The 288,358-nt window shown below is 38.9% G+C and overlaps 8 protein-coding genes and 1 pseudogene across 22 annotated transcripts; 5 read left to right on the plus strand and 4 right to left on the minus strand.

The window, feature by feature from the left end:
- The first annotated feature begins 24,830 nt into the window (after positions 1–24,830).
- On the plus strand, positions 24,831–25,769 carry LOC104658785 (olfactory receptor 10K2). Its single transcript, XM_010358882.1, has one exon. It carries the CDS (start codon positions 24,831–24,833, stop codon positions 25,767–25,769), a length of 939 nt encoding a protein of 312 aa, XP_010357184.1.
- Positions 25,770–49,856: 24,087 nt separating this feature from the next.
- Positions 49,857–50,803, plus strand: LOC104677268 (olfactory receptor 10T2). The gene is given in 2 exon segments (XM_010382249.2): positions 49,857–50,289; positions 50,292–50,803. Coding segments are annotated over 2 exon segments (945 nt in total).
- A 47,617-nt stretch (positions 50,804–98,420) lies between these two features.
- On the minus strand, positions 98,421–195,728 carry CD1E (CD1e molecule). Of its 4 annotated transcripts, XM_030935233.1 has the most exons (8): positions 195,570–195,728; positions 122,763–124,325; positions 101,921–102,560; positions 101,302–101,598; positions 100,409–100,678; positions 99,872–100,150; positions 99,385–99,478; positions 98,421–99,248 (listed from the first exon to the last, which is right to left on the minus strand). In XM_030935233.1, exons 3-8 carry the CDS (start codon positions 101,976–101,978, stop codon positions 99,083–99,085), a joined length of 1,164 nt encoding a protein of 387 aa, XP_030791093.1. In that variant the 5' UTR covers positions 101,979–102,560; positions 122,763–124,325; positions 195,570–195,728; the 3' UTR covers positions 98,421–99,082. The 4 variants fall into 4 exon arrangements, with proteins under 4 accessions (XP_030791093.1, XP_010385463.1, XP_010385502.1 ...); XM_010387161.2 differs by lacking the exons at positions 101,302–101,598; positions 122,763–124,325; positions 195,570–195,728 and having other exon boundaries at positions 101,921–102,271; XM_010387200.2 differs by lacking the exons at positions 100,409–100,678; positions 101,302–101,598; positions 122,763–124,325; positions 195,570–195,728 and having other exon boundaries at positions 98,421–99,212; positions 101,921–102,123.
- On the plus strand, positions 113,875–117,856 carry CD1B (CD1b molecule). 2 transcript variants are annotated; one of them, XM_030935240.1, is made up of 6 exons: positions 113,875–114,536; positions 114,832–115,098; positions 115,660–115,938; positions 116,142–116,420; positions 116,780–116,880; positions 117,553–117,856. In XM_030935240.1, exons 1-5 carry the CDS (start codon positions 114,476–114,478, stop codon positions 116,875–116,877), a joined length of 984 nt encoding a protein of 327 aa, XP_030791100.1. In that variant the 5' UTR covers positions 113,875–114,475; the 3' UTR covers positions 116,878–116,880; positions 117,553–117,856. The 2 variants fall into 2 exon arrangements, with proteins under 2 accessions (XP_030791100.1, XP_010385534.1); XM_010387232.2 differs by having other exon boundaries at positions 114,370–114,536; positions 116,780–116,873; positions 117,553–117,843.
- Positions 140,892–145,049, plus strand: LOC104676444 (T-cell surface glycoprotein CD1a-like). 2 transcript variants are annotated; one of them, XM_030935241.1, is made up of 6 exons: positions 140,892–141,481; positions 141,831–142,097; positions 142,766–143,044; positions 143,567–143,845; positions 144,202–144,292; positions 144,462–145,049. In XM_030935241.1, exons 1-6 carry the CDS (start codon positions 141,424–141,426, stop codon positions 144,469–144,471), a joined length of 984 nt encoding a protein of 327 aa, XP_030791101.1. In that variant the 5' UTR covers positions 140,892–141,423; the 3' UTR covers positions 144,472–145,049. The 2 variants fall into 2 exon arrangements, with proteins under 2 accessions (XP_030791101.1, XP_030791102.1); XM_030935242.1 differs by having other exon boundaries at positions 140,977–141,481; positions 144,265–144,292.
- CD1C (CD1c molecule) lies at positions 167,904–172,910 on the minus strand. Of its 6 annotated transcripts, none has more exons than XM_030935238.1 (6): positions 172,552–172,910; positions 171,285–171,516; positions 170,321–170,602; positions 169,809–170,087; positions 169,381–169,471; positions 167,904–169,228 (listed from the first exon to the last, which is right to left on the minus strand). In XM_030935238.1, exons 1-6 carry the CDS (start codon positions 172,558–172,560, stop codon positions 169,207–169,209), a joined length of 915 nt encoding a protein of 304 aa, XP_030791098.1. In that variant the 5' UTR covers positions 172,561–172,910; the 3' UTR covers positions 167,904–169,206. The 6 variants fall into 6 exon arrangements, with proteins under 6 accessions (XP_030791098.1, XP_010379548.2, XP_030791095.1 ...); XM_010381246.2 differs by having other exon boundaries at positions 171,285–171,548; XM_030935235.1 differs by having other exon boundaries at positions 171,285–171,551.
- A 3,419-nt stretch (positions 195,729–199,147) lies between the features above and the next one.
- On the minus strand, positions 199,148–203,613 carry LOC104676421 (T-cell surface glycoprotein CD1a). 3 transcript variants are annotated; one of them, XM_030935244.1, is made up of 6 exons: positions 203,327–203,613; positions 202,715–202,981; positions 201,762–202,040; positions 200,947–201,225; positions 200,496–200,523; positions 199,750–200,326 (listed from the first exon to the last, which is right to left on the minus strand). In XM_030935244.1, exons 1-6 carry the CDS (start codon positions 203,382–203,384, stop codon positions 200,317–200,319), a joined length of 921 nt encoding a protein of 306 aa, XP_030791104.1. In that variant the 5' UTR covers positions 203,385–203,613; the 3' UTR covers positions 199,750–200,316. The 3 variants fall into 3 exon arrangements, with proteins under 3 accessions (XP_030791105.1, XP_030791104.1, XP_030791103.1); XM_030935243.1 differs by having other exon boundaries at positions 200,496–200,586; XM_030935245.1 differs by lacking the exons at positions 199,750–200,326; positions 200,496–200,523 and adding an exon at positions 199,148–199,388.
- Positions 203,614–260,022: 56,409 nt separating this feature from the next.
- Positions 260,023–268,739, minus strand: CD1D (CD1d molecule). 3 transcript variants are annotated; one of them, XM_010381249.2, is made up of 7 exons: positions 268,424–268,739; positions 265,264–265,635; positions 264,704–264,970; positions 264,116–264,394; positions 263,315–263,593; positions 262,423–262,528; positions 260,023–262,329 (listed from the first exon to the last, which is right to left on the minus strand). In XM_010381249.2, exons 2-7 carry the CDS (start codon positions 265,322–265,324, stop codon positions 262,308–262,310), a joined length of 1,014 nt encoding a protein of 337 aa, XP_010379551.1. In that variant the 5' UTR covers positions 265,325–265,635; positions 268,424–268,739; the 3' UTR covers positions 260,023–262,307. The 3 variants fall into 3 exon arrangements, 2 of the variants coding, with proteins under 2 accessions (XP_010379551.1, XP_030791106.1); XR_004058659.1 differs by having other exon boundaries at positions 261,570–262,329; positions 263,992–264,394; XM_030935246.1 differs by having other exon boundaries at positions 261,570–262,329; positions 262,423–262,531.
- Positions 268,730–270,725, plus strand: LOC104676446 (annotated as a pseudogene).
- Positions 270,726–288,358: the final 17,633 nt, after the last annotated feature.

The following is a 288,358-nucleotide window of genomic DNA, read 5'->3' on the forward strand; positions in this document are numbered from 1 at the left end:
TAGGTGCATCATATACATTTGAATGAGTTTACTGTGGCTTTTGCTAAAGGTGTGCTTCAGTAAAACAATGGAATTATATGATATTAATATCAAAAGTTTTCATTTCTCAGCCTTTCACTTGAGCAACATGCAGTTTAGTAACTTTCGCTTGGGAAATAGATTATGCAGATTTAGAAGGAGGTTTCTTCATATACTTGTAAGTATGAAACAATAACTTAAACTCTATACATTGAAAATGATCAAAATAGGGTTGCTGTAAGAACTAAATGGGGGGGATTCCTTATTTAGCACACGGTTTGAAACATGTATTTGATATATTTTCATAATTATTATTTGTATGCTATATGTAACGTTCAGAGATAAAGAAAGACATTAGAATGCAGAATATAAGGAGAAGGAACAATAAAAAAACAAGCTAGGATTGAAAGAAGGGTGAAAAAGAAAACACATACATAAAAGAGTGATAGAAGCCTTGGTTGAATTGACTAAATGCCAACCTGATTTTTTTTTACTACCTGGGAAAAAAATGCTACTTGTAGCATTTTTTACATGCTACACCCAACAGTTTGGCAATGAGTGTCCAAAGGATAAAACTGAGTTGCTAATGTATTCATAGTTTATCAGAATATGATGATTAAAACCTCCTTTGGACATTTCTTTGATGAAGATACCTAAATGAGAACATGATCATTTATTTTAGATTTTTTTTGATTCAAAGATTTGAGCTTTGTTTGTTGAGATAAAGTTGACACCACGCATTGGTGAGAGTAGTTTGAGGTTTCTGTGATTGTTTCTACTATAGGAAAGATTAAGCTGAAGAGAGTGAGAGGCAACTTTCAGCTTCATTCCCTGTGACCTCAGAATTCCCAGAACACCACTTTTCCTCAACTCCACCTATTCAACACACACCCAAATACACTTCTGTCAAATGTACTTCCCTCTGATTTGCATATGATGTGTATACCTCTTTTGTTTGCTACAGATGTGAGAGTGTTCATTAATTTGTCTTAAACCCTGAATCCTTAGATGACTTGTCATTTTTTTCAGAGAATAACACAACTGTTACTGAATTCGCATTTGAAGATGACCATGATGGTGATGGTGATATTAGTGAAGAGCTACACCTGGCATACACTAGGCTTTCAAAATCATTTTTAAATTAATAAATGAAAATAAATGTTGGGTAATCCAAGTTTCTCTAATTTATCTGTAGATAAAAATTATCACAAAGCTGAATGGACTTTTCTCTGCATCTTTAATGGTTCTTTTAATGTTGGTTTAATTAAATAGTGATTGAAGACTTATTCTGAAGCAGGTAGGGTGTCCTGCAGGAGTAGGAAATACTCCAGAGACTCAAACAGGAAAGGTTGCTTGAGCCCTGAAGTTCAAGGCCAGCCTGGGCAACACAGTACGATCCATCTCTAAAAAAGAAAAACAGAAAATACTTATTCTACGTTCTAATATAGTCTATGTTCTTCTTCATTTATTTATCTAACAATTACCTATTTGGCATGTATCACTCACTAGGCACAGTGAGAATAAATAAGATAGAGAGAGGAAAAATATTGCAGACAAATAAAGAGACAATTAACAGTGCTGTGTAATAAATAATTAACTGGGATACAGAGCCTGAATATAGTATCAGGACATAACTGAATTTTGGAGAATCAAGAAAGACTTCTCAGAATAAGTGACACTTAAATTTAAGCTAGAGAAACAAGTAAAAACTAATAAGTTAAAGAGTGTTTCAGGCACTTTGCATTGTGTACACCGATGCAAAGAAAGAGCTCATGGCCTAGATGAGTAAATCTAAGTGTCTCATGTGCCTGAAAATAGACCTCTGGAGTGACAGAAGTTTATAAAGTTAAGGCAGAAAATGTAAACCTATTGGGAAGGGCTTTCGTAGTTTAAGTTAAAGAGGTCAGATTGGGCCAGGTGCCATGGCTCACGCCTGAAATCTCAGCATGTTGGGAGGCCGAGGTGGGTGGATCACTTGAGCCCAGGAGTTTGAGACCAGGCTGGGCAACATGGTGAAACCCCGTCTGTAGGAAGAATGGGGTGGCACATGCATGTAATCCCAGATACTGTGGGGCAATGAGGAGGGAGGATCATGTGGTTCCAGGAGGTCGAGGCAGCAGTGAGCCGAGAAGGCACCACTGCATTCCAGCCCGGGTGACAGAGTGAGATACTGTCTCAAAAACAAAATAAAACAAAAAAACAGGTCAGTTTGAATTCACTGATGTGGAAAAAAACAGATTTTATCCAACTGTGGCCTGGCTTAACATATTTCACATGTTAAAGTTACCATATACATAACACAAAAGGAAAAATACATTGATAGACTTTTTGATGATTGCTAGATAAATGAATAGATCGATGGATAATAGGCCATACCATAGATAGGTACAGATTATAAATTCCATATATAAATATACAGAATCTTATTGTATCAATAGATGCAGAAAACAATCTCTAATTTAAACATGCAAATATAATTGAGAAAACATAAAACTGAAAATGGTAGAAACTGTCTTAATTTGAGAGTATCTTTGACAATCTATAATGAATAAACTTAATGATGAAATAGAGGAAATTTTTCCATTAATATCAGCAACGAGACAATAGTACCCATTATCTCTGCTTCTATTCAATATTTTATTAGAGTTATTTCTTAATATAAGGAAAACACACAAAAGAGTAGTAGTTTGTTTGTAACATGGAAATTACCTAATAATATTCTGTTTTCTTTTTCTTTTTCTTTTCTTTTTTTTTTTTTTTTTTGTTTTTGTTTTTGTTTTTGTTTTGTTTGGAGACAGAGTTTCACTCTTCATGCCCAGACTGGAATGCAATGGAGCAATCTCAGTTCACAGCAACTTCCTCCTCCTAGGTTCAATTAGTTCTCCTGCCTCAGCCTCCCAGGTAGCTGGGATTACAGGTGCCTGACACCACACCAAGCTAAGTTTTGTATTTTTAGTAGAGACCAGGTTTCACCATGTTGGCCTGGATGGTCTCGAACTCCTGACCTCAGGTGATCCACTCGCCTCGGCATCCCAAAGTGCTGAGATTACAGGCGTGAGCCACCGCACCCTGCTGCTGATTGTTTTCTTTGCTGTTCAGAAACCACTTAGTTTGATGTAGTCTCACTTTCTTATTTTGGCTTTCATTGTCTTTACTTTCGGTGTCGTATCCAAAATATCACTGCCATAGCCAATGTCATGGAACTTTTCCCCTGTGTTTTCCTCTAGAAGTTTTAAGTTTACCCCTTTAATTAAGTCTGACATTTAAGCCTTTGATTAATTTTGAGTTTATTTTTTGTGTATGGCATAAAAGTCCGTTTTCATTATTTTGCATGTGGAGATCCCATATTCCTAGCACTATTTGTTGAAGAGACTGTCCTTTCCCCATTGTCCTTTCCCCATCGTGTATTCTTCACACCCTTGACAAAGATCAATTAATCACAGATGCCTGGATTTACTTCTGGGCTTTCTATTGTGTTTCAGTGATAAATGTGTCTGCTTTTATGACACTACCACACAGTTTTGACTACTATAGCTTTATAATATAAATGGAAATCAGAAAGAGTGATTCTTCCAGCTTTGTTCTTTTTGCTCAAGATTTCTTTAGCTATTTAGAATCTTTTTCTGGTTCCATACAAATTTTAGAATTCTTTTCCTATTTCTGTGAAAAATGACGTTGGAACTTTGATACAAGTTTCATTGAATCTGTGGATCACTTTGGGTAATATGGACATTTTGGCAATATGAATTCTTCCAGTCCATGAGCATAGTATCCTATGCATAGGATCTTTCCATTTGTTTTTTCTTCCTCAATTGTTTCCATCAATGTTTTATAGATTTCAGTTTATAGATTTTTAATCTCCTTAAATTTATTTTTAAATATTGTATTCTTCTTATGGCATTTTTAAATTTTTTCTCACATGGTTTACTGTTATATACCCAAAGGATTATAAATCATGCTGCTATAAAGACACATGCACATGTATGTTTATTGCGGCACTATTCACAATAGCAAAGACTTGGAATCAACCCAAATGTCCATCAGTGACAGACTGGATTAAGAAAATGTGGCACATATACACCATGGAATACTATGCAGCCATAAAAAAGGATGAGTTTGTGTCCTTTGTAGGGACATGGATGCAGCTGGAAACCATCATTCTTAGCAAACTATCACAAGAACAGAAAACCAAACACCGCATGTTCTCACTCATAGGTGGGAACTGAACAATGAGATCACCTGGACTCGGGAAGGGGAACATCACACACCGGGGCCTATCATGGGGAGGGGGGAAGGGGGGAGGGATTGCATTGGGAGTTATACCTGATATAAATGACGAATTGATGGGTGCTGACGAGTTGGTGGGTGCAGCACACCAACATGGCACAAGTATATATATGTAACAAACCTGCACGTTATGCACATGTACCCTAGAACTTAAAGTATAATTAAAAATTTTTTTTAAATAAATAAATAAATTTTTTCTCACATGGTTTGCTGTTAATATATAGAAATGCAACTGATTTTTTAAATTTCTTTTTTGCTTAATTTTAGATAAAAGTAGTACTTGTGTAGGTTTGTTACATGAGTATACTGTGTGATGCTGAGCTTTGGAGTACAGATCCCATCACCCAACTAGTGAGCATAGTAACCAATAGGAAGTTTTTAAACTCATGACCCCCTTTTTCACTTCCTCCTCTAATAGTTTACAATGAATATTGTTCCCATGTTTGGATATGTAGTTATCAGTGAATATTGTTCCATGCTATGTCCATGTGTGTTCAATATTTTAGCTCCCACTTATAAGTGAGAACATGCAGTATTTGGTTTTCTGTTCCTAAATTAATTTGCTTGGGATTATGACCTCTAGCTGCATCTGTGTTGTTGCAAAGGACATCTGTCATGCAAAAGTTATTATTTCCTTCTATTTGTGGCTGCATAACACTCTATGGTGTATATGTACCACATTTTTTTAATCCAATTCAACAACAATAGACATCTATGTTTAGTCCATGTCTTTGCTATTGTGAATAGCATGGCAATGAACATACAAGTTCATGTGTCTTTTTGGTAGAATTATTTATATATGTCCATTTTGTACCTTGCAACTTTACTGAGTTCATTTTTTGATATTAATAGTTTTCTGGTGAAGTTTTTATTTTCTAGATATAATACTATGTAATTTTCAAACAGCAATAATTTTACTGCTTTATTTCTGATTTGGATGACTTTTATTTCTTTTCCTTCCCTAATTGCTCTGGCTAAGACTTTCAGCACTACGTTAAGTAGAACTGATGAGAGTGGACATCCTTGTCTGTTCCAGATCTTAGAAGAAAAGCTTTTTTATTATGGAGTGTAATATTAGCTGTGAGCTTGCCATATATGACCTATATCGTGCTAAGGTACATTTCTTCTATCCTTAATTTGTTAAGGACACAGAAAAAGAAGTGCTCAACAAGAAGAAAAGGTAACCTACAGAAGAAGAAAAAATATTTGTAATCCAAGCATCTGATAAAGGGTTAATATCCAAAATACATAAGGAAGTCATATACCCCAATAGAAATACAAGTAAATAACCTCACTTTAAAATGGCTAAAGGATCTAAGTAGACATATTTTTCCAAAGAAGACAAACATATAGCCAAAAGGTATATGAAAAGGTGTTCAACATGACTAACCAGGGAAATGCAGATGACCCCAATGATATGTTACCTCATGCCTGTTAGAATGGCTATTGTCGAAAAATCGAAAGATAACAAGTGTTGGAAAGAATGCAAAAAAGGGAACCCATGTACATTGTTAGTGGGAAAGTAAATTGGTATAGCCGTTAAAGAAAACAGTACAGAATGTCCTCAAAAAATTAAAAATAAAACCACCATATGAACTAGCAGTCCCACTTCTGAGTATATATCCAATGAAAATAAAATCACTATCTCAAAGAGAGATCTGAATTCCCATGTTCATTGCAACGTTCTTTACAATAGTTAAGACATGAAACAATGAAATGTCCTTCAACAGACAAAGGGCTAAAGTAAATGTGGTATACACTTTTATACAATGGAATACCATTCAGACTTTAAAAAGAAGGAAATGCTGCAATTTACAACAAGATAGATGAACCCCAGAGGACATTTTGCTAAGTACAATAAATCAGACACAGAAAAACAAATACTGCATGATCTAACTTATATGTGGAATCTAAAATATCCAAACTTACAAGAACAGAGAGTAGAAGGGTGGTTGCTAGAGGCAAGGAGGTGGGAGAAATGAGAACATTTTGGTCAAAATGTAAAAACTTTCAGTTATAAGATAAATAAGTTTTAGATACTTTAATGTACAGAATGTTGACTATGGTCAATAATGTATTTTATACTTGAAAGTTGTTGAGAGAGTAAGTATTCTCACCACACACAAATGAAAAAAAAGGTAACATTTTTGTGAGGTGACAAGTATATTCATTAGTTTGATTGTATCAATTATTGAACAATATATTTGTATACCAAAACTTCACATTGGATATGAAATATACATATATATAATTTCTGTCAATTATTCCTTAATAAATACATAAACAGTACAGAGACACAAAAACAAAATTACATGAGGCATGAGAATAAGCAGATAAATATAATAATTAAAAATGAAATGTATTTACATGATTGTCTTATACAAAATTGGTAATACAAAAATAAATTCTATTTCTGTGTGTCAGCAGAAAGAATTACTATGCCTAGGAATATGAAATATGAAAATGCAAGAAGTCAAAGAGTACAAAAGTAATTTTTTGTTAAAAAAGTCAAAGAGGACAAAAGTCTAAGTGAAATAACACATGTTCTTACTTATAAGTGAGAGCTAAACAATAGGTAAACATGTTCATCAAAAGACATCTTCAATAGAGTGAAAATGAAATTTTCAAAGTCACATAAAATATTTGAAGTACATATAATCAATAAAGTATTTGATATTCTTATTATATAAAATATTTTGATCAATAATAAAAATGAATATCCCTATACTGCACAAAATATTGAACAAGACTTTCAAGAAAGGAAATTCAAGTGGCTGGTAAACATGAAAATGTGTTCAATGTCATTAATATCATGAAAAGGCAAGTCTAATTACATATACTCATCAGAATTTCTCAAATAAAAATGAATTACAATAGCAAATGTTACTGATGAAAAGCAACTGGAATTTCCATACAATGCTGGCATGAGTGTAAATGTATACAGCCACTTTGAAAAACTATTTGTCAGAGTAAAGTGCACTAGAACATGTATATATTTTTATTTACCTTTTGCTGTGTAACAAACCACTCCCAAACAGCGAGTGAAAGTTCTTGCTTGTGTTTTTGTGGCTGCTCTGTTTCACTTAGGAAAAGAGAGGCTGTTTAATAGGTGCAGAGTTTCTGATTTGCAAGATGAACAAGTTCTGGAGATCTATTTTACAGTAATACGAATATACTTGACACTACTGAACTTTACACTTAAAACGATTGAGATGGTAAATTTTACATTATTTAGTTTTTGACCACATTTTTTTTTTTTTATTATACTTTAAGTTCTAAGGTACATGTGCATAACGTGCAGGTTTGTTACATATGTATACTTGTGCCATGTTGGTGTGCTGCACCCACCAACTCGTCAGCACCCATCAATTCGTCATTTATATCAGGTATAACTCCCCAATGCAATCCCTCCCCCCTCCCCCCACCCCATAATAAGCCCCAGTGTGTGATGTTCCCCTTCCTGAGTCCAGGTGATGTCATTGTTCTGTTCCCACCTATGAGTGAGAACATGTGGTGTTTGGTTTTCTGTTCTTGTGACAGTTTGCTAAGAATGATGGTTTCCAGCTGCATCCATGTCCCTACAAAGGATGCAAACTCATCCTTTTTTATGGCTGCATAGTATTCCATGGTGTATATGTGCCACATTTTCTTAATCCAGTCTGTCACAGATGGACATTTGGGTTGATTCCAAGTCTTTGCTATTGTGAATAGTGCCGCAATAAACATATGTGTGCATGTGTCTTTATAGCAGCATGATTTATAATCCTTTGGGTATATACCCAGTAGTGGGATGGCTGGGTCATACGGTACATCTAGTTCTAGATCCTTGAGGAATTGCCATATTCTTTTCCATAATGGTTGAACTAGTTTACAATCCCATGAACAGTGTAATAGTGTTCCTATTTCTCCACATCCTCTCCAGCACCTGTTGTTTCCTGACTTTTTAATGATTGCCATTCTAACTGGTGTGAGATGGTATCTCATTGTGGTTTTGATTTGCATTTCTCTGATGGCCAGTGATGATGAGCATTTTTTCATGTGTCTGTTGGCTGTATGAATGTCTCTGCATGTGAGATGGGTCTCCCGAATACAGCAGACTGATGGGTCTTGACTCTTTATCCAGTTTGCCAGTCTGTGTCTTTTAATTGGAGCATTTAGTCCATTAACATTTAAGGTTAATATTGTTATGTGTGAACTTGATCCTGCCATTAGATATTAACTGGTTATTTTGCTCGTTAGTTGATGCAGTTTCTTCCTAGCCTTGATGGTCTTTACATTTTGGCATGTTTTTGCAATGGCTGGTACCGGTTGTCCCTTTCCATGTTTAGGGCTTCCTTCAGGGTCTCTTATAAGGCAGGCCTGGTGGTGACAAAATCTCTAAGCATTTGCTTATCTGTAAAGGATTTTATTTCTCCTTCACTTATGAAACTTAGTTTGGCTGGATATGAAATTCTGTGTTTAAAATTCTTTTCTTTAAGAATGTTGAATATTGGCCCCCACTCTCTTCTGGCTTGTAGAGTTTCTGCCGAGAGATCTGCTGTTAGTCTGATGGGCTTCCCTTTGTGGGTAACCCGACCTTTCTCTCTGGCTGCCCTTATGATGTTTTCCTTCATTTCAACTTTGGTGAATCTGGCAATTATGTGTCTTGGAGTTGCTCTTCTGGAGGAGTATCTTTGTGGCGTTCTCTGTATTTCCTGAATTTGAATGTTGGCCTGCCCTACTAGGTTGGGGAAGTTCTCCTGGATGATATCCTGAAGAGTGTTTTCCAACTTGGTTCCATTTTCCCCCTCACTTTCAGGCACCCCAATCAGACGTAGATTTGGTCTTCTTACATAATACCATACTTCTTGCAGGCTTTGTTCATTTCTTTTTCTTCTTTTTTCTTTTGGTTTCTCTTCTCACTTCGTTTCATTCATTTGATCCTCAATCGCTGATACTCTTTCTTCCAGTTGATCGAGTCGGTTACTGAAGCTTGTGCATTTGTCACGTATTTCTCGTGTCATGGTTTTCATCTCTGTCATTTTGTTTATGACCTTCTCTGCATTAATTATTCTAGCTGTCAATTCTTCCACTCTTTTTTCAAGATTTTTAGTTTCTTTGTGCTGGGTTCATAATTCCTCCTTTAGCTCTGATAAGTTTGATGGACTGAAGCCTTCTTCTCTCATCTCGTCAAAGTCATTCTCTGACCAGCTTCGATCCATTGCTGGCGATGAGCTGCGCTCTTTTGCAGGGGGAGATGCACTCTTATTTTTTGAATTTCCAGCTTTTCTGCCCTGCTTTTTTGCCATCTTTGTGGTTTTATCTGCCTCTGGTCTTTGATGATGGTGACGTAGTGATGGGGTTTTGGTATAGGTGTCCTTCCTGTTTGATAGTTTTCCTTCTAACAGTCAGGACCCTCAGCTGTAGTTCTGTTGGAGATTGCTTAAGGTCCACTCCAGACCCTGTTTGTCTGGGTATCAGCAGCAGAGGTTGCAGAAGATAGAATATTGCTGAACAGCGAGTGTACCTGTCTGATTCTTACTTTGGAAGCTTCCTCTCAGGGGTGTACTCCACCCTGTGAGGTGTGGGGTGTCAGACTGCCCCGAGTAGGGGATTTCTCCCAGTTAGGCTACTCAGGGGTGAGGGACCCACTTGAGCAGGCAGTCTGTCCCTTCTCAGATCTCAATCTCCGTGTTGGGAGATCCACTGCTCTCTTCAAAGCTGTCAGACAGAGTCATTTGGGTCTGCACTGACCTCTGCTCCTTCCCCTGTTGTTTTTTAGCTGTGCCCTGTCCCCAGAGGTGGAGTCTACAGAGACAGGCAGGTTTCCTTGAGCTGCTGTGAGCTCCACCCAGTTCGAGCTTCCCAGCGGCTTTGTTTACCGATTTAAGCCTCAGCAATGGCGGGCACCCCTCCCCCAGCCTTGCTGCTGCCTTGCGGTTAGATCACAGACTGCTGTGCTAGCAATGAGGGAGGCTCTGTGGCCGTCGGGCCCTCCCAGCCAGGTGTGGGATACAATCTCCTGGTGTGCCCATTTGCTCAAAGCACAGTATTGGGGTGGGAGTCACCCGATTTTCCAGGTGTTGTGTGTCTCAGTTCCCCTGGTTAGGAAAAGGGATTCCCTTCCCCTTTGCACTTCCCAGGTGAGGCGATGCCTCGCCCTGCTTCAGGTCTCGCTGGTCGGGCTGCAGCAGCTGACCAGCACCAATTGTCCGGCACTCCCTAGTGAGATGACCCCAGTACCTCAGTTGAAAATGCAGAAATCACCCGTCTTCTGTGTCACTCACGCTGGGAGTTGGAGACTGGAGCTCTTCCTATTTGGCCATCTTGCTCCGCCCCCTTTAACCACATTTTTAGTTTTTTTTTTTTTTTTTTTTATTTGCTTTTGTGTCTGCAAGTCAACTTAGGGATCTAAGCTGGGCTTAGAATAGTGGTTCTCCTTCAAATTGCATGTCTCTGGGATTTGACCCCTTTTGGTAGATTGGGGTTAGATTTGCATCAGATATATTCATCCTAGAGCTCAGGTTAAAAGAACAGAAGCTACTTGGGAAAAATGCTCTTTTCATGGTGATGGCACAAAACCTGAAATGCTTCTTTTGGCTAAGGTTTAGAACTGGCTATTACTTCTGCCCACATTTCATTGATTAATATAAATCCCAATACAAAGCCCAAAGTTTAAGGGTAGGAAGTTATACTCTGCCTTTCATAAAAGAAACTGCAAAGTCATATAGCAAAATATATAGAAAGGAATAAAGAATTGTGGCTAAAAATTTAATCTACAGCAATATGCTGTGACTTAGTGATTTCACTGTTAGTGGATACTAAATAAATTGAATCATATGTTACTTAAAGCATACAAGTATGTTCCTAGCACTGCTTTCCACTATAGCCCAAACCTGGAAATAACCTAAATATCCATCAATGGTAGGACAAATAAATAGAAGTACACTGAAATTTTACTATTATATTTAATAACATGGGTAAGTCTCACAAACATTATCTAAGTGAAAGAAAACTGAACAAAAATCTTACATACTCTGTAATTCCACTGATAAATTTCAAAAACTGGAAAAACCAATATATCATCATAGAAGTTCAGAATAATGGTTTCTCAGGCAAGAAAGTGGGTAATGTTCTACTTCTAAATTTCATTGTGGATTGGTGTATGTCACTTTGTGAATCCAGGTATAGACTTTGACTTGTGTACTTTTGCGTATGTTACACTATAATAAAAGGTTCTTAAAATTTAGGAAAAATTCGCATTGAAAGGCTAAGTTGAAAATACAAGGAAAAGGAATAATGGACAATTTCTATCATATGGGCACAAATTGTTAGTTTAATATACAGAATACTACTGTTTTCTAATTGCTTCATACTCCATAAATACATTAAAACTCCATGAGGATGAGAACGGTATCTCATTTATCTTTATATCCCCAGAAGTATCAGAATAGTCTAAGTCATAGAGTAGTTATTCAGTAAATACATATTTAATAAAAATTTTAACATTCCGTTTATAGCAAAATTGTCTAATAAATAAATGAATAAATACATTTTTACAATGATTTTGATTGTTTTTATAATTGGTTATCATGTGTCAGTTACTTCCTATTTTGAAAAATGAACTTGTACCAATATCCATTTTTATGCTGGCTTTAGGCATTTCTCTCCGTTATTTTTCACAACCTGCCCTCAACCTAAAAACACCCTGGGGGCCTGGCTATGAGCCATCTTGTCCGCAGTCCAGAGACAAAATTGAACTTCAGAGATCTGCACTTAGAATGAATTACTTACTTCCTCCTCTCCTCTCCTTTTCCACTATTCCCATTTCAGGTTGAGACTTGTTATCCTGACTGTGCAGGAGGACGAATATAGAGGATGTGGAAGGAGAAAACCCGAGCAAAAGAGGCTTTCATCCTTTCAGTTCTTCTGGGAGAGATGCCTGTAGAGCAAGGAAGTGAGATAGGTCTCTGAAATTCAGACCACAAGAAGGAAGAACAAGCAAAGAAGTAAAGGAACGCCAGGCATAATTTAAAAGAAGGAACTATTCAGAAGAGAAGAGAAAAGTAAGGTAGGTGGTATGGAAATGTCAGGTGATTTTGAAATGCTCTTTGGAGTAAAATAACAGAAGTTGAAGTTATTCAGTTCAAAGGCTGCAGAACCACACTCTTGTTCTATGGAAGGGAGAGGAAACATAGGTAAATGGGCTGGGATGTTTAGAAATAAGTCACAATAAGTCCTCATGTCTTGCCATTTGTCATCTTGAATTCCCGAGGCCCTGAAGAGGTTGGAGAGTGGGAATTGTACTGGGGAAGGTCTGGACAATCTTCTTTCAGAGTAATGATTCACATAAACCAGAGATCTGGGTGGGCTGAGGCAAGACAAATAAAACTATGCTTTTCATTTAGGCTGTAAATCTGATGTTTAAGGTGTGGTACAGCCATATTGTTTCATAGTACTTCTTCCATTCTACTCAGATATCCAATAATTACTTAGGGTTTCATTAATATGGCCAACACTTCCCTATTAGAAATCACATTCTTCGCATGTTTTATATCTGTGAACAACATGACTTATACATATTTATGTTGTCTATTGAATTAGCTAGTGTGAAATTTGCTGTTTAATTTTCGGTCTAAAAATTAATAAATAAATTGAGCCTCATGGAATATGTTTCTATGTCATGATTCCTCCTAAATTCACCTTATTAGTACACCATTACTTTATCTTTGCCCTAATTTGTTAATGCTTAATATATTTATCCTTGCCTTAATAGTGCCTATTTTAAATCATCTCAAATCCTTTCTGAAATGAGATATGTTCTTATTATTTAGGAATCTTTGGGTTGTAAATAACAGATAATCCAATTCAAACTGGCACTAGCAAGCAATAAATCTATTGGCCCCCATAAGCTAAGAAATCCAGTAGTATAATGTTTTCAGGTACAGCTTGATTCAAAGTTCAAACTGTTATCTGGATGCATTTCATAGCTCTGCTTCTTGTGACTTGGTTCTATTTTCAGCCTAAACACAGTAGTCTTGACACTTTCAGCTCATAAAATCTAGTCAAGAGGAAGACAGAATTTGTTTCACAGATGTTAAAACAAGCATCATGAGATGGAATATTTTTGTTCCTGATTGTCCAGAGTTGGAGCATATGCCCATTCTGAACCTGATATTTTAGCAGAGAAATTCCAATGTCCTGACCACCTAAGTTAGTGCATGGCACCTATTGCTCTCTGAAACTTTAGGATGAAGCAATTAGATGATACTGGGAACAAAACAAACCAAAATAAAGTTGGGTCACTATTATGATAAGTAGTAGGAGTGAACCTTGAGAATAAATAACAAAAACCAAATGTCCAGCATTTTGGTATATTAAATGCCACTCTTCTTGCTTCTTATTTCTATGGGCATCATTTCTTGCTCTCAGTAACCTTTTTGTTTTTGGTATCATTATTGGTGAGCTCTCACTATGCACCGAAGTATTGTTAGAGGTCCTCAACACCCACTGACATAGGGATGGAAAGTGATGTTGAAATTATATTAATTAGGTGCCTGGCAAGATGGCTGAATAGGAACAGCTCCAGTCTACAGCTCCCAGTGAAATCAGCACAGAAGGTGGTTTCTGCATTTCCAAGTGAGGTACCCAGCTCATCTCACTGGGACTGGTTAGATAGTGGGTGCAGCCCACAGAGGGTGAGCTGAAGCAGGGTGGGGCATAGCTTTACCTGGGAAGGGCAAGGGTTTGGGGAGCTCCCTCTCCTAGGCAAGGGAAGCCCTGAGGGACCATGCCATGAGGGATGGTGCATTCCCACCCAGATACTATGCTTTTTCCACAGTCTTTGCAACCCACAGACCAGGAGATTCCCTCAGGTGTCTACACCATCGGGGCCCTAGGTTTCAAGCACAAAACTGGGTGGCTATTTGGGCAGACACCAAACTAGCTGCAGGAGTTTTTTTGTTTTTGTTTTTGTTTTTATTCTTTTTCATACCCCAGTGGGGCTGGGAACACCAGTGAGACAGACCTGTTCACTCCCATGGAAAGAGAGCTGAAGCCAGTGAGCCAAGTGGTCTAGCTCAAGTGATCCCACCCCCATGGAGTCCAGCAAGCTAAGATCCACTGGCTTGAAATTCTCACTGACAGCACAGCAGTCTGAAGTAGACCTGGGACACTCGAGCTTGGTGGGGGGAGGGGTGTCCACCTTTACTGAGGTTTGAGTAGGTGGTTTTCCCCTCACAGTGTAAACAAAGTCACTGGGAAGTTTGAACTGGGTGGAACTCACCACAGCTCAGCAAAGTCACTGTAGCCAGACTGCCTCTCTGGATTCCTCCTCTCTGGGCAGGGCATCTCTGAAAGAAAGTCAGCAGCCCCAGTCAAGGGTTATAGATAAAACTCCCATCTTCTGAGCAGAGCACCTGGGGGAAGGGGCAGCTGTGGGTGCAGTGTCAGCAGACTTAAACCTTCCTACCTGCCAGCTCTGAAGAGAGCAGCAGCTCTCCCAGCAGAGCTCTTGAGCTCTGCTAAGGGACAGACTACCTCCTAAAGTGAGTCCCTGACCCCCGTAGCTCCTGACTAACAGACACCTCACAGCAGGGGTCAACAGATACCTCATACAGGACAGCTCTGGCTGGTATCTGGTGTCACTCTGGGATGAAGTATCCAGAGGAAGGAACAGGCAGCCATCTTGGCTGTTCTGCAGACTCCGCTGGTGATATCCAGGCAAACAGGGTCTGGAGTGAACCTTCAGCAAACTCCAGCAGACCTGCAACAGAGGGACCTGACTGTTAGAAGGAAAACTAACAAACAGAAAGGAGTAGCATCAACATCAACAGAAAGGACATCCACACAGAAACCCCATCCAAAGGACACCAACATCAAAGACCAAAGGTAGATAAACCCACGAAGATGTAGAAAAACCAGTGCAAAAAGGCTGAAAATTCCAGAAACCAGAACTCCTCTTCTCCTCCAAAGGTTCACAACTCCCCACCAGCAAGGGAAAAAAACTAGACAGAGAATGAGTTTGACAAACTGACAGAAGTAGGTTTTAGAAGGTGGGTAACAACAAACTCCTCTAAGCTAAAGGAGCATGTTTTAACCCAATGCAAGGAAGCTAAGAATCTTGAAAGAAGGTTAGAGGAATTGCTAACTTGAATAACCAGTTTTGAGAAGAACATAAATGACCTGATGGAGCTGAAAAACACAGCAGGAGAACTTTCTGAAGCATACACAAGTATCAATAGATGAATTCATCAAGTGGAATACCAGAGATTGAAGATCAACTTAACGAAATAAAGCGTGAAGATAAGATTAGAGAAAAAAGAATGAAAAGGAATGAACAAAGCCTCCAAAAAATCTGGGACGATGCGAAAAGACCAAATCTATGTTTGACTGGTGCACCTGAAGGTGACAGGGCGAAGGGAACCAAGTTGGAAAACATTCTTCAGGATATAATCCAGGAGAACTTTCCCAACCTAGCAAGACAAGCCAACATTCAAATTTAGGAAATACAGAGAACACCACGAAGATACTCCTTGAGAAGAGCAACCCCAAGACACATAATTGTCAGATTCACTAAGGTTGAAAGGAAGGAAAAAATGTAAAGGGCAGCCAGAGAGAAAGGTCAGGTTACCCACAAAGAGAGGCCCATCAGACAAACAGCAGATCTCTTAGCAGAAACCTTACAAGCCAGAAGAGATTGGGGGCCAATATTCAACATTCTTAAAGAAAAGAATTTTGAACCCAGAATTTCATATCCAACCAAACTAAGCTTCATAAGCAAAGGAGAAATAAAATCCTTCACAGATAAGCAAATGCTGACAGATATTGTCACCACCAGGCCTGCCTTACAAGAGCACCTGAAGGAAGCAATATGTATGCAAAGGGAAAACTGGTACCAGCCACTGCAAAAACATACCAAATTGTAAAGTCCATCAACACTATGAAGAAACTGCATCAACTAATGAACAGAAAAAACCAGCTAGCATCATAATGACAGAATCAAATTCATATAAAACAATATTAACCATAAATGTAAATGGGCTAAGCACCCCCAATTAAGACACAGACTGGCAAATTGGATAAAGAGTCAGGAACCATTGGTGTGTTGTATTCAGGAGACCCATCTCATGTGTGAAGACACACATAGGCTCAAAACACAAGGATGGAGGAATATTAACCAAGCAAATGGAAAGCAAAAAAAAAGCAGGGATTGCAATCGTAGTCTCTGATGAAACAGACTTTAAACCAACAAAGAACAAAAACGACAAAGAAGGGCATTACATAATGGTAAAGGGATCAATGCAACAAGAAGAGCTAACTATCCTAAATATATATGCACCCAATACAGAAGCACCCAGATTCATAAAGCAAGTTCTTACAGACCTACAAAAAGACTTAGTCTCCCACACAATAATACTGGGAGATTTTAACACCCCACCATCAATATTAGACAGATCAACGAGACAGAAAATAAACAAGGATATTCAGGAATTGAACTCAGCTCTAGACCAAGCAGAACTGGTAGACATCTTCAGAACTCTCCGCCCCAAATCAACAGACTATACATTCTTCTCAGCACCATGTTGCCCTTATTCTAAAATTGGACACATAATTGGAAATAAAATATTCCTCAAAAAATGCAAGAGAACAGATTTCATAACAAACAGTTTCTCATACCACAGGACAATCAAAATAGAACTCAGGATTAAGAAATTCACTCAAAACTACAAGGAAACTGAACAGGCTGTTCCTGAATGACTACTACTGGATCAATAACAATATTAAGGCAGAAATAAATACATTCTTTGTAACCAATGAGAACAAAGACACAATGTACCAGAATCTCTGGGATACAGCTAAAGCAGTGTTTAGAAGAAAATTTATGGCACTAAATGTCTACAGGAGAAAGTGGGAAAGAGCTAAAATCAACACCCTAACATCACAATTAAAAGAACTAAAGAAGCAAGAGCAAACAAATTCAAAAGCTAGCCGAAGGCAAGAAATAACTAAGATCAGAGCAGAACTGAAGGAGACAGAAACATGAAAAACCCTTCAAAAAATCAATGAATCCAGGAGCTGGATTTTTGAAAAGATCAACAAAATAGATAGACCACTAGCCAGACTAATAAAGAATAAAAGAAAGGAGAATCAAATCGGCACAATAAAAATGATGAAGGGGGTATCACTACTAATCCCACAGAAATTCAAACTACCATCAGAGAATACTATAAACACCTCTATGAAATAAAATAGAAAATCTGGAAAAAATGGATAAACTCCTGGAAACATACACCCTCCCAAGACTAAACCAGGAAGAAGTTGAATCCTTGAGTAGGCCAATAACAAGTTCTGAAATTGAGGCCGTCATTAATAGCCCACTAACCAAAAAAAGCCCAGGACTAGACAGACTCACAACAAAATTCTACAAGAGGTACAAAGAGGAACTCGTACCATTCCTTCTGACACTATTCCAAACAATAGAAAAAAGAAGGACCCTCATTTTACGAGGCCAGCATCATTCTGATACCAAAACCTGGCAGAGACACAACAAAAAAAGAAAATTTCAGGCCAATAAACTTGATGAACATTGATGCCAAAATCCTCAATAAAATATTGGCAAACCAAATCCAGCAACACATCGAAAAGCTTATCCACCACAATCAAGTTGGCTTCGTTGCTGGTATGCAAGGCTGGTTCAATATACACGAATCAATAAACGTAATTCATCACATAAACAGAACCAATGACAAAAACCATATGATTGTCTCAATAGATGCAGAAAAGGCCTTTGACAAAATTCAACACCCTTTCATGCTAAAAACTCTCAATAAACTAGGTAGTGATGGAAAGTATCTCAAAATAATAAGAGCTATTTATGACAAACTCACAGCCAATATCATACTGAATGGGCAAAACTAGAAGCATTCCCTTTGAAAACTGGCACAAGAAAAGAATGCCCTCTCTCACCACTCCTATTCAACATAGTATTGGAAGTTCTGGCCAGGGCAATCAGGCAAGAGAAAGAAATACAGAGTATTCAAATAGGAAGAGAGGGAGTCAAATTGTCTCTGTTTACAGGTGACATGATTGTATATTTAGAAAACCCAATTGTCTCAGCCCGAAACCTCTTCAAACTAATGAGAAACTTCAGCAAAGTTTCAGGATACAAAATCAGTGTGCAAACATCACAAGCATTCCTATACAACAATAATAGAGAGTCAAATCATGAGTGAGTTTCCATTCACAATTGCTACAAAGAGAATAAAATACCTAGGAATACAACTTACAAGGGATGTGAAGGACCTCTTCAAGGAGAACTACAAACCACTGCTCAAGGAAATAAGAGAGGAACCAAACAAATGGAAAAACATTCCATGTTCATGAATAGGAAGAATCAAATATTGTGAATACGGCCATACTGCCCAAAGTGATTTATAGATTTAATGCTATCCCCATCAAACTACCATTGACTTTCTTCACAGAATTGGAAAAGACTACTTGATCTTTCATATGGAACCAAAAAAGAGACCATATAGCCAAGACAATCCTAAGCAAAAAGAACAAAGCTAGAGGAATCACGCTATCTGACTTCAAACTATGCTACAAGGTGACAGTAACCAAAGGAGCATGGTACTGGTACCAAAACAGATACATAGACCAATGGAACAGAACAGAGGCCTCAGAAATAATGCCACACATCTGATCTTTAACAGAACTGACAAGAGCAAGCAATGAGGAAATGATTCCCTATTTAATAAATGGCATTGGGAAAACTGGCTAGCCACATGCAGAAAACTGAAACTGGACCCCTTCCTTACACCTTATACAAAAATTAACTCAAGGTGGATTAAAGACTTAAACCATAAGACCTAAAACCATTAAAACCCTAGAAGAAAACCTAGGCAATACCATTCAGGACATATGCATATGCAAAGACTTCATGACTAAAACACCAAATGCAATGGAAACAAGAGCCGAAATTGACAAATGGGATTTAATTAAACTAAAGAGCTTCTGCACAGCCAATGAAACGATCATCAGAGTGAACAGGCAACCTACAGAATGGGAGAAAATGTTTGCAATCTATCCATCTGACAAAGGGCTAATATCCAGAATCTATAAAGAACTTGAACAGATTTACAGGAACAAACAATTCCATCAAAAAGTGGCCAAAGGTTATAAACAGACACTTCTCAAACAAAGACATTTATGCGGCCAACAAACGTATGAAAAAAAGCCCATCATCACTGGTCATTAGAGAAATGCAAATCAAAACCACAATGAGATACCATCTCACGCCAGTTAGAATGGCGATCACTAAAAAGTCAGGAAACAACAAATGCTGGAGAGGATGTGGAGAAATAGGAACACTTTTACATTGCTGGGGGGAGTGTAAATTAGTTCAACCACTGTGGAAGATGGCGTGGCAATTCCTCAAGGATCTAGAACCAGAAATACCATTTGTCCCAGCAATCCCATTGCTGGGTATTTGTCCAAATGATTACGAATCATTCTACTATAAAGACACATGCACATGTATGTCAAATGATTACAAATCATTCTACTATAAAGACACATGCACATGTATGTTTATTGCAGCACTACTCACAATACCAAAGACTTAGAATCAACCCAAATGCTGATCAATGATAGACTGGATAAAGAAAATGTGGCACATATACACCATGGAATACTATGCAGCCAAAAATAAGATGAGTTTATGTCCTTTGTAGGGACATGGATGAAACTGGAAACCACCATTCTCAGTAAACTAACACAGGAACAGAAAACAAACGCCACATGTTCTCACTCATCAGTAGGAGTTGAACAATGAGAACACATGGACACAGGGAAGGGAACATCACACACTGGGGCCTATCAGAGGTTGGGGGCTAGGGGAGGGATAGCATTAGGAGAAATACCTAACGTAGATGACGGGTTGATGGGTGCAGCAAACCACCATGGCACATGTATACCTATGTATCAAACCTGCATGTTCTGCACATGCATCCTGGAACTCAAAGTATAATAAAAAAAATTATATTAATTGCCAGTTGAACCATGAGGTAAAGTGGAAACCAGAAATATTGGAGACTAGAATATGAATGATGGTATTTTTATTTAGCTGAGGTATTTATGTAGTTGGGGTATTGTTGAATACGACCATTTATTCACTCAACATTCAGCACATGTATTTAAGTAGTTGGGGTATTGTTGAATACAACCATTTATTCACTCAACATTCAGCACATGTTTATTTAGTGCCTCATACATACAACAGCACACTATATTCACTTATGGATGATGGAGTAGAGAGGTAGAAAAAAATCAACTCAGGGGTTAAGATGATGAAATGAATCTTCCTCCAGCTTATTCTGAGCACAATCTTCACTCTAAAAAGCCATTGTCCAATTTACCTTCTCAGCCTAACAAAGAACTGTCTTTCAATTATGAGTACAAAAACAGATTTTCAGTTAAACCAACATGTTTTACAATGCACCTATTATTATAAAATATCTGCATAAAAATTCTCTTTTGTCTCTTCAATAACGTAACAAAATGAGAAATAAGCTTAAAATTAGTCACATTTTCTAAAATTGCTGCATCTGAGGATGGCTTAGAGCCTTCTGCTCCCTAAGCCCTAATGTCTGGGCCCAATTTTGAGCAATTTGGCATTTAGTGACTTGCCTCTATTTTCCAAATCAACTCAATAGCTAATTAAACCCAGTGCAATGTCTCCATGACAATGGCTTTGGTGCCAAGAGACCCACAGAAGAACCACCTGCTGCCAACAAATATAATGAAAATTCCTACTGCGTTATGGTCACTATTAGCTTTGGTTTGTGATCTTTAGTCAATTGACATAAAATGGCAGGAGACTGGTTACATTTGACTTTGGTCTGTGTCTAACACCCTAGACCATCATCACATCTCTACCTCTGGTAAAGATCAGTAGCTTGTGACCCATTTTGACTTTTATCCATTCTACAGGCCAACTTGAACTCTCTCTCTTGTAGCCTCTATGTCCCTAGCTTCTTAGGGACAGGCAGAGGAAAATGGAAGCACTCTATGAATAGCAGACATCCATCTTGCTTAGACTAAGCATCTACAGAACTGAGAAACTGGGCCATGGACAGGAAATGAAAGTAAACATCTATCCTCCAGCAGGACTTATGTTTTCACATCTCAGGTAAGAGAAGAAGGGTGATGAGCCCATGCAGGTGCACTACCAGTACCAGAAAGAGAGACCCACAATTAACAGGACATCAAATAATGTTAATCAGGATTAAGTTTTAAAGTGCATTTCTGCAAAATTGTGCATATAAATTTTATATGTGTTTAAATTAACTGATTCATTTTTCTTTCTAAATTTATATATGCATTCTCTTGGTTCTGATTTAATTCGACAGGGCAATCAACAATATTTTAATTACAAAATTTTAAATAGTGACATTTTTGTAGAAAAGGCTGTGTCAGATAGGATCTACACAAAGATATAATACCTCATATATGGCTGAGAACTTAATAAATACTCTGAAATAGTTACAATTGACAGATATAAAGGCTAAGAAACCCTGCCCTCTGGGAACCCAAAAACAAGAAACAGGCAGAAACACTAGCACAAGGACATAGACTCAGGAAAAGAACACCATCAGTAACTGCTGCCAAAAAAGAGAAAGTAAGTTCAGAATAATCAGTTTCAATAACTTGCTGTGAGTTAAATGCTTATTACCTCACTAATGAAAATATTTCTGATACCAATACCTGTAGAATAACAACAAAGTAATAAAACAGAAGTACTTACTAAGCACTCCTTATTTATGGAACAAATCTCTTTCATATATATTACTGAATTAATTCTCATGATAGCCTGGGAGGCAGGAATTATTCTTACCATACAAATGAGAAAATAGGCCTTAGAGAATTTATTAAGGTTTTACCACTAGAACTTGCCAGACTCAGGATTAAAGCCTACATCTGTCTAAATTTAAAGCCTATTTTATTCCTACATTACTCAACTCTACATGTGCTTGTGAGAGTAAAATTTCAGATTCTATATGTAGAAATTTATTAGTAGTACTAAAAACTAGAGAATATAGAATTTGAAAGTTAATAGTATATTAGTAATAAATACGCCAACTACCTAGGCAATAAAAAAGAACCCTTGTGCTAGATATAGGGCGAATAACCAGAGGAATAAGACAGAGGAGGAGGAGGGTATTTGGCCCTTTCATGCGGTTGAGGGAGGGCGTGATATAAAGTAGAATATGCAAGCAGAAAATATCCTTGCACTCTTCCAGAAGCAAGGAGAAGCAAATGTACTTACTTGTCCTATTTATATATTTAGATTAAAAGTTATAGAAACCAAAGAGTGCCCGTGTTATTATATTTCTCCAAGTACACTTTAGTTCAGCCTTTCCATAACATATGTAAAGAAACCCAGAAATAAGTAAAAAATATATATTACTTTTCAAGGATGTATACAAGATTTGTCCTCTGAGTGCTCCTATAATTTCAAATGCGTATCTATCATCTCAATCACCACATTTTTAATAATACCTTCTTCGGGATGTGTCTCACCCTTGAAACATGAACTAGAGGCTGGGGACTGGGTCTTATTTAAATGTGTATCTTCATCGCAGACCTAGTAGCTGACACACTGTTATAATCACACTGCTTAATACATGTGTGTCATCTGATATTCTTGATTCAGTGGTTCTTAGGTAACATAAAAATGTATTGTTATTAATTTTGTTATTAATATTAGTTAAGGTAATTTTAATAATATTTTTAAAATGGGATAATTGTAAGGTTATCTTTATGATTTTTCTCTCACTTATTTGAAATCTAATATGCTCTAAAGAGCAGCAAATGTACTAGGAATTGAGGATCTTCTAAGTACACAGAATTCTGATGATCAGATGCTCTCTTCAGTGCCAGTTTTCTATTGTAAACAGAGATTTCTCTTTCAGGTTTAAATGGGCCAGACTTAGTTTTATGTGGTGCAGACATTCTTGGTATTCTTGATACTGAGCAATCCTTGTGCCTAGAATGAAATAACACTGAGAATTCTCTTACTCTGTGAATTCTAAGAAGTCTGTGCTGCCCATGAATAACATAGAAAATGTGGCAAGTTAACTCTCTTATTTATATAACAATTATGTATTGAGAAGGTGTTAAGTACTTAATATGGTTCTAGATGCCAAGGAGAACTCAGGCAAAGATACATACGATTCACATCTTTTCCTCAAAGGTACAAAATCTGGTGGATAAAATAGATATAAGAACAATTCATTACAGTATTTCAAAATTAACTAAGCACCACATAATTTTGACAATCAATGTCTTATGTGAGTTCTGAGGAAGAAACAACTCCTTTCACCAGGAGGTAGCAAGGAGGCTTTCAAAAAGGTAGATTTTAAAGGAGGCTTCAGAAGAACCATAAAATATCTGTAAATAAAAGTGAAAAACTGATATGAGCAAGGAATAGAGGCAAGGAAGTACAGAACATATTTGAGCAATAGTGATATATCCCATAAAGGTCTGAAAATGAGCACAGAAACATAGTTTATTTCCCCAAAGGAAAGACTTTTGGAAACAGTGAAGAGTTTGAACTCCATACTATAGCCATAAGTAAAATTTTTGAAGAGTGAAGCAATATAATACAATTTATATTTTTAAAGATTAGGCTGTCATCAGGGGAAAGATGTCTTGCAGACATGTAAGAGTGGCCTTGGGAAAGGAGCCATAATGTGACTTCAAAAGGAGTTAAGGGAAGTGATGAAAATGGACAGAATCCTGAAGAAAGACTGTGGTCCTCTCTGCCGGAGGAAAGACTCTGATATAGGTATTGGAGAAGGTATAGACATATTCCATCTTGAAATTGATGAATAGAATGAAGAGAATTTTTTTTTTCCATTTTGGCACCAGGATAAAGCTACAGAAGCAAGAGCCAGCATAATAAAAGTATAACTGACAATTCCTACCAGGAGGTAAGGAAAACAGTGTTGAAGAGAATTTGCATCTAAGTTAGGGAGAGATTAAAACTAAGAGCAGGGGTTTATGTGTAAGGAGAATGACAATTAAGAACCACTGAGTTATAGACAACTATGGTATATTCAGATGGTTTACTTTGCAAATGCAGGATTTTTTTTTTTTTTTTTTTTGAGAGAGAGAATATGGATACAAGAAAGCCAACAAGACAAATATTGCAAGAAAATCTAAGAGTGAGAGACTGAGAATCTCAGTAACAGCCTCATCATGGGAATGGAAGTGAAGGGTTGTTTGAATCTGAAAAATATCAAGAACTTTTCAGCTATGGTGTTAGAATTACTATAGAGACTCAAAGTTTGATGAATGCTTGCCTGATTTTAGCAACATCATGTCTTGGAAGAACAAGAGGGAGGAGAAAAGATGAGTTTAGAACTCAAAATCTGAGAACAAATGCTGATGATCAATTTTCTGTGAATCTACTAATTTTCAGGGATTTCTTTTGGTGCTGACTCCTCTTCTTTCCCAAATTGTCTCCTGATGATGTATGCTCCATGGAGCGGGTCAATGAGACTGTGGTGAGAGAGTTCATCTTCCTCAGCTTCTCATCCCTGGCCAGGCTGCAGCAGCTGCTTTTTGTTATCTTTCTGCTCCTCTACCTGTTCACTCTGGGCATCAATGCAATCATCATTTCCACCATCGTGCTGGACAGAACCCTTCATATCCCCATGTACTTCTTCCTTGCCATCCTCTCCTGCTCTGAGATTTGCTACACCTTCGTCATTGTACCCAAGATGCTGGCTGACCTGCTGGCCCAGAGGAAGACCATTTCTTTCCTGGGCTGTGCCATCCAAATGTTTTCTTTCCTCTTCCTTGGCTGCTCTCACTCCTTCCTGCTGGCAGTCATGAGTTATGATCGTTATGTGGCCATCTGTAACCCACTGCGCTACTCAGTGCTCATGGGACATGGGATGTGTATGGGACTAGTGGCTGCTGCCTGTGCCTGTGGCTTCACTGTTGCACAGATCATCACATCCTTGGTATTTCACCTGCCCTTTTATTCCTCCAATCAACTACATCACTTCTTCTGTGACATCTCTCCTGTCCTCAAGCTGGAATCTCACCATAACCACTTTAGTCAGATTGTCATCTTCATGCTGTGTACGTTGGTCCTGGCTATCCCCTTATTATTGATCTTGGTGTCCTATGTTCACATCATCTCTGCCATACTTCAGTTTCCTTCCACATTGGGTAGGTACAAAGCTTATTCCACCTGTGTATCTCACCTCATTATTGTCACTGTCCACTATGGCTGTGCCTCCTTTATCTACTTAAGGCCTCAGTCCAACTACTCCTCAAGCCAGGATGCTCTAATATCAGTATCCTACACTATTATAACTCCATTGTTCAACCCAATGATTTATAGCTTGAGAAATAAAGAGTTCAAATCAGCTCTTTGTAGAATTGTGAGAAGAACAATTTCCCTGTCATAAAATTAATCTTGATTCCGGCCAGGTGCGGTTTCTCACGCCTATAATCCCAGCATTTTAGGAGGCTGAGGCAGGCAGATCACCTGAGGTCAGGAGTTCAAGACCAGCCTGGCCAGCATAATGAAATCCTGTCTCTACTAAAAATACACAAATTAACCAGATGCTGTGGTGGGCTCTTGTAATCTCAGCTACTCAGGAGGCTGAGGTAGGAGAATCGTTTGAACCTGGGAGGCAGAATGTTGCAGTGAGATTGTGTCACTGCACTCCAGCCTGGGCAACAGAGTGAGACTCTGTCACCAAAAAAAAAAAAAAATTTATATATATATATGTGTGTGTGTGTGTGTGTGTGTGTATAGACATATGTCTCTTGACTCTTCTCTTTCCAAACCATAAAGCACTAGTTATATAGAGTACATAGGGAAAAATTCCCAGAACACAAATGATCAAGCAATTGATCATTACGTTCAGGAACAAAGATCATTTCCCTTCCTCTCCAAATATAAAATTTAGAAAAACACAACTGCTTGCCACACTTACATGAATTACTGCCTATTGAAGTTTTCTTTTTTCAGTTGAGTGAAAAATAACAGATGGCTATTATAGGAAAGTGTATGTATGTTCAAAATTTTAGGCTCTAGTAAATACTGTCACCCAATCTCAGCCAAGCTGAAAACTAACCCTGCAAAATGTGGCACAACCATAACTCTCTGTCCTAGGGACTCAGGAAGCTTCTATCTCTAGGATTTTTCTAGATGTTTTCTGAACCTCATTTTTCCAAAATAGATCACAATTGTTAAATGAGATACTTGTTAAGTGCCATTACAATGTTTGATGTGTAAGATATATCCAAATAATGTTCAAGTTAGAAAATTATGAAAAGTTATCCAGTTCCATGCTTCTAGTGTATTAATGAAATGTGATTATTTCTAATTTTGTATGCAGTGGCACACATCTAAATTTGATCAGCATGCCCTGAAGATATTCACAGGGGAATGGATTAATGACAAGATGTAAAATCACCCAGAATGACCAGGCAAAGCAAGCTAAAGCTTAAGTCAATTTCACTAAATATTCACCAAGTGGAAAGCTTTGCACATGGAACAATCAGTCTGTTCTCCATGCAACTCAAAAGTTTGCATGTACATTTGAGACCAGAACTTGAATTTGATGTTTTAATTCTTTGTCCTTTCTGCAGGAGTGATAGCAAAAAGGAAGTTTCACCATAGTGATGCTTTCTCACATTATAGTTCTTTTCAAGATCCACTTGTCAATAAAAGTCTCCTGATTGATTTATTTTATTTCTAAGTTTTTCCTCTTCTTCCACCCGTCTCTTCATCAATGACATATACCTTTTAGGGGTTGAAGAAGGAGGGAAGGAAGTGGACTGTTTTGTTCATAGTCCCTGTTTATTGTAGGACGTCTGCCAAGAATGTACGTCAATTGCATTTCTTCCATTTCTTTGAAGCTTGAAACTTGCTGCTGATAGGGGTTGAAAATCACAGATTGATGCAAGATCAATTTCAGTGGCCACCTAGTTGTCTTTTCCTTGGCCATACTGCCCACCCCAGGCCTCCGGCCTATCAAGTTGATTTGTGAAAAGTAAATGAGCTAAGTTTAATGTGTTAATTATTTATATCTGCATTGTGTGCTACAGTTTTAAAATGTTACTTCATGTAAACTTTAGAGCACCAAGGGGAAGTATATATTGTAATCTTTTGTAGGTGAGAAAAATGACACTCAGACAGATAAAATGACTTGCCTACTGATGAGTAAAATAATTAATACTGAGTCCACATGATCTATTTTCTTTATTAATGCTTTTATAATGCTCTCACATGGCCTCTTGAAAAGAATGTGATTTTTTTTAATTAATAGGGTAGAATGCATAAATATTCACCTTTAACAATAGAAGATTAAGCCATGTGTCCTCTGTGGGAAGATATACTCTTGATATTAAATAAATAGTCTTTTAAACCTTGTTCCTTCCCAAGAGCTGTGATACTATTATTTGGGGATCTGATGTCACAACACTGACAAGTGGACAGGATCACTTTGTGTTAAAAGGTCATGAATGTAAGAAAATGACTCTCCTGGCATTTTATCCTTCCTCTTATTTTTTCCATGTGAATGAAGAATTAAGTTGACGGTGGGCCTGCACTCCCATGTGTTAAAACTGAACATCTTGCTCTCTCTGTTCCTCTTTTCACACATGTGCATACACGCATATCTCTATTGTCCAGTCATAGAGTGGTAAGATTTTAGATTTATAGTTGGCTTTAGCAAGAAAGTAAAGTCCCTTAGGCCTTCTAACTAGGCCATGTATGCCTGTTTAGCTTACAGAGAAATCTGCACCTGAGTTTTAAGCATAAACTCAACCAATAATAATAAAGTGGTATTTTGAATTCCCATTCATCATTATCTATTAGGTATATATGTTTTTGAATCCATCATAGGAAAGAGAAAAAGTTATACCAAGTTAGGATTATGAAATTTCTGTTACCTTGGCCACAAAAAAATTATAATGGCACTAAAACTAGATTTACAGCCTATGAGGCTGGCTTTGTAAATCAGGACCAATGTTCTAAGACATCCTTTAACATTGAACATATTAATGACAATTGAAGTCATAAGCTCTCACCAAGTGCCAGGACAAGTACACATTTATACTAACAAAAGCCAACCCATGTAGCAGTTGTTTTCCATTCACCATATAAACCAATATCCAACCCCTCGGATAAATTTTTATTTTCAAAAAAGCACTTAGCGAAGAATCACATTCCACTCCAACTATTGCCTTTAGACATCTCTTCCAAAATCTCTTCCCTAGACTGCCAGCCTCCTACTCCTTCAATTGACCCTACTTTCTCTTTCTCAGACCAAAAGCTTTTTTTAAAATAGATTCAACAGGTACATGTGCAGGTTTGTTATATAGATATATTGTGTGATGTTGAGATTTGGGCTTTTAGTGTACTCATCACCCAAATAGTGAACATTGTACCCAATAAATAATCTTTCAGCACTAACCTCCCTTTCACCCTCCCTCATTTGGAGTCCTCAGTGTCTGTCATTTCCATCTTTATGTCCATGTGTACGCACTGTTTAACTCCCACTTGTGAGGACATGTGTCAATCCTGAATCTCTACCAGAGTACCACTCCCGTTACTCACTCCATCTTATGCTGAGCATTCTGTTTCTCCCACATATCATGGAAGTCTAAAGTGCTTACCCACACTCAATATTCACTGTTACATTCTGGTATGTCCGAGGCTCTAACTCTCAAGGGTAAGCCAATAATACAAAAGTAATGGCAATTATTTCAAACAGAACTGATTTTAATACAGGGAATTGCTTACGTGAGTGTGAAAATTTGAAAAAGCAAAGAAGGGATGCTAGGGGAACACATATATGTAATTAAGGAAAATGACTACTCTGCTTAGACCTGCAATGGATGGAGAAAATGTGGTGTTAATAGAAACCAGGAGTTCGAGAAGAAAACCTGGAGGTCCAATGCTAGAACCTTCCAGGAGTGGGAATGGCCTGACTGTTTATTAAGTGATCTATTGGGTATACCCAGTGGATGTGGGAGCATGCAGTAGTATTACTATTACCCAGAGGATTGGCATGGATGTGGCTGGTACCTCTGAGGGAACACAGCAAGATTGGCACTAAGAGTGTTAAAGGAAACTGGAGGCTGGATCCACAGCTGTCTACTGTTGCTGGGAAATTCCAACAGGAGCTGGAAGCAGAAGGAAAGCACCTTCTCTTACATCTTTTTTTCAGTGCTTAACAAGTATCAAAAGTCAGAAAGCAAGAGAGTTAAAGGAAATGCAATTTGCAAAATATAGAATAATGGGGTATTACTGAGGGGCAACAGGTAAATAACTGTCATAGAGGCATTTACACCAAGGAAGATGAGTAGGTTTGTGTTTAGCAGTAAAGAGTCTTCCACATCAAGGATATATCTTCCACACAAGTTAGTGAGAGATTATTTAAAAATATAGTTTGTTTTCCTATGCATTGATATATAACAGTCTTAATGGTCACAAAGACCAAGAGTTAATTAGGTTGATTGGGTAGATATACTCAAAGAAAAAATCCAACTCATAATTCTTCTAAATCAGTTTATTTCCTACTGATTTTAGTGAGATATTAATAGTTTCACACATTTTTAGAAAGTCAGCCATTGTACAATAAAACATTTAGTTTTACGTAGGCTAGTCGAGTCCTGGACACTTTTCTAGGACAGTAGGGATCTTTCATTTGAAAAGGCAATTCCTCACAAAAGTGCCCATGCAGATTTAAAAATGTGTAGAGCTATCCTATTCTTATAATCCCTCATAATTAAATTGTGTCTGTGGTTGGGAGTGGTGGCTCACACATGCAATCCCAGCTACTGGAGAAGCTGAGGCAGGAGGATAACTTGAGGCCAGGAGTTTGAGACCAACCTGGAAAACAAAATGACTCCCCACTCATCTCTAAAGTAAATAAATACATGAATTAGCTCGGCATGGTGGCACATCTGTAGTCCCAGCTACTCGGGAGGCTGAGGTAGGAGAATTGCTTGAGTTCAGGAGTTTGAGGCTGCAGTGAGCTACGATTGTCCCACTGCACTCCAGCCTGAAAAAATAAAAATAAAATAAAATGTGTCTGTAGCAAAAGTGTACCTATTTTTAACAGAATGTTGAATCCAACAACCAGAAAATATAGTATGACTACATGTAATGGGAGGAGAGTAATTAAATCATGGCAGAATAAGGTTTTAGAAACACTCATTCTCTAGCAAATTACCCACAGTTCTCCTGACGCTAATTGACTCCACATCTGTGCATTGATTCATCATTTCTCAGTGTTCAGTTAGGTGACTTCCTATGTCCTTTCCCCAAAACCTCTGTGATTCCTGAGATTATTTTCCCAACCATTCCACTCTACTTTAAACTTTCCATCATGGAAACTTTTTGGAATTTGATTCCACTTTTTTGCTTCTTCACTTTCATGTCTTTGTCAAAAAAGTTGTTCATTTCCCTTGATGAATCTTTATTAGCAAGGTAGAAAGAACTGGTGTTAAAACATAGTGCAGTAATTATTCCCAAAGGATATGATAGCACTGCTACAGAGCAGATGTTGTTATCTGTGGTTGGCAAGAGACCAAAGGGGACATCACTGGTCATCAGTGGGGAAACAGCTCAGAAGGACCATGTAGAAGAGACAAACTCCACAGAGCAGTGATTCAACAAAGTAGGGGAATGTGCTAGAGACCACTGGATTCTGATAGTTTAAGAGTAAATCCCTGAACAGCCTACAAATGAGGAAAGCAAGAGGACAGTGTAAGGTGTGAGATGTATGAGATCCTTTAGGGAGCTCAACACACCTGTGTGAGGTTGATGGAAAGTGGTTGAAAATGGGAAATTTAAATTAGTCAGCTCCCAAAACTTCCAGAAATACATTTAACAATTTCTAGTCAAGGCCTATTAAAGTGAAGCCATTAAAAACTTTTCATAGGAATACAAAATGAAAAATGAGTGAATACAGGCACACATTATATAAGGATAGGATTTCTCAATTTTAGAGATGCCAATTAATCCTTATTTCACTTCAAAGTTTAAATAAATTCCAATCAAATACCTATTTTTGATAATATGATGAATATCCCTGAATTTCCAGTGAAAGATTGATCATGAATTAATATTCAAAGAGCTTCTAAATAATAGTGATAAGATTTGCTCTGTCAGAAAGTAAAATGTACTATAAAATAACTACTCAACCAATGTGCTATTAGAGCAAACTAGACACACAAATCAAAGCACAGAATGGAATACTCAAAAGTAATATTCAATTGGTGAGGAAAGATTATTTTTTAAGAAATAGAAGTATGCACGTTGTTTAATACTAAAGGATGCCAATTAGATTATGTTTGTAATATAATAATAAAATATAATAAAATAATATAATAATATAATAAAATAAAATAGATCAGATATTACAATATTTTCAAAATTATAGTGAGTTTAAAAGCAAATTTAGGTAAATGCATCTAATGTTGGAGAGTTCTCTAAACATAGACAAACTCTACAAACATGAAAATAGAAGTTGTAAGCATGAAGGAAAAGATTTGAATGTGTAAATTATTTTTATAACAATATGAAGTAGCTGTTAAATAAAACTTAAAAAGGAGTAAAAAATATTTTAAACAGTTATGAAAGATAGTTACTTCTTTAATGTAGAAAGAAATGTAAATATCATAAAAGTAAAGCCAAATAAATTTTAAATGAAAAATATAAATAAGCATTTCTAAAAGAAGAAATCATAGTCAATTTTTAGAAGAATTTTGAAAAATGTCCAATTGTGTAAACAATTGAAGTAATGCAATTTAAAACAAAGAATTATCACTCTACTGCATCAATCAAATTTTTTAAAAATAATGATTTTATTGTTCTGGAAATGGGAAATGAGATTTTTGATTACACATTATCTTTATGTGGACACTGGCACATGCTTTCTCAAGGCCAGTTTCCAATATGTATCAAAAATTACAAAAATGTGTGTAGACCTAGAATTACTATTTTTTAAATATCCTCAGAAGTAATAATGAATGAGGATTAAGTGCTGCTATATCACAAGGTGTTTTTTCAAGTCACAGTGTAGTAAAATGTGCAAAACTTAAAAGTCCAATGTTAACTATAATACTATGCAATAATTTATGATATTATTATAGGTCTATATTTATTGGTGCAGAAACATATTTACTATGTATTCTATATAAAAAGATAGAAAATGCTGCAGATAATATGATCTCTTCTTTTAAAAATATTACATGTGTTTGTTTTGTGGGGGAGGTCCCAAGACCAACCCCACATTCAAAGCTTTACTACCAGGACTCAAGACTCACAATAGGGTTGTCTTCACAGCTAATATTGATTACAGGAGTTTAATGAGAATTCACCACACAGTCAAATCGTAAGATATAGGCAGTGTCTGGAGGAATCTACCTGCAGACTTCTCATGCTAACTCTCCCCATAGGAGTCATAGTGCATCCTTCCCCAGCAACAAAAATGCAGCAACATCTAGGTTATGTTTCTACCCAGGAAAACCCATTAGAAATGCAGTGTCTGAGGACTTCATTCAGAATTGGTCACATTGGCAACCTCCACCTAGCATGTACCAAAATTCTGCATTCTTTGTACAAACAGAGAGGGACAGTGAGCCACCTTATCAATTAGGGAAAGTTTTGTATAAGGAACTGTTTGCCAGCCAAGTTTTCAGATGCTAGCCAATGGCCAATCTTGCAAGCAGGCTTTCCTAAGAATAGCAGTTCAGGCCTGCCATAAAACTCTTTTCTCCACAGCGTGCACATAGAAAAGTCAGAAACATATGTGAACATATTAATAGAAATGATTGATATCTGGGTGGTAAGAGTACAGATAAAGTTTATTGTCTTCTTAATATATTTATTTATTTTAAATGTTTTATTTTTGTAGTCGTTAATGTGAACTGCATTATGCACCCTAAGTGTAAAGTGAATGGATTTTTGAGTCTGTCACCAGTTGGGAAACCTGGTGCTTTTCTTGATTACACAGTTTAAGCTGCCTGGTGCTGTTTATGGCCATGTTGTTCCCAGGCACACTTCACTTGGCACTGACTGGGCACTGACTCCTCCTCCTACATGGGTGCTTGATCTTCTGTCTCCCATTTTATAGTTTCTGAAGCTAAATCTGCAGTGAATGAATGTCAATGCACGTTTCCTACAGCAAAGGACTTTTTCTAGTCTCATTTCTTTGGTTCTTATATTAAGTATAACACAAATGTTAAAGTTATATTCTTACCCATTTCACTTCATTCTGCATAACAAAATGATGCATTTGCCTCTGGCTTGGCTGTTTCTTTGTTTTGATACCTGTGTTATGATTTACTGCATTTTTTATTTACTTGTTTGGACCTCGGTCCAGATTGTTAAACCTTTCTCTGTCCCTGTTTCATGCTGACCTTAGGTTAATTCTTTCTCCCTATTGGCTCAGGGTGTTTTGCTTACAGAACATCTCTAACCTGCAGTAATGTATCCTAACCCCTTACTAGAACCAATGCTAATACTTCCTAATTGCTATGGTGCATTGAACTTGAAGGAACTAAAAGAGAAAAATCAAAAACGTTACTTTCTCAGCAATTTTCACTATCTTGGATATTCCCAAAACTTAAAATAATAAAAAAATTGAAGAGCCAATAATATTAGTGCTGATCAAATATAGGACACTAGTTCTGCATAACCAGTTAGACACTCTATTTCTATTTTTCCTGTGTTCTCCTGTGCAGAAATTGGCTGATTCTGATGAACAAACCTCTAAAGGCTAGCAAAAGTAGTATCAGATGGTTATAAGCCTTTTTGCAGCCCTGAGGGTCTCAGGGTCTGTCATATGGAAATTGGTTGTATGCTAGCGCACAGATCCAGGCAAAGTATGCAGGAGGCAGGATAATTTTGTATCATCTCTCAACTCCCTGTCTAGGTAAATCCACTTGGTCTTTCCCTGTAGCCATTCCTTGGATTCAACCCTTTCTTCTATTTCTCCCCAAGCATAGACTATCTAGTCAGATATCTTATCCAGGAATGTTTTAGAATCTCAAAGATATCAAAGGTCTTTATGTAATCTCTATTTCACAGAGAAGAAAACCAAGGCTAGAGTGGTAATATAGCTTGCCCAATGTACCACACAGCTGCTTGGTGGCAGGCAAGCTTAGTACTTAGGCCACTTGGTTCTATGCCCAGGCAAAACTCATAAACGTCCCTGATATCTCACTCAACCCATGATCTGGGCAAGTATTGCAAACCCTGCCCAGGGGGGAAGTCTTGTAGGTCATGATGTGAGAGCTATCCAGATCAAGAAATCCATTGCTCCAATGAACACTGTGATGGGGGACCCAGGACTTCTATCCTGACTTTCACACATGCCATTTATTATCTCACAATTGACATAATATTTTTCTTTTATTTTCTGATCATGAAGATTTGTGTAAAGTTTTAAGTAATTTCCTTACACATATTAGGTCAACAAGTGATGGCCAATGTTATTCACAATGCCTCCCCAACCCTAGAGTGTCCAAGGGGGCTTACTACTTAAAAACAAAAGATAGCTGAAGTGGAAGAGGGAGTAAAAAGGACAGAACAAGATAATGGTGAAATTAACGAATCCTCCAAAATCGCCTTTGTATAGTAAGTCCTCATTTACTGTAATAATAATATTATAATAAATATTGTAATAAATCTGAGCTATCCATACATTTGCAAAAGATTGATAAAACCATGATAATTATTTACCCAGTTTTAGGTGAATCAATAAGTAATGGTGATCATAGGAGTGGAGGTTAAATTAAGGAATAAATGCTTGCAAAGAGAACATTGTAAGGAGCACCTCCTACCGCTAGGCAGTTCAAAACAATCACAAATATGGCAGGCTCACTGAACACTTTCAGATCACATCGTTTATCGTCATGCATTTGTATCATTATTGTATAATTTAAAAATTTTTATCTTGAAATAATTTGTATTTATTCATTCACTTTCCAACTCATTTATTTCAGCTCGGGGTTCTGGAAGGCTGAAGCACAAAGCAGGAGCCAAGCCTGAGCAGAACACCATTCCATCACAGGGTGCACTCACACACACCCACACTTACTTAGACTGAGACAATTTAGATATGCCATATTTGTGTGTGTGTGTGTGTGTGTGTGTGTTGTGTGTACTTATGAATGAATGTTGGTATGAAATTTTTATGTCTCTTAACAATTCTCATTAAGGTTTTAAATCAAGGTTTTTCTGCCCTCATAAAATGACTTGGGATTTTTCTTTTATATTCTCTGAAGAATTTGTGAATAGCTGAAATTTTATTATCTTTGTTGAAGCCATTGGGGACTGGATATTTCTTTATTGAAAAGTTTACAAATAATTCAGTTGTTCAATGTTTGTGTAAGTCCCCACTTTCTTCCAAAATAAATCATGCCATGGTTTATTTTATTAACAATTTATTTATTTTCATCTAAATTATACGTAGCTATATATAATATCCTTTACAGTATGTCCTTATTACCTTGTTATTCTCTGCAGCATTGGTAGTTATAGCTCTTTTATAATTTCTGATAATGTATATTGGGCTTTTATTTCACTAATCACTCTCACTAGAGATTTGTCAATTTATTGACACAGATTTATTTTTGTAGTAATTAATGTGAACTGCATTATGCACCCTAAGTGTAAAGTGAATGGACTTTTGAGTCTGTCACCAGCTGGGAAACCTGGTGCTTTTCTTGATTACACAGCTTAAGCTGCCTGGTGCTGTTTATGGCCATGTTGTTCCCAGGCACACTTCACTTGGCACTGACTGGACACTGACTCCTCCTCCTACATGGGTGCTGATAAAAAAACAGTTTTATCAGTTTTTTTAAAAAGAACAAATTTTTGGTTTTGTTGGTATCTGCATGGTAAGTTTGTTTTCTATTTTAACTATTCAAGTCCTATATAACTTTAAAGCTCTACATGCAGTGTTTGGTCTTTCTTCCTTTCTATGTTGAAAAGGAAGTACTTAGAAATATGTAGCCATAAATATATTGATGGGGATATTTATTAATTTTGTTCACTGATGCATGTCCAGAGCTGGAAGGGTGCATGGTACATAACAAGCAATAAATATTTATTGCATACAAAATGAGTAGAATATATTAGAAAATCTCGATATGTTTGTATAAACCATGGAATACTCTGCAGCCATAAGAAAGGATGAGTTCATGTCCTTTGCAGGGACATGGATGAAGCTGGAAACCATAATTCTCAGCAAACTAACACAAGAACAGAAAACCAAACACCGCATGTTCTCACTCATAAGTGGGAGTTGAACAATGAGAACACATGGACACAGGGAGGGGAACATCACACACTGAGGCCCGTCAAGGGGTGGGGGGCTAGGGGAGGGATAGCATTAAAAGAAATACCTAATGTAGGTGACAGGTTGATGTGTGCAGCAAACCACCATGGCATGTGCCTACCTATGTAACAAAACTGCACATTCTGCACATGTACCCCTGAACTTAAAGTATAATAAAAAAAGAAAATCCCCATATGTTTGAAACTTAGAAAGCACACTTGCAAATAATAGTTTAAAAAGAAATCATATATTCACAAGAAAATATCTTTAAATACTGTACATGAAAATTCATGATATTTAACTAAAATAGTACTTAGAAGGAAACATACAGCCATAAATATATTATTTATGTATAGACAATGGTATTATTTTAAAAGATTTGTTAAACTTCCCAAATGATTGTAGATTTTTGCATTTCTTTCTGTAGTTCCGAGTATGTGTATATATATACTGGTGGCTTCCTAATGAATTAAAATTCATGCATTATAAACTGAACCCCTCTATCACAGGTAATTTTGCTATAAAACCTAGTATATCACATTTTAATACATCTACACTACATTCCTTTGGATTTTGAAGCCTTTAGTTATTAAATTTTTACATCTTTATTAGTCAACCTTTGTTAAGTTATTCTCCAATAGCAAATAATGCTAAACTCTAAATGGCTTAGAACCACAAAGCTCTGTTTCCTAAACTAGTTGTGTGTGGGTATCTGCTCTCAAACAGTTCTTCTTTTTTTATTCTGTGATTAAGACTGAAGAAACAGTCCTTAAGAGAATAGCATGCTGTTCTCACTAAGGGAGAAAAAATGGGACGATAGAGCTGTGCCATAGTTCTTAAAACTTCTGCTTAATTTTTACAGCACCCATGGTCAAGAGATTGGCTTGAAATTTTCTTTTATTTTACTATTTTTGTCAGAATTTTTAGTCAATACTATGCTGATGTTCAGTATGTACATATTCAGTCCAGATCTACTCTTTACCATTCTTCACCCAGCTTCCTTCCTCAGAAGTCTGACCTATATGGATCACAGTAACAGGGTGTAAATACAGAAGATATAAAAACTGGGATGCTGCTAATCCCAGATTATTCCATTGTGTATGGTATTTTCCTGTCTCTTCAATTTCCCCTATTCTGATGTGTTATTTATTTTCTAGTGGACCTTGGCTGAAGCAGTGATTAGGAGCAAGAGTGACTTACAAAAAAAATTCCTGAAAACGGGATTCTTGGATTGGGTTGCTTGTATATCTAATGAATACACAGATAACTTCCTTGTTGGGGTAAATGTTCATCCCAGCATTTAATATCTTTTTTTTCTTTTTTTTTTTTCTTTTTTTGAGACGGAGTCTTGCTCTGTCATCCAGGCTGGAGTGTCACGATCTCCCTTCACTGCAACTTGCATCCCCCAGCTTCAAGCGATTCTCCTGCCTCAGCCTCCCGAGTAGCTGGGACTAAAAGCACACACCACTACGCCCAGCTAATTTTTTTGTATTTTTAGTATAGATGGGGTTTCGTCATGTTGGCCAGGCTGGTCTCAAACTCCTGATCTAACATCATTTTAATTACCAAACAAGCACCAGTAATAGCATAGGATGAATTACAAAGGGAGGGCAAGACATTGAGTGATCATGTGGTTGTTGACAATAACAGAGATTTCAGAGATTTCTTAAGCTCCTGGCTTCTTTTTTTTTTTTTTTTTTTTTTTTTTTTCTTTTTACTATCATAGAGAGTAAGAATAGACAAAAGGGAAATTATAAGTAATAAGCATTTTAAAAGATATATGAAAAAATCAAAATGTTTTTATGACAGATTTGAAGGATCATCCAGGGTTTTAGGGCAGCCATGGTTAAGGATGAAGCACACAAACTGATTCATTTAGCTTTCAAATATCAGCCTGACCAGCGCTCTTCTTCTCAATAAGAAGTAACACTCTGAGACTTAAATGGACATTTTTCAGCAGATCCATGTGAGGCTGAGATCTTGATGACCCATTTACTTTAAATTACCCTTACCCCTCCTCCACCACACACACACACACAGGCATACACACCACATCTAAGGTAATCAACCGTCCTCTACATAAAAGACTCGGGGTTGCACCTGAAATAATTGCCCAGTCACTTAACTTTGTTTTTAGGCCTACAACAGGAACTAGATCACAGTGTAATAGGATAGACAGGTACAAGGTTGGCTCTGAGAACAGACAAACTGAAAAATGATAAATAATAATAATAATAATATGCCTTCCAATTTGTATCTGTGGGACTTAAGAGAGTATATTTAGGAAAGAATTGTAAAGATTTTAGCCAAGGGAGAAGAAACATAAATTGGAATTCAATCAAATTCATTGCTATGGGAGTATTCCCTTGGGCTTCAGAATTTAATATATTGGTTCTTGCATCTAAAAGTGGCATTCATATTTTGCTAGTTAATAGATTAAAGAAAACCTAAACTAAACTTGATTTATGGAATAATTGGAAACGCCACATCTTTTAACTCACTATAAAGGAATTAATTCAAAGGTTCAGAGAAATGTATGTGTTGGAAGGAATTATTTGGACAGCCTCCTTGGCTAATCCCTAACCACCATTACATAGGAGACCTAGAAAATAATCACCCACCAATGCATTAATAAATGCATCAATAAATGCATTAGTGATGAGAATATAAACATCTTTGAAGAGTTCTGTAGAAACTGTCATTAGTAAACTAGAGATGATGGTGATGATGCTACAGAGAAATTGAGCTCACTGCTATCAATAAGAGTAACAGTATTCCAGAGGATGGAAGGCAAGAGGTTACATGAAACTGTCAGGGAGAAGATTTGGGAAATAACAAATATAAACCTGAAGTTCAGAGTAACGAGAGGAGTTTTGTCCTGCAGAGCTCTGTAGAAATGGCTAATGCATAAGGGATTTCTAGCAATGAAGCAGATGAGCAGACAACTAAAGTTGTTTGACATTTATTTCATGTCTTACAAACAGGTGAAAGTAAGTTACTAGTGTTTTAATTCACATCCTCCCACCCAATTGCCAATTCAACACCAATTCCCAAACCCAAAACCCCTTGATTGTGAGAGGAGATGGGGAATTTTGAGGAAAGACACAACAGCGTGGTCACAATTATATCCTGAGAATCTTGTTACAATATTTCCCTAGAGAAATTTGCCATCTACTAAGGTATCTGTGTACTGGATAAAGAAAAATACCCAGGTCTTCTAGGGATCATAAGATATACTGTCTATTAACCTGCTCAGATCCCAAGAGACCTAAAATGCCGCTATGATCTACTTTTCAGAGTAAGGACTTATGGAGATGGAATATTAAATGGGGTCTTGGCTCAAGTTTACCAGGGTTTAAGGCTGTTTGAAACTGAGTTTGGCTCCTGTGAAAGTTGATTTTTTTCTTGTTTAATCTTGTTGCTATATATCCCCCTTAAAATGTCAATTCAAAGCTTGGAAAGTTCACCAGCCTCATCACTCTTCAGTGGTTCATGATCTATATATTTGCCCTTTACCTCCATGTGTCTCAACCTCTTGACATTTTGGTAATAATCTTCCAGAATTGTCAGATTCTCCTTGGGAGGTAATTACTCCCAAATACCAGGACAATATCCCAGGTTACTTGATTTTCCTGAATCCTAATTCTTTGTTAAAGTCTGATGCCTTCAGAATAATTTTTTTTCCAATATTTTGTGTAGTTGTTCTAGTTATTACTAGTCTGTGGGTTGACTGAAATTTTCTAGCTCACTATTCCCCAAAGAGGAATAGTGAGGAATATATTTTAACTAAAGTAAATATCCTTTAATATAATATATACACTACATGGCACATAAATCATAAGGGTTTAGCTTAATGAAAGTGTTACAAATTGAACATACCTAATAAATAACTTCAATATTATGAGAACCCTGTAGGGTTTCATTGTACTGCCTCTCGGGTATTACATTTCTAAATATAACTTCTATCCTGACTTCTACCACTATCATTTTGACCTTTCCTTGGTCATTATATAAATGGAATCATACTGTGCTTGGCCTGTATCTCTACATATCATGTCTATGATAATCTTATTTTCTTTCTGTTTTTCTTCAGCAGACTTTATTTTTAGAGCATATTTAGGTTCACAGAAAAAAATGCAAAGAAAATATCAAATCCCCTTGTGGCCTCCCTATCCTGCACAGTTTTTCCTATTATTAACATCCTGAATTATTGCAGTGCATTCTTTATTTGTTAAACCAATGTTGACACATTATTATTAGCCTAAGTCAATATATTTTACATTTGGGTTCATACTACATATTTTCAGAACTGCATAATATCGTAGGTCACAATTACAGTATTATACAGAATAGTTTCACTGTCCTAAAAACGCCTTGGGCCCCACTTATTTTTCCCGCACCTCCTTCTCTGAATCCCTGGAAATCACCAGTGGTCATTTTATTATTTCAGTAGTGTTGCTTTTTCCAGAATGTCATGTAGTTGGGATCACGTAGTATATAGGCTTTTCAGACAGCTTTTTTTCTCTTAGCAATATACATTTAAGGTTCCTCAATGACTTTTCATGGCTTGATAGCCCATTTATTTTTCTTTTTTTTAATTTTCATTCTTTACTTCTTTTTTTATGTACTTTAAGTTTTAGGGTACATGTGCACAACATGCAGGTTTCTTACATATGTATACATGTGTCATGTTGGTGTGCTGCACCCATTAACTCATCATTTACATTAGATATATCTCCTAATGCTATCCCTCTCCCCTCCCTCCTCTGCCACCCCACAACAGGCCCCAGTGTGTGATGTTCCCCTTCCTGTGTCCAAGTGTTCTCATTGCTCAGTTCCCACCTATGAGTGACAACATGCGGTGTTTGGTTTTTTTTCCTTGCCATAGTTTGCTGAGAATGATGGTTTCTAGCTTCATCCATGTCCCTACAAAGGACATGAACTCATCCTTTTTTATAGCAGCATAGTATTCCATGGTGTATATGTGCCACATTTTCTTAATCCAGTCTATCATTGATGGACATTTGGGTTGGTTCCAATTCTTTGCTATTGTGAATAGTGCTGCAGTGAACATACATGTGCATATGTCTTTATAGCAGCATGATTTAGTAATGGGATGGCTGGGTCAAATGGTATTTCTAGTTCGAGATCCTTGAGGAATCACTACACTGTCTTCCACAATAGCTGAAATAGTTTACAGTCCCACCAACAGTGTAAAAGTGTTCCTATTTCTCCACATCTGCTCCAGCACTTGTTGTTTCCTGATTTTTTAATGATCGCCATTCTAACTGGTGTAAGATGGTACCTCATTATGGTTTGGGTTTGCATTTCTCTGATGGCCAGTGATGATGAGCATTTTTTCATGTGTCTGTTGGCTGCATAAATGTCTTCTTTTGAGAAGTGTCTGTTCATATCCTTCGCCCACTTTTTGATGGGGTTGTTTTTTTCTTGTAAATTTGTTTGAGTTCTTTGTAGATTCTGGATATTAGCCCTTTGTCAGATGAGTAGATTGCAAAAATTTCCTCCCATTCTGTAGGTTGCTTGTTCACTCTGGTGGTCGTTTCTTTTGCTGTGCAGAAGCTCTTTAGTTTAATCACATCCCATTTGTCAATTTTGGCTTTTGTTGCCATTGCTTTTCTGTTTTAGTCATGAAGTCCTTGCCCATGCCTATGTCCTGAATGGTATTACCTAGGTTTTCTTCTAGGGTTTTTATGGTTTTCGTTCTAACATTTAAGTCTTAAGTCCATCTTGAATTAACCTTTGTATAAGGTGTACGGAAGGGATCCAGTTTCAGCTTTCTACATATGACTAGCCAGTTTTCCCAGCACCATTTATTAAATAGAGAATCCTTTCGCCATTTCTTGTTTCTCTCAGGTTTGTCAAAGATCAGATGGTTGTGGATGTGTGGAATTATTTCTGAGGACTCTGTTCTGTTCCAGTGGTCTATATCTCTGTTTTGGTACCAGTACCATGCTGTTTTGGTTACTGTAGCCTTGTAGTGTAGTTTGAAGTCAGGTAGCGTGATGCCTCCAGCTTTGTTCTTTTGACTTAGGATTGTCTTGGCAATGTGGGCTCTTTTTTGGTTCCATATGAACTTTAAAGTAGTTTTTTCCAATTTTGTGAAGAAAGTCATTGGTAGCTTGATGGGAATGGCATTGAATCTATAAATTACCTTGGGCAGTATGGTCATTTTCACAATATTCATTCTTCCTATCCATGAGCATGGAATGTTCTTCCATTTGTTTGTGTCCTCTTTTATTTCACTGAGCAGTGGTTTGTAGTTCTCCTTGAAGAGGTCCTTTACATCCCTTGTAAGTTGGATTCCTAGGTATTTTATTCTCTTTAAAGCAATTGTAAATGGAAGTTCACTCATGATTTCGCTCTCTGTCTGCTATTGATGTGTAAGAATTTTTGTGATTTTTGCACATTGATTTTGTATCCTGAGACTTTGCTGAAGTTACTTATCAGCTAAAGGAGATTTTGGGCTGAGACGATGGGGTTTTCTAAATATACAATCACGTCATCTGCAAACAGGAACAATTTGACTTCTTTTTTTCCTAACTGAATACCCATGATTTCTTTCTCCTGCCTGCTTGCCCTGGTCAGAATTTCCAACACTGTTGAATAGGAGTGGTGAGAGAGGGCATCTCTGTCTTATGCTAGTTTTCAAAGGGAATGCTTCCAGTTTTTGCCCATTCAGTATGATATTGGCTGTGGGTTTGTCATAAATACCTCTTCTTATTTTGAGATATGTCCCATCAATACCGAATTAATTGAGAGTTTTTAGCATGAAAGGCTGTTGAATTTTATTAAAGGCCTTTTCTGCATCTATTAAGATAATCATATGGTTTTTGTCTTTGGTTCTGTTTATATGCTGGATTACATTTATTGATTTGTGTATGTTGAACCAGCCTTGCATACCAGGGATGAAGCCTACTTGATCATGGTGGATAAGCTTTTTGATGTGCTGCTGGATTCGGTTTGGCAGTATTTTATTGAGGATTTTTTCATCGATGTTCATCGGGGATATTGGTCTAAAATTCTCTTTTTTTGTTGTATCTCTGCCAAACTTTGTTATCAGGATGATGCTGGCCTCATAAAATGAGCTGGAGAAGATTCCCTCTTTTCCTACTGATTGGAATAGTTTCAGAAGGAATGGTACCAGCTCCTCTTTGTACCTCTGGTAGAATTCGGCTGTGAATCCATCTGGTCCTGGACTGCTTTTGGTTGGTAGGCTATTAATTATTGCCTCAATTTCAGAGCTTGTTATTGGTCTATTCAGGGATTCAACTTCTTCCTGGTTTAGTCTTGGGGGAGTGTATGTGTCCAGAAATTCATCCATTTCTTCTAGATTTTCAAGTGTATTTGCATAAATGTGTTTATAGTATTCTCTGATGGTAATTTGTATTTCTGTGGGATTGGTGGTGATATCCCCTTTATCATTTTATATTGTGTCTATGTGATTCTTCTCTCCTTTCTTCTTTATTAGTCTTGTTAGTGGTTTATCAGTTTTGTTGATCTTTCCAAAAAACAAGCTCCTGGATTCATTGATTTTTTGAATGATTTTTTGTGTCTCTATCTCCTTCAGTTCTTTTCTGATCTTTGTTATATCTTGTCTTCTGCTAGCTTTTGAATGTGTTTACTCTTGCTTCTCTAGTTCTTTTAATAGTGATGTTAGGGTGTCAATTTTAGATCTTTCCTGCTTTCTCTTGTGGGCATTTAGTGCTATAAATTTCCCTCTACACACTGCTTTAAATGTGCCCCAGAGATTCTGGTATGTTGTGTCTTTTTTCTCATTGGTTTCAAAGAACATCTTTATTTCTGCCTTCATTTCGTTATATAACCCGTAGTCAATCAGAAGCAGGTTTTTCAGTTTCCATGTAGTTGTGCGGTTTTGAGTTTCTTCATCCATTTATTTTTCTATTTATCTATTCTTTCACCAATACCACACTGTCTTGATTACTGTAACTTTACGGTAAGTCTTCAGTTCAGATAGTGTCAGTTCTTCAACTTTGTTCCTCTCCTTCAATATGTTTTAAAATGTTGATTTTATTTTTATTCATACAAGGTAAGACCAGCAGATCAATAGATGACTGCCATTGAAAGACAGTTGATGACTTAGAGTTCCTGAGTGCCTCAGTGGGAAGGTGGCATACCACCCCATGTACCATGGGGAGAACACAGAGCACAAAGTTCAGTTGTAGGCAGAAAGCAAAGAGAAGTTTTGGAGAGCCTTTATAGTGATTTTGAGGCAAAGCAAGGTAAGTGATTTTGAGCAGGTTTAGAATTGGCTAGTTTAAACAGTTTCACTGGGTTCCAGGACTATTCTTAGTTCCCTGGTGCCTGGCCCTGGCGTGATTAGGATAAAGGAAACAGTGTCCCTCAGTCCAAGAGCATGCAAAAATAGGCAGTTGTGGGTATGACTTCTGGGTGTGTTTGATTGCACATGAAATGAAACTTGTTTGTTATCTCTATGAATTGCTAACCCTAGAAGGGTCAGTTTTTCCTGGTCAGGAAGGCCCCAGATATAAAAACATTGAATATGGAAACTAGAAAACAAGTTTAATATCTAATTTTTGACTCCCCCATTTGTTAGATTCTGGTCTTTAATTTCTCTCCATCTCATTCTGTGATTCTCTCAAATCAACAGCTTGGGTTTGTAATTTCATCCAGATAAATAAATATCCTCAGAACAGAAGCAATTTCCATTGTTCCTGTATGGATTTTGCTTTCTTCAGATTTTGGCTAAAAATTCTTACTATACCTTCAGTTTGTCAATAGGTTTCTAAAAATTTTTTAAATATTTTCCCAGCAATTTTGTTTCCAGAAAGAAAGTTTTCTCATGTGACAAGCCAAGCCACTACCAGAGTAGGAGTTCTCAGTCTTCCTCCTCATTCCTTTTTCCTTTGAGTGTCCTAGGCACAAAACATTTAGTATTGACTTTTTACTCCTAATTCTTATATTTCTACTTGGCTTGTTATTCCAGAATGTTTTTGTTCATAAAAACATTTGCTGAATCTCAGCCCTGGTTGTGGTAAGGCGATCCCTGCTGGGGGTGCTCATCCTTGTAGCTCCCCTGTCGTTAATGTCACAATAACACTGAGCATCATTATACCTCTTATTACATATAGATTTGCTTACATCTGTCTTCTCTACTAGAGCAGATCAATTCACATATTTTATCTTTGTATCACTATAATGCTTTATATACTGCTCTCTAAATCATGGCACTCAATGAATGGTTGCTGGATGAAAGTCATTTCCTTGCAATAATTCCTAGGAGAGAATTAAGATATTCAGTTCTTTGAATTTTTTACAAAGCTTTGTTTTAGGAGAACAAAGACTACTTATGTAATTCCCAAAAGTGCCAAGCATACCTGCACTCACCAACCCCTGCCTTCATCTCTTATGCCTTATCAAAACAGTTTTATTGTATATCTCCTGGTTGGAGAATTTGGTTTCTCCTTCCATTTCAACATTTTGTAGCCTTGATGTCAGAAAATCACTGGAATACTTATGTACACTTGTAGTGCTGTGCAGAGATCAAATGTTTTATTGCCATTTGAATTCTTTTCTTCTGGTATTAAATAATATGTCCTTGTTCAAGGTTAGTCATTTATTTTCTCTCTTGGTTTAGCTCTTATTGAGTCTCAGAAGGCCTTACTCCTTAGAATCCCAGAAGGCTATAAATATTCTCAAATACAATTATATAGAATCTGAATTGACATATGAATATAGACCAGACTATTTTCAGCTCTTATTTAAGACTTTAAAAGGTTTGGACAATTAAGTCTGCATATAAGCTCTTTATGTAATGCTTCAATGCATTTTCTTCCAATTATTTAATCTTCCAGGACAGATGTCATTGATTTTACAACTGACTTTCTGCTGCCTCTTTCAATATTTAAAAGACCTACCAGACTATAAGTCAGCAAACTCACATGACAGCTTCGGTGATCTTTTGAACAAAAGTAGGTAAGTCTATTTTCTTTTTCAGTTACTATCAAAAGAAAGAAATAGTTCCTACCAAAAATTCAGATGTGAATTCAGTTGCATAGTTTTTATTGTTATAAAAGTATCCGAGCCAAAGTAAAACTTTATTTGCTCTTTTCTTGAAGTAAAAAAGCTTCCACTCTGATAGAGTGCACACACACACACAAATACAGACACATACACACCCATAGACACCCACCCCATCTTAATGTATCAAATTTAAATGCTGAGGGGCCAAACAACAGAAGTAACTAGAAAAACATGAAAACTCATCAGTGTCGATTTGTCTTTCTTAAATAAAAGATGATTTTGAGAAAAATAAACATTTAAGAATGACATGAATTATAGTAGAACAGAGAATACATTCTGGAAAAAAAAAGCATATGAAAAAACTCATAAACAAAAGAAGAATTAAACCATGCCATAATTTATTAAGTATTTAATTAGTGTCTGTTATGTGCCCAGTTTTGTTTGCAGCTGCTGCAGATTGTTTAGAATACATTGCTATGCCCCCTGCCTCAAAGAAAGAATGTAAATAGGGTTATGAGGCATCTACATAGGCAAATTGATTTATAAAGTACTACAAGATAGTACCTAACCTGTTCTCATACATGCATGATTTTAAAATCCCTAAGGGCTACAAAGAGAATGAGCTATCTGTATGGACTCTAGTAGGCAGGGAAGCTTTATTGGAGAACATGGGACATGACAGGGATTTGAATATGAAAAACAATGGACAACACAAGTACATGAAGCAACCTGAAAAACAGATATGAAAACAATACTAGCGTTGTGGCCAAGATTAGAGGATATTTTGTATATGACCAAATTCTCATGTAAGTCACAAAAAAAAGAAGCTGATGATTTAGGGAGACATTGAAAGTTGTTTGATTCATAAAACTGTGATTTTAATTAAGCAACATCCCCTGGACCTTCCTTGCCTTCGAGTGTTTTCATCAATCATATCCTTGATTTGCATATTTTCCTACCCCTTTTTCCTTTTTTCTTATTTCCCTAATCATAGGATTAAACAGAATGAAACTCATGTTGTAAAATTTGATAATTCAAATCTTGGATAATTAAAATGAAATTATTCCAGAAAAGTCAGAAATGCTAAAATAAGTTTTACTTGAGCAAGCAGTGCAAAACTATGCTTTAGTCCTTTGGGAAAAGTATATGGGCAAATCATCTTCTCATAAGGTAAAGAATGGGTGCCATAAAATGTGGTAAGTAGAAAGTGGATTTGAAGTTAGAAGACTTGAATTCTGGTACTAGATCTACCACTTGAGTATGTTATTTAATTTTTTGACATTCTAATCAAGTCAAAATCTTTTAGCATATGATAAATCACAAACTATGTTATATTCTAGGGACTCACTTTTTAATTAAAAAAGGTTATTCCTGCATTTAAGAAGCTTATAATCTATAAAGAGTGCCAAATATATAAGGAGGTATGTTCAACGCGACATGTTAAATGTAAGGATAAGGATGTTCACAGGTTACTCTGCCCAGGAGAGGGCACTTAGTACACTTGCCTTACCTGTGAGATAGAGACAGACACTTCGGCTATCTACCAGGATGTTAGAGTCAAAATGAGGTAGCTTAGGTGAAAACATCTTATTTTCTGCAAGGTCTGATACAAAGGAAAAAGCTGTTGTAACAGGTGTGTGGAACTACCTAAGCAAATAAACCACAACAGAGATGATGAACAATGAACAAACCCAAGTGTGTCATGTCAAACAACTCCTAACATTTTATAGACATTAAAGTAGCCAACAAGTTGGGAGATGTTGAGTTGTGCAAATATTACATCTGGTTTCTCCTGGATCTCTGAAACTGATTCTGAAAGTAAAAATGATTAGGGCTCTGGAAGGAGGAATAACCTAGACTATAAGATAATGAGAAGTTCCTGAGATAGTTTCTTCTCTTTCTATTTAGCACTTTCTGGCTATTTTATTTGCAAGAGATTCAAGGTGTGTTCATGTTATTTCCTCTCCTTTCTTCAGTAGAAAGAAGACTTAACCTAAGACTTCCTGCTCCACCCCATCCCTAGGGATTATCAATCTATTTTGTTTCATAGACAGATATGCCATAACCTTGTGACTCAGGTTTTACACTCGTGTCCCTTCACAATTCCAGAAACATACAGAACAAGTGTCGTAGAATCATAAAAAAGAATTCAAAGGCTATAGACTCCTTAGATTAAAAAGGGTAGATTTATTAAAGAACCCTAATTTGATCATTCCACAATGTATACATGTATCCAAACATCACATAATACCCCATAGGTATAATTATTAGTTGCTAATACAAAATAAAATTTAAAAAGAAAATAATTTTTAATGTAAATATGACAGTTCTTTCTTTAACTGTGTATATTTAAATTTTTGCTCAATTTTGAAAAAAGAATCTCAAGGATAAGAACACACGAGTCAAATGCAGGGAAACTCTGTCCTGATTTAAGGGTCCAGGCTCTTCTAGTGTTCGAGTACCAAACCAGGATATTTGCCTCTCAACTCCTTAGTTGTAAAAGCAGCTAACACATAGATTGGAGTTACTATGTGTTAAGTACTGTTTCAAGTACTTTACTGATATCATCTAAGTTAATTCTTATAATAATCTTATATAATATCTTCTATTATTATTTATGTCTTACAAATGACAAAAACTGTCACACTGAAGTTCACAGCTCTAAGTGCAAAGGCAAGTTTCAAACTCTAGCATTCTGGTTCCTGAGTTCATGCTCTAAGGCACAGTGTTTTAGTGCCTTTACAATAATGCTAATTAAATGGATTGTTATATTAGGAAAAGAAAGCAAATTACTAAGTTAGAATATACACCCAAAGACCAAATACATACAGTACAAGAAAACCAATTTAAATTTTCTATTCCATATTAAAAGTAATGTTCTTCTTAAACTGAGAGAATTTTTTCATTTTGTTAAATAGTTGGATTCTTTTAACTTTGGGGTATGTATATACTGTAGATAATCATTTCTCTGTTACTTCAGATTAATAATTTACTGGAAAAATCATTAAAGAGGCTGTCTATATCTATATAGCCTAAGAGAAAGAGATGTTAATATTGTGAATCTGACAATATACTTAAAGTGAAGGTGTTAGGAAAATGTTCTTATTACAATGATAGTTATCATTTTGTCTCTTTCAAACACATTCACAGAAAGTTATTCAGATGCAAGGTTTCAGCAAAACCACTGTGGTTACACAGTTCATCCTGGTGGGTTTCTCCAGCCTGGGGGAGCTCCAGCTGCTGCTTTTTGTCATATTTTTTCTCCTATACTTGACAATCTTGGTGGCCAATGTGACCATCATGGCCGTTATTCGCTTCAGCTGGACTCTCCACACTCCCATGTTTGACTTTCTACTCATCCTTTCATTTTCTGAGTCCTGCTACACTTTTGTCATCATCCCTCAGCTGCTGGTCCACCTGCTCTCAGACACCAAGACCATCACCTTGATGGCCTGTGCCAACCAGCTCTTCTTCTTTCTTGCTTTTGCTTGCACCAACTGCTTCCTCATTGCTGTGATGGGATATGATCGCTATGTAGCCATTTGTCACCCTCTGAGGTACACGCTTATCATGAACAGAAGGCTGGGGTTGGGGCTGATTCTCTCTCAGGAGCCACAGGTTTCTTTTTTGCTTTGGTGGCCACCAACCTCATTTGTGACATGCCTTTTTGTGACCCCAACAGGGTTAACCACTATTTCTGTGACATGGCACCTGTTATCAAGTTAGCCTGCACTGACACCCATGTGAAAGAGCTGGCTTTATTTAGCCTCAGCATCCTGGTAATTATGGTGCCTTTTCTGTTAATTTTCATATCCTATGGCTTCATAGTTAACATCATCCTGAAGATCCCTTCAGCTGAGGGAAAGAAGAAGGCCTTTGCCACCTGTGCCTCACACCTCACTGTGGTCTTTGTCCACTATGGCTGTGCCTCTATCATCTCTCTGCAGCCCAAGTCCAAGTCTGCCTCAGACAAGGATCAGTTGGTGGCAGTGACCCACACAGTGGTTACTCCCTTACTTAGTCCTCTTGTCTACAGTCGGAGGAACAAGGAGGTAAAAACTGCATTGAAAAGAGTTCTTGGAATGCCTGTGGCAACCAAGATGAGCTAACAAAAAATAAAAATAAAATTACGATAGTCACAGAAGAAATCAAAGGCATAAAATTTTCTGACCTTTGAGGCAGATACTGTCTCAGACAGTATTTCCAAGGATTAAGACTACTGTTGCCTTTTTATTTTCTCCTACTCCAAAAAAAAAAAAAAAAAAAAAAAAAAAAAATGCAAGTCAATCTACACACTATATTGTCCAATGTCTAGTTTAAAAGAAAGAATTCACACTTGGCAAAAAGAGAAAACCATGAGAGTTTTTCAAGGAAAGACATGACCAAAACAAATATAAGGACAAGAATTGCTTTTCCTGTTAGAGAGACAGAAGAACAGGGTCTGCAGTCGCTGGGAGCATTTTATCCAGGACACAGGCATTCATCTAGTAATACATTTATCTGTGTACCAAGTCCCAGTCAAAGAAGAAAAATGAAAATGAACAAATATATAGTTTATGGTGGTTGGGACTGGTTAGGTGAGAAGATGAACACTGAAAAAAAATATGATAATGCAAGATAATCAGATCAGTTAAAAGAATATAAATAAAGGGTTATGAGAATCAAAGGAACTAGTATTTATTCCATCTAAAAGAGAAAAAGATTTAGAATAACTGGGATGAAAAGAGGGGAGAGAAAATTTAAACTGGGCCTTAAATGGAGAACAAGATATTAATACTAAGAAACTGGGTTTTACAGTGACAAAAATGTTAGTGGATATTACCAGAATTGTTGATAATTCTAGATTTTTATTATGCTAATTATCAATTAAACATTATTTTTGTTTGTAGGTCTTGTTTTGTTTTCACTTAGCTATATGTTTAAGTCTTTCAGATGATGTAATTTTATTTAATAATAGACTAAAAATAAACAATAATGACATCCTCATACTTGCTGATTAAATAGAACACAGGGCTCTGAAGAGGCAAAAACGGCTGTAATCTCTATGATGATCATAGCGTAATACTTATAAGAACCTAACATTTTATTGATTACAATAATATAATTTGAATTATAAACACTGATCAGGATTGATTTTAAATCTAAACTATCATTTTCAAGCTACGTAATTTAAGAAATGTTATTTAAAACTATTAAAATCAATGAACCTTGAATTTTTTCATCCGGACAAGATTTCTTTTTGAGTAAATATGTGAACTGTCTCATTTTCACAGTGCTTGGATTCTAGTTAAGGGAGCCAATTACTGTTAATTAGATCCTTTTTCTGCCCAGAGACTCAATCCATACTAGAATTACAACCTGCTGATTTGTTAAAATTATGTTACATCTCACAAATGAAAAGCTGAAATGTCATTATTTGTATGACTGTGAAAATTACGTGTAAATTTTTTTTGAGACAAGATTTTACTCCCATCACCCAGGCTGGAGCGCAGTGGCGCCATCTTGGCTCACTGCAGCTTCCACCTCCCGGTATTCAAGCTATTCTGGAGCTTCAGCCTCCCAAAGAACTGGGACCACAGGCGCCCACAACCATGCTGGGCTAATTTTTGTGTTTTTTTATAGAGACAGGGTTTCACCATGTTGGCTAGGCTGGTTTCAGACTCTTGTCTTCAAGAGGGCTGCCTGCCTCACCCTCCCAAAGTGCTGGAATTACAGGAATGAGCCAACGCCCCTGGCCAAAAATATTTTTATATAGCAAACTAACCAGCATGCTCTATTCCCTCTGTAAAGCACCCTGACTAATTTCCATGGCACAATAAACACTCATGTTTAATAGATTACTTTCTATTGTGCCTGCATGTTTCTGCCCCTACAAGTTGTGGTGGGGATTGGGGGTTATGCTCAAAACCACCTCTGACAGTTGTATTTATTATTCTATTTATTCTACTTGTAAAATGTACTGTGTAACCTAATAAAGTATAATTGTTTTCAATACCAAAGACAAGAGACAGCTGGTTCACTATATGCTGCTGTCCTTCCTGTCATCCACAATATCATCAGTAGGATTGTTCCTATATGACTGACAGGCAGTGCTGGTTTACTCACTCATGGCAATGGGCTTCACAACAGGCATGGTTCTTTAAGGGATATTAATCTATTTCTCCCAGATAAATTAAGATCCTCTCACATTTGTACTCTACAGGTTTTAACAATGCTCCCCTTTAATTCCCATTCACAATTCTGTACGAATCACCAGCTTTCTTCAGGTACACTGAGTCTGAATTTGTTCTGTTGTGTAAGCATTTCAGACCCCAAGTTGCCATCACTCTTTTCACCATGGGGATAAGTGTCTACTACACAGGAGCTACTCCTTTCAAACACTCAGAAGACAATTTGATCATAACGTTATGTGTACTTGTATCAAAACATCACACTGTATCCACTAAATATGCACAAGAAAAAAGTTGAAAGATCTAAGTACCCTTTTTTCCCCAAAACAATGGGACAAATCACTTGTAAGGCAAATAAACACTTGCAACTTTAGGGTGTCCTCTATATACTTTTTCAAGTGTGTCTACCTACCTATGAAAATTGCTTCTGGTGATTTGAAGGTGATTTTCTCACTCGAAAAAATGGGAAATTAAAGAAAAAAATGAAATGAGAACTGGCAGTATACTTCCTCTAGCAGGGTCTTCCATAGTGCCTGTTGTCTTTTCAGTAATAAACAAGCAAAATATAAGCTTGAAAAGGAAGATTACTTGAAGCATTCCGTAAAATGTTACATTTAACTAGAGCATTAATTTTTTTATTATTCTATTTTATTTTATTTGACTTTATTTTATTTTTTGAGACGGAGTAGCGCTTGTCCCCCAGGGAGCAGTGCAGTGGCGCCATCTTGGCTCACTGCAAGCTCCGCCTCCCAGGTTCATGCCATTCTCTTGCCTCAGCCTCCCGAGTAGCTGGGGCTACAGGCACCCGCCATCATGCCCTGCTAATTTTTTGTATTTTATTAGAGACAGGGTTTCACTGTGTTAGCCAGCATGGTCTCAATAGAGCGTTAATTTTAAGGAAATCAATTTATATTCACTATCTCCGTTAAGTAACCTAGGAAAGTACCTATTTCATGTCTCAAAAGAGAAAGTCATAGTTTTCTTTCGCTTTGTAATGATGTGAATATTAGATTTTTATCGTGGAGAAAGAAAAGCTCTCTTGACAGAAGAGATTGTAAGATTTTTTATTTTTTTGTCCATTGTTTTCCTGAAATCTTACATTAATATAAATGTTAAATAACTAATATTTTATAAATGTAGGGGTTTAACAAACATTTCAAAATGTAAATGATTCTTTTGAGTTTTTATTATTTCAAAACTAAATTTGCTTTTTTTTTAATTATTCTCTTTTGTATTGTAGAGATAATTAATTATTTTTGCAACTAATAAATAAACTAAAATAAACTGAATAATAAAGAAAAATATTTTTCATACTACAATAGTGATGTCAGATTAATATTCTGGCTCTTTTAGCAAGTATTCATTTTTATTTAATAAAAAGCTTCTGATACTACTCAGCCTTAGAAAGGAACAAAATAATGGCATTTGCAGCAACCTGGATGGAGTTGGAGACCATTACTCTGAGTAAAATAACTCAGGAATGGAGGTATAAAAGACTACACATTGGTTACAGTGTACATTGCTCCTATGATGGGTGCACCCAAATGTCAGAAATCACCACTAAAGAACTTAATCATGTAACCAAACACCACCTGTTCCCCAAAAGCTATTGAAATAAAAAATTTTTAAATGTTTTTAAAAGGTTTCTGACTTACTACTTACTGGTCCTTGGTAGAAACTAAGTGGCCAGGCAACACTATCAGATATTTGACGTGTATAACGACAAAACTGGATATAATCAGCAACTTTTAGCTACGAATTGGAAGAAGAATATATGTGACTGAGATTTCAAAAAAACCCCAAACACACAAGTATGTGATATATGCATATAGTTTACAATCGCAGAACGCATATTTTTAAAAAATCATACTCCTACTCTTCTTTCAGTCTGCAACTATGGCATTTAAGGGAGTTTCCCATGAACGTATGACTCGGCATGAAAACTCCAAAGCCTGGTTTCCAGCTAGTTCTGCTTGATATAGAAATACCAAGAAGAAGTGGACTCTGTGATCACTCAGAAATGAACCTGAACCATCAGAGGGCAACCCTCCAGGCAGAATATGTGTTTTCTCACTTTATCTGGGTGAAGAGACATCCAGGGATGAGGTTTACAACAAATCCTGGAAAGTTGCTTTGGTCTTGCCATAGTCTGATAGACCTAGGACAAAAGTCAGACCGTTGGTAATGAGGATATTTGGGGGAAGAAATAGATAAAAAAACCTTTAAGGACAGCCCTTGAGTATGATTGTATCTACATAAATGTTCATCAGTAAGACCCCAAAACACAAACAATCTTAATAATGCAGTAGATGTGGTAGCCTATTTTCAGATCATCAGTCATCATTCTTCCCAGACTACTTAGTGTGTATTAATGGGATGATGGACAGAGTGGCTATATTGACAGTGGGGAAACCTATCTATATACTCAGCAAGATTTATTGGCCTCATAAAAGCTGACCTGGCTACTGCTCACTGCTAGATGACAACAATACTTATTAACTGATATTTTGTACTTTTTTCAGTTTGGTGCAACTCTGTCTCACATTTGCTGAAATGACCTGTTGAGAACTCAGTACGATATTAACTTCAATAAAACATCTTGAAACCGAAGCATGCCATCTTGTGAAGAAGCATTTAATATGAAACGTAGTTGATATATGGTGGGCTTGTGGGAACCCTAGGAGAGCGGTAGAGGGTTTAACTCTCAACCATTCACGTCTAATTTTGCTCAAAATATTTTCTTCTCAACCATTTCTCTCTGCCCTAACCCAATTCTTTATTGGCCTACAGAATTTGGAACCCAAAGAAAGAGTATTTCCTCTAAAGCAGTTATTGGATCAATGAGACCATTGGTCATTTCAGGTTTCCCAAGCTATTGAACAACCAAGAAAATAAAGGAATATGGTGTCACTTAGGGTGACTTATCTGAGCATCAGATAGAAATTAGATTACAATTATATTATTAAGATGAGAAGAAGAGATAGAATGTTGAGAATCTTTTTGCAGGCCTTACCAAGCCCAAGAGATAAAAGCCCTGCCCTGCCAAGAGATAAAAGAAGACACCCACAATCTCATCAAGGCAGTTTCTCCAAGAAGTCTGACTTGTCTGGAATAAGTATTTGCACCTAATGCCAATCAACTTCTAAGCTAAATGAAGTAAAAAACATGGCAAGAACAAATCAGTAGATTAAGCATAAATAAACAGCAATTATATCACCATAATCCATGAAAGAACTGAGGATTATAACCCCTAATGGTATTTCCAGTTTTTAAAAATTTCTTCTTTAAGTTTCTTCTAAAATCCATGTTATTTATCAGTGTGATGATGGTACTTAAATTTACCACCCAGTCCAAACACTGTGTAATTCTGAGATAGCACTATGACAGGACTAAAGCACATGAACATCATCCAGGGTCATTCCTATGGCAGATTTGTGACTTTAGGTAGTCTCCTTTGAGGAGTGGTAAATACATTTCATTTTATTTTATAATGCTTAATCCAAGAGTCATTCTCTATTCACATCTTTTTCCTAACCTAGGAGTATCCTAGATTACTGCAACTGCCTCCAAACCAGTCACTCTTTTGCCACATTTACCCCCACAGATAACTCTCTGAATCCACCTGCTCCTCCACTTTCCCTCCATCTCTCCATTACGATCACAATATCCTTGGATTCCCTAAAACCCCAGGCATGCTCTTGGCTTCAAGTCTTTGAACTGATTATTCTTTTCCAGTTATGTGTGCAACTGCTAACTTGCTCACCTCTTTCATGTCTTGCCTTAAATATCCCCTTCTTAATGAAGCCTTCCTGAATACCCTATTTAAAATCATCACTCCTAACACCTCTACTCTTTTACTTCATTCCACTTTTTTTCTATAGTACATATTACCTCTAATATACTATATAATTTACTAATTTATCCTGTTTATTTTTTTCTTTATATGCACTAGAATATAAACTCCTTAAAGGCAGGATTCTTTGCTTTTGTTCACTAATGTATCCTTTGACTAGAAAAGTGGCTAACACACAGTAGGTGTTTATTTAATAATATTTTATTAGATTAAGAATGGACATTTTGGGAACTATGCAAAGGAAGAGATATGTCAGTGTATTCAAACAAGTGTACATGCTGTAAAGCCCAGCAGTGGAATCTTATGGAGATCTATTATTTTCATTTTGTCAGCATCCCTCTTTCAGGAAACATTATTTTCCTGACTCCAAGAAAACCAACTGGGGAAACAAATTATAGGAAATTATTATTTTGACCACAAATTTGGGCTATGACCCCAGCAGAGCAAATCCTCTTCTCTTACCCAGGATTAAAAATCTTAAATAGAGACAGAGAGAGCTGGAAATCGTCCGATGATAATTCCCTAAGATGACTAACAAGATGCTATGACTAAGATATTCTGGAGTTGTTCTGTTTCCCTCACAAGGCCTGGCTACTGAGTTATTTCTTCACATACATGAACTGTCCACAAACCTTCCAAAAATTGTCACTTTTACTATGTAAGCAAAATCAAATTTCAAGAATGGTAAAGAATCTCAGATTTTGCACTTGTTGCAAGCCTATAGAGTTAGTCTGCTTCAATTTCATGGATGCCAGTAGAAGACTCCTGGGTCCAAGACAAAGGACAGCTTATTACTCACAGTAATAGTGGTAGCCAGACTATCAAAATTTGTGCTGAGCATCAGTTCCCACAGAAACATGTGAAGAGGGCTGGAGCATCTGCACATATAGTGATGTATATTACAGGACCGGAACCCAGAGCTTAGTGACTACGACAGCCTTAATGTTCCCTTCGGCTTGACTGAACTTTAGACAAGCTTTTTCCTGACTCCAGGCACCTGCCCTCCTTTTTCTTAAAATGTTTACTTTAGAAAACTTGTAACTGTAAATTATTTCTCTGCCCCCCTGTGATATAAATCTTTTTAAAAGCCTTTTGTCAATTTTAGAATCCAGAAATATTTTTCTTAAGGACCTGAGAGCCACCTCTTTTAAATGTAATCATTAAAAAAGACCCATATCTCCCAGTTTCTATGGGAGAGTAGCAGCCTAACTTCAGTGCGTGCCTCACTAAAGTCACAAAACTTCTACCTCCCATCATAAAGATATCAAAGCCTTATTTTTCCTTTAGATGAAGCCAATTAGTAATCACAGATGGCCTACTGTGATTACTTCTCTGTGATATACTTCTCTACTAGCTTATCTCAACCTTTAAAAACCATCTTGCCCCTTGTTTAGATGAAGTTGCCTAGATCATACTAAGTTTTGGTCTTGCTTCTCTATTGAAATGCACTTAAATAAAATTTTCCTTGGCCATTTAACATTGTGTAGCACAAATTTGCTTTGACATAGGGAAGTTGAAACTTTTATATGGACAATAAGCACACTTCAAAAGAAAAAAAGACAATATCTCTCTCTTCTAATGCTATTACCACAGAAACACTAAGGAAAAAATATTCTGAAACAAGGTTCCAGAGTGCTCCCACAATGAGCAGAAAAGTGAGACACATGGACAATTATCTCCCAACAGTTAATTCTGTACCTTGAAACTAAGGGAATCTAACATCCTTTATGACGTATATTTTTATTACAGACATCCCTCTGTGTCCATAGGGATTGGTTCCAGACCTCTTACAGACACCAACATTTGTGAATGCTCAAGTACCTAATATAAAATGGTGTGGTAGTTGCATAAAACCTATGCACATATACCTGTATACTTTAAATTATCTCTAGATTACTTATAATATCTAAAGCTGTGTCAGTAGTTGTTATACCTAATTGTTTAAAGAATAATGTTAAGAAAAAAGCCTGTACATATTTATTACACATGTAATTTTTTCAAATATTTTTTATTTGCAGTTGGTTGAATCCAAAAATACAAAAAATATGGATACAGAGGACCAACTGAATGTTATAAAGAAAATCCCTTTTGTTGTCTTTGGATTAGCAGATTTGTCTAGATTTTTTAAAATCTCTACATACAGTATTTTTCCCTTGAAGACAAGAAATTTCAGGGGTTCCCCAGGCAATTACACCTCAGGTGATAATTTTGAATTTAAAGTCACCACTTTAAATTCACTGGGTACCAAGTACCCAGTGAATGAAATAATTTGTATACTTTGTATACAAATTTGTATAATTTGCGTACTTTGGTTATTATGAAAACAAATTATTCAGTTAGACAGGCAGGTTTATTATCCTAACCCTGTCATTTTTTTTTTTTTTTCATTGTGATCTTTTTTATCTTTTCAGAACATTTATTTCCTCAATTCTATAATGGGACAAAGTACCAACCTCAGATGGTCATTGAAAGAATTAAATGTGATAATGCATGTAAAGTACTAAGCGTAGCACAAGGCACAAATGTAAATAAACTTAAGCCTAAACTTTTGTTATGCTTATTTTGCCACATGTCAACAGATTGACTACAGTAAGACAGTTGTTCCACTTAGCAGCTCAGTCATGCTTGGATGCCTCCTAACACGATGACTGCCGTTGCAAAATGTGTGATTCACTCTTGCCCAGCTCCACTCTGGTTACTTCAGATGTTCCAGAGAAATAAATCAGGGAGCTCTTTAACTCAGTCTGATGTTCAAAAGCAAATGCTAAAGGCTCACAATATCTAAGCTGCAATATTCACAGTCCCGAAGCTTGAAGCAATGTTATATGCACCTACTTACATTTGCCTACTTTTTTCTTTTTTTCTTTTTTTGAGACAGGGTCTTACTCTGTCACCCAGGATGGAGTGCAGTGGTGCAATCTTGCCTCACTGCAATCTCCATCTCCCGGGTTCAAGCAATGCTTGTGCCTCAGCCTCCTGAGGCTACTTTTTGTAACTGCTCCGAGGAGGCTGACTAGAAACGGGTCTGGGTAAATGATTTTCTCTATCACCGAATAGTGACAAAATTGACTATTATGAAACACAATCCCCATTTTCTATTTCCTATACCCTTTATCAGAGAATAAATATTACAAATATTTAAGGTTAAGATTAAAATACAGGCATTTGGGACTTGATAAGGATAAGTACATGCAAGTTTTCTCAACCAGATTTTTTCAGTCAAGGACCATCATCTCAATTTGACCCTACTAATGGATAACTTTTATTGCCTTAAATCAGTAAATTGATATTGCTAGTCAAATTTTTCTTAATGTAATTTTTTGTAAAATAATCTACATCTCAAGTTCCAGAATATGAATTATTTCATTTCCATGTAAGTTGTCAGTGGTGAAATAAACAAAGGCTTTAGTTCACACAAACCTGTATTCATTTCCTGGCTCTTTCTCAATTTTGTAATGACCAAAAATGAACTGAATTTCACTATACCTCAATTTCTATATCTAGAAAATGGTGATAGAGCACCTATATCACAGATTCTTCCAAGAATTATATAAAATCATATGTCTAAGCAGCTGAAGCATAATAGGATCTCAATGAATGTTATTTCTTTAGCTTTTTCCCTATCTTATGTTTACTGGGGCATGTGTCACACTGAGGTCCAAAGAACTGGTATTCATTCTTCCTTAGAGACTGGTAAGAGTGTTAAAGAGGGTAATAATGATGTTGTGAGTGGTACTCATCTAACAGTCTTCTCTACAGTCAAGTAAACTTACTCAGACACTGACAGAGTAGAACCGGAACTCATTATAGATATTTAACCTTTAGCTTAGTTCAGTAATATCCCATTGATGACTAGTACCATAGATAGCACAATCTGAATGTTCATACCTTTCTCAACTCCCAGCTCAACACAGGATTTAGCAGGCAGTTTTCCCACTGTCATCTCCCTGCCAATATGGTACATCTTTCCAGAATTAGAGAACCCCATTCTGTAGGAGACTCTTCACAATTCTCAACTGAAGGCTTCCCTAAGTCCTCCCAACTGTTGGTGTACAGGTGTAAGGAACTGTAAGAGTTTAACAAAAATTTGTGTTGATTCTTCTTTAAATGTTTGGTAGTATTTACCAGTAAAACCTTCTGGTCTTAGGCTTTTCTGTGTTCAAAGGTTTTTATCATTTATATAATCTTTCTATTCATTAGTAATCTGTTCAGATGTTTTATTTATTTATGATTCAGTCTTTGTAGATTGTAGGCTTTTAGGAATTTATCTGTTTCTTCCAGATTAATACATTTGTTGGCATTATCGTTGTCCATGTAGTGTCTTATGACACTTTGCATTTCTGTGGCATCAGTTGTAATGTCTATCCTGTCATTTCTAATTTTTATGTATCTGAGTCTTCTCTTTTTTTTTCTTAATCTAGCTTAAGGTTTATATTTGGTTAATCTTTTCAAAAAAAAAACAACTCTACTGTTTTTCTGTTCTCTATTGCATATATTTCTGTTCTAATCTTTATTATTTCCTTCCTTTGCTATCTTTGGGCTTACTTTAATTTTCTTTAGCCTCTTGAAATGTAAAGTTAGGCACAACTATTCATATTCTTGAGGAATGGGGTAAGGAACTGTACACATAGGAAAGCAAAATTCAAGTTTTATCTTATATTTTGTTGCAAATGAGGCAAAATACTCTTTTTTTAATCAAAGAAATACTTTGTATGAATAGGAGACTCTTAGGGTTCAACCCTTTATTCATATACGTCAGATATCCTCTCTATGCTTCATTCATTAATCTTCCCCAAAATCTCTTTCCAAATTTGGTCTGCAGAATGTATTAATTCCTGAAGCTTAAAACCAAAAATATTTCTATTTTACTCACTAATTCAATTCCAAAATTATCTCAGGTTTTTTCTTCTGGAAGTTCAATATTTCCTTTAGAATATTTTTCTATGAATAAAGTTAAATTTACAGAAATTTAGATAACACATTTCCCCTGGCCACCCCAGAATGGGATGTCATTTAATACTATGAAGCATAGATTCCTGATATTCTTCCCTGCTTGACGTTCCATTTTTTCATATTGCTATTTCTTTGCAGTACACTTTTTACCTTACAGAGGAACTTTCCTATGTCTTCTTTTCAAATTAGGCTTAAGATTTTAAAGTAGCACATACACACAAGCACACACATATACTAGTCACCTGAAATTTAGAGAAGTCACTCTCTTTATAACATTAAATTCAGTCATTCAAAAATATGAACCATTTTTTACACTGAAGATACTTTTATCTGAAAATAATTATTTAATAGTGATCACAAATTATTTAATAATCTCTAGATAATTTATAGTTTGTATTGCTACTTTTTGTAATATTTATATTTGACTTTACTTTCTATTAATAGTTAATTATGTAAAGAAATGCACTTTGCTTTTGTTGGTTCATTTGGTGTCCAACAAATTTACTGAATTGTTTTAGTGCCAATAATTTATCTGCTACTTGTATTTGACAACTTTCAAATAACGATACTATCCAATAATAATGAACATTTTAATTTATCTTCAAATCTTTATATTTCATTTTTTTTTGTCTCCAAATATTTCATAGGATTTTCAATGGTGTATTAGAGTTAATAGTAAAATAATAACCATTCTTTTCTAGTACCTAATATTGAATGATAGGTATATAAAGAATATTTAATAAATATGGTCTTTTCTATAAGTTTTTGTTCATAACATTTACTAATAAGAAAATTCCATTCTAATTTGCATTTGTTTAAAGTTGTTTTTAAAAATAACTCTGTGTGAAAATGTATTGGGGCATAGATTTCTAGCTGGTCCTAAAATGTCCCATTTATTCTCTTTATTAGTAAGGAAAATCCTCAATTTTTAATGGGCAAGTGATTAATCCAAATAAGGATACTCCCCAGCTCCTTCGCAGCTAGAATGTAACAAGGTGTCTTGTTAAGTGTGGAATGTAAGTGAAAACGTCATATACCCCAGAAAATATATTTGAAGTGGTGGTGGGGGAATGATCTTTATCTTCTCTACCTCCCTAACTAAAATGTGGATGTGATGGCCAAAACACAAGTGGTCTCTTTTAAACCATGAGGAGGAATTCACATGTTAAGTCTCTCAGAAAATAAAATACCATAAACCTGAGCCCTAAAAATGTCATAAAGCTGTCCTACAAGTCATAAACTGCCCCTCTCTGAATATGTCTTTTTCATGAAAGAGAAATGGACACATATTTTGTTTAAGTCAATACATGTAAATTTTCTATTATGTTCTTCGTTTAAAGGGTTCTTTCCAGACAGATATGACAATATAGTATCCTTGATAGTCAGTCAAACTTCTGGTCAGATTAGAATACAAATCCTGTTATGTAGTAAAATATGGAATTAAAATAATCCTAAACCTTGGGCAGTATTCTGAAGGATGTTATGTTCCTGCGCTCCTCTAATTCTCCTACAGCATCTCACGAGTATAAGTAGGTATCTTTAGACTCCAGACTTTGATATACCAGTGATTTCACATACTAAAAATTATTTCAAGCATCTTTGATGCAGCAAAATGTATTATCTAGTATAGATTTAGATAGCAATATTTAAAGTTCTTGCCATTTCCAAATCTTCCTCTTGAATGGGAGCTCCTCAATAGGGTGTTTAAAAATACTAACTAACAGCTGCTGGAAGTATTCCTTATTAGAATGATTGACTTGGTGAACAGCTGTCTCTATGTTGTAAATTCAAGATTAATTTACAAATATGATGTGCTATATAAATAATTTTAAAGTAAATTTCAAACAATATTACACTAAATATAATAGGACATATGTTAAATAAATTATATGACAATAAAGTAGAATATCATACACTCATTAAACATAAAGGAGAAGAAAAATTCTCCAAAATATTGCACAGGTAATACTGTTTAATTTTCTTCAGATACATTTTTATTGTAAATCAGTCTTAATTTGCACCTACCCAAATATTGAATAATCACATCTGCTTATTAAGTAGACAGGTGGAATTCACCCAGAAGAAAGGGATCTTTGACTAACTTTGAAATTCTAACTACTCTTTTGAATTGCTAGCAATAATACATAAAATTCAAATTCATTCATTTTAAATATAAATATCAAATTTTCACAAGTGGATACAGTCATGTAACCAACACCACATTCAAGATACAGAACAATTTCATCACTCCAAATTTTCCATGTACCCTTAGCACTCAATCCATTCCCCCATCCATGACCCCAGGCAAGTACTAATCTGCTGTCACTATAATTTGTCTTTTTTTTAGAATTTCATATAAATAAAAATATGCATTGCAGTGTAGAGATACAGTTGCAGTCTTGTGTCTGAGTTATTTCACTTAGCATAATGCTCTTGAGAGTCATCCATTTTGTTGAGTATATTAACAGTGTTTTTCCCCCATCTTTTTATGGCTGAGTAGTATTCTATTGCATGATTATGAGATAATTTATTTCTGAATTCTCCAGTCAAAGGACTTTTGGATTGCTCCCAGTTTGGGGTCTTATAAATAAAGCTGCTGAGAATATTCACATACAAGTCTTTGTGTAGAAAATTGTCTTATTTCTCTTACATAAATAACTAGGAACAAGATTACTAGGTCACATGTATTCACATTTACAATAAATCTATCAATAACATACTAGGTATATTTTTAACTTTGTAAAATACTACCAAACTGTTTTCAAAACTGTTTCAAAAATAGCTGTACTGTTTTGCAATTTTATTAGTGATGTACAAAAGCTCCTTTTGTTCCACATCCTCTTCTACAATTGGTGCTTCAATAGACTGAATATTGGTCTCTTCCCAAAGTTTGTATTTTGAAATTCTAACCCTCAATGTGATGGTATTAGGAGGTGGGGCCTTTGGGAGGAAATTAGGTCATAAGAGTGGAGCCCTCATTAACAAGATTAGTGCCCTTATAAAAGGGACCACCAGAGCCTCTCTCAGTCTCTTTACACTACGTGAGGATACTACAAGAAGACGGCAGTCTGTAGCACAGAAGAGGACTCTCACCAGAACCTGACTAGGCTGGTACTCGGACCTGGAAATTCCAGTCTCTAAAACAGTGGGAAATAAATTTCTATATTTTATAAGCCACCCAGTATATGATTATTTGTTGTAGCAGCCTGAACTAAGACAGTACTTTCAGGGTTTGTTTTTTTTTTATTATTATTTTAAGCATTCTAGTGGTTGTGTAGAAATGTCTCATTGTGGTTTCAATTAGCATTTGACTAAGGATGATGAGCATCTTTTCATGAACTTATAAGCCACTCATATAGCTTCTTTGATTAAAAATGTATTCAAATATTTTGCTGTGTTTTTGTTATTGAATTGTTTTACCTGTTATCGATTTATAGGAGTTTTTTAAAGAATATTCCTTGGCCACTAATCCTTTATGACACATATGTTTTACAAATATTTTCTCCCCATCCCCGCTCTGCATTTTCTGCTTCTCGATAGTGCTTTTTGATGATCAAATTTTAATGGCTCTTATTTTTTCGTGTACTGTCTAAAAAATCTTTGCTTAACTCAAAGTCACCCAAATTTTTCTATGTTTTCCTTTAGAAAGTTTATAATTTCATCTATTACCCTGTCTATGACTCATCTTAATTTTCTCTACTCTTCTATCATTTTGGAAAACATTGTGATGAATTAGTATTATTTCTTCTTATATATTTAGTAGAATTCAACAATAAAATCATCTGGACATATAGTTTCATTATATTAGGTATTTCAACTATAAATGCAAGTTTTTCAAAGATATACAAGGTTATGCAGATTATCTATATTTTTGAGTGACTCTAGATTGTTTCTTTTAAGAAATTTCTTTAATCTAGCTTGTTGAACTTACCAGCATAAAGTTGTTTTATTATTTTTGTCATATTTATGAAATCTGCATGAATAGTACAATCTCCTCCCTTTCATTCCTGATATCAGTAACTTGTGTCTTCTCTTTTTTACCTGGATAGAGAAGTACCTGCATTAATGATTTTTCAAAAGAGCTATCTTTTGATTTAAATAATTTTTTTCTAATTCTTTACATCTTTAACTCATTTATTTCCCACGTTGTTATTTTTTTCTTTCCACTTGTTTTGGATTTAACATGTTCTTGTTTCCAGTTACTTAAGATAGAAGCTTAGTTTATTAATTTTACACATTGCTTTTTAAATTTTTAATTATTTAAACCTATAAATCATCCTCTGTGCACTGCATTATTAACTGCATCTCACAAACTGAATATGTTGTATTTTCAATTTCTTCTAATTCAAAATAGTTTCCAGTTTTTATTTTAATTTTCTTTGACTCAGTGGTTATTTGCATTTCCAAACATATGGAGTTTTCCAGAAAATGTCCTATTTTTGTGTTCTTGCTTAATTGCATTATGGTGACAGAACATTCTTCATATGATTTCAATCCTTTTAAATTTATTAGGATTTGTTTAATGACTCAGAATATAGACTTTCTTGGTGATGTTCCTTGTGCTATTGAAAAGATTATGCTTGCTGCTGTTGTTAGATCGAAGGTTTATGTCAAGTAGGTCAAGTTGGTTGGTAGTGTGGTTCAGAGATCTCTTATCTCCTTTCTGCAACCCCTCTACAATTTCTAACAAAACATGTGGCACCCAATCAGAAGCAACAACTGGATTATTAGAGATTAGCCCAGTATCTTGACAGTGAAAGCATTGTATGGCTTTTTTACCACAGCATAAATACCACATGTTCATAGGGCCTATATTTCTACTCTTAGAAAAATGACACTTTTTTGTTTTTATTTGTTTGTAAGATAAAGATAATGTACCAGGTGGCCTTATTTTGTGAATAAGTAAGTAAATACCTGCAAAGAGTTATACTATTTCCTAAGACAAGACCAAGGTGAGGACCAAATAAACAGTTTTCTTTTACTCCAAATAATCACCTTTTAAATGGAAAGTTGAGAATCCCCACCCCTAATTCAAAATTAAGCAGTCCTCAACAATGTTTTCAAAGAATAAAACATATATAAGTCTACGTTTCTGGCATGATTCACTTGAAACATTTAATAATTTCAGGCAAATTTAGATAGATAGAGAAATTAAGAGAGAAAGCTGTTATGTTTTCAGAATCAAGATGATAGGTAATTTCTATGAACTAAAAATTATTTTGGAATAAAGTTCTATGTAACTAAGACATTAATCCAGACACAAGAAGTTTATTTTCTGGGTGAGAAACACACTGATTGAGTGATGGTTATTTTAGAATTGTAAAGATAGCCACCATATTATTTGTTTCTACATAAGTATAAGGTACATGTGAAATTTTTGTTACGTTTGTATAATGCATAGTAATCAAGTCAGTGTATTTAGGGTGTTGGTCACTTGAATATAACACATTTTTATAGCATTTTTGTTACAAAAATGTTAAGTATAAGCACTCTATCCTGCCATCAAACATTGAATTTGTTTCTTCTATCTTACTGTTATGTTTGCACCCTTTAGAACACCTCCCTTTATCCTGCTTCTTCCTTCAACTCACCCTTCCTAATCTCTTTTATTGATCTTCCCATCTCTATCTCGATGTGATGAAATTTTTTAGTTCCAAAATATGTGACAATATGTGATATTTGTCTTTTTGTGCCTGAATTATTTCACTTAAGGTGATCTCCAGTTCCATCTATCTTGCTGCAAATGACATAATATCATTCCTTTTCAGGGCCAAACAGCATTCCATTTTGTGTATACATATCACATTTTCTTTATCCATTCATCCATTGATGGATGTTTAGGTTGATTCCATATCTTAGCTCTTGTAATTAATACTGCAATAAACATGCAAGTTCAGGTATCCCTTTGATATATTGGTTTCTATTCCTCTGGGTAGATACCCAGTAGTGGGATTTCTAGATCCAACAGTAATTCTATTTTAGTTTTTGAGAAATGTTCATATTGTCTTCATAGTGTACGTGCTAGTTTACATTCCCACCAGCAGTATATGAGAGTTCCTTTTTTTCCACATCTTTCTCAACATCTTTTTGTTTGTTTGTTTTACTTTTTAATAATAGCCATTCAGAATGGGAAAAGATTATGTCCATTGCAGTTTTGATTTGCGTTTATCTGGTGATTAGAGGTGTTGAGCATTTTTTTCAAATCATATTAGGCATTTTTATGTCTTCTTTTGAAAAATGTCTATTCATGTTCTTCGCCCACTTTTTCATAAGATTATTTGCTTTTGCCTGTTGAGTTGTTTGAGTTCCTTGTATATTTTGTTAAGTTGTTTGAGTTCCTTGTATATTCTGGATATTAGTCCCCTGCCAGATGAGTAGATTGCAAATATTTTCTCCCATTTAACAGACTGTCTCTACAATAATTTTGTTAATAATTTTTTTCTCTGCAGAAGCTCTTTAGTTTAATATAGTCTCATGTGTCTATTTTTATTTTTGTCACCTGTGCATTTAAAGCCTCAGTGATAAATTATTTGCCTGAACCAATGTACAGGAGGCTTTTCTCTATGTTTTTCCTAGTATTTTTATAGTTTTGAGGTCTTATGTTTAAGTCTTTAATCCCCATCTTGAGTTTTTTTAATATGATGAGAGATGGTGATCCAATTTTATTTTTCCACATGTGGCTACCCAATTTTCCCAGCACCATTTATTGAATAGGGTGTCTTTTCCCCATTGTAAGTTTTTGTCAGTTTTGTAGAAGATTAATTGGCTATTAACATGTACCTTTATTTCTGAGTTCTTTATTCTGCTCCATTGGTCTATGTATCTATATTTTTACCAATTCCATGCTGTTTTTGACTATGATAGCCTTGTGATACATTTTGAAGTCACATGATGTGATGCCTCCAGTCAGGCTTGCTTCAGCAATTTAGGCTCTTTTTTGGATCCATATGAATGTTAGGATTGTTTTCTCTGATTCTAGAAAGAATGACATTTGTATTTTTACAAAGATTTCATTGAATCTGTAGATTATTTGGGGTAATACGGTTATTTTAAGGATATTAATTCTTCTGATACGTGAGCATAGGATGTTTTTCAATTTGTTTGTGTCATCTACAATTTCTTCCATTAGCGTTTTAGAGTTTTCATTGCAGAGATCTTTCACCTTCTTGGCTGAATTTATTTGTAAGTATTTTATTGTTTTTCTAGCTATTGGAAATGGGGTGGCTTTCTTGATTTCTTTCTTGGTTAAATCATTGTTGGTGCATAGAAATGCTACTAATTTCATATGTTGATTTTGTATCCTGCAATATTACTGAATGTATTTACCAAACCAATGAGTTTCTTGGTGGAGTCTTTAGGTTTTTCTAGATATAAGATCATATTAACAGCAAACAGAAACAATTTGACTTCCTCTTTTCCACTTTGAATACCTTTTCTTTCTTTTCCTTGCCCGATTTCTCTGGCTAGGACCTCTAGTACTATGTTGAATAGGAGTTGTGAAAATGGGCATCATTGTCTTGCTCAAGTTCTTGAAATGTTTTCAACTTTTCTTCATTCAATATGATGTTACCTGTGAGTTTGTCATATACGGCTTTTATTATTTTGGGGTAGTTCCTTCTATGCTTGGTTTGTGGAGAGTTTCTATCATAAAAGAGTGTTGAATTTTATCATAGGATTTCTCTGTATCCACTGGGATGATTGTATGGTTTTCAGTCTGTTGATATGTGGTATCATGTTTATTCATTTGTGTATGTTGAAGTAACCTTGCATCCCTGATATAAATCCCACTTGATTGCAGTGGAATTTATTACCCACTTTTGATTACCATTTTGATGTGCTATTGAGTTTTGTTTGCTAGTTTTGTTCTTGAGAATTTTTGTGCCTGTGTTCATTAGAGATATTGGTCTATAGTTTTCTTTTTTGTTGTATCCTTTTCTAGCTTTGGTATCAGGGAGATGCTGGCCTCTTTGAATGACTAGGGAGAATTACCTCCTCTTCAGTTTTTTTGAAGTAATGGCAGAAATTGGTTTTCATTCTCTTTTTTTTTTTTTTTCTACATTTGGTACAATTCAGCTGCAAATCCATGTAATTCAGTTTTTCTTTGTTGGAAGATCTTTTATTACTGATTCAATCTACTACTCATTATTGATCTACTCTGGTTTACTATTTCTTCCCGATTCAAACTCAGTAGCTTGTCTATTTCCAGGAATTCTCTATTTCCTCTAGGTTTTCCGATTTGTCAGCATAGAGCTGTTCATAATAGTCTCTGATGATCTTTTGTATTTTTGTGATATTCATTTTAATGTCTCCCTTTTCATTTTTGATTTTGTTTCTTTGAATCTTCTCTCTTCTTTTCTTGGTTAGTCTATCTAGTGGTTTATCAATTTTGCTTATCTTTTCAAAGAAGCAATTTTTCATTTCATTGGTCTTCTGTATTTTGGGAAGCCTCTATTTGGTTTTATTTTGCTGTAATTGCTATTATTTTTGTTCTGTTAATTTAGGGTTTGACTAGATTTTTTTGTTCTTTGTGTTGTCTTGCTTGATTAATTTTTAATATTTCTACTCTTTTGATTTAGACATTTCTTTTCTTAAACTTCTCTCAACACTACTTTTGCTGTCCCCCACAGGTTTTGGTATGTTCTGTTTCCATTTTCAATTGTTACAAGAACTTTTTATTTCCATGTTAATTTATTCATTGACTCAGTGGTCATTCAGGAGCATGTTCTTTAATTTTCATGTATTTATATATTTTCCAAAGCTTCTCTTAGTATTGACTTTTGGTTTTATTCTGATGTGGCATGAGAAGATGCTTGATATAATTTTGATTATTTTTAATTTGTTGAGACTTGTTTTGTGGCCTGATATATGGTCTACCATGGAGAATATTCCATGTGCTAATGAGAATAACTTGCATTCTGCAGCAGTCAGGTGACCTGTTCTGTAAACATCTCTTAGGTCCATTGGCCTAAATTCCAATGCAAACCTAATGTTTCTTTGTTTATTTTCTCTCCAGATGATATGTTTAGTGCTGAGAGTCAGGTGTTGAAGTTTTCACTATTACTGTATTGCGCTAAATCTCTCCCTTTTGATTTAGTAATATTGGCTTTATGGATCTGGGTGATCCAATGTTGGGTGCATATATTTTCAAAATTGTTATATCCTCTTGCTGGATTGATCCTTTATCATTATATTATTTGTCTTTTTACAGTGTTCTTGACTAAAAGTTTGTTTTATTGGATATAACAATACCTTCTCCTACTAGTATTTGGTTTCCATTTGTGTGGATTATCTTTTTACATTCTTTTAATTTCTATCTTTATATGTATTTACTGGTAAGGTGAGTTTTTTGTAAGCAACATATAATTGGATTATATGATTTTGTCCATTTAGCCATTCTATATCTCATAAGTGGAGAATTTAATCTATTTAAATTCAAAGTTACCATTGATATGTGAGGCTTTATTCCTGTCACATTATAAATTGTTTTCTGGTGGTTTGTATATTCTTTGTTCCTTTATTTTTTCCTTGTCATTGTGGTTTAGTGGATTTCTATACTGGTACCATTTGAGTCTTTTCCCTTCCTCTTTTGTATGATTGCTTTACCACTGAGTTTTATACTTTTGTGTGTTTTTGTGAAGGTAAATGTGCTCCTTTCACTTCCAGATTTAGTACTTCCTTGAGCATTTTTGGGTTTTTTTGTCAACTTGTTATAGACTTTAATCCCTGGAGCATTTCTTGTAGGACACGTCTAGTGTTAACAAATTTTCCTCAGTATTTGCTTTTGTAGGACAGAGTAGTTCTCCATTTATACAGAACAATTTTGCTTGGTATATTTTCCTGACTGGTATGTTTTTTTTTTTTCTTTTGCACTTTGAATATATTGTCCCATTCTCTTCTGACCTGTGAGATTTCTGCTGATAAATCTACTGTTAACCCGACAGAGTTTCCTTTATCAGTGACTAGAGACTTCTGCTGTTTGGGGGATTTGCTCTTTATCATTTTCCTTAGATGATCTGATTGTAAAGTGCCATGGAGAAGACCTTTTTTGTATTGCACCTGGCTGGGGATAATTAAACCCCTGTACCTGAATGTCTAAATCTCTTTATATACTTCAGAGATTTTCACCTATTATTTTATAAAAATGATAAATAGATTTTCTAACTTTATACCAGTTATAAATAATAATTTATACTATTTATAAATAAAAAATAGATTTTCTAATTCTTTCTTTTTCTTTTCACCCTCAGTGATATGGTTTGGTAGTGTCCCCACCCAAATCTCATCTTGAATTGTAGCTCCCATAATCCCCATGTGTTGAGGGAGTGACCTAGTGAGAGGTAATTGAATAATGGGGGCAGATTTTTCCTGTGCTGTTCTCATGATAGTGAATAAGTCTCACAAGATCTGATAGTTTTATAAAGAGCAGTTCCCCTGCACATGCCTTCTTGCCTGCCATCATGTAAGACATGCCTTTGTTTCTCCTTTGCCTTCTGCCATACTTGTAAGGCCTCCCCAGCGTGTGGAACTGTGAATCCATTAAACCTCTTTTTCTTTATAGATTACCCAGTTTCAGGCAAGTCTTTATTAGCAGAGTGAGAACTGACTGATACATTTGGGGATAGTGATAAGCCATATATTTGGTTACTTTTTGTACTCCCAGATGTAATAAAGGCTTTGCTCATCTTTTTAACTCTTTTTCTTTATTTTTGTCTGACTGAGTTGTTTCAAAGACTTGTCTTAAAGTTTTGAGATATTTTTCTGCTTCATCTAGTTTATTACTGAATATTTCATGTGTATTTTGCATTTTCTTCAACGAATTTTTTAGTTCCAAAGTTTTTATTTGGTACTTTTTAAAAATATCTATGTATTTGGCAGATTTCTGATCTATAAGCTAAATTATTTTTTGACTTCTCAGTATTATTTTTCAGATTTTCTTGTATCTCAGTGAGTCTCTTTAAAATTAATGTTTTAAATTATTTATCTGAGATTTCTGAGATGTTTTTATTAATACCTATTGCTTGAGTATTACCTTGAAGGTGTCGTATTTTCTTGCTTTTTCTTGTTTCTTGGGTCCTTACATTGATATCTGCACATCTGGAATAACAGTTGATTCCTCCTATTTTTTGAATTTACTTTCGTAGGGACAACATTTTCCTGAAGACATATCTATTGATTGGTCTGGGCATTTTGGATTTGACTCTGCCTGTATGCAGTAATATTGTCTCTGTATATCTTTAGCTTTAAATAATGCTAGTGGTATCTGTGGTTTCCTATCAGGGTTAGATTTTAGTTATTCGTGGAGGTTGTGGTGAAGTCGTGCTGGGGACTAGGAAGCCAGGAGGGTCAGTCTTCAGGCTACACCAGTAGCAGCAGTGGTCTGTGCATGTCTATCTTTGTGGTCCAGGGTGGTGTACCCTGGCACTTGTGTCAGCGGTTACCAGTGGGCTGATTCTTGAGCCCCTAAGTGGCTTGCTTGGGTGACTATAGTGGTAGCAGTGAGTCAAGTAGGTGAGCAGTTTCTCGGGTTTCTGGGCATCCAGCATGGTAAGGGCTATGGCAGTAGCAGTAGTGGAATGACTCTTTGGGTCCCAAGTAATGTGGGCTGGTGTTGGTGGTGTCTGTGGTATGGGGTAGTCCCCAACACCCCGAGACACACTGCTTTCAATCTCTCTTGCTCCCTGTAGCAGCAGCACCATGAAGAGGGGGGAAATCCCAGCCGTGGAGCCCCTGCTGCTAGTGGAGTCATAGCTATGACTCATTCCCCCAGACAAGTAGTCTACTGGCTCATTTGCTCCAGTCTCTGGTAGCAGAAAGAGAGGATGTGTGGAGGGGCAAAAGGGCTTCACTCTCTGCTTGTGAAGCCAAGCACAGAGGTCACTCTGCCAGTGAGAGGGGATTTTGTTCTTCCCTTGCAATGCTCAGGACACAGTTTGTGCTGCTACTAAGGTCAAGGTCACTTCTCAAAGCTCCAGTCAGGGAGCTCTCAGACTCTGAAAAGCATGTGCTATTCCAAGCCCTTTTGGGCTCCTGGCCCAACTCAGCGAAGCTGGCTACTCACTTTCTTCTCCTTCTGTACCTCAGATCTTTCCCATCAGTTCTCTGTTGGACTCCAGAATTCTCCTTTAGATGTTCTCTTTAATGTATGATTGTCAATTTATACTTTTTCTTCTTCTTTCCAAAGATGTCTCAAGTTAGCCATCTTGAACTAGAATCCTTCAATAGCCTCTTTCTTGGGGAAAAAAACTAAAATTTTCTCATATTCTTGACAAATGTAGAAATTTACAGTAAAGCTGATTACAGTAACCAGTTCTTTTCTGATGTCTTCTATTCCCTTAATTTCTATATGAAAATTTAAAAATATACTTAAGTTCTTTTTCTATTTTCCCATGACATACCTATATTGAACAGCCCATTTATTAAATATTATCAGCTTTTCTGATGAAACTGTTTGTACTTCTCTTTAAAATAGGGAGCATCATCTTTATCATAGGCAATACTTAAACTGAAAAACTGGAAAATTACTTTTAATAATTACCAAACTTCTATTTGCCTCTTTATTTATTTAACCAGAGCAAAATCTCAATAATCTTTAACTTTCTGTTTCTTTTGTTAATACTCTCAAACTTCTTATCATGGGGCCCCATAAGACAAACTTTTTCCATGGTAGTGCTATTCCCATAAAGATGGTTCTGATGCAAAATGTCCTAAGGGCCCAAGTACAGGCTCAGAACCTTTCCCTAATTCCATCACAGTGACCGCTGAGACCATTTTGTAACTCTTTATATTATTTGGTCATGTTTCAAGAATGAATTAATCTAGAGTTCATAGAGAATAATTCTTCTTGGTTTTAGTACAGGTTGGCATTTTGTTCCATAATGTATTATTTAACTTCTAGTTTAGGTTAAATTGTATAGCAATTACTATTTTTTACTTCAATCCTTTCTTAATTTGCACACTGATTACTAATGAAATCTGTTTTTTGTCTGTTTTTCCTTTTTGTGGAGAATAGAATCTCACCATGTTGCCCAGTCAAGTCTGCAATGCCTGGGCTCAAGCTATCTTTCCAGCTCTGCCTCACTAAGTGCTAGAATTATGGGCATGAGCCACAACATCCGGCCCAGAAGTTTCTGTATTGACACCCTTAAAATCAGCCTCTACATGACAGCCCAGTTATGGTTCTAAGATGCAAACATTGTAGCTACTCTTTCAAAAACTCTTCCATGTGTCAAAAACAAAAGGTAAAATAGTACCAAAACAGGAAATGAGTGAACTGTGTCATCAGTTTTTTGTTTATAGCTCAGGGGAGAAGAAATCCCTTGGCAATGGCATGTTTGAAATCAGAAATTGTTTTTTTCAGATCTCCGTTTAATACATTTTTATGCTCTCATGCTAGTTTTGAGGAGTGAAAATGTGTCATTTCAATTATTGATACATTGTATCTCTATCATTTACATCTTTTATTTTTTCTTCTGAATTTATGTCTGCACATCTGGCATCTCAGATAATTTTGCTAGACTCTCTGTGTAAATAAATTACTTGGCTATTATGTCTTTATGAAGCTTTCAAATAAAACTATAAACACTATTATTTTGTAAGTATTACTTTTTAAATTTGTCACTGCTCCAAATTTATAACATCTCTGAAACTTGTACTTCTTAAAAAATTTTTAGCACTTTGCTGATTTCCTTGATAACATGTTAATAAATTTGGACACATTCTCAAGATCAATTTTTCTAAGAAGTTCTTAAGAATAGTTTATAAACACGTTTTTCCCCTCTTGTGAGATCACATCCAAATACTGTAGTATGACACACAAAGGCCTGTACATTCTACCCATATACTCTTTACACCTAGCCATATCCCATTTCTGACATTCTGTGTCTGTGCTTCTCAACCTACCTAAGGTGAAAGACCAATGTTCTCTCCCAGATTTATTGTAGACTTTGTAAAACACAATGAAACTTATTATTTTAAAAATGAAACAACAGGGGCGGAGCAAGATGGATGAATAGGAACAGCTCCAGTCTCCAACTCCCAGCGCGAGCGACACAGAAGACCAGTGATTTCTGCATTTTCAACTGAGGTACTGGGGTCATCTCACTGGGGAGTGCTGGACAATCGGTGCTGGTCAGCTGCTGCAGCCCGACCAGCGAGAGCTGAAGCAGGGCGAGCCATTGCCTCACCTGAGAAGCGCAAGGGGGAAGGGAATCCCTTTTCCTAGCCAGGGGAACTGAGACACACAACACCTGGAAAATCGGGTAACTCCCACTCCAATACTGTGTTTTAAGCAAGGGCACACCAGGAGATTATATCCCACACCTGGCCGGGAGGGTCCCACGCCCACGGAGCCTCCCCCATTGCTAACACAGCAGTCTGCCATCTAACCGCAAGGCAGCAGCGAGGCTGGGGGAGGGGCGCCCGCCATTGCTGAGGCTTAAACCGGTAAACAAAGCCGCTGGGAAGCTCGAACTGGGTGGAGGTAACAGCAGCTCAAGGAAACCTGCCAGTCTCTGTAGACTCCACCTCTGGGGACAGGGCACAGCTAAAAAACAACAGGGGAAGCAGCAGAGGTCAGTGCAGACCCGAACGACTCTGTTTGACAGATTTGAAGAGAGCAGTGGATCTCCCAACACGAAGGGTGAGATCTGAGAATGGACAGACTACCTGCTCAAGTGGGTCCCTGACCCCTGAGTAGCCTAACTGGGAGAAATCCTCCACTAGGGGCAGTCTGACACCCCACACCTCACAGGGTGGAGTACACCCCTGAGAGGAAGCTTCCAAAGCAAGAATCAGACAGGTACACTCGCTGTTCAGCAATATTCTATCTTCTGCAACCTCTGCTGCTGATACCCAGGCAAACAGGGTCTGGAGTGGACCTCAAGCAATCTCCAACAGACCTACAGCTGAGGGTCCTGACTATTAGAAGGAAAACTACCAAACAGGAAGAACACCTATACCAAAACCCAATCAGTACGTCACCATCATCAAAGACCAGAGGTAGGTAAAACCACACAGATGGGGAAGAAGCAGGGCAGAAAAGCTGGAAATTCAAAAAATAAGAGCGCATCTCCCCCTGCAAAGGAACACAGCTGATCGCCATCAACGGATCGAAGCTGGTCAGAGGATGACTTTGACAAGATGAGAGAAGAAGGCTTCAGTCCATCAAACTTCTCAGAGCTAAAGGAGGAATTATGAACCCAGGAAAAAGAAACTAAAAATCTTGAAAAAAGAGTGGAAGAATTGATAGCTAGAATAATTAATGCAGAGAAGGTCATAAATGAAATGACAGAGATGAAAACCATGACACGAGAAATACGTGACAAATCCACAAGATTCAGTAACCGACTTGATAAACGAAGAAAGAGTATCAGCGATTGAGGATCAAATGAATGAAATGAAGCGAGAAGAGAAACCAAAAGAAAAAAGAAGAAAAAGAAATGAACAAAGCCTGCAAGAAGTATGGGATCATGTAAAAAGACCAAATCTACGTCTGATTGGGGTGCCTGAAAGTGAGGAGGAAAATGGAACCAAGTTGGAAAACACTCTTCAGGATATCATCCAGGAGAACTTCCCCAACCTAGTAGGGCAGGCCAACATTCAAATTCAGGAAATACAGAGAACACCACAAAGATACTCCTTGAGAAGAGCAACTACAAGACACATAATTGCCAGATTCACCAAAGTTGAAATGAAGGAAAAAATCTTAAGGGCAGCCAGAGAGAAAGGTCAGGTTACCCACAAAGGGAAGCCCATCAGAATAACAGCAGACCTCTCGCCAGAAACTCCACAAGCCAGAAGAGAGTGGGGGCCAATATTCAACATTCTTAAAGAAAAGAATTTTCAACCCAGAATTTCATATCCAGCCAAACTAGGTTTCATGAGTGAAGGAGAAATAAAATCCTTTACAGATAAGCAAATGCTTAGAGATTTTGTCACCACCAGGCCTGCCTTACAAGAGACCCTGAAGGAAGCCCTAAACATGGAAAGGAACAACCGGTAACAGCCATTGCAAAAACATGCCAAAATGTAAAGACCATCGAGGCTAGGAAGAAACTGCATCAACTAACGAGCAAAATAACCAGTTAATATCATAATGGCAGGGTCAAGTCCCGCATAACAATATTAACCTTAAATGTAAATGGACTAAATGCTCCAATTAAAAGACACAGACTGGCAAACTGGATAAAGAGTCAAGACCCATCAGTCTGCTGTATTCAGGAGAGTCCTCTCACATGCAGAGACATACATAGGCTCAAAATAAAGGGATGGAGGAAGATCTACCAAGCAAATGGAGAACAAAAAAAAGCAGGGGTTGCAATCTTAGTCTCTGATAAAATAGACTTTAAAACATCAAAGATCAAAAGAGACAAAGAAGGCCATTACATAATGGTAAAGGGATCAATTTAACAGGAAGAGCTAACTATCCTAAATATATATGCACCCAATACAGGAGCACCCAGATTCATAAAGCAAATCCTTAGAGACTTACAAAGAGACTTAGACTCCCATACAATAATAATGGGAGACTTCAACACTCCACTGTCAACATTAGACAGATCAACGAGACAGAAAGTTAACAAGGATATCCAGGAATTGAACTCATCTCTGCACCAAGCTGACCTAATAGACATCTATAGAACTCTCCACCCCAAATCAACAGAATATACATTCTTCTCAACACCACATTGCACTTATTCCAAAATTGACCACATAATTGGAAGTAAAGGACTCCTTAGCAAATATAAAAGAACAGAAATTATAACAAACTGTCTCTCAGACCACAGTGCAATCAAACTAGAACTCAGGACTAAGAAACTCAATCAAAACCGCTCAACTACATGGAAACTGAACAACCTCCTCCTGAATGACTACTGGGTACATAATGAAATGAAGGCAGAAATAAAGATGTTCTTTGAAACCAATGAGAGCAAAGATACAACATACCAGAATCTCTGGGACACATTTAAAGCAGTGTGTAGAGGGAAATTTAGAGCACTAAATGCCCAGAAGAGAAAGCAGGAAAGATCTAAAATTGACACTCTAACATCACAATTAAAAGAACTGGAGAAGCAAGAGCAAACACATTCAAAAGCTAGCAGAAGGCAAGAAATAACTAAGATCAGAGCAGAACTGAAGGAGATAGAGACACAAAAAACCCTCCAAAAAATCAATGAATCCAGGAGTTGGTTTTGTAAAAAAATCAACAAAATTGACAGACCACTAGCAAGACTAATAAAGAAGAAAAGAGAGAAGAATCAAATAGACGCAATAAAAAATGATAAAGGGGATATCACCACAGACCCCACAGAAATACAAATTACCATCAGACAATACTATAAACACCTCTACGCAAATAAACTAGAAAATCTAGAAGAAATGGATAATTTCCTGGACATTTACACTCTTCCAAGACTAAACCAGGAAGAAGTTGAATCCCTAAATAGACCAATAGCAGGCTCTGAAATTGAGGCAACAATTAATAGCCTACCCACCAAAAAAAGTCCAGGACCAGATGGATTCACAGCTGAATTCTACCAGAGGTACAAGGAGGAGCTGGTACTATTCCTTCTGAAATTATTCCAATCAATAGAAAAAGAGGGAATCCTCCCTAACTCATTTTATGAGTCCAACAACATCCTGATACCAAAGCCTGGCAGAGACACAACAAGAAAAGAAAATTTTAGAACAATATCCCTGATGAACATCGATGCAAAAACCCTCAATAAAATAGTGGCAAACCGGATTCAGCAGCACATGGAAAACCTTATCCACCATGATCAAGTGGACTTCATCCTTGGGATGCAAGGCTGGTTCAACATTCGCAAATCAATAAACGTAATCCAGCATATAAACAGAACCAAAGACAAGAACCACATGATTATCTCAATAGATGCAGAAAAGGCTTTTGACAAAATTCAACAGCCCTTCGTGCTAAAAACGCTCAATAAATTCGGTATTGATGGAACGTACCTCAAAATAATAAGAGCTATTTATGACAAACCCACAGCCAATGTCATACTGAATGGGCAAAAACTGGAAAAATTCCCTTTGAAAACTGGCAAAAGACAGGGATGCCCTCTCTCACCACTCCTATTCAACATAGTCTTGGAAGTTCTGGCTAGGGCAATCAGGCAAGAGAAAGAAATCAAGGGTATCCAGTTAGGAAAAGAAGAAGTCAAATTGTCCCTGTTTGCAGATGACATGATTGTATATTTAGAAAACCCCATTGTCTCAGCCCAAAATCTCCCTAAGCTGATAAGCAACTTCAGCAAAGTCTCAGGATACAAAATTAATGTGCAAAAATCACAAGCATTCTTATACACCAGTAACAGACAAGCAGAGAGCCAAATCATGAATGAATTTCCATTCACAATTGCTTCAAAGAGAATAAAATACCTAGGAATCCAACTTACAAGGGATGTCAAGGAACTCTTCAAGGAGAACTACAAACCCCTGCTCAGTGAAATAAAAGAGGACACTAACAAATGGAAGAACATAACATGCTCATGGATAGGAAGAAACAATATCGTGAAAATGGCCATACTGCCCAAGGTTATTTATAGATTCAATGCCATCCCCATCAAGCTATCAATGAGTTTCTTCACAGAATTGGAAGAAATGGCTTTAAAGTTCATATGGAACCAAAAAAGATCCCGCATTGCCAAGACAATCCTAAGTCAAAAGAACAAAGCTGGAGGCATCAGGCTACTTGACTTCAAACTACACTACAAGGCTACAGTAACCAAAACAGCATGGTACTGGTACCAAAACAGAGATATAGACCAATGGAAAAGAACAGAGTCCTCAGAAATAATACCACACATCTACAGCCATCTGATCTTTGACAAACCTGACAGAAACAAGAAATGGGGAAAGGACTCCCTATTTAATAAATGGTGCTGGGAAAATTGGCTAGCCATAAGTAGAAAGCTGAAACTGGATCCTTTCCTTACTCCTTATACGAAAATTAATTCAAGATGGATTAGAGACTGAAATGTTAGACCTAATACCATAAAAACCCTAGAAGAAAACCTAGGTAGTACCATTCAGGACATAGGCATGGGCAAGGACTTCATGTCTAAAACACCAAAAGCAACAGCAGCAAAAGCCAAAATTGACAAATGGGATATGATTAAACTAAAGAGCTTCTGCACAGCAAAAGAAACTACCATCAGAGTGAACAGGCAACCTACAGAGTGGGAGAAAATTTTTGCAATCTACTCATCTGACAAAGGGCTAATATCCAGAATCTACAAAGAACTCAAACAAATATACAAGAAAAAACAAAAAACCCCATCAAAAAGTGGGCAAAGTATATGAACAGACATTTCTCAAAAGAAGACATTCATACAGCCAACAGACACATGAAAAAAATGCTCATCATCACTCGCCATCAGAGAAATGCAAATCAAAACCACAATGAGATACCATCTCACACCAGTTAGAATGGCAATCATTAAGAAGTCAGGCAACAACAGGTGCTGGTGAGGATGTGGAGAAATAGGAACACTTTTACACTGTTGATGGGATTGTAAACTAGTTCAACCATTATGGAAAACAGTATGGCGATTCCTCAGGGATCTAGATCTAAATGTACCATATGACCCAGCCATCCCACTACTGGGTATATACCCAAAGGATTATAAATCATGCTGCTATAAAGACACATACACTCGTATGTTTATTGCAGCACTATTCACAATAGCAAAGACTTGGAATCAACCCAAATGTCCATCAGTGACAGACTGGATTAAGAAAATGTGGCACATGGGGGCGGAGCAAGATGGCCGAATAGGAACAGCTCCAGTCTCCAACTCCCAGCGCGAGCGACACAGAAGACCGGTGATTTCTGCATTTTCAACTGAGGTACTGGGGTCATCTCACTAGGGAGTGCCAGACAATCGGTGCTGGTCAGCTGCTGCAGTCTGACCAGCGAGAGCTGAAGCAGGGCGAGGCATCGCCTCACCTGGAAGCGCAAGGGGGAAGGGGATCCGTTTTCCTAGCCAGGGGAACTGAGACACACAACACCTGGAAAATCGGGTAACTCCCACCCCAATACTGCGCTGTAAGCATACAGGCACACCAGAATATATCCCACACCTGGCCGGGAGGGTCCCACGCCCACGAAGCCTCCCTCACTGCTAACACAGCAGTCTGCCGCGATCTATCCGCAAGGCAGCAGCGAGGCTGGGGGAGGGGCGCCCGCCATTGCTGAGGCTTAAGTAGGTAAACAAAGCCACTGGGAAGCTCGAACTGGGTGCTCACAGCAGCTCAAGGAAGCCTGCCTGTCTCTGTAGTCTCCACCTCTGGGGACAGCGCACAGCTGAAGACCAACAGGGGAAGTAGCAGGAGCCGGTGCAGACGCGAACGACTCTGTCTGACAGCTTTGGGGAGAGCCGTGGATCTCCCAACGCGGAGGTTGAGATCTGAGAACGGACAGACTGCCTGCTCAGGTGTGTCCCTAACCCCTGAGTAGCCTAGCTGGGAGAAATCCCCCACTAGGGGCAGTCTGACACCCCACACCTCACAGGGTGGAGTACACCCCTGAGAGGAAACTTCCAAAGGAAGAATCAGACAGGTACACTCGCTGTTCAGCAATATTCTATCTTCGGCAACCTCTGCTGCTGATACCCAGGCAAACAGGGTCTGGAGTGGACCTCAAGCAATCTCCAACAGACAAACAGACAGTCCTTCTGACTGTCAGAAGGAAAACTATCAAACAGGAAGGACACCTATACCAAAACCGCATCAGTACGTCACCACCATCAAAGACCAGAGAGAGATAAAACCACAAAGATGGGGAAGAAGCAGGGCAGAAAAGCTGGAAATTCAAAAAATAAGAGCGCATCTCCCCCTGCAAAGGAGCACAGCCCATCGCCAGCAACGGATCAAAGCTGGTCAGAGAATGACTTGGACGAGAGGAGAGAAGAAGGCTTCAGTCCATCAAACTTCTCAGAGCTAAAGGAGGAATTACGTACCCAGCGCAAAGAAACAAAAAATCTTGAAAAAAGAGTGGAAGAATTGACAGCTAGACTAATTAATGCAGAGAAGATCATAAACGAAATGACAGAGATGAAAACCATGACACGAGAAATACGTGACAAATGCACAAGCTTCAGTAACCGACTCGATCAACTGGAAGAAAGAGTATCAGCGATTGAAGATCAAATGAATGAAATGAAGCGAGAAGAGAAACCAAAAGAAAAAAGAAGAAAAAGAAATGAGCAAAGCCTGCAAGAAGTATGGGATTACGTAAAAAGACCAAATCTACGCCTGATTGGGGTGCCTGAAAGTGAGGGGGAAAATGGAACCAAGTTGGAAAACACTCTTCAGGAAATCATCCAGGAGAACTTCCCCAACCTAGTAGGGCAGGCCAACTTTCAAATTCAGGAAATACAGAGAATGCCACAAAGATACTCCTCCAGAAGAGCAACTCCAAGACACATAATTGCCAGATTCACCAAAGTTGAAATGAAGGAAAAAATCTTAAGGGCAGCCAGAGAGAAAGGTCGGGTTACCCACAAAGGGAAGCCCATCAGACTAACAGCAGATCTCTCGGCAGAAACTCTACAAGCCAGAAGAGAGTGGGGGCCAATATTCAACATTCTGAAAGAAAAGAATTTTAAACCCAGAATTTCATATCCAGGTAAACTAAGTTTCATAAGTGAAGGAGAAATAAAATCCTTTACAGATAAGCAAATGCTTAGAGATTTTGTCACCACCAGGCCTGCCTTACAAGAGACCCTGAAGGAAGCCCTAAACATGGAAAGGAAAAACCGGTACCAGCCATCACAAAAACATGCCAAAATGTAAAGACCATCGAGGCTAGGAAGAAACTGCATCAACTAACGAGCAAAATAACCAGTTAATATCTAATGGCAGGATCAAGTTCACACATAACAATATTAACCTTAAATGTTAATGGACTAAATGCTCCAATTAAAAGACACAGACTGGCAAACTGGATAAAGAGTCAAGACCCATCAGTCTGCTGTATTCAGGAGACCCATCTCACATGCAGAGACATACATAGGCTCAAAATAAAGGGATGGAGGAAGATCTACCAAGCAAATGGAGAACAAAAAAAAGCAGGGGTTGCAATCCTTGTCTCTGATAAAACAGACTTTAAACCATCAAAGATCAAAAGAGACAAAGAAGGCCATTACATAATGGTAAAGGGATCAATTCAACAGGAAGAGCTAACTCTCCTAAATATATATGCACCCAATACAGGAGCACCCAGATTCATAAAGCAAGTCCTTAGGGACTTACAAAGAGACTTAGACTCCCATACAATAATAATGGGAGACTTCAACACTCCGCTGTCAACATTAGACAGATCAACGAGACAGAAAGTTAACAAGGATATCCAGGAATTGAACTCATCTCTGCACCAAGCGGACCTAATAGACATCTATAGAACTCTCCACCCCAAATCAACAGAATATACATTCTTCTCAGCACCACATCGCACTTATTCCAAAATTGACCACATAATTGGAAGTAAAGCACTCCTCAGCAAATGTAAAAGAACAGAAATTATAACAAACTGTCTCTCAGACCACAGTGCAATCAAACTAGAACTCAGGACTAAGAAACTCAATCAAAACCGCTCAACTACATGGAAACTGAACAACCTGCTCCTGAATGACTACTGGGTACATAACGAAATGAAAGCGGAAATAAAGATGTTCTTTGAAACCAATGAGAACAAAGATACAACATACCAGAATCTCTGGGACACATTTAAAGGAGTGTGTAGAGGGAAATTTATAGCACTACATGCCCAGAAGAGAAAGCAGGAAAGATCTAAAATTGACACTCTAACATCACAATTAAAAGAACTAGAGAGGCAAGAGCAAACACATTCAAAAGCTAGCAGGAGGCAAGAAATAACTAAGATCAGAGCAGAACTGAAGGAGATAGAGACACAAAAAACCCTCCAAAAAATCAATGAATCCAGGAGTTGGTTTTTTGAAAAGATCAACAAAATTGACAGACCGCTAGCAAGGCTAATAAAGAAGAAAAGAGAGAGGAATCAAATAGATGCAATAAAAAATGATAAAGGGGATATCACCACTGACCCCACAGAAATACAAACTACCATCAGAGAATACTATAAACGCCTCTACGCAAATCAACTAGAAAATCTAGAAGAAATGGATAATTTCCTGGACACTTACACTCTCCCAAGGCTAAACCAGGAAGAAGTTGAATCCCTGAATAGACCAATAGCAGGCTCTGAAATTGAGGCAACAATTAATAGCCTACCCACCAAAAAAAGTCCAGGACCAGATGGATTCACAGCTGAATTCTACCAGAGGTACAAGGAGGAGCTGGTACCATTCCTTCTGAAACTATTCCAATCAATAGAAAAAGAGGGAATCCTCCCTAACTCATTTTATGAGGCCAACATCATCCTGATACCAAAGCCTGGCAGAGACACAACAAAAAAAGAGAATTTTAGACCAATATCCCTGATGAACATTGATGCAAAAATTCTCAATAAAATACTGGCAAACCGGATTCAGCAGCACATCAAAAAGCTTATCCACCATGATCAAGTGGGCTTCATCCCTGGGATGCAAGGCTGGTTCAACATTCGCAAATCAATAAACGTAATCCAGCATATAAACAGAACCAAAGACAAGAACCACATGATTGTCTCAATAGATGCAGAAAAGGCTTTTGACAAAATTCAACAGCCTTTCATGCTAAAAACGCTCAATAAATTTGGTATTGATGGAACGTATCTCAAAATAATAAGAGCCATTTATGACAAACCCACAGCTAATATCATACTGAATGGGCAAAAACTGGAAAAATTCCCTTTGAAAACTGGCACAAGACAGGGATGCCCTCTCTCACCACTCCTATTCAACATAGTCTTGGAAGTTCTGGCTAGGGCAATCAGGCAAGAGAAAGAAATCAAGGGTATCCAGTTAGGAAAAGAAGAAGTCAAATTGTCCCTGTTTGCAGATGACATGATTGTATATTTAGAAAACCCCATCGTCTCAGCCCAAAATCTCCTTAAGCTGATAAGCAACTTCAGCAAAGTCTCAGGATACAAAATTAATGTGCAAAAATCACAAGCATTCTTATACACCAGTAACAGACAAGCAGAGAGCCAAATCAGGAATGAACTTCCATTCACAATTGCTTCAAAGAGAATAAAATACCTAGGAATCCAGCTTACAAGGGATGTAAAGGACCTCTTCAAGGAGAGCTACAAACCACTGCTCAGTGAAATCAAAGAGGACACAAACAAATGGAAGAACATACCATGCTCATGGATAGGAAGAATCAATATCGTGAAAATGGCCATACTGCCCAAGGTTATTTATAGATTCAATGCCATCCCCATCAAGCTACCAATGAGTTTCTTCACAGAATTGGAAAAAACTGCTTTAAAGTTCATATGGAACCAAAAAAGAGCCCGCATTGCCAAGACAATCCTAAGTCAAAAGGACAAAGCTGGAGGCGTCACGCTACCTGACTTCAAACTATACTACAAGGCTACAGTAACCAAAACAGCATGGTACTGGTACCAAAACAGAGCTATAGACCAATGGAACAGAACAGAGTCCTCAGAAATAATACCACACATCTACAGCCATCTGATCTTTGACAAACCTGACAGAAACAAGAAATGGGGAAAGGATTCCCTATTTAATAAATGGTGCTGGGAAAATTGGCTAGCCATAAGTAGAAAGCTGAAACTGGATCCTTTCCTTATCCCTTATACGAAGATTAATTCAAGATGGATTAGAGACTTAAATGTTAGACCTAATACCATAAAAACCCTAGAAGAAAATCTAGGTAGTACCATTCAGGACATAGGCATGGGCAAGGACTTCATGTCTAAAATGCCAAAAGCAACGGCAGCAAAAGCAAAAATTGACAAATGGGATCTAATTAAACTAAAGAGCTTTTGCACAGCAAAAGAAACTACCATTAGAGTGAACAGGCAACCTACAGAATGGGAGAAAATTTTTGCAACCTACTCATCTGACAAAGGGCTAATATCCAGAATCTACAAAGAACTCAAACAAATATACGAGAAAAAAACAAACAACCCCATCAAAAAGTGGGGAAAGGATATGAACAGACATTTCTCAAAAGAAGATATTCATACAGCCAACAGACACATGAAAAAATGCTCATCATCACTCGCCATCAGAGAAATGCAAATCAAAACCACAATGAGATACCATCTCACACCAGTTAGAATGGCAATCATTAAGAAGTCAGGAAACAACAGGTGTTGGAGAGGATGTGGAGAAATAGGAACACTTTTACACTGTTGATGGGATTGTAAACTAGTTCAACCATTATGGAAAACAGTATGGCAATTCCTCAAGGATCTAGAACTAGATGTACCATATGACCCAGCCATCCCACTACTGGGTATATACCCAAAGGATTATAAATTATTCTACTACAAAGACACATGCACACGTATGTTTATTGCGGCACTATTCACAATAGCAAAGACTTGGAATCAACCCAAATGTCCATCTGTGACAGACTGGATTAAGAAAATGTGGCACATATACACCATGGAATACTATGCAGCCATAAAAAAGGATGAGTTTGCGTCCTTTGTAGGGACATGGATGCAGCTGGAAACCATCATTCTTAGCAAACTATCACAAGAACAGAAAACCAAACACCGCATGTTCTCACTCATAGGTGGGAACTGAACAATGAGATCACTTGGACTCGGGAAGGGGAACATCACGCACTGGGGCCTATCATGGGGAGGGGGGAAGGGGGAGGAGGGAGGGATTGCATTGGGGAGTTATACATGATATAAATGATGAATTGATGGGTGCTGACGAGTTGATGGGTGCAGCACACCAACATGGCATAAGTATACATATGTAACAAACCTGCACGTTATGCACATGTACCCTAGAACTTAAAGTATAATTAAAAAAATAAATAAATAAATAAACAGGTTTGGAGATCTTCTAAAAAAAAAAAAAAAAAAAAAAACAAAAAAGAAAATGTGGCACATATACACCATGGAATATTATGCAGCCATAAAAGAGGATGAGTTTGCATCCTTTGTAGGGACATGGATACAGCTGGAAACCATCATTCTTAGCAAACTATCACAAGAACAGAAAACCAAACACCACATGTTCTCACTCATAGGTGGGAACTGAACAATGACATCACTTGGACTTGGGAAGGGGAACATCATACACCAGGGCCTATCATGGGGAGGGGGGAGGGGGGAGGGATTGCATTGGGAGTTATACCTGATGTAAATGACGAATTGATGGGTGCTGACGAGTTGATGGGTGCAGCACACCAACATGGCACAAGTAAACATATGTAACAAACCTGCACGTTATGCACATGTACCCTAGAACTTAAAGTATAATAAAAAAATTAATAAAAAGAAATGAAACAAAACAGGACATACAAGACCTTTCTTTGTTACTATTAGATTGACAGATGTAAAATGACTTTGTCGAATTTCCATAAAAGTTTCTAAACATTTACTCTCAATTTCTATGCTTATCTTATCCACAATGAGTAACAAATGTTTCTTAGTCTGACTCTATTCCTTGGACCATACTTTGAATGGCATTACTCGGATATAAAGATTTAAGTTGTGGGGGCAGAGCAAGATGGCCGAATAGGAACAGCTCTAGTCTCCAGCTCCCAGCGTGAGGGACACAGAAGACAGATGATTTCTGCATTTTCAACTGAGGTACTGAGTTTATCTCACTAGGGAGTGCCAGACAATCGGTGCTGCTCAGCTGCTGCAGCCTGACCAGCGAGAGCTGAAGCAGGGCGAGGCATCGCCTCACCTGGGAAGCGCAAGGGGGAAGGGAATCCCTTTTCCTAGCCAGGGGAACTGAGACACACAACACCTGGAAAATCGGGTAACTCCCACTCCAATACTGTGCTTTAAGCAAGGGCACACCAGGAGATTATATCCCACACCTGGCCGGGAGGGTCCCACACCCACGGAGCCTTCCTCATTGCTAGCACAGCAGTCTGTGATCTAACTGCAAGGCAGCAGCCAGGCTGGCGGAGGGGGCCCGCCATTACCCAGGCTTAAGTAGGTAAACAAAGTCCCTGGGAAGCTTGAACTGGGTGGAGCTCACAGCAGCTCAAGGAGGCCTGCCAGTCTCCGTAGATTCCACCTCTGGGGACAGGGCACAGCTAAACAACAACAAAAACAAACAAACAAACAAACAAACAAAAAGCAGCAGAAACCTCTGCAGAAGCAAATGACTCTGTCTGACAGCTATGAAGAGAGCAGTGGATCTCCCAACATGGAGGTTGAGATCTGAGAATGGACAGACTCCCTGCTCAAGTGGGTTCCTGACCCCTGAGTAGCCTAACTGGGAGATATCCTCCACTAGGGGCAGACTCACACCCCACACCTCACACGGTGGAGTACACCCCAGAGAGGAAGCTTCCAAAGCAAGAATCAGACAGGTACACTCGCTGTTCAGCAATATTCTATCTTCTGCAACCTCTGCTGCTGATACCCAGGCAAACAGGGTCTGGAGTGGACCTCAAGCAATCTCCAACAGACCTACAGCTGAGGGTCCTGACTGTTAGAAGGAAAACTAACAAACAGGAAGGACACCTATACCAAAACCCCATAAGTACATCACCATCATCAACGACCAGAGGAAGATAAAACCACAAAGATGGGGAAAAAGCAGGGCAGAAAAGCTGGAAATTCAAAAAATAAGAGTGCATCTCCCCCTCCAGAGGAACGCAGCTCATCACCAGCAATGGATCAAAGCTGGACAGAGAATGACTTTGACGAGATGAGAGAATAAGGCTTCAGTCCATCAAACTTCTCAGAGCTAAAGGAGGAATTATGTACCCAGTGAAAAGAAAGTAAAAACCATGAAAAAAGAGCAGAAGAATTAATAACCAGAATAATTAATGCAGAGAAGGCCATAAATGAACTGACAGAGATGAAAACCATGACACGAGAAATACGTGACAAATGCACAAGCTTCATTCAGTAACCAACTCGATCAACTGGAAGAAAGAGTATCAGCGATTGAGGATCAAATGAATGAAATGAAGCGAGAAGAGAAACCAAAAGAAAAAAGAAGAAAAAGAAATGACCAAGGCCTGCAAGAAGTATGGGATTATGTAAAAAGACCAAATCTACATCTGATTGGGGTGCCTGAAAGTGAGGGAGAAAATGGAACCAAGTTGGAAAACACTCCTCAGGATATTATCCAGCAGAACTTCCCCAACCTAGTAGGGCAGGCCAACATTCAAATTCAGGAAATACAGAGAACACCACAAAGATACTCCTCCAGAAGAGCAACTCCAAGACACATAATTGCCAGATTCACCAAAGTTGAAATGAAGGAAAAAATCTTAAGGGCAGCCAGAGAGAAAGGTCAGGTTACCCACAAAGGAAAGCTCATCAGACTAACAGCAGATCTCTCACCAGAAACTCTACAAGCCAGAAGAGAGTGGGGGCCAATATTCAACATTCTTAAAGAAAAGAATTTTCAACCCAGAATTTCATATCCAGTCAAACTAAGGTTCATGAGTGAAGGAGAAATAAAATCCTTTACAGATAAGCAAATGCTTAGAGATTTTGTCACCACCAGGCCTGCCTTACAAGAGACCCTGAAGGAAGCCCTAAACATGGAAAGGAACAACCGGTACCAGCCATTGCAAAAACATGCCAAAATGTAAAGACCATCGAGGCTAGGAAGAAATTGCATCAACTAACGAGCAAAATAACCAGTTAATATCATCATGGCAGGATCAAGTTCATACATAACAATATTAACCTTAAATGTAAATGGACTAAATGCTCCAATTAAAAGACACAGACTGGCAAACTGGATAAAGAGTCAAGACCCATCAGTCTGCTGTATTCAGGAGAGCCCTCTCACATGCAGAGACATACATAGGCTCAAAATAAAGGGATGGAGGAAGATCTACCAAGCAAACGGAGAACAAAAAAAAGCGGGGGTTGCAATACTAGTCTCTGATAAAACAGACTTTAAACTATCAAAGATCGAAAGAGACAAAGAAGGCCATTACATAATGGTAAAGGGATCAATTCAACAGGAAGAGCTAACTATCCTAAATATATATGCATCCAATACAGGAGCATCCAGATTCATAAAGCCAGTCCTTAGAGACTTACAAAGAGACTTAGACTCCCATACTATAATACTGGGAGACTTCAACACCCCACTGTCAATATTAGACAGATCAACGAGACAGAAAGTTAACAAGGATATCCAGGAATTGAACTCATCTCTGCAGCAAGCAGACCTAATAGACATCTACAGAACTCTCCACCCCAAATCAACAGAATATACATTCTTCTCAGCACCACATCACACTTATTCCAAAACTGACCACATAATTGGAAGTAAAGCACTCCTCAGCAAATGTAAAAGAACAGAAATTATAACAAACTGTCTCTCAGACCACAGTGCAATCAAACTAGAACTCAGGACTAAGAAACTCGATCAAAACCACTCAACTACATGGAAACTGAATAACCTGCTCCTGAATGACTACTGGGTACATAATGAAATGAAGGCAGAAATAAAGATGTTCTTTGAAACCAATGAACCAAATCTTCACAGAATTGGAAAAAAACTGCTTTAAAGTTCATATGGAACCAAAAAAGAGCCCGCATTGCCAAGACAATCCTAAGTTAAAAGAACAAAGCTGGAAGCATCACGATACCTGACTTCAAACTATACTACAAGGCTACAGTAACCAAAACAGCATGGTACTGGTACCAAAACAGAGATATAGACCAATGGAACAGAACAGAGTCCTCAGAAATAATACCACACATCTACAGCCATCTGATCTTTGACAAACCTGAGAGAAACAAGAAATGGGGAAAGGACTCCCTATTTAATAAATGGTGCTGGGAAAATTGGCTAGCCATAAGTAGAAAGCTGAAACTGGATCCTTTCCTTACTCCTTATACGAAAATTAATTCAAGATGGATTAGAGACTTGAATGTTAGACCTAATACCATAAAAACCCCAGAAGAAAACCTAGGTAGTACCATTCAGGACATAGGCATGGGCAAGGACTTCATGTCTAAAACACCAAAAGCAACAGCAGCAAAAGCCAAAATTGACAAATGGGATATGATTAAACTAAAAAGCTTCTGCACAGCAAAAGTAACTACCATCAGAGTGAACAGGCAACCTACAGAATGGGAGAAAATTTTTGCAATCTACTCATCTGACAAAGGGCTAATATCCAGAATCTACAAAGAACTCAAACAAATATACAAGAAAAAAAACAAACAACCCCATCAAAAAGTGGGCAAAGGATATGAACAGACATTTCTCAAAAGAAGACATTCATACAGCCAACAGACACATGAAAAAATGCTCATCATCACTCGCCATCAGAGAAATGCAAATCAAAACCACAATGAGATACCATCTCACACCAGTTAGAATGGCAATCATTAAAAAGTCAGGCAACAACAGGTGCTGGTGAGGATGTGGAGAAATAGGAACACTTTTACACTGTTGGTGGGATTGTAAACTAGTTCAACCATTATGGAAAACAGTATGGCGATTCCTCAAGGATCTAGATCTAGATGTACCATATGACCCAGCCATCCCACTACTGGGTATATACCCAAAGGATTATAAATTATTCTACTACAAAGACACATGCACACGTATGTTTATTGCGGCACTATTCACAATAGCAAAGACTTGGAATCAACCCAAATGTCCATCAGTGACAGACTGGATTAAGAAAATGTGGCACATATACACCATGGAATATTATGCAGCCATAAAAGAGGACGAGTTTGCGTCCTTTGTAGGGACATGGATACAGCTGGAAACCATCATTCTTAGCAAACTATCACAAGAACAGAAAACCAAACACCTCATGTTCTCACTCATAGGTGGGAACTGAACAATGACATCACTTGGACTTGGGAAGGGGAACATCATACACCAGGGCCTATCATGGGGAGGGGGGAGGGGGGAGGGATTGCATTGGGAGTTATACCTGATGTAAATGACGAATTGATGGGTGCTGACGAGTTGATGGGTGCAGCACACCAACATGGCACAAGTATACATATGTAACAAACCTGCACGTTATGCACATGTACCCTAGAACTTAAAGTATAATAAAAAAATTAATAAAAAAAGTGAAACAAAACAGGACATACAAGACCTTTCTTTGTTACTATTAGATTGACAGATGTAAAATGACTTTGTCGAATTTCCATAAAAGTTTCTAAACATTTACTCTCTGACATCAAGATGCATTGAGCAGAAGCGTTTGGGTTTCTATTCCTGATGGTTGGCATGGTGATGGTCTTTGCTACTCTCCACGTAGTTGGAGTCCTCCTCCAACAATGGCAACTGGTGCACAGTGTTCTGTTTAACAATGACTATCTATGATTAATTGTAGGACCCCTTTTTCACTTGATAATTATATAGATAATTATTGCTGATAAACAATCCCCCTGTATTGGTTTCAATACATACACTTTTGTGATTACTGTGCTTACTATTTCCTCTTTAGTCTTGCCTGCTTATGCAAATAAATATGCATATAAATAACCCATAATTAATAGAATGGTGTATACTATACATATATATAACACTACCATTTATTAAAATCAATAAAAATTAAACATACTGTAACACTCAAACAAATTTGCTTGGAAACTCAATATTTTTATTTCATATTTTAGAATGGTTGTTCTTTATCTCAAGAATGTTGGTAATCTAAATTTTTTCTTGACACAAGAAATGGAACCAACTACCTCCCTTGGTGGAATTTCTCTTTTCTTTAAATGTGTAATCAGGACACTGGGGCGCATACATATAATACGTAGTGGTAAGCAAGGCACTTACATTAAGAGTGACAGAAATTGAGAATATTTTTTAGGTATTTTAACAAATTGAGTTTATGTTAATCCTTTGCAACCCATGTAATTTCATTTACTGCTATGACTTACCTAGCTAATTTGGCCAATCAACCAAAACTGAAGGGAAAGTTGCTAACAGATTCTTCACTGAACCCCAACAGTTGGGTGAGAGTCAGAATCTGATGTTATTGTACATAGAGGCTTTAAGAACACAACACAAGCCAAGCAACTTCTGGAACTGGGTATCAAATGAGTCAAAGAATGGAAGCATAGCCCATACCCCATGTCTCTGTATGGAGCATCCCTACATAAAGCCATCTGAGGACTGAGCAGAAGCTTTGGAGAAATAGGTGGTAGCTACCCTTGGAATAAAAATCATCTTTTTGCCATGGGTACCAGCAGTTTTGAAGCTGTTCCAAGCAACCCTGAGAACAGCAGACAGTTGGCAAAGGGAAGCATGAACTGGAGAGGAATAAATAAAGCAGGTGTTACTTGATAACTGATGCTGAAAGACTGGGTTGTGAGCACAGGTGAGGCACACTTTTAGTGGGGATAAGTTTGTACTAGTGAAGATAAGCAGATTGGGATCACTGTAATTTGAGTGTAGATATAATCATGTCCCATTTTGTAGTCACAGATGGCAAACCCAGGTGACACTTGTGTTTAAGAACTCATCTCCTTTTGCTAACCACTGTATTAAGGTAGAATTGACATGTAAAAAGCAGTTAATGTTTAATGTGTATAATGCAATGAGTATAGAGGTAAGTATACGCCCATAATAATCACCACCATCGAAGCCGTAAGTCTCTTCACACCCCCTTTATTAGTAATAGTAATGTTTTGTGTATGTTGTAAGAACACTAAACACAAGTTCTCTCTTAGCAAATGTTAAGAATGCAATACAGCATTATTAGTCATAGGCACTGTGCTGTACAGTAGATCTCCAGAACTTATTTATCTTACGTACTGAAACTTTGTGCCCATTGACAACAATCTCTCCATTGACTCCTCCCCTTAGGCCCTGACAACCACTATTCTACTCTCTGCTTCTCGGAACTCATCTCCTGTTACCTAACAACCGTTATACATTTATTTAAAACCCTGCAATGGCTTTTAATCACTGTACAATAGCCTATAAGGCCCCTTTGTGATCTGGCTCCAACTCACTGGCCTCATTTCCTATGTTCTCTATCACTTACTCCAGTTCATCTATACTGGAATTCTCATAGGTTTTAGAAAATAGCCATTACAATGACACTTTTCTTTGTAGTTTCTTTGACTGAAATGTTCTTACCCCAGATACTGCATGACTTGTTTGTTCTTGCTTTAGTTCCCTTCTCAAAGGCCACATTCTCAGTGGCCCATTCTGCCCACAAATTTTGAAATAATAAATAATTTCTCTCTGATTCCTTTCCCCTGATTCAGTTATCAATCTTAATATGTCATCACCTTAATATAATATTTTTGTTTACTTATTGTCTGTCTTTCCAGTCCCTCCACTACCAATGTAAATTCTGTGAGGACAGGGTAATTTATTTTTGTGTCTTCAATGCTTTCCATTACCATAATAGCATTTATCACATAACAAGCTTCCAATAGTTATTTAGTGAATGTTTAGTGTCATAGTTAAAGCAGGAATTTTGGAGCAAAATTGCCTACATACTTACTAATTATGTGAATTTAGTCTCCTCATATATAAAATGGGAATAATATTATATGCTCAGGATTGATAAGAAGATTACCTGAGTTAATATTTATAAAGTATGGAGAAAAGTGCCTGGCCTGCAGCAGGCCCCATTCAAATGACTTTTATTATTCAATCAGCTTTAACTGTAAAACAGATACTTCTCTTATTTGCTATAATAAGAGCTCATGCTCAATATGTGATCATTATTGCATTACTGATAATGGGATTAGTAATTTGCATTACATTTTTGGCAGTGGGGTTCACACGTGGGTCAGGAACAAGGAAGAGGGAATGGAACATAAGAGAACTTATAAAGAAAGCTTTGATAACTTGCTATTCAGGAAGAATAATGAAGCAAGCAGAAGAAAGTTTGGATCTTGAGAAACTAGTAAGATAATGGAACCATTTACATAAGGAAATGAGAAAGAGAAAATAGTTAATGAGGAAAGATTATGAATTAATTCTAATTCCTTAAGAGTAAAGTCAAAGTTTTAAAACTCTATAGGTACCTTCTATGCGTAACCTGAAAAAGGAGTCATGTGCCTTTAATAATACCTCCTCCTCCTCTGAACACTAGCTCCAGAGCAGGTGCTGCATAAACATCTTTCTTCATTTGCAGGTGGTACACTTGGAGGCCTGGACCCCTGTTTCAGTTTATGTTGCTCCACTTACCAAGTCTTCCATATCCTCAGCTTACCTCATTCATTAGACAGAAGACAGCAGACAGGTTAGGTCATGGTTTATCCAGGGCATGTGGATACCGCACTGTTCTGAGCTTTGGCCCCAGCATATTCTGATTCCACCAGTCCCACTGCATCCTCCCTCAAACAATAAACGCTATTTGTAGAGAAATTTAGCAACCATCAAGAATACCCCCTCCGTCTCTTTTTCCAAAACTACCTACTTTCATTCCTACTGTATTTGTGTTTACAACAGAAAGCAGAAAGTTCCAGATGTGTACTGTCAGCAAAGCAGATTATCTTCTTTGTTCTATACCTGGTGGGAATGGAAATTGGTATCCTTAGCTTCTGAAAAAAAAACTACCCTGGTCTTCTAGAGTAAGTCTCACATCCCAGAGTTTCAGCCAGAATGAAGTGGTTAATAGTACTAGGTAACATCTCTGTCTCGGGGCAATTTAGCAACATGTTTTGCTCTTAAGTACTCCATCATCCAGGAGTTATAATGAAATTATCTAGCCCAAAGGTTTACCACACTACATGCAAGACCCAGAGCTTCTTTGACACTATTATGGACTGATATTTAAACTTCCTCAAGTCCTGTCGAGCTGATACTTCTTATAACAAGATTATTTGTCCTCAGGCTCTCTTTTTGACCCTTCTATGTAAATTTATGGGGAAGGAGGATGTATATGTGCAAGCAGCCCAGATCTATGGTCTCCAGGAGATATAGCTTGTGCCTCACCCAAATATATGCCCACTTCTCAGCTAAAGGGCCTTGTGAAAAACTGACTTTGAACGCATTAAGGTACTTCGTTCAAGAATCTGGAGCTTCTTAAAAATCACTGTAGACAACAGTCATCTGTCCCTAAGCGGTTCCATGGGAATCACCAAAATACAACAGAAGAAAAAAAACAAAGTGGCACTTGTGGTTAACTGGGGTTGCTACTCATAGTACAGAGAATTCTGATCTGGGGTCTCCTCCCTTCTTACTAAGCTTTATCTGTATCTTAGATTGTTGGCAGACTTGTAAAGTTAATGACTTGAAGGAAAGAGAGAACTTGGCTCTCGCCTTCAAAGAGTGACCATTTTACCATCTTTGCACAGTATCTATGATTCACCTGGTTTTTTTAGTGACACCAGCACTTTGGAAACATATCAGTACCTGAAAATCTATTGCCTATCAGATAGATACTGGTAAAATCTCTTCTGGCAAGTCAAAGTTTAATCCCGTTTTTTCACTCAACAAAACTTTTTAAAATCACCCACTATATGTCAGGCTAAAATCTAAGCACTGAGATACAAATGTGATCAAGATGGATAAAATCTAGGATGTTATAGTGCTCACATTTCAGATGAAAAAGGCCATGAAGACATAAAAAGGTAATTTCAACTAAATTAAGTATTCAAAATAAATTGGACTAGTATATGACTGAGATGGAGTGTGCTGCTTAAGCTAATCAGAGTATGACACTTGAACTGAAAGTTTGACATAACTAAGACACAGAAAAAATCTAGTGTCAGGGAAGCATAATATACAGTGGGGAAAATATTGGACAGGGGACCAGAGAAGGTAGCATGAGGCAGATTAGGAGTTCAAGAATTACTATAGCTCTCCGCTGTAGAGTTACACCACGTGATGCAACCCTGACCTTTCATCATTTGTTGCTCCAAACAACCCTTTAAAATTCTACCTTCCTCTCTGGACTTTAGTGGCCTGACTGTAGATAGACTCATTGGATGTGCCATATGGAAGGTGATGGACTCTCAACAGTGAAAAGTCTGGCCTCGATACCTTGTTCATGAGTAAGAGTGCAGTGTGGATGTGTGATCATGGGACCGTTGCTGATTACTTGAAAATGACCAGCATGAAGTTTATAAATTCCACTACGAAATCTACACACACTGTTCAATTATTCTATCTAAGGGAGGGTTTGACTGGACATGTATATAAATACTGCACCTCTACCAAATTCCTGTTCTGCAGTAGGCTCAACCAAATGTATCTCAATTGAAGTAAATTATATAAATGTAAGAATCCATATAAAAACTAAAGAAAAACAAACTGTAAATAATAATAAGCCAGACTAATATACAAAAACAAACATGTAGCTTAACTGGCATCCAATCACTCTTTTGCTTCATTACCTTGGCTCTGGCTCAAACCCTATGTCCTCTTTCTAATTGCTCAAAATATGAATTTCTCCCATGAATATGCACATCCACAAAGACACACATAGATAAACATGGCTCAGGGAAGTAGGAATGCCAGTTCAAACCTGTCCTAACTTTGAAAGGAGATAGCCCTTATGTTATTATTTCCCTAAATATCCCTGAAGATTCATTAACATCCCAATCACTCAGATTGAGGCACTCATCTGCCTCCTTCACCACTGGTGAGAGACAAAGGGAGATAGGAAGAGTTTTAGTAAGAGCACAGTCAAATGATGCAGACATATCAGAGAGGGAATGGAGTAAAACAACATCACTTGATCTGACAACAAATTTATTCAATCTGCATTTATTAAGAAATATTACATTCAAATTGAACCAGCTATATAATTTGTGGTGTCAGTGAAAAATGAAAATACAATATCTCTTGTTTGAAAATGACTAAGGATTCCAAGATGACAACAGCAGAGCATTAAATCTAGCATGGGTTCCTGCAGAGCATACGATTCCATGTGTCTGCACAGATCACATGCTCATGAAACTGGTCCTGAATTCAGATAAGATTTTTGGTCGTGAACACAGAAACAAATACCTAAATCTTACTTTCAAGCAACTGAGATTAAAAAAAAAAAAAAAAAGGCAAAAACCTAATTAACTACTGTTCAGAGTAGGAAGAAATGAATGTGCTTGTGAAGATCAGTTCAATTTGGGGAGTACAGAAGAGCTCTTAATTTGGTGATCATGGAAATCCATGAAAAAGAAGTATCTGGACTATAGTTTGAAAAATCAACAATGGTGGATATGTAGCCAAAGCAGGAAAAAAAAAAAATCTCTGGAAGATGAGGAAAAAAGTATTCCTAAAGGAATCAGTATCTTTGCTAGTACAAACTGTTTCAATTAAAGCATGCTTCCCTTATGGGACCTGGATGGTGTTTCAGAAGATGCAGACAAGGATTTTATGTATAAGATAAAGCAAATGTCACGAGAGTTGGTTTAGGCGTGTCTTCCACTTCAAGAATCTGTTTTTGATCCACGATACTTGTGCCAAGCAGAAGTGATGTCTTGAATTATTGGTGTCCCGGGTGTTGTCTCCCATGGAAAACACAGGGCTGGGTGCACGGGGAGAAAGAACGTTCTTATTTGAACTGTGGGAAAAGAGGAGGATATTAATCTCAAAGAAAGGAAATAAAGGGGAAAAGCAGAGAGAAAAAAAAGAAGATAAAGGAAAAAAAGAATGAGTTGATTACAGGTTGAAGAAACAAAGAACAAGAAAAGGCTCACCTCTGTTTTTTTAACCATAAGTCAACTACAATCAATATGACCAGGTTAACTATCACAGTCAAACAGATCAGGATGAGAAAGACGGAATATCCACCTGGTTGGGGATAGAATAAGAATATCATCCCTAAATTACTCTATTCCACCAAGCTGAGATTTCCCATTTTGCAAGGGTGGTATCTTCCTAGAGTTTTCATCTGTGTTTTCCAGAGCCCTCATTTCAATTCCTCCTGATCCTTTGTCTGTGATCTGCTCCCAGCTCTCTCCCACTAAATCACTAGTTCCTCCTCCTTTTTTTGTTAGTGTGTCTAATTCCCTACTTCCATTTTCTTAAAATTTAACTACTGTCATACTCTATCCTTCTTTATTTTCATTGTCCCAGTTTTACCCTTCTTGTGCCTAGCATTCCTACCCATTTCCTCAGCCCCCACACTCAAAAGCCCCAGGGCTATTTTCATTATTTCCCAGCAGAGCCTCAGCTCTTTCTCACCCCAATGAATGATTAGATCATGGCCCTCTAGACTGCTGTGTTTCACCCGACAGGACAGGCCAGCTGCCTCCCCAGCCGCCACATCCAGGGTTGCTCGGAGATACCATGTCTCGTCAGCATTAGGCAGGATGTCCCCTCGCTGAGTGCCCCGCTGCTCCTGCTCACCCCGCATCCACATCACCCACACGGGCTTTGGGTAGAATCCTGACACATGGCACACAAGCTGCAGACGGCCAGGGCCAGGACTGGGGCCACGGGACAGCCAGGCTTCTGGCTTCACTAGACAGAAGAAGATAAGAAAAAAAATGGAATTTTGAGGGGCACCCCAGGCCAGAGCTCAGGAACGTATGTGCCTAAGTAGTAATACTAAGAGTGATTTAATAATCACTTCTTTCTCTTTTCTAAGAAACAGTCCTAAACCCACACGTCTCATTCTCTAGTCTCTCACTTTGTCTTTCAAAATGATGATGAGAGGCAAATTCAAATTGGAGAGTTATAGTACTAGGAACAAGAGGGGAGAGAGAGAGTTGGGCTCACCTTTTCGTTTCAGTTCTGACTCCCCTGCTTCCATGAGCCCCGCTAGAAATCGAGGACAGGTGTGACCAAGAAGGCTTTGCAGTATTTCCTTAATATCTAGGTAGCGATTGAGCACTTTACAGACGTTCTGGGCCCGGATCCCTGCTCCTGGAGATGGCTCCCAGGAAATTCCTTGGAAACTCAGGAAATCTGATCCTTGATATGCCATATTTAAGAAGATTTGTGGGGCATTCATTCTACAGCCAGCTAATATCTGGATCTCGAAAGGGTCTGAGAGTAGACAGGGACGAGAGAACAATATGGAAAGAATGACAAGGAAGAAAAACAAACAATTTAGAGAGTAAAGAGATTCAAGGGAAGAAAAATTTGCTGGGAAATCATATGGAGACTAGAGTTTAGTGGCAAAGGGAAGAAAATTTGTGGGAAGAAAATGTGAAGATAATAAACATTCTTTGAAATAACTAATGGGAAAGTGGTAGATGGGAAGGCTATCAGGAAGACAGGAGATTGGTCATAAATAATTCACGTGAAAATGGTTAGGTACAGGCCAGTCCAGGTCAACACTCAGGCAAAAAATAAAGAAGGGTAGAAAGCGGGGTGAGAAAGGCTGAATCTGAGGGCAGGAATGAGGGGCAGAAGATCAAGAGGAGACCGTCATTCCAAAGAGCCAGACACGAAGGTATATTCATGTTAGATATGTACATACAGGCCCTTTTGTGTATATGGTGGAGTGAGGGTGGTGGTGAAGGGTGAAGCAGAGGAGGGAGTGGGAGCCAGAGAGTGGGGAACAAAGTTAGTAAGGTTAAATGATGGTCAGAGTCTATATACCATCTCCACTTTGGAAAATAGTTGATGTTCCCAGGCAAATTATCAGCTTAGAGCGACGAACTTACATTCAAGCTGAAATTGACCAGCAGAAGCTTGCACTATCTGGATAAAGCCATGGAAGTATAACTGGAACAGTGACTGTAAGTTTTTCAGCTCCTGCTTGCTGAAGTTTCCATGGGACCAGGGCTTCAGAAAGCGGATGGTGCCCATGACAGTGTCCCAGCCATGAGTCTGCAGGTCACCCAGCCATCCTGAGCCCTCACTGTGTGCCCAGCTGTGGTTGGCAAAGGAGGAAGTTTGGAGCATGCGGAAGGACAGGGGCTCCTCTGCTGCTGGATGGTAGGATTGTAGAGCCTGGGGAGCTGAGAGAGAAGGAAATGACAAATAGAGAGAATGGAAAGGAATGGGAAAAGTGATGCCAAAGGAAAAAAAGGAACTTAGAGATGAGAGATAATTAGGCAGTTTGCACATACGCTTTTCCTCTAGGGCCAGCTTCCTTTCCCCAAAATCAGAGACAAAAACTGAGACTGAGGGCAAGAATTATCTGCCTGGAACTAGCCTGAAAGTCATACTCCAAGGGCATCCTAGAGGAGTACTGCTCCCTTCCCCTAGGACCTCTCCGGAACTTCTTCTCAGTCCTCTGGTGCCCTACCATAGGTAACTTTCCACCTGCACTCTTCTTACCTGCTGTATTTTCCCCAGGACAGCAGAGTCCCTCGAAGAGGAGGAACAGGAGCAGCATTGAAGCTCTGTTAAAGCAAGGATTATTTGGCAGGACACCTGCCCTCAGAATTCAGATATCAGTACCCTTCTTCACGCCCTCTTGTACTCTCATCTGACTTCCCTTACTGCACAGACAGAAAAACCTCTCCCTCTGCCAACTTCCCTGTCAGAGAAGCCCCACTGCCTCCCTTTGCCACAGCCTCCCACGGGTTTGTTCATTTCCCCTCTGTCTCTCCCACTGTCTGGCTCCAAATTTTCTCCCTGCTCTTGTCTACATCCTCCCAACCCCCCTAATTGCACTAACTGCTGGAAAACGGGTCCTGGCTTAAAACAAATCTGTGGTCTGGCTAGAAAATTGAGTAGCTTTTCGCCTTGAAGAAATCAAATCCATACTTGGGTTGTCAATAATCTAATCTGTGAGAAGTGATGGTAGTCACTTGGTGGTGCCTATCCACCAGTCTCCCACTTCTACCTTTCTGTGATCCTCTCCTCTGCCTGTGTCTCTTCACTCTGCTCTCGATCACGATCAGAAGACACTCGGCATCCTGGATGTAGCTGCATAATCCGCATGCAACCCTCCATAATCCAACTCTCCGTGCCGCTGAAAAAGGAGCAGCAATGGCAATGCAGATCATCAGATAATCTAAAGAAAGCTCCCTTTTTTTCAGTTTCTCCAGTCAAGCTAACTATCACTGTTAAAGTGGTCCATGAGTGGGCTTGACCTGGAAGTGGTGAGCTAAAGGGCAGGTAGATTTCACCCATGTTTTACAGGTGGGTCTGGAAGAAATACACAGGGGACTTGGATCCCCATCCCTACCCAGATGAAGAGAGCATGTCTGGAAGTCTGTAGGCCAGTTTTGCCCTGGGTATGAAGAAAGACTGAGAACAAGCATGAAGCTTCTCATTAGTTCATGGCCTGAGAGCATTGGCATCCCCGTGCTTGCGTTCGCTTAGAAAGCAGTTTTGGTGGACACAGGGAAGTAGCCTTAGAGGACTGAAGTGTTCACTGGAGAATTAATTACTGTATTGAGTCTTTATTTTTGTTTCTTTTTCATTGGTATTTGTTGTGACACCCTGAAGGCAATTGAAATAACGTTCCTTTGTTTGGTTTTTATACATTTGTTCAACTGACATTTATTCAGAGCCCTATGACCAAAAACAATTCCCAGACCCTAAGATATCAGAGATAGAAGTCTTTGGGAAAAAAATAAAACAAAATTCAGCCCCAAACCTCTACTTTTCTTATAGAGTGAATTTGCAGAACAGTGGTCAGAATTATTGAAAAAGGTCCAAACCTAGTTTCATCTTATTATCATTTCTAAATTCTAAGGGTAAAAAAAGATAAAAAGTTTCCTTGTTTCTTGAGTAGAATGTCTACATTTATTTTCAATACTCTTTCTTTTCTACAAATACACTCAAAGCTATAAGCTGCTATGTAAATCTATCTATAAATCACTATGTAAATCCAAAACTGGTTTCATAATAAAATTATCAACAGTAAACAAAGATAAATATTCATGAGAATATATACTAACCTACAAAAACCATAACACAGAGTAAAAAGATTGGAATGACCTATGCCAGACATCAATACTACAAGTAACTGTTTTCATTGGAATTTTTGTTTTATTCTGTTTTTTTCCTGAGATGGAGTCTTGCTGTCTTGTTGTGTTGCCCAGGCAGTGCAGTGGCACGATCTCAGCTCATTGCAACCTCCGACTCGCTGGTTCAAACCATTCTCCTGCCTCAGCCTCCCTAGCAGCTGGGATTACAGGCAAGTGCCACCATGCCCAGCTAATTTTTCTATTTTTAATAGACGCAGGGTTTCATCATGTTGATCAAGATGGTCTTGATCTCCTGACCTCGTGATCTGTCTGCCTCGGCCTCCCAAAGTGCTGGGACCATGTCTGGTCCATTAGAATTTTTAAATCAGGCCAGGCACGGTGACTCATGCCTATAATCCCAGCACTTTGGAAGGCCGAGACAGGCGAATTTGAGACCAGCTGGCCAACATGGCGAAACCCTGTCCCTACTAAAAATACAAAAATTAGCTGGGTACCTTGGTGTGTGCCTGTAATTCCAGCTACTGGAGAGGCTGAAGCAGGAGAATTGCTTGAGCCTGGGAGGTGGAGGTTGCAGGGAGCTGAGATTGTGACATTGTACTCTAGCCTGGGCAAGAGAGGGAGACTCTGTTTCAAAAAAAAAAGAGAGAGAGAATTTTTGTATCGTTCACAAAGTAAAATAAAGCTAAGCATAATTGGAGAATAAAGCAATTTTGTTATTCCACAAAACAATTGCACTATTGTACAAGTAAAGATAACCACACCCTAGTTTTTAATTTTGAGGTTACAGAACTCACAGATAACTGCAAATTACTAAGCAAAGTAGAAATAATGTCTGATAGCAACCCAATAATCATTAACAAAATATTTAATGAGATTCCTTCTAAATTAAAATTATCCAGAAGTTAAATTCCAAAGAAAAAATATTAATTTTAATTTTTGTAGCATTATATGGTACATTTATTTCCTTCCTGCTTTACAAAATTCCATCAGTGAGTAGGCCAGGTGCCGTGGCTCATGCCTGTAATCCCAGCATTTTGAGAGGCGGAGGCAGGCAGATCAGGAGATCAGGAGATTGAGACCATCCTGGCTAACAGGGTGAAACTCTACTAAAATACAAAAAATTAGCCAGGCATGGTGGCACGTGCCTGTAGTCTCAGCTGTTCGGGAGCCTGAGACAAGAGAATCACTTGAACCTGGGAGGCAGAGGTTGCAGGGAGCCAAGATTGCGCCACTGCACTCCAACCTGGGCAACAGAGCAAGACTCCGTCTCAAAAAAAAAAAAAAAGAAAAAAAATTCCATCAGTGCCTAACCACATTTTTTACTAAAAATACTTACTGTCTGTGGCCAGAGATCTCTTTTAAAAAGAAATTCCCCCTCCTATGTTTTTCTGAGGCTGCCCCACAGTCACATTTGCAGATCCCCTTTTGCCAAAACCAGAAAATTCTCTCAAAACATATTACAAGATGTGACTTGGGACAAATTAATCTTTCTATGTAAGAAATTTGTGGGAGATAAATCATTAAAATTGATTTAAAATAAAATTTTTGAGTATATTTGTAGAAATGTAAGAAGATGTTCCATCTGCTAATTTTTTTTCAAAGAATTTAAATACGAGTTTTATTCTTTTGGCTTATTTTCAGGAAAGATTGAAATTTCTACATATTTTCTTGTTTGTGTATACTTATATTTCTTTAACATTTATTCAAATATGTTTTTCAGCTTTAGTGAGGTACAACCAACAAATAAAAATTGAGTGTAAAAAAAGTATTTATTGCCACTGAGCTGTACATTTTAAAATGGTAAAGATGATAAATTATGTATTTATATCTACCTTTTTTAAAATTGAGTATACTTAAGGTACACAACATGATATTATATGTATATACTGTGAAGTAATCACCACAGTCAGTATATTACCGTATCCATCACTTTGCATAGTTACATTTTTTTTTTTTTTTTTTTTTTTTGAGATGGAGTCTCTCTCTGTCGCCTAGGCTGGAGTGCAGTGGCACAATCTCGGCTCACTGTAAGCTCCGCCTCCCAGGTTCACGCCATTCTCCTGCCTCAGCCTCCCGAGTAGCTGGGAGCACAGGCGCCGCCACCACACCCGGCTAATTTTTTGTATTTTTAGTAGAGACGGGGTTTCACCGTGTTAGCCAGAATGGTCTCGATCCCCTGACCTCGTGATCCGCTGCCTCGGCCTCCCAAAGTGCCGGGATTACAGACGTGAGCCACCACGCCCGGTCGTTTGCAAGTATTTTCTCCCCTTCTGTAGGTTGCCTCTTCACTCTGTTGTCTCCTTTGCTGCACAAAAGTTTTTTAGTTTGCTACAATCCCGTTTGTCTATTTTTGCTTTTATTGCCTGTGCTTTTGGTGTCATATCCAAAAAAAAAAATCCCATAATAAAGGGCATATATGAAAATCCCACAGGTAACATCATGATCAATCTTTTCTCTAAGATCCAGGACAAGGTATGAATGTCTACTCTCACTACTTCTATTCAACACAGTGTTAGAAACCCTAGACAGAGCAAGTAGATAAGAAAAAGAAATAAAGGCATCAAAATCAGAAAGTAAAAGGTAAAATTACCTGTTTGCAGCAATAATCTACAAAATCGATATGATCTATAAAATCTACATGATGATATACACAGAAGACCCTTAAGACCTAACAAAAAAATGATTAGAACTAATAAATTCAGTAAAAGATGTAGAACACAAAAATCAACACAGAAATATCAATGCTGTTTCTATACACAATAAGCTATCATGAAAAGAAATTAAGAAAACAATCTCATTTATAGTAGCATAAAAAGAATAAAATACTTAGGAATAAACTTAATCAAAGACTCATGCACTGAAAATTACAAAATTTTAATGAAAGATATTAAAGTAGACACAGAAAAATGACAAAGAAAAAGTGGGCAAAGCACCAGTAATTGAAGGGGATATTACCCAAATATGGGAATGGACTTGTAGAGGGACCCATATATTGACCCCCATCTTCACTTCCCAGAGCACTGTTGCAAACACACTGAAAAACAAAAGAAGTGTACAGCTAAGAGACTATTTTTCAGCCCTACTCTTAAGCACCATCTACTTGACTGCAGCCTGAAGTACACCACCAAACAAAAATGCATTTCACCAACACTCATTGCCTGTGAAACCCACTGCAGGAAACTATCTGCAACCTAGAACCTGTACAGAGCCTTGGCCCTCTGAAATAACTCATTCTCTCTCTCTCTCTCTCTCTCTCTCTCTCTCTCTCTCTCTCTCTCTCTCTCTCTCTACATATATATATATATATATACACACACACACACACGTATATATACATATATGTGTATATGTGTGTGTGTATATACATAGTGTTAGTGTGACCTATATATATAGTTAGTGTGATATACATATATATATAATTAAAAACTTCATCCAGATGGCAACAAATTCAAAAAGAAAAAGAAGTGCCAGCTCCTTCACATGGGAAAGAATCAACACAATAACTCCAGCAATTCAAAAAGTCCGAGGTGTTTTGTCACCTTGGAAAGATGACACTAACTCCCTAGCATGAACCTAACCAGACTGAAATGTATGAAATGACAGATATAGGACTCAGAATCTGGATGCTAAGGAAGCTCAACAAGATCCAATAAAGTTTAAAGCCAGCATTTATGAGGAACTTAAACAAATTTACAAGAAAAAAAGTCCCATCAAAAAGTGGGCAAAGGACATGAACAGACACTTCTCCAAAGAAGACATACATGTGGCCAACAGTCATATGAGAGAATGCTCAACATCACTGATCATTAGAGAAGTGCAAATCAAAACCACAACAAGATACCATCTCACATCAGTCAGAATGGCTATTATTAAAAAGTCCAAAAATAACAGATGCTGGTGAAGTAGTGGAGAATAAGGAATGCCTTAACACTGTTGGTGGGAGTATAAATTAGTTCTGCCATTGTGGAAGACGGTGTGGCAATTCCTCTGAGAACTAAAAACAGAAATACCACTCAACCCAACAATCCCATTACTGGGTATATACCCAAGGGAATATAAATTGTTCTATTATAAAGACACATGTAGGTGAATGTTTATTGCAGCATTATTCACAATAGCAAAGACATGGAGTCAACCTAAATGTCCATCAATGATAGACTGGATAAAGAAAATGTGGTACATATACACCATGGAATACTATGTAGCCACAAAAGGAATGAGATAATGCCCTTTATAGGACATGGATGGAGCTAAATACAGGCTATTATCCTTAGCAAACTACACAGGAACAGAAATCAAAATACCACATGTTCTCATAAGTGGGAGCTAAATGATGAGAATACATGGACACATAGAGGGGAACAACACACAGTGGGGCCTATTGGAGGTTGCAGGGTAGGAGGAGGGAGAGGATCAGGAAAAACAACTGGTGGGTACTAAGCTGAGTACCTGGGTGATTAAATAATCTGTACAACAAACCTTCATGACAGAAGTTTATCTATGTAACAAGCAAGTACCCCTAAACTTAAGATAAAAGTGTTAAAAAAAAAAAAAAGAGACATGATCCAAATAAGCATAAGGAGAAATGGAAAAGGTGACATTACAACTGATCCCACAGAAATACAACAGATCCCCAGAAACTACTATAAAAACCTCTATGCACACAAATTATAAAATCTAGAGGAAATGGGTAAATTCCTGCAAACACATAATCTCTCAAGATAGAACCAGGAAGAAATTGAAACCCTAAACAGAGCAATAACGAGTTCCATAACTGAATCAGCAATAAAAACTTACCAACCAAAAAAGTCCTTGGACCACCAACAAACTAGGCATCAAAGGAACATACTTCAAAATAATAAAAGCCATATACAACAAACCCATAGCCAACATCATACTGAATGTCCAAAAGCATTCCTCTTAAGAGCTGGAACAAGGATGCCTACTCTCACCACTCTTATTCAACATAGTACTGGAAGACCAAGCCAAAGCAATCAGTCAAGAAAACAAAACGAAAGGCATCCAAATACCTAAATAGGAAGTCAAATTATCTCTCTTCACTGATGATATAGTTTTATTTGTAGAATACTCTAAAGATTCCACCAAAAGGCTCCTGGAGTGGATAAACAATTTCAATAAAACTTCAGATACAAAGTCAATGTACAAAAACTAGTAGTATTACTATACACTGGTAACATTCAAGCTGAGAGCCAAATAGAGAATGCAATCCCATTTGCAGCATCCACCAAAAAAAGTAAAATATCTATGAATACATTTAACGAAAGGGGCAAAAGATCTCTCCAAAAAGAACTACAAAACACTGCTGAAAGAAATCATACAGGACACAAACAAACGGAAAAACATTTCATGCTCACGGATTTGAAGAATCAATATTATTAAAGTGTTCATACTGCCCAAAGCAATCTACAGATTTGATGTTATTTGTATCAAATCACCAACATCATTTTTCACAGACTTAGAAAAAAACTATCCCAAAACTCACATGGAACCAAAAATAAGCCCAGATAGCCAAAGCAATCCTAAGGGGAAAGAGCAAAGCCAGAGGAATCACACTACCTGACTTCAAACTTTATTACTAGGCTACAATAACCAAAACAGCATGGTACTGATACAAAAATTAGCAGATAGACCAATGGAACATAATAGAGAAATCAAAAATAAAGTAGTATACTTACAACCAACTGTTCTTCAACAAAGTGAACAAAAATGAGTAATTAATAAAGAACTCAATATCCAATAAATAGTGCTGGGAAAACAGCTAACCATATTACAGAAGAATAAAACTGCATTTCTGCTTTTCACCATTTACAAAAATTAACTCAAGGTGGATTAACAATTAAAATGTAAGACCCTGACCAGGCACAGTGGCTGACACCTGTAACCCCAGCAATTTGGGAGGCTGAGGCGGGTAGATCATTTGAGCTCAGGAGTTCAAGACCAGGCTGGCCAACATGGTGAAACCCTGTCTCTACAAAAAAACTCAAAAATTAGCCAGGCATGGTGGCGGGCGCCTGTAGTCCCAGCTACTCAAGAGGCTGGGGCAGGAGCATAGCTTGAACCCGGGAGGCGGAGTTTGCAATGAGCCAAGATCGTGCCACTGCACTCCAACCTGAATGACAGAGCAAGACTCCATCTCAAAAAAAAAAAAAAATAAATTAAATGAATAAATAATAAAATAAGCACCTACACAAACAGATCTCCATAATAATAATAACAAAAAATTTTAACAAATTTAAAAGAGAATATTCTTAATCTGGTAAGAAAAGTTTACACAAAACACTCCCAGCAAATATGACTCTTGTTAACCTTTTAAAAAATCTTATCTGGGCTGGGCGCGGTGGGTGGGATTACACGCCTGTAATCCCAGCACTTTGGGAGGCCGACATGGGTGGATCACCTGAGGTCAGGAGTTTGAGACCAGCCTAGCCAACATAGTGAAATCCCGCCTCTACTTAAAATACAAAAAATTAGCCACACGTGGTAGCAGGCGCCTGTAATCTCAGCTACTAGGGAGGTTGAGGCAGGAGACTTGCTTGAACCCGGGAGGTGGAGGTTGCAGTGAGCCGAGATCGCGCCATTGCACTCCAACCTGAGTGACAGAGCAAGACTCTGTCTAAAAAAAAAAAAGTAGCTCTCAAAAATTCTATTTCTCATTTTACTGGCGGTAATAGGCCAGTGAAAATGGGTTAAAAATATAATAAAAGGTATAACAATTGAAACAAAACTAATGAAACTTTTGTATCTAGAGATATCATTAGAAAATCCAGAAGGATCTATAGATAAAACATTAAGCTTAGTAAGTTAATTTAACATGGATACTGGTAGCAAGGTCAAAATATTTTTTTTTATTTATAACATACAGTAGACCTCTCCTTATTCATGGTTTTGTTTTCCACAGTTTTAGTTACCCATGGTCAATGGCAGTCTGAAAATATTAAATGGGCAATTCCAGAAATAAACTGTCTATAAGTTTTCAATTGTGCACCGTCCTAAGTAGTATGATGAAATTTCATGCCAGCCTACTTCATTCGAACGAGGATGCAGCTCACCCCTTAATCCAGCGTATCTACACTGTATATACTACCCAACCATTAGTCACTTGGTAGCTGGCTCAGTTATCAGATCAGCTGTCCTGGTCTCGCAGTGCTTGTGTTCAAGTAACCCTTATTTTACTTAGTAACGGCACCAAGCACAGAAGTAGTGATGCCTGTAATTCAAATATGACAAAGAGAAGACATAAAGTGCTTCCTTTAAATTAAAAGGTGTAAGTTTTTGACTTAGTAAGGAAAGAAAAAAAAATATGCTGATGTTGCTATGATCTACAATAAAAAGCAATTGTCTTCCCATAAAATTGTGATGGGAAAAAGGTAATTGTACAAATTCTACAGTCACACTTCACATTGCAAAGGTTATGATCAGAGTGTGTGGTAAGTGCTTAGTTAAGATCTTAAAAAGCCATCAAATTTGTGGGTGGAGGACATGAGCAGAAAGGGGCTCCAATTGGCAGCCATCAGGTTCAACACTATTTGTGGTTTTCAGCATCCGCGGAGGGTAATCTGCTACTTTGTGTTCATTGACCTACATCTCCTCATTTCCTCCCACCACCACCTGCTTCCTGCCCCTGGTAATCAGTGTTTTATTCTCTATTTCTGTGTACTCAATCCTTTTAAGATTCCACATATAAGTGAGATTATGCAATCAATATCTGAGAAAACCTGTGTCCTGAGGAGCTTATTGGAAGTGTTCATTGTCTTTAGGCCCATCGGAGAATATGTGTTAGAAGCATCAATTAAAGTTTCGTTTTAGAAGTGTGCACATGTTGATTTTTTAATTTGAAACCAACACTGGGACTAGGGATAATCTTTCCTTGGAAGACGGGTTTCATATGTCAAGTAACAATGGTACTAATGCAGAGTGGAAGTACAAACCATGCCATAGCACTGAACGAGCATAGTCACAGCATAGTATGGAAATGTGAGACTCTGCTATGTGGACACTGTGGACACTGTCATATCCGTTTCTGTACTTTTGAAACAGAAAGGAAATATGAAATATTGGATACGATATGTGGGAAAGAACGTAACTTGAAAACCTGGTTAATTTCTAGACCTTTCAAATAATCTCAATTGCTCCACTGTTCAGGGAAAAGACAGTGTATAAAGTAAATTTTTCCCTCGAATATGACATTTGAAGAATTCCAAAATTTTCATTTTGTCTGGCGATTTTCTTAACTAAGTTTAAATTTACAGTCACCTTCTTGAAAATGTTGCCAGAAACAAAATGGAGTCACTAAGGTAAAAAAAAAAAACAAAAAACAAAAAACAAAAAAAACTGGCAGAGCTAGGGAAGACTATGCAGAGAGGGTTCTCACACTTGTATACCTAACAAGAACAACCACCATGAAAGACTTTGCAAAAACCACAACCTTGAAAAGGCCATCACAACCTTACACGAAAAATGCCTCAAAGACACCTGCCTTGCCAGCAACTGTCTGTTTAACCTCTGACTGGTGTCACCCTTGTTATTGATATTTGTAAGCAAGGATAATTATTTCAAAACAAATATGTAATCTCTTCATTTTTTTCTTTAAAAATTTTGCCTTCCTTTACCTCCCTGAATTTGCTCATAGTTTACTATGGCATATATATTTCCATTGCAATGCTGTATTCCCAAATAAATATATTTTTCTTTTAGAGAGCCTCTTTTTCTGTTTGTTATTTAGGTAGACATTCTGCACGTATTTGGCAAAAACTTACACGCTGTTGAAACTGAAACCAAGACCTCTTCCTCTATCTTCCATCTCTCAGGCAAAACTCAATTTCTAATGTGGTCTTTGGCAACACTAATATTCCTTTCTGGTAACATAATTTTGACTGGATTACTGTTCTCATGTTTTAGGCTTACCTTGTTTAAAAATTTGATGAGTGGCCGAGTGTGGTAGCTCATGCCTGTAATCCCAGCACTTTGGGAGGCCGTGGTGGGTGGATCATGAGATCAGGAGATCGAGACCATCCTGGCCAACATGATGAAACCACGTCTCTACTAAAAATACAAAAATTAGCCAGGCGTGGTGGCGGGTGCCATAGTCCCAGCTACTCAGGAGGCTGAGGCAGGAGAATCACTTGAACCCAGGAGGCAGAGGCTGCAGTGAGCCGAGATCATGCCACTGCACTCCAGCCTGGGCAACAGAGCAAGACTCTATCTCAAAAAAAAAAAAAAAAAAGTTGGATGTGTGTGGGGCTGGTGTTGTGATAGTCTCCTGTGCCCTACCAACTCTTTTGGATTATTTTTTTAAATGAGGAACATTTCAGATTTAGTTTGTATCAATTCAACTTTGGGAGTCTTGGAAGAACTCACTCATTTTAATGGAAAATAGCTCAGGTTGTCTACCAGCTTTTCCTGAACTCTGTTTTGGGTGTTCTACCCAAAATAAAAAGCGTATAAACACAAAAACAATAATGTTCATGTCTGTGACGGCCAATGTTAAGTCTCTGTTATTGTCTATGGCTGTTATCCAAAAAGTAGATTTAATTCTGTCATGTATTGGAGTCTGGGAATATTGTTAAGAGATACATACATTGAAATTTGGAGAGCTGCTCTGTATTTATCAATTAGGCAGTGATAATCTTGGATGAAGGCTAGTCTTATTAATGTTGTGAACCAGTTGTTCCCAGGAATAGAGAACACTACACTATTCACTTTGCATTTTCTTATCCACATAATAGAATTAGTTAGTGGTAACCCTCTACACTTGGAATTATTTGCCGCTACATTTCTGCATGACACATAGATCTATGCAAATACGTGACTTTTTCCCAAATGGAGAAAATCCAAAAATTCTTAAAAGTTTTCATGGGCATACAAGAATATAGGAAGTGACATTTTAAAACAAGTATCTCTGAACTTTTTGTATAAAAAAATAGCGGCCTCTTTGCTCTATTGTTAGTACCTCATGTGGTGTTATGAAGGGCCAAATGTAGACAGCAGTTATGAGATATTACAAGAGAAGAAGATAGCTCTGCTGCTTATAGAACCTTATCCAAAAAGTTATCTTTGACTTAGGCTGGAGGTGCACATAGCATAGCTCCTAGAGTTCTGTTTATCTCATAAATATTTGTTACTCAAAATTCCATAGGCCAAGAGCTCCTGAAGAGAAGGTCATATGCTAGAAGTGATTGTCATTTTTTCCCTCAAATTTTGCTATGGTATAATTTTGTTTGAATTATAAACTTCAGTCTTTATTATATTTGATTCTGGCATTTTGGTTTGTAGTGCTATAGTACCGGCAATGTTTTAAATGCTTTGCCTTTATGTAAGTGAGTATCGGCACACACACATGCACACACACACACACAGACATAGACACACACACACGCACAGCCAGTTTAGAATGTGGAGTAAGGAACACCAGACAAAGAGGGCAATATAAGAAAGAGAAGACATTGAAAACATTGGGAAGGGGCAGTAACAGAGTGCCAGAGAACATAAGGCAGCTAGGAGGGGGAAAGACTAAGTGAGGTGGATAAACCAAAAGCATCCTTCTGGGTTAAAGCAGACTAAAAGCTTAGCAATTGTTTAATATCATCATCCTATCCTATAGATGTGGGAATAAAGACTAAGGAAGGTGAAATGAAAATGCAAAATCATACGGGGGCTTTTCCAAGGAGGAATGAAGGAAGCTGAGGACAGGGAGAGCAGCTGGAAGTCAGGGGGTAAGAGTCTAAAAGTCAGGGCTTGAGGGAAATAAAAGGTGAGGTAAGAGGCTCAGGGCTGTGGGAGGCACATTTTTCTCTGAAAAGCAATTTGGATGAGGAAGAGATTTGTCAGTTGGAAAAGAGAAGAAGTCACTGCAGGGTACTGAGGAAAAGGTTTGCTGAAATTGGAGATCAAATACCAGCTCTGCCAGTAAGAAGTTGCATCTCCCGGTGAAATGCTGCTGCTGCCATTTCAACTGTTAGCTGTTCTCTTTCCCGGTGGTGACAGTGAACAAGGTAAGAGTCACTCTGGAGCTCCCAACACTGATGCAGGGTTTGGATTTTAAAAAGCATGCAGCGCTTTCCTAGGTGCAATTGGACACTAAGGGTCTGGGTCTTTCTGTCTCCAGCCCTCTTCAACCATTCTGGTGTTTGGGACTAGAGCGTGAAGCCCTAAGGCAGTCAAATGTGTCAGACTTTCTGTGTTCTTTAGACTGTAGGTTCTTGTTTCCTAAATCATTTTCATTCCCATTCTTCTTAATTGTCTACTGCTCTCTTTATCGTCACCATCTTGTTTTTCCACTCTTCACAGCCTTCCAGGGGCCGACCTCCTTTCATGTCATCCAGACCTCGTTCTTTACCAACAGTACCTGGGCACAAACTCAAGGCTCAGGCTGGTTGGATGATTTGCAGATTCACGGCTGGGATAGTGACTCAGGCACTGCCATACTCCTGAAGCCTTGGTCTAAAGGTAACTTTAGTGATAAGGAGTTTGCTGAGTTAGAGGAGATATTCCGAGTCTACATCTTTGGATTCGCTCAAGAAGTACAAGACTTTGCCGGTGATTTCCAGATGAAATGTGAGTCCAGTCCACTGAACTGGGAAGATTCTCAAGGACTCTCTTTTCTCTCTTTTTTGCAAGGTGTTGCTCTCTCTGATCCTTCTCCCTTCCTTTCTATTTTACCCAACTGTATGCACACGCTTTTCTAGAGTAGTCTCTCACTCCAGCTTCACACCTTCACACCTCATATTTTAGATTCTTGCTGCCTCTGCACTCTTCTCTTACTCTCAGACTAAGGCCTCCACTTTGTAACCAGCTGCTGGTTTGTCTTGTGTGAAACTTCTCCTCAAGGGCCCTTACTTCTCCTACCCCATGCCTGAGTGATCTAACGTGTGGCTTTCTCCCTTAATCCATCTTTTCAATCATCTTCTCCCTGCACCCTCCTTCTGCTGAGAACCTCCAGCTCACTCTTGTTTCTGAAAATGTCTAAATGTTATCATTAGTTTTTAGCTCATCATCATCTTAAACCCAAGAACTTTATCCCCACCAAAATCTAAAATCCTAAGTTCTTTTCTCATGCCTTTTTTTATTTGTGTTTAATAACCACAAATACTTGCTCTCTGTTTTCCTTCTACATAGACCCCTTTGAGATCCAGGGCATAGCAGGCTGTGAGCTACATTCTGGAGGTGCCATAGTAAGCTTCCTGAGGGGAGCTCTAGGAGGACTGGATTTCCTGAGTGTCAAGAATGCTTCATGTGTGCCTTCCCCAGAAGGTGGCAGCAGGGCACAGAAGGTCTGTGCACTAATCATGCAATATCAAGGTATCATGGAAACTGTGAGAATTCTCCTCTATGAAACCTGCCCCCGATATCTCTTGGGCGTCCTCAATGCAGGAAAAGCAGATCTGCAAAGACAAGGTTAGTCCTGCTGTTATTTCACTTCCCGCCACCTCCTGTAAGATCAAGAGTAGGAAAATACCCAAGGATAGGAGCTTAATTAACAAGTTATTTGGTTCCCAAAGGAATGAATGGGGTCACTGTCCAAGCTTGTAGGTTTCTGAGTTCATAACCTCTGAATTTGAGTGATAACATGACACTTTTTCTTCCCCTTCCTGCCTTAGTGAAGCCTGAGGCCTGGCTGTCCAGTGGTCCCAGTCCTGGACCTGGCCGTCTGCAGCTTGTGTGCCATGTCTCAGGATTCTACCCAAAGCCTGTGTGGGTGATGTGGATGCAGGATGAGCAGGAGCAGCGGGACACTCAGCTAGGGGACATCCTGCCCAATGCTAACTGGACATGGTATCTCCGAGCAACCCTGGATGTGGCAGCTGGGGAGGCAGCTGGCCTATCCTGTCGAGTGAAGCACAGCAGTTTAGAGGGCCAGGACATCGTCCTCTACTGGAGTAAGAAATAGCAGGGCCCCAGGCTGGAAATGCCAGGAAGTGATCTTCAGGCATAGAGGGAGGCACTGGGAAAGGATAGAGCTTGAGAAATGAAAGAGGCAGAGAGAAATTGATTGATTGATTTCCAGGACCCCAATCCCAAAGGGAGTAAAAATAGATAATCCAAGTTATCAAAAAGGTAGGAATTAAGGACCTGTAAACTGGGTAGAGGAGATAAAAGGATGGATATGTGGTGGGCAGGAATATGAGAGAGGAAGTTGGAGATGACCATACATTGGAAGTAGGTGGGCAAAGGAAGGCCAAGGAATTCTGTGTATAGGATCTGAAGTGACATCATTTTGTCCTCTCTCATTTGCCAGGAAACCCCACCTCCACTGGCTCGATTGTTTTGGCAATAATGGTGCCTTCCTTGCTCCTTTTGCTATGCCTTGCATTATGGTATATGAGGCGCCGGTGAGTTGTAGGTGTCTTTTTTTTTGCGTGTTTTTTTTTTTTTTTAAATATGTCTCTTCTGTTCACCCTTCCACTCTTTTTTAACATTTTATCTATTTAAAAATTGTTTATCTTCAATCCTTTCACCATATCCTTTCCCCAAACTCCCATCCCTTTTATGTGGACTTAAAAAAAAAAAATTCTGTTAAAACACACATAACATAAGGTTTACCATCTGTACCATTTTTAAGTGTACAGTTCAGTGGTGTTAAGTGTATTCACATTGTTGCACAAGCCATATTCAAAACTCTCCTGTCTTGCAAGACTGAAACTCTATTCCTATCATACTGCAAGTTCCCATTTCCCCTCTTCTCCAGGCCCTGGTTAGGACAGTTCTACTTTCTGTCTCTATGAATTCAACTACTCTAGGTAATATAAGTGGAATTATAAAGTATTTGTCTTTGTGTGACTTATTTCATTTAGCATAATATCCTCATTGTAGCATGTGACAGGGTTTCCTTCCTTTTTTGAAACTGAACAATATTCCACCATATGTGTATAACACATTTTGTTCATCCATTCATCTATCTATGGACACTTGGGTTGCTTTCACTTTTAACTTTCATGAATAATATTACTATGAACATGGGTGTACAAACTTCTCTTATGTGGAGCTCTTTTGTTCTTCTGTTTTTAACAGGTCATATCAGAATATCCCATGAGCCCTCATCATGTCTGCTCCTCCATTCGCAATAAGTACCAAGAAGCCCAAGTTATCCACCCAAAAGTCAATCTTACCATATTTCAAATGATTATCAAATTTGATGAAATCAGAGTTTTCATGTATTTTAAAATAAATTAAATTTAAACATCAGCAAAAAAGTATTAAAACTGTAAATTTATTATGAGACTGTATATGATTCACCCAGATTTTACACACGTTAAAATGTTAGAAAGAATGTGTCTCAGAATAAATGCAATATAATACATACGACTTAATGGTGACTCCCTTTGGCTTCCTATTTTAAGACTTTTCTTTTTCTGCTTCTGGTTAAATATCATCTGTCAAAGTGAACCAAATATAATTATACCAGGATCACCATATTTGCAGAGACACCGAGCCTTTTTGATGTAATTTCTTCTCTGTCTCTGCCTGGATGACTTTCTAGCCCTGAAGGCTCAGCTGAGATGTTTCTTCCTCAGGAAGCCTTTTCTAGTACTGTAATAAAAGGAACTATGCAGAGATCCACTTTACGCTGTACCCACAGCGTTGGAGTTATTTTTGTTTTTCCTCGCCTTCTCTTTGTAAGTTCCTTGAGAACAGTGTTCCCTATTTGTAGAACTCTGGAAAGATCTCTCAGCTGCAAATTCATTTTCTCAGTAAAAACAATCTGAGTTGCTGTAACTGCCAAGTTAAGTGTTTTCTTTCAGAGTCATCTACTTACTTTCTTTTTTTCTCTTTAGTTGATATTGTAGATCCTCCTCTTCTTACTAAAATTGTTTCCACTTAGCCAAAAAAATATTATGCTTTCTTTATTTCTGTTCCAAACTCCTTTGGAAAAAACTGCCTTTGGCTTACTACAGCTATAGTCTAGCTTTAAAGGGTCATAGTGAGAGGTGAAGCCAGCTAGACTTCCTGGGTTGAGTGGGGACTTGGAGAACTTTCCTGTACCTAGCAAGAGTTTTGTTAAATGCACCAATCAACACTCTGTAAAAAACGCACCAATCAGTGCTCTGTAGCTAGCAAGAGGTTTGTAAAATGCACCAATCAGCACTCTGTAAAATGGGCCAATCAGTGCTCTGTAAAATGGACCAATCAGTGCTCTGTAAAATGGACCAATCAGCAAGAGTCTAAAAGTAACCAATTGCAGGGAGGATTGAGAAAAGGGCATTCTGATAGGACAGAAACTGGACATAGGTGGGGACAAATAAGGAAATAAAAGTTGGCCACCCCAGCCAGCAGGGCAACCCACTTGGGTCCCCTTCCAGGCTGTGGAAGTGTTGTTCTTTTGCTCTTCACAATAAATCTTGCTACTGCTCACTGTTTGAGTCTCTGCCATCTTTAAGAGCTGTAACACTCACCACGAAGGTCAGAAGGTCCTTGGCTCCATTCTTGAAGTCAGGGAGACCATGAACCCACCAGAAGGAACCAACTCCAGACACAACAGAAATGGGATTCTACTCATTTTTCCAGTGAGAATGAGTGAGAGAGGCAAGGTGAGTGAGGAGTAATAGTTTAGGTAGACTACAATATATTCAAGGAAAAAAGAGCACTGTTTCTTCCCACAGAGTCTTTGATATCTGTGTTGTATCAATTTAGTTGTACCTTTGATTTGCATTTACCTTTATTCATTTTTTGTTTATTCCATAGTTTTCTAAAACAACCCATTTTAAAACATCTAAATTCATTTTTATTAAAACAATGAAGACCAGGGGCAATTTGAGTATGTATTTTCTGTAGAACTTAGGAAGATAGGTCAGGGCAAACAGAAGTTTTGGAGAAGCCCGGAATACTAGAAGCAATTTTCCCACCTAGAAATTTTAGGACAATGTGGCATTTGGAACTTGAGAAGTGTAGGAAATGAGTGAAAACACAGCTTTCTCCTCTACTAAGACAGCTAGTTGCTTCTCCAGAATGCATTCAACTTGACCCCACCTTGTAGCATAGCCATGCTTTTGTTGTATGCTTGACTGCACCTTAAGTACAGTCTTGGGCCCTAGTTAGCCTGTGGTTCTTGGAATATAAACTATGAACTATCTGCAGCAATAGCACTTGGCACCTTGTTAGAAAAAGCAATATTTAGCCTTCCTACCTCCCTGACCTGCTGAATCAGAAAATCTGAGAATGAAAGCCAGTGATCTGTTTTAAAGGCTTCCAGTGATTCTGATGCACATTCAAGTTTAAGAACCCTTGGTCTAATCGTTTCTCTTACTGTTGACTATTGACTATTTTGGCCACTATTGACCACTATGCCACTATTGACATTTTGGCCCATTTAATTCTTTGCTGTGGAAGGCTCTTCGGTGCACTGTAGGATGTTTAGCAGCATCTGCTCACTGGATGCCAATAGTATCTCGTCAGCTGTGACAACCAAACATATCTTCAGACATTGCCAAATATCTCCTAGGCGGCAAAATTGACACCAGATGAGAACCAAGATCTAAGATAATACTCAGAATGGTATGCCCCTGCTTAACCAGAATAATTGGTTCATAGTTTATATGTGACCCGATTGGCCAAATCCAACTGAAGATTTGGGTTAATGTTTGTTGGTTGAGGAAAGAGGAATTCTGTCTGGATGGTGTAATGTGTGCAAAGTCTAAAATTGCTGTAGAATTTTATTCCATAGAAAAACCTGGCCTAGAATTGAAGCCCACAAACAAAAAAGATAAAGGAGCAAATGAGATAACAGGGCCAAAGCCCAGATCAAACTATATCTGGAAACTAAACTACCTCTGGACAATTTAGTATATGAACCTAGTAAGTCTCATTTTTTCTTTTAAGCCAGTAGAGATTGAATTTTCAGTTGGGTTGAAAATGCTGACGTTACTGTGATCTCTGATGTCTTAAACCAGCTTTTTTATATTTTTCTTATTTTTTTCTGTTTTCTTTACTCTTATTTTTTTTCTTTACAAATTACCAGCCCTCAACAGTGGTGTGTTGTTGTTGTTGTTTTGTGTGTGGGGTGGGGGGATTGCTGTTGTTTTGTTTTGTTTGGACGTAAGATTTTCCTCTAAGGGTCCTTACCTTGGTAAATCTTAATTTACTCGTGATTTTAACTATGACCTCCGAATGAACGACTTTCGGAAGTAGATCTTCTGCCTCAAATTATAAGGCCTTCTTGACTGTTTTTATTTATGAGAGAGTGTGTGCATGTGTATGTGTTTGTGCTATTTTGGCCAAAATATTAAAATACAATCATTCCCCCTTATTGACAGTGGACGTGTTCCAATACCCCCAGTGATGCCGAAAGCCTGCAGATAGTGCCAAACCTAATTGCCATCAGTTGGAACACATTTCTGTTTATGTTTTCCACCTACAAATTTAATGCCTTAATTATCTTAACTAAGCGCTTATCATGCATGCACTCTGTCATAGCTTTTGCAGTGTGAGGTGTAACAGCAAAATTACCACAAATTTCTTTTTTTCTTCACAATTTCATGGATAGAAAATTCATTCTTACTGAAGATTTTAGCAACCTCAGCATACAATTTTTTTCTTTGCTTATTTTTCACCTTTTCACTTGAAGGAAGCACTTTATAGCTTCTCTTTCACGTATCAAAATTGCTAGCATCACTACTTCTGTACTTTGGAGCCATTAATAAGTAAAATAAGAGTTACTTGAACTGTGCTTGTAGTAACTCTACAAGCACTGTGATACTACAGCAGTCAATCTGAAACCAAACCAGCTACTAAGTGACTTAAAACTCTGAGGTAAAGAATGACTCCTTTTCAGCTTTTTAATTAATAATTTTATGGTGAAACCCTGTCTCTACTAAAAATATGAAAATTAGCTGGGCATGGTGGTGAGTGGCTGTAGTCCCAGCTACTTGGGAGGCTGAGGCAGGTGAATCACTTGAACCCTGGAGGCGGAGGTTGCAGTGAGCCGAGATTGTGCCACTGCACTCCAGCCTGGGTGACAGAGCAAGACCCTGCCTCCAAAAATAATAATAATAACAATAATAGTAGTAATAATAATAATTTTATAAATGCAAAGATAAAGCAGTATAAAAATCACCCTTTGCTCATTAGACAGTTTTGAAAAAATTATCAACTTGTGATTAAAATGAATTTCAGATATTATATCATTTCATCCTTAACTATTTCTACATGTCTTTCTGTAACATGTAGACTTTTTAAGCATATAGCCAAAATTATATTATGACACCCCCAAATAAAAGATTTCTTAATATCATTAAATATATAGTTGGTCAGCAGTCAAATTTTTTCCAACTGTCTCATGAATTGTTTTTTACAGTTTATTCATTAAATTGGAATAAAAATAAGATTCATGCATCAAAATTAGTTGATATGTTTCATAAATCTTTTTTAATCTGTAGGTTTCTTCTCTCATTTTTATCCTAGAATTTTTTTTTTAAGAAATTTCATCATTCTTATTGTAGAATCATCCACAGTTTGGATTTTGCTGATGACATAGCTATAATGTCATTTAACATGCCCCTTTGTTCTCTTTATTTACTATACATAAATAGATTTGTGATGTGATCAGATTCAGGTTTTATTATACTATGTATATCTCACAAGAGGCATATAATGCTTGATGGTCTTCATTCATTACTAGATTAATAGGTCTCAACTCTTACACATTTTACACATGTAGAAGTTATTGAGGGTGCCATAATAGTGTGAGTGTACTTAATAACACAGAATTGTACACTTAAAAATGGCAAAGATGGTAAATCTTATGTATGTGTATTTTACCACAATAAAAAAAGATTGAGATCACCAGAAAAACTTTTCTTTGTGTGATGGAGAGTGTGTGTGTGTATGTGTGTGTTTATAAAATGTATGTCCAGACAGATAGCTACTAGATATATCTTAGAAGTAAAAACTAATAAACTAATAATTAAAATATTTATAAACTTCTCTACAATTAAACATGGATTACATATCAACAAAAATCACATCTTTTAAAAGTTTTTCAAAAATGTAGTGAGAAGCATGGTTTTACAGCTGCATCTATTTATTTATTTAGTATTTTGGCAATTCTCTTTAATGTCTGGCTTAATAAGAAAACAGCTACATTTTCATATCTGCTTTGGCATCCAATCTGATGCAATATCATATTTCATGTAGTCTCTGGAGAACAACATACGATCATGAGAAGAACAGAATTAAAAATTTAACCTGTTAGTATTGTTAAGATTTATTGTGAACTATGAACCCACAGGAAAGGAGTCAGGGACCTCAAGGTGCCGTGGGTCACATCTTGTGAACGAATGGCCTAGGGGTGAAAGAAAAATATGTTAAACATTCTTCACTTATTAGTTAGAGTATTCCTAAAGAGACACTACCCTCAGTAACTACCTTATTACCTTGAGGTAATCAAAGAATAAATTATTTATTCTTTCTATTTATTTGCCAGTTCTCAAGAGGATGAATGCTTTATATGGCATTCTCCACAAGCAATCAATTTTTTTGCATAATTGTATACTCATGAATTTCAGCTTATTTAAAATGCTTGGATCTCTCTTAGTAGTTGTTTTATTGAAGCTCAAATTGTCCTATCTGTGACAATGAGACTTTTTTCAAGTCAGTTCTTCCTGAACTCCATCAATACACCTCTGTCATAAAGACTCTATTGCTTTCTGATGTGGCAAAGTTGCTCAAGGTTCTTGCCAAAATTTCTTGCCCTACACTGGAAATTAGGAAGTATCTCTGGTCCTTGTTAGTGGAAAACATGTGATATGGAAATTACTGGGTTAATCCTGGTGTCTAGGCCTTCTAAGGGGGAAAACCTAAAAAAAAATTAGACTGGGAATTTTTTTAAGGATAAATATCATCACAAGCTCATATTTATACTTTCACTTCAAATTCAAAACTACATGTTTAACTCATCAGTCTCACTTATACTTCTCTTTTCTCCCATACGGAAAATCTTGGTTTCCAATGAATCAACGTAATTATGTATTCACCTAATCCCACTATATACGTTACAGTCAGAATAGAAATACGAACACGATGTCAGAAAGATGGTGGAATAGGAAGTAACCCACTCATATCCCCCCCACTCCAAGAATTGTCTACTCATCCACAGACAAAAGTCTCTCTGAGGAAGCCTCAGGAATCAGGAAGGAATCTGTGAAAATTCAATGGAAGCTAAGCCCTAGGTAGGCAGCTTTGGGTTTGCAGACCAGCACCTGGATAGCAGATCCACCAATGCTACTCCAGGTTTCAAACTTGGAACATCCCCATTAACCAAAGGCTTGGCTACACCCCAATTTTGTCTTGAGTCTTGAACCAAATACATCTGCCAATGTGTCTAGGAGGAATCACGTACACTAGTGCCTTGGCAGAAAAGCTCTTCTGCCCATTATATTTTTGGCAGTGAATCTGAAACTTACCCTGTAATTTGGCTCCAGACCCACTCAGCTGTGATCTTAGTTTGTTACTGTTCACACAAGGATACCTAGAGAAAGACTTACCCTTATGTCATAGCCAGGAAATTACCCATTTTTCTGAACCTCCTTGATGGGACCACCAACCTTTGTCCCGAAATAGATCCTGAGGGGGCCCAGTCTCAGCTCCAGCTCCTCTCACTGCAGTTGGGAAATTCTCTTGCACATATATGTGACTACTGGAGATTGTGTGCCCACCTGAGCTACCAGGGAGAGTTGCCAGCATTCACCCCACAATGGATCCTGAGGATGCACAGTCTTAGCTCCAGCTCCTCCCATTGTAGTCACGGAATTCCTCTGCCCATGCAGCAAACTGCTGGGAAGTGCACGCATCTGGAAATGATGTAAGACTGAGGTAAGTCTGTCAGCCACCCTCCCACAGCAGATCCTGAGCAGGGACAGTCTCAGAACTATCACATTTTAATTCAATTAGGGAATTGTCCTAAATGTGCAGGGATCTACCAGGAAATGTACACCTACCTGAGCCAATGAGACAGGCTTCTGGACTTTGGTCCCTGGTCAGCTTCCTCACACAGCTTGGGTACCCTCCTTGGGTCTTCCTCATGTCCTTCTACATAAGGGCTCCATGCCAACCTGACAGCCCTCGTGAGACAGTGAACCTGGGCTTAGCGTTCCCTCTACTGCTGAAATGGCTGCTGCAGTCATGGACTCTGACATTAGGTTTGCTTAAATTCTGGACAGTCCCAGTGAAGAAAAACAGGCACACACAAAGCCAGACTGTGAAGACTAAAATAAATACCTTTATTCAAAGCAAATACATCAATGTACATCCACAAGCATCAAGAGCAACCAGGGAATTATGACCTCACCAAGCAGATATAAAAAGATGCCAGTGACAAACCCTAAAGTGATGGAGAAGTATTATCTCTCAAGGAATTCAGAATAGCTTGTTAAGGAGGCTTAGTGAATTTCAGTAAAACACAGAGAAAAACAATTCAGAAGTTTATCAGAGAAGTTTAACAGGGAGTAAAATAATGAAAAATCTAACAAATCCTAGAGCTAAAAGATGCAATGAATGAAATAAGAGATGCAATACAGAGCATTAACAGCAGAATTAATCAAGCAGAAGAAAAAAAATCAGTGAAATAAAAGATAGACTATTTGAAATATTGCCAAAGGAGAACAAAGAATAAAAGAAAAAAAGAAACAAGTGAAGTTCATGGAGTCTTTGGGATGCTATTGAAAGAGCAAATACTTAGGTCATTAGAGTTCAAGAGGGTGCAGAAAAAGACAAAGAGATAGAAGGCTTATTCACAGAAATCATAATAGAAAATTTTACAATCCTGGAAAAAGATGTAAATGCTGTAGAGGAAGGTCAAAGGCCATCAATCAGATTGAACACAAACGGAACTACCTCAAGACATACCCTTTGACTCTCAGAAACAGAACATTCTAAAAACAGTAATAGAAAAGAAGCAAATAACATGTAAGGGAATGTTGATATGCCTGGCAACAGACTTTTCAGCAGAAACCTTGCAGGCCAAAAAGTGTAGGGCAATATATTCAGAATGCCGAAAGAAAAAGATTGCCAACCAAGAATAAAGTAACTGGCAAATATATCCTTCATAAATGAAGGAGAGATAAAGACTTTTCCAGACAAACAAAAGCCAACTAAATGCAACACCACCTGATCTGTCTTACAAGAAATAACAAAGGAAGTTCTTTGACTTGAAAGAAACAAATGCTAATGTGTGACAAGAAAATATCAAAAGGTATAGAACTCACCGATAAAAGTAAGTATACAGGCCAGGCATTGTAGCTCATGGCTGTGATCCCAGCACTTCAGAAAGCTGAGGCAGGTGGATTGACTAAACCCAGGGATTTGAGACCAGCCTAGGCAACATGGCAAAACCCCATCTTACGGAAAAAAAAAATAGCCATGGTGGCTTGTGCCTGTAGTCCTAGCTATTCAAGAAGCTGAAATAGGATAATTCTTTGAGCCTAGGAGACAGAGGTTGCAGTGAGCCAAGACTGAGTCATCGCACTCCAGCCTGAGTGACAGAGTAATACCCTGGCTTTAAATAAATAAGTAAATGTAGGTATACAGATAAATTCGGGATATCTAATGTTGTAATTATGGTATGTAGACCACTTATAACTTTAGTATGAAGACTAAAATGCAAAGCTCTTAAAATGATAACTAAAATAATTTATTAAAAGATAAACAATACAAAAGATGTAAATTGGTACATGAAAATTCAAAATACATGAGAAGAAAGGAATTAGAGTGCACAATATTTTTGTTTCCTTTCTTGGTTTTTTTTTTAGTTTTAGATTTTTTACTTTATTTTATTTCATTTTTTATTATTATACTTTAAGTTCTAGGGTACATGTGCATAACATGCAGCTCTGTTTCATATGTATACTTGTGCCATGTTGGTGTGCCGCACCCATCAACTCGTCAGCACCCATCAACTCGTCATTTACATCAGGTATAACTCCCAATGCAATCCCTCCCCCCTCCCCCCTCCCCACAACAGGCCCCAGTGTGTGATGTTGCCCTTCCCGAGTCCAAGTGATCTTATTGTTCAGTTCCCACCTATGAGTGAGAACATACGGTACTTGGTTTTCTGTTCTTGTGATAGTTTGCTGAGAATGATGGTTTCCATCTGCATCCATGTCCCTACAAAGGACACAAACTCATCCATTTTTATGGCTGCATAGTTTTCCATGGTGTATATGTGCCACATTTTCTTAATCCAGTCTGTCACTGATGGACATTTGGGTTGATTCCAAGTCTTTGCTAGTGTGAATAGTGCTGCAATGAACATACGTTTGCATGTGTCTTTATAGCAGCATGATTTATAATCCTTTGGGTATATACCCAGTAATGGGATGGCTGGGTCATATGGTACTTCTAGTTCGAGATCCTTGAGGAATCGCCATACTGTTTTCCATAATGGTTGAACTAGTTTACAATCCCACCAACCAACAGTGTAAAAGTGCTCCTATTTCTCCACATCCTCTCCAGCACTGGCTGTTTCCTGACTTTTTAATGATTACCATTCTAACTGGTGTGAGATGGTATCTCATTGTGGTTTCGATTTGCATTTCTCTGATGGCCAGTGATAATGAGCAATTTTTCATGTGTCTGTTGGATGTATGCATTTCTTCTTTTGAGAAATGTCTGTTCATATCCTTTGCCCACTTTTTGATGGGTTGCTTTTTTCTTGTAAATTTGTTTGAGTTCTTTGTAGGTTCTGGATATTAGCCCTTTGTCAGATGAGTAGATTGCAAAAATTTTCTCCCATTCTGTAGGTTGCCTGTTCACTCTGATGGTAGTTTCTTTTGCTGTGCAGAAGCTCTTTAGTTTAATTGGATCCCATTTGTCTATTTTTGCTTTTGCTGCCATTGCTTTTGGTGTTTTAGACATGAAGTCCTTGCCCATGCCTATGTCCTGAATGGTATTCCCTAGGTTTTCTTCTAGGGTTTTTATGGTATTAGGTCTAACATTTAAGTCTCTAATCCATCTTGAATTAATTTTTGTATAAGGAGTAAGGAAAGGATCCAGTTTCAGCTTTCTACTTATGGCTAGCCAATTTTCCCAGCACCATTTATTAAATAGGGAATCCTTTCCCCATTTCTTGTTTTTGTCAGGTTTGTCAAAGATCAGATGGCTGTAGATGTGTGGTATTATTTCTGAGGGCTCTGTTCTGTTCCATTGGTCCATATCTCTGTTTTGGTACCAGTACCACGCTGTTTTGGTTACTGCAGCCTTGTAGTATAGTTTGAAGTGAGGTAGCATGATGCCTCCAGCTTTGTTCTTTTGGATTAGGATTGTCTTGGCAATGCGGGCTCTTTTTTGGTTCCATATGAACTTTAAAGCAGTTTTTTCCAATTCTGTGAAGAAAGTCATTGGTAGCTTAATGGGGATGGCATTGAATCTATAAATTCCCTTGGGCAGTATGGCCATTTTCAAGATATTGATTCTTCCTATTCATGAGCATGATATGTTCTTCCAATTGTTTGTGTCCTCTTATTTCACTAAGCAGTGGTTTGTAGTTCTCCTTGAAGAGGTCCTTTACATCCCTTGTAAGTTGGATTCCTAGGTATTTTATTCTCTTTGAAGCTATTGTGAATGGAAGTTCATTCATGATTTGGCTGTCTGTTTATCTGTTACTGATGTATAAGAATGCTTGTGATTTTTGCACATTAATTTTGTATCCTGAGACTTTGCTGAGGTTGCTTATCAGCTTAAGGAGATTTTGGGCTAAGATGATGGGGTTTTCTAAATATACAATCATGTCATCTGCAAACAGGGACAATTTGACTTCTTCTTTTCCTAACTGAATACGCTTTATTTCTTTCTCTTGCCTGATTGCCCTAGCCAGAACTTCCAACACTATGTTGAATAGGAGAGGTGAGAGAGGGCATCCCTGTCGTGTGCCAGTTTTCAAAGGGAATGCCTCCAGTTTTTGACCATTCAGTATGATATTGGCTGTGGGTTTGTCATAAACAGCTCTTATTATTTTGAGATACCTTCCATCACTACCGAATTTATTGAGAATTTTTAACATGAAGGGCTGTTGAATTTTGTCAAGGCCTTTTCTGCATCTATTGAGATAATCATGTGGTTTTTGTCTTTGGTTCTGTTTGTATGCTGGATTATGCTTATTGATTTGTGTATGTTGAAGCAGCCTTGCATCCCAGGGATGAAGCCCACTTGATCATGGTGGGTAAGCTTTTTGATGTGCTGCTGGATTCGGTTTGCCAGTATTTTATTGAGGATTTTTTCATCGATGTTCATCAGGGATATTGGTCTGAAATTCTCTTTTTTTGTTGTATCTCTGTCAGGCTTTGGTATCAGGACGATGTTGGCCTCATAAAATGAGTTTGGGAGGATTCCCTCTTTTTCTGTCGATTGGAATAGTTTCAGAAGAAATGGTACCAACTCCTCCTTGTACCTCTGGTAGAATTTGGCTGTGAATCTGTCTGGTCTTGGCCTTTTTTTGGTTGGTAGGCTATTAATTATTGCCTCAATTCAGAGGCTGCTATTGGTCTAATCAGGGATTCAGCTTCTTCCTGGTTTAGTCTTGGGAGAGTGTAAGTGTCCAGGAAATTATCCATTTCTTCAGGTTTTCTAGTTTTTTTTGCGTAGAGGTGTTTATAGTATCCTCTGATGGTAGTTTGTATTTCTGTGGGGTCGGTGGTGATATCCCCTTTATCATTTTTTATTTCATCTATTTGATTCTTCTCTCTTTTCTTCTTTATTAGTCTTACTAGTCATCCATCAATTTTGTTGATCTTTTCAAAAGACCAGCTCCTGGATTCATTGATTTTTTTGGAGGTATTTTTGTGTCTCTATCTCCTTCAGTTCTGCTCTGATCTTAGTTATTTTTTGCCTTCTGCTAGTTTTTGAATGTGTTTGCTCTTGCTTTTCTAGGTCTTTTAATTGTGATTCTAGGGTGTCAATTTTAGATCTTTCCAGCTTTCTCTTGTGGGCATTTAGTGCTATAAATTTCCCTCCACACACTGCTTTAAATGTGTCCCAGAGATTCCGGTATGTTTATCTTTGTTCTCATTGGTTTCATAGAACATCTTTATTTCTGCCTTCAGTTCGTTATGTACCCAGTAGTCATTCAGGAGCAGGTTGTTCAGTTTCCATGTAGTTGAGCAGTTTTGATTGAGTTTCTTAGTCCTGAGTTCTAGTTTGATTGCCCTGTGGTCTGAGAGACAGTTTGTTATAATTTCTGTTCTTTTACGTTTGGTGAGGAGTGCTTTACTTCCAACTATGTGGTCAATTTTGGAATAAGTGCAATGTGGTGCTGAGAAGAATGTATATTCTGTTGATTTGGGGTGGAGAGTTCTGTAGATGTCTATTAGGTCTGCTTGGTGCAGAGTTGAGTTCAATTCCTGGATATCCTTGTTGACTTTCTGTCTCGTTGATCTATCTAATGTTGACAGTGGGGTGTTGAAGTCTCCCATTATTATTGTATGGGAGTCTAAGTCTCTCTGTAAGTCTCTAAGGACTTGCTTTATGAATCTGGGTGCTCCTGTATTGGGTGCATATATATTTAGGAGAGTTAGTTCTTCCTGTTGAATTGATCCCTTAACCATTATGTAATGGCCTTCTTTGTCTCTTTTGATCTTTGATGGTTTAAAGTCTGTTTTATCGGAGACTAGGATTGCAACCCCTGTTGTTTTTTGTTCTCCATTTGCTTGGTAGATCTTCCTCCATCCCTTTATTTTGAGCCTATGTATGTCTCTGCATGTGAGATGGGTCTCCTGAATAAAGCAAACTGATGGGTCTTGACTCTTTATCCAATTTGCCAATCTGTGTCTTTTAGTTGGACCATTTAGTCCATTTACATTTAAGGTTAATATTCTTATGTGTGAACTTGATCCTGTCATTATGATATTAGGTGGTAATTTTGCTCACTAGTTGATGCAGTTTTTTCCTAGCATCGATGGACTTTACATTTTGACATGTTTTTGCAGTGACTGATACCTATTGTTTCTTTCCATGTTTAGTGCTTCCTTCAGGATCTCTTGTAGGGCAGGCCTTGTGGTGACAACCTCTCTAAGCATTTGCTTGTCTGGAAAGGATTTTATTTCTCCTTCACTTATGAAACTTAGTTAGCTGGATATGAAATTCTGGGTTGAGATAGGGGCGGAGCAAGATGGCCGAATAGGAACAACTCCTGTCTCCAACTCCCAGCGCGAGCGACACAGAAGACCGGTGATTTCTGCATTTTCAACTGAGGTACTGGGGTCATCTCACTAGGGAGTGCCGGACAATCGGTGCTGGTCAGCTGCTGCAGCCTGACCAGCGAGAGCTGAAGCAGGGCGAGGCATCGCCTCACCTGGAAGCGCAAGGGGGAAGGGGATCCGTTTTCCTAGCCAGGGGAACTGAGACACACAACACCTGGAAAATCGGGTAACTCCCACCCCAATACTGCGCTGTAAGCATACAGGCATTCCAGGAGAATATATCCCACACCTGGCCGGGAGGGTCCCACGCCCACGAAGCCTCCCTCACTGCTAACACAGCAGTCTGCCGCGATCTATCCGCAAGGCAGCAGCGAGGCTGGGGGAGGGGCGCCCGCCATTGCTGAGGCTTAAGTAGGTAAACAAAGCCGCTGGGAAGCTCGAACTGGGTGGAGCTCACAGCAGCTCAAGGAAGCCTGCCTGTCTCTGTAGTCTCCACCTCTGGGGACAGCGCACAGCTGAAGAACAACAGGGGAAGTATCGGGAGCCGGTGCAGACGCGAACGACTCTGTCTGACAGCTTTGGGGAGAGCCGCAGATCTCCCAACGCGGAGGTTGAGATCTGAGAACGGACAGACTGCCTGCTCAGGTGTGTCCCTGACCCCTGAGTAGCCTAGCTGGGAGAAATCCCCCACTAGGGGCAGTCTGACATCCCACACCTCACAGGGTGGAGTACACCCCTGAGAGGACACTTCCAAAGGAAGAATCAGACAGGTACACTCGCTGTTCAGCAATATTCTATCTTCGGCAACCTCTGCTGCTGATACCCAGGCAAACAGGGTCTGGAGTGGACCTCAAGCAATCTCCAACAGACCAACAGAGAGTCCTTCTGACTGTCAGAAGGAAAACTATCAAACAGGAAGGACACCTATACCAAAACCCCATCAGTTCGTCACCACCATCAAAGACCAGAGACAGATAAAACCACAAAGATGGGGAAGAAGCAGGGCAGAAAAGCTGGAAATTCAAAAAATAAGAGCGCATCTCCCCCTGCAAAGGAGCGCAGCCCATCACCAGCAACGGATCAAAGCTGGTCAGAGAATGACTTGGACGAGAGGAGAGAAGGCTTCAGTCCATCAAACTTCTCAGAGCTAAAGGAGGAATTACGTACCCAGCGCAAAGAAACTAAAAATCTTGAAAAAAGAGTGGAAGAATTGACAGCTAGACTCATTAATGCAGAGAAGATCATAAACGAAATGACAGAGATGAAAACCATGACACGAGAAATACGTGACAAATGCACAAGCTTCAGTAACCGACTCGATCAACTGGAAGAAAGAGTATCAGCGATTGAAGATCAAATGAATGAAATGAAGCGAGAAGAGAAACCAAAAGAAAAAAGAAGAAAAAGAAATGAGCAAAGCCTGCAAGAAGTATGGGATTACGTAAAAAGACCAAATCTACGTCTGATTGGGGTGCCTGAAAGTGAGGGGGAAAATGGAACCAAGTTGGAAAACACTCTTCAGGATATCATCCAGGAGAACTTCCCCAACCTAGTAGGGCAGGCCAACATTCAAATTCAGGAAATACAGAGAACGCCACAAAGATACTCCTCCAGAAGAGCAACTCCAAGACACATAATTGCCAGATTCACCAAAGTTGAAATGAAGGAAAAAATCTTAAGGGCAGCCAGAGAGAAAGGTCGGGTCACCCACAAAGGGAAGCCCATCAGACTAACAGCAGATCTCTTGGCAGAAACTCTACAAGCCAGAAGAGAGTGGGGGCCAATATTCAACGTTCTTAAAGAAAAGAATTTTAAACCCAGAATTTCATATCCAGCCAAACTAAGTTTCATAAGTGAAGGAGAAATAAAATCCTTTACAGATAAGAAAATGCTTAGAGATTTTGTCACCACCAGGCCTGCCTTACAAGAGACCCTGAAGGAAGCCCTAAACATGGAAAGGAACAACTGGTACCAGCCATCGCAAAAACTTGGCAAAATGTAAAGACCATCGAGGCTAGGAAGAAACTGCATCAACTAACGAGCAAAATAACCAGTTAATATCATAATGGCAGGATCAAGTTCACACATAACAATATTAACCTTAAATGTTAATGGACTAAATGCTCCAATTAAAAGACACAGACTGGCAAACTGGATAAAGAGTCAAGACCCATCAGTCTGCTGTATTCAGGAGACCCATCTCACATGCAGAGACATACATAGGCTCAAAATAAAGGGATGGAGGAAGATCTACCAAGCAAATGGAGAACAAAAAAAAGCAGGGGTTGCAATCCTAGTCTCTGATAAAACAGACTTTAAACCATCAAAGATCAAAAGAGACAAAGAAGGCCATTACATAATGGTAAAGGGATCAATTCAACAGGAAGAGCTAACTCTCCTAAATATATATGCACCCAATACAGGAGCACCCAGATTCATAAAGCAAGTCCTTAGAGACTTACAAAGAGACTTAGACTCCCATACAATAATAATGGGGGACTTCAACACTCCGCTGTCAACATTAGACAGATCAACGAGACAGAAAGTTAACAAGGATATCCAGGAATTGAACTCATCTCTGCACCAAGCGGACCTAATAGACATCTATAGAACTCTCCACCCCAAATCAACAGAATATACATTCTTCTCAGCACCACATCGCACTTATTCCAAAATTGACCACATAATTGGAAGTAAAGTACTCCTCAGCAAATGTAAAAGAACAGAAATTATAACAAACTGTCTCTCAGACCACAGTGCAATCAAACTAGAACTCAGGACTAAGAAACTCAATCAAAACCGCTCAACTACATGGAAACTGAACAACCTGCTCCTGAATGACTACTGGGTACATAACGAAATGAAAGCGGAAATAAAGATGTTCTTTGAAACCAATGAGAACAAAGATACAACATACCAGAATCTCTGGGACACATTTAAAGCAGTGTGTAGAGGGAAATTTATAGCACTAAATGCCCACAAGAGAAAGCAGGAAAGATCTAAAATTGACACTCTAACATCACAATTAAAAGAACTAGAGAGGCAAGAGCAATCACATTCAAAAGCTAGCAGAATGCAAGAAATAACTAAGATCAGAGCAGAACTGAAGGAGATAGAGACACAAAAAACCCTCCAAAAAATCAATGAATCCAGGAGTTGGTTTTTTGAAAAGATCAACAAAATTGACAGACCGCTAGCAAGGCTAATAAAGAAAAAAAGAGAGAGGAATCAAATAGATGCAATAAAAAATGATAAAGGGGATATCACCACTGACCCCACAGAAATACAAACTACCATCAGAGAATACTATAAACGCCTCTACGCAAATCAACTAGAAAATCTAGAAGAAATGGATAATTTCCTGGACACTTACACTCTCCCAAGGCTAAACCAGGAAGAAGTTGAATCCCTGAATAGACCAATAGCAGGCTCTGAAATTGAGGCAACAATTAATAGCCTACCCACCAAAAAAAGTCCAGGACCAGATGGATTCACAGCTGAATTCTACCAGAGGTACAAGGAGGAGCTGGTACCATTCCTTCTGAAACTATTCCAATCAATAGAAAAAGAGGGAATCCTCCCTAACTCATTTTATGAGGCCAACATCATCCTGATACCAAAGCCTGGCAGAGACACAACAAAAAAAGAGAATTTTAGACCAATATCCCTGATGAACATTGATGCAAAAATCCTCAATAAAATACTGGCAAACCGGATTCAGCAGCACATCAAAAAGCTTATCCACCATGATCAAGTGGGCTTCATCCCTGGGATGCAAGGCTGGTTCAACATTCGCAAATCAATAAACGTAATCCAGCATATAAACAGAACCAAAGACAAGAACCACATGATTGTCTCAATAGATGCAGAAAAGGCTTTTGACAAAATTCAACAGCCCTTCATGCTAAAAACGCTCAATAAATTTGGTATTGATGGAACGTACCTCAAAATAATAAGAGCCATTTATGACAAACCCACAGCTAATATCATACTGAATGGGCAAAAACTGGAAAAATTCCCTTTGAAAACTGGCACAAGACAGGGATGCCCTCTCTCACCACTCCTATTCAACATAGTGTTGGAAGTTCTGGCTAGGGCAATCAGGCAAGAGAAAGAAATCAAGGGTATCCAGTTAGGAAAAGAAGAAGTCAAATTGTCCCTGTTTGCAGATGACATGATTGTATATTTAGAAAACCCCATCGTCTCAGCCCAAAATCTCCTTAAGCTGATAAGCAACTTCAGCAAAGTCTCAGGATACAAAATTAATGTGCAAAAATCACAAGCATTCTTATACACCAGCAACAGACAAGCAGAGAGCCAAATCAGGAATGAACTTCCATTCACAATTGCTTCAAAGAGAATAAAATACCTAGGAATCCAGCTTACAAGGGATGTAAAGGACCTCTTCAAGGAGAACTACAAACCACTGCTCAGTGAAATCAAAGAGGACACAAACAAATGGAAGAACATACCATGCTCATGGATAGGAAGAATCAATATCGTGAAAATGGCCATACTCCCCAAGGTTATTTATAGATTCAATGCCATCCCCATCAAGCTACCAATGACTTTCTTCACAGAATTGGAAAACACTGCTTTAAAGTTCATATGGAACCAAAAAAGAGCCCGCATTGCCAAGCCAATCCTAAGTCAAAAGGACAAAGCTGGAGGCGTCACGCTACCTACTTCAAACTATACTACAAGGCTACAGTAACCAAAACAGCATGGTACTGGTACCAAAACAGAGATATAGACCAATGGAACAGAACAGAGTCCTCAGAAATAATACCGCACATCTACAGCCATCTGATCTTTGACAAACCTGAGAGAAACAAGAAATGGGGAAAGGATTCCCTATTTAATAAATGGTGCTGGGAAAATTGGCTAGCCATAAGTAGAAAGCTGAAACTGGATCCTTTCCTTACCCCTTATACGAAGATTAATTCAAGATGGATTAGAGACTTAAATGTTAGACCTAATACCATAAAAACCCTAGAAGAAAATCTAGGTAGTACCATTCAGGACATAGGCATGGGCAAGGACTTCATGTCTAAAACACCAAAAGCAACGGCAGCAAAAGCCAAAATTGACAAATGGGATCTCATTAAACTAAAGAGCTTTTGCACAGCAAAAGAAACTACCATCAGAGTGAACAGGCAACCTACAGAATGGGAGAAAATTTTTGCAACCTACTCATCTGACAAAGGGCTAATATCCAGAATCTACAAAGAACTCAAACAAATATACGAGAAAAAAACAAACAACCCCATCAAAAAGTGGGGAAAGGATATGAACAGACATTTCTCAAAAGAAGATATTCATACAGCCAACAGACACATGAAAAAATGCTCATCATCACTGGCCATCAGAGAAATGCAAATCAAAACCACAATGAGATACCATCTCACACCAGTTAGAATGGCAATCATTAAGAAGTCAGGAAACAACAGGTGTTGGAGAGGATGTGGAGAAATAGGAACACTTTTACACTGTTGGTGGGATTGTAAACTAGTTCAACCATTATGGAAAACAGTATGGCAATTCCTCAAGGATCTAGAACTAGATGTACCATATGACCCAGCCATCCCACTACTGGGTATATACCCAAAGGATTATAAATTAGTCTACTACAAAGACACATGTACACGTATGTTTATTGCGGCACTATTCACAATAGCAAAGACTTGGAATCAACCCAAATGTCCATCTGTGACAGACTGGATTAAGAAAATGTGGCACATATACACCATGGAATACTATGCAGCCATAAAAAAGGATGAGTTTGCGTCCTTTGTAGGGACATGGATGCAGCTGGAAACCATCATTCTTAGCAAACTATCACAAGAAGAGAAAACCAAACACCGCATGTTCTCACTCATAGGTGGGAACTGAACAATGAGATCACTTGGACTCGGGAAGGGGAACATCACACACTGGGGTCTATCATGGGGAGGGGGGAGGGGGGAGGAGGGAGGGATTGCATTGGGGAGTTATACATGATATAAATGATGAATTGATGGGTGCTGACGAGTTGATGGGTGCAGCACACCAACATGGCATAAGTATACATATGTAACAAACCTGCACGTTATGCACATGTACCCTAGAACTTAAAGTATAATAAAAAAAAAAAAAAAAAAAAAGAAATTCTGGGTTGAAAATTCTTTTCTTTAAGAATGTTGAATATTGGCCCCCACCCTCTTCTGGCTTGTAGAGTTTCTGCCGAGAGATCTGCTGTTAGTCTGATGGGCTTCCCTTTGTGGGTAACCCGACCTTTCTCTCTGGCTGCCCTTAACTTTTTTTCCTTCATTTCAACTTTGGTGAATCTGACAATTATGTGTCTTGACGCTGCTCTTCTCGAGGAGTATCTTTGTGGCATTCTCTGTATTTCTTGAAATTGAATGTTGGCCTGTCCTACTAGGTTGGGGAAGTTCTCCTGGATGATATCCTGCAGAGGGTTTTCCAAGTTGGTTCCATTTTCCCCATTAGTTTCAGGCACCCCAATCAGACGTAGATTTGGTCTTTCCGCATAATCCCATATTTCTTGGAGGCTTTGTTCATTTCTCCTTACTCCTTTTTCTCTACACTTCTCTTCTCACTTCATTTCATTCATTTGATCTTCAATCGCTGATACTCTTTCTTCCAGATGATCTAGTCAGTTACTGAAGCTTGTGCATTTGTCATGTAGTTCTCGTGTTATGGTTTTCATCTCTATCAGTTCTTTTAAGGACTTCTCTACTTTGGTTATTCTAGTTAGCCATTCCTCAAGTCTTTTTTCAAGGTTTTTAGTTTCTTTGCACTGGTTACATAGTTCCTTCTTTAGCTCTGAGAAGTTTGATCGACTGAAGCCTTCTTCTCTCGACTCGTCAGAGTCATTCTCCGTCCAGCTTTGTTCTGTTGCTGGTAATCAGCTGCGTTCCTTTGAAGGGGGAGATGCGCTCTGATTTTTTTAATTACCAGCTTTTCTGCCCTGCTTTTTCCCCATCTTTGTGGTTGTATCTGCCTTTGGTCTTTGTTGATGGTGATGTACTGATGGGGTTTTGGTGTAGGTGTCCTTTCTGTTTGTTAGTTTTCCTTCTAACAGTCACGACCCTCAGCTGTAGGTCTGTTGGAGTTTGCTTGAGGTCCACTCCAGACCCTGTTTGCCTGGGTATCAGCAGCAGACGCTGCAGAAGATAGAATATTGCTGAACAGCAAGTGTTGCTGTCTGATTGTTGCTCTGGAAGCTTCGTCTCAGGGGTGTACCCCGCTGTGTGAGGTGTGAGGTGTTGGTCTGCACCTAGTGGGGGATGTCTCCCAAATAGGCTACTCAGGGGTCAAGGACTTACTTGAGCAGGCAGTCTGTCCATTCTCAGATCTTAACCTCCATGCTGGGAGAGCCACTGCTCTCTTCAAAGCTGCTGTATGGGGGCATTTACCTCTGCCGAGGTTTCTGTTGCTTTTTGTTTAGCTATGACCTGTCTGAGAGGAGGAGTCTACAGAGACAGGCTGGCCTCCTTGAGCTGTGGTGGGCTCCACCCAATTCGAGCTTCCTGGCGGCTTTGTTTACCTACTTAAGCCTCAGCAATGGCGGGTGCCCCTACCCCATCTTCGCTGCCGCTTTGCAGTTAGAACTCAGACTGCTGTGCTAGCAATGAGGGAGGCTCCCTATGCGTGGGATCCTCTGGGCCAGGTGTGGTATATAATCTCCTGGTGTGCCATTTGCTAAGACTCTTGGTAAAGCTCAGTATTAGGGTGGAGTTACCCGATATTCCAGGTGTTGTGTGTCTTAATTTCCTTTGGCTAGGAAAAGGAATTCCCTTCTCCCTTGCACTTCCCAGGCGAGGCAATGCCTCACCCTGCTTCAGCTCTCACTGGTAGGGCTGCATCCGCGGACCAGCACCACCTGTCCGACATGACCCAGTGAGATGAACCTGGTACCTCATTTGAAAATGCAGAAATCACCTATCTTCTGTGCCACTCACACTGGGAGCTGGAGACTGGAGCTGTTCCTATTTGGCCATCTTGGACCGAATCTTGCTCTGTTGCCCAGGCTGGAGTGCAGTGGCATGATCTTGACTCACTGCAACCTCTGCCTCCCGGATTCAAGTAGCTGAGACTACAGGTGTGCACCACCACACCCGGCTAATTTTTTGTATTATTAGTACAGACGGGTTTCACCATGTTGACCAGGTTGGTATCAGACTCCTGAACTTGTGATCTGCCTGCCTTGGCCTCCCAAAGTGCTGGGATTACAGGTGTGACCCATCGCACCTGGCTAGGTTTTTCTTTTTTCTTCTTTCTTGCAATAGAGGAGACAGGTCTGGTTGGGACTCACTACCTTTCCCATGCAGTAGCTGTTCTCATTCCTCAGGCCCGCATCATGAGAGAGGATTTATCTGGTCTACGTCTCTGACCCTAATCTTTCAGAAGACCCTGATGAGGTTTACGGAAAAGGGCTTAGAGACTGATGTGAAATTCCCTGTTTCTATGACTCCCAGGGCTTCTATATACTCATGCTAGCCTTTACAAATTTGTTTAAAATTTTAGCTGAATTTTTCTTCTTACTGGCTTGTATAGTGTCTGGCATCTGTCCCAAGTAAACAAGGGTTTTCATTCCTTCTGTCCTTGGAGGAGTCTGTCTTTCTTTATATTTTGGGTTAACTGGTTGCCCTCATATTTCAGTTCTTTGATAAATTCAAGTTGTGATTTTGATGATCCGGCTTCAAAAAATTGTACATATGAAATTGAATCTCTTTATAGCTTTCTGCATGCTAATCTTAACTTTAAAATATTATCTGTAATCCCAGCACTTTGGGAGGCTGAGGCAGGTGGATCACCTGAGGTCAGGAGTTCAAGACCAACATGGTGAAACCCCATCTCAGTAATATCAAAGTTAGCCAGGCATGGTGGCACACACCTGTAATCCCAGCTTCTTGGGAGGCTGAGGCAGGACAATTGCTTGAACCTGGGAGGCAGACGTTGCAGTGAGCTGAGATCACGCCACTGCACTCCAGCCTGGGTGATAGAGTAAGAATCTGTCTCAAAACAAAACAAAACAAAACAAAAAGCAAACAAACAAACAAAAATTATTTGCAGGCCATGCCTGGTGGCTCATACCAATAATCCCAGCACTTTCGGAGGCTGACACAGGAGGATTGCTTGAGGAGTTTGATGTTACAGTTAGCTATGATCATTCCACTGCACTCCAGCCTGAATAACAGAGTGAAACCCTGTCTCGAGAAAAAAAAAAAATTTCCCCTAAATTAGCTTCAGATAATTTTTTTTGAAAACCAAAAAATAAAGTAAATAGGCCAAACACATTTATATGGATGATACCTACAAAGCACAAACATATATTTAGAAGTCCTTGAACAGTAACAAGCAGCATAAAAGAGGAATGTAAATCTGTCCAGCAAAGACTCGTTTATGACAAAACAACCCTGAAACATCCAAGTAGGACTAACAAAAAGGGATCCTGGGATACAGACTTTGGAATATTCCATTAACTTCACTGCTCTCAAGTTCTGACTAGTTTCTTAGAAGTAATAGGAAATTTATAGCAGGATCCTTTATGTAAACCTCATGCCAGTAACTTGTACTTTTATCCTTAATAAAAGTGTGTGAGATTCTCATCTCACTATGTAGGGTTACAAGTAACTTTTATGATATCTTTAAAAAGTTTCATGTTGAATATCTCCTCCATAATTAAAAAATGGATGTATTGGCTGAATTCATTCATTCATTTGACAAATATTCACTAAGCACCTACCACTTGCGAGGTACTCTGTTAAGTGGGGATACAGTGTGATAACAGCATGGAACTAATATCCAAGTCAACCATTGAAGTCAAAATTCTGGGCTGGCAAACTTTAGTTAGGAGTCCCCATTTTAGAAAATATTATTTCAAGCAGGGCTTGTTTCTGTCCAGAGAGTGTATACAGTATAATAAAACTCAGCACACCAAGATTTATAGTTATTTTGTTTTTCTCCCTAAGTAGAGTAAAAACTCCTTCAATAAAGTGATTGTGTTATCAACCACGGCATATTCTTAAGTACCAAGATGCTTGACTCCAGGCAGGTGCTAAGAGATTCTGTTGGGTGAGTGAATGTGGATCAACGAAAATCAAACAGAGGAAATTTTCTTTATACATTTTAGTGGTCTTGTTTTTATTTCTTTTTTTGTGGTGGTTACTGGCTCTTCTCTAAGAATAATGGAGAAAAGGTGTTAGTTTATACTGTCACACAGGGCAGTCATAGGAGACTCTGACAAAGCAAAGAAATCACTGTTAAAGCAGAAATGGAATGTAGTAAGGGGGTGAAGAGACGGGAAGAAAATACATGGGAAAATATTGAAAAGGACAGAGTGATCAAATACAGCAGGGACATAGGAACATTGGCGGCACTCTGGGAGCCATTTAGTTTTATGCTTTTTTTGTATGATTGAGGAAAAAAAAATGTCCTTAGTGGTTAAGTGGCTTTTCAATGCCACGTCAGACTTGCTCCAGAGCAGTTGAATTAGGGGAAGGTGAGTAAGTTGGAAGTTGGTGACAAGGAGAGAAGTTGGAAACTAGAGAGGAGAGTCAGAACCAGAGGGAAATGAGAGACTAAATAGGCGTCTCAGGGTTTTTGGAGTGAATTTTCTTTGTTGCAGTCAGGGGAGGTTTGTCTGTTGGTTGCAGAAAGAAGTCAGAATAGAGATATCGTGGGGGTAGGTTTGTTTGGAACAGAAATTGAAGACCATTTTTTCTGAGAGAAGGAAATAACATCTGCAAATGACATGCTGTTTTTGCTACTTCCATTGCTAGCTGTTCTCCCAGGTGGTGGCAACGCAGACGGTAAGAACTCTGACAACTGCCCAGTTGGGTGGATGATGGTCTGTGTGTGTGTGTGTGTGTGTGTGTGTGCACATGTGTGTATGTGTGTGTGTGTGTATGTCTGTGTGCTTTCCCTAGCATATACCTGGAAAGTGAGAGTGCCAGGCTGGTTCCATTCTGACTGTCCATGACTCCAAGTCCCTGAGCTCTTACGAAGGTGGTTAATAAGTCATGGGGCTCTGTGGCAAGCAAACGTCTGCTAAGACCATGATGGATCCCCTTTTCTCCAGATTCTGAGTTCCCCCACTCTGGCCTCTCTCCATTCTTTGTCAATTTCTTTCTCCCCATTCTATTTGTTCTTTTGCCACAGGACTCAAGGAGCCTGTCTCCTTCCATGTCATCCAGATCGCATCCTTTTACAACCATTCGTGGAAACGAAGTCTGGTCTCAGGTTGTCTGGGTGATTTGCAGACCCACTCCTTGGACAGAAATTCCAAAACCATCATTTTCCTGTGGCCCTGGTCCAGCGGAAACTTCAGCAATGAGGAGTGGAAGGAACTGGAAATGTTATTCCATATACGCTGCGTTCGGTTCCTTGAGGAAATGCATAGATACTCCCGTGAATTGCAGTTTGAGTGTGAGTTCAGTTTCCTCCCTGGGGAGTGGGGAAGTGGGAGACAGGGGATGTCTCAATGTTTCTTATTCCTGTAGGAAACAGCCTGACTGTCTTCTGTATCTTATTCTATTCTTTCCACCATAAAACTGGAATTGCATACTTTTGGGCAAGGTTGAAGACCCTAATTCTTCAAACACTTCTGCTACTTATGAACTTCTGTCTTATTGACTGCAGGGTTATGCATTATTACCTTTTCTTACAGGTATCCTATGGCCAACTTTTTTCCTGCCCTACAACCAGATACCTTCAGCTTTCTCACTTTCTCATTCATCCTCCTCAGCAGTCTCTCTCTATATACTCAATTGTAACCCATTACATTCCATTCAACTTAAGTTGTTGTAATCCCAGTTCTCTTACACCAAGTCCTTCCTCACCCACAGCATTCACATCACTTTCTTTGACCAATCTGCCCTCTTCCATATGTTACTAATCTTTTCCTCCACCTACAGCTTCCACCAGTTCCTCTTTCTCTGAATCCCTGACCAAACCAAATTTTATTCCATTATGTCAAACCCGGCAAAATTCCCCCTTCTGCTTCTGCAATCCTTGCTTCTACTCCTACAATCTTTGCTTCTACTCATTTCGTTTTATCTTTTTTTCTCCCTCTTTCCCGTATTTCATAACCCCAGATCCTTTTGAGATACAGGTGACAGGAGGCTGTGAACTGCACTCTGGAAGGTTCTCAAGAAGCTTCCTTCAGTTAGCTTATCAAGGATCAGATTTCATGAGCTTCCAGAACAATTCATGGTTGGCATCTCCAGTGGCTGGGAATATGGCCAAGCGTCTCTGCAAAGTGCTCAATCAGAATCAGCATAAAAATGACATAACACACAGTCTCCTCAGTGACACCTGCCCACGTTTCATCTTGGGTCTTCTTGATGCAGGAAAGGCACATCTCCAGCGGCAAGGTCAGTCCTGCACCCTCCCTCCAAGAACTTTTGATTGGAAAATCATACCCTTCCACCACCCCGTTCCAATTTGGAATAAGGAAGAGCCACCCAGAAGTGGGAAAGGCTGGGTGCAGTGGCTCACATCTGTAATCCCAGTGCTTTGGGAAGCTGAGGCTGGAGGACCGCTTAAGGGCAGGAGTCCCAGACCAGCCTGAGCAACATAGTGAGACCCCTGTCTCTAAAAAATAAAAATAAGTTAGCCAGTCATGGTAGCACACACCTGTAGTCCCTGTTACTTAAGAGGCTGAGGGAGGAGGATTGCTTGAGCCCAAGAGTTTGAGGTTACAGTGTGCTATAAGTATAATTATGCCACTGCACTGCTGCATAGTGACAGAGTGAGACCCTGTCTCAAAAAAAAAAAAAAAAAAAAAAAAAAAAGAGAGAGAGAAATGGGAACGACGTGTCTATCTAAACTTCTAAACTGCTGTGGAGATATGAAACTCCAAGTCTGTATTTGAATATCTTTTCTGTCCTTTGCAGTGAAGCCCGAGGCCTGGCTGTCCCGTGGCCTCAGTCCTGGACCTGGCCATCTACAGCTTGTGTGCCATGTCTCAGGATTCTACCCAAAACCTGTGTGGGTGATGTGGATGCGGGGTGAGCAGGAGCAGCAGGGCACTCAGCGAGGGGACATCCTGCCCAATGCTGACGGGACATGGTATCTCCGAGCAACCCTGGAGGTGGCCACTGGGGAGGCAGCTGGCCTGTCCTGTCGGGTGAAGCACGGCAGTCTAGAGGGCCAGGACATCATCCTCTACTGGGGTGAGAAAGAGCTGGGGCCCAGGCTGGAAATGCCAAGAGGTGGTCCTCAGGCATAGAGGCAGGGCAAGCTGAAAATTTTAGGATTTTAGGGATTACAGCCCCAACATGAATAAAAATAGGTAAGCTAAGAAATGGAAGTGTTGAAAATGAGGGCACTATAGATGCAGGAGGATGCTGCGGATAAGATGAAGAATCCATCTCTGAGCAGGGATGAGAGAAAAACAAAAAAAGAAAAGAGATTGGTAAGTTGGATACTCAAATGAAACAAAGAAGCCAAGGGAACGCAGTGAAACAGGGAGTGGATGAGGTAAAATGGGGTGGATTATAACATCCTTGGTGTCTCCCCAAATTCACAGAACATCACCGTTCCATGGGCTTGATCTTCTTGGCGGTGATAGTGCCTTTGCTTCTTCTGATAGGTCTTGCGCTTTGGTTCAGGAAACGCTGGTGAGTTCTTTGCATGTGTCTTTCCTACTCTTAGTCCCTACCCCACTTGTCTTCCCATGTTTTTTGTTTCTCTCTCCTCAGTTCTTCTCTCCCCAGTCCCCTTCCCTCTTACTCCTCAATTCTTAGCTCCACCTTATTCACAGTGACTTCTATCTCTGTTTTCATCCAGTTTCCATTAAGATACACCATGATCCTCCTTGTCACCCTTCTCCTTTTGGGGTGAGAGACCAGCAGTCCAACAGCTCAGGATCCACCTGAGCACATCGTGGTGATGACGTCCTCTCAACTCTCCTTGTAAAACTTTTGTCATTTTTGCTTGTTTTTGATTAATGATCATTTGTCAATATAAGCTCAATTTAGTTTTGCAGGATTTGTTGTTCTGACCTGGGTTCTGGGACTTCAAAATTCAAATTTTATCTCCAAATGGAATGGGATTCTAGCAATATTCACGTGTTCAACTATTAATGGATCATCAGGCTTGTTATAGATGTCCCTTATTCCCGAGGGCCTTCCCTGACTCACAAGTGGGAAGCGGTCTCTTCCTGGTCTGAACTCCCACCACATTTCAGCCGTACTTTGCTAACTGTACTCCTCACTTCCTCTCCTTCATTGCAGCTATTTAGGTCCCCCTTTTCCTTCTAATTTTTCTACTCCTTCAATGCAAAGTATGTGTGTTTTTAATATATGCATCCCTGGTGAAGGATCTTGCTTTCATGAAACATGTTCTCAATAAAACTCTTTGTTGAATTTATGCCAAGTTTGTAGTCTTTTCTTATTCTTTTCCTTCCTGGTGCTTTTGAAGTAGTTGAGACATTTGATACTCTTCTGGTTAAAAGCCTTCTTGCTTGGAGGAAATTTTACACATTCCTAGTTCTATAGTTTGTTCTCTGAGCTCCAGAGGAGAAACACAATTTTGTCTCTTACTACTCCTATCATTCAACTATAGCGAGTTATTCGAGTTAAATTAGTGTTGCAGGTATGTAAGGCAGGATGTCTATCTTTACTATTCAGTGGTTCAGGGACAAGCAGCAGAGTTCTCACACTGGAGCTTGTTAGAAAGGTAGAATTTGGGCCTCACCTTAGATTTACCGAATTATAATTCGTATTTTGGAAAATCAGCAGGATACTCACAAGTCCACTAAAATTTGTGAGGCACTGATGCTGGTGATGCCTGAGATGTAGTACAAGTGTGTCACTGAAGAGAAAATGATCAAAAAAGGGAACAAGAGTGTTGCTCCTCAAGATTGAAGTGAGATCAAGGCAAGTAATATTGTACTGCACATTTTTATTATTCACAACAGTTATATTCTGTGCAGTTGCTGCAAACACTGGATTTGTGAGCACTTAGCCATTGTTCCCAGGGAAATACAGGTGTTAGGTTTTTGTGAGCTTTTTCACAACATTTTTGTTAACTGATGAATACATAAGCTTGTTTTATGTGTATTTCTGTTTAAAAACATCTTATTTTATATATGTATGTATTTATAATTAATTCATTATATGCAGTATTTCCATATAATAAAACACTATCTAAGAAGTGTTAATATATTCCTGACCTTGGTTAACATGATCATAAATTTCTTTGGTTTTCAGCCTCACAACATTGCTGTCCACTATACTTAAAAAAAATGGTTGTCATTTCATGAATCCAAAAATGTAGCTGTTTTCCCATAGCTTCAGCATAGCATTATACATGTTACTTTCCCAAGCAACCTCACCTACAGATGGGAGATGGGTGAATTTCCTTCCCGTTTTCCTGCATGTACTGCACTGTTGATTTATTAACATTGAATTCATAGTCAACAACCATGTAACTATAACAAAGCTTATCTAACACACATTTTTCTCTGTAAGGCATGTCACAGCCTTCTTATGCTTAGGAAAATTAGTCAACACTTAAGCACTACACTTGGGAGCCATTTAAGATTGTGAAATCACCAACCAAAAACACAAAAATGTGAAGAAGTTGGCACTGTATAGACTACAAAAAGGTTGCTTGTTTACTGTGTGAGAGCTGGAACATGAAGACAGAGCACCACCTTTTTCTACCTTAGAAACACGTTCTTTGAGGGACTCAAATTTTGTACCTCTCTGCACATATTCATGAATGATTGTGAAAGTGCTATGAATATATATCTAGGGGCTACACATAAAATTTGGCAAGTAGACAAATTAGCAAATATAACATTTTTGGATAATGAGGATTGACTATTGATACCCGATGGTAGTATTTGTCAGGATATCCATAGCAAGACTTCAATTACTTTAGAGTTTTCACCTGTGCCTGAAGGCAGCAGGGCTTTCTGCCCTTTCCCTGGCAGGAAAGGGCTCTTTTTGTTGTTGTTGTTGTTGTTGTTGTTTTAATTATACTTTAAGTTCTAGGGTACATGTGCACAATGTGCAGGTTTGTTACATCTGTATACATGTGCCATGTTGGTGTGCTGCACCCATTAACTCGTCATTTACATTAGGTATATCTCCTAATGCTATCCCTCCCCACTACCCCTCCCCACAATAGGACCCGGTGTGTGATATTCCTCTTCCTGTGTCCAAGTGATCTCATTGTACAATTCCCACCTATGAGAGAGAACATGCGATATTTGCTTTTCTGTTCTTGCAATAGTTTGCTGAGAATGATGGTTTCCAGCTGCATCCATGTCCCTACAAAGGACACAAACTCATCCTTTTTAATGGCTGCATAGTATTCCATGGTGTATATGTGCCACATTTTCTTACTCCAGTCTGTCACTGATGGACATTTGGGTGGATTCCAAGTCTTTGCTATTGTGAATAGTGCCACAATAAACATACGTGTGCATATGCCTTTATAGCAGCATGACTTATAATCCTTTGGGTATATCCCCAGTAATGGGATGGCTGGGTCAAATGGTATTTCTAGTTCTAGATCCTTGAGGAATCGCCACACCGTTTTCCACAATGGTTGAACTAGTTTACAGTCCCACCCACAGTGTAAAAGTTTTCCAATTTCTCCACATCCTCTCCAGCACCTGTTGTTTCCTGTCTTTTCAATGATTGCCATTCTAACTGGTGTGAGATGGTATCTCATTGTGGTTTTGATTTGCATTTCTCTGATGGCGAGTGATGATGAGCATTTTTTCATGTGTCTGTTGGCTGTATGAATGTCTTCTTTTGAGAAGTGTCTGTTTATGTTCTTTGCCCACTTTTCAATGGGGTTGTTTGCTTTTTTCTTGTAAATTTGTTTGAGTTCTTTATAGGTTCTGGATATCAGCCCTTTGTCAGATGAGTAGATTGCAAAAATTTTCTCCCATTCTGTAGGTTGCCTGTTCACTCTGATGGAAGTTTCTCTTGCTGTGCAGAAGCTCTTTAGTTTAATTAGATCCCATTTGACAATTTTGGCATTTGTTGCCATTGCTTTTGGTGTTTTAGACATGAAGTCCTTGCCCATGCCTATGTCTTGAATGGTATTACCTAGGTTTTCTTCTAGGGTTTTTATGGTATTAGGTCTAACATTTAAGTCTCTAATCCATCTTGAATTAATTTTTGTATAAGGAGTAAGGAAAGGATACAGTTTCAGCTTTCTACTTATGGCTAGCCAATTTTTCCAGCACCATTTATTAAATAGGGAATCCTTTCCCCATTTCTTGTTTTTGTCAGGTTTGTCAAAGATCAGATGGCTGTAGATGTGTGGTATTATTTCTGAGGGCTCTGTTCTTTTCCATTGGTCTATATCTCTGTTTTGGTACCAGTACCATGCTGTTTTGGTTACTGTAGACTTGTAGTATAGTTTGAAGTCAAGTAGCCTGATGCCTCCAGCTTTGTTCTTTTGGCTTAGGGTTGTCTTGGTCTTTTTTGGTTCCATATGAACTTTAAAGCAGTTTTTTCCAATTTTGTGAAGAAAGTCATTGGTAGCATAATGGGGATGGCATTGAATCAGTAAATTACCTTGGGCAGTATGGCCATTTTCACAATATTGTTTCTTCCTATCCATGAGCATGGTATGTTCTTCCATTTGTTTGTGTCCTCTTTTATTTCACTGAGCAGTGGTTTGTAGTTCTCCTTGAAAGAGTCCTTTACATCCCTTGTAAGTTGGATTCCTAGGTATTTTATTCTCTTTGAAGCTATTGTGAATGGGAGTTCATTCATGATTTGGCTCTCTGTTTGTCTGTTACTGGTGTATAAGAATGCTTGTGATTTTTGCACATTGATTGTGTATCCTGAGACTTTGCTGAAGTTGCTTATCAGCTTAAGGAGGTTTTGGGCTGAGACAATGGGGTTTTCTAAATATACAATCATGTCATCTGCAAAGAGAGACAATTTGACTTCTTCTTTTCCTAACTGAATACGCTTTATTTCTTTCTCTTGCCTGATTGCCCTAGCCAGAACTTCCAACACTATGTTGAATAGGAGTGGTGAGAGACGGCATCCCTGTCTTGTGCCAGTTTTCAAAGGGAATGCTTCCAGTTTTTGCCCATTCAGTATGATATTGGCTGTGGGTTTGTCATAGATAGCTCTTATTATTTTGAGATATGTTCCATCAATACCGAATTTATTGAGAGTTTTTAGCATGAAGCACTGTTGAATTTTGTCAAAGGCCTTTTCTGCATCTATTAAGATAATCATGTGATTTTTGTCTTTGGTTCTGTTTATATGCTGGATTACGTTTATTGATTTGCGTATGTTGAACCAGCGTTGCATCCCATGGATGAAGCCCACTTAATGATGGTGGATAAGCTTTTTGATGTGCTGCTGGATTCGGTTTGCCAGTATTTTATGGAGGATTTTTTCATCGATGTTCATCAGGGATATTGGTCTAAAATTCTCTTTTTTTGTTGTGTCTCTGCCAGGCTTTGGTATCAGGATGATGTTGGCCTCATAAAACGAGTTAGGAAGGATTCCCTCTTTTTCTATTGATTGGAATAGTTTCAGAAGGAATGGTACCAGCTCCTCATTGTAGGAGGAGTTCTACCGAATTCTCCTCTGGTAGAATTCGGCTGTTAATCCATCTGGTCCTGGACTCTTTTTGGTTGGCAGGCTATTAATTATTGCCTCATTGAAGGCAAATAAGCCTTCTTGAAGGCTTTGTTCATATCTTTTTCCTCTTTTTTCTTTAGACTTCTCTTCTCGCTTCATTTCATTCATTTGATTCTCAATCACTGATACTCTTTCTTCCAGTTGATCGAGTTGGTTACTGAAGCTTGTGAATTTGTCACATATTTCTCGTGTCTTGGTTTTTATCTCTGTCAGTTCGTTTATGGCCTTCTCTGCATTGATTATTCTAGTTATCCATTCTTCCATTCTTTTCTCAAGATTTTTAGTTTCTTTGCGCTGGGTACATAATTCCTCCTTTAGCTCTGAGAAGTTTGATGGACTGAAGCTGCCTTCTCTCAACTCGTCAAAGTCATTCTTGGTCCAGCTTTTGATCCGTTGCTGGCGATGAGCTGCGTTCCTTTGGAGGGGGAGATGCGCTCTTATTTTTTGAATTTACAGCTTTTCTGCCCCGCTTTTTCCTCATCTTTGTGGTTTTATCTGCCTCTGATCTTTGATGATGGTGATGTACTGATGGGGTTTTGGTGTGGGTAGCCTTCCTGTTTGTTAGTTTTCCTTCTAACAGTCAGAATCCTCAGCTGTAGGTCTGTTGGAGATTGCTTGAGGTCCGCTCCAGACGCTGTTTGCCTGAGTATCAGCAGCAGAGGCTGCAGAAGATAGAATATTGCTGAACAGGGAGTGTACCTGTCTGATTCTTGCTTTGGAAGCTTTGTCTCAGGGGTGTACCCCACCGTGTGAGGTGTGTGGTGTCGGTCTGCCACTAGTGGGGGATGTCTCCCAGTTAGGCTACTGAGGGGTCAGGGACCCACTTGAGCAGGCAGTCTGTCCGTTTTCAGATCTCACCCTCCATGTTGGGAGATCCACTGCTCTCTTCAAAGCTGTCAGACAGGGTTGTTTGCATCTGCAGAGGTTTCTGCTGCTTTTTTTTTGTTTGTTTAGCTATGCCCTGTCCCCAGAGGTGGAGTCTACAGAGACAGGCAGGCCTCCTTGAGCTGCTGTGAGCTGCAAACAGTTCGAGCTTTCCAGTGGCTTTGTTTTCCTACTTAAGCCTCAGCAATAGCGGGCGCCCCTCCCCCAGCCTCGCTGCTTCCTTGCCCTTAGATCGCAGACTGCTGTGCTAGCAATGAGGGAGGCTCCCTGAGCGTGGGACCCTCCCAACCAGGTGTGGAATATAATCTCCTGGTGTGCCGTTTACTAAGACCCTTGGTAAAGCACAGTATTGGGGTGGGAGTTACCCGATTTTCCAGGTGTTGTGTGTCTCAATTCCCCTGTTTAGGAAAAGGGATTCCCTTCCCCCTTGCACTTCCCAGATGAGGCCATGCCTCGCCCTGCTTCAGCTCTGGCTGGTCAGGCTGCAACAGCTGACCAGCACTGATTGTCCGGCACTCCCTAGTCAGATGAACCTGGTACCTCAGTTGAAAATGCAGAAATCACCCATCTTCTGTGTCACTAGGGCTGGGAGCTGGAGACTGGAGCTGTTCTTATTCAGTCATCTTCTGTTTCCTTTATTTTCTGATCAAAGTTAAGTTCTTGTTAGCTTAAAATAACTTGTTACACATGGACACATAGTGGGGAGCAACACACACTGGGACCTGAGTGTGGTGGATGAGAGGAAGGAGAAGATCAGGAAGAATAGCTAATGGATGCTGGGGTTAATACCTGGGTGATGGGATGATCTGTGCAGTTAACCACCATGGCACACGCTTTCCTATGCAATAAGCCTATACATCCTGGACATGTACCCCTGGACTTAAAAGTTAAAATAAAATAAAACAACTCAGTATAAACAAAATATGTATTTCAAAGCCTCGTGATAATCACAAAGTAAAACCTATAATAGATACACTAACGATAAAAAGCAGGGAATCAAAATATAATACTGGAGAATGTCACTTACCCACAAAAGGATATAGCAAGAGTGGTATAAAAGAAGGAAGGATCTACAAAATAACTAGGAAAGAAATAATAAAATGTCAGTAGTACGTCCTTACCTGTTGTTAGTTACCTTGAATGTAAATGGATTAAATTTTCCTATTAAACAACATACAGTAGCTAAATCGATTTTTTAAAAGACTCAACTATATGCTGCCTATAAGAGCCTCACTTCACCCAGAAGAACACAAATAGACTGAACGTGAAGGGATAAAAAAAGATATTCCATGCAAATTGAAAGCAAAACGAAGCAGAAGTAGCTACACTCATATCAGACATAATAGGCTTTAAGCCAAAAAAAAAAAAAAAAAAACTGTAAAAAGAGACAACTATGCTAATTGCATACTGATACAGGGGTCAATACAGAAAGAGAATATAACAATTATAAATATATATGTACCCAACAATTGGACATACAAATATATAAAGCAAATGCTAATAGGCCTACAGGGAGAGATAGAGTATGATACAATAATAGTGTAAGACTTGAACATCCTATCTTCAGTGATAAACAGATCATCCAGACAGAATATCAATAAAAAATGAGAGTTAAACTGAACTCCTGACCAAATGAATCTAATAGATGTTTAAAGAACATTCTGTCCAGCAGTTGCAGAATACACATTCTTCTCCACAGTACATGGAACATTCTCCAGCATATATCTTATGTTAAGCCACAGTAAAAGTCTTAACAAATTCAAAAATTAAAAATCAAAAAATGTTTTTCCAACAATAGTGGTATAGAACTAGAAATCAATAGGAGCAGGAACTTTGGAAACTGTACAAATACATGGAAATTAGACAACATACACCTGAACAACCAGTGGTTCCGTGAAAAAAAGATTCAAAAAGAAAATTTTAATATTTCTTGAGAAAAATGGAAACGGGAACACAATACACAAAAACCTATGGAATACAGCAAAAGCATTTCTAAGAGGGAAGCATAGAGCAATAAAGGCTTACATTTAAAAAGTAGAAAGATTTTAGATAACCTCATGTTGCACCTTAAGGAACTAGAAAAACAACATCAAGCCAAAACTAGTAGAAGAGAAGCAACGATAAATGTAAAAACAGAAATAAATGAAATAGAACCTTAAAAAACAACACGAAAGAATAACAAAAGAAGAGTTGACTTTTTCAAAAGATAAAAAACCTGGCCAGGCACAGTGGCTCACAACTGTAATCCCAGGACTTTGGGAGGCCAAGGAGGGTGGATCACTTATTAGGAGTTTGAGACCAGCCTGACCAATATGGTGAAATCCCATCTCTACTAAAAATACAAAAATTAGCTGAGTGTGGTGGCAGGGCCCTGTAATCCCAGCTACTAGGGAGGCTGAATCAGGAGAATCACTTGAGCCTGGGAGGCAGAGGTTGCAGTGAGCCAAGATTGTGCCACTGCACTCCAGCCTGGGCAACGGAGCTAGACTCTGTCTCAAAAATCAAAAACAAAAACAAAAACAAAACCTGACAAACTTTTAACTAGACAAATTAAGAAAAAAGAGAAGAGTCAAAAAAATGAAATCAGAGATGTAAAAGGAGACATTACAAATAATATAATATAAATACAAAGGATCATAAGAGACCATTATGAACAACTATATGAAAGCAAATTGTAAAACTTAGAAGAAATAGATAAATGCCTGGACTCATACAACCACAAGATTGAATCATGAAGAAACAGAAAATTTGAACAGGCCAATAATGAGTAACAAGATTGAAACAATAGTTTAAAGTCTCCCATTAAAGAAAGCACAGGAGCTGACGACCTTGATGCTGAATTCTACCAAATATTTTACAAATAACTAATGCCTATTCTTCTCAAACTATCCCCCAAAAAGTGGATAAGGGTAAATTTGTCCAGACTTATTATTTAAGACTAATATTCATTAACCTGATATAAAAACTAGATGATACGTCAAAAACAAAAAAGAAAACTACAGGACAGAAGTGGTGGCTCATGCCTGTAATCCTAGCACTTTGGGAGGCCAAGGAGGGTGGATCACTTGAGCCCAGGAGTTCAAGACCAGCCTGTCAACCTGATGAAACCTTGTCTCTAAAAAAAAGTACAAATATTAGCGAAACATGATGGTGGGCGCCTGTAGTCCTAGCTACTCAGGAGGCTGAGGTTGGAGGATCACCCAAGCCCAGGGGGTTGAGGCTGTGGTGAGATGTGATTGTGCCACTGCACTCCAGCCTGGGGGACAGAGTGAAACGCTTTCTCAAAAAAATAAAATAAAATAAGAAAAACTACAGGCCCGTATCCCTAATAAAATGCATTCAAAAATCCTCAAGAAAATGCTAGCAAACTAAATTTAACAGCATATTTAAAAGACCAGTCATTAGAATCAAGTGGCATTCATTCCAGGGATGCAAGGATGATTCAAACTATTCAAATCAATAAATGTACTGCATCACATTAATAGAATAAAGGACAAGACCACATAATCATTTCAATAGAAACAGAGAAAACATTTGACAGAATTCAACACCCCACCATGATAAAAGTTATCAACAAATTAGGTATGTAAGGAACATACCTAAACACAATAAAAGCCACATATGAGAAACCCACAGCTAATATAAAACAAAATGGGGAAGAGATGAAAGAATTTTCTCTAAAATCTGGAACTAAGCAAGGATGCCCACTTTCACTACTTCTAGTCAACATTGTACTGGAACTCCTAGCCAGGGCAATTAGGCAAGAGAAAGAAATATAAGGCATACAATTAAAAAGAAGGAAGTCAAATTATCCCTGTTTGCAGATGCCACAACTTTATATACATAAAATACTAATTACTTCATCAAAAAGCCATGAGCACTAATAAACAAATTCAGTAAAATTTCAGGATATAAAATGCATATACAAAAATCAGTAATATTTCCATTCAACATCATCAAAATATCTGAAAAATAAATCAAGAAAACAATTCCATGTATAATAGCTACAAAATATAAGATACTTAAGAATAAATGTAACAAAGGAGGTAAAAACTCTACAAAAAAAAATCTATAAAACTCTGATGAAAGAAATTGAAAAGAAATTATTGAACAGAAATTATTGGAAAAGTGTTTTGTATTAGTCCATTTTCATCCTGCTAATAAAGACATATCTGAGACTAGACAATTTACAAAAGAAAGAGGTTTATTGGACTCACAGTTCCACGTAGCTGGGGAGACATCACAATCATGCCAGAAGGTGAAAGGCACTTCTTTCATGGCAGTGGCAAGAGAGAAGAGAGCTTGTGCATGGACAGTCCTGTTTTTAGACTATCATATCTCATGAGACTCATTCACTAACATGAGAACAGCACAGGAAAGACTTGTCCCCATGATTCAATTATCTCCCACCAGGTCCCTCCCACAACACATGGGAATTATGGGGGCTACAAGATGAGATTTGGGTAGGGACACAGGGCCAAATCATATATTTTATGTTCACAGATTGAAATAATTGACATGGTTAAAATGTCCATACTACCCAAAGCAATCTACAGATTCAATGTAATTTCTATCAAAATACCAATGACACACTTCATAGAAATAGAAAAGATGATTCTAAATTAATGTTGAACCACCAAAGACCCCAAAAGCCAAAGTAATCTTGAGCAAAAAAGGGCAAATCTGTAGAAATCACACTACCTGATTTCAAAAGATACTACAAAACTGTAGTAACCAAAACAGCATGGTACTGGTATAAAAACAGATACATAGATCAGTGGAACAGAATATATAAACCAGAAATAAATCCCTGCCTTTACAGCCAACTGATTTTTAACAAAAGTGCCAAGACTGACACTGGGGACAGAACAGTCTCTTCAATTAATAGTGCTGGGAAAAAATGAATATCCATATGCAGAAGAACAAAACTAGAGCCCTATATCTCACCATATACAAAATCAAATGAAGATGGGTTAAAGACTTAAATGTAAGACCCAAAATTGTGAAACCACATGAAGAAAATATAGGAGAATGCTTCATGTTGGTTTGGGAAAGGATTTTGGATAAGACCTCAAAATCACTGGTAATAAAAAACAAACTAGACAAATGAAATTTTATCAAACTAAGAAGCTCTGCACAGCAAAGGAAATAAGCTACAGAACGGTAGAAAATATCTGCAAATTATGTATCCAAAGGGATTAATATCCAGAATATATAAGGAACTCAAACAATTCAATGGCAAAAAGTAAGTTATTTAAATTTTAAAGGGCAAAAGACCTGATTAGACAATTCTCAAAAGAAAGCATACAAATGACCAATAGGTAAATATAATATGCTCAACATGACTAATCAGTAGGGAAATGCAAATCAAAACCACAATGAGATATTACTTCACCCCAGTTTGAATTATTCCAAGCTGGTAACTAAACACAAGCAAACGAACAAAAAAACACATTAAAAAACAATAGATTTTATTTTAAAAGTCTCAAGCTAGAAATATACTACACGCCCATTAAAGAGCAGATAGATTTTAAAAAAATATTTTTTTCCAACTCTTATTTTAGGTTCGGCAGCTACATGTGAAGGTTTGTTACATGGGTAAATCGCACGTTGTGGGGGTTTGGTGTACGGAATGTTTTGTCACACAGGTAATTAGCATAGTAGCCATAGGTAGTTTTTAAGTTCTGTTTTAAGTTCTTTGAGAAATCTCCAAACTGTACTTCACAGTTGCTGAACTAATTTACATTCCCACCAGCAGAGTATAAGTATTCTCTTTTCTCTGCAACCTTGCTAGCATCTGTTATTTTTTGACATTTTAATAATAGTCATTCTGAGTGGTGTGAGATGACATCTCATTGTGGTTTTGATTTGCATTTCTCTTATGATTAGTGATGTTGAGCATTTTCAAATACGCTTGTTGGCTATGTGTATGTCTTCTTTTGGGAAGTGTCTGTTGATGTTCTTTGCCTGTTTTTTAATGAGATTGTGTTTTTTTGCTTGTTAATTTAAGTTCCTTATCGATGCCGGGTATTAGACCTTTGTCAGATGCATAGTTTGCAAGTATTTTCTTCTATTCTATAAGTTGTCTGTTTACTCTGTTGAAAATTTCTTTTGCTGTGCAGAAGCTCGTTAGTTTAATTAAGTTCCATTTAATTTTTGTTTTCATTGCAGTTTCTTTTGAAGTTTTCATCATGAAATCGTTGCTAGGGCCTATGTCCAGAATGAAATTTCATAGGTTTTCTTCTAAGGTTTCTGTAGTTTTAGGTTTTACATATAAGTCTTTAATCCATCTTGAGTTAACTTTTGTATGTGGTGAAAGGAAGAGGTCAGTTTTCAATGTTCTGCATATGGCTGGTCAGTTAGCCCAGCACCATTTATTCAGTAGGGAGTCTTCACCCCATTGCTTCTTACTGTTGACATTGTCAAAAATCAGATGGTTGTAAGGTGTGCAGCTTTATTTCTGGGTTCTCTAACCTATTCATTGATCTACGTGTCTGTTTTTCTGCTAGTACCATGCTGTTTGGTTACTGTAGCCTTGTACTATAGTTTGAAGTCAGATAGTGTGGTGCTTCCAGCTTTGTTCTTTTTTCTTAAGATTGTTTTGGTGATTCAGACTCTTTTTTGATTCCATATGAATTTTAGAATAGTTTTCTCAAATTATGTGAAAAAATGTCATTGGTACTTTGATAGGAATAGCTCTGAATCTCTGAATTGCTTTCAGCAATATGATAATTTTAGCAACATTAATTCTTTCAATCCATGAGCATGAAATAATTTTACATTTGATTGTATCACCTCTGATTTTTTTAGCGTGTTTCATAATTCATGTTGTAGAGATCTTTCACTTTCCTGGTTAGCTATATTCCTAAGTATTTTATTCTTTTTGTGATTATAGTGAATGTGATTGTGTTCTTGATTTAGCTCTCAGTTTGGACTTTATTGGTATATAGAAATGCAACTGATTCTTGTACATTGATTTTATACCTTGAAGCTTCCTCTCTTTTTATTTGAATGCCTTTTATTTCTTTCTCTTTCCTGATTGCTCTGGCTAGGACTTCCAGTATTATGTTGAATAGCAGTGGTGAGAGTGGACATCACTGCCTTGTTCTGGTTTTCAAAGGGAATACTTCAAGCTTTTTTTTATTCAGTATGATGTTGGCAGTGGGTTTGTCATAGATGCCTCTAATTGTTTTGAGGTATGATCCTTTAATGCTTAGTTTCTTGAGGGTTTTTAACCTGAAGAGATGTTGAATTTTATCAAAAGCCTTTTCTGCATCTGTTGAGATAGTCATGTGGTTTTTGTTTTTAGTTCTGCTTATGTGATGAATCATTTACTGATTTGTGTATGTTGAACCAACCTTGTGTCCCAGGGATAAAGCCTACTTGATAATGTTTTTTGATATGCTCCTGGATTTACTTTGCTAATATTTTGTTGAGGATTTTTGCATATATGTTTTTCAGAGAAATTGGCCTGATGTTTTATTTTTTTACTGTGTCTCTACTGGGTTTTGATATCACAATGATTCTTATAGAATTAGTTAGGGAAGAATCACTCCCCCCCAATTTTTTGGAATAGTTTTCAAAGAATTGGTACCAGCTTTTCCTTATACATCTGTTAGAATTCAGTCGTAGATCTCTCTGCTCCAGGGCTTTTTCTGATTGGCAACCTTTTTATTACTGATTCAACTTTGGAACTCATTATTGATCTGTTCAGGGTTTCAATTTCTTCCTGGTTCAATTTTGGGAATGCATATTTTCAATAATTTATCCATTTTTTTCTAGGTTTTCTAGTTTATGTGCCTACAGGTGGTCATAACAGTCTCTGACTGGTTTTTGTATTTATATGCCCTCTTTGTCATTTCTGATTGTGTTTATGTGGATTTTTTCTCCTTTTTTTCCTGTATTATTCTAGGCTGTGGTCTACCAATTTTATTTATTCCTTCAAATAACCAACTTTTTGTTTTGTTTATCTTCTATATAGCTCTCATGTCTCAGTTTTATTTAGTTCAGCTCTGAATTTGGTTATTTCTTATCTTCTACTAGCTTTGGTTTTTTTTTTTTTTTCCTTATTTTTCTAATTCCTTTAGATGTGAGATTTCATTACTGATTTGAGATCTTTCTAACTTTTTGATGTGGGCATTTAGTGCTATAAACTTTCCTCTTAACTGTTTTAGTTCTGTCTCAGAGATTCTGGCCATGTAGTATCTTTGTTTTCATTTGTTAGAACAATTTCTTGATTTCTGACTTCATTGTTTATCCAAAAGTCTTTCAGGACCAGAAATTGTTTAATTGCTATTTAATAACATAGTTTTTGAGCGCTCTTCTTGATCTTGATTTCTAGTTTTGTTGTGCTGTGGTGCAAGATTGTGGTTGGTATGATTTTGGTTTTTATAATGTGTTGAAAATTGCAACATCCCCCAAGATGGCTTAATAGGAACAGCTCCAGTCTGCAGCTCCAAGCGTGACTGACGCAGAAGATGGGTGAATTCTGCATTTATGGGACTATGTGAAAAGATCAAATCTATGTTTGATTTGTGTACCTGAAAGTGACGGGGAGAATGGAACCAAGTGGGAAAACACTCTTCAGGAGATCATCCAGGAGAACTTCTCCAACCTAGCAAGGCAGGCCAATATTCAAATTCAGGAAATACAGAGAACACCACAAAGATACTCCTCAAGAAGAGCAACCCCAAGACACATAATTATCAGATTCACCAATGTTGAAATGAAGGAAAATATGTTAAGGGAAGCCAGAGAGAAAGGTAGGGTTACCCACAAAGGGAAGCCCATCAGACTAACAGCAGTTCTCTCGGCAGAAACACTACAAGCCAGAAGAGAGTGGGGGCCAATATTCAACGTTCTTAAAGAAAAGAATTTTAAACCCAGAATTTCATATCCAGCCAAACTAAGCTTCATAAGTGAAGGAGAAATAAAATCCTTTACAGACAAGCAAATGCTGAGAGATATTGTCACCACCAGGCCTGCCTTACGAGAGCTCCTGAAGGAAGCACTAAACAACTGGTACCAGCCACTCCAAAAACATGCCAAATTTCAAAGACCATTGATGCTAGGAAGAAACTGCACCAATTAATGGGCAAAATAACCAGCTAACATCATAATGACAGGATCAAATTCACACTGAATATTAACCTTAAATGTAAATGGGCTAAATGTCCCAATTAAAAGACACAGATGGGCAAATTGAATAAAGAGTCAAGACCCATCAGTTTGCTGTATTCAGTAGAACCATCTCACGTGCAGAGACACATATAGGCTCAAAATAAAGGGATGGAGGAGGATCTACCAAGCAAATGGAAAGGAAAAAAAGCAGAGGTTGCAATCTTAGTCTCTGATAAAACAGACTTTTAAAAAGCAAAGATCAAAAGAGACAAAGGCGCAGTGGCTCAGGCTTGTAATCCCAGCACTTTGGGAGGCTGAGGCAGGCAGATCACGAGGTCAGGAGATCGAGACCATCCTGGCTAACATGGTGAAACCCTGTATCTACTAAAAATACAAAAAATTAGCTAGGCATAGTGGTGGGCACCTGTAGTCCCAGCTACTCAGGAGGCTGAAGCAGGAGAATGGTGTGAACACAAGAGGTGGAGCTTGCAGTGAGCTGAGATCTCACCACTGCACTCCAGCCGGGGTGACAGAGTGAGACTCCGTCTAAAAAAAAAAGAAAAGAAAAAAGAAAAAGAGAGACAAAGAAGGCCTTTACAAGGAATCAATTCAAAAAGAGCTAACTATCCTAAATATATATGCACCCAATACATGAGCACCCAGATTTATAAAGCGAGTCTTTGCAGACCTACAAAGAGACTTAGACTACCGCACAATAATAATGGGAGACTTTAACACTCCACTGTCAAAATCAGACAGATCAACAAGAGAGAAGGTTAACAAGGATATCCAGGACTTGAACTCAGCTCTGCACCAAGCAGACCTATTAGACGTCTACAGAACTCTCTACCCCAAATCAGCAGTGTATACATTCTTCTCAGCACAATATCGCACTTATTCTAAAATTGACCACATAATTGGAAGTAAAACACTCCTCAGCAAATGTAAAAGAACAGAAATCACAACCAACTGTCTCTCAGACCACAGTGCAATCAAGTTAGAACTCAGGATTAAGAAATTCAATCAAAGCCACACAACTACATGGAAACTGAACAACCTGCTCCTGAATGACTACTGGGTAAATAATAAAATGAAGGCAGAAAAAAAGATGTTCTTTGAAACCAATGAGAACCAAGACACAATGTACCAGAATCTCCAGGACACATTTAAAGCAGTGTGTAGAGGGAAATGTATAGCACGGAATGCTCACAAGATAAAGCAGGAAAGATCTAAAATCGACACCCTAACCTCACAATTAAAAGAACTAGAGAAGCAAAAGCAAACACATTCAAAAGCCAGCAGAACACAAGAAATAACTGAAATCAGAGTAGACCTGAATGAGATACAGACACACACACACACACACACACACACACACACACACACAAAAACCTTCAAAAAATCAATGAATCCAGGAGTTGGTTTTTTGAAAAGATCAACAAAATTAATAGACTGCTAGCAAGACTAATAAAGAAGAAAAGAGAGAAGAATCAAATAGATGCAATAAAAAAAATAATAAAGGGGATATCACCACCAATCCCACAAAAATACAAACTACCATCAGAGATTACTATAAACATCTCTACACAAAGGAACTAGAAATTCTAGAAGAAATGGATAAATTCCTGGACACATACACCCTCCCAAGACTAAACCAGGAAGAAGTTGAATCTCTGAATAGACCAATAAGAGGCTCTGAAATTGAGGCAATAATTAATAGCCTACCAACCAAAAACAGTCCAGGACCAGACAGATTCACAGCAGAATTCTACCAGAGGTACAAAGAGGAACTGGTACCATTCCTTCTGAAACAATTCGAATCAAGAGAAAAAGAGGGAATCCTCCCTAACTCATTTTTTAAGGCCAGCATAATCCTAACACCAAAGCCTAGCAGAGACACACACAAAAAGAAAGAGAATTTTAGATCAATGTCCCTGATGAATATTGATGCGAAAATCTTCAGTAAAATACCGGCAAACCAAATCCAACAGCACAGCAAAAATCTTATCCACCACGATCAAGTCGGCTTCATCCCTGAGATGTAAGGCTGATTCAACATATGCAAATTAATAAACGTAATCCATCATATAAACAGAACTAACAAAAAAAAAAAAAAACCATGATTATCTCAATAGATGCAGAAAAGGCCTTTGACAAAATTCAACAGCCCTTCATGCTAAAAACTCCCAATACACTAGGTATTGATGGAACATATCTCAAAATACTGAGAGCTATTTATGACAAACACACAGCCAATATAATACTTAATGGACAAAACTGGAAGCATTCTCTTTGAAAGCCAACACAAGACAAGGATGCTCTCTTTCACCACTCCTATTCAACATAGTGCTGGAAGTTCTGGCCAGGGAAATCAGGCAAGAGAAAGAAATAAAAGTATTCAATCAGGAAAAGAGGAAGTGAAATTGTCCCTGTTTACAGATGATGTGATTGTATATTTAGAAAACCCCATCATCTGGGTGCAGCACACCAACATGGCACAAGTATACACATGTAACAAACCTGCACGTTATGCACATGTACCCTAGGACTTAAAGTATAATAAAATAAAAAATAAAAAAAAAAAGAAAACCCCATCATCTCAGCCCAAAATCTCCCTAAGCTGATAAGCAACTTCAGCAAAGTCTCAGGATGCAAAATCAATGTGCAAAAACCACAAGCATTCCTATACACCAGTAACAGATAAAGAGACAGTCAAATCATGAGTGAACTCACATTCACAATTGCTACAAAGAGAATAAAAGGAATCCACCTTACAAGGGATGCGAAGGACATCTTCGAGGAGAACTACAAACCACTGCTCAATGAAGTAAAAGAGGACACAAACAAATGGAAGAACATTCCATGCTCATGGATAGGAAGAATCAATATCATGAAAATGGCCATACTGCCCAAGGTAATTTACTGATTCAATGCCATCCCCATTAAGCTACCAATGACTTTCTTCACAGAATTGGAAAAAACTACTTTAAAGTTCATATGGAACCAAAAAAGAGCCCGGAAAGCCAAGACAATCTTAAGCATAAAGAACAAAGCTGGAGGCATCATGCTACCTGACTTCAAACTATACTATGAAACTACAGTAACCAAAACAGCATTGTTCTGGTACCAAAACAGATTTATAGACCAGTGGAACAGAACAGAGGCCTCAGAAATAACACCACACATCTACAGCCATCTGATCTTTGACAAATCTGACGAAAACAAGAAATAGGGAAAGGACTCCCTATTTAATAAATGATGCTGGGAAAACTGGCTAGCCATATGTAGCAAGCTGAAACTGGATCCCTTCTTTACACCTTATACAAAAATTAATTCAAGATGTATTAAAGACTTAAATGTTAGACCTATAACCATAAAAACCCTAGAAGAAAACCTAGGCAATACCATTCAGGACATAGGCATGGGCAAGGACTTCATGTCTAAAACACCAAAAGCAATGGCAACAAAAGCCAAAATTGACAAATGGGATCTAATTAAGCGAAAGAGCTTTTGCATGGCAAAAGAAACTACCACCAGAGTGAACAGGCAACCTACAGAATGGGAGAAGATTTTTTCAATCTACCCATCTGACAAAGGGCTAATATCCAGAATGTATACAGAATTCAAACAAACTTACAATAAAAAAAAAAAACATCAAAAAGTGGGAAAACGATATGAACAGACACTTCTCAAAAGAAGACATCTATGCAGCCAATAGACACATGAAAAAATGCTCATAATCACTGGTCATCAGAGAAATGCAAGTCAAAATCACAATGAGATACTATCTCACACCAAAAAGTCAGGAAAAACCAAATGTTGGAGAAGATGTGAAGAAATAGGAACACTTTTGCACTATTGGTTGGAGTGTAAATTAGTTCAACCACTGTGGAAGATGGTGTGGCAATTCCTTAAGGATCTAAAACTAGAAATACCATTTGACACAGTGATCCCATTATTGGGTATATACCCAAAGGATTATAAATCATGCTACTATAAATACACATGCACACATATGTTTATTGTGGCACTATTCACAATAGCAAAGACTTGGAACTAATCCAAATGTCCATCAATGATAGACTGTATTAAGAAAATGTGGCACATATACACCACAGAATACTATGCAGTCATAAAAAAGGATGCGTTCATGCCTTTGCAAGGACATGGATGAAGCTGGAAACCATCATTCTGAGCAAACTACCACAAGGACAGAAAACCAAACACTACATATTCTCACTCATAGGTGGAAATTGAACAATGAGAACACTTGGACACAGGGCAGGGAACGTCACCCACCAGGGCCTGTCAGGGGCTGGAGGGCTGGGTGAGGGATAGCATTAGGAGAAATACCTAATGTAAATGATGAGTTGATGGGCACAGCAAACCAACATGGTACATGTATACCTATGGAACAAACCTGCACATTGTGCACATGTACCCTAGAACTTAAAGTATAATTTTAAAAAATTACTTTATGGCTCAGCATGTGGCCAATCTTAGAGTATGCAACATGTGCAGAAGGGAAGAATGTATATTCTTTTGGTTTTGGGTGGAGTGTTCTGTCAATGTTTATTAGGTCCTTTTGGTCAAGTGTCAAGTTTAATTTCCAAATACCTTTTTCAGTGTTCTGCCTTGATGATCTATCTAATGCTGTCAGTTGGGTGTTGAAGTCTACCACCATTATTCTGTGATAACCAAAGCTTCTTTGTAGGTCTCTAAGTGCTTGTTTTATGAACCTGTGTGCTCCTGTGTTGGGTGCATATACATTGAGGATAGCTAAGTCTTATTAAATTCAACCCTCTATCATTAAATAGTTTTTCTTTGTCCTTTTTGATAGTTGTTGGTTTAAAGTTTATTTTGTCTGAAATAAAAATAGCAACTGCTGCTCTTTTTTCTTTCCTGTATGCTTGACAGATTTTTACCATCCCTTTAGTTTTGGCCTATGGATGTCCTTGCATGTGAGATGGGTCTCTTGAAGACAACAGGTAGGTCTTGTTTCTTTTTTCTTTTCTTTTCTTTTCTTTTTTTTTTTTTTTTTTTTTTTCGTTTTTGAGGAGTCTCCTGTCGTCCAGGCTGGAGTGCGTTGGCGCGATCTCGGCTCACTGCAAGCTCTGCCTCCCGGGTTCACGTCATTCTCCTGCCTCAGCCTCCTGAGTAGCTGGGACTACAGGCGCCCGCCACTACGCCCGGCTAGGTTTTTTGTTTTTTGTTTTTTTTTTGTTTGTTTGTTTGTTTGTTTGTTTGTTTGTTTTGTATTTTTAGTAGAGGCGGGGTTTCACCGTGTTAGCCAGGTCTGGATCTCCTGACCTCGTGATCCGCCCGTCTCAGCCTTCCAAAGTGCTGGGATTACAGGCGTGAGCCACGGCGCCCGGGCTATTTATTTATTTATTTATTTTTTGAGACAGGGTCTTGCTCTGTCACTTAGGCTGAAGTGCAGTGGCATGATCACAACTTACTGCAGCCACTACCTCCCCAAGCTCAGGTGATCCTCCTACCTCAGCCTCCTAAGTAGCTGGGACTACAGGCATGTGCCACCATTCTTAGCTAATTTTCTTGTATTTTGTGTGTGTGTGTGTGTAGAGATAGGGTTTTGCCATTTTGCCTAGGTTGGTCTCAAGCTCATAGGATCAAGCAATCTGCCTGCCTCAGCCTCAAAGTGTTAGGGTTACAGGCATGAGGCCAGATCTTGTTTCTTTATCCAGCTTGCCACTCTGTGCCCTGCAAGCGGGGTGTTTAGCTCATTTACCTTCAACGTAAATATTGATAAGTGAGAAGTTGATTTTGTCATCATTGTTAGCTGGTTGCTATGTAGACTTGACTGTGCAGTTCCTTTATAGTGTCACTGGTGTGTTTACTTAAGTGCATTTATGTGGTGGCTGGTAAGGGTCTTTTTATTTCCATGTTTAGCACTCCCTTAATGATTTCTTGTAAGGCAGGTCTGATGGTAATAAATTTCCTTAGCATTTGCTTGGCTGAAAAGAATTTTATTTCTCTTTCACATATAAATCTTATTTGGGCTGGATATTAAATTTTGGATCAGAATTTCTTTTCTTTAAGGATGCTGAATATAGGCCTTCAATATCTTCTGGCTTCTAAGGTTTCTGCTGAAAGATATGCTGTTAGCTTGATTGGGGTCCCTTTGTAGGTGACCTGCTCCTCATCTCTGGTTGCCTTTAGTATTTTTTTCTTTCACATTGACCTTGGATAATCTGATTATTATGTGTAATTGGGGATGGTTGTATAGTATAGTATCTCTAAGGAGTTCTCTGAATTTCTTGAATTTGAATGTTGACCTCTACAGTGAAGTTGAGAAAATTGTCATGGACAGTATCCTCAAATATGTTTTCAATTGTAGGCACACACTCTCTCTGTCTTTCAGGGACATCAGTGAGTATATGTTTGGTCTCTTTACATAATGTCATATTTCTCAGAAATTTTGTTCATCCTTCTGTATTATTTTTTCTTTATTTGTGTGACTGAGTTAATTAGAAGAACTGGTCTTTAAGCTGAGATTCTTCCCTCAGTGTGGTCCCTTCTGCCTTTAGTAATTCCAATTGTATTATAAAATTATTTAGTGAAATTTTAGCTCTGTCAAATCAGTTTAGTTCTTTCTTAAAGTGGCTATATTGTCTTTCAGTTATTGTATTATTTTACCAGATTCCTTAAATTCTTTAGATTCCATTTCAACTTTCTCCTGAATCTCATGATTTTCATTGCCACCCAGATTCTAAAATCTATGTTTATTATCTCAGCCATTTCAGTCTGGTTAGGAATGATTGTTGGGGAGCTAGTGTGTTCATCTAGAAGTAAGAAGACTCTGACTTTTAGAGTTGTCTGAGTTCTTCCACTGGTTCTTTCTCATCTATGTGGGCTGATGTTCCTTTAACCTTTACAGTTGCTGTCCTTTTCATGGGGCTTTAGGCTTTTATATTCTTTGATGCCCTTGAGGGTTTGACTATAGTATAAGTTTGGTTCAGTGAGCTAGCTTTATTTCTTGACAATTTCAGAGGACTGTGGCTCAGCTCAGCACTCCTGGGCTATCTGCTCTAAGCCTGAGGGCCTGGGACCAGGCCCAGAACCTTGTTCTTTGGCCCCTTGAGACTGAGCACCTGCTTCACTGGAGGGTCCAAGGTGTTCCCAGTCCACTAGCAACAACACTCCTATGGCGGAACGGAGGCGGGGGGTCCCAGCAAAAGTATTTCATAAGAGCAGTGGCAGTGGCGATCTGCTCTCACATGCATGTACTGGCAGCAGTGGGGCAGTGGCATGTTGGGGTCCACACTCACGCACATGCTGGTGGTGGTGAAGCAGCAGGGTGGCAAGGTCCATGCACATGTACACCAGGGATGGTAGTGTGGCAGGGTACATGCATGCATGTGGGCTAGTGGGGACAGGGCAGCGGTGATGACATCTCCACGCATGTGTGCACAAAAGTGGTAGCAAGGCAGTGATGTCTATATGTGCATGCCAGCAAAGCAGTTGCGGGTGCTGAAAGCAGGTGCATGCTGATGAGAGGCCAGTGGCAGAAGCTCTCTGGTGGTCTGGCAGAGTCAGCCAGTGAAAGACCTATGGCAGTGGTCTCTGAGAACTGCCTCAGTTGAGCATCTGAGGCTGTGCTGAAAGCAGGTACAGACAGGCAGGGATACTGGGAGAGGCCAGCAGACATGGGGGTTTGGGGGTACTTAGATCAGTCTAGCCCCATCCAAATAGCATGGTAGCCCTGTTCTGTCCAGGTCTAATAGTCAACAAAGGGATCAAAACCACTTAGAGGAGTATGGCAAGCCTTGGGGAATGGACATCCCTAACCATGCTCCACTGTAGCTGTTCTCACACCAAACCCTCTGGGTTCCATAGAAGCTGGAGTCCTGTCCCTGCCAACTCTGCAAGTAGCTCTCCCTGCCAACTCAAATGTCTGTGTGGGTCGTGGGGGTCTCCTGCAGTTAGGAATCCAGAGGTTCATGGTTTGAGTGGACCACTTCATGCCTATTTAACTAAACCCTTCCCTAGAAGCCACTGAGGACCAGGAACAAGTCCTAGTGTTTGGCAACCCTGTGTAGGGTTCGCAGCTTCTTCCCCGCTTCAGCCCAGGGTCTGCATTCTCCCTCTATCCACTCTCAATGCCTTCTTTCCAATGATCTTCTCAGAATATACTGCTTTTCTTGATGATCTTGTCTCTTGGTGGGAAAAACTCTTCCTGGCTGCATCTAGTCATCCATCTTGTCTTTGTCTCTTCTCTCAAAAATAAATTTAATTTTATATACTTTTGGCTTTATTTCCCAGTTTCCTGGGTGTCCTAGCATCCTCTCTATTGATCTGTCAGTATCTGTAGGTCACAAGGTGACTAAGGATGCAGCAGAGTCACCTAGGGCCTCCTGGAGCCAAGGAAATGAGCAATGGAAGCAGGACCCAAACTGGGTGAGTGGGCACAAGGCGACAAAGGCCCTGCCAGATCTGGGAAGGCACCTCCTCCTCCAAAAAAAGTTATATCCATACATGGAATTCTATGCAGCAATAAAAAGGAATGGTTATTAATACACTGAGCAGCATGGATTACTTACAACCATATACTAAATTGAAGAAAAAAAGCCAATACCAAGTAGGTATGTTTATTTCTATCTTAATAAAATCATAGAAAATACAAGTTTAAGTTTAAGTGACATAAAGTGTATCAGTAGTTGCAAGAATGCCAGGTTGGTGGTGTGCTTGACTACAAACATGTATGAGGGGTTATGACATTTAATATCTTAATTGTGATTTTGTTTACATAGGCTTATGTAATTATCAAAATAAATGGAACTGTATACTTAAAGACTCAAATTTTAGTATAAATTATACATCAATAAAATGTATTTAAAAATTGTTGAAAGAAATAAAAAAATGAAAACAATATAAAAGAATCATGGACAGATTGAGGAAGCAAACATTGCAACTTCAGGAGAGTGGACACAATCTCGTTTGTTTTATCTGCCACCAGTTTAGAAACTATATGTGCCTGTCTCAACTCAGTACCCAAAAAATATTAGTTGAATTAGTGAATGAAACCTAAAGAGACTAAAGTTTAGCCAAGGCTATCTCCGATAGCACAGTGCTTTAGGAAATTTGTCTTGCATATACAGCACAACAGTTGCCTTGATCCCACTCCAACCCTGAGGACCAACTCTCTTGTTCCTCTTTCTTAAGTATTCTGTGACATAACTGCAGACCACTAATCATCACACGTAACTTGCACTCTCTGTCTCTCTCTTTGCATTTGTAATTCTCTGTGTTTAGAAAATAAGTGTATCCAGGCACAAGGCTTCACTTTTCCTTAAATGTTTAAGGACAAAATGAGGGAGCTAAAGGAGAGTGGAACTTATCTGCTAGGTGTGAAGCATTTAAGCAAAAAGAGAAGCATAAGTATTTCAAATGCTACAACAACATTGGGAAGGAATATAATGAGAAAAATCGCCAAGATGACAGTTAATCCAACTTAGATATGGTGTTTTGTTTTGTGTTTCACTGAGCACATCATATGCAGGAAAGGCACATTTATCATGATCCTTGCCTCCAAAAAGCTTAAAAATGTGAAGTGAAAGACCCAAGTAGCTACAACACAGGGTAGCAAGTATTGCATGCACATAACAGTTGAGGGGCTCTCTGGGTTCATTATGGGTCAAGGAAAATCTCTGGAGGGAATGACATTAGAAATGGGCTTTGAAGGTTGAGTGCTATTTAAAACAGTGGAGATTCCAAGAAAACCATTCTAAATTATAGTTTGATTTATATTAACAAATGTTTTTCAGGCAGAAAGAGAAACCATTTAAATGGAGAGTCGACGGGATGGCATCACTATGTTGTACTAGGCTCCTGGGTTGCTGGGTTCTTATTACAATGGGGGAGTCGGGGGAAGAGTCTCACAGGATGTCTTGATATGAGCTGTGAAGGAACAGGAATGGGAGAAACCCTGAATAAGTTGGAGGTGGTGACTGAGGATAAGGTGGAGTAGTCAATAGAGAAAAGCTAAAAGAGTTAAAAATAGAATGTGAAATAAGAAACTGGGAGGAGAGGAGGAAATACAAAAAACTCACCAGTGCTTCTTAAACCATAACACAAGGACTATTAGAATCACCAAGGGCACCAGCACTATCAAGGCAATCCAATTCATGGAAAAGTGGTGTCCTGCACATATTGGAAAGATACATGGATGCCATTTTAAACTCACTGCTGATTCTACTCCATCTATTGATTTCCTTACTTAACATGTGCATTGGATGAGTTGCATCAGTTATCTTACTTCAGTCACTCTATTCCCAAACTTACTCAAGGGAGGATTCCTCATTTCCCCTTAAATCTCTAGTATCCATGTATCCCTCAGGTCTTACTCCACTGTTCTTTAAATTACCCTCTACATTTCTTCCTACAATCCCTCATCTAGGTCTGCTATCCTCAAAATTTCCTCTCCCCTACCCTCTAGGCTCAAGAATCACCTACCTACACTTCCAATCTCCAATCTTACCCCAGTAGAGGATGATGTCCTGGCCTCCTAGACTGCTGTGTCTCACTCGACAAGATAGGCCAGCAGTCTCCTCAGATGCCACCTCCAAGATCACCTGAAGATACCATGTCCCATCAGCATTAGGAAGAATATCACTGTGTTTAGTGCCCAGTTGCTCCTGTTCATTCCACATCCATGTCACCCAAACAGGCTTTGGGTAGAAGCCGGAGGCATGACAAACCAGCAACAGACGGTCAGACCCAAGGCTGCGGTGACTGGACAGCCAGGCCTCTGGCCTCACTGCAGAGAGCAAAAAAAGTATTCTGATGAAGAAACTTACACACAGCTTACATCCACATGCTGATGTAATTCACATGAATATGCACAATTATCTTTTTCTTGCCTTTAAGAAATGATTACCCAGCAACCCCTCTGCTTCTTGTCCTCTTTCTTGTCCGGAGTTTGAAGGGTGAGAACAGAAGGGGCAGGACTTGAATAGAAAAATCTTAGAGGAAGGGGCTGAAACTACTGACCTTGCCTGTGCAGATACATCTTCCCTGCATCCAGGAGACCCAACAAAAATCGGGGGCAAGTGCTTCTTATGAGATTATACACTGTTTCTGTGACGCCTTCATAATGATGATTGAGTAGATGACAGACACCTGGGGCCAAACTCCCACCGTCTGGAGATGGCACCCATGTTGTATTTTGGAAACTCAATAAATCTAATCCGTTGAAAGCTACCCGAAAGAAGTCTTTTGGGCTCTTTCCAGAATGCAGTTCACAGCCTGCTTTCACCTGTACTTCAAAGGGATCTGGAGGAAGAGAAGAATGAGAAAAAGACTTCAAACAAAAAAGTGAAAACAACAGTATAAAAACCTAGGGCTGTATCAGGAAGTGAAGCAAAAAAGCTTTATGTGGATATGAGAGTAAGCCAAAGACATATTTAATCAGAAACAAGAGAGAAAAATTGCTGGGGATAGGGAAGGGGGACAATAGGAGATAAATGCCTTGAATTAACAAGAAAAAGTGGCCGAGGAAGATGTAGAAAAATGATAGGTGAGCCACATAATATAGGATAGAGGGTGAAGTGGGAGCCTGTGTGAGGGAGGTGGGAGGATAGCATTCCATGATGCATGAAATTGGTCATAACGGTCATTGAACTGTGGACATAGATCTTTGAAGAAATTGAATGGGAGAATAGATTTTATTTTAAAAGTCAAGCACAGAGTGGGACAGCTGTGTGCCTCTGGATTGTAGGATACAGAGGGAGACCACAGGGGGAAGATAACAAAGTACAAGAAAAAAAATTCCAAAAATAGCAAGAGCCTAGGAAATTTGAGGGAGTCAACATCAGAAATATCCCTTAAAAGGTTCATGTATGCAGAATTTTATGGTAGGAATGGATAATGGGAAATGACCCAGAAATTAGTGGAGAATATTTCCCATAAATAGAACATTCTAAAGAACTCCCATAATTTAGTTGATTGAACTTACATTTTGAGTAATCTTGACTGGCATGGTCTTGAATCTCCCGAGTTAATCCAAATGAGTAGACACGAAATAACAACTCTAGGTCTGACAACTCTTCGTTGCTGAAGTTGCTCTTGGACCAGGTGTGCAGGAAAATTATTCTGCCTGATTCACTGTCCCAGCCATGAGTCTGCAACTCATCCAACCATCCTGAACCCTGACCTTGTGCCCAGAATTGGTTGGCAAATGATAAGATCTGGATAGTATAGAATGAGACGTGTTCCTGGGCTGCTTTTGGTGGAAGGAGGGCAAGTAGTGTAAGGAAAAAAAAAGAGAGAGGCAAGGAAAATGGATACGAAATGCCAGGTAAACCAGTTACCACAGAGAAACGTTAATGACTCCTTTAGCTATAACATTTTCCTTACACAGAGCCCCATGCTCTGCCACCATCCTCCGAAAGAGTAAACTAGACCTGGAGACACGTATGCTCAGATGGCAAGCATTCTGACATCTTCATTGATCCATGTTGGGAAAGCCCACCACACTCTACCCAGATACATGTAACCTTGCAGCTGACAGAGATGTTCATACTACCTGCATTGTCACCACCTGGGAGAACAGCTAGCAGCGGAAACTGCAGAAACAGCATGTCCTTTGCAGATGTTTCTTTCTCTCAGAAAAGTTGTTGCTGTTCTTAGCAAACTTATTCCTCTGTATCTATATTCTGACTTCCTTCTACCAACAGACAATCTTCCCCACCAGCCACTGATAGCAACTAAGAAGATCTGCTTCACTCAACCTTCGGCCTCCTACTCAATCTCTCATTTCCCCACCTACTCTGAACTAAAGTTATTCCCTTCTCTCAGGATTTTACCTGCTCTCCCACTAAGCTCCAACATATCTACTTCCCTTCCTCAACTGCCTTAGACAAAGTGGTGTGTGGCATTGAAAGGTTGCTTCATCCCTCTAGACCTTGCATGTTATTTGTAACATAAAAAGGAGAAACCACATCATTTTCCTGGGCCCTACTTGTTTAAATGGAAAATGGAGAGGAAATGGAAAGTGAACCAGTTACCACAGAAAAATGTTAATGACTACTTTAGCACTACTATAACATTTTCCTTACACAGAGCCCATGCTCTGCCACCATCCTCCAAAAGAGTAAACTGGACCTGGAGACAGGTACGCTCAGATGGCAAGCATTCTGGCATCTCCATTGATCCATCTTGGGAAAGCACACCACACTCTACCCAGGTACATGTAACCTTGCGGCTAACAGTGATGTTCTTACCGTCTGCATTGTCACCACCAGGGAGGAGAACAGCTAGCAACAGAAACTGCAGAAACAGCATGTCGTTTGCAGATGTTTCTTTCTCTCAGAAAAGTTGTTTGCTGATCTCTGTTCTTAGCAAACTTATCCCTCTGTATCTATATTCTGACTTCCTTATACCAACCATCTTCCCCATCAGCCACTGACAGCAACTAAGAAGATCTGCTTCCCTCAACCTTGGGCCTCCTACTCAATCTCTCATTTCCCCACCTGCCCTGATCTAAAGTTACTCTCTTCTCTCAGGATTCCAGCTGCTCTCCCACTAAACTCCAACCATATCTACTTCCCTTCCTCAACTGCCTTAGACAAAGTGGTGTGCGGCATTGAAAAGTCACTTCGTCCTTCTGGATTTTGCATGTCATTTGTAAGATAAAAAGGAGAAACCACATCATTTTTTCTGGTTCCTGCTTGTTTTAATAGATCACAATTCTTCCAGTTTCTCCACTTAACTTTGCCTCCACTCTCCATAGTGCCCCATCTTCTCATCACTCCACTCTTTCTTTCCCTGTTTTGAATGTCCTCAAAGTTTTCTCTTTCCAGTTTCACCCCTTTCATCCATCTTTCTTATTTCCTCATTATCACTGATTCTTTTATAAATTGGAGACTTTGTTTTTTACATCTTCCAGGATTTCCCTGCACAATTGTATAAACTACAGTCTACTCTACATTATCCTTAGAGATTAAATTGCAGCCATTCAGAATGAATAGGACCATAACAAATATAAACAAGCCCTTCTACTGCATTTAATCTGTATAGTCATTCACTAAAAAATTACACAGTACACCGTTGGTACCAGTGTCTTACTAGGCATGTAAACACACAGAGATTAACAATGTAATCTCTTCTATCAAAGAGTTTTAAACTGGAGAAGATGTTTAAACAAAAAATTAAAATGCATTGTGATTTTAATTTCAATGTATAGAATCCCAATACAAATCTACTTAGAACTATATTCTCTAGAGAAGCTTTTTGACTGGCTAACCCCCTGGGAAGTCCATAATTTGAAGTCCTGGAAGAACGGCATGCATTTCAGCTAAGGACTGAAAATTCTGTTCAGTGTGGAATTGTATAGGATTGTGATAGTCAGAACATGCAGCTTTTCAGGAGAACTCATACATGGGGAGACCATAAAAATCCAAATTTAAGTTGTTTTGAGATCTGATCAAAATAAATTGTATAAAAAAGGGCAGCATTTGTCAATGTTTGATTTAAGTAGTTTATATGAAGTATTCAGTGACTTATCAGTGACCCTAGCTGGTTAATATATGTAAATACATGAACACAAAGTCTTTTTGAGATCCAAGAAATACATTTATTTTATAGTGTTTCTTAAATCATAATAATTATTCACTGAATACATTGGAGCAGTCACTTCAAATCTGGGCATGAATTTGTGCTGGGCACAGTGACTCATGCCTATAATCCCAGCACTTTGGGAGGCCAAGGTGGGAAGATCACTTGAGCCCAGGAGTTTGAGACCAACGTGGGCAATAAAGTTAGCCAAATGTGGTGGCACATGCCTGTAGTCCCAGCTACATGGGAAGCAGAGGCAGGAGGATCTTTTGAGCCCTGAAAGTCAAGAAAGAAAAATCCCATTTGTAACATTGTTTCTGTTTTAAATTTATTTTTATTCTACATATTTACTGTGTACAACATGGTACTTTGATATATACACTATTTCTTACTTAAGTTTGTCAGTGTGTAACAGTGAGGCTGGAAGTTATTCTCAATAAGCTCTTCCTCTGATGGCCACAGATATGTGGCAATTTCTATGAGCTACAATATCTGAGAGCAATACCCAGTTCAAGCCCTACCCAAATTATTCATAAGCACCAAGTGTTATCTTTGTCCATCTTGTGCTGTTAATGGCAAATGCTTGGTTTGTGGTTTTAGAAAACAATAGCAGATACCACACTATGTGTTTATTCACATTTTTTTCCATGGTCCTACAGGAAAGAGGCAACCCTCCTATTTCCTAATAGTTGGGTTAAGGTCTTGGACTGACTTCTGGGCAATGGAATGTGTGGTGCTGGAAGCATTAGCCAGCTCCAGTCCTGACCACTGAAAATATCACATCTGATCATCTTACCCTGCAGTACCAGCTTGGCGGTCAAATTTCTAAATGGCAAGGCTATGAGACGGAGAAAAGCAGCCTGATCTACATGCAGTTTAACTACTTTAGAAATAAATTACATTGTGTTAAGCCTCCAATTTCTAACATTTATTTATAACTGCAACATAACCTAGCTATACTGGATAATATTATAAAACCCAGTAAATATCATCCTTTTTGCCCTCTTGAATTCAGAAGCAAACAAGTTGAAAATAACATGAGATAGATGGATCTAATGGTCAATCTTGACTTCTGATAGTGCCATTAGATAATTTGCTTTAAGCGTGTAATCCAATTGATCTAGCTCATACTGGACCCTAAATGGAGTGGCCTCCTCATTGCTATGGACTGAAAGTTTGTGCACCCTCCCAAGGGAAAAAAAAATCAGATGTTGAAGCCCTAACTCTCAGCGTGATTATATTTGGAAATGGGGCCTTTATGAAGTAATGTCAATCTCATGTCTAAAGGATAAGGCCTTAATCCAGTAGGCTTAGTGTCCTTATAAGAAAAGACACTGGAGTGCCCTTCCACTTTCCTTCTGTGTGTGTGTGTGTGTGTGTGTGTGTGTGTGTGTGTGTGTATGTGTACACCTACCATGGAAAAGCCGTATGAGCTCATAGTGAGAAGGCAATTGTCTGTATAAACCAGGAAGAGAGCCTTCACTAGAAACTGATGGATATCTTCCAGATGGAGATTTTGAGCTTCTAGCTTCTAGAGATGTGAGAAAATAACTTTCTGGTGTTTAAGCCACCCAGCTGATTGCCTTGGGTTAGGGCAGCCCAAGAAGACTAATACACTCACTTAGTTCAGGCAATGCTGATAAACCCTAAGCTCCTCACCTGAGCAGCTGTTCCCATGAGAGCTAGGGCCTGGAGGAGGAGAGTGAGACTGAGCCTTTGGGGAGCAACTTGCCCACAGAGGTAAAGGGCAAGAGGAGGTGCTGATGCATACTTGCCCAGTTTCCCTCCTGAATTGATCAGTGAGATAAATCAGTCTGTTTTCAGAGGAAAGATTAAGGGGTGAGGAAAAAAAACAGAAAGTATTTAGGGGAAATTTCCCCTCAGGGTACCTAGAAGAGTAAGTAACACCCTCACCCCTTCATGGCAATACCCATTCAAATAGACACCTAGAAATGAGTTCTCCGGAAACTTCCCTCTCCTTTGCTTCACACAGTCACCATGTCATTTCTCTCCCTCCATCTGGTTTTTCCTCTCTGACCTGACTGTTATGTAGTCCTGCTTCCATCATGTGGGACAGAGATCACAGCCATAGACCCTGCCTATGTGTCACAGTCCATATCCCTCCATGTCCATGCAGCGCTCTGCCCCAGAGCTGCTACGGGAAATGTGATCCTGAGAACATCTACCAGCCTAAAATATTCCAATTGCTTTCATGAAACATAATCCAGACTCCTAGGCATGACAATTTTATACACAAGGGTTTATGTATATCAATCCCTAAAAAGGAAGGGTGGAGGTAGTGTAAGAAGGGAAACTGGCAGACTCTTCATACTGGTGAATACTTGTAAATATAGATGCAAGAATCTGAAATTTTTATAAAATGCAATGGAGAGAGGAGTAAGTGGTTATTAAGCTCTCTGAACACACAAAACCCTAAAAGAATAACCTGAAGTGGGTGGGACGCCCTATGATTAGAACCCCGCCTGAGCAGAGGGGCTGGGCTGGGCTCTCCCGAGGGAGCCCTGTGCTCCTCCAGTCCTTCCCCAACTTCCCTTTTCTTGTCCTTTCGCTTAGACCACAGATGTTGTTGTGTTTGCCTTTGCCTGGGCTCTTCCTGCCTGTCACTTCCCTAAGACCACTCTAGTGGGTGACTTTTGCACCCCGAGAGAGAGAGACAGAGAGAGAGAGAGGTTTCCTCAGAACTCTGGTGTCATTTTCCCACCCCACACAGTTCTGTCATCCCCTTCCTCTCCAGCAGAAACTTTGCCCTCTGCCTGCTTCCCCATTACAGAAACCCCACAAGCCTCCCACAACCACATGACTCTTACAAGTTCTTTCATTTCCTCCTCAGCTCTTATTGAAGTGATTCACTCCTTCATTCTGGCCTCCAAGCATAGTTCCTGTGGCTTGCCTAAATCCTCCACCCTCTCCCCACTACAACAGCAAAAAAAAAGGTCCTAGTCTGAGAGCTACGAAAACTCCTGGATGGACCACTTACTAGAAGCACTAATCCCCCACTGTAAAATGACAAAATTGGAAGAACTTAATATTTTCTAATTCCATTTCAACTTTAATATTTTTTGACTTGTCCTGTGCTTCTGTTCATTTCTGTTTACATAGAATTTTCTTTCTCTTCTGGACTTCTTTGTCCTAATGTCTAACTTTTCTATGATCTCATATTGCTTTCTACTTATCCTTTGTTTGAATACCCTGGGTATCCTCTCTATCTTATCACCAATTCTACCTAAACTCCCTACCCATTCATTCTAAGCACCACCCTGGCTAAATTTTGAAGCCTAAAGTATTGCCTTTCACTTGGTCCTTAGGTTTCTGTGTGTGTGGTGGCTCATGCCTGTAATCCCAGCACTTTCAGAGGCTGAGGCAGGTGGATCATGAGGTCAGGAGTTTGAGACTAGCCTGACCAACATGGTGAAACCCCGTCTCTACTAAAAATACAAAAATTAGCCAGGTGTGGTGGTGTGTGACTGTAATCCCAGTTACTCAGGAGGCTGAGGCAGGAGAATCGCTTGAACCCGAGAGGTGGAGGTTGCAGTGAGCCGAGATCGCACCACTGCACTCCAGCCAAAAAAAAAAAAACAAGAAACAAACTACAAAACACATAGATATACTGGGTAAGCTGTAATTTTAAAAACTATTTATACATGCATGCATTGAACTCACAAGATAAGAAAGTCTGCAAAAAATTAAAAAATTAAAAATTAAAAACTAAATAAAGAAATAGAAGCTAACACTTGAGCTTCCCAAGGCATTGACAAGAGTGGGTTCCTGAGAGCTTTGCCCACAGAATCCACATAGGTCATGAGATCATGTTGAGACCACCAAATAAAAGTGCAAGAAATCTTCTACTGTATCCTCAATAAAATTGGTAAGGAAAAAAAAAAGTTCAACTGAACCAAAAGACAAGAAGGAACCTTGGGGTGACCTTAGGCTCTGGCTAGATTTTTGTTGTTGTTGTTCTTACAAAAATTTTTAATCACAGGTTTGCTCTCACAGGAGTTTAGAGATTAAAAGTATTCTATTTGTCTTAAAATGTCTGATCGAAGAAATTAACAATACAAAATAGTTCCAAGCTTGTAGTAATAGTATATCACTCAGAAGGAAGCACAAAATTTGTTTGTAGTAATATATCATTTCAAAGCAAACACAAAAATATTCAACACAATCAACACAGTCTTCTTCATTTTTCTGATATAGGCAGTCTTTGTTTTGCCCTGTTTCAAAATGCACAAATTTCAGTCAGCAAGGTTTTACTTAAATAACACAAATTCCCCCAACAACAAATTTGAAATGTGTGCCACAAATTTCAGTTGCCACAGTATATTTACTCTTAGTAACTGCACGAAGCATAAACTACCACTAGGACTTCAGTACATGAGTTGCCATAGAAGTAACAAATCCACATCATAATCAGTGACCAATTGTTTTACATATGTCAAAGTTTGTCAGTTTGACTATTATTCTGTTCTGTGCAAAAACAGCAAAACGTGTAGGCGTGTAGTCCTGTGGTTTCATTGTGTCTCAGTAATAAACCCATATGACATCTGACATGAGTGAATAATAGAAAGAGGAAATTAGACAACAAAGATGAATGTGTAAGGAAGAAAAGGGACAATGCTAGAAGTGAGATTTGAATTAAATATAAAAGAAGCTATAGAAGAAATAGCTGACCAGGGAACGCTGAGAATGCTACTGTTTGAGAGACTATAGAGGTGAAGCTAGAGGAACTGAGAGAAGGCAAACTTAACCTATGAGGAAAGTGATTGTTGTGAAAAGAATGAAGGTGTCTTAAAAGAAGTGACACTGGCAGAAAACTTCCCATGAAAGGAACTCTCTGAGATATTCCCCAAAAGGGAAAGCGCTAAGTATAAAATATTAGAAGCTGATCCAAACATTAAAAGGAGTATAAAAATTCACCAAGGAATAAGAAGATACTCTATAAGTTATAGGAGATGAAGGCAAACATTGTTCAAAACATTCTTGGTAAGTTAATACAAGGGAAAAAAGCACTTTAATTCTGAATGTTTTAATGTTTTAAAGTATAGTGTGCTAAGTAAATTATAGTTGTACTGTTTTTCACTTCCCTATATATTTATAACCAATAGTAAATGGGCTTTGAATATTTTGACAAAGATGTTTCAGTGTACCAGGATGATCATAATTCTCTTCCTTGATTATTGAGATCCTTTCACATGGTTTCAGCTTGCATGATCAATTTTTACAGTCCTGCATTAATATGCAAAGCAAAGACTGACTTTATATTACAGAAATTGGAGTCAAAGTGTTTAAAAACTGCAGGTTTGTTAAGTATCGATGATATCTTTTTATGAATACTATCAGTTAATTTTTTCATTTAAAAATGTTGTAATCCTTTGAAGTTTGCAAGGAATTATTGGGATTTTAATATCATTCTGCTTATGGTGTTAATTTTACTTAAATATCATGCCAAACTGGTACTAAACACATCAATTTCAAAGTATTTTTGGAAGTACTTATACTTTTGGCTTGTTTTCTAGAATCCATCATTTTATTAATACCTTCAAAGTTTCTAAAGTAGTATTGCAGACTACCACTAATTGAATCCCTAGAAATACGATGGTATTTCTAGCTCAACTTCCTCATCATATACTCAACCATGGTTATAATTTTGTATTTATTTCTATTAGCAATGCAATCCAATGTTTTGTCAAGACTGAAAGATAATACTACTCTTGTATGATCTTTTTAAACTATTTTTAAACTATTTAGAGATAAACTATTTTAAACTTTTTGAACTATTTAGAGATAAACTTTTACTATATCTTTTAGTACAAAAGTTTTTTAAAAAGACTGTGAATGAGCCTATCTAGATTCTTCCTCTCTGGGAACGGCATCTCCGAAAGAAAGGCAGCAGCCCAAGTCAGGGGCTTATGGATAAAAGTCCCATCTCCCTGGGACAGAGTACCTGGGGGAAGCGGAAGCTGTGGGCACAACTTCAGCAGACTTAAACGTTCCTGCCTGCTGGCTCTTGAGAGAGCACCAGATCTCCCAGCACAGTGCTCAAGCTCTTCTAAGGGGTAGTCTGCCTTCTCAAGTGGTTCCCTGAGCCCCGTGCCTCCTGACTGGGAGACACCTCCCAGCAGGTGTCGACAGATACTTCATACAGGAGAGCTCCTGCTGGCATCTGGCAGGTGCCCCTCTGGGACAAATCTTCCAGAAGAAGGAACAGGCAGCAATATTTGCTGTTCTGCAGCATCCACTGGTGATACACAGGCAAACAGGGTCTGGAGTGGACCTCCAGCAAACTCCAGCAGACCTGCAGCAAAGGGGCCTGACTATTAGGAGGAAAACTAACAAACAGAAAGGAAAAAGCATCAACATCAACAAAAAGGATGTCCACACAAAAACCCCATCCAAAGGTCACCAACATGAAAGACCAAAGGTAGATAAATCCAGGAAGATGAGGAAAAACCAGAGCAAAAAGCCTGAAAATTCTGAAAACCAGTATGCCTCTTCTCCTCCAAAGGAACACAGCTCCTCTCCAGCAAGGAAACAAAACTGGATGGAGAATGAGTTTAACAATTTGACAAAAGTAGGCTTCAGAAGGTGGTAATAACAAACTCCTCCAAGCTAAAGAAGCATATTCTAACCCAAAGCAAGGAAGCTAAGAACCTTGAAAAAAGGTTACAGGAATTGCTAACTAAAATAAGCAGTTTAGAGAAGAACATAAATGGCATGATGGAGCTGAAAAACATGGCACGAGAACTTCGTGAAGCATACACAAGTATCAATAGCCAAATTGATCAAGTGAAAAAACGGATATCAGAGATTGAAGATCAACTTAATGAAATAAAGCATGAAGACAAGATTAGAGAAAAAAGAATGAAAAGGAATGAACAAAGCCTCCAAGAAATATTGCTCTATGTGAAAAGACCAAACCTACATTTGATTGGTGTATTTGAAATTGACGGGGAAAATGAAACCAAGTTTGAAAACACTCTTCGGGATATTATCCAGGAGAACTTCCCCAACCTAGCAAGACCGGCCAACATTCAAATTCAGGAAATACAGCAAACACCACAAAGATGGTGATCATTAAAAAGTCAGGAAACAACAGATGCTGGAGAGGATGTGGAGAAATAGGAATGCTTTTACACTGTTGATGGTAAATTAGTTGATGGTAAATTAGTTCAACCATTGTGGAAGACTGTGTGGCAATTCCTCAACGATCTAAAACTAGAAATACCATTTGACCCAGTGATCCTATTGTTGGATTTATACCCAAAGGATTGTAAATCATTCTGCTATAAAGACACATGCACCTGTATGTTTATTGTGGCACTATTCACAATAGCAAACACTTGGAACCAACCCAAATGCCCATCAATGATAGACTGGATCAAGAAAATGTGGCATATATACACCATCGAATATTATGCAGCCATAAAAAAAGGATGAGTTCATGTCCTTTGCAGGGACATGGATGAAGCTGGAAACCATCATTCTCAGCAAATTAACACAGGAACAGAAAACCAAACACACATGTTCTCATTCATAAGTGGGAGTTGAACAATGAGAACACATGAACGCAGGGCAGGGAACATCACACACACACACTGGAGCCTGTCAGGGGATGAGGGGTTACGGGACAGATAGCATTAGGAGAAATACCTAATGTAGATGATGAGTTGGTGGGTGCAGCAAACCACCATGGCATGTGTATATCTATGTAACAAACTTGTACGTTCTGCACATGTATTCCAGAACTTAAAATATAATTTAAAAAAAAGAAAAAAGAAAGCACTTAATGTTTACAGCAGGCTAACAAAGACCATGTGAAAATCTTGGGGCTTTTTGCTTAATTTTTCTTGCCTTTTAACATACTACAAATGTGTCATTTGTTTAGGAGAGAAAAAAAAAGACTGTTAATGGATCAAAGAATGATATTGAATTTTTTCACGTATTTTTAGATGTTGCCAATTATATTTACCATGCATGGTGGCATTGTCATATCCTGAATCTTCAAATTATTTGGTTTATATTTAACTTTTGTAACTTGCCTATTAATGTTGCATATAATTTTTCTAGTAATTCCATACACCGAGAAATTTATTCAACACACTAAAAGTGTTTTATATGGAATTATAAGCTCTTGGAAATACACAAATTAATAATAATAATCTGCTTTACCTACCTATATTTGAGGACATATCATCAAACCTTAGTGGATAATATATAGAATTTCTTACCTTATTTAAATTTGATTCATCATATCTACCATAATCCTAATTGTTTAGTTTTGTATTTTGTTTAGTTTTGTATTTTATACCCTAAGTAGTATGCTATATTATTTGGTGGTAATGTTAGTCTTCCATACAAATGTTCCACCATAATGTTATAATTTCCTGTGATATTTGCAAGTGAAGATGATAGTAATACATTTTCTTGGATGATGCTCTGAATTTCTGACTTTGTCCTGCCAAAAACTGAATCACTCATATCATATGTCATTCACATATGTCAATATTTTCATATAGTTCATTTACTTAAAAATATAGAAATAATTTGGACACAGGATGTTATCTTGCTCTATATTTATTTAAGGGCATTGGATCTAAATTGCCTTATTAATTTCAGAGATTAAGATAATTTGGAACTGTGTTGTAATCCCTGCACAGGTTATTCTCCTTCTGTTTTATATTTACTCCTAGAATTAGCCCCTTAAGTTCCGAATTTAAAATGTGAGTTTCAATTATATCTTTGAAGATTTACAAGTCTGTTAAAAGCTTAGCTTCTCAGTCTCATTTGGCGCCTCTCATGGAATCAGTAGATGCCTCTGGGGAGAAAAGCAGCCCCAAATACAGGGTTCATCACTATGAGCTTCTCTCTTCTCCTGGATATTGACCCAGTAATTCATCTCCCCTTTGTTGGTTATTTGAAGCCTTGAGGCAGATTTTATTTCATATTTTTATTGTTTTTTTCTAGACATCCTCGATAAGAGAGTTGGTCCAAATTACATAGTATAACATTTCTAGAAACAGAAGTCGTTCTGTTTCCCCATCATTCTGAGCACACTGTCACAAGGACAGAAAACCAAACACCGCATGTTCTCACTCATAGGTGGGAACTGAACAATGAGAACATCTGAACACAGGCGGGGAACATCACACACTGGGGCCTGTTGTGGGGTGGAGGGATCGGGGAAGGATAGCATTAGGAGAAATACCTAATGTAAATGATGAGTTAATGGGTGCAGCACACCAACACGGCATGTGTATATATATGTAACAAACCTGCATGTTGTGCACATGTACCCTAGAACTTAAAGTATAATTTTTAAAAAAAGGAGTCTTTCTGTTTCCTTTTGTTTATTAATAGAATTTACCATCCTTATATGTGTGAAGCCACAATTTGTGTCTCAAAAATCTAAGCAATAACAGGTATAGGCAAATTGAGCCTATGTAGTGTGGGATGATTCCTGGGCCTCTGTACAAGCCACATAAAGTCAAGGTGAGTTCTTTCATGGGACTCCTTCTTGACCCTGAAACCAGTTTAAAATAATATTGGAGACAAACCAAATTTGAGGTATCTCATCTAGACTGCAGACCTTTCAGTCTGGACTGAAAATTAAGGCAAAAGCTGGCACTAATTATTTTGCTGCCTGGTGTTTTAGAAGAACCAATGTCAGCTGAGCACGGTGGCTTACACCTATAACCCCAGCACTTTGGGAGGCTGAGGTGCGCAGATCACGAGGTCAGGAGATCAAGACCATCGTGGTCAACGTGGTGAAACCCTGTCTCTACAAAATACAAAAAATTAGCCAGGCATGATGGTGTGTGCCCATAGTCCCAGCTACTCGGGAGACTGAGGCAGGGGAATCGCTTGAACCCAGGAGGCAGAGATTGCAGTGAGCCGAGGTCACACCACTGCACTCCAGCTTGGGCGACAGAGTGAGACTTCATCTAAAAAAAAAAAAAAGAAGAAGAAGAGGAAGAAGAACTTATGTCTAAGAGGTCTCTGGTTCCATTAATAGAATTTTTGCCTTAGTCATCATGCCGAGGTAGCCTAGTTAACATTACTGCTTGTAGAATCCCATGCATATTTCCTGAGATTTGCTCTGGCCTTGGCCTGTGTTTACAATATTGACACCGTTTGTGAGGCCTGGGCATTTATTTAAGGTCCAGCAAGTAAATCCCTACTTCCATAAGGACATACCCTTGCTCTAGTGGGTGCTGTAGTCAGCCAGCAATACACCCTCTTCAGGACAAATTTGCTTATTCCTCAGCTTCAAGGAGTGTTGGCTGCTGACCAGTCACAGATGAGTCCCTCTAAAAATTGGCTTATGTAGAAGGGAGCCACTTTGCCTAAGGGGGCATTCTTTCCCTAGGGAAAGCCCACATCAAATATAGAAGTACAAAGGTATGAGCCCGTTACTTCATTTTAGAAAACCTCTGAAGGTCCACCTTAGCTCCAGAACTCTCTATGAGGTTGTTAGATCCTCTGTTACAACTGCATCACAGTTCCGTGTCTCTCTGCTCAGTCCTGCTTCCCTCTCTCTTTAGGTAGTTCTGTTTCGTAGAACTCTCCCCAAAAAGCATTCTCCAGGCCAAGGCTCATCTGAGTGTTTCCTCAGCAACTGACCTGAGACACTCATCTACACAGAGCCACTTAACACTCATCTTAAGCAAACCCATCTTAAACAGCCACAACTTACCACAATAAAAACCTCAAATGGCCCCTAGAAACAAAGTCCTACAACTGCCTATTCAAACCACAGCAGTAAGGAGGCAGTCGCACAGCATATAAAAGTCACTCATGTTCAACCACATAGGCCACTGCATACCAACAAGGTCAAAGACTCATGGCCACAGCTTGTTTTCTAAAACCAAAGGCCACTTACATTGGCTCCACCAAAAGATTCTTCCCAAATAATTTTATTCTCCATTTCCATAATACTTTATTCCCTATAGTCGTCTTCTAACAAAGGTCTTAGTAGCTTTGTTTACGCTCTCTTGAATTGAACTTTTTCTATTAAACTGTAGATATCAACCTTTCATCATACTCAAAATTAGAAAAATGTGTGCTAAAAATTTATGCCAACTTTTATTATAACTTTCTTTTCAATAATAAGCATCCTTTTATGTGCTGATGTTGTTACAGAAACCAATTACATTAGCCACAAGAAAGTGTTTTCCTGAGTTGAAGAGCAAGGCAATTACTCTCCAAAATGTTAAGTAAAACAGTGTACAACATCAGTATTAAAATGTTAAATTTTACATTGTCTTTACCACTTTGATTTTCTGAACAATTTTGTTGAACAAAATAAGATAAAAGATTACATGTTTATTTTATCTTTAGGAATGTAAAGGTCTAATTATTCAAACCGTTTTTATGATAAAACTAAATTCTGAAGGTGTCTACTGAGTTGGCATTTTTTCTCTCTTCCTCTCTTTAAATCAGAAGTCTAACAAGGATTAGAAAAGACAAAACTCTCTTCAGTGTTTCTGACAAAGTAGAAAGGGTGAAAACATAAAAAATAGTTACTCCTTGGCTTTTGTTTTCAGCTATAGCTCTTTACTAGATTCAATATAGATGAAGTTTCTTTCTCTACTTGGGATTTACCTCAGTGAAATGGGTTATGAAATATTTCACTCTATCATTTTCCCAGAAGTTCCCTCTGATTTTTAACAAGCTTATTTTCATATAAATTTTGGAATGACTAGTTGCATTTTCTCCCTTGCTTTAGAAAATATAAAGACAAAAGTGATAGTGAACGTAAATACAAATAACTTGGGTGCTATTATCAAAATCTGATTTTGCCTCAATAAAAATTAAGTAATCCACATAGGTCATCACAATGAGAAAAATGAAGAGCCTCAAATGAGCATTTCATAGACCAATGATATTGATGATTAATTGATACTCAACTGACATCCTGAATCAGTTAAGTCTGGTTGTGAGTGACAGAAAATTCAAACTGACAGTATCTTTTAAAAGATGTAGCCAGGCACAGTAGTTCATGCCTGTAATCCCAGCACTTTGGGAGGCCAAGGTAGGTGGATCACTTGAGCTCAGGAGTTCGAGACCAGCCTGGCCAATATGGGGAAACCCCATCTCCACTAAAAATACAAAAATTAGCTGGGCATGGTGGCACATGCTATAGTCCCAGCTACTCAGGAGGCTGAGGCAGGAGACTTGCTTGAACCCAGGAGGCAGAGGTTGCAGTGAGCCGAAATCACGCCATTGCACTCCAGCCTGGGCGAGAGTGCAAGCCTCCATCTCAACAAAATGAAATAAAAATGCAACCACATTTCTCTCTCTCTCTCTCTCTCTCTTTCTCTCTCTCTCTCTTATAAAAAGACAGGAGTAGGCAATGCAGGGTTGATGTGACATTCCATGGTGTCAGGAACTCAGTTCCCAGTTTCCTTTTTTGTTGTGGGAGAGTTTTTATTTTTTTGTTTTGTTTTGGTCTTTACCCACAGTTAGTCCTCTTTCCAGTGGTCATCCCATACTCTGAGGTGACTGCCAGAGGTCTTTCCATCAAATTCACCTTTCATCCAGCCAATAAAAGGAAGGGAAGAAATGAGCACATCCGCTTCCCATGATTTCAGAGCTGCTTTCTGCAGAAGTTATACATCACATTTGTCAGGTTGTAATCACATGACCACAATCAGCTCAAAGGGTGCCAAGAAACATAGCTTTTATTCTGCCCAGCTAATAATCAGCAGGTTTCAGTTATTCTAGAGGAAGTGACAAACGTATCCTGAGAGACAACCAGTGTTCTCTGCCATATAACCCATTTGGCAAGCCATTTATTTATTTAGCTATGTAGGTATATAGTTAGTAACCAGTTTTACTTGAATGGGCAATCTGGAAATAGCTCAACGACCCATGGCTGCTTTTCTTACTTCATAGCCGTATTATTCTTTTTTCTCACATTATACCCATATTAAGATTCATATCTGTTTCAAATAGTTTCCTGTATAAAGCCATATCTGGCATTCTCTATGAAGTAGAGTTGGTTGTGCTTTGGGATGAAGGGGGTTGTAGTTATGTCAACTAGTGCCTTTGTATTTGGAAAAAAAAAATTATATCACAAAAAGAATCTTGATGCTCTCTATGGGTGCTATCAGCCTTCTGGGAGCAAGCCTAAGACTCAAGCAGAAGTCCTTGAGTAGATTTGCAGAAGCCACAAGAAATTTCCAATTCCAATTCCACTTGTAAGTCAGCCTATTGTTAAAGTTACTGTTCTGTATTTAACAGATGATAGAAAATAGTTTTACATCTGGTATATGTTAGAATACATAATTTAAAAGTTGCTGCTGCTTCAAAAATAATTTAAATCAATTCAATATAAACAGTATCTTTGAGAGATGTGGAGTCTATTCATTTCTACAGATAACAAAATCTACCCTTGGGTTTGCTAGAACATCAGAAAGCTGCATGTCTGGACTAGATCCTGTTATTCTGTGTAGAATTACTTTTCCCAGTCTTTGTCATAGGCTGACATAATGATCTTACTTTAAGAGACTTAATCACAAAAAGACCTATGGACCTTGTAAAATTTACTGAAAGAACTTTCTTGAGAACATTGTTCACTGCGTTAAGCAGTTTCTCCTCTGATGGACAAATCTCCTTGTGGCCTCAGGACTAGGAATAGCTGTAATTCTCCTAAATAACCCATTGTCTATCTTCTAGGCACTGCGAGTATGTAACTGATCCTGTCTTAACCATCATGGTCCTCTAACAATGTGTGACCCACATCTAACCAGATTATAGGGTATCACGGCACTTTTTAAAACTTTACTCCATTCTTGGCTTCATCTTTTTTATTGTGCCATGTATTTCCCTGGATTCTATTCCTGTATTGTTATCAATATATTTTTAATATTTTAGAGCCAAAAAGTTATTGTGAATTTAAGGATAGGTTTCTGAGCTGCTGCATGATTTAGGGGGAGCCATAAGACAAAATTTTTAATAACAAGCATGCAGAAATGGCATTTTAATCTCTACTGTCATCTAGTGGTAGAATACAAAACTTTGTTTTCCAATAGTTCTTGGGATGCAGGTGGTTTTTGGTTACATGGATAACTTATTTACTGGTGATTTCTGAGATTTTAGGACACCTGTCACCCAGCAGTGTACACATTATCCAATATGTAGTCTTTTATCCCTCACCCCCTCCCAATCTTCTCCCTGACAAGTATCCAAAGTCCATTATATCACTTTTATCCCTTTGTGTCCTCATAGCTTAGCTCCCACTTATAAGTGAGACATACAATATTTGATTTTTCATTCTTGAATCACTTCACTTAGAAAAATGGCTTCCAGCTCCACCCAAGTTGCTGCAAAAGACATGATTTTGTTCTGTTTTGTGGCTGAGTAATATTCCATGGTAAATATATACCACACTTTCTTTATCCACTCATTGGTCAATGGGCACTTAGGTTGGTTCCATATCTTTGCAATTGCGAATTGCGCTGCTATAAACATGCATGTGCATGTGTCTTTTTCATGTAATGATCTCATTTCCTTTGGGTAGATACCCAGTAGTGGGATTGCTGGATCGAATGGTAGTTCTACTTTGAGTTCTTTCAGGAATCTCCATACTGTTTTCCATAGTGGTTGTACTAATTTACATCCCCAACCACAGTAGATAAGTGTTCCCTTTTTACCACATCCATGCCAACATCTTTTGGTTTTTTACTTTTTAATTATGGCCGTCCTTGCAGGAGTAAGGTGGTATCTCGTTGTGGTTTTAATTTTCATTTCCCTGATGATTAGTGATGTTCAGCATTTTTTTTATGTTTGTTGGCTGTTTGTGTATCTTCTTTAGATAATTGTCTATTCATGTTTTTTCCCCTTTTTTTGGTGGAATTATTTGTCATTTTCTTGCTGATTTATTTGAGTTCCATGTAGATTCTGGATACTAGTTCTTTGTCAGACGCATAGTCTATGAATATTTTCTCCCATTCAGTGGGTTGTCTGTTTACTCCGCTGATTATTTTTTTGCTGTGCAGAAGGTTTTTAGTTTAATTAGGTTCCATATATTTATTTTTGTTGTTGCATTTGCTTTTGGGGCCTTAAGTCATGAATTATATGCCTAGGCCAATGTGCAAAAGAGTTTTTCTGATGTTATCTTATGGATTTTTCATGGTTTGGGGTATTATATTTAAGTCCTTGATCCATCTTCAGTTGATTTTTGTGTAAGGTGAGAGATGGGAATCCAGTTCCATTCTTCTGCATGTGGCTTGTCAGTTATCCAAGCACCTTTTCTTCAATAGGGTGTCATTTCCCCTACTTTATGTTTCTGTATGCTTTGTCAAAGATCAATTGGTTGTTGAATATATGGCTTTATTTCTGGGTTTTCTATGCTGTTCCATTGGTCTACGTGTCTATTTCTATGCCAGTACCATGCTGTTTTGGTAACTATAGCCTTGTAGTGTAATTTAAAGTTGAGTGATGTGATGCCTCCAGATTTGTTCTTTTGCATAGTATTGTTTTGGCTATGTGGGCTCTTTCTTGGATCCATATGGATTTTAGGACTGTTTTTTCTAGTTCCCTGAAAAATTATGAAGATATTTTGATGGGAATTGTGTTGAATCTGTAGACTGCTTTGGGCAGCATGGTCATTTTCACAATATTAACTCTACCCATCCTGAGTATGGGATGTGTTACCATTTGTTTGTGTCATCTATGATTTCTTTCAGCAGTGTTTTGTAGTTTTACTTGTAGAGATCCTCCAAGATCCTTTATTAAGCATATTCCTATTTTATTTTATTTTTTGCAGCTGTTGTGAAAGGGACTGAGTTTTTTTATTGATTCTTGGCTTGGTCACTGTTGGTGTGTAGCAGTGCTACTGATTTGTGTATATTGGTTTTGTATCCTGAGACTTTACTGAATTTGTTTGTCAGATCTAGGAGCTTTTTGGATGCATCTTTAGGTTTTTCTAAGTATGTGATCAACTCATGGGTGAACAGTCACAGTTTGATCTCTTTTCCAATTTGGATGTCCTTTATTTGTTCTTCTTGTCTTACTACTCTGGCTAGGACTTTGAGTATGATATTGAATAGAAGTGGTGAAATTGGGCATCCTTGTCTTGTTCCAGTTATCAAGGGGAATGCTTTCAACTTTTCCCCATTCAGTATGATGTTGGCGGTGGATTTGTCATATATGGCTCTTATTACTTTGAGGTAAGTCCTTTCTGTGCCTATTTTATGGAGGGTTTTGTCATAAAGGAATGCTGGATTTTATCAAATACTTTTTCTGCATCTATTGAAATGATCACATGGTATTTGTTTTTAATTCTGTTTATGTGATGTATCATATTTATCGGCTTGCATATGTTAAACCATCCCTGCATCCTTGGTACAAAACCCAGTTGATCATGATGTATTAACTTTTTGATATGCTGTTGGATTCAGACAGCTAGTATTTTGCTGAGAGTTTCTGCACCTGCATTCATTCATTCATTAGGGATACTGGTCTGCAGTTTTCATTTTTTTATTATTGTCTTTTCCTGGTTTTGATATTAGGGTGAAAAACCCTGACATTTTCAACCCGAGTTTTAATGTTGCAGATATTTTGATTCTGTACTTAGACACAGAAGTATTTTACACAATACCATGCATTTTTATGATTTTTCACTGGGAAGTTACCCATCGTGCAACCCTTTTATCCCAATTCAGTCTCTTCATTCTATGCATCATAATTTTCCAATTTTTGATTTGTTGTATTGTGTTCTGTCTTCTCTAGAATCTTAAGTGTAGATTGTTGAGTTCATTCTCTTCTATTCATGGCTCATGGATATCATTTGGTCTGAGCAGGCTTCCTCTGTAAATTATTTTATTTACTTATTATCCCCTATTATCCCCACTTCCTTCCCTTCCCCACATTTTAATGTATTAATGTGTCATCCTTCCTGCCTATGTGTTCTTATAACACATGATGTTGGGGTCTCAGTAGCTCAGGCGGGAGGAGCCGCAGTGGCTAGGCAGCATAGCTTAACCAAGGCTCTCATGCCCAGCGGCCCACAGGCACCTGACATGCGCCCTCCCCACCACCAGGATGAAGGAGCCACAAAGGAAGAGCCGAAGAGGAGATCAGTGCCGTTGTCAGCTAAACCTCCTCCAAAAGTGGAAATGAAGCCAGAAAAGGCAGCAGGAGGTCAGGCGTGGTGGCTCAGGCCTGTAATCCCAGCACTTTGGGAGGTCGAGGTGGGCAGATCACCTGATGTCAGGAGTTTGAGACCAGCCTGGTCAACATGGTGAAACCCATCCCAACTAAAAATACAAAAATTAACCGGGTGTGGTGGTGGGTGCCTGTAATCCCAGCTACTCCAGAGGCTAAGGCAGAAGAATCACTTGAACCTAGGAGGCGGAAGTTGCAGTGAGTCAAGATGGCACCACTGCACTCCAGCCTGGGTAACAGAGCGAGACTCAGTCTAAAAAGAAAAAGCAACAGGAAAGGACAAATCTTCAGAAAAAACAAAAAAAAAAAAAAAAAAAAAAAAAGGCAAACAAAAGGGGAAAGAGGGAAAACAGGCCAACCTATGTAATCAAGAAACTAAAGATTTAGTTCAGAAAACGGAAAAACCAAAACCGAGGAGAGTCCAGCCTCCGAAGCCACAGAGAAAGAAGCCACGTCTGATTAGTATTACATTCCATGTCTTACGGGTCATCCCTGTCTCCCTTCTTGTACAACCTAGAGGAATATTTTTATCAACTATTTTGTAAACACAAGTTTTTCAGTAGCTCTAGAAACATTTTTAAGAAGGAGCGAATCCCATCTCACCCCATTTCTTAAATGTAAGTGCTTTTTTATAAAGGTGAAATCATTCTCTGGTTGTTTATTTTTTGGCACAACCAGAAAACAGTATGGGATACCTAATTATGGGAGGTTTTGTCTCGGGTGTCAGCTTAACGTTCCATGGATGGGGGGTTAGCTTTTATTTTTTAATACAAAGCATACTAAATGGCAATATGGAGTCACAGCCTTGCCTGTAATGTCTTGAACATTTTGAATTACTTCTAGTCCCATTTTTTTTGTCATTAGAATTGTTTCCTAAAGGAAACCACTCCTTGATCATAGCTTTCCCTGTCAGAATTGTGTGCACTCTATAACATTTTTGGTCATGGTAGTCCTGTTTTTCTAATAACTTTGTTACCGTGCTGTGAAATATTGAAAATTTGAGTGTGTGGTATATATGCTATTCAATTGTGAATTGGTGGGACGTCTATAACAGCTTATCAACATGTGAAGATACTGGTACTTGATAGCCTCTTAAGGAAAATTTGCCTCCAAATTTTAAGCTGGAAAGTCACTGGAATAACTTTAAAAATAATTATAATACACGGCTTTTTAGATTTTCAGTACATATGTTAAGAATTGAAATATCTGTGTGCTGACCCTCAACACAACCAATAAAATCTCAATTACAAAAGAAAAAAAGTGGTACTATTTAATGTGTACAACTCTAATTGCAACACGGGTATTGTACTGTATGCTTCCTGTATTGATGCATTGCATTCAGCACTTTCTTGGCGACCTTTGCAACAGTCTAGTCTGTTGTTTCTGCATATGTATACACAATCAACAAACATCTCCGAATTCACATATGGGTGTATATCTCATATAGGTTATATATACCCATTTTATTGTTAAAATTCCAAATAGTTTTCTCAATTGTCTACACATTAATTTTTCTCAGTGTGTACTTTGTAAAAGAGAAATTCTTAATTTTACAAAGTAAAACTCAACTATTTTTTTTTTTTGAGACAGAGTCTCACTTCTGTCATCCAGGCTAGAGTGCAGTGACACAATCTCGGCTCACTGCAACCTCTGTCTCCTGGGTTCAAGCTATTCTCCGACCTTAGCCTCCTGAGTAGCTGGGATTACTGTAATCCCTCTTCCAGCTAATTTTTGTATTTTTAGTAGAGACAGGGTTTTGCCATGTTGCCCAGGCTGATCTGCAACCCCTGACCTCAGGTGATCTGCCTGCCTTGCCCTCCCAAAGTGCTGGTATTACAGGCATGAGCCACCACACCCAGCCCCAATCCAAATTTTAAATGGCTGATGTCCTCTACCAATTTTTGGAAGCTTGACAAAGATAGCTCAGGAATTTTACATAAATAGAGCAAATGATAAATCTCTGGAAATGCATAGGAAACAAAATGACTATTCATAGAACCAAATACAAGTCTTACATTAGAAACTAAAAAACATCAATTGTGTGTGTATGTATGTTTGTGTGTGTGTGTGTGTATGTAAAACCCAAAGGAGAACAAACAGGAAATAAATGAAAATTAAAAGCAAAACCAACAGGAAAATAACCCGCAAATTTTCTCCTACTCAGTTTACCTTGGAGTCTACAGTGTTATCCCAAGCCTAAAAAAATATGACAGATATTCTGTTTCTGATATACTAACTAATGTCTTTAAGTCCATCAGTACCATTCTATGTTTTGTGAAATTAAGAAATTCACTTTAGGCATGTGACCAATAAGTACCTTAGTGCTAGTACTTTCTATGTAGAATAGCAAGTACAGTGTGAAACAAAGCAATGCAAGCACTTATGTAAAATTTGACTCCATGTTAAATCTGGCTCCATGCTTAACTATATTTAAAACAGAATTATCAAGCTGCCAATGTATTTCTTTTTAATAATTCTTATTGTACCTTCATCAAGACTAAGAGTTTTAACTATGAACAATGTTAATTAGCCAAATGTCTCTAATTTTCTATCAGTTTTTAAAGGATGTTTACTATGTAAATTTTTCAACTTTGCATTTTCTCTATATGTACATGAAGATAAACACACAGAGAAACAGAAAGAAAACAACATATGTCTTCAAAAAGCCATCTGTGTCATGCTTGGACTTTCTGTTTTGTCCTAAATTTTTTTTTATTCATTTTATTTTTAGGAAAAAAAAAATTGCTGTCAGATTGTTTTCTCACTGGGGACACACATACACTGTTGGTGGGAGTGTAAATTAGTTCAACCATTGTGGGAAGAAGTATGGTGATTTCTCCAACACCTAAAAACAGAAATACCCATTCAACCCACTAATCCATTACTAGGTATATACCCAGAGAAATATAAATCATTCTACCGTAAAGACACATGCACACAAATGTTCATTGAAGCATTCACAATAGCAGACATGGATTCAACCTAAATGCTCATCAATAACAGATTAGATAAAGGAAATATAGTACATATACACCATGGAATATTATGCAGCCATAAAAAAGAATGAGATCATATCTTTTGTGGGACATGGATGGAGCTGGAGGCCATTATCTTTAGCAAACCGATGCAGGAACAGAAAACCAAATAACACATATTCTCACTTATAAGTGGGAGCTAAATGATGACAATCCATGAACATAAGGAAGAAAACAACACACACTGGGACCTCCTTGAGGATGGAGGATGAGAGGAGTGAGAGGAGCAGATTGGGTACTAAGCATAGTACCTGGGCGGTGCATAATCTGTACAACAAACTTCCACAACGTGAGTTTACTATATAACAGACCTGCACATGTAACCCAAACCTAAAATAAAAGTTAAAAAAAAAAAAAGATTCTTGCACAAAATTATCCTCCTTTCTTTTTAACCTTTCTTGCTAAAAATACATCTTTATAGCCTTAACTTTCTTCACATCTTTCTCCCCTACTTACTGGTTCCTTTCTACCTTAGTTCATAAATAAGCTTTTCAAGTCCATAATTGGAATAAAACTTCAGAAAACATTTGAATTAGACAAAATTATTCTATTTCTCAATAAGAAAACATCTTCTTTAGCAGGCTTTATGTACTAAAGTATATAGTAACCTTAAATTTTAGTGAAAACTAGGAAGCAAGAAATCTTTAGCTGTCTATCAAATATTTGCATTTTATAGATGAAAATCAAACATTTGCATTTTATAGATGAAGACACTCCACAATTTATAAAAACATGTTTCTCCATATCATAACCCTTTCTTAATTGGAAATGACCCAGACATCCAAGAAGCATCAAAAATAATTTTAAGATTTTAAATTACACAAAAAGCTCACCTACAAGCATGTATCCCATTTACATGTATTCAATTCTTTCATCTTTTTAAACAGTTTATATAAGTTCCTTCTGAAAAGTGAGATATTAGACAAAGGTAGTCATCATTTCAGGTTATTGCTCTGTTGACTATTATTAGTAGCCTATGAACATTAGGTGCTCACCTAAGTAAGCAACTTAAATACATAGGTATTTTTGCCAATAACTTAGAAGATTCAGCTGTTTTTATTAAACTAACAACATTTAATTAGTCTTATTTGCCAAAGAAGGCACACAAAAAGATCATTTTGTTTTGGCTGGGTTTATACTTTTATAACCTTCTGTGCCAAACACTGACACCGCAAAGTATCTAGCAAAGACAATTATAAAATCCAGACCAAAATGTATTCTAACATTGTTAAGACCTTCCTATTTTTACCTTACCAATGATTTTAAAGCCAGCTTTTTTATTAAAGATGACTTAAGTCACATAAACTTGAAAATGGCTTTGATTTATTTATTTAGTGCATGAGATGCTCTTTTATTTATAAGCCAATTTGGTAGACACAACACACAACATAATAAATGTACATACACATAAACACATCTAAACATGTACATACATACACACACAAAGATGCAATAGCTTTTACCTTGAAACTCTAGCCATGAGATAGCAATACCAATCCACTGGTTTAGGAACATGTTCACATGGCTCAACTTTGTTTGCCCCAATAGGTAATCCAATGAAGGCTTTGAACCAAAATTTGGGTAAAGCAGTTTCTGTGGCCATTCGATTTTTAAAGGCTAAACTTCCCCACACTCCAAAGAACACTGGGGCCAAACAACACTGTAGAGGAACATCATGTACTAACCAGGCCCAACCCTGCTTAGAACAGCAGCCTAAAAGCCTAGATACACGTAACACTGTAACACCATTCCACTGTCTCACTCAACAGCATGACCCATGGAGAAGCCAAACTTCTCCAGATTCCAAAGAACACTGGAGCCAAACAGTGTTACAAAATATTATCAGGTTATCAAATTCTGATTTCCTATGACTATACTGACACACACAAATAAACAAGCAATCACTAAAACACTGTCCAATTGCTGCAGCAACCAACGAGTTCCAAATGTGTCCAAACTGGAACAGTCAGGGTGCTTTTCTGTATCAATCAGTTGGGCTTGTTCAACCTGCAAATGGAAATTCCTTCAGAATTCCCCACATTGAGAGCAGAAGATCCCACTACCTGGTACCTAGAAAAGACATTCACCCATCCAGACTTAGATGACACATTTCAATGGCTGCTCTTCCTAGGCAATCAGAAACATGAGTGGGGCCGGCAGACGTAGGGCCAGAGAAAGAAAAACTGACATCCACTTGTGGCCAAAAAAGTGTTGGCAGCTGCTTAGGAGGGCTTTTGAGATTCTCCCAGCCCACAGCAGCCAAGTTACTAGCAATACATTCCTGGCCAAGGAACCAAAACTTTGTCAAAAACAACTAAAACCTACCAAACTACTGCATCTGGACAATGAGATGTCAGACTCCTCACCCATCATGATTGCTTAAACAAACACCTACTTGCTGTTGACCAACTCCTCTTCCTTACCTCTACCTAATTCCTATTTTGCCACACAGGGTTCCGTTTCTTCCCTGCCCTATAAATCTCTAATTTTAGTCAATCAAGGAAATGGATTTGAGATTGATTTCCTATCTCCTCGGCTGCAGCAGTCAATTAAAGCCCTCTTCCCTGGCAATACTCATTGCCTCAGTAACTGGTTTTCTATGTCCAAGCAGCAGGGTGTAGACCAAACTCCTGGCATTTTAATAACACTAGATTGCCTTTGCATTCCTATGAAAATCCTAAGAGTATATATTTTTGCCTCCATTTAACCGAATAAAAGAATGAAGATCAGGGAACCTTTCCAAAATCACTCACTTAGCAGCAGATGCAGCACTTTTATTCCTGGTCAGAAGCATATGAAAAGTTCAGAAGAGTAATTAATCCAGGTGGCATAGTTAAAAACAGGACAATGTAAGAGTCTAAAAAGATAAGGACACATATAAGAAAAAACTATAGGTCAAATACTCCTAATGTGAAAATCTGAAATACAAAATGCTCCCAAATTTAAAACAGTTTGAGCACAGACACGATGCTGAAAGAAAATGCTCATTGGAGCATTTCAAGTTTCGGATTTCCAGATTAGGGATGCTCAGCTGGTGGGTATATGCAAATGTTCTAAAGCCCCTCCCCAAAATCTGAAATCTCAAACACTTGTGATTCCAAGCATTTCAGATAAAGAATACTCAACCTGTGAAAGAAAACAAATCAATTTTAAAATACAGCCAATCCCAGGAAAGGAGGAGGAGGAAGATGGAAATAAAGAGGAATACTTCAACCAAGAGTAAAATCAGCTAAGTGTCCCCTATGGTCCATGTACATCAGATAGGATGCTTTCAAGCACAAGCAAGAGAAAACCCAACATGATAGGCTGAAACAGTAAAGGAAATGTATCATCTACCATCACTGAGAAGTCCAGGGTTCATTCAGGCTTTGGATACAGTTTAATCTGGACTCTTCTGAGAGTCCGTTGCCTCTACCTTCTTGCCTGTGTGATTTCTGTAGTGCTGAAAAAAAAATAACTTGAGCTGTTTCAAGCTTTATACTTCCCACCATAGCACCCAGGACAAGAGAAAGCATCTATTTTCCCTATTGTCAAACACAAGAATCAGGCGTCATGTAAACAAAGTCATTTTAGAACAGGTACATAGCCCTGAACGACCACTCTGAGCAAGGGTAAGTGGGATGTATACGATGATTGGCTTAAATCTCAGGTTACCTTCCATCCTTTAGCCTATCACATTGTCAAGGATGGGTTCTAATGATTGCCTTAGGCTGATCGCTAGAGCTGAAGGTGGTATCAACCAACCAAAAGCCAGATGACAACTATGCAAATGTGGCAAGGTGGATTGAAACACAAATGGGTTGGAACCTATCATGTCTAACCCAGGTAGAAAGACTGCAGCAGTCCCGTTCTTTGCTCTCCTCTATCCCATATTTTTCTTTTCCGCTTCTCCCATCACAACTTCATTTTCCAAAAATTTCTATATATGCAGCTGCTGCCAACTACACCTGGTCTGCCTAGATGTTTCCTTTGCCTTAGGCCCCTCTTCTCAGTTTTCTAAACAAATTAGAGCTAAGTCCCTTTCCCCAAGTTCAACTAAAATAACTTACTATACTAGAAAACTGAGAAATAAATAAGAAATGAAAATATCAATCTGCAGAATCATAAGAAATATTTGTTGAGTTAATTCATGAATCCTAAAGTAATTGAAGTCTTGCTATGGATATCCTGACAAATACTACCATCTGGTGTCAATAGTCAATCCTCATTATCCAAAAATGTTATATTTGCTAATTTGTCTACTTGCCAAATTTTATGTGTAGCCCCTAGATATATATTCATAGCACTTTCACAATCATTCATGAATATGTGCAGAGAGGTACAAAATTTGAGTCCCTCAAAGAACATGTTCCTAAGGTCGAAAAAGGTGGTGCTCTGTCTTCATGTTCCAGCTCTCACACAGTAAACAAGCGTCCTTTTTGTAGTCTATATAGTGCCAACTTTTTCACATTTTTGTGTTTTTGGTTGGTGATTTCACAATCTTAAATGGCTCCCAAGTGTAATACTTAAGTGTTGCCTCATTTTCGTAAGCATAAGAAGGCTGTGATATGCCTTACAGAGAAAAATGTGTATGTTAGATAAGCTTTGTTATAGTTACATGGTTGTTGACTATGAATTCAATGTTAATAAATCAACAGTGCAGTACATTCAGGAAAACGGGAAGGAAATTCACCCATCTGTAGGTGAGGTTGCTTGGGAAAGTAACATCTATAATGCTATGCTGAAGCTATGGGAAAATAAATATATTTGTGGACTCATGAAATGACAACCATTTTTTTTAAGTATAGTAGACAGCAATGTTGTGAGGCTGAAAACCAAAGAAATTTATGATTATGTTAACCAAGGTCAGGAATATACTAAACACTTCTTAGATAGTGTTTTATTATATGGAAATACTGCATATAATGAATTAATTATAGATATATACATATATAAAATAAGATGTCTTTAAACAGAAACACACATAAAACAAGCTTATGTATACATCAGTTAACAAAAATGTTGTGAAAAAGCTCACAAGAACCTAAAACTTGTATTCCCCTGGGAACAATGGCTCAGTGCTCATGAATCCAGTGTTTGCAGCAACTACACAGAATATAACTGTCATGAATAATAAGAATGTGCAGTACGATATTACTTGCCTTTATCTCACTTCAATCTTGAGGAGCAACACTCTTGTTCCCTTTTTTGATCATTTTCTCTTCAGTGACACACTTGTACTACATCTCGGGCATCACCAGCATCAGTGCCTCATAAATTTTACTGGACTTGCGAGTATCCTGCTGATTTTCCAAAATACAAATTATAATTCAGTAAATCTAAGGTGAGGCCCAAATTCTACCTTTCTAACAAGCTCCAGTGTGAGAACTCTGCTGCTTGTCCCTGAACCACTGAATAGTAAAGATAGACATCCTGCCTTACATACCTGCAACACTAATTTAACTCGAATAACTCGCTATAGCTGAATGATAGGAGTAGTAAGAGACAAAATTGTGTTTCTCCTCTGGAGCTCAGAGAACAAACTATAGAACTAGGAATGTGTAAAATTTCCTCCAAGCAAGAAGGCTTTTAACCAGAAGAGTATCAAATGTCTCAACTACTTCAAAAGCACCAGGAAGGAAAAGAATAAGAAAAGACTACAAATTTGGCATAAATTCAACAAAGAGTTTTATTGAGAACATGTTTCGTGAAGGCAAGATCCTTCACCAGGGATGCATATATTAAAAACACACATACTTTGCATTGAAGGAGTAGAAAAATTAGAAGGAAAAGGGGGACCTAAATAGCTGCAACGAAGGAGAGGAAGTGAGGAGTACAGTTAGCAAAGTACGGCTGAAATGTGGTGGGAGTTCAGACCAGGAAGAGACTGCTTCCCACTTGTGAGTCAGGGAAGGCCCTCGGGAATAAGGGACATCTATAACAAGCCTGATGATCCACTAATAGTTGAACATGTGAAGATTGCTAGGATCCCATTCCATTTGGAGATAAAATTTGAATTTTGAAGTCTCAGAACCCAGGTCAGAACAAGAAATCCTGCAAAACTAAATTGAGCTTATATTGACAAATGATCATTAATCAGAAACAAGCAAAAATGACAAAAGAGTTGAGAGGACGTCATCACCACAATGTGTTCAGGTGGATCCTGAGCTGTTGGACTGCTGGTCTCTCACCCCAAAAGGAGAAGGGTGACAAGGAGGATCATGGTGTATCTTAATGGAAACTGGATGAAAACAGAGATAGAAGTCACTGTGAATAAGGTGGAGCTAAGAATTGAGGAGTAAGAGGGAAGCGGAATGGGGAGAGAAGAACTGAGGAGAGAGAAACAAAAAACATGGGAAGACAAGTGGGGTAGGGACTAAGAGTAGGAAAGACACATGCAAAGAACTCACCAGCGTTTCCTGAACCAAAGCGCAAGACCTATCAGAAGAAGCAAAGGCACTATCACCGCCAAGAAGATCAAGCCCATGGAACGGTGATGTTCTGTGAATTTGAGGAGACACCAAGGATGTTATAATCCACCCCATTTTACCTCATCCACTCCCTGTTTCACTGCGTTCCCTTGGCTTCTTTGTTTCAATTGAGTATCCAACTTACCAATCTCTTTTCTTTTTTTTTTTGTTTTTCTCTCATCCCTGCTCAGAGATGGATTCTTCATCTTATCCTCAGCATCTTCCTGCATCTACAGTGCCCTCATATTCAACACTTCCATTTCTTAGCTTACCTATTTTTATTCATGTTGGGGCTGTAATCCCTAAAACCTTAAAATTTTCAGCTTGCCCTGCCTCTATGCCTGAGGACCACCTCTTGGCATTTCCAGCCTGGGCCCCAGCTCTTTCTCACCCCAGTAGAGGATGATGTCCTGGCCCTCTAGACTGCCGTGCTTCACCCGACAGGACAGGCCAGCTGCCTCCCCAGCGGCCACCTCCAGGGTTGCTCGGAGATACCATGTCCCGTCAGCATTGGGCAGGATGTCCCCTCGCTGAGTGCCCTGCTGCTCCTGCTCACCCCGCATCCACATCACCCACACAGGTTTTGGGTAGAATCCTGAGACATGGCACACAAGCTGTAGATGGCCAGGTCCAGGACTGAGGCCACGGGACAGCCAGGCCTCGGGCTTCACTGCAAAGGACAGAAAAGATATTCAAATACAGACTTGGGAGTTTCATATCTCCACAGCAGTTTAGAAGTTTAGATAGACACATCGTTCCCATTTCTCTCTCTCTTTTTTTTTTTTTTTTTTTTTTTTTTTTTTTTTTTTTTTTTGAGACAGGGTCTCACTCTGTCACTATGCAGCAGTGCAGTGGCATAATTATACTTATAGCACACTGTAACCTCAAACTCTTGGGCCCAAGCAATCCTCCTCCCTCAGCCTCTTAAGTAACTGGGACTACAGGTGTGTGCTACCATGACTGGCTAACTTATTTTTATTTTTTAGAGACAGGGGTCTCACTATGCTGCTCAGGCTGGTCTGGGACTCCTGCCCTTAAGCGGTCCTCCAGCCTCAGCTTCCCAAAGCACTGGGATTACAGATGTGAGCCACTGCACCCAGCCTTTCCCACTTCTGGGTGGCTCTTCCTTATTCCAAATTGGAACGGGGTGGTGGAAGGGTATGATTTTCCAATCAAAAGTTCTTGGAGGGAGGGTGCAGGACTGACCTTGCCGCTGGAGATGTGCCTTTCCTGCATCAAGAAGACCCAAGATGAAACGTGGGCAGGTGTCACTGAGGAGACTGTGTGTTATGTCATTTTCATGCTGATTCTGATTGAGCACTTTGCAGAGACGCTTGGCCATATTCCCAGCCACTGGAGATGCCAACCATGAATTGTTCTGGAAGCTCACGAAATCTGATCCTTGATAAGCTATCCGAAGGAAGCTTCCTGAGAACTTTCCAGAGTGCAGTTCACAGCCTCCTGCCACCTGCATCTCAAAAGGATCTGGGGTTATGAAATACGGGAAAGAAGGAGAAAAAAAGATAAAATGAAATGAGTAGAAGCAAAGATTGTAGGAGTAGAAGCAAGGATTGCAGAAGCAGAAGGGGGAAGTTCGCAGGGTTTGACATAATGCAATAAAATTTGGTTTGGTCAGGGATTCAGAGAAAGAGGAACTGGTGGAAGCTGTAGGTGGAGGAAAAGATTAGTAACATATGGAAGAGGGCAGATTGGTCAAAGAAAGTGGTGTGAACGCTGTGGGTGAGGAAGGACTTGGTGTAAGAGAACTGGGATTACAACAACTTAAGTTGAATGGAATGCAATGGGATACAATTGAGTATATAGAGAGAGACTGCTGAAGAGAATGAATGAGAAAATGAGAAAGCTGAAGGTATCTGGTTGTAGGGCAGGAAAAAGGGTTTCCTTAGGATACCTGTAAGAAGAGTTAATAATGCATAACCCTACAGTCAATAACAGACGAGTTCATAAGTAGCAGAAGTGTCTGAAGAATTAGGGTCTGGATAATAGCCCTTGCCCAAAAGTATGCAATTCCAGTTTTATGGTGGAAAGAATAGAATAAGATACAGAAGAGAGTTAGGCTGTTTGCTACAGGAATAAGAAACATTGAGACATCCCCTGTCTCCCACCTCCCCACTCCCCATGGAGGAAACTGAACTCACACTCAAACTGCAATTTACGGGAGTATCTATGCATTTCCTCTAGGAACTGAACGCAGCGTATATGGAATAACATTTCCAGTTCCTTCCACTCCTCGTTGCTGAAGTTTCCCCTGGACCAGGGCCACAGGAAAATGATGGTGCTGCAATTTCTGTCCGAGGTGTGGGTCTGCAAATCACCCAGACAACCTGAGACCAGACTTTGTTTCCAGGAATGGTTGTAAAATGATGAGATCAGGATGACACGGAAGGAGACAGGCTTCTTGAGCCCTGTTGCAAAAGAACAAATCGAATAGGGAGAAAGAAATTGAGAAAGAGAATAGAGAGAGGCCAGAGTGGGGGAACTCAGAATCTGGAGAAAAGGGGATCCATCATGGTCTTAGCAGACGTTTGCTTGCCACAGAGCCCCATGACTTATCAACCACCTTCATCAGAGCTCGGGGACTTGGAGTCATGGACAGTCAGAATGGAACCAGCCTGGCACTCTCACTTTCCAGGTATATGCTAGGGAAAGCACACACACATATACACACACACATACACGCATGTGCACACACACAAACACACACACATAGACCCTCATCCACCCAACTGGGCAGTTGTCAGAGTTCTTACCGTCTGCGTTGCCACCACCTGGGAGAACAGCTAGCAATGGAAGTAGCAAAAACAGCATGTCATTTGCAGATGTTATTTCCTTCTCTCAGAAAAAAATGGTCTTTGATTTCTGTTCCAAACAAACCTACCCCCACAATATCTCTATTCTGACTTCTTTCTGCAACCAACAGACAAACCTCCCCTGACTGCAACAAAGAAAATTCACTCCAAAAACCCTGAGACGCCTATTTAGTCTCTCATTTCCCTCTGGTTCTGACTCTCCTCTCTAGTTTCCAACTTCTCTCCTTGTCACCAACTTCCAACTTATTCACCTTCCCCTAATTCAACTGCTATGGAACAAGTCTGACGTGGCATTGAAAAGCCACTTAACCACTAAGGACATTTTTTTTCCTCAATCATACAATAAGAGCATAAAACTAAATGGCTCCCATTAAACTAAATGGCTCCCGCCCAATGTTCCCATGTCCCTGTTGTTTTTGATCACTCTGTCCTTTTCAATATTTTCCCATGTATTTTCTTCCCCTGTCTCTTCACCCCCTTACTATATTCTCATTTCTGATTTAACATTGATTTATTTGCTTTGTCAGAGTCTCCTATGACTGCCCTGTGTGACAGTATAAACTAATACCTTTTCTCCATTATTCTTAGAGAAGAGCCAGTAACCATCACCAAAAGAAAAAAAAAAAAAAAAAACAAGAACACTAAAATATATAAAGAAAATTTCCTCTGTTTGATTTTCATTGATCCACATTCACTCACCCAACAGAATCTCTTAGCACCTGCCTGGAGTCAAGCATCTTGGTACTTAAGAATATGCAGTGGTTGACAACAAAATCACTTTATTGAAGGAGTTTTTACTCTACTTAGGGAGAAAAACACAAGAACTATAAATCTTGGTGTGCTGAGTTTTATTATACTGTATACACTCTCTGGATAAAGACAAGCCCTGCTTGAAATAATATTTTCTAAAATGGGGACTCCTAACTAAAGTTTGCCAGCCCAGAATTTTGACTTCAATGGTTAACTTGGATATGAGTTCCATGCCGTTATCACACTGTATCCCCACCTATCAGAGTACCTCGCAAGTGGTAGGTGCTTAGTGAATATTTGTCAAATGAATGAATGAATTCAGCCAATACATCCATTTTTTAATTATGGAGGAGATATTCAACATGAAACTTTTTAAAGATATCATAAAAGTTACTTGTAACCCTACATAGTGAGATGAGAGTCTCATACACTTTTATTAAGGATAAAAGTACAAGTTACTGCCATGAGGTTTACATAAAGGATCCTGCTATAAATTTCCTATTACTTCTAAGAAACTAGTCAGAACTTGAGAGCAGTGAAGTTAATGGAATATTCCAAAGTCTGTATCCCAGGATCCCTTTTTATTAGTCCTACTTGGATGTTTCAGGGTTGTTTTGTCATAAACGAGTCTTTGCTGGACAAATTTACATTCCTCTTTTATGTTGCTTGTTACTGTTCAAGGACTTCTAAATATATGTTTGTGCTTTGTAGGTATCATCCATATAAATGTGTTTGGGCTATTTACTTTATTTTTTGGTTTTCAAAAAAAATATCTGAAGCTAATACAGCGGAAAAATTTTTTTTCTCGAGACAGGGTTTCACTCTGTTATTGAGGCTGGAGTGCAGTGGAATGATCATAGTTCACTGTAACCTCAAACTCCTGGCCTCAAGCAATCCTCCTGTGTCAGCCTCCTAAAGTGCTGGGATTATTGGTATGAGCCACCAGGCATGGCCTGCAAATAATTTTTGTTTGTTTGTTTGTTTGTTTTTTCTTTTGTTTTGTTTTGTTTTGAGACAGAGTCTCACTCTGTCACCCAGGCTGGAGTGCAGTGGTGTGATCTCAGCTCACTGCAACGTCTGCCTCCCAGGTTCAAGCAATTGTCCTGCCTCAACCTCCCAAGTAGCTGGGGTTACAGGTGTGTGCCACCATGCCTGGCTAACTTTGATATTATTAATAGAGATGGGGTTTCACCATGTTGGTCTCAAACTTCTGATCTCAGGTGATCCACCTGCCTCGGCCTCCCAAAGTGCTGGGATTACAGGGATTACAGATAATTTTTTTAAAGTTGAGATTAGCATGCAAAAAGCTGTAAAAAGCTTCAATTTCATATGTACAATTGTTTGAAGCCAGACCATCAAAATCACAACTTGAATTTATCAAAGAACTGAAATATCAGGGCAACCAGTTAACCCAAAATATAAAGAAAGACAGACTCCTCCAAGGACAGAAGGAATGAAAACCCTTGTTTACTTGGGACAGATGCCAGACACTATACAAGCCAGTAAGAAGAAAAATTCAGCTAAAATTTTAAACAAATTAGTAAAAGCTAGCATGAGTATATAGAAGCCCTGGGAGTCATAGAAACAGGGAATTTCACATCAGTCTCTAAGCCCTTTTCCGTAAACCTCATCAGGGTCTTCTGAAAGATTAGGGTCAGAGACGTAGACCAGATAAATCCTCTCTCATGATGCGGGCCTGAGGAATGAGAACAGCTACTGCATGGGAAAGGTAGTGAGTCCCAACCAGACCCGTCTCCTCTATTGCAAGAAAGAAAAAAAAAAAAAAAAAAAAAACCTGGTCAGGTGCGATGGGTCACACCTATAATCCCAGCAATTTGGGAGGCCAAGGTGGGCATCACAAGGCCAGGAGTTTGATACCAACCTGGTCAACATGGTGAAACCCCGTCTGTACTAATAATACAAAAAATTAGCCAGGTGTGGTGGTGCACACCTGTAGTCTCAGCTGCTTGAATCCAGGAGGCAGAGGTTGCAGTGAGCCAAGATCATGCCACTGCACTCCAGCCTGGGCAACAGAGCAAGATTCGGTCCAAGATGACCAAATAGGAACAGCTCCAGCCTCCAGCTCCCAGTATGAGTGACACAGAAGATGGGTGATTTCTGCATTTTCAAATGAGCTACTGGGTTCATCTCACTGGCTCATGTTGGACCGGTGGCGCTGGTCCGCGGGTGCAGCCCAACCAGTGAGAGCTGAAGCAGGGTGAGGCATTGCCTCACTTGAGAAGCATAAGGGAGAAGGGAATTCCTTTTCCTAGCCAAAGGAAATTGAGACACACAACACCTGGAATATCGAGTAACTCCCACCCTAATACTGTGCTTTACCAAGGGTCTTAGCAAATGGCACACCAGGAGATTATATCCCACACCTGGCCCAGAGAGTCCCACGCACAGGGAGCCTCCCTCATTGCTAGCACAGCAGTCTGAGATCTAACTGCAAGGTGGCAGCGAGGATGGGGGAGGGGCGCCGGCCATTGCTGAGGCTTAAGTAGGTAAACAAAGCCGCCAGGAAATTCAAATTGGGTGGAGCCCACCACAGCTCAAGGAGGCTGGCCTGTCTCTGTAAGCTCCTCCTCTCGGACAGGTCATAGCTAAACAAAAAGCAGCAGAAACCTCAGCAGAGGTAAATGCCACCATACGGCAGCTTTGAAGAGAGCAGTGGATCTCCCAGCACAGAGGTTAAGATCTGAGAATGGACAGACTGCCTGCTCAAGTGGGTCCCTGACCCCTGAGTAGCCTAACTGGGAGACATCCCCCACTAGGTGCAGACCAACACCTCACACCTCACATGGCGGGGTACACCCCTGACACAAAGCTTCCAGAGCAAGAATCAGACAGCAACACTCACTATTCAGCAATATTCTATCTTCTGCAGATTTGCTGCTGATACCCAGGCAAACAGGGTATGGAGTGGACCTCAAGCAAACTCCAACAGACCTACAGCTGAGGGTCCTGATTGTTAGAAGGAAAACTAACAGAAAGGACACCCACAACAAAACCCCATCAGTACATCACCATCATCAAAGACCAAAGGCAGATAAAACCACAAAGATGGGGAAAAAACAGTGCAGAAAAGCTGGAAATTCAAAAAATCAGAGCACATATCCCCCTCTAAAGGAACTCAGCTCATCACCAGCAATAGGAGAAAGCTGGACAGAGAATGACTCTGATGAGTCCAGAGAAGAGGGCTTCAGTCCATCAAACTTCTCAGAGCTAAAGGAGGAACTATGTAACCAGTGCAAAGAAACTAAAAACCTTGAAAAAAAGACTTGACGAATGGCTAACTAGAATAACCAAAGTAGAGAAGTCCTTAAAAGAACTGATAGAGATGAAAACCATAACATGAGAACTACATGACAAATACACAAGCTTCAATAACTGACTCGATCATCTGGAAGAAAGAGTATCAACGATTGAAGATCAAATGAATGAAATGAAGTGAGAAGAGAAGTGTAGAGAAAAAGGAGTAAAAAGAAATGAACAAAGCCTCCAAGAAATATGGGATTATGAGGAAAGACCAAATCTACATCTGATTGGGGTGCCTGAAACTGACGGGGAAAATGGAACCAACTTGGAAAACCCTCTGCAGGATATCATCCAGGAGAACTTCCCCAACCTACTAAGGGAGGCCAACATTCAAATTCAGGAAATACAGAGAATGCCACAAAGATACTCCTCGAGAAGAGCAACTCCAAGACACAATTGTCAGATTCACCAAAGTTGAAATGAAGGAAAAAAAGTTAAAGGCAGCCAGAGAGAAAGGTCGGGTTACCCACAAAGGGAAGCCCATCAGACTAACAGCAGATCTCTCGGCAGAAACACTACAAGCCAGAAGAGGGTGGGGGCCAATATTCACCATTCTTAAAGAAAAGAATTTTCAACCCAGAATTTCATTTCCAGCCAACTAAGTTTCATAACCGAAGGAGAAATAAAATCCTTTACAGACAAGCAAATGCTTAGAGAGTTTGTCACCACCAGGCCTGCCCTACAAGAGACCCTGAAGGAAGCACTAAACATGGAAAAGAACAACAGGTACCAGCCATTGCAAAAACATGTCAAAATGTAAAGTCCATCAATGCTAGGAAGAAACTGCATCAACCAGTGAGCAAAATAACCAGCTAATATCATAATGACAGGATCAAGTTCACACATAACAATATTAAATTTAAATGTAAATGGACTAAATGGTCCAACTAAAAGACACAGATTGGCAAATTGGATAAAGAGTCAAGACCCATCAGTTTGCTGTATTCAGGAGACCCATCTCACATGCAGAGACATACAAAGGCTCAAAATAAAGGGATGGAGGAAGATCTACGAAGCAAATGGAAAACTAAAAAAAGCAGGGGTTGCAAATCTAGTTTCTGATAAAACAGAGTTTAAACCATCAAAGATCAAAAGAGACAAAGAGACAAAGAAGGTCACTGCATAGTGGTAAAGGGATCAATTCATCAGGAAGAGGTAACTATCCTAAATATATATGCACCCAATACAGGAGCACCCAGATTCATAAAACAAGTCCTTAGAGATTTACAAAGAGACATAGACTCCCATACAATAATAATGGGAGACTTTAACACCCCACTGTCAACATTAGATAGATCAATGAGAAAGAAAGTCAACAAGGATATCCAGGAATTGAACTCAACTCTGCACCAAGCAGACCTAATAGACATCTACAGAATTCTACATCCCAAATCAACAGAGTATACATTCTTCTCAGCACCACATCGCACTTATTCCAAAATTGACCACATACTTGGAAGTAAAGCACTCCTCACCAAACATAAAAGAACAGAAATTATAACAAACTGTCTCTCAGACACAGTGCAATCAAACTAGAACTCAGGACTAAGAAACTCAATCAAAACCGCTCAACTACATGGAAACTGAACAACCTCCTCCTGAATGGCTACTGGGTACATAACAAAATGAAGGCAGAAATAAAGCAGTTCTATGAAACCAATGAGAACAAAGATACAACATACCAGAATCTCTGGGACACATTTAAAGCAGTGTGTGGACGGAAATTTGTAGCATTAAATGCCCACAAGAGAAAGCTGGAAAGATCTAAAATTGACACCCTAGCATCACAATTAAAAGAACTAGAAAAGCAAGAGCAAACACATTCAAAAGCTAGCAGAAGGCAAAAAATAATTAAGATCAGAGCAGAACTGAAGAAGATCAAGACACAAAAATCCCTCCAAAAAATCAATGAATTCAGGAGCTGGTCTTTTGAAAAGATCAACAAAATTGATAGATGACTAGCAAGACTAATAAAGAAGAAAACAGAGAAGAATCAAATAGATGCAATAAAAAATGATAAAGGGGATATCACCACTGACCCCACAGAGATACAAACTACCATGAGAGAATACTATAAACACCTCTACACAAACAAACTAGAAAACCTAGAAGAAATGGATAAATTCCTGGACACTTACACTCTCCCAAGGCTAAACCAGGAAGAAGTTGAAACCCTGATTAGACCAATAGCAGGCTCTGAAATTGAGGCAATAATTAATAGCCTACCAACCAAAAAAAGTCCAGGACCAGATGGATTCACAGCCGAATTCTACCAGAGGTACAAGGAGGAGTTGGTACCATTTCTTCTGAAACTATTCCAATCAAGAGAAAAAGAGGGAATCCTCCCTAACTCATTTTACGAGGCCAACATCATCCTGACACCAAAGCCTGACAGAGATACAACAAAAAGAGAATTTTAGACCAATATCCCTGATGAACATCGATGAAAAAATCCTCAACAAAATACTGGCAAACTGAATCCAGCAGCACATCAAAAAGCTTATCCATCATGATCAAGTGGGCTTCATCTGTGGGATGCAACGCTGGTTCAACATATGCAAATCAATAAATCTAATCCAGCATATAAACAGAACCAAAGACAAAAATCACATGATTATCTTAATAGATGCAGCAAAGGCCTTTGACAAAATTCAACAGTGCTTCATGCTAAAAACTCTCAATAAATTCGGTATTGATGGAACATATCTCAAAATAATAAGAGCTATTTATGACAAACCCACAGCCAATATCATACTGAATGGGCAAAAACTGGAAAAATTCCCTTTGAAAACTGGCACAAGACAGGGATGCCCTCTCTCACCACTCCTATTCAACATTGTGTTGGAAGTTCTGGCTAGGGCAATCAGACAAGAGAAAGAAATCAAGGGTATTCAGTTAGGAAAAGAAGAAGTTAAACTGTCTCTCTTTGCAGATGACATGATTGTATATTTAGAAAACCCCATTCTCTCAGCCCAAAATCTCCTTAAGCTGATAAGCAACCTCAGCAAAGTCTCAGGATACACAATCAATGTGCAAAAATCACAAGCATTCTTATACACAAGTAACAGACAAGCAGAGAGCCAAATCATGAATGAACTCCCATTCACAATAGCTTCAAAGAGAATAAAATACCTAGGAATCCAACTTACAAGAGATGTAAAGGACCTCTTCAAGGAGAACTACAAACCACTGCTCAGTGAAATAAAAGAGGACACAAACAAATGGAAGAACATACCATGCTCATGGATAGGAGGAATCAATATTGTGAAAATGGCCATACTGCCCAAGGTAATTTATAGATTCAATGCCATCCCCATTATGCTACCAATGACTTTCTTCACAAAATTGGAAAAAACTGCTTTAAAGTTCATATGGAACCAAAAAAGACCAAGACAACCTTAAGCCAAAAGAACAAAGCTGGAGGCATCACACTACCTGACTTCAAACTATACTACAGGGCTACAGAAATCAAAACAGCATGGTACTGGTACCAAAACAGAGATCTAGACCAATGGAAAAGAACAGAGCCCTCAGAAATAATACCACATATCTACAGCCATCTGATCTTTGATAAACCTGACAAAAACAAGAAATGGGGAAAGGATTCCCTATTTAATAAATGGTGCTGGGAAAATTGGCTAGCCATAAGTAGAAAGTTGAAACTGGATCCTTTCCTTACTCCTTATATGTAAATTAATTCAAGATGGATTAGAGACTTAAATGTTAGTCCAAAAACCATAAAAACCCTAGAAGAAAATCTAGGGAATACCATTCAGGACATAGGCATGGGCAAGGACTTCATGTCTAAAACCCTAAAAGCAATGGCAACAAAAGTCAAAATTGACAAATGGGATCTAATTAAGCTGAAGAGCTTCTGCACAGCAAAAGAAACTTCCATCAGAGTGAACAGGCAACCTACAGAATAGGAGAAAATTTTTGCAAGCTACTTATCTGACAAAGGGCTAATATCCAGAACCTATAAAGAACTCAAAGAAATTTACAAGAAAAAAGCAAACAACCCCATGAAAAAGTGGGCAAAGGATATGAACAGACACTTCTCAAAAGAAGACATGCATACAGCCAACAGACACATGAAAAAACGCTCATCATCACTCGCCATCAGAGAAATGCAAATCAAAACCACAATGAGATACCATCTCACACCAGTTAGAATGGCAATCATTAAAAAATCAGGAAACAACAGGTGCTGGAGAGGATGTGGAGAAACTGGAACACTTTTACACTGTGGGTGGGACTATAAACTAGTTCAACCATCGTGGAAAACAGTGTGGCGATTCCTCAAGGACCTAGAACTAGAAATACCATTTGACCCAGCCATCCCATTACTGGGGATATACCCAAAGGATTATAAGTCATGCTGCTATAAAGACACATGCACGCATATGTTTATTGCAGCACTATTCCCAATAGCAAAGACTTGCAATCAACCCAGATGTCCATCAATGACAGACTGGATTAAGAAAATGTGGCACATATACACCATGGAATACTATGTAGCCATAAAAAAGGATGAGTTTGTGTCCTTTGTAGGGACATGGATGCAGCTGGAAACCATCATTCTCAGCAAACTATTGCAAGAACAGAAAAGCAAATACCATATGTTCTCACTTATAGGTGGGAATTGAACAATGAGATCACTTGGACACAGGAAGCGGAACATCACACACCAGGTCCTATTGTGGGGAGGGGTAGTGGGAAGGGATAGCATTAGGAGATATACCTAATGTAAATCACGAGTTAATGGGTGCAGCACACCAACATGGCACATGTATACCTATGTAACAAACCTGCACGTTGTACACATGTACCCTAGAACTTAAAGTATAATTAAAAAAAAAAAAAAAAAAAGAGCCCTTACCTGCCGGGGAAAGGGCAGAAAGCCCTGCTGCCTTCAGGCACAGGTGAAAACCCACTGCAACTGAGGAGGAGAAAAACAACGGGAAGGAACAATAAAACATCCTGGTTCCAGACTATTAGAGGTCCCAAACTGCTGGAAGAAAGGCAGGAACACTTACATGACAAAACTTCAAAAAATTCAAAAACAACTGACCTGCCTAAGAATGAGACTGCACCAGAACAAAAGATAGTGCTCCCACTCCTTCTCCCAAGCAGTATCATAAGTGTCAATTACGAGAGGAGTCTGCAGCTAGAAGAATGGAAAGCATGGTGGTGGGTCCTCTAGAGACACTTCACAAAGGAAACACCAAAATCTGAAAGTGGAGACATTAACAAAACCTGGCAAACCAGCCCCACCCTACGAACAGAGTAATGTAGAGGAATTTGAAGACTATTATAGCAACAGCAAAACGCAAACCCAGTTATCTCCAGACTAGATTGACTCAAACCCTCACAGTGCAGTTCACTCTTGAATAACATGAGTTTCAACGGTGTGGGTTTACTCATACATGGATTTTCTTCTAAGTCTGCCACCAGTAAGACAACGCAACTCCTTTTCCTCCTCCTCTTTCTACCTACTGTACATGAAGACAATGAATATGAACACATGATGATCCACTTAATAAATAGATACATTTTCTCTCCCTTCTGATTTTGTTAAAAATATTTTCTTTCCTCTTGCTTACTTCATTATAAGAATGTCATCTATAATACATTTAACATACAAAATATGTGTTCATCAACTGTTTTTGTTAGCAGTAAGGCTTCCAGTCAATAGTAGGCTATAGTTAAGATTTGAAAAAGTCAAAAGTTATACATGGATTTTTGACTGCATGGGGCCGTCATCACTCCTAACCCCTGTGTTATTCAAGGGTCAACTGTACAAGTTTAGCAAGCTTAGCCTGATTTCTCATATGGAATGGCTCCTGGGAAAACCTTAGAGATATAGGGACTGTAATTCTTAAAAAGCTCCTCTAAAACTTTATGAGGCTTCTCCCTCACTCAAATGAAATAGAGCAGCAGGGACAGCAGACTTCACGCCAAGGTAACAAAATGAGGGCACTAAAGCTAGCACACACACACAAATGTTTCCCAAGTTAATGCAAAGAGTAGGGAATGAAAAGAGGAGAGAGATGGGAAGAGAGGAACAACACTGGGCTGATCAGGTACAAGACATCCGCATGACTCAGATCAAGGTGGAAGATGGCAGAAATGGTTGGGGAAGGCTGAGCTATCCACGGTCCTAGGATGGAAAGTCTGAGAGAGGCAAGATTCTCTGAAGGTTGTAAAGAGGCAGAGTCAGGATCATCCTCCAAATAGTGAGTTAATGAGTGTATTGTATATCCTGGGCTTGCTTCATGGGGCATGCAACCAATGGAGCAGCATAGTTGATGCCCTATGATCTTCATCTTTAAATTCTTCATAATTTTATCTTAATGTGTGTTTTATAAATGAAGTCAAATGAGCCAAAAATAACTTGTGTGAGGGCTTCTCAGCTCACATGTGGTCTTGGCTCCCATCACTTCACCTCCCCAGCACTGATTCTCTGCCATCTGCTCCCCACCGTCTGGGGCCACAGGCAATTCCTGCCTTCCTGTTCACCACCACCCTGCCACTCTCTGCCCATACAGCCATCTGATCTCATCAGCAGAGGAGGCCCCTTCTGCCATCACCTTTCACAATTATCTCGCTTCTGGCAGGGGCACAAGGAGAATAAGATTTGGGGGCATGCATCTCACAGTATCTGCGCAGAGCTTGGCTTTAGCCCCATCCCCACCCAGGCTGCACCACAGAGTGTTTTGAGACAACTCAGGACAACCTGCTATCCCTTGATCCAATAATCAAGTGCATCTCCATACAGTGGTTGCAATTTCATGGTGGTCACCCATCTGTAGAGGGTTGGAGTGGCCACGGTGGGAAGGGGAGGCTGACTTCCTCTTCCCAGCAAGAGGAACCCAGCAGCCAGTGGGCAACTTGCATGGGCTCAGAGTCATGGAGTGGGGCCCCTGGGCACCTAAGAGCCTCTGTGTTCACCCTGTGAGTATCCCTGTGCCCAAGGGGTACAACATTAGCAAAATAAACAAATAAACAAAAATAACAAAACAAAACACCATAACAAGTTGAGACAGAGAGAAAGAGACAGAAACTTTAGAAGGAACTAGAAAGTTTTATATTTTAATACTTTTAAAAGCACTCTTATCCTGCCTATTTGAATACAGACCTGCTATGCTCTGAATCTTTGTGTCTTCCCAAAACTCATATGTTGAAATTCTAACCCCTGATGTGATGTTAGTAGGAAGTGGGGCCTTTGGGAGGTGATTAGATTGAGATTGGAGCCCTCATGAATGTGATCAGTTCCCTTATAAGAGACCCAAGAGAGACCCCTGACCCCTTCCACCATGTGAGGACACATCCAGAAAGTGTACTCTATGTACCAGAAAGCAGGTCTCCACTAGACACTCAATCTTCCTTGATCTTCCCAGCCTCTATAACTGTGAAAAATAAGTTTATGCTGTTTATAAGCCACCCAGTCTGTGGTCTTCTGTTTTAGCAGCCTGAATGGAGAATGAAAGGTCCCCAGATTTTTATTCTTTACAACCCCACAAATTATGTGGCCTGCACCCTTGAGTATGTGGTCAGAAAAGGAAAGAGAAGTCAGTTTACATTTGATAAGGAGAAGAAAGAGAATTAACTAATTGAGAAATGGAGTTCCGGGACCAAAGGTTTGGGAGATGATCAGAAACACCAGGGGCATAAAATATGCTAAAGAAGGAAGAAGCAGGAGAAGAGGAAGTTGGGCGCAGATTGGAAAGAGAAGTGGAGCCAAGCCACAAGTTTCTCCACCCCAACTTATTGTGGGCAGAGCTGATCTTTATCAGAGATGCAGGCAGTAGCTGGTGAGAGTCATAGTCCTACTGTGGGTCTGCAACTTTCCCAGCCAACTCCACTCCTGAGTGTACACTCAGCTATGGGGGGTACAGGGCAGGATCTGAATGAGGGAATGGAAGGGAACAGGGCTTCTTGGAAGCTGTCTGGGGGTGCTGAGAAATTGAGGGTGGGGTCTGAGAAACAGCAGAATGCTAGGCAAAACTCAAGAGATAAGATAGGTAGGGAAGGTGACCAGGATCAGAGATAATGAAAATAATTAAGAGAGAAGGAGATGGCTATCACTGATCACTGATAATTTTGTGCTCCCTGGACACAGGAAACCCCAGAGAAGAAAACTATGGTGAATAACATATACCCTGATTGGAACTCAATCAGACAGGTGTCCCAGCTATCCTCGGCAAGTCCAGTATTCTTCCCTTTGCCACCAAACCTTTCCCCAGGATCCACTTTCTTGAATCACTGGTGTTCACGCAAAAGCATGTTCCTGTTCACTGTAACAGCTCTTATCTGTTGCTCCCCCAAAGCCGAACATGGCTTCTAAATTCTTCCTTCCCCAGTGAAGCTCTCCTCAGAACCCAGATATGAAAGCTCCCCTCCCGACATGGTCTCATCTCATCTGACTTCCCCCTCTTCACTAACAGAAACCTCAATTTCCTGGCCAAAGAAACCACTGCCTCTCATAACCACATGCCTTTTCTGGGCTTGTCATCTTCCCTCTCACTCTGCTTGAAGTTTTTTCCTTGCCATTCTGGCTTCCGGCAGGTCTCGCTTTATCTGCCTGTGTGCTGCTGGCCTCTCACAGCACATCTCTTGCAGTAAAAGGAGCTTTAGACTGAATCAAGATGAGCCCCCACATGGGACTCCTGTTGGACATTTTGAATTGGAGAGATCCTTAACACTTTGGCCTCAGTTTCCTTATCTGTAAAATAACTAGATTGAAAGAACTGAATAGTCGCTAATGTCACCATGGCTTAGTCTTTGTGTCTTAACCTTGCTCCTGTTCCTTCCCATACACGTGTTCTTCTTCCTCCATCTTTCTCACTATTCTGTGTCTTCACTGTCATCCTCCCTTAGCCTTTATCTCAGCGCCGAGAGCCTCCTCTTCGTTTTCTCATACTTCCTATCCATTCAATTTAACCTCAGTCCCTCCTCCTGGACTCGCTTTCCTAACTAAAGCATTGCCTTGGCACATGACCCTTGGATTTCTGTGTGTAATACATGAAACAGCCAGGGATCCTGCCTGTGGAAAGACAGCACACTACATGACTTGAAAAGACATACTAATACAAAACACCCAGAAATGCAAGATTGTTTTAAATAATTTTTAAATGTATAAGCTACATTTACAATGAAATAAAGGAAGTCCTCTAAGGGGCAAAGTAAAGAAATGGAAACCCAGAGAGGCAAACAGGATCCATAACTGGACATACTAAGCATTCTCTTGTATAGATCCCTAGGAGTTTGGCTACTGTTAGTCACTTGAATCAGGAAACAAGGCCTTAGGATGAAAAACAAAAAAATGGTAATAAGAGTTGCAACTGAGGCTCCTGCTACATCTTCACTTCAGTGATAGAATGGACGAATAGACTAGAAAAATAAATCCATCCAATTTTATGGATTGGTTTTTCAGTTTTTCTCCTTCTGAGGACTGCTAATCACAGGTCTGAGTTTGAAGTTCAAAAGTATCTACTTGCATGAGCCTGAAATTCACAAGCTAAGAAATTAATTTTAAAAGTAATTCCAGGCTGGGCATGGTGGCTCACGCTTATAATCTCAGCACTTTGGGAGCCGGAGGCAGGCGGATCACTTGAGTTCAGGAGTTTCAGACCAGCCTGGCCAACATGGTGAAACTTCGTCACTACTGAAAAGACAAAATTAAGCCAGGTGTGGACGCGCACAACTGTAATCTCAGCTACTCAGGAGGCCGAGGCACGAAAATGTCTTGAGCCCAGGAGGTGGAGGTTGCTGTGAGCCGAGATCGCGCCTCTGCACTCCAGCCTGGGAGACAGAGCAAGGCTCTGTCTCAAAACAAAACAAAACAAAACAAACATAATTCCAGGTGTGCCACCTGCTGAAAGTTAAAGCAAAGTTCATCTCAAGAGAACCACCCTCAATACAAGCTGCAAAGGATATTTCACAAAAAGCCTTTCCTAAGATGAGGTCGCCATCCATAATTAGCACCGGGAGAAAGATTGCATGATGAAGGAAAGTTGGCAGACAGAATAAATAGTTTTGTTTCCCTAAGATATAACATATAGAGGAATTTATATTTTAAAACCTTAAAGTCGGTGGGGCAAGGTGGCTCAAGCCTGTAATCCCAGCACTTTGGGAGGCCGAGACGGGAGGATCACGAGGTCAGGAGATCGAGACCATCCTGGCTAACATGGTGAAACCCCGTCTCTACTAAAAAATACAAAAAACTAGCCGGGCGAGGTGGCGGGTGCCTGTAGTCCCAGCTACTCCGGAGGCTGAGGCAGGAGAATGGCGTAAACCTGAGAGGCGGAGCTTGCAGTGAGCTGAGATCCGGCCACTGCACTCCAGCCTGGGCTACAGAGCGAGACTCTGTCTCAAATAAATAAATAAATAAATAAATAAATAAATAAATAAATAAATAAAATAAAATAAAACCTTAAAGTCAAAAAGGTTTGAAAAAAGACATTATCAAAAAATACCAAGAATATTTTAAAGCAAACTAAACTTCTAAAAAGATAAACTCTAATCACTATAATTAAAATATCAATAAGTGGATTAAACAACAAAGACAAAAAGCAATTTAAAAATACTTCTAAATTGGGAGAGCTGAAGAATTTCCTCTACTGCAATATAGAGATAAAGAAGTGTTGAATATGAAAGAAGTTAAGACATATGAAAATTAGTATGAAATCCAGTATGAGCCCAATAGGAATTTCATTAAAAGACAAAACACATAATTGGAAGAGGAAATACTTAAAGAAAGCATGGCTGAAATTTTTCCAGAAGTAATGAAAGATATGAATGTTTAGATTCAAAAAAGACAGAAGCACCAAAGCAGAAATAATAAGTTTTTTAAATAATCTTTATTTTTCATAGTGAAGAGTAAAACTTAAAGATGTAGATAGCTCAGAACATAAGACAATAGAAAGCAAAGTTCCTTTTATTATATTTCAGTCATTATATTTCAATTATAAACAATCAGTTGCCTACAAATATCAAGTGTTATGCTAAACACTTAGATTACAAACAGTAGAAAGATAAAAGCTCAAACTCTACAGAAAGAAACCTGTAAATCAATCATAAATATAGAGTGTGATAATTCTCTTGTGAGAAAAAGTATAGGGAAACGAACAAACCTTATTAAATCTCTCTGCTCCATATTTTCACTGTTTGCATGGCTTTGCACACTCTGAGCACCAGACTTTTGGCTGCAATAATCAGGCATAAATATTATGGCAATAATTGTTGCCATAATATTTATATATTTTTTCCTATTGAGTTGTTCGAGTTCCTTATATATTCTGGTTATTAATCCCTTGTCAAATAGATAGTTTGCAAACATTTTCTCCTATTCTCTGGGTTGTCTCTTCACTTTGTTGTTTCTTTGCTTTGCAGCTTTTTAACTTGGCATGATCCCACTTGTCCATTTTTGCTTGGTTGCCTGTGTTTTGGAGGTATTTTTCTCAAGAAATCTTCATCCAGTCCAGTGTCCTAGGGAGTTTCCCCGGGGTTTTCCTGTAGTAGTTCCATAGTTTGAGGTCTTGGATTTAATTCTTCAATCCATTTTGATTTGATTCATGTGTACAGTGAGAGATACAGGTCTAGTTTCATTCCTTTGCATGTGGATATCCAGTGTTCCCAGCACCATTTACTAAAAAGACTGTCCTTTCCTCAGTGTATGTTTTTGGTACCTTTGTCAAAAATGCATTCACTGTAGATGTATGAATTTATATCTGGGTTCTCCATTCCATTCCATTGATCTATGTGTCTGTTTTTAGGCCATTGCCATGCTGTTTTGTTTACTATAGCTCTGTAGTATAATTTGAAGTCAGGTAATGTGATTCCTCTAGTTTTGTGCTGTTTGCTAAAGATAGCTTTGGCTTTTCTGCATCTTCTGTGGTATCATATAAATTTTAGGATTATTTTTTCTATTTCTGTGAAGAATGTCATCAGTATTTTGATAGAGATTGCTTTGAATCTGTAGGTTACTTTGGGTAGTGTAGATGTTTTAATGGTATTGATTCTTCCATTCCATGAACATGGAATATCTTATTTGTGTGTGTCTACTTTAATTTCTTCCATCAATGTTTTATAGTTTTCATTGTAGATATCTTTCACTTGTTTGGTTAACTTAATTTCTAGCTTTTTTTAGGAAATTTTTAGCTATTGTAAATGAGATCACCTTCTTGGTTTATATTTCCAATTGTTTTCTGCTGGCATATAGAAATGCTGCTGATTTTTGTATGTTGGTTTTTGTATCCTACAACTTCACTGAATTTGTTTATCACTTCTAATCGTTTTTTGGCAAAATTTCTGGATTTTTCCAAATATAAAATCACAGCATTTGCATAGAAAGATAATTGGACTTCTTCCTTTCCAATTTGGATGCTCCTTATTTCCTTCTTTTTTCTGATTGCTTTAGCTAGGACTTTCAGTACTATGTTGAAAAACAGTGGTGAAAATGGGCATCCTTTTCTTGCTCCAGATCTTAGAGGAAAGGCTTTCAGCTTTTTCCCCATTCAGTATGATACTAGCTGTGGGTCTGTCATATATGGCTTTTATTTTGTTGAGGTTTGTTGCTTCCATACAGTTTTTTGAGGGTTTTTATCATTAAGGAATGTTGCATTTTATCAAAGACTTTTCCAGCATCAACTGAAATGATCATATGATTTTTGTCCTTCATTCTATTGATATGATTACTGGATCAAATCAATTTATTTGCATATGTCGAATCATCCTTGCATCCCTGGGATAAATCCCACTTGGTAATGATGAATGATCTTTTAACGTGCTGTTGAATTTGGTTTGCTACTATTTTGTTGAGGATTTATGCCTCAGTATTCATCAGGGATATTGGCCTGTAGTTGTGTGTGTGTGTGTGTGTGTGTGTGTGTGTGTGTGTGTGTGTGTGTGTATCTTGTCTGGTTTTGATATCAGGATAATACTGGCCTCACACAATGAGATTGGAAGTATTCCCTCCTCTTCTATTTTTTGAATAGTTTAAGTAGGATTGGTATTAGTTCTTCTTTAAATGTTTGGTCAAGCTCAGCAGTGAAGCCATTGGGTCCCAGGATTTTCTGTGCCGTGAGACTATTTATCATGGCTTCAATCTCATTACTTGTTATTGGTCTGTTCAGATTTTGGATTTCTTCATGGCTGAGTCTTTTTAGGTTGCATATGTCCAAGAATCTATCCATTTCTTCTAGGTTTTCCAATTTATTGGCATACAGTTGCTCATAGTGGCCACTAATGATCCTTTAAATTTCTGCATTGTAAGTTGTAATGTCTTCTTTTTCACTCCTGATGTTTTTTATTTGGGACTTCTCTCTTTTATCTTAGTTAGGCTACAGCTTTGTTGATTTTGGTTACTATGCCAATCTCTCCCTCTACCTCCTCTATAAGGCCAATCGCACTTAGATTTGCCCTTTTGAGGGCTATTTTCTAGATCTTGTAGTCATTCTTCATTCTTTTTCTATTTCTTTTTCTTTCGTCTTCTATGACTGTGTATTTCAAATAGCCTGTCTTAAAGCTCACTAATTTTTTTTCTGCTTGATCGATTCTACTGTTAGGAGATTCTGATGTGGGCCAGGCACAATGGCTCACGCTTGTAATCACAGCACTTTGGGAGGCTATGGTGGGAGGATCACTTGAGCCCAGAAGTTTGAGACCAGCCTGGGCAACTTGAGGAGACCACCATCGCTACAAAAAAAATATTTAAAAAATTATCTGGGCATGGTGGCATGTGCCTGTGTTCCCAGCTACTTGGAAGGCGGAGGTGGGAGGATTGCTTGATCCCAGGAGGTCGGGGCTGGAATGAACTATGATTGTGCCACTGCATTCCAGCCTGAATGACAGAGCAAGACCCATCTCCAACAAGGGAGAGAGAGAGAGACTCTGGTGAATTCTACAGTATATGAATTGCATTTTTCAACTCCAGAATTTCTGCTTGATTTTCTATAATTATTTCAATCTCTTCGTTAAATTTATCTGATAGGATTCTAAATTCCTTATCTGCGTTATATTGGATTTTGTTAAGCTTCCTTAAAACAGTTATTTTGAAGTATCTGCCTGAAAGGTCACATATCTCTGTCTCTCCATGGTTGGTCACTAGTGCCTTATTTAGTTCATTTAGTCAGGTCATGTTATTCTGGATGCTCTTGATGCTTATGGATGTTCCCGAATGTCTGGGCATTGAAGAGTTAGGTATTTATTGTAGTCTTCTCAGTCTGGGCTTATTTCTACCCATCCTTCTTGGGAAACTTTTTCAGATATTTGAAGGAACTTGGGTGTTATGATCTAAATATTTGCTTATTGTAGCTATATTTGCTTTGGGGGACACCCCAAATCCAGTAATGCTATGGCTCTTGCAGACTCATAGAGGTGCCACCTTGGTGGTCTTGGTAATATTCAGGAGAATTCCCTGGATTGCCAGGCAGAGACTCTTGTTCTCTTCCCTTACTTTCCTCCAAACAAAAAGATTTTCCGTCTCTGCCTTGAGCTGCCTGGAGCTGGGGGAGGGATGACACAAGCACCCCTGTGGCCACAACCACTGGGACTGTGCTCTGTCAGACCTGAAGGCATAACAGCACTTGGTCTTTCCCAAGACCCACAGTGACCACTGCCTGGCTACCGCCTATAGCCACTCAAGGCCTTAGGGCTCTCAAATCAGCAAGTGGCAAATCTAACCAGGCTTGTCCTTACCTTCAGAGTGGCAAGTTGCCCCCAGCCCTGGGCAGGTCTGGAGATGCTTCCGGAGAGCCAGGATTTAGAGTTGAGAACCTTTGGATTCTACCTACCTCTGTATTCTACTGCAGCTGAACTGGCACTAAAACCACAAGACAAAATCCTTCCTACTCTTCCCTCCCCTTTCCTCAAGCACAGAGGTCTCTCCCCAGGGCCACCACTGCCCGAGGCCCACAACAAGTACTGCTCAGCTACTGCTGATGTTCTCTCTCCATGCCAAAGAACAAGGGCTCTTCAGTCTGTTTGTGGTGAACGCTGCCAGACCTGAGTGTCTCTCTTCATGGCAGGGGACTTCCCTCTAGCCCCAGTCAGGTCCAGAAATGCCATCCAGGAGCCAAGGTCTAGAATCAGGGTCTAGAACCAGGTCTAGAACCAAGTGACCACTTAGTGCTCTACCCTACTAGCCAAGCTGGTACCCAAGTTGCAAGACAAAGTTCCCTTTACTTGTCTCTCTCTTTTCCTTAAACAGAAGGGGTCTCTTTCCATGGCTACCACAGCTGGGAATGTGCTGGGTCACACCTGAAGCCAGCACATCTCTGAGTCTCTCACAAGGCCTGCAGAATATACTGCATAGCTACCACTGTTGATTATTCAGGGTCCAAGGGTTCTTTAGTCAGCAGGTGATGAATCCTGCCAAAAACAGGTCCTTCCCTTCAAGGCAGTAGGTCTCTTTCTGGCCCAGGATGTGTCTAGAAATGTCATCTAGGAGCTAAGGCCTGAGATGGAGGCCTCAGCGCTCTTCCTGGTGCCCTATTTATTGTGGCTGTGTTGTGGGATTTAGGAGGATGAGAGAGACCTTGGGTTAAAACAGGGGAATCTTTTATTGAGTGCACTCAGGCCCAGCAGACTCATGTCCAAAGACAGGACCCGGAACAAAGACAGCACTTGACTTTTATACACACTTCACAAAAGAGGGTGGGCTAACTTGAAGCAAGCTTACAGTGGCATGAAAGCAGGGATACAGAAGCAGGACAAAGACAGTCAATCAAACTGTAACAGGTTCACAACTCAGGATTGCATACAACCATTGCTGTGCAACCCAGATGTCCATTATCTAGGTTTGCCTAGGCACAGACTTATCCCATAACCTTCACTATGGTGCCTAGACAGCTGTAGCTCAGGCCTGCTTAGGTTTCTCATGACCTTTGCCGTACTTCTTAGATAAAACAGAATACTTGAAGTTACTAGTTACAGAGAACAAGAATATATAAACTCATACCATAAAACAAAGGGAAATTTGTTTTTCTTCTCTGTATGTTGAGGGAGTGCTGGGAGAGTCTCCAGAGCACATTAGATAATGTTATCAAGACTCTTCCTGGGTCTGGGCTGTGCCCGTTGCTGCCTCTGGGACCAGTCAACCTAATACAGGAAAGCTTATTTTTCTTTCTTTTTAATTTTATTTTTCTTTAATTTCCCACCTCAGCTGAGCTCATATCCAAGGTGCAAGACAAAGTCCTCTTTACTTTCCCCCATCCTTCCTCAAGCAGAGAGAAGCGGTCTCTCCTGGAGCTGTAAGCTTCACTGTCTGGAGTTGGGGAGGGGTGATGCAAGTACTCCTTCAACCACCCTGGCTGGTGTCTCATTAGGTTGCATACACCCCAAGTCCACTGGCTCTGAGCTCCACACAGCACCAGGACTTGCTCAGGAATTGCAGTTTTGTGGTCTCGACTACCTTTCAAGTTTACTTAAGACCCCATAGCACTTTAGCCCAGGGCTTTAGCATGGCTTACCAGAATGATTTGCTTCTGATTCGGGCTAATCTAAATGCTCCCCCTGCAGGTTCTGCCCCATGTTGTTTTCCAGTAAAAAAGCAACATGGGGCAGCACTACGTTTCCAATGCAAAGTCCCACAATCATTGCACTCTCCCTTTCCTAAGCACACAGATTCTCTCTCCATGCCAAGCGACTACTGCTGGGGAATCAAGGAGGGGTAGTGTAGGTGATTCAAGACTGTCTTTCCTACCTACTTTAGTGCCTCTTTCCTTAACAGGATATTAAAGTCAAGTGATGTTACCACTCACCTGATTTTTGGTTCTTAGGAAGGTGCTTTTTGTGTGGATAGTTGTTCAGTTTGATTTTTCTTCAGGGGAAATGAATGCTAGAGGCTTCTCTTTGGCCATCTTGCTATACCTCCTATCAAGTTATGAAATTTTTAAAGTTACAGCTGGGCACAGTGGCTCACGTCTGCAATTTCAGCACTTTGGGAGGCCAAGGCAAGCAGATTCCATGAGTGCAGGAGTTTGAGACCAGCCTGGGCAAATGGAGAAACCCATATTGACTAAAACAAAAATTAGCCAGGTATGGTGGTGTGTACCTGTAGGCCAAGTTATTTGGGTGGCTGAGGTGGAAGACTCTGAGGTGGGATTTCAAAAGAAAACATAGCAAAATTAATCAGCTAATTCAAAAGAAAGCAAGAAAAGAGGAATAGATGAATAACAAAAAAGAAAAAATAAACATAAAACAAATAGTAAAACAATAGATCTAAATCCAATCTATCAATAATTACTATAAATGTTAAAGGACCAAACACCAATTAAAAAGTACATGTTGTCAGAATGGATATAAGTGCAAGACATAACAATATGTTGTCAACCAAAAAAAACCCACATTAAACTTAAAGACACATAATGTGACAGCAGATTGATGGATTGATTGAAAAAGAAAAATGATACAAATATTAAGCATTAAAAACTCTACTGATTTTACTAATATAACGTAAAATAGACTTTAAAACAAAGAGTATTGTCAGAGATAAAAAAGGATAGTTTATAATGATAAATGGTTCAACTCATTTGAAAACCTAACAACCAGTAAGGTGTGAATCAGAAACTTTAAAGAATAATGGATATGTTAATTATTTAGATTGTGGTGATAGTTTCATGAGTGTATATACATATCAAACATCAAATTGTGTACATTAAATACAAGCAGCTTAATATATGTTAGGAGCTGAAAATACTAAATATAAGTGAAAAGAAAAGTTACGCCTATTTGTAAAGAACTATTTAATCAGTCAACCTTCAATTAAGACAACAAACCTTCTGCGCAGCAAAAGAAACTACCATCGGAGTTAACAGGCAACCTACAGAATGGGAGAAAATTTTTGCAATCCACTCATCTGACAAAGGGCTAATATTCAGAACCTACAAATAACTCAAACAAATTTACAAGGAAAAAAAAAAAAAACACCATCGAAAAGTGGGCAAAGGATATGAACAGACACTTCTCAAAAGAAGACATGCATACAGCCAACAGACACATGAAAAAACGCTCATCATCACTCGCCATCAGTGAAAGGCAAATCAAAACCACAATGAGATATCATCTCACACCAGTTAGAATGACAATCATTAAAAAATCAGGAAACAACAGGTGCTGGAGAGGATGTGGAGAAATAGGAACACTTTTACACTGTGGGTGGGACTGTAAACTAGTTCAACCATTGTGGAAAACAGTGTGGCGATTCCTCAAGGATCTAGAACTAGAAATACCATTTGACCCAGCCATCCCGTTACTGGGGATATACCCCAAAGGATTATAAGTCATGCTGCTATAAAGACACATGCACACGTATGTTTATTGTGGCACTATTCACAATAACAAAGACTTGGAATCAACCCAAATGTCCATCAATGACAGACTGGATTAAGAAAATGTGGGATATATACACCATGGAATACTATGCAGCCATTAAAAAGGATGAGTTTGTGTCCTTTGTAGGGACATGGATGCAGCTGGAAACCATCATTCTCAGCAAACTATTGCAAGAACAGAAAAGCAAATACCACATGTTCTCACTCATAGGTGGGAATTGAACAATGAGATCACTTGGACACAGGAAGGGCAACATCACACACCAGGGCCTATTGTGGGGAGGGGGGAGGGAGGATGGATAGCATTAGGAAATATACCTAATATAAATGACAAGTTAATAGGTGCAGCACACCAACATGGCACATGTATACATATGTAACAAACCTGCACGTTGTGCACATGTACCCTGGAACTTAAAGTATAATAATAATAAAAAAAGACAACAAACCCACATTCTACAGAATTTAGATTATACAGATTTCTGATAAGGATGATTTATGATAAGAGAAAGGTGTGTGTGATTCTATTCTGAGGGGTTCTGAATCAACTATATTGTAGAGTGGGGAGGCTAGTGAGATGGCACATAATGTCTTCTCCTATTTCCAAAAAATTCATTGCCCCTGAGAATCCCTTAAGAACAAGCAAGGAGATCACCAGTGAGAAATACCTATTTAAAATGGAGTTTCTTTGAGATCCAGACAACAAACTCATGCTTATACTAATCTTCCACAAAGCCCAGCCTCTGTGATGGAGACTGTTAATACCTTCTTCCCAGAACACAAATGATGCATGTACTCATTCTATAATTCTTAGTATCCCCAACATCCTAGAAAATGTTCACTATCAGAAAATTTGATGTCTTTCACATAGCATTCTAAGAATGTGCTTTTGCAAATCCCACTCACAAAAGAATTTCAAAAACAATGTAACTGTACCACATACTTTTAAGCTGACATCTAAAATTTTCCTCATAAATTTAAGTAGTTCCAAACAATACAATTCCTACTATGTGTTAGATATTGACACTTTAAAATGAACCTGTTATATCACCCTTTTCACTATATCTAGAGGAATCTAAATATGATAATTTAATATTTACCATCATTCATTTTAAAAATACATAAGCAAACATTTTTAGACAAAAACTACATAATTCAATTTTCACCTTGTATTAGTTTATTTTCAAGCAGCTGATAAGACATACCTGAGACTGGGCAACTTACCAAAAAAAGAAATTTATTGGACAGTTCCACATTGCTGGAGAGGCCTCACAATCATGGCAGAAAACAAGGAGGAGCAAGTCACATCTTATGTGGATGGCAGCAGGCAAAGAGAGAAAGCTTGTGCAGGGAAACTCCTATTTTTAAAACCATCAAATCTCATGAGACTCATTCACTCCCATAAGAAGAGTGCAGGAAAGACCCACCACCATAATTCAATTGCCTCCCACTGGGTTCCTCCCATGACAGGTGGGAATTGTGGGAGTTACAATTCAAGATGAGATTTGGGTGGGGACACAGCCAAACAATGCCATTCCACCTCTGGCCCCTCCTAAATCTCAAGTCCTCACATTTCAAAACCAGTCATGTCTTTCCAAAAGTCCACAAGACTCTTAACTCATTTCAGAATTAACTCAAAAGTCCACAGTCCAACATCTCTTCTGAGACAAGGCAAGTCCCTTCTGCCTACAAGCCTGTAAAAGCAAAAGCAAGTTAGTTACTTCCTAGACACAATGAGGGTACAGGAATTGGGTAAATACGGTCATTCCAAATGGGAGAAATTATCCAAAACAAAGGGGCTGCAGACTCCATGCAAGTCCAAAATGCAGCATGGCAGTCAAATCTTGAAGCTCCAAAATAATCTCCTTTGGTTCCATGTCCTGCATCCAGGTCACACTGATGCAAGAGGTGGATTCACATGGTCTTGGGCAGCCTCCCTTCTGACTGCTTTCATGGGATGGTGTTGAGTGTCTGCAGTTTTTCCAGATACGCAGAGCAAGCTGTCCATGGATCTACCATTCTGGGGTCTGGAGAACAGTGGCCCTCTTCTCACAGCTCCACTAGGCAGTGCCCCAGTAGAGACTCTGTGTGGGGGCTCCAATCCCACATTTCCCTTCCACACTGCCTTAGCAGAGGTACTTCATGAGAGCCCTATCCCTGCAGCAAACTTCTGCCTGGACATCCAGGCATTTCCATACATCCTCTAAAATCTAGGCAGAGGTTTCCAAACTCAATTCTTGACTTCTGTGCATCCTCAGGCTTAATACCATGTGGAAGCTGCCAAGACTTGGGGCTTGCATTCTGTGAAACCATGGCTCAAGTTTTACTTTGGTCCCTTTTAGAAATGGCTGGAGTGGCTGGAATGCAGGGCACCAAGTCCCTAGGCTTCACACAGCATGGGGACCTGGGCCCAGCTGTTAAAACCATCTTTTCCTTCTAGGTCTCTGGGCCTGTGATGGAAGGGGCTGCTGCAAAGGTCTTGGACATCCCCTGGAGACATTTTCCCCACACTCTTGGTGATTAACATTCAGCTCCTCATTGCTTATGCAAATATCTGCAGCCAGTTTGAATTTCTCCTCAGAAAATGGGATTTTCTTTTCTATTGCATTGTCAGGCTACAAATTTTCTGAACTTTTATGCCTTATTTCCCTTTTGAAACTGAATGCCTTTAACATCAAGTCACCTCTTGAATGCTTTGCTGCTTAAAAATTTCTTACACCAAATACCCTAAATCATCGCTCTCAAGTTCAAAGTTCCACAAATCTCTAGAGCAGGAACAAAATGCCACCAGTCTCCTTGATAAAACATAACAAGAGTCACCTTTACTGCAGTTACCAACAAGTTCCTTATCACTATCTGAGACCACCTCAGTCTGGACCTTATTGTTCATATCACCATTGGCACTTTGGTCAAAGCCATTCAACAAGTCTCTAGGAAGTTCCAAACTTTCCCACATCTTCCTGTCTTCTTCTGAGCACTCCAAACTGTTCCAACTTCTGCCTGTTACCCAGTTCCAAAGTCATTCCCACACTTTCAGGATTAATTTTTTAATTTTTATGGAGGAAAGCAGAGAGGTAACATGTTCACATTAGTTAACATATAACAATGAAAGAATTTTAAATACAATGTTACATAATTCCTTGAATTCCAGCTAAGTCATACCTCAAAATTCATATAATGATATATCACCAAAAATTTTCAGCAACACCCCACTCTACTGATACCAATTTACTGCATTAGTTTGTTTTCATGCTACTGATAAAGACATACCCGAGACTGGGAAACTTACAAAAGAAAGAGGTTCATCTGACTTACAGTTCTACCTGGCTGGGGAGGCCTCACAATCATGGCAGAAGGCAAGGAGGAGCAAGTCACATCTTATGTGGATGACAGCAGGCAAAGAGAGAGAGTTTATGCAGAGAAACCCCCATTTTTAAAACCATCAGATCTCATGAGACTCATTCACTATCATGAGAACTATGCAGAAAAGACCCACCCCTATAATTCAATCACCTCCCACCAGGTTCCTCCCATGACAGGTGGGAATTGTGGGAGTTACAATTCAAGATGAGACTTAGGTGGGGACACAGCCAAATCATATCACATCTTAAACTCATATTTTCACCTCACTTTCTTTGCATAATTGTATCATAATTTATTATGTTTTATGCTTGAAAGTCTTTTATTAATCACCCTCTCATACTTTGCTCCAATAAAAATTGTATACAAATTGAAATTTTAAAATCCTAATTTTCTGTGACCCTAACCTCCACATGTTAAAAGCTCTCCTCTAGATGGGGCTATTATTATTATTAATTCAAGATTGATCAAAACAGCCAAAATATATCATAAATTTTAATGTTATTGTTAAACATATGAAACAGAATGGCATTGAAAATACATCTCTTAATGAGATGAATGATATTGAAATTATTTTCAGTTAGTCATATATTTATGGATGAATGTTACTTATTGCTAGAATAAGACAGGGTTTGACACCAACTCTTTTCCAATTTTTTTAATTTTTATGGAGGAAAGCAAAGAGATATCGTGTTCACATAAGTTAACATATAGCAATGAAAGCATTTTTTTTATTATACTTTAAGTTCTAGGGTACATGCGCATAATGTGCAGGTTTTTTAAATATGTATACTTGTGCCATGTTAGTGTGCTACACCCATCAACTTGTCAGCACCCATCAACTCGTCATTTACATCAGGTATAACTCCCAATGCAATCCCTCCCCCCGAACCCCTCCCCGTGATAGGCCCCGGTGTGTGATGTTCCCCTTCCCGAGTCCAAGTGATCTCATTGTTCAGTTCCCACCTATGAGTGAGAACATGCGGTGTTTGGTTTTCTGTTCTTGTGATAGTTTGCTGAGAATGATGGTTTCCAGCTGCATCCATGTCCCTACAAAGGACACAAACTCATCCTTTTTTATGGCTGCATAGTATTCCATGGTGTATATGTGCCACATTTTCTTACTCCAGTCTGTCACTGACGGACATTTGGGTTGATTCCAAGTCTTTGCTATTGTGAATAGTGCCGCAATAAACATACGTGTCCATGCGTCTTTATAGCAGCATGATTTATAATCCTTTGGGTATATACCCAGTAATGGGATGGCTGGGTCATATGGTACTTCTAGTTCTAGGTCTTTGAGGAATCGCCATACTGTTTTCCATAATGGTTGAATGAGTTTACAATCCCACCAACAGTGTAAAAGTGTTCCTATTTCTCCACATCCTCTCCAGCACCTGTTGTTTCCTGACTTCTTAATGATTGCCATTCCAATTGGTGTGAGATGGTATCTCATTGTGGTTTTGATTTGCATTTCTCTGATGTCCAGTGATAATGAGCATTTTCTTATGTGTCTGTTGGCTGTATGAATGTCTTCTTTTGAGAAATGTCTGTTCATATCCTTTGCCCACTTTTTGATGGGGTTGTTTGTTTTTTTCTTGTAAATTTGTTTGAGTTCTTTGTAGGTTCTGGATATTAGCCCTTTGTCAGATGAGTAGATTGCAAAAATTTTCTCCCATTCTGTAGGTTGTCTGTTCACTCTGATGGTAGTTTCTTTTGCTGTGCAGAAGCTCTTTAGTTTAATTAGATCTCATTTGTCAATTTTGGCTTTTGTTGCCATTGCTTTTGGTGTTTTAGACATGAAGTCCTTGCCCGAGCCTATGTCCTGAATGGTATCACCTAGGTTTCTTCTAGGGTTTTTATGGTATTAGGTCTAACATTTAAGTCTCTAATCCATCTTGAATTAATTTTCATATAAGGAGTAAGGAAAGGATCCAGTTTCAGCTTTCTACTTATGGCTAGCCAATTTTCCCAGCACCATTTATTAAATAGGGAATCTTTTCCCCATTTCTTGTTTTTCTCAGGTTTATCAGAGATCAGATGGCTGTAGATGTGTGGTATTATTTCTGAGGACTCTGTTCTGTTACATTGGTCTATATCTCTGTTTTGGTACCAGTACCATGCTGTTTTGGTTACTGTAGCCTTGTAGTATAGTTTGAAGTCAGGTAGCATGATGCCTCCAGCTTTGTTCTTTTGACTTAGGAATGTCTTGGCAATGAGGGCTCTTTTTTGGTTCCATATGAACTTTAAAGCGGTTTTTTCCAATTTTGTGAAGAAAGTCATTGGTAGTTTGATGGGGATGGCATTGAATCTATAAATTATCTTGGGCAGTATGGCCATTTTCATGATATTGATTCTTCCTATCCATGAGCATGGTATGTTCTTCCATTTGTTTGTGTCCTCTTTGATTTCACTGAGCAGTGGTTTGTAGTTCTCCTTGAAGAGGTCCTTTACATTTCTTGTAAGTTGGATTCCTAGGTATTTTATTCTCTTTGAAGCTATTGTGAATGGGAGTTCATTCATGATTTCACTCTCTGTTTGTCTGTTACTGGTGTATAAGAATGCTTGTGATTTTTGCACATTAATTTTGTATCCTGAGACTTTGCTGAAGTTGCTTATCAGCTTAAGGAGATTTTGGGCTGAGACGATGGGGTTTTCTAAATATACAATCATGTCATCTGCAAACAGGGACAATTTGACTTCATCTTTTCCTAACTGAATACCCTTGATTTCTTTCTCTTGCCTGATTGCCCTAGCCAGAACTTCCAACACTATGTTGAATAGGAGTGGTGAGAGAGGGCATCCCTGTCTTGTGCCAGTTTTCAAAGGGAATTTTTCCAGTTTTTGCCCATTCAGTATGATATTAGCTGTGGGTTTGTCATAAATAGCTCTTATTATTTTGAGGTACATTCCATCAACACCGAATTTATTGAGCGTTTTTAGCACGAAGGGCTGTTGAATTTTGTCAAAGGCCTTTTCTGCATCTATTGATATAATCATGTGTTTTTGTCTTTGGTTCTGTTTATATGCTGGATTACGTTTATTGATTTGAGTATGTTGAACCAGCCTTGCATCCCAGGGATGAAGCCCACTTGATCATGGTGGATAAGCTTTTTGATGTACTGCTGGATCTGGTTTGCTAGCATTTTATTGAGGATTTTTGCATCGATGTTCATCAGGGATATTGGTCTAAAGTTCTCTTTTTTTGTTGTGTCTCTGCCAGGCTTTAGTATCAGGATGATGTTGGCCTCATAAAATGAGTTAGGGAGGATTCCCTCTTTTTCTATTGATTGGAATAGTTTCAGAAGGAATGGTACCAGCTCCTCCTTATACCTCTGGTAGAATTCAGCTGTGAATCCATCTGGTCCTGGACTTTTTTTGGTTGGTAGGCTATTAATTATTGCCTCAATTTCAGAGCCTGCTATTGGTCTATTCAGGGATTCAGCTTCTTCCTGGTTTAGTCTTGGGAGAGTGTAAGTGTCCAGGAAATTATCCATTTCTTCTAGATTTTCTAGTTGATTTGTGTAGAGGTGTTTATAGTATTCTCTGATGGTAGTTTGTATCTCTGTGGGGTCAGTGGTGATATCCCCTTTATCATTTTTTGTTGCATCTGTTTGATTCTTCTCTCTTTTCTTCTTTATTAGTCTTGCTAGCAGTCTATCAATTTTGTTAGATTCCTGGATTCATTGATTTTTTGGAGGGTTTTTTGTGTCTCTATCTCCTTCAGTTCTGCTCTGATCTTAGTTTTTTCTTGCCTTCTGCTAGCTTTTGAATGTGTTTGCTCTTGCTTCTCTAGTTCTTTTAATTGTGATGTTAGAGTGTCAATTTTAGATCTTTCCAGCTTTCTCTTGTGGGCATTTAGTGCTATAAATTTCCCTCTACACACTGCTTTAAATGTGTCCCAGAGATTCTGGTATGTTGTATCTTTGTTCTCATTGGTTTCAAAGAACATCTTTATTTCTGCCTTCATTTCGTTATGTACGCAGTAGTCATTCAGGAGCAGGTTGTTCAGTTTCCATGTAGTTGAGCAGTTTTGATTGAGTTTCTTAGTCCTGAGTTCTAGTTTGATTGCACTGTGGCCTGAGAGACAGTTTGTTATAATTTCTGTTCTTTTACATTTGCTGAGGAGTGCTTTACTTCCAATTATGTGGTCAATTTTGGAATAAGTGTGATGTGGTGCTGAGACGAATGTATATTCTGTTGATTTGGGGTGGAGAGTTCTGTAGATGTCTATTAGGTCTGCTTGCTGCAGAGATGAGTTCAATTCCTGGATATCCTTGTTAACTTTCTGTCTCATTGTTCTGTCTAATGTTGACAGTGGGGTGTTGAAGTCTCCCATTATTATTGTATGGGAGTCTAAGTCTCTCTGTAAGTCTCTAAGGACTTGCTTTATGAATCTGGGTGCTCCTGTATTGGGTGCATATATATTTAGGATAGTTAGCTCTTCCTGTTGAATTGATCCCTTTACCATTATGTAATGGCCTTCTTTGTCTCTTTTGATCTTTGATGGTTTAAAGTCTGTTTTATCAGAGACTAGGCTTGCAACTCCTGATTTTTTTTTGTTTTCCATTTGCTTGGTAGATCTTTCACCATTCCTTTATTTTGAGCCTATGTATGTCTCTGCATGTGAGATGGGTCTCCTGAATACAGCAGACTGATGGATCTTGACTCTTTATCCAGTTTGCCAGTCTGTGTCTTTTAATTGGAGCATTTAGTCCATTTACATTTAAGGTTAATATTCTTATGTGTGAACTTGATCCTGTCATTACGATATTAACTGGTTATTTTGCTCGTTAGTTGATGCAGTTTCTTCCTAGCCTTGATGGTCCTTACATTTTGGCATGTTTTTGCAATGGCTGGTACCGGTTGTTCCTTTCCATGTTTAGGGCTTCCTTCAGGGTCTCTTGTAAGGCAGGCCTGGTGGTGACAAAATCTCTAAGCATTTGCTTATCTGTAAAGGATTTTATTTCTCCTTCACTTATGAAACTTAGTTTGGCTGGATATGAAATTCTGGGTTGAAAATTTTTTTCTTTAAGAATGTTGAATATTGGCCCCCACTCTCTTCTGGCTTGCAGAGTTTCCGCTGAGAGATCTGATGTTATTCTGATGGGCTTCCCTTTGTGGGTAACCCGACCTTTCTTTCTGGCTGCCCTTAAGATTTTTTCCTTCATTTCAACTTTGGTGAATCTGGCAATTATGTGTCTTGGAGTTGCTCTTCTCAAGGAATATCTTTGTGGCGTTCTCTGTTTTTCCTGAATTTGAATGTTGGCCTGCCCTACTAGGTTGGGGAAGTTCTCCTGGATGATATCCTGAAGAGTGTTTTCCAACTTGGTTCCATTTTCTCCCTCACTTTCAGGCACCCCAATCAGACGTAGATTTGGTTTTTTTTACATAATCCCATACTTCTTGCAGACTTTGTTCATTTCTTTTTCTTCTTTTTTCTTTAGACTTCTCTTCTCACTTCATTTCATTCATTTGATCCTCAATCGCTGATACTCTTTCTTCCAGTTGATTGAGTCGGTTACTGAAGCTTGTGTGTTTGTCACATATTTCTCATGTCATGGTTTTCATCTCTGTCAGTTCGTTTACGGCCTTCTCTGCATTAATTATTCTGGTTATCAATTCTTCCACTCTTTTTTCAAGATTTTTAGTTTCTTTGCACTGGGTACATAATTCCTCCTTTAGCTCTGAGAAGTTTGATGGACTGAAGCCTTCTTCTCTCATCTCGTCAAAGTCATTCTCCGTCCAGCTTTGATCCGTTGCTGGTGATGAGCTGCGTTCCTTTGGAGGGGGACATGCACTCTTATTTTTTGAATTTCCAGCTTTTCTGCCCTGCTTTTTCCCCATCTTTGTGGTTTTATATGCCTTTGGTCATTGATGATGGTGATGTACTGATGGGGTTTTGGTGTGGGTGTCCTTCCTGTTTGTTAGTTTTCCTTCTAACAGTCAGGACCCTCAGCTGTAGGTCTGTTGGAGATTGCTTGAGGTCCACTCCAGACCCTGTTTGCCTGGGTGTCAGCAGCAGAGGCTACAGAAGATAGAATACTGCTGAACAGCGAGTGTACCTGTCTGATTCTTGCTTTGGAAGCTTCCTCTCAGGGGTGTACTCCACCCTGTGAGGTGTGGGGTGTCGGTCTGCCCCTAGTGGAAGATGTCTCCCAGTTAGGCTACTCAGGGATCAGGGACCCACTTGAGCAGGCAGTCTGTCCATTCTCAGATCTCAACCTCCGTGTTGCGAGATCCACTGCTCTCTTCAAAGCTGTCAGACAGAGTCGTTTGCATCTGCAGAGGTTTCTGCTGCTTTGTTGTTGTTGTTGTTGTTGTTGTTGTCGTTTAGCTGTGCCCTGTCCCCAGAGGTGGAGTCTACAGAGACTGGCAGGCCTCCTTGAGCTGCTGTGAGCTCCACCCAGTTCGATCTTCCCAGGGCTTTGTTTACCTACTTAAGCCTCAGCAATGGTGGGTGCCCCTCCCCCAGCCTCGCTGCTGCCTTGCAGTTAGATCGCAGACTGCTGTGCTAGCAATGAGGAAGGCTCCGTGGGCATGGGACCCTCTTGGCCAGGTGTGGGATATAATCTCCTGGTGTGCCCGTTTGCTTAAAGAGCAGTATTGGGGTGGGAGTTACCCGATTTTCCAGGTGTGTGTCTCAGTTCCCCTGGCTAGGAAAAGGGATTCCCGTCCCCCTTGGGCTTCCCAGGTGAGGCAATGCCTCGCCCTGCTTCAGCTCTCGCTGGTCGGGCTGCAACAGCTGACCAGCACCCATTGTCCCGCACTGCCTAGTGAGATAAACCCAGTACCTCAGTTGAAAATGCAGAAATCACCTGTCTTCTGTGTCACTGGAGCTGGGAGCTGGAGACTGGAGCTGCTCCTATTCGGCCATCTTGCTCTGCCCTCCAATGAAAGCATTTTAAATACAATGTTACATAATTTCTTGAATTCCACCTAAGTCATACCTCAAAATTCACATAATGATGTATCACCAAAAATTATTTTTAATAATTTCACAGATGAAAACTCACTTAGATCTTATTTCATTTTTTAAATTAAAAAAAGGAACTCCAATTAATTTGAAAAGGGGTTTATTATCTAGCCAACAGAAGAAATTACTTTTTCATCCCCATCAGCAATGTTTCAAATTGTTCTTTTGTTTAGAACCCCTGAGGTTTAGCATCATTCCTTGACAATACACCAGAAAAAGATCTTTAGGGATAAGCTATATGCTTTTCCTCATGAGAAACCAATTATGAAAAGGGTCAAGGGAAGTTAGAAGCATCAAGAAAATTACCTAAGCATGTCAATTTTGGTGAAGAGTATGTATAAAATTTGGAAATTGATCCCCTTAAAACTACCAATTCCTATACCCTCTTTGAAAGTTTTTATGTACCTACTAGGTATATATAAAGTCTTTATATACCCACTAGAATATACTCTGACAGAGCAATGATTTGTAGGCCTATGAAGAGCCACAGAGGGATATCACACAAAATGGAGAATTCATCTGGTTCTTGTCCATGTACATTTATGGTATCTCCTTGTTCTAGACACTGAAAGAATCTACCTATATTTTTCTAATGAGCCCTGCTGTGGTCTTTGTGCTTGAGTTGACTCCTTCCATGAAACTTCAATCTGCCTTCTACCACCTCATGCTCTTAAGAGATTCACAAGAATCCACAAACTAGCCTGGACCCAGTGGGCTTCTATCACTTGAGATTGGCTTCCAAATATTCCATATAAAAGATTTTAGACTTCTATCAATAACATAAATGACTAGAATACTTAGTTTATACACAATAACTAAGAAATACCTTTTGAGAAAATGATAAAGGAGATATTCCCAACCAGAAATCTAGATTATCCTTATCCATTTAAGGGGTGAAAGTGTTACAGGATCTTTGGGGTGTCAATTTTCTGGCTGGAATCTTCTGTGGCCAGTGGTACCTTTGTCCAACTTTTGCTCAGAGACTGCTGGGCTCATTCCACCCACTTGGTCTGGCAGGCTGCACTTGGCTCACACTACCAGTCTGGATCCCACACCTGCCAAGGGCGAGCCAGGTGCAGAGTGACAAGGGGTATGTGAGAGAGTGTGGGATCCAGCCACTGTACACAGTCAGACACACCAGCTGCTGCCATGGGTTGGGCAACTCCAAGTACTGGCATGGATGCCGGCTTTCTGCAAGGCTGTGACTGGATCAGGCACACTACAAGCAGCTTCCCTGGCTAGCACCAGGGAATGCAGTGGCACCTAGAAGTTTTGAGACACCAGGAACTGCAGGACCCCAGAAAGTAATCCACAGTCCTGGCACGGGAAGTTCTCAGGTCTGGGCTCCCAAAGAGCCACAGCTCTTCTCTCCTTCTCGTCACCCACAATGTGGCAAGTAAGTGGCATGTCTCAGCTCCATTTGTGTTACAGCTCTTTTAGCCTTGCCATTTGGTGGGTCCTGAGTTTTTGTCCTACAATCAGGAAGAATGAGGTATGCAGACAAGTGGAGGATGAACAAGATGAAGATGAGCTTTATTGAGCAATAGAACAGCTCAAAGGAGGGCAGCTCCTCTCCATAGCCAGTGTGTGCCAAAGGTGTTTTCACCTCCCAGCGGAGAGGGTAGCTCCTCTCTGCTGGGTAGGTCATCCCCACAAGTGTCCAGCTCTCAGCAGAGAGGGTAGTTTATCTCTGCAGCTGGTCATCTCATCATCTCCTCAGCTCTCAGCAGAGGAGACCCTGGGGTGGGCAGCTCCTCTCTGCAGCTGGTCGTCCTGTCCTGCCATCTCCCCATCATCTCTACATCCTCTCCCAGAATCTGGCTGAGTCCAGGGTTTTTACCGACCTCAAAGGGAAGGAAGTGCATGCTGATTGGTCCATAGGTGGCCATGAGCAGGCCCAGGGAAAAGCACCACACGTTCCCCCTCTGGTCTGTAGAACTGGCAGACCATCCCCCAAGCTTCAGGCCTTCTGATGCTTGAAGGTGGGGCTTCAATGGGGACCCACCCTTTTCTGCCCAGGAGCCTGTCTGCCTCCTGCTGCCATTCATGGGACCCAGGCTATTTATGCCAAGAGGCACCCAAAGGCCAGCACTAGCCTGTCCTCAGCTCTCCCTTAGCCTCCCTCCCATGTTTGTCAGAGTCCAAAGTCCAGAGGAAGATGAGGCAGCAGGGGGCTGGTATGTCAGGGTGACCTGAGCATGTGCACCCTTGGCCAGGCTGTGACAATGTCTGGGCTCAGAGCCACATTGCTCTGAGATCAGAGCAGGCACTTACAGCAGGGAAAATGCAGGCAGAAGGAGCAGGCACTTCTGAGCCTGCAAGGGCTGAGTGACCTTCCCAGGCCCCCAGGAGTGCAGAGACGCCTGGGTCCACAGATGCAGTTTGGGCAGCTGCAGCTATGCCCAGGAGGGTAAGGCTGTTGCCTGCTCCTGGCTCCTGCTGGCTCTGTGGAGTGCTACATCACTGCAGACCCAGCTCCACCTCAGGGCTCCTCTCTGCCTGCTCCTCTGTAGCCAACCACGTTGCTCCCCTGCTGGTGGGTAACTCTGCCCAGTCCCGTGGCAGCGGTTCCCAGGGCAGAGGGCTTCATGGGAGGCTCCTAGGGATGGGCCCCAGGGACTGTCTGCCTCCTCCCCATGCCCTCCCCACAGCGGTGGTGGGCGAGAGCAGTGACGCGGGGCCAGGATCCAGAGTGGTAGAGCCTCCGGGCCTGGGAGCAGGTCCCTCCTGGTTGCACAAAGATGAGGGTGGCACAGTCGGCCATCACTGCGATACAGACACAGGGAACCCACTACCGTAATTGCTGCTCCTGCAGCCACTCTTGCTGCCACCAATCATGCCTCCCTACTGCAGCTGACATGATGGCAGTGGCCGCTCCAGGCAACCCTCCACTGCCATCAAAAGGTTATCAAAATGACTTTCCATAAGTAACATGTTGCTAGCTACTCAGAGGCACAGCCAAAATCAGCTCATCAAAAATTTGAGGATAAATGTCATACATTACATAAACAAAATTAAAAACAAAAATCATACAATCACCTCAACAGATGCAGAAAAAGCATTTGACAAAATCCAGCATCCCTTTATGATGGAAAACCCTTGACAAAACTGACATGTAAGGGACATAAAGTAATAAAAGCCATCTATGACAAGCCCACAGTCAACATCATACTGAATGGGGAAAAGTTGAAAGCATTCCCCTTGAGAACTGGAACAAGACAAGGATGCCCACTTTCACCACTTGTATTCAACATAGTACTGAAAGTCCTAGCCAGAGCAGTCACATGAGAGAAAGAAAGAAAGGGCATCCAAAACAGAAACAGGAAGTCAAACTGTCACTGTTCACCAGTTATATGATCATAGACCTAAAAAATCCTAAAGACTCATCCAAAAAGCTTCTAGATTTGATAAATGAATACACTATAGTCTCAGAATACAAAATCATTGTACACAAATCAGTAGCACTATTATTTACCAACAATGACCAAGCTGAGAACCAAATAAAAAATTCAATCACTTTTACATCAGCTACAAAAAAATAAAATACTTAGAAATATGTTTAGCAAAGGAGGTGAAAGATCTCTGCAAGGAAGACTACAAAACACTGCTGAAAGAAATCACAAATGACACAGACAAATGGTAACACATCCCAGGCTCATGAATGGGTAGAATCAATATTGTGAAAATGACCATGCTGCCAAAAGGAATCTACAGACTCAATGCAATTCCCATCAAAGTACCATCATCACTCTTCACAGAGCTAGAAAAAAAATCCTAAAATTCATATGGAACTGAAAATGAGCCTGCATAGAAAAAAGCAATACCAAGCAAAAAGAACAAATTTGGGGCCATCACGTTACCCGACTTCAAATTATACTACAAGACTATATCTATAGTTACCAAAACAGCATGGTACCAGTATAAAAATAGGCATGTAGACTGATGGCACAGAATAGAGAACCCAGAAATAAAGCCAAATACTACCAACTGATCTTCGACAAAGCATACAAAAACATAAAGCAGGGAAAGGACACCCTATTGAAGAAATGGTGCTAGAATACCTGGCAAACCACATGTAGAAGAATAAAATTGGATCCTCATCTCTCACCTTATACAAAAATCAACTCAAAATGGATCAAAGTCTTAAATAGAAGACCTGAAACCATAAAAACTCTATAAGATAAAATCAGAAAAACTCTAAACGATAAAATCAGACATTGGCTTAAGCAAAGAATTCATGACTAAGAAGCTAAAATCAAATGCAACAAAAACAATAATAAATAGAAGGGATATACTTAAGCTTAAAAGCTTCTGCACAACAAAAGAAATGATCAGCAGAGTAAACAGACAACCCACAAAGTGGGAGAAAATATCGATGGATTATGCATCTGACAAAGAACTAACACCCAGAATCTACAAAGAATGCAAACAAATCAAGAAAGAAAACAAATAATCCCATCAAAAAGTGGGCAATGGACATGAATAGACAATTATCAGAAGAAGATATAAAAACAGCCAATAAGCATATGAAAAAAATACTCAACATCACCAATGATCAGGGAAATGCAAATTAAAACCACAATAAGATACCACCTTACTCCTGCAAGAATGACCATAATTTTAAAATAAAAAAAAAATCAGATGTCAGCATGGATGTGCTGAAAAGGGTACACTTTTACACTGCTGGGCAGAATGTAAGTTAGTACAACCACTATGGAAAACAGTATGGAGATTTCTTAAAGAACTAAAAGTAGAAATACCATTCAATCCAGCAATCCCACTACTGGGTATCTGCCCAAGGGAAAGAAATCATTATGAGAAAAAGACACATACATGCATGGGTTTATAGCAGCACAATTCTCAATTGAAAAAACATGGAACCAACCTAAATACCCATCAACCAATGAGTAGATAAAGAAAATGGGGTATATATGCACCATGAAGTACTACTCAGTCATAAAATAAAATGATATAATGGCCTTTGCACTAACCTCGATGGCGTTGGAGGCCATTATTCTAAGTGAAGTAACTCAGTAATGAAAAACCAAATATTGTGTGTTCTCACTTATAAGTGGGAGCTAAACTATGAGGATGAAAAGGCGTTAGAATGATATGATGGACTTTGGGAACTTGAGGGGAAGGGTGGGAGCAGGGTGAGGGATAAAAGACTACATAATGAGTACAGTGTACACTGTTCAGGTGACAGGTGCACCAAAATCTCAGAAATCACCATTAAAGAATTTATTCATGTAACCAAAAACCACCTATTACCCAAAAACTATTGAAATAAAATAAGATAAAATGTGAGGATATTTAATGAGAGTTACAGAAAAACTAGAAAGGAAATACCAAATGAAAATATATAAGAATATAAAAATGTATGAATTTACAAGGACCAAAACGTTATTCTTAATGGAATATATGTCTTAGCTAGTACAGCAGATTTCTCTTTCTTTGCCTCTACCCTACCAACAAATTCCCATATGAAAGGTGAAGAACCATAGTTCTATATGTTTGGTCACACAAATTCTGAATTCTTCCACTACACCATCTCTTTCCCTCTCCCTCTCACTTTCTACTTTCTTCATTCGCTTTCCTTTTCACATATGAATTCCAATCTTCATCCACAATGAAATAGCAGTTACCTGTATATAAATATCCATCACTGGACAGGGATAAGAAATTCCCGTTTCTTTGGATGCATGAGCACAACAATCACTGAAGCCATCATAAAGCCCAATAGCATATTTCCCCTTAATTGAGAGGACAAAATATATATATACATATATATATATATATATATATATATATATATCTTTAAAGACTCAAACCACAAGAGTTTAGTATCACATGGCTAAGAAAAAAGAGAATTTAAAAGCTACAGAAAAGATAAAAATAGTTGCTTTTAAAAAGAAAGGATTTTTTGGCCACCAATTACTGTTGTAGAGTTTATGCAGAATTCTGCTAACAGCCATGATGAACTAATTAGACCTGGACTTAATTTCCCACTATAAACAACTAGGAAATGACAAAAAATAAAAATAAAACAACTGTTTTCAGATGTTAACTAATAGTGTAAGACCATGATCCATTAGCGAATAGAAACAAACAAAATCAGCCATGTGACAGCTGTAGTTTAATGCATAGATGCACTTTCCAGATGACTATGTTGGAGGACGAAGAGTCTCAAAGAGAGCATGACATGTGTGCTGAGTTGAGGAGATAGAGAGGGAGTTTGGGGAGGCTGTGGTGACTGTAATTTGTAAAACAATGTACTAGAAAAGGGGCACTTAGGTACACAAAGACTGCATAGGACTTCCCTTGACTCTGTTGGCAAATACAAAGCTGTCCACACATACTACAAAATTCCACTCAGTAGAGTGGTGTTATCAAGCTGGTCGCCACTATGAAGAACTGGATCTGACCTCACTGGAATCCTCTCATGAGCAATGAAGATCTTGCCTTAGAATTGTACACCTGAGGGATATGAGAGGAACACAAAGCCCTGACTCCCGTCTCCTAATAGTCACGGATTGCCCATTGGGTCTTAATCCCCCCACACTCGCGGTTTTTAGCATTCATAAATGCTAAGTAGCTTCTCACAGGTGTCCCAACCACATTGTGAATAAAGACTTAGTGCAAAAAAGCAGGGGCTATGCAGTGAGCTGAGCTGAGGTTCTGTAACCAAGCGCTTCACCAAAGTCTGGAGGAATACAAATGGGCTGAGGTGTAAGGCAGGGCACAAGAGATGTCTGTTACTATCATGTTTTAAGGTCAAACAAAAAATATATAGACACAAAATAAAAAATCAAATTGTTTTCCCTAGGAAAACTTCAATACGCCACAGCCTGTTCAATAACTGTTTAACTTTCAGTGCCACCTAGTGGTGACATTCACAAGCATCATGTCACAGCTCTTTAATGGTTTCAAGGGAAAATTCTCGTAATATTTTATGTGGCTCAACTTCACTCTATTATGAGTTGAAAATCCCGTGCCTGATGTAGAACACTCACCTGCAGTAACAGGTGTTCATCTGTTGGGACCCTTATCTTAACTCACCACTTTCAGAAGGGCAAACTCAATTTGGTGCTTGTAAGTAAACTATATTGATGTGGGGAGCTTTGTAGATAAGACCTTAACTGTATACGAAGGATTTCAGCTGCCACTGGGCTACTTCCCCCATATTTTATCTCAAAGTTACAGTCATTGTTAAATGAGATCTCCATATTGCATTTGTAATCTCAAAATCCTAATTTCTCTAGCCTCCTGGAGTCACTGTTTACTTAAATCTCCAAATTAAAGTATACCAAATAATTCCATTAAGCCAAGTTAATTCTATAATTCGAAAACCACAATTAAATAATTTCTGTTTTTGTCATTTTATCTTTGTTGTATTAAAAGTATATTCATTAGCATCAACTCTTTTTCATATGAAAAAATTATTCATGGTGAAAAAAACACTAATTGGTGAATCAAATATGAATTTCACCTATACAAAGGGTTTGCATTTGTCAGTTTTCTTTTGTACCCATTATTTCTTAAAAATTCAATTTTTCCAGATTTCCAAATTGATTTAAATGCTTGTATATGCCATTTTATCCATTATAATCCATTATAAATCATAGTTTGTGTTGGTTTTGCTGCTACTCATATTTATTTAAAGTTTTAGATAAAGCGAAGGCAGCTTGTTAACTCATTAATGCATTTCTAATCAAATTCTATGATTGTCCTTTGTCCTGAATTGGTTTGCCATATTGCTAATTTGGTTCTCTTACCAACTTTGCAAATTGTATACTAACTATGCAGGCTAGGGACCAAGTAAAAAGCATAGAATGGAATTAAATGTTCTTTGTTGTATAGAGAATGATTATGTCACCTACAAATAAATGAAGTAGACTTATTATTTTCCAGTTTATGACTTTAACTTCTTGCCTTTGTCTAATTAATTCTTAACTAATGAGATTGGGACATCCAGGACAGTGCTGAATAGACATGCAGAGCACATTCTTGCCTTGTTCCCAAGATAAGAAAAGTGTATAACATCACCATTAAGTGTTATGTTAGCTATAACTTTTTGTTGTTGCTTTTTGTCAAATTGAGGAAATTCCTTTTTATTTCTAATTTACTAGTAGCTTTTTGTCATAAACAGATGTTGAATGTTTCAAAACTTCTATTTATCTGTTCAAGTAAACATATGATTATTTTTCTATAATTCTCTATATTCTCCTATATTTTGAATATAGGAATTATGTAGGAACAAAATATAGGAGAATATAGGAATAAAGTATAGGTGAATTATTGAGATTAATTACACTTTAATTTTCAAATATTAAGCCAATCTTTCTTTTCTGTGATAGACCCCACATAATCATGATTTAATAACCTTTTATATATTGCTAGATTTTATTAAACTATTTAAAGATGTTTGTGTTTAACTTTATGAGTAATATTATTTTGAATTTTCTTTTCTTGTAATTTATTTATAAAGTTTCAGTATTAGGAATATGCTATCTACCTAAAGTATGATTTTAAGTAAGGTTGATTTTTTTCTTCTTTAAATGTTTGATAGAATTCACTAAGCCTTCTGGGTGATGATTTTTCTTTATGAGAGGAGTTTTTAAAACAAAATATGTTAATTTTTATTATTTATTATTTTATTTTTACTTTATCTTACTTATTATTCATTTACTATTTGTTATTTTAAAAGCAAATTATCATCATCATAGAGCTATTCAAATGTCTTTCTGTCTCACTTTTAGTGAATTGAGTTCATTAAGGAATTTTTTCACTTAAAAGTACATTTTCAAATACATTGGTATAAATTGTTTCATTAAATTTTCAACCTATCTCTTTAATAATAGGATTTGTGGTAATATTCTTTTATTATTATTATACTGGTAATTTGCTATTTTTCTCTGTTTTCTTGATCATTCTTGCTAGGAAGCTATCAATTTTATTAATCTCAAAACTAAACATTTGGTGTTATTGATTTTCTCTATTGTTTGTTTTCTGTTTTATTGATTTCTTGTTTATCTTTATTATTATCTCCTATTTATGTTGGGTTTACTTTGCTCTTTTTGTTCTAGCTTTGTAAGGTTAGCTCACTGATATTAAACATTCCTTCTTGCTGTTGTATAACATGAATATTTGAAGCTCTGAAGTTCCTGTTTGCACCATGTTTAAAGTATCTCGCATAATTCGATATGTTGTGTCTTTATTATCATTTAATTTAAAATGTTTTCTAATTTCTTTTTTGAATTCTTTACTAACCCATGAAATATTTAGAATTGTGTTGCTTAATTTTTAAACATTTGGGTATTTTTTAGATTTCTTAATGTTATTGATTCTAAATTCAATTCCACTGTGATCAGAGAACATACTCAGTGATTTCAGTCCTTTCAAATTTATTTAGACATTTTTATGACTCAGCATGTGGTCTACCTTGGTAAATGTTCTATGTGTGCAGGAAAAAACAGATATATTCAGAAGTTATCAGATGTAATGTTCAATAGGTGTATATCAGGCCATATTGATTGGTAGTATCGTTGAAATCTTCTATATCTTTATTGATTTTTGTTCAGTCTATCAGTTGCTGAAAGAAGGTGTGTTAAAAATCTCCAACCATGTTTGTGATTTAATTTTTACTTTGTTTCTATTAATCTTCTTATCACTAATTTTGAAATATTAAGTGCATTGACATTTATAATTTTTATTTCTTCTTTGTGAACTGATTAATTTATTATAAAATACTCCACTTATTTACTATTTTCAATTATTTTCCATCCTTCTTTTATATCTGAATTTATAACTTGTGTTACTTCTCTTCATCCTGAGAGACTTCTTTTAGCATTTCTTAGTAGGTCTACAGGCAACAAATTCCCTGCACTTTCATTTTTATTTTCAAAATGCTTTTATTTCACTTTTATTTGTAAAGGGTATTTTTGCTGCATGTAGAATTCTAAGTTGAAGGATTGTTTCTTCTCGATTGTTTGTTCTTAGCACTTTAAAGATGTGTTTTATTCCCTCATCTCTGGCTTCTATTTCTAATAAGAAGTCAACTGCCATTCTTCCCATTGTTCCTCTGGATGCGCTATGTCTTTTTTCATGGTTGTTTTTAAAATTGCCTTGTTATCATGGGTTTTCAGCAGCTTATCTATGCTGAAAAGTTTCTCTATGCTTTGCTTGGTCAGCAGTTTGACTATGGCATGCCATGGCATCGTTTCTTTGTGTTTATTCTGTTTGAAATTCACTAGGATTTCTGAACTTATAAATTAATATTTTTCAATTTGGGGAAAATTTGGTCATTATTTCTTAAAAGATTATTTCTGTACCAGTCTAATTATTATTTTTAAAAGTTGTAGACACTGTATAGATTTATAAATATTTCAGTATTTTTTTCTCTATATCTTATTTTGAATAATTTCTATTGACCTTTCTTCGAGACAATTGACTCTTTCTTCTGCATTACTTGTTCTGCTGTTAAGGCCACCGGGTATGTTTTTGTTTTTCAGAATTCATTCAATGAGTTTTTCAATTTGTATTTATTTTATAAGATTCTTCGTATATTCATTCATTTCATCTTTTACTTATAATTTCCCACATATATTTATAGTACTAGTTTTAAAAATCCTTTTCTGCCAGTTCCAATGTCTGAGTTATCTGTGAATTTGTTTCTTTTGATTTGTTGTTTTTTTATGGGTACTATTTTTTTTACGTCTGTGGCCATGTTTTATGCCATACTGAACACAGTATTTACATCTGTGGTCATGTTTTATGGTATACTGAACCTAGTATATGGATAACAGTGAAGACTGAGTTATACAACTCTTTTGCTTTGTTTTTATTTCCAGGCATGCACAATCTCTTCTATGTGTGGCTGCTACAGTAGGAAAGTGATTATTCATATTTCACTGAGTATCAGGTTAATCTTGAACTAAGCAGCAATTTTTAAGATTGAATTCATCACTGGTTAGGCTTTCCTCCTGATGCCACAGCTGATTCTACCAAAGCCTAGTTTTGTGTTTGTTTGTTTGTTTTTAGACGGAGTTTCGCTCTTAGTGCCCAGGCTAGAGTGCAATGGTGGGATCTCGTTTCACTGTAAACCTCCCAGGTTCATGCGATTCTCCTGCCTCAGCCTCCTGAGTAGCTGGGATTACAGATGCCCGCTACCACGCCTGGGTAATTTTTGTATTTTTTGGTAGAGATGGGGTTTCACCATATTGGTGAGGCTGGTCTTGAACTCCTAACCTTTTTATCCACCCGTCTCACCTTCCTAAGTGCTGGGATTACAGGCATGAGCCACCATGCCCGGCCTCCAAAGCCTAATTTCTTTGATCTTGTCAATGTTTAATCCTGGAGCCTAGTGTGTCTTGGACCTGAGTTTTGCCTTTTGAATCAGTAGGAACAGAACTCCGTTCCCAGGCACCACAAGAATACGTAAAACTAGGAAGTTGTTTCTGCTTTTTAGCCCACCCTATTCTCCGTAAAATGGGAATGGGACACCAGAAAGCAATTTCTGAGTTAAGTATATTATTGCTGCATTTGGGAGTCTTCTAGACTCCAATGTCCCTGCCTGGCCACCAAAAGTGCCAATAGCTCATCTATCTCAGTCTTTGGAAGGCTTTCTTCTCCACCTTTGCCTCCACAAACTGCCACTGCTAAAAGGTCACTCATAAAGGGTCCCCCTCTCTGAAAATCAGTCCTTCTGGACTTTTCTTGCAACTACCAATCTTCAGTAGTTTCATAAATGAGTATAGTTTTATAACATCTGAGAGGTGGGGTTTTTTTATGTTACATAGGAGCAAATATGTTTCACATCCTTTCACACCCTACACAGAAAATTGTATATTGTGTTTAAATCATAGCCAAATTGCAGAGAAAATTATGGTTTCTTTGTTTTGTTCATAACTGATCTAATCTTTCTCATAATTATCTCCTACTAGGCTGAAAGGATTATAAAATGTAATTATGTTTAAAATTCCATGTGATCTAAAATTCCATCATTCTATCGTGAGCCCAGGAGCTCCTGCTGCATAAAACATATGCTAATCAATAAATGTGATACATCACATCAACAGAATAAAAAACAAAAAAAGTATGATCATCTCCATAGATGCAGAAAAAGCCTTTGATAAAATTCAGTATCCCTTCATAATAAATACTGAAAACAAATTAGGCATAGAAGGAACGTATTTCCACATAACAAAGGGCATATATGACAAACCCATAGCTAACATTATACTGAATGGGGAGAAGCTGAATGCCTTTCTTCCAAGAACTGGAACAAAACAAATATGCTCTCTTTCACCACTCCTATTCAACACAGTACTAGAAGTTCTATCTAACGCAGTCAGGCAAGAGAAAGAAATAAAGGTTTTCCAGATTAGAAAAGAGGAAGTCTAATTGCTCCCTCTTTGAAGATTATATGATCTTATAACTAGAAAAATGTAGAGACTTCACCAAAAACTCACAGAACTGATCAACACAGTAAAGTTGCAAGATACAAAATCAGTCAACATGCAAAAGTCAGAAGCATTTCTCTACACCAACAACAAGGTAGCTGAAAAAGAAATCGAGAAAGCAACCCCATGTATAATAGCTACAAAAAAATAAAATACCTAGGAATGAATTTAACCCGAGGGGTGAAAGATATCTAAGGAAAACTGAAAAATATTATTGAAAGAAATTGAAGATGACACAAACACATGGAAAAAACATCCCATCTGCAAGGAATGGAAGAATTGTATTGTTAAAATAGCCATACTACCCAAAGCAATATATAGATTCAATGTAACTGCTATCAAAATGCCAATGACAGCCTTCACAGAAACAGAGAAAACAATCCTAAAATTGGTGTGGAACCACAAAAGACCCCAAATAGCCAAAGCAATACTGAGCAGAAAGAACAAAGTTGGACGCCCGTCACACCACCTGACTTCAAAATATACTACAAAGCCAGACGAAGCAAACGTCATAGTATTTATATAAAAACAGACACACGGACCAGAACAGAGAACCTAGAAATAAGTCCACATTTACAGCCAACTGATTTTTGACAAAGGCACAAGAACATACATTAGGGACAGGACACTGTTCAGTAAATGGAGCTGGCCTATTACTATTTGGAAGGTCCTTGGGCTCTACTTCGTCCTTTGCGTTGAAAACAGTGTGAGATCAATGTGTGTGTATGTGATTTGGTTGTTGGGTTGGCTTTGCTTTTTCATTTTTTATTCTCCTTATTTTAAAAGTACATCTTTTCCTCTCACATTTTACTAAATTAATTTCTGCTTTTGAAAAGTTGAGTCTCAAAGTGTAAAAACTAAGCCTTCATTTCTAATGTGGATGTGAAAGTGATTTAACTTTATTCATGCCTTATCTTACAGCTTTAATATCAAATAGGTTAGGAACGCCCAGGGGAAGTAATGGGGGAAGGGAGAAGGCAATTCTTTCTGAATGAATATATTTTTTGTTGTTTTGCATGTTTAATATACAAATTCCTGGAGAGATCATGGCCTTTGAATATGCATACAACTTTTGAATTGTGCCTACTTAATTTATAGCAGGATGCTTTGGTGTCCAAAAACTTCTGACTTTCTGGGATTATGAGAGTAATTCCCAGCCATACTCCAACTTAATTTTGCCAACCATAATTGAACACTGTAAATTATATATTAATGTTTTATAGTACTTGTGTAGTCTAACTGTGACTTTAATTATGTTTGCCAATTATCTGTTTGAAATCAGTTTGTATCTGAACAGCTATTGAAACTGTTAAGTTGTACAGATATTATTCATGACAGTTTGTACTGTGCAAGGTGCTTAATAAAAAAACAAAAGGTTTGACCTTTGTCCAATAAATCACTAAGTAATGTCAATAAATCAAGTATAGTATGATGCACTAAAATAAAATAAAATATGGTGCTGTGAAAACTTGCTATCCACATGCAGAAGAATAAGACTAGATTCCTATCTCTCACCATATACAAAAATCAAATCAAAACAGAATAAAGACTTAAATGTAAGACCCGAAACTATAAAATTACCAGAAGAAAACACAGGGGAAATGCTTCAGGACATTGTTTAGGCAAAGATTTTGTGGCTAAGACCCCAAAAGCACAGGCAACAAAAACGAAAATAGACAAAAGGCACTATCTTAAACTAAAAGGCTTTGTTTGCTCAGCAAAGGAAACAATCAACAGAGTGAAGTAACAATCTGCAGAATGGGAGAAAATATTTGCAAATTATTCATTTAGGAAGGGCCTAGTATCCACAATATACAAGAAATTCAAACAACAACAAAAAAAAAGAAGGAAGGAAGGAAGGAAGGAAGGAAGGAAGGAAGGAAGGAAGGAAGGAAGGAAGGAAGGAAGGAAGGAAGGAAGGAAGGAAGGAAGGAAGGGTAGAAAGAGAGAGTGGGGGAGGGGGGAGAGAAAGAGAGGGGGAGAGAGGGAGGGAGGGAGGGAGGGAGGGAGGGAGAGAGAAAGAGGGAGAGGAGAGGGGAGGGGAGGGAAGGAGAGGGGAGGAGAGGAGAGGTAGCTTTCCAGCCCCAGACCCTGAAGGGAAGGAAAGGAAAGGAGGAAAAAGGAAAGGGAAAAGGGAAGAGGGAAGGGAAGGGGGGAGGGAAGGGGGAAGGGAAGGGGGAAGGGAAGGAGTTTTCCAGCCCCAGCCCCAGATCCGGACCCTACAGCTGCCGAGATGTTGATGCCTAAGAACTGGATTCCCATTTATGAACTCCTTTTTTTTTTTTTTTTTTTTTTTGAGACGGAGTTTCGCTCTGTCCCCCAGGCTGGAATGCAGTGGCCGGATCTCTGCTCACTGCAAGCTCCGCCTCCCGGGTTTACGCCATTCTCCTGCCTCAGCCTCCTGAGTAGCTGGGACTACAGGCGCCGCCACCTCGCCCTGCTAGTTTTTTGTATTTTTTAGTAGAGACGGGGTTTCACTGTGTTAGCCAAGGTGGTCTCGATCTCCTGACCTCGTGATCCGCCCGTCTCGGCCTCCCAAAGTGCTGGGTATGAACTCCTTTTTAAGGAGGGAGTCATGGTGGCCAAGAAGGATGTCCACATGCCTAAGCACCTGGAACTGGCAGACAAGGATGTGCCCAACCTTCATGTCCCGAAGGCCATGCAGTCTCCCAAGTCCCGAGGCTACGTGAAGGAAGTTTGCCTGGAGACATTTCTACTGGTACCTTACCGATGAGGGCATCCAGTATCTCCGTGATTACCTTCATCTGCCCCGGAGATTGTGCCTGCCACCCTACGCCGCAGCCATCCTGGGACTGGCAGGCCTCAGTCTAAAGGTCTGAAGGGTGAGCGACCTGCAAGACTCACAAGAGGGGAAGCCGACAGAGATACCTACAGGCGGATTGCTGTGGCCCCTGATGCCAACAAGAAGGCTGAGACTGGGGCTGGGTCAGCAACCGAATTCCAGTTTAGAGGCGGATTTGGTTGTGGAGTTGGTCAGCCACCTCAGTAAAATTGGAGAGGATTATTTTGCGTTAAACTTACAGCCCAAAAAAACTTAAAAAAAAAAAATCTCATTAAAAACTGGGCACAGGACATGAATAGAAATTTCTCAAAAGAAGACATACAAATAAACAACAGGTATATCAAAAAATGTTCAACATTACTAATCATCAAGGAAATGCAAATCAAAACCACAATGAGATATCACCTTACTCCAGTTAAAATGACTACTATCAAAAAAAAAAAAAAATGCTGGTGAAGTTGTGTAGAAAATGCAACTCTGATACACTGTTGATGGGAATGTAAATCAGTATAGCTATTATGGAAAACAATAGCACTAGTCACAATAGCCAAGATATGGAATCAATCTGAATCCATCGATAGATAAATGCATAAAAAAAGTCATGTGGCCACATTAATGTGTACAAACATACGGTTATATAGAAGGAATAAGTTTGGTGTTCAATACCATAGTAGGGTAACTATAGTTAACATATTGTGTATTTCAAAATAGCTAGAAGAAAAGATTTGAAATGTTACCAGGCACAAAGAAATGGTAAATGCTTGAGGTGATGAGTATGTTAAACACTCTGATTTGATCATTATGCATGTATACATGTATCAAAATATCCCATGTACCCCATAAATACATACAATTATTATGTATCAACTTAAGAATTTTTTAAAAAGTAAATAGGAGAAGTTATTCTTTACGAGAGGGACAATGGGAAGTAGAAAGGAAGGGATACTAATTTTCTTTTCTGTAAGCATTTGTTTGAATTTTTAATCATATGTATATTACATGATTTTTGTCAATCAGGACTTATCTGCTGAAGAGGCACAATTTATTTTCTTTGTGTCACTAATTAAACTAGCTACGAATTTTTTTTAAAGAAATGGATAAAGATGTCAAATCAATAGCTTCAGCTTTTATCTTTAAAAGCTAGCGAAAAAAGAACAAACTAAAACCGAATTAAACAGAAGAAAGAAATCAATGAAAAGATTAATAAAACCAATAAACCTCTAGCCTGACTAATCTGTGGAGGAAAAAAGAGGAACAATACAAATTATCAATATCAGAAAAAGTTATTCAGGTTATCTATTTCTTTTTTTTATTTTTCTTTTTTTGAGACGGAATCCCACTTTGTCACTCAGGCTGGAATGCAGTGGCGCCATCTTGGCTCACTGCAACCTCCGCCCCGCAGGTCCAAGTGATTCTCCTGCCTCAGCCTCCCTTGCAGCTGGGACTACAGATGCCAGCCACTGCGACTGGCTAATTTTTATATTTTTAGTAGAAACAGCATTTCACCATGTTGGCCAGGCTGGTCTTGAACTCCTGACCTCATGATCCACCCGCCTCGGCCTCCCAAAGTGTTGGAATTACAGGTGTGAGCCACCACCCCTGACCATCTGTTTCTTTTTGAGTGAACTTTGGTAGTCTGTGTTTTTCAAGGTGTTTATTCATTGAATCAGAGTTGTTGAATAACTCTATCTATTAAAGAAAGTGCATTTGTAGTTAAAAACCTGGCTAAAAATGTCCCAAGAGTGCATCTAAATATTAAAACCAAATATACATCCAAAACTGAAAATGAAAAGTAGTCTGAGAAATGTGGTTTTACCTTTCCAGTTTCAGCAAACCGATTCATAGCATCCACGACCCTGTATTTTAGATGAAGTATTTCTTCACCTAGATTCCAATAATTTGGAAAAGAAAAGAGAAAATGGCATCTCCACAAAATAAACTATTTTTCCTCCATTTTGAAAAGCCCTTGAATGACCCACAATTGATTAACAGATTTTGGAGCAAGACAGCCAGCACACTGATCAGGGGAGCTAACAAAGAATTGATAGATTCCAGGAGGGTGAGGAGTAGAGCCCAAAAAATGGTCTCCAGGGAGTTAGATACCAAGAGTCAGGAAGATGTGCTATGGTAGTGCAAAGCCATGCATTAAGATTTTGCCTATTGGCCGGGCACGGTGACTCACACCTGTAATCCCAGCACTTTGGGAGGCCAAGGTGGGCAGATCACCTGAGGTCAGGAGTTTAAGACCAGCCTGGCCAACATAGCCAAACCCCATTTCTATTTTAAAAAATACAAAATTTAGCCGGTGTGGTGGTGGGCGCCTGTAATCCCAGCTACCAGGGAGGCTGAGACAGGAGAATCACTTGAACCTTGAACCTAGGAGACAGAAGTTGCAGTGGGCCGAGATTGCACCACTGCACTCCAGCCTGGGGGACAGAGTGAGACTCCGTCTCCAAAGAAAAAAAAAATGATTTTACATATTCTTTTGAGGTGATAACCAAGAGTAAAAATTTTGTAAAATTTTAGGAAAGTAAAGGAAGTTATTATCAGAGTCATATGGTATCTATTGTCGTAATGTTGTATCATACCTTCATATTAATTTAAATTATTGTATTTCATCATGCTAAGATGTCGCCAACTGTAATTATGCAAATATTTTATGTACCACTAAGAAAAGAAAAAAACTGTCAATTAAACCAACACAGTATTTTTATCTCTTTGTGTTTTAACTTTTCTTTTTAGGTGATCTTTTGAACTTTTTTAAACAAACATATTAATTATGTGTAATTTTTGTGAATAAACAAAGGAAAATGTAAGAGAAATAAATTGGTTACAGATTCTCAAAACTTAGTAAAGTTGTTCTAGTTCTTTCAAGTCTAAGTTAATATATCTAACTCATTTCTTTCAGTGACTGCCCATTGTTCCATGGTTTGCCTGTAACAGAAACTGCAAATTGCCTCATCAAATTCATTAACAACAAAACCTGATTTTTAGTTAGGCATATTCTCACTAATGCTAGATATCCCAGCCTCACTGGCATGTAGGTGTGGTCGCATGAATGCTTCTTATCAAGACAGTAGCAGAAGGCTTGCGTTCATGTCTCCTACTTCTGTTAATTCACTTTAAAAGTAGGGATAAAGGCATTGTCCTTTTTTCTTCCTCCATCCTGCTACCCAGAAAACTCTTATGATGGATCACACTTTAGCATTTAGCATGGAGCATAATAACGAGTAACAGAGCAACGAGCTCGACAAAGCCGAGTTCCTATTAACCTCAGGAAGCTAGCCTTTGAGTGCTTACGTCTGGACTTCTATTCTGTAAGAGAATAGAAGTCTTATTTAAGACTTTTACTTGTTTAAGCCTCTTTTGCGGGGGGAGGGGGAGGGGGGCTGTTTTTGCCTTAAGCAACTGCACCTAGTCCTAATTAATATCTATTTTCAGTTTTTGCCCACTACTATATACACACACACACACACACACACACACACACATGAAGGGCTGCAACTATCATCTTGTACATACATCCTCAAACAATGGTGCTTTCATTTTAATAAAATATGTTCCCAAGAGTAGGATTTTTGAGTTCAGGGGCCCATTACTTTTTCATGTAAAGAGATTTTTGCCAAAAAACTTTCAAAAAACTGTTAAAAAATAATATATTATCCTCCTTCATTGTTATCAATTTGATAAGTTAGAATGGATATCTCATGATTCTTCTGTGACTACTAATGAGAATGGTTATCTTTGTTATGTTGGCAATGTTAAATTTTTCTTCATGAGTTATCTTTTCATAGTCCTTACCCATTTATTATCTGAGTGTTGAACTTATTCTTACAAATTTGTGAGTGACTGTGCTCATTTTTAATGCTAACTAACACTATCTGTCATTTGTAATACAGATATTTTCCCAATTTATAGTTGGTTTATGCCATCTATTGCCTTAAAAACTTTTTATTTGTTAATATATCTATATTTTATTTTATAGTTTCTGTATTTCTGCTTTGATTAAAAATATTCAAACCTTCCATGTCTTTAATACATCTGGAGTTTATTTATGGTTATTCTATGAGGCAAAGTTCCAATTAGTTTTTTTCTACATGAATAGGAGGTCCATCCATTAACTATTCTTTGCAGTAATATGAAATGACATCTCATACATAGATTAATTTCCTTATGTATTGAAATCTATTTCTTAGCTTTCTATTATTTTCCTCTATTCATCTATTTGTCAACTTCTATTTCATTATCATGATGTTTTGATGACATTGGCTCTGAGTTTTAATATCTATTATGGCAGATTCCCCATTTTTACTATTTTTATATGTTGGGGTCATTTTAATACTACTTAGAATTGTATTTAATTTACAAATTTGAAGAGATAATTAATATTTAACTATATTAAATGTTCTAAACTAAGACTATAGCACGGCTTTTCATAAATTCTGAACATGTTTATTGTCCTTCAGAGGACTCTATACTTTTCTTCATATGGGTCCACAATATTCCTGTGAAAGGTATGCTTAAGTCTTTAAAATTCTTGTTTTTTCAATGGACTATTAATAGACTATTATTTCCCATTTACATTTCTACTTGGTTATTGTTAACAAGAAAAACTTGTTTTGATTTTCATATATTCATCTTTTTTACCTGTTGAAATTCCCTTATAAATTCTACTATTTGTTTTTCCAAATAAGGTTGCTTGGGTTTTCCAGGTATATGGTAACATCATCAGTGAAAAGAGCTAAGTGTATCTATTCCTTTTCCATGCGTGGGTGACATGATGGTCCCTTTGCCTTAACAGCTAGCTCTCAGGCCCAATAGAAGGCTGCTTTTGCTTGACTCCCCAAAGGCTGCAAAGTCAGTAGGCTATTTCAACCACCACATTTTTGAACTCTCTCACTTGGTCTAGGATTATACCACCAACATTACATTAACTGTGTCAGGTTTCTTTTGATCATGGTGGTGAGAAAACCACTTCACTTCTGTTTCTGCTTTACGAGCTTCACTTCTTTGAAGGTCTATTAGGCAATATGATTTTACACCTACCCAAAACTGTTCCCTATGAGCCAGATTCACATTTTTCAGTTGAAATTTCTCCCGGCCCGTGCCCATCTCTTACCAAGAAGCTGATGTTGCTGTAGTAACTGTGTTACTATTGTTACTATTGTTGAAATGTAGAGTCTGAAATACAGGCCATATATGTAATTTTCCACTTTCCTTCATTTCTAGTTATTTTTCTGAAACTAACAGAATTTAATCTTCTCAGAAAATTCTAACAAGACTGGTTTTACCTTGTTTTTTTCATCTTCCAACCACCGCATGTCCACTATGGGCTATAGATCATTTTATAGTCATCTTACAGTGTTTACTATAGTCCACAGAAGTTTCAGGAATCAGTTTTAAATTCTAAGTCCATCTCCAGACTTCAAATAAATGTCCCCATACGGTCAGAGCAATTGTCTCAAAATGCACTGGCTCCAGTGCTGGAGGTTATGATTTATCCAGGAGATAGACATGTTCTGTAAAATAATTCTTAGTAATCCCACACAAATCCCACAGGTAATACATGTGAATCTTACAATATCCAACAATATGTTGGATATCGCTTTATTTTCCATTAGTTAACGTAATTTCTAACTCTGAGCATCATTCGTCCAGTGGTAGAAAACATGTAATTTTAGTTTTTCCTGATTTCTGTCCCCAATCCAGAACTCTAACTCTTATACTCACTGCCACTCATTTGTTAAGCCATACTGATTATCCCTGAAATAAACATATCACTTTCTGCACAGCCTTTTAAGACACAGTAGCCTTTCTGAGATTTCTGTGCCACAATTATAAGTATGGGTGTTTTGCTAAGGCTACTCATGACCTGTTGTCCAGCAGAACGTCATAGTCATTCTCTCTGGGTTTTTGTCCCCTCCCTGATAGTGCTGCTGGAAATAACACAGAATGACTGGGAAACCATTTCTGTTTTCTATCTTGCCACATTCTTCCCCTGAGGCAAAGAGAAATGTGTAAATATCTTACATAGACAAGGAGGAGAAAAGAGGAAACATGTAAGAAAAGAAATAAATGCATATGTTAAAATGTCAAAACATTATCCAGCTACATAACTTTAGGATTTTTGAAAAGAAAGTGTATTAAAAACTAAATAAAAATGCCCCAAGAAAGCCAAACCAGGCCTGGAACAGTAGCTCATGCATGTACTCCCAACCCTTTGGGAAGCTGAGGCAGGAGGACTGCTCAAGGCCAAAAAAATGAAGACCAGCCTGGGCAATGTAGTGAGACCCCCCCATCTCTAAAAAATAAAAATAGCTTAGCTAGGAATGGTGGCGTGCTCCTGTAATCCCAGCTATTTAGGAGGCTGAAGCAGAGGGATCTCTTGAGCCCAGGAGTTCGAGGCTGCCATGAGCTATGATTCTGCCACTGTACTCTAGCCTGAGTAACAGAGCAAGACCCTATCTCCAGAAAAAGAGAGAGAGAGAGAAAGAAAGATTTTCCTACAACAAAAAACATGTAGAAACTCATGAAAATATATTAAACAAGTGTTTTCAGACATTGAGAAGAACAGAAAGTGGGTGTTGTACTGAGTATGGGAAAATAATCCAGGTGAGCCTTTAATTACTCCCTGCCTTTCCACCTAGAGGCCATTTTCAAATCACATCACAGGGAGTGGGAAGTGAGAAGACATATGTGGCCTGAGAATAGGGTCCAGGCCACAAAGGAAGAAGAACCAGTTTAAGCAACTGCACAGCACAAACAGAATGAGCAAAGTTTGTCTGAGCCAGTCTCAGTTTACACCTGTCATCCTGCTTACTGATTACGAGCACCCTCTCAATTATAGTTACCCTAAGCAACAGAGACCCCAGGGAATGAGAGGAGAGGATACACTAAGAGTGAGGCAGCATCAACTCCAGATTGGATAAAGAAAATGTGGTACATATACACCATGGAATACTAGGCAACCATTAAAAAGACTGAAATCATGTCCTTTGCAGCAACATGGAGACAGCTGGAGGCCATTATCCTAAACGAAATAACATGGGAACAAAAAACTAAGTATCACACATTCTCACTTATAAGTGGGAGCTAAACATTGAGGACACATGGATATAAAGATGAGAACAATAGACACTGCGGAGCACAAGAGTCGGGAGGGAGGAAGGGGGGCAAGGGCTGAAAAGCTACCTATTGGATACTATGCTCACTATCTGGGAGACGGATTCATTTGTGCTCCAAACCTCAGCGTCACACAATATACCTTTGTGACAAAACTAAACATGTACCCCTTGAACCTGTAATAAATGTTGAGGCTGGGTGCGGTGGCTCATGCCTGTAATCCCAGCACTATGGGAGGCCGAGGCAGGGGGATCATGAGGTCAGGAGTTCGAGACCAGCCTGGCCAACATGGTGAAACCTCATCTCTACTAAAAATACAAAAATTAGCCGAGTGTGGTGGTGTGCGCCTGTAATCCCAGCTACTTGGGAGGCTGAGGCAGGAGAATCACTTGAACCCGGAAGGTGGAGGTTGCAGTGAGCCGAGATCACGCCACTGCATTCCAACCTGGGTGACAGAGCAAGACTCCATCTAAAATAAATAAATAAATAAATAAACAAACAAACAAACAAATAATTGAAGGAAAAAAAAGTGGAGCAGGTACTTCCAAGGATGGTTTTGGCAAAAAAGAACATCCATTCTCAACTCTTAAAGAAAGAGCTATGCCGCAAAGCAGAGTGGGCCAACTCCATGCCATAGACTCATAAGCAAAAGTAAATTCAAGTAGCAGCTTTGGAAAGCTCACAGATTTCTGTGTATAGCTGAGAAGACACATGTATCCTCCTGAGTCCAATCAGGAAATGGAAACTCCACCGTGAGTTAAGCAGAGGAAGTTTAACAGAATTATTAAACATAATAAGAAAACAATTATAATATATAAGAAAACTCAACAAAAAACCCTAGGGTAGAAGGAGAATATCCAAAGAAGAGCAACTCAGAAGTGTGACTCCTCCCTGAGGCTGGAGCGCAGATCTTATTGAAGAAGGAATGGTTCAGTCCCATACCTTGGGTAGCAGACACATTCACAGGTTTACCCAGGCCAAGCTGGCCTGAAGTAGCTAAACAAGCTGGAAGAAACCGTCCTGGCTTGAGGCAGGGGCTTGCAGAGGAAGTACTGCTCAGTGGAAACCCCCAGGCAGGAGGTGGATTAAGCACAGGTGATGTGAGGGTCTGCAGATAGAATGGTGTACTGGGGGGGGCAGGGACCACAAGCAGTGCCACACAGGATGTCTTCACAGCCCCTTCATTGACCCACCATGCAGCAGCTGGAAGCTGCAGGAGAGCCCTTTCCTCCTGCTGTGTCCCTCCAGGGCCCTGTACTGATAAAGCTTAACAATGTGCTGACTTTAAAGAAGAAAGTCATTGTACTGACTTTAAAGGAACTCTGTTCATTATCACTGTGCCTATTATGAAGAATGAATTTGGAGCAGAGTGATAATAAATTGACAATCAGCACAACACTCAAGAAGAAACATGATATTCATAAAAAGAGTATTAACATGTTCTAAGATGAATTCTCAGGATTTTCTGAGATATTTGGAACTCAGTATTTATTTGAAGGAAGAAAAAATTTCCTGCAGCGATAAGCCTTTATTTTCTAAATAAATTAAAATTGTTTAAAGATGAGTCAGAGCTACCATAAATTCATGCAGAGGCATTTCCAAAAGGACATCAGTAGAGACTTTAACACACGAGCCCTTAGAATGCAGAAAGGCCAGTGGGGTTGGTTCACAAACTTGACACTGCTAGAGGAACCTAAGCTGAAGAGCGCCACCTGAGGGCGATGTGGTACCAAACACAGCAACAGTCTCCACATCTTTTAAGGCAAAACACACTTGAACTCCACAAGTCTAGGAGACAATCAAGACAGACATTATTACCCTCCTTTGGCACAGGAGGAAACTGGTTCAGAGGCTAGAACTCCAGTCCCCTCAGCCAGTGCACTTGCTGGTTCACCTCACTGCCTTTGTTTTTCAAAACTCTGCTTCAAATTCCCCTCCCTCCAGGACGCCTTCCCTGACTGACGCCAGGCCAATCTCCTTTTCACTTAGCATTTTGAGGAAGCTGTTGTATAACACTGCACAATGCCTAAGAACAGTGGTTCTCCAACTTTAGCTAAGCATCAGAATCACCAGGGGGCTTGACTATTGAGTCCGCTCCCAGACCCAGAGTTTCTCATTCAGTGGGTATAGGATGAGGCCCAAAACAATTTGCATTTCTAACAAGTTCCCAGGTCCTGCTGAGGCTGCTGGTCAGGTTACTACAATTTGGGAACCATTGATTTAGAAGCCAGCACAATTTTTTTTTTTTTTTTTTTTTTTTTTTTTTGAGACAGAGGTCTCCCTTTGTCACCCTCAGAGTGCAGTGGCACAATCATAGCTCACACTAACCTGGAATTCATGGGCTCAAGGGATCCTCCCACCTCAGCCTCCAGAGTAGCTAGGACTACAGGCGCTCACCACCATGACTGGCTAATTTTTTAATTTTTTGTAGAGACAGGATCTCACTATGCTGCCCAGGCTGATTTCAAATGCCTGGCCTTAAGCAATCCTCCGACTTCAGCCTCCCAAAGCACTTGGATTATAGGCATGTCCAAGTGCTTTGGGATATGTTGAAGCTAGCAGAATCTTCTCCCACATCCTAAATTCATATGTGCCAGTCTAGTATAGAGAGTGTGAAATGTTACTTTTCTCAAACAAACACTCTCCAACAGTTAAGTCTCACTTATTTTTTCTGGGTGTTCAGGGACCCTGACTGCCAGGAGATTACCTCCCAGCAAGGCAAACATGATTTTGGTCTCCTTATTTCTTTGGCATCAGAAAGGTCTGCTGTTCCTGTAAGTTTCCTGCTCTGTCCTCTCTAAGATAAGAACACAGAATAGCTGGGTTACCATCACCATCATCGCTGCAGCTCACGCTTGCCCAGGTGGTGTTGGCCCTTTCCCTACATTGTCTCTTTTAATAGCTATAAGTAAAGGAGACTGCTATTGCTGCTGTTGTTGTTTTGGGAAGGAAGGGATGCCTTCGTGACAATCTTCTTCCAAGGAAAAAAAGTGATGACCATTTGAGAGAAATATTCCTACTCAGAGTAATTTTTTTCAACATAATACACATACACTATGATTTCTCTTCATTTATTAATTACACCAAGTAAAAATGTGAGACACCTCTGTTTCTTATAATCTAACTTTCTTTTAAAGAGGAAATGTCCTTCTTCAGTCGTAAATCCAAATTTACAATAGAAACTGTGTCCTCCAACTGCCAATATGACATCCAGGGCAAACTTTTTATAAAAGAGACACAAACTCCTGGGTTTGTCATCAGTCAGCAGGTATGTATTTGGGAATCCCACATAGTATTTTGTAAAAACTTGAGTCAACCTTTTAAAATCAGGCATGTTCGCATGAAAATCCAGATTTCCAGTTTTCTTGAAAAATGGTTAAAGCCAAGCCAGGTCCTGCTGACTTTATACTTGACAACAAGCAGGTGCAGCTGATTCCTTTGGACAGGACATGTGCGTTCCAGTTCATTGCAGATCCCGTCACACACACTCACACCCCAGCTCTTACCTGCTTGTCCCTGGTAGGTCTTCAGACACAAGTTTGCAGGAGTCTGCACTTCTGATTTCGCAGAGCCATTTGGGCTTATAAACTTGTAGTGTAATTTTTTTTAAAGAATTTAAATTCTTCTAGATAAGTGTTAAAAGGGTGTGATGAAAGCTGCCTTATGAATGTTCTCTACTTTTTCAAGGTATCTCTCCTTTCATCTTCAATTCCCAAGCAGACCAGGGCTGAAGTCCTAGGAACCTGAGGTCCAGAGACCCTGGGTTCCAGAGACACAGATGTGGCAAGGCAAGTCACAGGATGCCCTGATAGGAACTGTGAGAGAATAGAGAGGGAAAGACCATTAAGGAAAAGGGGAGCCAGGAATGAAGAGGAGAGAGGCTGAGGAAAGGGAAATGGGAGACTTACGTTTGCCTCTTAAACAGGGAGGTAAAGCCTACAATGAGTACAATGAGGAACAGCAAGCATGCCAGGACTGCCAAGGCGACCAAGCCCACGGAGGTGTGGCTCCCACCTGCTTTGGAGGAACATAGGCTGTCTCTTAGCACAGGACCCCTCCCTAGAGATATAGAGTATCCAGTCCCCTGGTCTAGGCATGTGTGAGGGTACCAGGTGCTTCTTATTTCCTCCTCCACTTAAAACACCGATTTCTATTTCTCATAAGTTTAGATTCCCCATCTTGTTTTCAGTGCCTGGGCATCCCAAATTCAACCCACTTTGGCATTTGCTAGTGTAGCATGGAGGGAAAGGGCAACAGCTGTGTAGCAAGGCAGACCTGAATCTAAATTCAGCCCATCCACTTTCTATGTGGCTCCAGGCAGTTAACCTACCTCAGCCTCCATTTCCTCATCTATAAAATGAGAAGAGCAGTACTTGCTTCAAAGAAAACTGTGAATGATGAGATAAGATACTACAGGCAGATTCATCGGCCCCTACACAGGGATCACTCAACCAACCAAGCTATCTTTGCTAACCTGCCTTCCCAAATGCCTGGCTCCCTCTCTGCCGAGGAATGAATCCTCCTGGAATTGTTTATTCGCTGCCTACTTCTGGATCCTTGAATTTTGTAGTCCTGTTTCTTCTTGTATACAGAACACTTTATCTCAATCCTTTTTAACTTTCAGGTCTTTATTTCCCTCCTTCCTGTATCTGGAACCCCTCTCTCTATCCCTCTTATTGGGGGCCTCATCTCCTAAACTCTTCTAACCTGGGTGTATCAAGCCACATCCTTCCCCAGTGCCTCCCTCTATGCCTGAGGACCACCTCCTGCCATTTCCAATGGGGCCTAGCTCTTTCTCACCCCAGTAGAGGACGATGTCCTGGCCCTCTAGACTGCTGTGCTTCACCCGACAGGACAGGCCAGCTGCCTCCCCAGCGGCCACCTCCAGGGTTGCTCGGAGATACCATGTCTCGTCAGCATTGGGCAGGATGTCCCCTCTCTGAGTGCTCTGCTGCTCCTGTTCACCCCGCATCCACATCACCCACACGGGCTTTGGGTAGAATCCTGAGACATGGCACACCAGCAGCAGACGGCCAGGACCAGGACTGGGGCCACGGGACAGCCAGGCCTTGGGCTTCACTGTATCCAAAAAGGGAATGGGGGGATCTTAAAGTGAAAACTGCATTAGAGGCTCCAGGCCTCATACCAGGCTCATGCCCCCGACATGTTCACTTCTGGAAATGAAGTCTCTCACAACTTTCAATCCATTTGTCCCATCTTCTTCAGGGTGCCTGTCCTGATACTTTTTCTCCTCTGGTCCCAGCCTCCTATAAATGCCCCTTGTCTGTTTTCCTATAACACCCTTTGTTTGGAAGTAACATTTGTAGCCTATTTCAAACATTGCATTAATTAACATCCCCCCACCAAGTAGGGATCCTACCTGCCTGACACCTTTCACCCCCAGTTGTTCCTTAACTGAATTCATGGAACCCAAGAGGTGCTCAGTTAATGTCTGTGAAACGAATAAATACCCTCACCCCTTATCCAGCCCCTCTTGGGCCTTCCTCTTCTTTGAATGCTCAAAGGAATGAGAACCCTGGAATGGAAAAGCCCGTTTGGAGCCCTGAAGTGGAGTGCAGGGAGTAAGGAAGACAGGCTGACCTTGCTTCTCCAGTTCCCACTTCCCTGATTCAAAGAGGCCAGTGACAAATTGGGGGCAGGTGTCATTAAGGAGCCACTGCAGTGTTTCCCTCGTCCACTTGTCCTGATTGAGCACTTGGATGGCCAAGTTTACCCAAAGTGGGGCCTCTTGGGCTGGCTCCCAAGAAGTTCCTTGGAAACTCAGGATATCTCTTCCTTGAAACGCTACATGGAAGAAGTTATGTGAGGCGTTTCCAGAGTGCACCTCACAGCCAGCGGACACCTGGAGCTCCATGGGATCTGTGGAGAGTAAGGGAAAGAGATCAAAGAAGGGTTTGAAAGACTGGGAGAGACGAAAGAGAAGAAATTGAAGTGCAGATTATAATGGGGACCCAGACTTCAGGGAAAGGAGAGTAGTGACCCGGAGTAGGCAGGAACGAGGGACACTTTGAAGAGTCAAAGACTGGGACATCTCCAGGTAGAAGGGAAATCAGAAGAGGGTGGACAGAGCAGAGAATCTCATCAGGTGGTGCCACAGTCTCCCAATTGAGCTTCTGTGACCATTCTCTCCCCTTGGGTACCGGGCCAGGATCCTATCCCTCAGCTCACAGGCTAAGCGCAGCATTTTGGCGAATTCCTTCACGTCCCTGGTGAAGCTGCTTCGATAAACCCGAAATATACGCTGCAGCGTCTCCCACTGCTGGTCGCTGAACGTGCCCTGGGACCAAGGCTTCAGAGAGCGGATGGTGTCGGAGTCGTTGCTCCAGCTGTGCGTCTGCAGCTCCCCCAGCCACGCCAAACCATCGGTGCGCGTCCAGTTGCTACTGGCGAAGGACGAGATCTGGAGGCAGCGGAGGGGGAAAAGCCTTTGCGGGGCTGGGAGAGAATGAACATTGGAGGCGCGTTGCAAGTGGCCGGGAGAGCAGCCAGCATAAAGAGAAAGAAGAAGGAAAGAAACAAGAGGAGATGAGCTTCAGGAGAGGGCTGATGCCAGCGAACTCTGTGCCGCGCTGCCTCTCCCTGGAGCCAAGGAGTAGCGAGTTTTCTATCTGGATTGCGCCAGTGCGTCCCGGGTCTCACCCGTCCCCACCAGGTGGTGCCCTCAGTCCCTACCAGCTCCCTCTCTCCTCCCTCCCGCGAGCGCACCCAGTCGCCCTCGTTCCACCCACCTTCAGCGCTTCCCCAAGCCTGGAGGAGCGCCCAGAGCAGCAGAAACAGCAGGCACCCCATATCGCCGGGCGTGGGGACCTCGCGGAGTATCGCCGGACGTGGGGACCTCGCGGAGTTCCGCCGCGCCCCGCCCTCTGACCTGCGTACTCTTCTCGCCTCCCGCTCTGCTCACGTCCCTTTCCGCTGGGTGCCAGCCAATTCCCAAGCCCGGACCCCGGCAGCCCTTCTCCCTCGGCTTGTCAGCGGTTTGCTGCTTCTGCTGAAGGGTGTCCTCGCCCTTAGCTGTGCGAGCTGCAAAGAGGTCGGGGTCCCAAGAGTCCTGGCGCCGCCGCTCACTTCAGTAGGTTTCACAACTGGCGTGTCTCAATCTCCTGTTTCAACGGAGACTTTGGGTCAACGTGTGGGACGCTTTACAACCATTATTTATGTTTTGGAATCAGGACATAAGGTTGTGTCTGTGTTACAATTCCAACCATGGTAAAAATGCAAAGGGAAAAAAGGAGCAAAGTCCTTGCTTTAGCAGTAGATGTTTCTAGGTAGAAGGACTGTGAGTGATCTTAATTTGCTTTACATCTTTCTGTTTTCCAAAATTTCTCAAGTGCAAGTATCACATTTACAATAAAGTAAAAGCATGAAAATTAATTTCCTCAGTTGCACATTGAGAGGATTGGATTAGGTTGGCTACAATTCTTTACAACTATCATATCCCAGGATTCCTCCACCTCAGTGTTCCCTAGCCTCTCTTTCCCCCTGTCATGGTTCTTGCTCTCCCCTCCCCCACCTCTGCGTTGTCTTCCCTGACTCCTTTTCGGGGGTGTACCCCCAGACTCTCTTCTTCCTCCTCTCCTTCCTGACCTCTGTTGGCTTACCTTCTCCTCTGGCTCCTCACTCATTCACTCTCCAAATATGCGCCTCTGTTTTAAAGAATAAGTGTGAGAGGACAGTGTGTACCTGGACAGCCAACTCCCCACTTCTCACACTGAAAATAAGAAAAAGTGACCAAAAATCGTGGTTCCAAGGCTTAGCTCACCTTGAGGAAAAGACTCCTCTTTGGCAACTCAGAACCTGGGCTGCAGCCTGACACTTCCCTCTCCCTCACTCTTTTTAATCCAATCTATCGCTTGGATAATCTATCTATTTCACTTCTTTTTAAATACCTCTTGAATAAGTTCCTTTTTCTACATTTCCACTGTCACCATCACCCTAACCTTTTGCCTGATATCCTAAAGTAGCATTCTTGGGGTAGAAAACAAAATCATTAGCACAGCCTGCAAGATTATGAGCCCTCTAGCCCTGGTGTCTACCTTTTGACATCACCTCACCCCCTCCCAATGCCTAGTTAAATGATCACTCCAGCATCATTTGCTCTGTACTTTAGCCTGGCTGTTAACTTTCAGTTCCTCCACTCTGCAAAACCTCTTCCTGCCTAAACTCTCCGCACAAAGTTCCCTTTGCATGAAAGCTCTTGACCTTCTCCTCACCTCACCCTCTCCCAATGCCTAGTTATTTCCACTAAGATATCAGTTCCTAGGTCACTTTCTCAGGGAAGTCTTTCCAGATCTGCCAGACTGCGTGACCCTAGGCAGGAGAAGTAGGGCAGTCCCCACCTCCACTGCTTGTACACTAACTGGCTTTGAGAACCTATCCTCTCAGCAGGTAGCAGAGCTTATAATTATAGAAATGGCGATATGTCTGTCTCCCTCTGTGTCCTCTTCTAAATCAGCTGGAGAGGTGCCGGAATGCAAGGATCATGTCTCCATAATCTGGTTCCTCCCATTCTGCTAATGTTGATGTTTCCCTTCTCCCATATCCTGTTGCAGCAAGAGTCCTAGAGAAAATAGGCTACTGTACCACACTCTAGGCTGGGATCTTGTGGACAGCCCTAACCCAGCCTATCTAATTATGTGTAATTTGCCCAGAAAAGCTTAAAATAACATAGCAACGTGTTCTTGTAACAAATAAGGTGTTAAATGATTAAATTTGGATACAAAATTGCCTAAATAATGGATAGGAGGGAAGCTATGAGGATGGAAGTAAAAAGAATAATTATAAGAATCAGGGGGCAATATTTTTAACTTTACATTCTTCAAATTTCAAGCTCCCTTTAAAAACTTGAACAGTTCTGTTTAGTTCATGTGGAACTTAAAATTTTTAAGTGCTAACATTCTTGCACACTTAAAGACAGGAAGCGGGTTTGTGTGTGTATGGTTTTTTGTTTTTGTTTGTTTATCAACAGAAGCCAGGCAGTATTACCTTCAGAAGTTAGGGCTATCTGGAGTTATACCAATATTTTTTCCCAAAGGTCAGTTGCGTTAGACACTTTTTGGCTACTGAAACTTTCACTGCTTTTTTTCTGGGAAAGAAACCATTGAATTATGAAATGTTTTGCAATATGTTACCTAAACAAAATCTTTTATAACAAGACTGACTCAGAATACCCTAGCACGAAGAGATGGTGATTTACTCAAAGCCTCAAAATAAGCCCATGGTGGGTACTACATGATCTCACTTATATGTGGACTCCAAAATAGTAAAATTTATGGAAACAGAGTTAGGGTAGTGGTTTCCAGGAGCTAGAGGGAAGGGGCAAATGGCTTAATTTTGGTCGAAGGATTTCAGCCTCTGAATTTTGAGAGGCTAATCAATACCTTGGATTCTTTCACGATCATAAGGGACTTAACTTGGTTTCAGTTCAGAATTCACAATTCACAGGGTCACATTAGTTGGAATCTTATGTGCTTTCTTCATGTTTTTGTTATCTTAACCATTAGGAGACCATTTAATATACAAAGGATAGCTGCATATGAGAATTTAAGACTCTTGAGAGGATACATCAGGGAAACTTTCATAATAGCTATCAGCAGGATAATACCAACTAATTAAAGAACTCTTCTTAATAGGACTTTCCACAAGCCAAACTGATCAAAATCAAACAATTCAAAGTTCAGTCAATAAAGAAATTTCAACGGTATTCAAGTGCAATTGGTCATAGTCTTTGTTCAGAGCATAATGGTGATCAAGGACCATAGTTTGCTGTAAAATGGCCTGAATTAAAGAGGTATTCATTTTTGTAAGTAGCCTGATAATACAAAGCATAGTAACCTGGAGATCTACTAAAAGAAACATAAGGATTAGAAAACCTTGTAATAGCTTTCTTACCTCTCGGACGTCCGGTCCCAGGAGCAAAACTCCAGCGACTTTGGGCCCCGCCCCCATGAGAATGGAGGGCGGCCGGTTCTGAAGGGAATGAGACCAATGAGACGAGCCCAGGACGGGGCGCGAGGCCGGAGGGTGGGGCTGGTGGCAGCCGCAGCAGTCCGAGACCTGGCTCCGCGCAGTATGTGGCAGTACGTCAGCATCGGGATGGCTCTAGCAGTGGCGGCGGCTGCAGAAGTCCAAGCAACCGGGGCCGCAGAGGAGGCTAGAGCTGGAGCCGCGGCGGCGGCGGCACCGCGGAGAGTTTAAGATGGCGGCGGCGGGGCAGCGGGCCTGCGGGAGGAGCAGCGCTATGGGCTGCCGTGCGGCCGGCTGGGGCAGGATGACATCTCTGTACTGCATGTGAAGCTCACCGAGACGGCGATCCGGGCGATCGAGACTTACCAGAGCCACAAGAATTTAATTCCTTTTCGACCTTCAATTCAGTTCCAAGGACTGCACGGGCTTGTCAAAATTCCCAAAAAATGATCTCAATGAAGTTCATAACTTTAACTTTTATTCGTCAAATGTGGGCAAAGACAACCCTCAGGGCAGCTTTGAATGCATCCAGCAAACATTCTCCAACTCTGGAGCCTCCCAGCTCAACTGCCTGGGATTTATACAAGATAAAATTACAGTGTGTGCAACAAACGACTCGGATCAGATGACACGAGAAAGAATGACCCAGGCAGAGGAGGAATCCCGCAACCGAAGCGCAAAAGTTATCAAATTCGGTGTACCATATGTAGGGAAAAGAGTGCCAATTCGGAAAGCACCTCAAGCTGTTTCAGATACAGTTCCTGAGAGGAAACTGTCAACCCCATGAACCCTGCAAATACAATTCGAGAGACACACAGCAGCAGCAGCGTCTCTCAGAGGCCACACAAGGACAGGGTGATTCACTTACTGGCCCTGAAGGCCTACAAGAAACCGGAGCCACTTGCTAGACTCCAGGAAGATGGTGTCAATCAAAAAGACAACAACTCCCTGGGAGCAATTCTGCAACAGGTAGCCAATCTGAATCCTAAAGACCTCTCATATACCTTAAAGGATTATGTTTTTAAAGAGCTTCAAAGAGACTGGCCTGGATACAGTGAAATAGACGGTCATTGGAGTCAGGGCTCTCTAGAAAACTAAATCCATTTCAGAATGCTGCAGGCACCAGCCGTTCAGAATCTCCTGTATGTTCTAGTAGAGACGCTGTATCTTCTCCTCAGAAACGGCTTTTGGATTCAGAGTTTATTGATCCTTTAATGAATAGAAAAGCCCGAATATCTCACCTGATGAACAGAGTACCACCAACACTAAATGATCATTTGAATCCCACCAGTGAAAAATCTGCTGCAGGCCTCCTGCTGCCCACTGCGGCTGCTGCCATCCCCACCCCTCCACCGCTGCCTTCAACCCATCTGCCCATCTCACATCCTCCCCAGATTGTAAATTCTAACTCCAATTCCCCTAGCACTCCAGAAGGCCGGGGGACCCAAGACCTACCTGTTGACAGTTTGAGCCAAAACGATAGTATCTATGAGGACCAGCAAGACAAATATACCTCTAGGACTTCTCTGGAAACCTTACCTCCTGGTTCAGTTCTACTAAAGTGTCCAAAGCCTATGGAAGAATACCATTCAATGTCTCACAAAAAGTTCAAAAAGAATTCTAAAAAACATAAGGAAAAGGACCAAATAAAAAAGCACGACATTGAGACTATTGAGGAAAAGGAGGAAGATCTTAAGAGAAAAGAGGAAATTGCCAAACTAAATAACTCCAGTCCAAATTCCAGTGGAGGAGTTAAAGAGGATTGCACTGCCTCCGTGGAACCTTCAGCAGTTGAACTCCCAGATTATTTGATAAAATGTATCGCTATCATCTCCTATGAGCAACACCAGAATTATAAGGATGACTTCAATGCAGGTATGATGAGTACAGAGCTTTGCATGCCAGGATGGAGACTGTAGCTAGAAGATTTATCAAACTAGATGCACAAAGAAAGCACCTTTCTCCAGGCTCAAAAGAGTATCAGAATGTTCATGAAGAAGTCTTACAAGAATATCAGAAGATAAAGCAGCCTGGTCCCAATTACCATGAAGAAAAATACAGATGTGAATATCTTCATAACAAGCTGGCTCACATCAAAAAGCTAATAGGTGAATTTGACCAACAGTAAGCAGAGAGTAATGGCCCTAGAACTCTGCTTGGACCAGAAGATGTGAATAAACTTAAGCTTATTTATTTAAAATTCCAAAGGAGTTGCTCTAGATTCTAAAAAGGTGAAACTTTGGCTGTTGAAAGTTTCAGTATTAGTAAACTTGAGTTACTTTTTCTTTTCCATTTTACTTTGCTTCCCTGCATTTCGAAGCTGCTCTTTCTGGTCCTCCCCACCACTCCACTCCCAAGACTTGTGCTTATTAATAGAAATTTTTTTTAGGTTTTGGAGATCCATTGTCCACATTTCAAGTCAGTTTTTTTTTCCTCAAAAACTTGTGTTTGTTATTAGAAATGATTTTCTAGATATTGGGGATCCAGTGTCCAAACGTAAAAGTTGTGTGTGTTTAAAAAACAACAGTAGGCCGGGCGCGGTGGCTCAAGCCTGTAATCCCAGCATTTTGGGAGGCTGAGACGGGCGGATCACGAGGTCAGGAGATCGAGACCATCCTGGCTAACACGGTGAAACCCCGTCTCTACTAAAAAATACAAAAAACTAGCCGGGTGAGGTGGCGGGCGCTTGTAGTCCCAGCTACTCGGGAGGCTGAGGCAGGAGAATGGCAGGAACCCGGGAGGCGGAGCTTGCAGTGAGCTGAGATCCGGCCACTGCACTCCAGCCAGGGTGACAGAGTGAGACTCCGTCTCAAAAAATAAATAAATAAAATAAAATAAAAATAAAAAACAACAGTAATGTGCAAAAAGGTGAAATGCTTTTGAAGAAACGTAAGCCTATTTTCTGACCTTTCTTAATGCAAACTCTTTGCCTTAAATGGTAGAATATTTAAAATTTGCACAAAATTTAAAATATTCTTGGAGGGTTAAAAAATAGAAAGGCTTATGTGTATAGATTCACATACACATATGTATATACAGGCTGACTTGATCTAGAACATTAAATCCGCCCTGCAAGTTAACCCACCATTGCAATGGTTGCCTTAAGGTGTTTGCTAGTCCTGTACGTAGTATGGTTAATCATTAGCTACACTGCTTGCCACTTGATTAGAGCAATGGGAAGCATATTGTGGCTTACCAGCATCTGGAAGTGTGTGCTTGATCTGTATGTATGCAGAGGTGGTGTGGATGTGAGCGTACATGAAGGAAAAAAAGCTGCTACTCCTAGTAGGCCAAACACTCAGGTTAAACAACTGACGAGTGTTACTGTAGGGTGTTTTTGTTTTGTTTTGTTTTTTCTATCAAATTGCAACTTTTGTTGTGGAAGACAAAAGCATTTCCATTTCAACAAGTTTGTCAGCTTTATTAATGTTGGGCAAAAATTGATATGACATGAAAATGAAACAGATCTATAGTTTTGGGACAAAATAGGTAACCCATTTATGTACTGCTATAAAGTATTTTTTGAAGAGAGATATGCAAAGAAGCTATTACCTACATAAGATGTACATTTAAAGATTTTTTTTTCATCCTGGTGCCAGGAATATAAAAAACAGTGGATATATTTAAACATAACATACTGTGATTCATCAAACAGCACAAACTTTCATTTCATGGAGTTTATCTGTTGACGTTGATTTAAACTGTCACTTGTTTTATCATGTGGGAACATAAGTTATGTGGTCAAAATATAAGGATTTTGAACTAATGTTGATTCAAGTTGTATTGTCTTACTGTATTGTCTTTTCAAAGTGCTGCCAGTTGAAAAGGGAAGCATTATGTTTACAAATCTGTTTTGAAATTTTTGCCAAACTTTTGATAGTGTCTTTAATAAAGGTGTTTGTCTGCAGCATCCAGAAAAATAAATAAATAACTTTGTTGTGAAAAAAAAAGAAAAAGAAAACCTTGTAATAGCCAAGTTTGCCATCCACTATGCAGGATGCCTGCAAACCAATTGTTAGCTGCTCCTGTATACACATTATATGTCTTTCCCCTAAAAAAAAAAATAATAATAATAATTCCTTAATGTATTTGGTGGCAGCATGTAGAGGAACAGCAATATTAGCTACCTTTTTAAATAAGTGTCAGATAGCAGTAAAATCAGAGAAAAGATAAGTGCAACATTCAGTTTTGTTCAGCACCACATACAACGCCCAATAGGGGCAAAAAGGAGATCTAAGGCTATAAGATGTTTCATTAAGTGTTTCAGTTAAACAAAAATGTTTTAGAAAGTGTCTTCGACCCTGGAGGTCTCATTGGCTCCAAATTCAAGACTTTTCCTCAATTTAAACAGATTGGTTTCAAACTCCATACAACTAGTACTAGTACCCCACTGCTGCCAACAGTGAGCCACCAGGAACTTTATTGGAACCTTTTCTCAATAGAAAATAACTGATCTTCATCTGTTTTGAGGTTGGTTCTAATTTCAGTTATTGACCTCTTTGGCCTGTGAGTACCCTGGGAAATTTCAGGCAGAGCTTTTTGGAAGGCAGGAGTGGGCAAGACCAAACAGAAAGATCCAAACCAACAAGAAGGCACAACAGAGTACACAAATTCTCCACAGACCCAATATGGAATCTCAGGGACTGAAAATGAGGTGAAAAATACCTACTGGTGTTTGAGCAGAGGTCAAGTTATTAATAAATTTATCTGCCCATAAGTCAGCATAGCTCCTGAACAAGGTCCAGTCGGAAACTGACCTTTTTGTGGTCCTTCCATAGCATACTATAAGGGTACATAACCACATTTAGTGGAAAGACACCTCACTACATTTAATCTAGCAACATCACATAAGCAATTACTCTTACCCACATGGGTAGTCCCCAGGTCTTGAGTTTGCAATACCTAGAGGCACAATATCCCTTCTGCAGGCATCACTTGGATAAATTTCATATACTTGGTAGTGATCAGGTTAATTATTGGAAAGGTTATGGTATTGTTTCCATTGAAGGCAGGAAGCCAAATAGCATTGATGCTAGAATATCAGGGATAGCTTTCCATTCTTCCTTTGAGATTTCAGGTGGACTGTCATTGGGAAAACAAAGAGGCATTGGCATGAATGGAATTGTTTTATCATTTGGGAACATTAGTCCACAGGCCCCAAAATTGCTCTGGTTTCTTGCTAGAACATAAGCCTTCACTAAAGCCATTCATAGATTATGGTCCCACAGATTTTCCTGTAAGAAAAGAGAAGAGATTAGAATGACAAGAAACACAGTAAAAAAGATAAGACTTTTGTGATACCAGAGAAGTCTTGATCATCAATCTCGGGAAAGCTGTCCACATCTAGAATGCCATCTGCTTAAGGCCAAATCTTCTGTAGTCAGCTTCACCTTAAGATCTCTAATAGGTGTAGTTTCAGGAGTCTTGAGGGCCCATTTTGAGTTAAGAGATGTAGATCCAAGACTTAAGTCCCTGAAGTTTGCTGCAGAAAACTTGGTATTGTCCCCTTCCACTAGAGTTCAAGAGCAGTCTTTCCCAGGTGGCACTTGCAAAAGACCCATTTTCTGAGTTTTAAATGGTGAAAGATCTGATTATCATCGTTTGATGGGCCACAACAGGCTTCTTTAAGCTGGTGAAAATATGCTTTGGGATAATGCATTAAAGCCTGGCACTACTGAGCCATGTCAGAGTTTATAAGAGGGGCCAATACCTGAGTTTCCATTATTAAAGGCATAGGTATTTCAGCAACTATTTTATAAGAGGTCAATGTATGTTTTCCAGTGGTAGTGGATCTAATTGCCATCAACTGGTAACACCTTTGAATAAAGTAATTCAATCAATTCAGTTAGCTGTACCTAATACCATCGTGTTTGAAATATCTGATTTGACTGACTTATAATTGGATCAGTAAAGTGGATTCCTCTGTTGCTGGATATTTTTCCAGGGATGCCCCATAAAGGGAACACATTTTCTAATAATTTCTTTTTTTCTTTCTTTTTCTTTGGTTTTTAGACATGGGGGTTTGGTTCTGCTGCCCAGGCTTGAGTGTAGTGGCACAATCATAGCTCACTGCTGCACTGAACTCCTGAGCTCAGGCTCAGGCAAACTCCCACCTCAGTCACCACAGTAGCTGGGACTGCAGGTCATGCTACCATGCCTGACTAATTTTTTTGTTGTTGTTCTTGTAGAGATGAGATCTCAGTATGTTGTTTTAAACCAGAATCGTTTGTTGTTCTAAAATGAGAAGAGTAAAAGTATAGGATAAAAAGTGAATGAATGAAAAAGTTGTAGAAGGTTTGTGAAAGATGAATCTTGTGAAAGGAATTTTATGTGTGATCAAGCTGGTGAAGATTAGAAGAGAATTAGTTATATTTTTGCTCAGGCTGCAAGCTGATCTTGAACTCCTGGCCTCAAGTAATCTTCCTGCTTCAGCCTCCCAAAGTGCTGGGATTATGGGTATGAGCTAACATGCCCATGCTAGCCATGAGCGAACATGCCCAGTTAAGTTATTACTTCTTAACTGTCATCATAGCATCAGCTTTTCTACACAGGAAAGCTTTTATACAATCAGAAAACATTCAAAGTATTACAAGAACATTATGACACCTCATTGAGGGTAGAAATTGAAATTCACAGTCTATCTGAGAAAGTTCAAGTGATCACGCAAATGGTAAAAATACACCACCTAAAGTTTGATTGTCTTATCAGAATTATGGGTTTGACAAGCCAAACATTTAGCACTTTTAGAAGAGTCGCCCCACCAATATTTTTTCACAATTTGGATCCTTTTGTCTCTTCCATGATAAGTCGTGGAGTGCAGAGCTTTTGATAATGGAAGCTTTAAGAACTCAGGAAGAAGCAGGTAGCCATCCAGGCTCTCCATGAGTCTATGCTTACCATTGGATTTACATCCTCTTAAATGTCAATTTTGTTTCTCCAATTCAGGTGCATAGCATTGTTCGTTAAATATGTTATCATAGGTAATTTGACTTAACTCAGTCTTATGGGAGTTCATTCAAATTGCATATCTTAATAATTTCAGTACTGGCTGACTTAGTAGGAAAATCTGCCAGGTCATTTCCTTGGTATTTAATTAATTCTTGTTCTGCCTGATGTTGGGTTAGGAGTTTTGTGAACCAGTCACTTACTCCACTAAAGTTCTGGGAGTTCTTGCCTGGTCCAATGGTATCATCTTGAAATTATCAGAAACCTGTACTTGTTAGAGTATTTTTCATTAATCTCCCTGAAGATGAAACACGTCAGGCTTATAGTTATTCAGGAAAGTATCAGAGTAAACAACTAACCACCTGTGAAGGACAAGACCTGAAATGGCCATGGTTAAAGATATGATGACAGTTTATTACAATAATGATTCAATTGACAAAGTGTTTTGGTTATTTCTGTTGCATAAAACATTTTAAGATAATAACTAGAATTATAACTGTTGGAGTTACACTGGGACTGTTAGATTTCTATGAACTTTATACAGTTTCTGAAACACATAATAACATATCTATGCAAATAGGGCTCAAAGAAAATTTGGCATTACTTTTATTATTTGACAATGCTGCCCATGTACTTGAATATGTCAAATAAGCCCAGTTATTTTAGTATCTCTCTTTTTATCAGAAGAGGTATTCCTTTGAAAAGTTCCAAAAGTTCATCTTGAAAATACCAAAGTTTATTTGAGGTCCAGAAAAAGACTTAATTTAGAATTTGATTTTAGAAGTTTATCAAAAATATCAAATAGTTAAAATATTCGATCAAAATAGGATCACAGGTCACTGTGAACAATTCATTTATTTAACCAAGGTAATATTAAAAGACTTCAAAGACAAATATAGAAAGTTACATAGTTATAGAAAAACCTGAGCTCTTTTAGTAGAGAAGGCTCAGTGTTCTTAAGTAATCAAAAACCTGAAAAGGACAACATAAAGCAAAGGAAATTATCTTGGTAAAATATGGAATCTTTGTTTTTTGGGCCAATTACCCAAAAGGTAAAGAAAGACCTTTCCCAATTTCCTATTTAGAGCAGATAAATACTCCAAAAAAGATGTGTTGTTTTTACAGGATGACCAAGTTCTAGTTTTACATCAATGTATTTTTATATTAATGCTCAATTTTTAGAAAAACATATAAATAATTCCATTCACATAAATAAACATATAGACAGAAAAAGACCTTCGAGTTTTTATTCAAAAATTTTAGCCCTGTGCCATGTACAATAATGCAAGCTCACTAATTTATTAAAGAGTATCTGTGCTCAAATTGTTTTTCTAGTCCATAGAACAAGATTTCCAGCACAGATGGCTAAAGCTTTTGACTAATAGTTATTAAAAAGACTTTTAAGATTTGTTTTCATTTGGCTGAGTGTGGTGGCTCAAGCCTGTAATCCCAACACTTTAGGAGTCCGAGACGGGTGGATCACGAGGTCAGGAGATCGAGACCATCCTGGCTAACACGGTGAAACCCCGTCTCTACTAAAAAAAAAAAATTACAAAAAAACTAGCCAGGTGAGGTGGCGGGCGCCTGTAGTCCCAGCTACTCAGGAGGCTGAGGCAGGAGAATGGTGTAAACCCGGGAGGCGGAACTTGCAGTGAGCCGAGATCTGGCCACTGCGCCACTCCAGCCTGGGCGTCAGACCGAGACTCCGTCTCAAAAAAATAAATAAATAAATAAATAATTTGTTTTCATTTGCCTTTTGTAAGGAACCTTTTAAAGAGGCAGACTTTGATTTAATTTAAATGTTTAGATACTTATACGTACCAATTAAAGAATGTATCACCTTTCTTTTTTGGCATTTTGGATCCCTTCTTTTCTAATGCACCTCATAAGTGAATATTTTTAACTAGTTTAAAACTTCCACATTGTGGTGACTGTAATTCTAAGTTGTTCTTAGTAAAGTTAACCAGCTTTTCCAAAAATGCACAGGTTCTGGGCTCATAATTTTTGTACAAAACATTAGCTATTGTCCCAGAAAATGGAGTCCTAGTCTTCTTAGATTTGGAAGAACTCATTTCAAAAGGTACTTACCCAAGATCTCTAACCAGAACCAATCCAGTTAGTTATCAGATACAGTCTGATCCTGGATCCAGTTCAGTAAAAATTCCTCAAATAAAGTTGAAGAGCACACAACACAATTCCATGGAGGTTGAATCTGGGAAAGAACTTACCCAGATCCCAGTTGCTACGAGAGATGAATGGGCACATTGAACGCTAGCAAGTACCTTTACTTGGTAACTCAGTGCTCCTGTGGGTTACTAGAGGTCTACTTCAGATACCACTTCTTACAGCAATCTATTAAAAGAAAAACTTTAGACAAATTAAATTTAGCAGAGTTTATTTGAGCAAGGAAATGATTCATGAATTGGGCAGCACCCTGAGCCAGTGAAGATTGAGAGAGCTCCACCCAGCAACATTGACAGGCATATTTATAGAAAGTAAAAGGAAATTACATACATAAATAGCCTGATTGGTTACAGCTCTGCATTTGCCTTATTTCGACATGTTTGAACAGTTTGCAGCCTATAATTGGCTGCTATGATTGGCTGAGGCTTGGTTACTTGTTTGCTTGTTTGGGGTTTTTTGTTTGTTTGTTTTTCCTGAGACAGAGTCTTGATGTGTCACCTAAGCTGGAATGCAATGCCATGACCTCAGCTCACTGCAACCTCCCCCTCCCAGGTTCAAGCAATTCTTCTGCTTCAGCCTCCCAAGTAGCTGGGACTACAAGCATGCACCACCATGCCCTGCTAACTTTTTTTTGTATTCTTTTAGTAGAGATGGGGTTTCACCATATTGTCTAGGATGGTCTAGAACTCCTGACCACAGGTGATCCACTCGCCTCAGCCTCCCGAAGTGCTGGAATAACAGGCATGAGCCACCACGCCCTGCTGGTTACCTGTCATAAGAATATACTCTTAAGTTATGTTGCAGTTTGTTTACATATTAAGTTAGGTTGTACTTCACAACATACAGAGGCAGCTTTAGGTCAAATTTAATTTAACACAATGTATACAAATATCAAAATACCAAATTCTATGCCTTAAACATATACAATTTGTATATGTTAATGATATCTCAATAAAGCTGTTTAAAACATTTAAAAAAATATGCCCAGGGTGGGAGCAAAGTCAATCCAACTGTACTTTCTGCTTTTCCCGGGGACTGGCTGTGATCTATGCCCGCAGACTAATCACTTCCTTCACTTTTAAAGTAGTTTTGGTTTCCAAAGACCTTTCACATATGCCATTTTGTTTAATGCCCACAGCAACTATGAGAGATAGGGATTACTATTCTTAATTTGTAAATGAGGAAAGTAAATCAAACTAAATCTAACTAATTCCAAAGCAGCACACAGTTAATGATTTGGGGATGGAACTGGAATTTTGATTTTCTAACTCCTGGCCCAGCATGTTTTATTTCTCATAGCTGCATTCTGAGGTTGCACCTTCCCCTCTGAGGAGGTGTTTAAGTGATATGACTGGTGTGGTTTCTTTTCTTTTGGTATTCTATAATCCTGCGCCATCACAACTGGAGGAGAGCATAAGAATTTCTTGGATGGGAAGAAGACAGAACTAGAATCAATTACAAATGATTTAAGTAAAAATAGCTACAGATACAATTTGTCATTGAATATTTAAGGTATAAGAAGCCCAAGTAATAGGAGGGCAGTGTATTTGTTTTTTTTTTTTTTTTTTTTTTCATTTTATTAGTGAGAGGAATAATGGGTGCCACCTGCTTACTCCTGATAAGCTGTCTGGCATCAAAGTCTCCTGTCTCTCTAGATTGTATTCTGATTGGTTCTGATTGCCATATGTTGATTTGCTTAGTTCTCTTTTAACAACCAGCATTACATTTTTATTCTTTTTTTTACTCCTAGCCATACTGTTCAGTTGGCTGGCTTGATTTAAGTTTCTAAAATAAAACTTTCCCATTGATCTCCAAACTACTTTTTGTTTTCTCTCACTGATTTATGTGAATTATACACACATATCACTATCTGAAATTAAGTGGCTCATTTATGTCATGAGTTTATTTACTGATCTCTTGCCTCTGGTCTTACTTAATACTCTGTCCCCAGTGCCTACTACACTGGTTAGAGCATTATAGATAGTCAGCTGGGTATGGTGGCTCACGCCTATAATCCCAGCACTTTGGGAGGCTGAGGTGGGCGGATCACGAGGTCAGGAGATTGAGACCATCCTGGCTAACACGGTGAAACCCTGTCTCTACCACAAATACAGAAAAATTGCCAGGCGTGGTGGCAGGCGCCTGTAGTCTCAGCTACTCGGGAGGCTGAGGCAGGAGAATGGCGTGAACCTGGGAGGTGGAGCGTGCAGTGAGCCGAGATCGCACCACTGCACTCCAGCCTGGGCAACAGAGCGAGACTCCGTCTCAAAAAAAAAAAAAAAAAAAATGACTCTACAAGAAACTTTCTTGGCTTTATTCACTGCGGTCTTTGGCACCTAAAATAGTTTCTGGGAGAATTTAGGCACTCAATAAATATTTTTTAGATGAAGGAAGTAGGATAGAGTGAGGGAAAGCACAGCTTCAGACCTGAAGAAACAGGAAACTTCCTTTCCTGGGAGAATCAAATCTAAAATATACAGACAGTGAGTGCAAGCATGTTTGTAGGGGCAGGATATGTGGAGAATGTTTCTGCATGTAGACACAGTATTCGGGGTAACATAACAATATCAAAAGCATAGCAAGTATTGCTGGATAAAATAGAAGCCTAGGGAGCTATGAACACTGTAGATATACTCTTTATATGTTCAACAAGTAACCAAAGAAGAAATGTGCCCTGTAGGCTAAGGTCATATAGCAGAGTCAGAGAATCTAAAATTGGATCCAAAGAGTCTCACACCACTTCTGTAAACCCACAGTGGATAGAGACCTACCATACACCATAAATTGAAGTAGAAACTATATATATCAAAAAGCAATCTAGTCTAGATTTGACCTAGCAATTTCACACCTCTGATTTTATTTATTTGGGTATTTTCTTTTTCTCATAGTCTAGCTAAAGTTTTGCCGATTTTGTTTTAACATTTTAAAAGAAACAATTTTTCATTTCATTGATTTTTTGTACTATTTTTTAGTCTCAATTTCATTTATTTCTGCTCTGATTATCAGTATTTCTTTCCTTCTACTAATTTTGACTTTGGTTTGTTCTTGCTTTTCTAGTTCTCTAAGGTGCATCATTAGATTGTTTATTTGAAGTCTGACCTAGCAATTCCACTCCTGAGTACATACATAAATGCATGTCTATGTGTGTCAGGAGATATGCAAAAGAATGTTCATAACTACCTTGTTTGTAATGACCCCAGCCAAAAATGTTTTCATATATTAACCCAAGAGTAGTTGTACTTTTTAGAATTAAATCCCAATATTTTCTTTAGTTTTGTGATTTTCTCATTATTTTAATGGTTGCTTTACCATCTTATCATCTACATCTCTTTAGCTTCACTGTGTAATTTCTTTCCGTTTATCTCTGCTATGGCTTGACCCCACCAAAACTCATGTTGAGACTCGGTCCCCAATGTGTCAGTGTTTTGAGGTAGCACCTTTAAGACATGATTTTAGAATTATAAAATCATTAAGATGGATTCATGTCTTTCTGATGAGACTAGGTTAGTTCTCATGGAAATAGATTAGTTTCTGCAAGAGGAGGTTCATATAAAGCAAGGTTGCCAATCATGTTTTGCCCATTTTTGTACATTCCCAGTTCCCCTTCCATTTGTCTACCATATTTTGACCCAGCACAAAGCACTCACCAGAAGCTCAGATGCAGCCATCCAATCTTGAACTTCCCAGACTGTAGAACAGTGAGCTAAATAAACCTCTTTTCTGTATAAATTAGACAGTCTCAAGCATTTTGTCATAGCAACAAAAAATGGACTAGGATAATCACTCAATGCATTTCTGAGTAGTTTCTTCAGAGCTATCTTTTACTTTGTTAAATTTACCATCAACTATCCCTGACCTGTTATTTATTTATTTTTAACTTGTCCATTGATTTGTTAATATTTTTCACTTCTTGAAAATATAATTTTTTAAACATCTTTCTGTTCTTTTTATCATACTGTCTTCTTTTTCACTATGGTTTCTGTTCCTTCCTTTTGGTCAATAAACGTTTTAAGCATACTTACCTCTTTCATATTGCTTTATTACCATTAATTATTGGGATGTGAATTATCTTATTGTATCTGTTGACTCTTTTCCCAATGTAACTTGTGCTTTCTATTGTGTCCTCATCTTCATAGATATTTTTATTAATGTTTTATCATTGTCTTTCCTTGTGGAAGTACCATCTTTTAGGTTATGAAAAAGTCCATGTAGAACTATTTTGCAATTGCTTCTGCCAGGGCCCTAGGAATGACAATGGCTCTGGACCAGTTCTTGTGTTTCGCAGCTTTTGGTTCACTCCTTATGAAAACAACAAAATACTGAGGCCCCCAAACCAGTGCATATCACAGGCCTGGGGTTTTCATTTCTCCAAGATCCTTTTTTTTTTTTTTTTCTTCATTAACCCAGAGCCCTAGCAATTTTTCTCATCACTTCCCAGGACCAGTGGGCAAAGATTTTTTTGTCCCTTTGTTATAGACTTTACACTTATTAGTGGATCTAGTTTTAGGGGACCTCTTTTGCAGAGTGTCACCTCCCACTATCCCAAGGTAAAGTCTTCTGTCCCTGCATGGACATTTGAAAGAAACTCAGTCCCCAGCACCTAGGCAAAACCCGTACCAAAATACCATGAGCTGATGCTCTGTCCACTCACTATTTAATACTTCTCTTTGTTATAGGAAGGCTCCCTTGAGCTCAGCTGTGTTGTTTTAAATCTTTAGATTACATTTCACTCAGTATTTACAAGTTTTTGAAGTATGCATTGGGATGAGTGGGCAGTCTCTATTATCTTATTCTGCCTTGTTGCCAGGAATTGTCCACTATGATATTTCATGTTGTATTGTTTTGAGCACTTTGATTGAAGAAGAACATTTACAATTACAACCTTCCTAGAAGAGGTCCTACAGAATGAGGAAAGGTCTTAAATCATCAAAAGGAAGAACAATTTAAAGGACTAGCCAGTATTTAAAGGTCTGTCAGGAAGAAATGAGAACTCACTTTTCAGTTGCTTTGGCTGGTGACATTAAGCTCAACGTGTGAAAGTTACCAAAAGGCAAACTTTAGTGGAACTGAAAATTGCATAGCTGTTAGACTTACCCAATAAAGGATGGTCTGATTTTTGTGAACTCTACCATACTGGACCTGGATGATTATCTGCCAAATGCTGTTGAAGAGATTACTGCATGGACGGGGTCTTCCAATTCTGAAGTTCTTCCACTTTTTAAAAAAAAGCTTAATTTCATGGGCTCACCTTTCATAATCTATGGTTCAAGAAAGATAGAAATCTAAGATATATCAGAAGGATAATAACCACCAGTGAAATGGAACAAAGTTCATAGAGAAGCCAAAAGATGGAGCAAAACTCATTTTAATGGGTGCTTTCTCAGAATCTCCAATTTTTATCGCAAGGAGAGAAAGGAAGCACTTGTCATTTTGTCAGCTTCCTTTTCCTATACCTTAACTCACAAATTTACAAAGCAAATGCCTCTGAAGAATAAGTTTCATGTAACAGACACCTAGCTACACCTGCAGAGATTTTTTAAAAACCGTATGTTGCTTTATCTCTTGGATTTTTCATTCCTCTGGACTCCTTCTCCCCCATCATACTCTTATCCTCCTCCTCCTCTTCCTCCTCATCCTTCACCTCTTCTTCTTCCTCTTCTTCCTCCTCCTCCTCCTTCTTCTCTCTCTCCCTATCCCTCTTCCACTCTCATTTACCTATCTCATTCTTCTCTCTTTCTATCTGCCCTTCATCTGCTTCTGTATCCAGCCAGGTCACCCCATTTCTCCTTCCCTCTTCACGTTCTTTTTCTCTCCACTTTTTTACCTCATTGTCTCATCCCTCTCTCAGCTCTTGACTAGGTAGTCACCCACATCTCAAACGGAAATGTGCCTATAGTATTCCACAGTGGCATCAAAACTGAGTTTCTATCTACCTGGCTTCTCTGGCAGAGCCCTGGCCCTGACCCCTGTGGTCAGTTTCTGTTTCATCCACAGCCTACAACCACAATGTAGGCTTCGGAGAAGATGAAACATCATCCAAGGTTCAAATCAATTAGTGAAACTTGAGTTTAGGGAAGTGAACTTGCCTGATAGTATAACACTTTAATTGCTGATATTTCTTGAGCAGTTTCTATGTGCCAGCAATATATTAGGCACTTTAATTTTTCTCTTTTGATTCTCACAACAGCCTGACAAGTTACGCACCATTGTTAATCATATTTTTAAAAACACATCTTAGAAGTGCAAAGAAACAGAGAATGGTAGCCATGGGATTGTAGCACGGAGCCAAGTTCTTAACTCTGAAACAATAATCTTCCCACTAGGGGAGGGAAATGTGGAGAAGATGTCTCACAGCTCTTCTGTTCTATCTAGTGGTATACTTGCAGCAGAAAAGGTCCGGATTATCCAAAGTGAGGTCAGACATCCCTGCAAACAATAATGACAGAGTTTTATTTTTCATAGTGACACTAAGAGAAATTGGGCAAGAAGACTAGCTTTAACTATATCCTTTTTAAAAGTGGAGACACTGTGGACTAAAAGAGCCTAAAAGAGGACTTTAAAACATGGTTTTTTTTTTCCCACTTTATGGGCAAGCCATTTAATCTCTTTGAGCCTCAGCTTTCTTATTTATAAAATCAGAATGTCATATGAGGCTTATGTACGAGATTAGATAATGTGTATAAATCACCTGGAACATAGTAGATACTTGGTATTTTTTAGCTGAATCTTAATCCAATTTTTCTTTGTAACACACTCCAGCTTCTCCAACCTACCCATTCCTATCTGCAGGCTAATTCCAAGACACTCATCAGTCTCATGCCATTTAATCCAGGAACCTCTCTCATCAACCCCACTCCTCACCCAATCTGAGCTAAGTGATAGTTCTGTTTTTCCATAGAATCATATGCATGCCTTTATTACAGCCCTCATCACACTGCCACTATCTACTAGCCTGTCTGCCTAACTAGTCTGTGAGTTCCTGGAGTATGGAGACTTCTCTGTTTATCTTAATATCTTCAGTGCTAAGCACAGGGTCAGGCACATCTCAAGTACTCAGTAAATGTTTTCTTAATTAAGCCCTACTTTCAAAATATGTTAAACTGTGGACCTAATACACTTTGGCTTCAGTGGAAGTATGAGAGGAGTTGCCCAGATGAGTCAATAGCTATTGTGAGCCAAAGACTCAGTCACATGGTTCTCACTTAGGTTAGAAATCCTCAGAATGCAAATACTCCCTTAAAAATATTCCAGGCGTGGTCCATATTCTTCTTGGTTTTATACACTAATCATCTGTGCCCTCATTTTTCTTAGTATTCATCTTTAGAGGCTAAAAATTCAAAATCTTTTAAGTCTGTGCTCAGCAGGTCAATTCCTTTTATCTAGCTCCCCAAATAAATATATAAAAATTCCCTCCCCTTCTTTTAGGGCTATTCAATCTTCTACCAAGATCCTGCCTCCTTTCTCTTTCTAGCTCTGCTGTCCTTGCTTTGTTTAAGCATGGATTTTCCCAATAATAAAACTATGTTTATTGTTTGGCTTTCAAGATGTGTAATTCCTAATGGTTTCTGGCATTGTTTCAGCTGCAGCAGCGTAAAATTAAGTGTCTCCAGAAACTCAGCTGTAATGAATCTGAGATTCATTCCCATCCTGGTATGTGGCTGGTAACTTTGAACAAGGTAGCCTGTGTAACTTTGAGTCCATACTTTAAAATGGTATGACTTCGTAGATTACAGCTATAATCTTGTCTGTTTACAATTAGCCTCTGGAGATTCTTTTTTTTTAATGTGGAGGCTTTTGATTTTTAAATATTGTTTTTAGTACTTCGTGTTTTTTAATCTAATGTTAACAACAGCTGGCATTATTTTTTTCCAAATTATGTTACCTTTATATTTCTCTATTTAAAGGCTTGCTTTGCACTATAACTTACTGTAACCTATCAAATTTTGTAAGAATTTTCTTCTGTTTGAAACTCCTCTTTTTTCTAACTGAATACTGGAAGAATTTAATGTAATCTATGAACTTGGGGCACCTGGCAAAATTATTGAAGAAGCACTGACACAACACCAATGCCTTCTGTGTCATGACTTGCCCTGCATGTTTTTTGCTACTTCTTTCAAAGAAGGGGAAAGATCACAGAACTAATCTGTATTGAAAATCCTGTATTCTTCTGACTACTAGGAGCACACAAAAATTTTCCATTCAAAAAAGTATTCGTTTATCCCCACTCTATATTTGGTATCTTTAAACAACTCCCTCACACTATAACACAACTAGCCTCCAATGTTTCTACAATTCAACCTTTCAGCAGTCTTTGATAAAAAATTCTGTTTAAGTCCTTCATAAAACAAAAATTTGTATAAAATAAGTTCTCTGGGCATGAAGAAAAAAATAAACTTTTTAAAATGCAATAAATATTTAATGAACACTGAGTAGATCTTAAGTTCTTTTTCCCCTAGGAAGAGGAAGTGCTTAGCCTGAGTGCTACCCCAGAGGCTGGGGCCCTTCCATCCTGTCTCACCCCCAGAACTCTCATTTTAACTGCCTCCCTGTCCCTCACCATTTCTTTAAACTTTCCACAACAGAATCCCAACCACAGTCAAATAAGTCCTCTTCTTTCCCCGGACTTACCTGTTCTTGACTCTAAACTTTGTCACTGGGCCCATGTCTCCTCACTCGTCTTCATGAAGGCAGAGATGTTTTACCAGTTTTGTCCACTGCTATATCTTCCAACACTCAGAATAGTGCCTAGCATTATTGAATGAAGGAAAAGTTGAATGTAATTATTACTTGATATTTAAGACCAAGTAATAATGTAATTATTGGTCTCAAACTCCAAGTAATAATTGCATTCAACTATTCATAAGTCAAAAATTGCACAAGTTTATCTCATTGAGTAAAGAGTATATCTCAGGAAGTTCAGTGAAGATTAACCTAATGAATATCAAATGTTAGTTTCAGATTCACATTGCTATTTCAGGCTATTCTAGCTTGCCTTTCAGATTCACCTCCAATTGCAAAGTTTTATTTTCTCTTTGGGTTGTGTTACCTTATTGCTTCTCTGCCAAGTTCTTAACTATCTGGTAGCAAATACTTATCTGTAGAGAAAAAATTCCATATAAAAAAAAACCTAGTGATTCATCTTTTTCTATAGTTAAGAATTATCACCTAATACAATTGTTTGGTAACTGCCTGATTTTTTAAGCTTTATACTCTCAAGTTAAATCTATGAGAAGCTAAAATGATCATAAAGATAGCACCCTCATTCAAAGCTCAGACCCAGCAAAATTGCTATATGAATAAAATATGTATACAAACTAATCTTTTTAAAAAACTTTTCCCAAGGCTGTATATGAATATAAAAACCCAGATTTGAATTATACATGCAAACTGTAAAAGCAGAGACACATGCTCCCTATTAAGTCTGTGTTCTAAAATATCCAGTTACCAATCAAGAAACCCCAATAGATTCCAAAGAAGCATAGTCTGTAAGAAACCATGACAAGGTAAAAGATTATTGTCTGGCAAGTGGTGCCTAGAATCAGGTCTGAGGGGGCCAGAAGGGACTATGAATCACAGCGTGAGAAAAGATAATTGGCAGCAAATTGGTAAGATATGTGGGAGGAGCTAAAGTGGTTAGGTCTGCCGGGCGAGGTGGCTCACGCCTGTAATCCCAGCACTTTGGGAGGCCAAGGCGGGTGGGTCACCTGGGGTCAGGAGTTCTAGTCCAGCCTGACCAACATGCCAAAACCCCATCTCTACTAAATACACAAAATTAGCCAGGCGTGGTGGCGGGTACCTGTAATCCCAGCTACTAGGGAGACTGAAGCAGGAGAATCGCTTGAATCTGGGAGATGGAGGTTGTAGTGAGCTGAGATCACGCCATTGCACTCCAGCCTGGGCAACAAGAGTGAAACTCCATCTCCAAATAAATAAATAAATAAATAAATAAGTAAAATAAAGTAGTTAGGTCAGGTCATGAGCAATAAGAGGACATTAGAGGCCTGTTTGTCTGGTTGTGTTGCTTTATTGTGGTGCTATCAACTGTGAAAAGCTGAGGCAAGCCTGACAACTTGTGAGAACTGCAGAACCAGCCAGTAAGTCCTTGTTTCAGCACCAAATCTAATTTATACTGGCTATGTTAACTTGCACAAGACCCTTACCTTCCTGAATCTGAATTTCCTTATTGGAAAATGGAGTCCATTAATGTCCCCTCACAGAATTGTGGTGCTTGGATTGATCACAGTAGTGCACATATTTACTACATTATCATGTGCTGAGCAGGAGTCAGGCCCATGCTATACCAGTTTTCTCTTCTTAATCACTGGCACCTCCTTTCCTACAGTCATTGAGGCAAAAAACAGAATCGTTCTGTCCTCCTTTCTTTTCTCCAGCTCACATCCATCCCATGAGGAAATCTATCAACTCCACCGTTAAAATATATCCAACAACATTCTACCACTGCTCACCACCTCTACTACAACTACCTGGGCCCCTATCACCAGATTTCTTTTTTCTTGTTTTCACTTAGGCTATTACAAGAGCTTCCTCACTGATATCCCTCTCTGCCCTACCTTTGCATCCTATAGTTCTTAATCTTAACACAGAGAGAGCCCTTTAAAATATGTCAGGTCACACACAGGGTTCATGCCTGTAATCTTAGCATTTTGGGAGGCTGAGCGGGAAGATCACTTGAGCCCAGCAGTTCAAAACCAGCCTGGGTAACAAAGCAAA

This window comes from Rhinopithecus roxellana, chromosome 8 (assembly GCF_007565055.1).
Source record: "Rhinopithecus roxellana isolate Shanxi Qingling chromosome 8, ASM756505v1, whole genome shotgun sequence".
In the NCBI taxonomy this organism is placed as follows: domain Eukaryota; kingdom Metazoa; phylum Chordata; class Mammalia; order Primates; family Cercopithecidae; genus Rhinopithecus; species Rhinopithecus roxellana.

What these genes read in the sequence shown, in the direction of transcription:
- LOC104658785 (XM_010358882.1), top strand. Translation starts at nt 24,831, where the DNA reads ATGGAGCGGGTCAATGAGACTGTGGTGAGAGAGTTCATCTTCCTCAGC.
- CD1E (XM_030935233.1), bottom strand. Translation starts at nt 101,978, where the DNA reads ATGCTGCTCCTGTTCCTCCTCTTCGAGGGACTCTGCTGTCCTGGGGAA. An exon ending in TGGTCAATTTCAGCTTGAAT is followed by an intron (nt 100,679 to 101,301) that starts GTAAGTTCGTCG and finishes GTCTACTCTCAG; the next exon opens with ACCCTTTCGAGATCCAGATA. An exon ending in TTATGGTTAAAAAAACAGAG is followed by an intron (nt 99,249 to 99,384) that starts GTGAGCCTTTTC and finishes CTTTTCCCACAG; the next exon opens with TTCAAATAAGAACGTTCTTT.
- CD1B (XM_010387232.2), top strand. Translation starts at nt 114,476, where the DNA reads ATGCTGCTGCTGCCATTTCAACTGTTAGCTGTTCTCTTTCCCGGTGGT. An exon ending in CGGTGGTGACAGTGAACAAG is followed by an intron (nt 114,537 to 114,831) that starts GTAAGAGTCACT and finishes CACTCTTCACAG; the next exon opens with CCTTCCAGGGGCCGACCTCC. An exon ending in CGGTGATTTCCAGATGAAAT is followed by an intron (nt 115,099 to 115,659) that starts GTGAGTCCAGTC and finishes CCTTCTACATAG; the next exon opens with ACCCCTTTGAGATCCAGGGC.
- LOC104676444 (XM_030935241.1), top strand. Translation starts at nt 141,424, where the DNA reads ATGCTGTTTTTGCTACTTCCATTGCTAGCTGTTCTCCCAGGTGGTGGC. An exon ending in AGGTGGTGGCAACGCAGACG is followed by an intron (nt 141,482 to 141,830) that starts GTAAGAACTCTG and finishes CTTTTGCCACAG; the next exon opens with GACTCAAGGAGCCTGTCTCC. An exon ending in GGCACATCTCCAGCGGCAAG is followed by an intron (nt 143,045 to 143,566) that starts GTCAGTCCTGCA and finishes TGTCCTTTGCAG; the next exon opens with TGAAGCCCGAGGCCTGGCTG.
- CD1C (XM_030935235.1), bottom strand. Translation starts at nt 172,612, where the DNA reads ATGCTGTTTCTGCAGTTTCTGTTGCTAGCTGTTCTCCTCCCTGGTGGT. An exon ending in GATGTATCTGCACAGGCAAG is followed by an intron (nt 170,088 to 170,320) that starts GTCAGTAGTTTC and finishes TGCTCTCTGCAG; the next exon opens with TGAGGCCAGAGGCCTGGCTG. An exon ending in TTATGGTTTAAGAAGCACTG is followed by an intron (nt 169,229 to 169,380) that starts GTGAGTTTTTTG and finishes GTTCCTTCACAG; the next exon opens with CTCATATCAAGACATCCTGT.
- LOC104676421 (XM_030935243.1), bottom strand. Translation starts at nt 203,384, where the DNA reads ATGCTGTTTTTGCTACTTCCATTGCTAGCTGTTCTCCCAGGTGGTGGC. An exon ending in GGCACATCTCCAGCGGCAAG is followed by an intron (nt 201,226 to 201,761) that starts GTCAGTCCTGCA and finishes TGTCCTTTGCAG; the next exon opens with TGAAGCCCGAGGCCTGGCTG. An exon ending in GGACATCATCCTCTACTGGG is followed by an intron (nt 200,587 to 200,946) that starts GTGAGAAAGAGC and finishes TCAAATTCACAG; the next exon opens with AACATCACCGTTCCATGGGC.
- CD1D (XM_030935246.1), bottom strand. Translation starts at nt 265,324, where the DNA reads ATGGGGTGCCTGCTGTTTCTGCTGCTCTGGGCGCTCCTCCAGGCTTGG. An exon ending in GTGGGAACTGGAGAAGCAAG is followed by an intron (nt 263,594 to 264,115) that starts GTCAGCCTGTCT and finishes TTTTGGATACAG; the next exon opens with TGAAGCCCAAGGCCTGGCTG. An exon ending in GGACATCGTCCTCTACTGGG is followed by an intron (nt 262,532 to 263,314) that starts GTGAGAAAGAGC and finishes GTTCCTCCAAAG; the next exon opens with CAGGTGGGAGCCACACCTCC.